The following is a 220,872-nucleotide window of genomic DNA, read 5'->3' on the forward strand; positions in this document are numbered from 1 at the left end:
ACGACTAAACATCCCTCCGAAGGAAGCCGTCAGTAAAACTTGTTTTGTCCTAAGTGACCATCTCTGGGATGAGATTCGATCCCAGGTCTCCGGCGTGAAAAGCTTGTATTCTAACCACTACACCAAAAAATCCCCTTAGCTCACAAGACTTGATACATACTATATTTATAACATCCACATAAATATAGTGTGTTCAGAATAATAGTAGAGAGAGCCGATTTTCATACAAATAACTTATTTTATCGTGCTGTAAGATCTTTTCTCTATGGGCAATCGACATGAAATTTAGACAAAGAACTACAAATATGCTCAATTTCATTATCACAAAGTTTGTCGTAGCACCGATTAAAAATTTTAGCACCAGATGAAATCGCTCAAAATAATATTATTCCGGTATCCTAATATTTGTGGATGCATTTGAAGGTGAAACTAATCCCCTACACAAATCTGTTAAAAGTTTGAGAATTTATCAACAGAGTTAAAAGATATGAGCAAAAGAGTGCAAACAAGTCGTCCACGCCTTTTAAGGTGAAGATGCATCGAAGCCAAACTTCGAATTTTTAGATCACAAATCTAGAGAACCAGACAACCGTGGATGCTGAAAATGTAATTCACTGGTCACTCGCTGGTGGTGACCAGTCGATAAAATTTTCAGTGCGAACAAGAACAAGAACAAGAACAAGAACAAGAACAAGAACAAGAACAAGAACAAGAACAAGAACAAGAACAAGAACAAGAACAAGAAACAAGAACAAGAACAAGAACAAGAACAAGAACAAGAACAAGAACAAGAACAAGAACAAGAACAAGAACAAGAACAAGAACAAGAACAAGAACAAGAACAAGAACAAGAACAAGAACAAGAACAAGAACAAGAACAAGAACAAGAACAAGAACAAGAACAAGAACAAGAACAAGAACAAGAACAAGAACAAGAACAAGAACAAGAACAAGAACAAGAACAAGAACAAGAACAAGAACAAGAACAAGAACAAGAACAAGAACAAGAACAAGAACAAGAACAAGAACAAGAACAAGAACAAGAACAAGAACAAGAACAAGAACAAGAACAAGAACAAGAACAAGAACAAGAACAAGAACAAGAACAAGAACAAGAACAAGAACAAGAACAAGAACAAGAACAAGAACAAGAACAAGAACAAGAACAAGAACAAGAACAAGAACAAGAACAAGAACAAGAACAAGAACAAGAACAAGAACAAGAACAAGAAAAAACCCGTTCGAATATACTGAAATCGTGCCAAAATCGAACGTTTTTCCAGAATTCGTCAGATCTTGTCATCAAACTTTGATAATATCTAAAATTTTATTTAGATTATGTAGTAGCTTCTCAAGTAAATTTCACGATTAACCGTGTTTGAAAAATGCATCACAAAAACACCATTTTATTGAAATTGAAGTTAGTGTCGTAGAAATTTCGTTAAAGATCTAATCCAGCGAAGTCACATTTTGAATGAAAAATTGAAAAAGTTTCAATTGTAAATAATGTATGCATAATATTTTGGATTGTAATGGTTTCCCAATATTGCATTTAATTTCCTCTTATGCATTTGTTTTTTTTTATTCATACATTGCTTGATTTATCTGCAATCGCTGTATCATCATCAAAAGGCTATCCACCCTAGCTGCATTGCAACTACGATTACCCTTAGAAACCGAGTCTGCGCACAAGATGAAATCACATATGCTGTAAATGAAACACTGTAGCCAGCTGTCTCAGTACTCGTCTCCAATTCATACACAGACAGCGAGCTTCGACTTTGAATATTACGCTAGTTGCTCGAGAACCGCGGAAGCAAGCGATTCATGCTTATCATCTTTTTACGCCTTCCATACGCACTGATTCTCGGTCGAGACAGGGTTATTTTATTACACTCCTCGCTTGTATTTATAATACCATGACGCATTTACAGGAAACGATAGATATCTTAAAATTATACGCTCGGTGTTCTAGTGAAAAGTGATCTCCTTCCAAAGTGTCGCGAAACATCGTAAGTGTGTTTTGAAACCTTGGTGTAGCGAAGCGAAAATAATAATCACAGAGGCAATCCAATCAATGATTCGCAAGGAAGTTGCATTGAAAGTCTGTGCTTGCATCGACGATGTGAGATGTGTTGCCTGCAATGACATAACCCTGCAGCGGAAAATAAGCTGAGTGTCTCCAGCAGTGTTTGTACGTCTGCTGTGTGTACTAGTTGGCTTTTGCATAGTTGGTTGATGCAGTTATTTTTTAAACCCTTTTTCCCATGTTATGTCTCGTGCAGATGTTTGTACATTAGGGTGTTCCAGAAAAAAATCAATGTTCCAAAAGTCATGGCACTCAACTCCAGAATTCAAAGCATATCTATTTATAGAACTTTCGTAAAACATATAAACTTGCTAAAAATTAAATTAGAGGTTAAATCTAGTATTCATTGGGAATTTGTTCTACGTCTCGATCTCTCCCTATCTCGATGGTCCTTCCGATATCGAGATGTGGAGAGTCGACTGTATGAACATTATGGAACATTCGTTGAATTATTATTTTTTTTTGTCTACAGAACTTCTTACAACTTGTAAAAATCGTTATGTGTAACATATTTGTTAAATATTCAATTGAGAACATGTGTACGATTTCTTATACTGGTTTGCTGAGAAATCATTTACCTAATATAATTTTCCGAAAAAGATGCACAAAATGTAATATATGGTAATTTTTATCAAATATGATAATTTTTTATAAATCTTTATGGCAGAACCGCTAACTGATTCTTAAGAAAGTTTATATGCCCTACAAATTGTTACAAATAAGCATTTATTTGATTCTAGGGTTCTTGACATTTCAGACAATGATTTCTGGGACACCCTATCGTACCCTCTCTAATACAAACATGCTGGCCTGACATAACATCGCTTGATAGTGCCCATTCTAGCGCAATGATGCCGGCCGCGACTCAGTGTTGAAGCTTCTCGACGGCAATTGGGAGCGAGGGAGTTATTTACGTTCTATCCAGCAAATGGGACAACGCAACAAATGATCGCATCACAGAGTCACATGATTTGAATGTGTTTGCGCCCTCGCATATACCTTTTGTTTCCAGCATTTGGAAGCTTAACCACCTCAATCGTTCTGTACACTAGACTTAAAAAATAATCTTTCATTCAGTCTCGATGGTGTTACTGATTTTAGGGTTAATTAACTCTCTTAAAGATAGTGTATCCGTTATTTACGATATTTGAATTAAGAACATTTATTAATACTATATTCAAAAATTCCTTCGATCTAGTAAAGATTTCAAGAATCATTCAAATTGGACAAATACAACCATCAGGGCTGGATTCACCAATGTAGAAGCCCGGGACCTTGTGGGGCCTGTGCAGTTAGGTTTTTTGATGCTATAGAATGAGCTGAAAGACAATTTTTCTAAAAACGTTCAAGGCTTTTTCTCCTTTTTTCTGGTATTACATCTCAATTGAAACAGAGCCTACTTCTCAGTTTAATGTTGTTTTGAGCATTTCAGCAGTTATTAAACCGTAAAGGCCTGAGAGAAAAAAAATTCTCACCGCTCAGCGAATTTCACTTATTATTTTTTAATTATACTCGTACACATATCTAGTTTCTAAAAGTGGTCAAAGGATCTCGGGAATGTTCCTGTGGCCGGAGTTATTGCGGTGGGTCACTGGGTCAGGTTGGGTGAAGGGTTTTGTGCCTCTGTTCCCCTGAAGGTAGGCAAATTTCAAGTCACAGACGATTTCCAGAATCGGCTATAATGTGGCCACTATATCCAAAGAGTTTTAAAATTAACGCATCAGCGTAAACCTTCTGATGAACGATTAAATAGGATAACAGGATGTCTCCTGCAAAGGACCATTTTCGGGTCCCCGGGACGCTTCAAATTGATAAAGTCAACAATTTGTATCTAAACATCTGTTAAGCTTATAGGAACGCATTTGATCTCTACTTGTAGATAATCAAAACGGTTTAGTATTAAACAAATCTCGAGCCGGTTCTTCAGGGTATTAAGTCCGAGAACCACACCCGGTACATTATAAACGCTGCAAAACTATTTATTTCTAATGTTGAGTATCAGATCTTAATGATTTATGCAAATTAAAATGATTGCCATTGGAAATAAATAAAGACAACTTGGCATGTTCCAAAAGAACGCCTTTTTTACCCGACTTGACCCAGTGACCCACCGAAATAACTCCGGCTATAGGAATATTCCCAAGGCCACCTCTACAAGCTAGATGTGTGTACCAGAATACTGTCAAAAAATATTTGAATCCGTTAAGTATTCGCTGAGCGGTTAGGGTTTTAGTATTTTTGCTTTCACCTGGCCTATACGGGTTAACTAAAGCTTTCCAGGCCAATTGACTATTTGCATGTGTGTCGTATGGCAAGCACGAATTTACATCTTTACTTTGAAAAGTTTAGAAAACTTTTAACCTGAAAAGACGAGGATCTGGCAGGACCCGATCCCACGACTCTTAGTGGGAGCAGGTCGTTAGGTCGAGGGCCATTAGACCGTAGTTTGTTCGTTGAAGAGGTGATCTCAGCGTCATGTTATTCCAAAGGACTCGGGGCTGCACATTTATGTTGACTTGCTCCAGCAGGGCAGTGCAATTTATGTGTCCTTGCAGGATATCGGTAATAAACAAAGCTCTAGCTGCATCTCTGCAGACGGACCGGGGTCCCAGGCGAATATGTTGGCAACGGCTTCCATAGCTTGACAGCCGATAGGGATTCAACCATGGTAGTCTTCGCAGTGCAAATCTCAAAAATCTCCTTTGGATTTGTCCAAACTACCGTGCAGTAGTCTAACTAAGACGGAACGAGACAGAGAGCAGTAGAGCGATTTAAGCAGTAATATAAGGCCTAGTATTTTGGAAGCTTTGTCGACGACAAGTGAGATGTGCCGCTTAAAGTAGAGTTGGATATCCAGAATAACTTCCAAGTCCTTAATTTGATTAACACTCTCTATGTCCTGACCGAATTAGGCATACTTGTGGGCAATTTTGTCTTTTTTGAGCGAGAACGATATCACTGAGCATTTTTAAGGATTAACATCCATCTGGTTTATATGGCACCAGTCGGCAAAAATGTTCTGTTGAAGTTGAAGAGATCTGCAGTCATCAGTTGAGCGAATACGAAGAAAGAGCTTCAGGTCATTTGCGTAAGAAAACCGTAGTCTTTTGATCACCAGATTGACATTGTTGAAGTAAATCAAGTATGAAAGTAGTCCCAGGTGACTTCCCTGTGGGATTCCAGATGTGACAGTAAAAGTAGGCGATCAGATGTCTCCTAAATCGACGATCAGATGATGACCGGTAAGGTACGATAGAAAACCATTATAAATGGCTGCCGTTGATTCCCAGACTATTTTTTTTTTTTTTTATTTGTTTAACGACATTTTACACCAAAAGGTGCATTCATGTCGGGCGGAAAATATTACAAAAAAGTACAATTCAATATTTTTTCAAATTGGCTATAATCTCCTTTTGTCGCTTTGAACGCTTATTGAACTTAAGAATCCATCCATCAATGTCCTCCGGAGCTGGATCAGGTCCTGAATCGTCATCGTCTGAATTTTCCATTTCAACGTCTCGGTTATCAACTTGACTCGACGCATCAGTTGAGTTTGCTGCTCCTATAGTTGGTCTTTTCTGTGGTGGTGGATAATCTAGCGAGCTAAGTGATCCGCTGTTTGTTTGTTGCTGTCGTTTTTTGTTTCGCTCTTCCTCTGGGTTGCCACACATCATCTGCTTGTGGTTGTCAGCTACACTGCATGCCTTGTCGGCTGGTTGTTGATTTTGCTGCGCTGGAGGGGCAATACATGAAGCTTCTATTGCTGATTCTACCTTCTCTTTCTCGTTTGCTGCTGCTTCTGAGCACTTTAGCTTCGGGTGTGCCTTCCTTTCGCACTGGCGGCAAGTGGGTATCTGCGTGCGGTAAGATACAGCACTGTGTTCGTTTCGAATCCGTATGAATGACGGAATGTGCTTTTCGAGTTCGATTCGCACTACTCGAACGCCGTTGGGAATGCCAGGAAAAAACTTTTTCCACAACTCGCGTGCAACGGACTTTACCTTCCCATATGCGCTCATATATTCGGCGACTACTTCATTGGGCATACTTGGCGGCAGATCATGTATGCGAACGTTTGTTGCTGTGTCTTCTACGTAGACCGGTATATTGTATTTTTTCTCCCCGGCTGTCATTGAGTGCTTGAGATTGTGTGAAGAAGCTACGCGTTCTGCTGCTTCTAAACTGCGCATTTCGATGAGGACACAATTTCTGATGGTGTGTCGTTGAAGGTTTTTGATAGATGCCATCTCAATTTCCAGACTGTTTCTGAGAAACTTCTCGATGTCTCCAGCGTTAGGTTTAACTGGTAAAACACTGAAGTCGATCACCAGTGTGTTTCTTCGTGTGGAGGTCATTGTTAGCGTGGTTAACAATGCACGGTATCACTGGCTGCTATGCAGCAAAAAGACGACCAACTCGATCGAGCGACGGCTGACAACTTCCCCAGACTATTTAGCTTTGCGGTGATTTAATTTGTGGAAAGCAGCTGTCATCCCCCAGTAAACACACCATCGTATATGATGGTATACAAGAGTACAAAGGTGGAGGCGATATACGTACATCTTGCATGCAGCCTTATGGCGCATGTATGTATATCGCCTCCACTTTTGTACTTTTATACGCTATCGTATACGAGTTTGTGTTCACTAAGCCGTGTCACTGAACTGAGTTCTGTTTGATCTTTCGACCCTGACACTTGCTTTTGCCGGGGCGAGCGACGAGGGCAGGATCAAACATGTCGCGCGTCGGTCTCGTAAGTGAAAAAGTGGCGTGATCGGTGAGTTCGGTTGGAGTAAGTGAAAAAGTGCCGCGATCGGTTAGTTCTGTTTGATCTTTCGACCTTGACGCTTGCTTTTGCCGGAGCGAGTGACGAGGGCAGGATCAAACATGTCGCGCATCGGTCTCGTAAGTGAAAAAGTGGCGTGATCGGTGAGTTCGGTTGGAGTAAGTGAAAAAGTGCCGCGATCGGTTAGTTCTGTTTGATCTTTCGACCTTGACGCTTGCTTTTGCCGGAGCGAGTGACGAGGGCAGGATCAAACATGTCGCGCATCGGTCTCGTAAGTGAAAAAGTGGCGTGATCGGTGAGTTCGGTTGGAGTAAGTGAAAAAGTGCCGCGATCGGTTAGTTCTGTTTGATCTTTCGACCTTGACGCTTGCTTTTGCCGGAGCGAGTGACGAGGGCAGGATCAAACATGTCGCGCATCGGTCTCGTAAGTGAAAAAGTGGCGTGATCGGTGAGTTCGGTTGGAGTAAGTGAAAAAGTGCCGCGATCGGTTAGTTCTGTTTGATCTTTCGACCTTGACGCTTGCTTTTGCCGGAGCGAGCGACGAGGGCAGGATCAAACATGTCGCGCGTCGGTCTCGTAAGTGAAAAAGTGGCGTGATCGGTGAGTTCGGTTGGAGTAAGTGAAAAAGTGCCGCGATCGGTTAGTTCTGTTTGATCCTTCGACCTTGACGCTTGCTGTTGCCGGAGCGAGCGACGAGGGCAGGATCAAACATGTCGCGCATCGGTCTCGTAAGTGAAAAAGTGGCGTGATCGGTGAGTTCGGTTGGAGTAAGTGAAAAAGTGCCGCGTTCGGTTAGTTCTGTTTGATCTTTCGACCTTGACACTTGCTTTTGCCGGAGCGAGCGACGAGGGCAGGATCAAACATGTCGCGCATCGGTCTCGTAAGTGAAAAAGTGGCGTGATCGGTGAGTTCGGTTGGAGTAAGTGAAAAAGTGCCGCGTTCGGTTAGTTCTGTTTGATCTTTCGACCTTGACACTTGCTTTTGCCGGAGCGAGCGACGAGGGCAGGATCAAACATGTCGCGTATCGGTCTCGTAAGTGAAAAAGTGGCGTGATCGGTGAGTTCGGTTGGAGTAAGTGAAAAAGTGCCGCGATCGGTTAGTTCTGTTTGATCCTTCGACCTTGACGCTTGCTGTTGCCGGAGCGAGCGACGAGGGCAGGATCAAACATGTCGCGCATCGGTCTCGTAAGTGAAAAAGTGGCGTGATCGGTGAGTTCGGTTGGAGTAAGTGAAAAAGTGCCGCGTTCGGTTAGTTCTGTTTGATCTTTCGACCTTGACACTTGCTTTTGCCGGAGCGAGCGACGAGGGCAGGATCAAACATGTCGCGTATCGGTCTCGTAAGTGAAAAAGTGGCGTGATCGGTGAGTTCGGTTGGAGTAAGTGAAAAAGTGCCGCGATCGGTTAGTTCTGTTTGATCTTTCGACCTTGACGCTTGCTTTTGCCGGAGCGAGTGACGAGGGCAGGATCAAACATGTCGCGCATCGGTCTCGTAAGTGAAAAAGTGGCGTGATCGGTGAGTTCGGTTGGAGTAAGTGAAAAAGTGCCGCGATCGGTTAGTTCTGTTTGATCTTTCGACCTTGACGCTTGCTTTTGCCGGAGCGAGTGACGAGGGCAGGATCAAACATGTCGCGCATCGGTCTCGTAAGTGAAAAAGTGGCGTGATCGGTGAGTTCGGTTGGAGTAAGTGAAAAAGTGCCGCGATCGGTTAGTTCTGTTTGATCTTTCGACCTTGACGCTTGCTTTTGCCGGAGCGAGTGACGAGGGCAGGATCAAACATGTCGCGCATCGGTCTCGTAAGTGAAAAAGTGGCGTGATCGGTGAGTTCGGTTGGAGTAAGTGAAAAAGTGCCGCGATCGGTTAGTTCTGTTTGATCTTTCGACCTTGACGCTTGCTTTTGCCGGAGCGAGCGACGAGGGCAGGATCAAACATGTCGCGCGTCGGTCTCGTAAGTGAAAAAGTGGCGTGATCGGTGAGTTCGGTTGGAGTAAGTGAAAAAGTGCCGCGATCGGTTAGTTCTGTTTGATCCTTCGACCTTGACGCTTGCTGTTGCCGGAGCGAGCGACGAGGGCAGGATCAAACATGTCGCGCATCGGTCTCGTAAGTGAAAAAGTGGCGTGATCGGTGAGTTCGGTTGGAGTAAGTGAAAAAGTGCCGCGTTCGGTTAGTTCTGTTTGATCTTTCGACCTTGACACTTGCTTTTGCCGGAGCGAGCGACGAGGGCAGGATCAAACATGTCGCGTATCGGTCTCGTAAGTGAAAAAGTGGCGTGATCGGTGAGTTCGGTTGGAGTAAGTGAAAAAGTGCCGCGATCGGTTAGTTCTATTTGATCTTTCGACCTTGACGCTTGCTTTTGCCGGAGTGAGCGACGAGGGCAGAATCAAACATGTCGCGCGTCGGTCTCGTAAGTGAAAAAGTGGCGTGATCGGTGAGTTCGGTTGGAGTAAGTTAAAAAGTGCCGCGATCGGTTCGTTCTTTTTGATCCTTCGACGACCTTGACGCTTGCTCCTGGGCAGTGCGTCAAGAAAGCCCGAGCTGTAGTCCGTGTTTTTTTTTCGGGGCGCGCCTATTTTATTTTTTTTTTCTTTCTGAGTGCTAGCTGAGCAAACGAGTGAAGCTGAAAGTGGATTGTGGCTGCTCAGTCAAGGATAACGGATCAATTGGTGAGCTCGTTTCATGCTACTATTTCTAATCTATAAAATATATTTGACTGCACATTTAATCGTTACAATGGTGGGATGTAAATATGATGTTTCAACAAACTATGGATGGTTCGTCACTGTGAGTGTCGGCACAAACTCTGATTCATGATTTATTTATGTTTAACATATTTTTTTTCAGAACACCCCTTATATACCTTTATTTTTGTAATTAAAAAAACTTTGAATGGTTCTACACTACAAGTGTAGACTTGCGAAAGGTTCACTTTATTCAACAAACTTTGGATGGTTCGCCACTGTAAGTGTCGGCATAAGAATAAGAGTGTTCTATGATGTCCCAACCAATCGAGTCTTTTGTTTCTTTTCAAATGAGTAAAATATAATAACACATGCTTTCGTCCTGACAGCTGTAGGAATGTTACATTTAGGTATTTGTTCAACAAACTTTGAATGGTTCGTCGCCTCAAGTGTCGGCATAATTTTCCTCTACATAGAAATTGTTCATATCAAATGAAAATATTATATTTACGTATAAGCATGTATATATCTCACAAATCATTGTTTATCATGGTCTAATCGCTTATCAAAGTGAATCCTGTGACCCAACGATCCTTCCCATTAACAAACATCCCTTCCAGTAACCTTTGTGGAGAAGCAGAGGCAAACACGGTCTCCAAATAGCAAAGGTTACTCACTAACATTCCTTCCCCCAATCCCACCTGACTGCAAGGACGTGGCCGGCGCCGTTATTGACCTTGTTCAAATAGAGGCACTGAATTATGCACATTGAAGAAGATTATGGCCAATCCCAGCCTAACTTCTAGTTGATTCTTTGTGCATTTTCACTGACTTCGGTCAATCACGGAATAGCAACCATTGATATGTGTAGTCAGTCTAAGCTAAGCTAAGCTAAGCTAAGCCGTGTCACTGAACTCGCAGGTCCGATGAAAAGGGTTTTCTCCGTAATTATGGGACATCTTTGTATGTCCGCAATCGGTAAATTATTGTTTGGTCCTTCAGTGGCCTCAGATCTGTCCAAGCATCGGTGCTACGTTTATATTTTCGCGGATAGTCCACTCGTATGTTTGCCCACTCTGCCTGCCATGTCTGGCGTATGGTCGATTTCACCCACCTTCGAATATCCGCACCCTATTGCTGTAACGATGATCTTTTAGTATTTCCTGGATCCACGAGTGACGAGGGGCTTCGGATTGGAGCGCTGTGAAGCAGTTCAGCAATTGGCTCTGACTTCTTCATAGTGGGGCTAGAAGGTCAGGCCTCGGTCGATGGTGACACCGAGGATTCTTGCCGTGTTACGGCCGGGGATGGCTTGGCTGTTGATGTTGATCGGAAGCTCACTGACCCTGATGAGCAAATGGCATCGGACACTTCAAGAAGTCGTGAAGCTGATGGAAGAAGCCCATTTGGTTACTCTGGTAACAACTGCTTGAGCTTTCCTACGTGTAGCCGCGAAAAATTTTCACGAAATGCAAAACGTGGCCTGTGAAGCCCCAGTTGGCTTATTTTTCCAGGACAAATGGCGTCAACATCCTGTTAAAAGCCTTTGAGATATACAATTAAATTCAAGAATTTCGCTTCCTGCAGAGCCTTGCTGAGGGCCGCAAAGTAGGTCTCTCTCTCTTTCTGGCGTTACGTCCCCACTGGGACAGAGCCTGCTTCTCAGCTTAGTGTTCTTATGAGCACTTCCACAGTTATTCACTGAGAGCTTACTATGCCAATGACCATTTTTACATGCGTACATCGTGTGGCAGGTACGAAGATACTCTATGCCCTGGGAAGTCGAGAAAATTTCCTACCCGAAAAAATCCTCGACCGGTGGGATTCGAACCCACGACCCTCAGCTTGGTCATGCTGAATAGCTGCGCGTTTACCGCTACGGCTATCTGGGCCCCGCAAAGTAGGTATTAGTACCGTAACCGGGCTGAAAAGCGTGCTGTCGGTGATCCAGCCGGCCGCGTTGCTGGAGATGATGCGTAAGCCGACAGTTTACCATTCTGATTTATCAGCTCAAGTAGAATTAGCTAGTCCTTCAAGATTTTTCATCATTCATAACCAGCGTCATCAGGGCCTGTAGATTTCTCACTACTTAAAGCATATTGCAATTCCTAAAAAGAGAAGGGTCGATTAATGACAAGCTGCGTACTATCCTCGGGTACAAAGAACACCGTTGACAGTCGCAACGGTTTGGCGGATGGAGACCCGGTTATAGGCCGTCGGGCAATGATTTCTGGGCCCGCAGTGCTGTTCCCATCAATATCGAGGGTAAAATTTGACAATTTAAGGTGAAAAATACAAACTACTGTTTCAACGACTCTTAGGTTGACCTTGATAAACATCTGTGCGTTTAACACAACAACTTTTTCGGCCCTTTCTTTGGATAGTGGTAGTGTCAGCGGCTACAAAATAAAGCCATACTGAAGGTTTTTTGATTCCGTTCTTAGTCGATCCAGGTTCTTTTCATAAACCTTGACTTCACAACGCATAGAGCATCATCATGCCTGCCACACGATATATGAAATTGCGAAAATAGCAACTTAGACCACGAAAGCCCTCAGTTCATAACTGTTCATGACAGAGTGAGTCTGTGATGGCTGATGGGCTGAACATCTCTCTAATAAAGACAATAATAGTAACTGTTGCAGTGCTCTTAGAACACTAAGCAGAGAAGCAGGCTCCATCAAGATCAATAATCTATTCACTCATGAATTCACTGGATGAATAAGCAACGAACCAATGCACGAGTTCATTATTTGACGATTGGGCGGAGCCGTGTTATTTATGTGACCATGGCAACGAGTGAGTACGGCACCGCTCAAACGTCAAAATTGTGAACTCGTACATCGGTCCATAGAACTTTGATCGACTGTTCATCGTGACTCTTCCAAATCGTGCTGATTTGGAATTGGAGGGGGCAAAAATTCAACCAGGCTCATTGGAGCAGAACCTCAGCTTAGTGAGCACTTTCACTGTTATATTGACCAAAGAAAAAGAAAACCAAATGAAAGATTCTTGACCGACGGAATTCGCTATTATTTTGAACCATAGATCTTCCTTCTTTTGAACACAGATTGTTCCATTGATTCATGTTGTTATAGTTATTATTTACGCCATAGTTCGAAATATTCTATAAGTAATCACACCTTCTATCGTAAGTTATAATCTATCCAATTATCATCGGAAAAGCTAGCTTCTACTAGTTTCTACTAGCTAGAACGAACTTCATTTTTGTATTAATGTTGTAGTCAAATCTTTTATAGAACTGCTCACTACTTTTCTCTCATATTCACTCTTTTCTTCATATTTTTTCCGTTTATATTGATTCATGCTGTAGCATTCACACATCTGATTTTTGTTGAAGTTTACTCTTATATAAATTTAGCTACATAATCCTCCAAACCAAAGAAAATATTTAATGCAGTGGCAATCTTACGCTGTTTCGGTGCTTGCTTCCTAATGATTGACATCTGAGAAATTTCAAGTGAGGAAAATTAGTAGCAGCTACTATGTCTCTTTTTTGGCGCATTTTGTAGCTTTCATTTATATAATATTTATCCTTCTTTTCTGTGTAGTGTTTGCAACCAAAGAGGTATTAATTTATGTTTGACTCACTAGGAGTAATGGCGTTCGGGGTAGTGGCGTTCAGGGTAGTGTCATAAGTGTCAATAAAGGGTTGGAGCTGGCCCTCGAATAGGTATATGGCTAACTGTATATCAGGCAGAAGTACAGGCAGTTATCGAATGCACCACTTTTTGTTAAGAAGTAATTCTAGACATACAAATACAGTTATTCCATGAAAAACCGATCTAGTGGGTCACCGAATTCCGTAAAAATTTGCTATTTTGTTCCTTATCCGGAATAAGGGTACACGTGTTTTTGGATTTTTTGATTAACCATTTCCGAAATAGAGTGACCAGAAAAATCGCGACTGTGCAATTTTTTTTTTTTTAAGAAATCATAACTTTTGAACCACTTTACCGATTTTCAATTCTCTTGGACAAAATGAAAGCTAAAGATTTTAAGTTTTCAAGAATTATATAAAATTTCACAAAAAATTTTTTTACATGAAAAAAATAAACAAAAATTTCCGTTTTTTATGTTTTGAAGGCCTCGGGACCAAAGGGACTATTGCTGTTCTCATTTTTGTCTTGAAAGTTCAGAAAATCAAATTTTCTTGAAAGTTCAGGAAGTCAAATTTTCAGCGATGGCTGTTTTTTAGTTTTCGAGATATATTTTTTGAAAATAAAATACAAAGTTGTGTTTGATCCTTCGACCTTGACGCTTGCCCCTGCGGGGGCCGGCGATAAGGGCAGGATCAAACATGTCGCGCATCGGTCGAGTAAAGTGAAAATGTGCCAATGAAAATGAGCAATCGAGTGAAACTGAAAGTGGATTGTTGCTGCTCAAGGATGACGGATCAATTGGTGAGCTCGTTTCATGCTACTATTTCTAATATATAAAATATGTATGACTGCACCTTTACAACGGTGAGACGTAAATATGATTTTTCAACAAACTTTGAAAGGTTCGTCACTGTGAGTGTCGACATAAACTCTGATTCATATATTATTTATGTTTAATTTTTTTTTTCAAAACTCCTTTTTCTTTCTATATTTATTTTTGTAATTTAAAAAAAACTTTGAATGGTTCGACACTACAAGTGTAGACTTGCGAAAGGTTCACTTTATTCAACATACTTTGAAAGGATGTCAATCTATCCAGCAGGATACTTTTCACCAAAATGAAAACTAATACCGTTTCGTGCGTGTACCAAGTGCGTACCATAGCGTACTCCGCGGGATTTTGAACGTACCTCACGTTTTCATCAAAAACGGTGATCCTGCTGAATAGATGGTCGATTTTTTGAAAATCTAGGCAAACCGTTCCGATTTTTTCGGAAAATGCATGTACCAACGACGTACCTTCCGGATCTAACCTCGGTTTTAAACGTACCTCAAAATTTTCCATATTTCCTTATATGAACTTTTTTGAATCGCTTTATATGTTTAATAATTGCACCGAATCGGATTCCTTGTAAAATTTTAGCCCGAAAACATGTAAAAAACTTTATACTTAAGTTGAAATTTGACAACTTTATGGCAAAAAACGTAATATTATTACGCTATATGTGAGATTTCGAATAAACCCCTTAATGTATACTACAAGATGTGTTCATATAATTGCCTGGATGTATGCAACACTCAACATTAAACATAGAAGCACATACCAAATATTAGCCGTGATGTGAACGGGCTTAATATGTAACATAAAGAAAATATATGATACATAGGGATACATATGTAGCAACTATGATATATTAGGAAAGTTTAATGTAATGCATTAAAGTTAACTAAAATCATCTGAAAATCATTCCTAGGTTTGTAAACTACATTCCCACTGTACTCACATTGAACGTACCTCGATATATTTCATATTTTATGAATAATTTGTATGCATATGAAGAAACACCCATATATAGAGGTTTCAGCCAAAATTTTTTAAGTACGTCGCATAATTGTTACTTAAATGTACTTTAGTCACCTGAAAATCATTCGTAGATCTATGAACTACATTCCTACTGTACTCACATTGAACGTACCTCGATATATTTCATATTTTATGAATAATTTGTATGCATATGAAGAAACACCCATATATAGAGGTTTCAGCCAAAATAGTTTAAGTACGTCGCATAATTGTTACTTAAATGTACTTAAGTCACCTGAAAATCATTTATAGGTTTGTAAACTACATTCCCACTGTACTCACATTGAACGTACCTCGATATATTTCATATTTTATGAATAATTTGTATGCATATGAAAAAACACCCATATATAGAGGTTTCAGCCAAAATAGTTTAAGTACGTCGCATAATTGTTACTTAAATGTACTTAAGTCACCTGAAAATCATTTATAGGTTTGTAAACCACATTCCCACTGTACTCACATTGAACGTACCTCGATATATTTCATATTTTATGAATAATTTGTATGCATATGAAAAAACACCCATATATAGAGGTTTCAGCCAAAATAGTTTAAGTACGTCGCATAATTGTTACTTAAATGTACTTAAGTCACCTGAAAATCATTTATAGGTTTGTAAACTACATTCCCACTGTACTCACATTGAACGTACCTCGATATATTTCATCTTTTATGAATAATTTGTATGCATATGAAGAAACTTCCATGTATAGAGGTTTCAGCCAAAATAGTTTAAGTACGTCGCATAATGGTTACTTAAATGTACTTAAGTCACCTGAAAATCATTCGTAGATCTATGAACTACATTCCTACTGTACTCACATATTTCATATTTTATGAATAATTTTATGCATATGAAGAAACACCCATATATAGAGGTTTTAGCCAAAATTAAATAAGTACGTTACATAATTGTTACTTAAATGTACTTAAGTAACCTGAAAATCATTTATAGGTTTGTAAACCACATTCCCACTGTACTCACATTGAACGTACCTCGATATATTTCATCTTTTATGAATAATTTGTATGCATATGAAGAAACACCCATGTATAGAGGTTTCAGCCAAAATAGTTTAAGTACGTCGCATAATGGTTACTTAAATGTACTTAAGTCACCTGAAAATCATTCGTAGATCTATGAACTACATTCCTACTGTACTCACATATTTCATATTTTATGAATAATTTTATGCATATGAAGAAACACCCATATATAGAGGTTTTAGCCAAAATTAAATAAGTACGTTACATAATTGTTACTTAAATGTACTTAAGTAACCTGAAAATCATTTATAGGTTTGTAAACCACATTCCCACTGTACTCACATTGAACGTACCTCGATATATTTCGTATTTTATGAATAATTTGTATGCATATGAAGAAACACCCATATATAGAGATTTTAGCCAAAATTGTTTACGTACGTCGCATAATTGTTACTTAAATGTACTTAAGTCACCTGAAAATCATTTATAGGTTTGTAAACTACGTTACCACTGTACTCAAATTGAACGTACCTCGATATATTGCATATTTTATGAATAATTTGTATGCATATGAAGAAAAACTCATATAAAGAGGGATCAGCCAAAACTATATAAGTACGTTACATAATTGTTACTATAATGTACTTAAGTCACCTGAAAATCATTTATAGGTTTGTAAACTACATTCCCACAGTACTCACATTGAACGTACCTACATAATATATAAAAATTTGAAACCGATCTAACAAGGGAAGGTCACGATGGTGTTACACGGGGTTTTCAACCGGACTATTTTTGTTAGATTCTACATGTCGAAATATGAAAAACCCCAAAGCCTTTCGGGTGATGGATTTTTTCAGCGATGTATGTGTTTTTAGTTTTGAGATATATATTTTTGAAAATAAAAATCAGTCAATTTTCATCGGCTGTAGGTCTCAACGCATTAGATTTTTTATTTTTTAAAAATTCATAACTTTTGAACAGCTCAACTGATTTCTAATCTTTTTTTATGGAATTAAAGCTTTTTTTATGGAATTAAAACTTTAAAAAATATATTTATTACATTAAAATAAATGGAAACTTCTAAAAATAATTTTTTTTTTCATGTAATATAATATTTTTGTACATTTTTTTCCAGATTTCAGTACATTTAAGAAACAATTATGCGACGTACTTAAGCAATTTTGGCTGAAACCTCTATATATGGGTGTTTCTTCATATGCATACAAATTATTCATAATATATGCAATATATCGAGGTACGTTCAATGTGAGTACAGTGGGAATGTAGTTCATAGATCTACGAATGATTTTCAGGTGACTTTAGTACATTTAAGTAACAATTATGCGACGTACTTAAACAATTTTGGCTAAAACCTCTATATATGGGTGTTTCTTCATATGCATAAAATTATTCATAAAATATGCAATATATCGAGGTACGTTCAATGTGAGTACAGTGGAAACGTAGTTTACAAGCCTATAAATGATTTTCAGGTGACTTAAGAACATTAAAGTAATAATTATGCGATGTACTTAAACAATTTTGGCTGAAACCTCTATATATGGGTGTTTCTTCATATGCATACAAATTATTCATAAAATATGAAATATATCGAGGTACGTTCAATGTGAGTACAGTGGAAATGTCGTTTACATACCTAGGAATGATTTTCAGGTGATTTAAGTACATTCAAGTAACAATTATGCGACGTACTTAAACAATTTTGGCTGAAACCTCTATATATTGGTGTTTCTTCATATGCATACAAATTATTAATAAAATATGAAATATATCGAGATACGTTCAATTTGAGTACAGTGGGAACGTAGTTTACAAACCTATAAATGATTTTCAGGTGACTTAAGTACATTTAAGTAACAATTATGTAACGTACTTATTTAATTTGGCTAAAACCTCTATATATGGGTGTTTCTTCATATGCATACAAATTATTAATAAAATATGAAATATATCGAGATACGTTCAATTTAAGTACAGTGGGAACGTAGTTTACAAACCTATAAATGATTTTCAGGTGACTTAAGTACATTTAAGTAACAATTATGCGACGTACTTAAACAATTTTGGCTAAAATCTCTATATATGGGTGTTTCTTCATATGCATACAAATTATTCATAAAATATGAAATATATCGAGGTACGTTCAATGTGAGTACAGTAGGAATGTAGTTCATAGACCTACGAATGATTTTCAGGTGACTTAAGTACATTTAAGTAACAATTATGCGACGTACTTAAACAATTTTGGCTGAAACCTCTATATATGGGTGTTTCTTCATATGCATACAAATTATTCATAAAATATGAAATATATCGAGGTACGTTCAATGTGAGTACAGTGGGAATGTAGTTTACAAACCTAGGAATGATTTTCAGATGATTTTAGTTAACTGCATTACATTAAACTTTCCTAATATATCATAGTTGCTACATATGTATCCCTATGTATCATATATTTTCTTTGTTACATATTAAACCCGTTCACATCACGGCTAATATTTGGTATGTGCTTCTATGTTTAATGTTGAGTGTTGCATACATCCAGGCAATTATATGAACACATCTTGTAGTATACATTAAGGGGTTTATTCGAAATCTCACATATAGCGTAATAATATTACGTTTTTTGCCATAAAGTTGTCAAATTTCAACTTAAGTATAAAGGTTTTTACATGTTTTCGGGCTAAAATTTTACAAGGAATCCGATTCGGTGCAATTATTAAACATATAAAGCGATTTAAAAAAGTTTATATAAGGAAGTATGGAAAATTTTGAGGTACGTTTAAAACCGAGGTTAGATCCGGAAGGTACGTCGTTGGTACATGCATTTTCCGAAAAAATCGGAACGGTTTGCCTAGATTTTCAAAAAATCGACCATCTATTCAGCAGGATCGCCGTTTTTGATGAAAACGTGAGGTACGTTCAAAATCCCGCGAGGTACGCTATGGTACGCACTTGGTACACGCACGAAACGGTATTAGTTTTCATTTTGGTGAAAAGTATCCTGCTGGATAGATTGACATTTTGAAAGGTTCGTCACCTCAAGTGTCGGCATAATTTTTCTCTACATAGATATTGTTCATATCAAATGAAAATATTATATTTACATATTAGCATGTTTACATCTCACAAATAATTATTTATCATGGTCTAATTGCTTATCAATCCTGTGACCCAAAGATCCTCCCCATTAACAAACATCTCTCCCAGTAACCTTTGTGGAGATGCACGGTCTCCAAATAGCAAAGGTTACACACTAACATTCCTTCCCCCAATCCCACCTGACTGCAAGGACGTGGTCGGCGCCGTTATTGACCATGTATAAATAGAGGCACTAAATTATGCACACTGAAGAAGATTTTGGCCAATCCCAGCCGAACTTCTAGTTGATTCATTGTGCATTTTCACTGACTTCGGTCAATCACGGAATAGCAACCATTGATATGTGTAGTCAGTCTAAGCTAAGCTAAGCTAAGCTATATTTTTTGAAAATAACATACAGGTCGAACTCGATTATCCGGAGACTCGATTATCCGGGGACTCGATTATCCGGGATTCGATTTTATATTTTTTCCGAAAAGTTTAAACCTTAAGCTTTCATTCAAAAAATATAGACTAGAAATTGGTTGAGCTGTTCAAAAGTAATGATTTTTGAAAATAAAAAATCGAATGCGCTGAGACCTACAGTGTGTGCTGATAAAAAATGACTGATTTTTTATTTTCAAAATAATATATCTCAAAAACTAAAAAAACATATATCGTTGAAAATTTGACAGTAAGCGTAAAATTTTTCTGAACTTTCAAGAAAAAATGAGAACAGCAGTTAAATGGGCTCCGAGGCCTTCAAAACAAGGAAGAACGAAATTTTTTGATTTTTTTTTTCATATAAAAAAACATTTTTTGTAAAATTTTATACAGTGCCTTACCGATTTTGGCAACAAGGCATGAATTTTATGTTGCCAAATTGGGGATGTTGCCAAATTCGGGAATTTTATTTTTTTAACACTGTAATCTCTAAAAGTTTCAGAGAATGCTTGGCAACTACCACGAATGGTGTGGAGAATGTCTAGGAGCCATATCTAGTTTACATCGTGAGCAGAGGCACCATACTGAGTCATCACAATCCACTTGTAATACATAGTATGAACTCTTCTAGAGTGCAAATGTGCTGCTTTAAAGCAAGACCTCATTGAAAGTTGCTGGTTTGGTCTATGGTTTTTTCTGGTGGACATTTTCCTGACATAGAGTGACATTTTTCTGAACATAGAGTACAGTATGGCCCATAAAAAATGCGAAAATTGTTTGAACGTGAATAAAGCATACACAGCTATATTTTCATTGTTTTTGATAGTGAATATAATTTCTGATTATTGTAGTATATTATGATACAACTTCGCCATCCAGGACAATTTTTGTCATATTTTTCTTACTGTCCTAAATAATGCAATAAAGCAAATAAATTCAAAGGTATTGTCCGCCCAAAGCTAGAAAAGAGTCTGTGTTTTTCATGATCACAATAAAATATTTTGCCAGGGTCATAGTTTTGAAGGCATTAGCGTCTTATAGGTTTGATATGCCTTTATATTTTGTTAAGATCGAATTTAAAATAAATACGGAGGCCTATAACAGATTTTTGAGGATGAAATTTGTTCCTTCGGTTAGAGGCAACTTATATGAATACTAGCTCATAGGTTTGAGCAAAACGGAGCCGCTTATCACACTTATATAAAGGTTTAATCAAAGCTCTCCAAAATGAGCCGTTTTTTTCGAAAATATGTTTGAGTCTCCAATTACCTAAGTATGAATTAATTCTATCATTTGATATGAGCGTATGCTGAAGACAAGGTCTGTGAAGAATTATACGTCATCGTTGATGTTTTAGAAGCTTTCATCATACAAATATTGAACTCGACGTCCGCATGATAAAATTTGAAGGTATGCTTTCAATTCCTCTCTGGTAAGGTGAAAGTAATTGATAAAAATCATGTCCAAAGCAAAAAACTGATTCTAAATAGATTAAATAATACAAGTTATGAATAATATTTATGTGTCATTCACATTTTCTATTTAAAAACTACCATAACACATGATATGACGATTTTCGCATTTTTTGATAGGCCATACTGTACAATTGTGGATACCATACTTTACCCTTATGCAGTGGCGCGGGAAGTGGGTAGGACAGGTAGGACATATACTACGCACAAAAATACCTGGGTAGGACAGTCAAAGGGTTGTCCTACCCACGATTCAACAAAAAATTACTAATATCAGCAGAAAGCTTAAAAAATCAATGAAATTATTTATCTTCTGTTGAATATACATACAAATTGGATCATCTTAAAGAATTCTCATGATTTTATTCAGAATACTTTCAGGGTCTCCTATTGGGATCTCTTCAGAAATTCTTCCAGATTTTTGACTACAAATTTTCCCAGAAATTCTTTTAGCGATTTTTCAAAGGATGCTAAGAAAAATTTCTCCAGAATTTGCTCCGAGAAATCCTTGAGAACTCCAAAGCTGCTACTTTCAGTTATTTGCTCAGTTATTACTTTGATTTTTTTTTCCAAAACTGTCCTAGAATCTCATTCATATAATTTTACATTAATCCTTCAGAATTCTCCAATTGTTAATCTAGGAGATCTTCCAATGATTTCTACATGTGTATTCCTTCAAAAATTCATCCACAATTCTTCGCGGAAATCCAAAATTTCTTGTGGGTTTTTCGAACAAATCAGTAATACTCTTGAAAATTTACGAAACATTTCTTAAAAAGTTAATCAAAAAATGCCCATCAAATCTTAAATTTCTTCAAAGTTTTCCCACCAGTTTATACTGCAGTTGTTTTTTTTTCAATAATTTCTCCGATCGTTCGTACACAAACTTCTATAGAGATTCTGTCGAATGTTTTTAGAGTTTTCTTTGAAAAGTCCTGCGGAATACTATCCCGAGATTCGATGATTTATTTCGATTATGTTAGCAAATTATCTAGCAAATCTTCTAATTTTATTAGAGGATTTTCTTTAGAAATACCTCACGGGTTTAATTTTTAACAAAAATTTCCTTGGCATTCCCGATAAAAAACTTCCAAGACTTACTCGAAAAAATTTCAAAGAATTAGTGGAGGAAGTTTTGTGGAAATCTTAGAAGAAAAGAGAAGAAATGTTCCATGGAAATTGAAAAATCAATCACTGGATAAAATCTTGCAAGCAGAACTTTCTTGAAAAAATTCTCAAGGAATTTTTGAAAGAAATGAGATGATGATCGCCTTTGGAGAAATTCCATTTCTATGGTTCTCCTTGGAAAACTCCAGGTTGAATTCTTGAGTTATCCGGAACAAAATTCTTGGAGAAATGCCTTAGAATAGTTCGTGGAAAAATTCCTTGGGAAATTGGCACATGAATTGATTTCTGATGAAATTCCTAGATAAAATTAAGAAACAACACAACAGTAATAATATTACGAGGGAAAAGGTCTTAGATGTTAGATAAAAGTCTGCTCTGATGCTGTGAAGAATCAAACTCTTATCTCCTGGCTCCTATTAGGTTTAGCTTTGTTTTCTTGGTTCCTATTTGGTCTCTTTTCTGCCTCATATTGGTTCCTTTTAGGTCTCTTTTTTTCTGGCAAGACGTCTTAAATTTCCCATTTTTAAGGCATTCAGTCGCTACTAGCTTACTAACGACGAAAAGCTTTCTTAGTCTTGTGGTAAAGATTGGCATTAAACGAGAGGTTAGAAGCAAAAAGGTGTTAGTGACAAAATAACTAGTTTTGAGCAAATCTTTTTTGAAGTCAACATTATGTTTGTTGATGACATTAGGAAATATATTACTGAGGGTGTAGCTAAAATGTTATTTTACAAAGACTCAGTTCAAACAACTGGCGAACACATGGTGTTGCCGGCAATTGTTGAGCTCAAATTAATATGTAAGTGAACTAGCTAATAGGAATCTAAATGTTTTACAGTTAAAGTTTATGTTTGTTGTGCAGGATTAATCGGAGAATTGAATTGTATCGTTCAGTTATCCTAAGAACATTGGATTTTTCAACACATTTTGTAGACTTCACGTGGCAGATAGAACAACTGGATGCATTATATGACAGCTTCATAGACTAAAAACTTCAGCAAGAATGTCCAATAGATTTCATGAGAATATTTCTTGAAAATTTCCTTGAAAAACTTACTGAGTATTTTTTGTTTTGGTAGAATATTAAAGAGGTAAAGATAGGTGTGAGAGGTGCATGATTTTTTTGACGCAATACAATATTCTACTCATCTCTAGCTTTATTTCAGGATGAATTTTCAATAAATTTTTAGAAGCAACTTCTTGTAAAGCATCCTCATGAAAGTATGTCGCATTGCCTTGTGAAATATTCAGCATTGTTTCTGAAGTTGTACTAACAAATTAGTTGATGAATTTCTAAGAAATGTCCTGTGGAACTGTTGAAGCAACATCAGAATTTTTTCGAATGAATTGTTCATGGAAATTCCGGAATAAATCTTTGAAAGATTTTCGACCGTATATCGCGTCTACGACATTTATATAAAAATACGAATTTCTGAAGAAAATGCAACAGATTTTCAAACAATTGTAGCAGAACATTGCTTCTTGGTGCAGAATTAAGAATTAAGAAATGTTAAGAATTAACTTCTATTTTTGTCTGGAAAAAACCTTATAGTGGAAATTCCTGAATTGTTCCAGCAAATTTCTTTACTACCTAAGTACTGCGACGAGAGTGCGGAAATCTAAAGGGTTTCAATAATGTCTATAGATTTTTAACAAGGATTCTTTTATTAATCACTCTTTTGATTCCTCTATTTTTCCTCCAAGGACTCTGTCGAAAAGAATCATAAAATTCTGTCGAAATTGCAGACTAGATTTATTCACGAAGTTTCTTGATGTTTTCTCTTAAAACTCTTACTGAAATGCATTACGTCCCCATTGCCACAAAGCCTGCTTCTCAGCTTACAGTTTTCAGGAGCACTTTCACAGTTATTAACTTAGCGCTTTCTCTGCTGAATAACCATTTGTGCATGTATTTATCGTGTGGCAGATACAAGGTACTTTATGCCTTGAGAAGTGGAGAAAATACCCTACACGAAAAGATCGTCGACCAGTCTGATTCGCTCCTACGACATTTAGCTGGATCTAGCTGAATAGCTGCGCGTTCATCGCTAAGACTACCTGGGCCCCTGACTTCTCCTCTATGTTAAGCAATAACTTTGATAGATATAAGTTCTATTCATGAGTATGTTCCACAGACAAGATCTCAATATTCACCATCATTTTCATTTTGATTTATTTTAGCTTTTCTTTATCTTAAAATTCGAGGTTTTAGTACCTAATAAGCAAATGAAAATATTTTTGAATGTGTTGCCAAAATCGGGAAGAAATTGTTGCCAAAAACGGGTGTTGCTAAAATCGGGGGTAGACAAAATCGGGTGTTGCCAAATTCGGGAAGGCACTGTATTATCTTTGAAAACGCAAAATCTTTAGCTTTTATTTTGTCCAAGATAATTGAAAATCAATCAAGCGGTTCAAAAGTTATGATCTTATAAAAAAAATAAAAATTTTGCAAGGTCGCGATTTTTCTGGCCACCCTGTTTTGGGAAATTATCACCCTAATTAAAAAAAAAATCCAGTCAGTAAACCTATTCAAACCTATCAAATAAAATTTTAATAAAACAAATGATACATATGGATTGTATTAAAAGCTCAATTTGCGCTTGCGGGACCAGTTGCTTTAAGTCCAAGGAGTTCTAGAAAGATTCAATTTGTATACATCGTAGCTTTATAACCTTCGATATTGTTTGTACTTCGAGATATCAACGTACTAAATATTTCGAATAATCGAGAGTCTTGAAGAGGAAACACCAATGAGATATAGTGCCTTTATTGTGGTTAGATAAAACAGTTTCGTCTTTCCAAGAGGCTGAAAAGAAATATCAAACTGTTTGCTACCTAATATGATGTAAGAACTTTACTGCCCAGTAACTTCAATCCTTTCTCCACGAAAGCTGCGCTGCCTAGTTTCTCTATTTAGTAGTATGCTGCCCAGCTACTAGAGTGGCATCATATTAAAATGTGTGTATTTGTTTTAATGCTAAACGTACTGAGTAACTCGTTGGAGCTCACGGCGCAAGCAGCTTTACAATTACGTCCATTAAAATGTTTATTGCCATACCATTTATGAATCCACTGGTACTGGCAGCGAGTGAGCGGGCTAAATAAAAACAAGCTCCGCATACTACACACGATTGCTATAACCAACTAACGCAGGGGGTTTGAGGGGATTCTCTTGACGGGTCGTTGAAACAGTGTGTGTATATTAATGGCACACTTTTTGAGTCCGATATTGGTTTGGATGGAACAATAATAAAAAGCATAACAAGAATATATTTGTTTCATGATAATTTTTATCATTTTAAATTTCATATTGATTCGCTATGGTGACATATTGATGAGAAGACATATGAGAATTATTTACAAATGTATTTGCCACAAATTTTGATTTCGATTCATCTTCACCTCAACCAACTTCAAATAAAGCACATGTAGCATTGAATTTTTGTATCTATATACATTTTAAATACCTAAGTTTACAATTTTTGCTTGAATAAGTGATTTTCATTAAAGGTACCTTCTGACATAACACTAAATATATCCAACAAGGTCACGCAACAATCAAGCGATTTGTGAAAAACTGGTTTGAGTAGAAAAGAAAATGCATTGCTATTTATAAATTTATAGTAAATTATTTTCAACTCAAAATATGCTTGCGATGTACATTTTAATAATATGTGTAAAATTAAATGTTATCCAACGAAGTCCAAAGAAGAAGTTCTCGAAAATGTATTATAATTCCATAAACTTTTATGATTAACCTTATTCTTGAACTTGTTCACTACTCTTTGAGTTCATTGTTCCGGTGTCCGGCCATTTAGCCGAATGCCGTTTGGCCGAATGTCATTTGGCCGAACGTTATTTGGCCGAATGGGTCGTTTCGCCGAAATACGAACAAAAAAAATCAAATTTTTCCAACGCTGATTTGTAGGATTCATAAGTGTGGCCCTGCTAAGTTAATTTGTTGATCTTTATGATGTGGCGGGACGTCATGTTTGTCGCTATATAAGTGCTCTAAGAGAATAATTAGAACTATCCGTTCATTCAGGACGAAGTTGTAAACTTGCCTCAAGACTCTGTAGGCATGGTCGTCTGTGGGCTACCAACTGTGCTAGGGTTTGAAATGTGTTTGATAATTTCATAAGAATTTTTTCCGTCTTTTAAACAAAGGCTATTTTTTCAACTTGTACTGGTTTCATTACTATTGGCAATAATTTAGTGTATATTTTAATTGGGAATTTTACCTTCTTTAAATCATCGGCAGTTCTTTATAGTTGTACTGATATAACATTTTTTGGCTAACACTTGCTTAAATTTTTATAAGAGATTTTTCCTTCTTTTGATCATAGGCTGTTCTTTCATATTTGAATATTTTTCATAGTTGTTGTAATTAAGCTTTATAGAGTTCCGTTTGATCTTTCGACCTTGACGCTTGCTTCTGCGGGAGCGGGTGACGAGGGCAGGATCAGACATGTCGCGCGTCGGTCGAGTGAAAGTGAAAAAAAAAACCGCGATCGCTTAGTTGTGTTTGATCCTTCGACCTTGACGCTTGCGCCTGCGGGTGCCGGTGATGAGGGCAGGATCAAACATGTCGCGCGTCGGTCGAGTGAAAGTGAAAAAGTGGCGTGATCGTTTAGTTCTGTTTGATCTTCCGACCTTGACGCTTGCTCCTGCGGGAGCGGGTGACGAGGGCAGGATCAAACATGTCGCGCGTCGGTCGAGTGAAAGTGAAAAAGTGGCGTGATCGTTTGATCTTCCGACCTTGACGCTTGCTTCTGCGGGAGCGGGTGACGAGGGCAGGATCAAACATGTCGCGCGTCGGTCGAGTAAAGTGAAAAAGTGGCGTGATCGTTTAGTTCTGTTTGATCTTTCGACCTTGACGCTTGCTCTTGCGAGAGCGGGTGACGAGGGCAGGATCAAACATGTCGCACGTCGGTCGAGTAAAGTGAAAAAGTGGCGTGATCGTTTAGTTCTGTTTGATCTTTCGACCTTGACGCTTGCTCTTGCGAGAGCGGGTGACGAGGGCAGGATCAAACATGTCGCGCGTCGGTCGAGTAAAGTGAAAAAGTGGCGTGATCGTTTAGTTCCGTTTGATCTTTCGACCTTGACGCTTGCTTCTGCGGGAGCGGGTGACGAGGGCAGGATCAAACATGTCGCGCGTCGGTCGAGTGAAAGTGAAAAAGTGGCGTGATCGTTTGATCTTCCGACCTTGACGCTTGCTTCTGCGGGAGCGGGTGACGAGGGCAGGATCAAACATGTCGCGCGTCGGTCGAGTAAAGTGAAAAAGTGCCGCGTCCGATTAGTTCCTTTTTGATCTTTCGACGTTGACGCTTGCTCCTGGGCAGTGCGTCAAGAAAGCCCGAGCAGTCGTCAGTTGTTTTCCCTCTCGGGTCGCACACCTGTTTTCTCTGAGTGCTTTTATATAGCCGAGCAAACGAGTGAAGCTGAAAGTGGATTGTTGCTGCTCAAGGATGACGGATCAATTGGTGAGCTCGTTTCATGCTACTATTTCTAATCTTTAAAATATGTATGACTGCACCTTTAATCGTTACAACGGTGAGACGTAAATATGATTTTTCAACAAACTATGAAAGGTTCGTCACTGTGAGTGTCGACATAAACTCTGATTCATAAATTATTTATGTCTTAATTTTATTTTTTTTCAAAAAACCTTCTTTCTTTTACCTTTATTTTTGTAATTAAAAAAATAACTTTGAATGGTTCGACACTTCGAGTGTAGACTTGCGAAAGGTTCACTTTATTCAACATACTTTGAAAGGTTCGTCACGTCAAGTGTCGGCATAATTTTTCTCTACATAGATATTGTTTATATCAAATGAAAATATTATATTCACATATCAGCATGTTTATATCTCACCAATAATTATTTATCATGGTCTAATCGCTTATCAAAGTGAATCCTGTGACCCAACGATCCTCCCCATTAACAAACATCCCTCCCAGTAACCTTTGTGGAGATGCAGAGGCAAACACGGTCTCCAAATAGCAAAGGTTACACACTAACATTCCTTCCCCCAATCCCACCTGACTGCAAGGACGTGGCCGGCGCCGTTATTGACCATGTAAATAGAGGCACTGAATTATGCACACTGAAGAAGATTATGGCCAATCCCAGCCGATCTTCTAGTTGATTCTTTGTGCATTTTCACTGACTTCGGTCAATCACGGAATAGCAACCATTGATATGTGTAGTCAGTCTAAGCTAAGCTAAGCTAAGCTAGTTGTTGTAATTAAGCTTTATAATACGTTCATAGATAGTCTTATTAAAAATAAAACTGAACGACTCTATGAACACTTACGTTAAAGAAGCTCACTGTTTCTCCGTTGTTAAAAAAAGCCAAACTTGTGATTGCTACAAACTAATTAATCTACTGTGGACTATCAGAATGATTGAAGCAAGACGAATAAGTCGTAAACCGTTTTAGTAACTATCAAAAGCTGACTACAAACGCAATGCGAAAACCAATGCTGCAGCTATTACCGCTAGCAGAAAATTTAATAATTGCTTACATTTAGGATGTTCTTCTTTCAGCATTGAATATTCCTTAAACTAACACTTAAGAGCTGTATATCAAAGATTATTTAGCTTTCTTTATGAATAAACTGTTCTTTGAAAATCAGCTTTGAAACTCATTACACATGCAAGCTAACTGTAGTTCATTATTGTTTTCAATTTCGGCCAAACGGCATTCGGCCAAATGGCATTCGGCCAAATGGCATTCGGCAAATGGCATTTGGCCAAATGACATTCGGCCAAATGGCGTTCGGCCCATTGTTCCACGTCCATGTATAACATTTCTTCGACCGTCATTTGGCCATTTGTGATATTAAGAAATTTTCTAAAACCAGCAAATTGGAAATGTTGTCTCCTCTCGAAAATTTACAATATGAAAATATGGATTTTAATGAATTATACCAGAAACATAACTTCGCACTATTCAAAAACGCTTGCACCAATTCGTTTTATTTTATCACAACAGACTCCTGCAGAAGTATTGTTTCGAATAGTAAGCGAAAGAGCACGAGAAGGTATTCACATGGGTCAATAGTTTTTCTCAAAGTACGTCATAATATATCTGGTATTCGATGATCACAACTAGCTCAGATCCTAAAACATTTTTTCAGTAGCTTGTCAAAAAAATGGGAAAAAGATATCACAATTTAAGTCGTTTTTTGTGATAAAATATAAGCCAACGCTAGGATTCAATACAATTTAATGCTCTTGGAAATGTTTTCGTAGTCCACTCGTTACTTATATAAACTAAATACCTTTTAAGAATTTATCCTATACAAACATTAGTATACATGCAAGCCACGATTTAATATATAGGTTATAATATTCATTTCGACAGATTCGCTATTCTGATGAAAAGCTTATTTGTCCAATGTTAACTTGAGATCATTTTCATCCATTGTGAAAAAATCTAGTTCGGCTTATTTTTGTTTTTGCAATCAACCATTCTAAAGCCGTTCGACCAAATGAGCTTTCGACCAAATGTCATTCAACGAAATGCTCTAAAACCGGTTTTTTAAGTAGGTACAAGTGCTGTAAAAAAGTCTTCAATCGGATTTCTCATGTACTAACGATGATCTATCACTCTGATTGATCAGATTAAGGTCCGTCTGGAACTATTCATCTTCATCGCATGGATAACCCTCCATTGAGCAACATTTTTATGCATCGGAATATTATTGGGACAAGTTTGAAATTGGCTCTGTCAAACAATTGACAGAGAACAATTGAATACGAAAACTTTCAACTCTTTTTGTACTAGCATAGCTTGGAATAATTTGTAAATTAATATAATTATTATTTTTCCTGAAAAGTGAGGCACTAGGTGAAAATTTTCGAATTAATAGCAGTTGTTTATTTGAAAATTTTTGATTTTGATTTGTTTATTTGAAAATTTTTGAAATTGAATAGCGCTCAATGCTACTGCTTGATAGTTGGCCGACGGGCAACTCGTGGCGCTCGCATCACTTTTATTCGAGTTTGACGTTTGCGCACTACCGCCACCTAGTTCGCAGTTGGCCAAACACAGTGGTTTTAGCATTGGGCGTTAATGTTCGCGAGACTATGTTTTGAATTGATAATTGTTCTAGCAGTTACGTCTGTTTGTCTGTGCTTGTAGATTAACGTTAAATGTGACTGAAAATGGTTGTGCTCCGTATAATATTCAGTTCAATGTGATGGAAAATTACGTCATTTTTATCTGGAATTTACGTCTTTTTACTTGCTTTTATATGTTGGGTATATATGAGGTGAATTTCAAAGATTTTGTGTAAAGTGATATTTGTGCGAGTGTGTACAGAAGTCTTGGTCAAAGTTCATCAGGGTTCTAATATACCGTCAAGCCACCATTCACCGTGCATTGTAAAGTGCACCGTGAAAAATCTGCACTTCAAAAAATTATATAATTTTTCCAAATCACTTAAAGCAAACTAGAATACCACTACGAAGGAATGTGTATATGTGCATGGTGAATGGAGGCCGCACGGTGACTTAACGGTATGAACATGTTGGCCAAGTTCTTTAAAGTACTGTATAAAATTGAATTGTTATCTTATTTTCATACAATCTCGGATAAGAATTTTCTTAGAACGCTGGAAAATACAAAGATAGTTTTAAATTCGAAGGTGCAAGTTAAATTTTGAATTTGAACCCTAATGCGCTCAAAATACATTCAAACACATACCAAATATACTATTTGTTGGAATTTGCATTGATGTTTTCCAAGTTTGATATTTTGATAAAACAGTCGACTCTCCACATCTCGATATCGAAGGGACCGTCGAGATAGGGAGAGATCGAGACATAGAACATATTTTTAATGAACACTAAATTAACAACCGCTCCGTTGTTAGGAAATCAGGGAAAATAATAAACAAGCAGACGTCATTTCGCATTCCTAATTTGTTCTGAATCATGGAAATTTGGTCTAGTAATTTTTGATATTGGTCATGTCGACATTGGGAACGCAAAATCAACAGAAACACATCGAGATAATGAGGATATCGAGATTGAAAAGGGGAACTTGTATGCAGAATGACGGGACCATGGAAACCATCGACATAGGGAGAGATATCGAGATGTGGAGAATCGACTGTATCGTAAATCACCATTTATATCCAAGAACACTGTTGAAATTTTCTGTTAATTTAAGATTTCATAGCAGCTTTATACATCCTTATTTTGCATTGAGCAATTATTGTTTCACTGAAGTTTAATACTTTGAAGTAACTGATGAAATTACACATTGGACAGAGAACATATTTTAAGTGTTTGATAATTACTTATTCTTATTACTCAAAATATGTTTTCATGCCGAAAGTTTGTCTCTAAGATGTACCGTCAAACGGAGTAACTTCCAACAAGGGTGAAACTTGCAACACATCGACATGTAATCGAATTCATGGATTACAATTGTTTTAATTTATTACATCGGTTATTTACCTTAGGTATAAAATAGAAGATTTTGGCGTTCAAGTAGTGTTTCGGTTTTGGTTGGTGCTGAAGGTGAAAATCAGTTTCATACGTTTGGTCGTAGAAAAACAAGACTGAAAATCGTTCTCAGTACCACACACACGGTAGAAAAATGTCATTCCAGGTATTTGATATCAGTTACAGTATTTAATAGTGTACAAAAAGACGAGATACAAGTTTAAAGAAATTCACGCTTAAACACTAAATAAAAATCAATAATAATTTTGACGACCCCTGTGGGGTAACTTGCAACAGCAATTTCAATCTCAAGTAGACAATATTTCTTACCGCTTGTCATCGAAAACACGCGAAAAAGCTATTTTGAACATTCATTTGTACAATTACGTAGTGCTTCAGCCAATTATTTACACGTTTGGTACAAAATAAGGGAAAATGTACATGAATCGCATTATTATAAGAATTTTTTTTTTTTTTTTTCATGAAAACTGTGATTTACTTTCAAAAATCCGTATCAAAGGTAAGTTGCAGATCTGCCATAATGACTTCCTGCATTTAATATGATGATAGCTGTATCAAAAGACCGACAAAGACCTCTTCAGACATCGCATATCAATATATGATACGTCGTTGAAATATGTATAAAACATAATTCATGTGAAGCATAACCTAAAAGTCAATGTATTTGTAGAAAAAGTTCCTCGAAAACCTCTGAATGGCTTTCCACTAGCCATCATATTTTGTTATTTGCCAAAATTTTCACGTATTGACACCGAATACAATACCATTTTATTTTATATTCGAATAGGTTAATTACTTGTAATTCAATCATTATTATTTATTTTCTAAAGAGTAGAGTACCTTTTTCCTGATTACCGTCATGCTTTTACTGTAGTACATTATTTAATGAACAAAAAACACGATCTTGATTAAGTTTTTGATAATTAACATTAGGTAGCACTGCGTGTTGCATGTTACCCCACATCAGGGGTAGCATGGAAAATGTATATTTTCAGTATTTCCTGATTCCAGGAAACCAAATTATAATAAAATAAATACCGCTTTGTATTCTGTACGTGGCGATTAGGATACCAGATTGTTTTTGGTTCATCTGAGCCCTTCAATTTTTCATCCATATAACTTTGAATTTGAAAAGTGTTGCAAGTTACCCCGTTTGACAGTACTCTTCAAGGCCACATGAATTTTGATTTTATAAATATCTATTCGGTTTCTATGATCAAAACTATGATCAAATGTGGGTTCCCAAATGTTTCCAAAGTTTCATAAAAAGATAAAATTGAGTTGCAATTGACCACCATTTCCATAGAATTTGATGATTTATTTCTGTGAAACAGTTGGACGAAGTCTTTGTAGAGCATTTCAAGCTCAAAACGCAAAACAAGAAAATGGAATTTTTGGACTAACTATTTCCAATGCAAATGAAACTTCGCACATTTGTTCAGGGCTATCCAATATGACATTTCCTTTCTACATTTTGAAAAGGGCTTATTATATAGAAACAATTTAATTATTTGAATATTAATAACTCAAAAACGGTACATCTGATTTAAATGGTATCTGCGTAGAAATTTCAGACTAGGGACTATTTTAAAAATGCGCCGATCATAGCGAATCCAAGTTAGAGTATACACAAAGCTGGTTTTCTCAATATTTCCTGGGATTGTCTAACGCTTCAAGTTGTTTTTTTTAAGTTATTGATGATTTAGTTGAAATAGCACATTGCTGATATATTTAATATCATATTCTTTCTCTCACTGTTCGCAAGTAATTATGTCAGAAAAACCGTTTTTTTCACCATTAGCGCACCGTTTGTTTTGAGTTCTGAGATCACCATTAGAAAAGTGAGAAATAAATAAGTAAGATACTTCGCAGGCTTGGCGTCATGACAAACAAATAAAGCTTTCTTTGTTATTGTCGAATCTTCGTTCGGGAGCTCTGAGCCGACCTAAAATATGAATCATATCTTCGACAGATTATGAGTCTTTTTTGAAAAAATAAAACAACAAAAAAACAAAACACGTCTGAAACCGAACAAACGATCTCTAAATCGTCAACTCCAAGCGCTTACTAACAGAGCTATTATAGTATCACGAGAAGAGCAGATACGCGAATACAAGCAATTCTGTGATGGCATTCGGCGTTTGATGTGTAGCAAGCGAATAAACGCGTGCTTATTGTGACAAAGGAAGCAAACGGAATGAAGAAAAATTGGTTCGTTGACGATTTTGGATTGAAGTTAGTCGTGCATTCTTTCTTCGATGACGAGATGACGACCTGTCAGAGTTATTATACTGGATGAAGAAGTTTTTTTTATCTGACGATTGTCAGCCCTGCTCACATGTATATTTGGCAGCAGTTTAAAGTTGGCTCAGAAAATCATTGTTTTCTATATACAGCCATTCCATGAAAAACCGATCTAGTGGATCACCGAATTCCGTGAAAATTTGCTATTTTGATCCTTATCTGAATTAGGATACACGTGTTTTTGGATTTTTTGATTTTGATTTTAAAAATCAAATTTGATTTTGATTTTTTGGATTTTGCTTTTGAAAATTTGAAATCTTAAGCTTTCATTCCATAAAAAAATATTGAAAATCGGTTTAGCTGTTCAAAAGTTATGATTTTTTTTTTTTAATAAAAAATCTAATGCGCTAAGACCTACAGTGTGTGCCGATGAAAAATTACTGATTTTTTATATCCAAAACAATATATCCCAAAAACTAAAAAACAAACATAGCTGATAATTTGACAACAAACGTAAAATTTTCTGAACTTTCAAGAAAAAATGAGAACAGCAATAGCCCCTTTGGTCCCGAGGCCTTACAAAAAATGAAAATTATTGATTTTTTTCATGAAAAAAAAAAATTTTATATTTTGAAATTTTATATTTTTCCTGAAAAGTCAAAATCTTAAGCTTCCATTTCGTCTAAAAAGATTGAAAATCGGTCGAGCGGTTCAAAAGTTATATTTTTTTTTTAAATAAAAATTTTGCAAAATCGCGGTTCGGAAATGGTTACCCTAATCAAAAAATCCAAAAACACATATATCCTTATTTCGGATAAGGAACAAAATAGCAAATTTTCACGGAATTCGGTGACCCACTAGATCGTTTTTTCATGGAATGGCTGTATATATAGAAAAGATTTTTTCTATAATTAAATGCACTTTTGGCAATGTTTACATTAATACTACAAATATCACCACAAGAAATACGAATGTCCCAACGAGCAATCTATATACGTAAAAGTTCAATCAATAACAACAATGCATACTTTCTTTCTGTTAATCATTTCAATCAATAGTTTCAGGCATTTTTCATTTATTGAATTCATTTATTTATTTATTATTCTTGAATTCAAAGATATATCGAAGAATCTTTATGTTATGAGAAAACCCATTATAAAAAAAATCCTATATATAATTTAGCTGAGTGACAGGCTTGGTTCCAGTTGGAACGTAACGCAAGGAAAAATAGGAATAAGAAGAAGAATATACGTAACTTGTTTTAAGTGTTAGCCTCGAAATTCACAATTATTTTTACTTAAACTAATGCTCCTATTCTACACTCGACTTGGAGAGAACACCAACGATTGAAAAATTGTTTCTTTGTTGTACAAAAATGATGTTTTCAATAAATGCACTCGCTATATACGTCAAAATCGTAGAACATGATTTCGAAAATCGTTTATTTCAAGGAAAATACTATTGCTCTCCTAGTTTTTAGCCTATCTTACTCACTTTTTTCTCAGCTTCCCGAATTCAAAACGAGCGGTGCGCTAGTGGTGAAAAAACGGTTTTTCTGAAAAAAAAAAAAGAATAAATCAAAATGGCCGCCATTTTTAATTGTTCAATTGTTTTAAAGCTCCAAATGCAAGCTATATCCTTCCTCCATACGATTCCTCTAAGTTTGCTATGTGTTCAAAGGGAAATATGAGAAATATCATGCGCTTTTCCGCAAACTTTTTTGCTAGTTGGCGTACGAGAGGTCCACCAATTTGAGAAAACCGAAAGGACCACTCATTACTTTTAGCATGTAATATCGATCAGTGACATAAAATTGGAAATCCAACGATGTGTGCCAATGACGGCCTAGTTTCACTGAGAATTGCATAGTGTACATTTTACTTCGAAATGCGCAAAACCTGGGGAATGGCTAGAGAAGTGGAAAAAATATTAAAACCAAATTCAAGACAATTTTCCAAGGTATTTGGTTTTGATGTCAAATATATCAATGAGTTTATGGACAAAAGGTCCAAAGAAAAAACGTCGAAAGGACAAAAGGTCGAAAGGACAGAAGGTCGAAAGGACAGAAGATCGAAAATGATTTGCTGGTTGGGAAATTTATCATTCTTTAAAAGAAGATTTTCGACATTTTGTCCCTTCTTTTTTGTTCTTTGACCTTTTGTCCTTTCGGCATTTAGTCTTTCAACCTTCTGTCCTTTCGACTTTTTGTCATAGATTCGTATCAATGTTGTACTATTTCAACCTGTTTTGCAAATCATAAAAAAATAAAATATACTTTTTAAAGCATTTGATTATTCTAGGCTATATGGCCAAACTGAGAGCTAGACTTCAGCTTTCTCAAGAAACGAGAGGTATTGTTTTGACAAAAAACAGAATTAAATATATTATAATCCAAATTCACTATGTTATTTTTTCATTACAATAGTTCTTCAAAGACACCATTTAATCAAGTGTCTCGTTTCTGAGTAATGAATTTTCTAATAATTAAATCCCTTTTATTTAATATGCCTTTTCAAAAAGTAGTCTTGAAAATATAAAGAGGATGGGAAATATCATACGGAATAGCCATTAATACATGTGCGAAATTTTATTCAATTAGGAAAAGGTAGCGTCTACGCGATTCGCGTTTTGCCCAGGAAATGCTCTATATAAAATTGGCTGTTCTGCATACGAATCTGTTCAGAATTTGAAACAAAATGTTAGTATATATTGTACACCTTATAAGCTTCAATGCAAATATCACATTTATCAATATTATTATCACCATTTCCACACAACATCCTCTGTGTGCTCCAGTCGCTTCACGGGGCATGGTTTGAAAACTCCTGTAGCACCCCGTATCGGATTGAGAGGGACGCACGTACATGTCTGAAGCGTAGTGTACTCGAACTCATACGACGATTGCGCGCTGTGTGTAGTTTATTTTTGCCAAAGCTTCTCGGTGAACGGAAAGTTCAATGCAAGCTTCTGCTTCTCCACTTCGAGTTCTGACTTACACACGGCTGGAGCACGCTCATCTCGGCTGCCGTCGGCGTAGTCGTCGTTGTCGTTGTCGGTTGCTGCTGTCCACAGGGTTGAGCTGGTTTTGAATCATCATTAGACTTCATTAGACAAGACTCATCGAATGCATCTGGGGTGCCTTTCTTTGTGCCGAACTGTGCAAATTGGTTAAACTGCTCTCAACAGTGCTGGTTGTAACATTTAGGAAGTTATTTGCAGCAGATATCGAATGTGAAAGTAAAAAGCGCGAAGAAGAAAAAGGGTGACAGTGGAAGTTACGTTCAGAGTTTCCCTTGAGCGCGAAGTGATTTCAAGGATATATCGCAGATTTCATTCTAATGTGCCTTACAGTGTGAATAAAGAGCGATTGCTTGAAGAGTGTGCAGCTGTAACAGAATAAAGAGCATTACGTCGCCTCTGGTTTTAAAGTGAATAAACAGTGCGGCGCATTTCGCTTCTACCAACTGTTGGATATACACGATTGAGGGCAGATTTTTCCAAGTGGATTAGCCGTTTTTCACCGTATTCAATATGCATCGGCGCAGAACGTTCGAGGTAGGTGGTGAAAATGAAACAATTTTCCATCGACATGTGGAGCCATGCAAGTCAGCTTGTGCTGTAAATAGGGTGTTAAAATGATTGAAAACTTCATACATTAAACGCTGTCCTAATAAAGTGTGGGATGGAAAGGCTTTGGCAAAGTTTGTTGAAATTAAGGACTGTTCATTTTATAAAGTGGACACCTCGTGCATGCTGTATCTTTCTTATTAATCAATGAAATTTCAATCGGTTTTTTGCACATCGTTCGACTAGTATTGTACAATGTTGTGATAATAAAAATTCTCCAAAATAATTAAATTTCACACGAATATGGAACAACGATTAGATCGGTCGATTTTTTGAGGTTATCAAAATCAATGATTGTAAGAAATTGGCTGGAAAATTCGATAATTTATATTTTCTATTGTCAAAAAAGGCTTGTTCTTCGAAAGCATCATCAATCAGAAGCCTGATGGAAAAAATCAAGCTATTTATGGAGCAACAATTTTACAGATGTAATAAAATCAATTTTCCCGTATATTTTTAAAGAATTTTTTTTTGAATTTGATGGGAATTGATATGAGTAGAATTTTTTGTGTAAAAGTATGTCCTGACGGAAGTCCTAATATAGTATTGATATGAAAAATAACTTACGCCTTCATAGAGTTACTTAGTAAGTCCCCACGTCACATTCAAAGCACAACAGAAACACAATTGCTTTATTCTTAGAAGACCTATCAAAGTACATTGACAATCATCAAAATTGGCAACACTGCTGTAATAAAATCGATTTTATTTTCCAACTAATTATTTTCATAATATGTTACTCTGAGATTACCAATTGAAAAATTCGGAGAAAACTGTTTACAATTTGCTGTAGATCGATAAATATGCGTACATGATTTTAAAAGTATGAGACTTTTTAGTAAAACTACCATAAACAGTAAAATTTATACTTAAGACTGTGGTTTAATCTCACGATTTAGCTTTCGTTTATACTAATATAGTTTCTTTCATAATCCAGACTAGCTTTGAACACGCTTTTTTACTTTTCTCTTTTGCTGGGAGTGAAAGGATGGTGTATCAGCAAATTTGGCCATAAATGGGTAAATCACTAAAGTTACCTAATGTCAGAGAATGGTGGAATATAATTGATTTTTTTAAAGCTTAACCTTATTAGAATAGTAAAGGATGCAAACATACAATTTGTTCATAAAAATAAGAATTTTTGTTTTGCGAAAAATAATGTTAAACTTTGACGGACAGCTTTTTTAAGAGTTTTTGGAAAAACTATTTAGCTCTTCAAGCAAAAGCATTTTCAAAGATTTTATATTTTCATATCATTTTAGAATAATAGGTCAACGATACACAGAAAACCGATTACGATTTTATCAATAAATAAAAAAGATATAGCATAAAAAAGTGTCCACCTCATAAAGTGAACAGTCCTTATATTTCCATTAGCTGATGCTAAGTCAGTTTCTAAATATAGTAACGAAACAAGATCAAATTACGAAGAATGCTATCATACCAATGAACAGAGTTAATGTGTACATGAGATAAATCTGGATTTATTTAGTTTCAGTTTCATTTTTTTAACAAAGAAAAATCGGTAGAAAAATATTCGCCTTAAGAATTATGCAACATTTTACATAAATTCACTAAAAACTCAGCTGTCATGTTTTAGCTTTGTCATAGCTTTTATTTGGCATAACGTCCACACCGGGACAGATAATGCTTCTCAGTTCAGAGGTCTCAAAGCACTCCCACATATATTTACTGAGCAGCTTTTTTGTCAAAGTTAAGGCAGATATATACTACTCAAAGAAGTTCAATGAATTTCCATTACCGAAAGATCCTGGACCGACCGGGAATTGAAACCAGACATCTTTAATATGGCTTTGCTTTGTACCCGCGGACTTAACCACCAGGCTGAGGAAGGTCTCAAGACTCAAGACTGATTTCAAGAGAAGACTAAAATTCCTTAGTTGTCTTCTTGAAATGATGACAAATTAAATTTCACAAATTGTCATTGATTTTGAATAACGTTTTGGTTTGGTTTGGATTTGTTAAATTGCTTGTTTTAAATGAAAAGATATAACACATGCAAATTTGTGTGTTATCTGGTAATTTCTGCATTTTATCATGAAGAGTTGTATTTTATAGTTTTTGAACAAGTTCAGATAATTAGATTACCGATTGTAGTCGAAAGATTGCTTTTAAATGGGCTTATAACACAGCGAAACAAGTTTTTGTCTACAGCTTCAAAATATTACACTTTACTTAAATTGAAGTCGTTCAATATATTGCCGTTTTTAAAATGGCATAGGACGTCTATTTTTAGATTTTTTTTTTTTTTTTTTTTATTAGTATCATTGCAGACACTAGATTCATTTCTTATATCTAGGTGTTCTGTGTTATAAACCTTAATCTTAATAAATATAAGCTTTTAATAACATTTTGCTAACAACATTTTACATTTCATTTGCCGTAGCAGTTCAGATTTTTAACAGGTGAGTTGATTTAACCTCTTATAAGAGAAAAAAACGCTTTCAATTCACTTAACTTAAATACAGTATGGCCCATATAAAAAATGCGAAAATTGTTTGAACGTGAATTTAGCATCCACAAGCTCTATTTTCATTGTTTTTGCTAGTGAATGTAATTTCTGATTATTGTAGTATATTCTGACATAACTTCGCTATCTAGGACAATTGTTTTCATATTTTTCTTACTGTTCTAAATAATGTAATAAAGCAAAGAAGTTCAAAGGTTTTTATTTATTTATACCGTCTTCGACTGGGTCGCACAGACTACTTTTACTAAAATTGGATAATGTACATATAATAAGCATTTTACTAATTAACAATAGCAAGCATTAAACATATTACATACTAAAAATATTACAAAAACACATATTGTAGAATTCAAAATCATTGCGGCATTGTTCGGTTTGGTCTCCATACTGAGTTACAACGATCTCTAAACTCACGACAACGTATACCAGTGGGCCAGTTCGATGCAATGAAGGCAGAATCACGATATTGTGCATCGACAACGACTTTGAATGATACGTAATCCATTGAAGAAATGGTTTTCCACGGAGATACCAAGCGTTTGACATTCAAAACTTTATCGGTTCCTAGTACCTCGCGCACCATGGAATCTACTTCGTTTTCGGTGACGTCGTTGGCTATGTTTGAAACGTAAAGTTGCAAGTTTTCCTTGGTATTGGGAGGTTGCTCGTTGAGTGAATTCATTGCATTGATTTTTGTTGAAGATAATGGTGAAGAAGAAGACGATGAAGAATTCGTAGCATGAAGATTACAATTTGATCCATCCAACGTAGTGAACGAAACAGATGAGATTGAATTCAATTGTGATACAATTTTGCTGATTTTTTCAACCTCCTCTTTCAAATATTCGACTTCATCTTTCGTTGCCAGCTTGCTCGTTTCCAATGCAGTCGCAGGTTCGTTTCCAACAGCATTAGAAGGCTTCCTGAAGCGGCCGTTTTCAATGGCATGCCGACATGAATCACACATCCAAAATATGTTGCTGTGTAAACAGGCGCAACCCTCATCATAAGTTAAACCAACACACTTGGCGTGAAAATTGTGTTGATTTTCACAGAAGCCTTCGCAGCACACAACAATATCCTCAACTTGAATTTCGTTCTTGCAGGCGTAGCAATAATCCATGATTATGCGGTATGGTGAACCCTGGCAGAGCGTTGCAAGTATCCAACTTCAGAGATGTATGGTTTGACTAAACAATGGAGAGAATGCTGACTGTCGATAGCTCCTGTTGTCCGATCCGTTGAGGGCGTCGTAGGTAAATAGAAATTGATTGCGAATTTCGATTCGTTGTCTCACTGGGCTGCTTTATGCTGCATCTGATGGAACATCACAAGACGCGATCAAATTTTCATAATGCGGTATTAAAACGTTGCCATAACAGTATAGAATTCACGAAAATCACAGCATTTCGAAAACGAAACAAGCTATACGATCACCACACACACACCAAAGCTAGAAACAGCGTCTGATTGTAGTATACTCTGGTGATAAACTTTCCTCCTTCAAAAATCACACTTTTTTGTTGAAAATTTTAGTTTGTTTGGTATCAGAGGATAGAGGAGTTCTTAGAGAACGTGTTTTCCATGATCTCAATAAAATATTTGCTAGGGTCATAGTTTTAAGGGCATTTGCGTCTTATAGGTTTGATATGCCTTTATTTTTTTGTTAAAGTTGAATTAAAAATAAATACGGAGGCATATAACAGATTTTTGAGAATGAAATTTGTTCCTGCGGTTAGAGACAACTTATATCAATACAAGCTCATAGGTTTTGAGCAAAACGGAGCCGCTTATCACACTTATATGAAGGTTCAATCAAAGCTCTCTCAAATGAGCCGTTTTTTCAAAAATATGTTTAAGTCTCCAATGACCTAGGTATAAACCAATTCTATCATTTGATATGGGCGTATGCTGGAGACAAGGCCTGTGAAGTATCTCACGCCATCGTTGATGTTTTAGAAGCTTTCGTCACACAGATATTGAACTCGATGTCTGCATGATAAAATTTAAAGGTATGTTTCCAATTTCTCTCTGGTAAGGTGAAAGTAACAGATAAAAATTATGTCCAAAGCGAAAAACTGATTCTAAATAGATTAAACAAAACATTAACAATATTATTCATTACTATTTATGTTTAATTCACATTTTCCATGTTAAAAACTATCATGAAACATTATATGACTATTTTCGCATTTTTTTTATGGGCCATACTGTATATAACGCATTAATCATGGCAATAGAAGATTGCTGCGATTTTTTGCCTGAAATTATTAATTTTTTTTTGACATTTGTTCCAATGTTTCAACATTGGATATTCTATGTAACTCATTGGTACTATACCAGGGAGGAAGCTTTAGAACCATTTTCAAAATTTTATTTTGAATCCTCTGTAGAGCTTCCTACCTAGTATTACAACAGCTAGTCCATATTGATACAGCATACAACATGGCTGGTCTGGAAATTTGTTTGAATATCAAAAGATTGTTCTTAAGACGAAGTTTTGATTTTCTATTAATAAGGAGATAAGGACACATATTTGTTACATTTGGCTTGAATGCCCTAAATGTGATTTTTGAAAGTTAAATTCTAATCTAGCCTGAGCCCTAGATACTTAACTACATCTGACCAAATTATTGGAACCCCTCTCAACGTGAAAACATGTCTACTTGAAGGTTTCAATTAAAAAGCTTTTGGTTTGTGTAGGAATATTATTAGTTGAGTTTTGAAAGAATTAGGAGAAATTTTCCATTGTTGCAAGTATGAAGAACAAATATCCGAACTTTTTTGCTATATTCTGCAGATGACACGCAGGCATCGTCCTTGGGCGGAGAGGTCTGTGTCATCCACAAACACAGATTGTTGACATCCCTGAGTTAACTCAGGTGAGTCAGATGTGAAAATATTTTATAATGTTGGTCCCAAAATGCTGCCTTGAGGATTTTTTTATGATATTTATCGTTGTAAATGCTTCATTTATCTATTTCAGTCAACTTGTATGTAAGTTTGACATCTGTCATACAAGGTTATTAGGATTGATTTTCTCATTACCGGAATCCGGAATTAGGACCAGAAGAATACGGATTACCGAAGTTTGCGATTCCTTCGTGATTAAAAGACACTTTTTATGAATTAGAAAAGTATTCAGGCCATATAAAAGAAACGAAAAATTTTGCAAGGAGGTCGCAAGGATGACCGAAAATTTGATTCAATCCAACATACAAAAATTGAAGTCCTTATTGTTAAGGTTGAACTCTAGTTCTATTATTACTTAGCTGTCAAGAATAAGTGATAAATTTCTCGAAACATCATGGCATAGCAAACGTATAAAATACTTAAATCTCGTCATTTTATGATTAGCCAATTGCAAGACATGAGTGTTATAAATTTTACGACAAAAATAACTCTGACATGAAGTAAATAAATGTAAACCAAATTTAGTACTAAACCATTTAATTTGAGTTTGTATCCTTTGACATATACGCGTATTTCAATCTCAAATGTAGTTGTTTTCAATATCGTGTACTAGACGACACATGAAGTCGGCCTTACAGTTGAGGTCGAAATACGCGTATATGTAAAAGAATACGAACTCTAAAAAAAGACAAAAAGCTATAGTGCCAATTTTGGCTCTCATTTATAGGTATTTCACTCAACTCGAAGATTTATTATTGGACATGAAATATTATACACTCCAACCTCTTTTTACGACCGTTTTTCAACCGACGGTTTGTTTTACGACCTCTTTTTTTACGACCGAAATTCAGATTAACGACCGTTTTTATAAATGATCAGTATCTTAAAAAGTATTAAAAATAGAGGATAACATTGAATTGTGGAATTCTGCCGGTGGCGCTAGTGAGCATCGAAATTTTGTTTTGCGGATATCTCAGGATCCTGACCACTTATAAAGATGGCGTCTTTAGCAAAGTTGCTCATTAGCTCAAGGACTATCATTATTCTGACCAAGAGATTCGAGATTTTTTCACCAGGCGGCGCTAGTGAGCATAGAACTTTTGTTCTGCGGATTGCATAGGATCCTGACAACTTGGAAAGATGGCGCCTTCGGCAAAGTTGCTCATTAGCTCAAGGACTATCATTTTGAAAGCTATGAGATTCAAATTTTGCCACCAGGCGGCGCTTGTGAGCATGAAACATTTTTTTTGCGGTTATCTTAGGATCCTTGCCACTTAGAAAGGTGGCGCCTCCGGCAAAGCTGTTCAGTAGCTCAAGTACTATCATTATTCTAGCCAAGAGATTCGAGATTTTGCCACCAGGCGGCGCTAGTAAGCATAGAACTTTTGTTTTGCGGATAGCTCAGGATCCTGACCACTTAGAAAGATGGCGCCTCCGGCAAAGTTGTTCAATAGCTCAAGGACTATCATTATTCTAGCTAAACCTCAAAATCCGCAAAACAAAAGTTTCATGCTCACTAGCGCCGCCTGGTGGTAAAATTTTGAATCTCATAGCTTTTATATTGATAGCGCTTGAGCTACTGAACAGCTTTTCCGAAGGCGCCATCTTTCTAAGTGGCCAGGATCCTTAGACATACGCAAAACAAAAGTCTCATGTTCACTAGCGCCGCCTGATGGAAAAACCTTAATTTTCTTGACTACAATAATAATAGCCCTTGAGTTACCGAACAACTTCGCCGAAGACCCCATCCTTTTAAATGGTCAGGATCCTGAGCTATCCACAAAACAAAAATTATATGCTCACTTGCGCCGCCTGGTGGCAAAATCTCGAATCTCTTGGCTAGAATAATGATAGTACTTGAGCTACTGAACGACTTTGCCGAAGACGCCATTTTTCTAAATGGTCAGGATGCTGAGATATCCGCAAAACGAAACTTGCATGCACACTTGTACTGCCTGGTGGCGCAATTTCACTTAAGCAGTGTTGCCAGCTACGACAAAATTTTGAACCCTTCATGAAAAACTGGAGTACAGTAGAAGAGTATTGCTATATTGCTAAGCATTCTATGTTTCTATTCCGCTCAAGTTTTATGGTTTTGATCTTTTCTTTATTCTTCTTAAATAGTGTTGCCAGCCACATGAACATTTGTGATTTGGCCAACTGTATGGCACGCAACACTTCCTTCAACTTTGGTGAACATTCGGTATCGTTATCTATAATTCCCATAAAATTGGCTCTTTTGATAACAATTGAGCAGTGTTGCCATCTATTACCAGAATATAAAAACTTGACCGGCCATTGTGGAAAGTGCTCAACCCATGCTTCAACTTTGCCGAATATCTCGAATCAGTATTTCCGTATCTAGACGTTGCATTTTTCAAAAACATAATTATAACCCTGATTTTTTTTACGGCCGATTTTTTTTACGACCCCCCAATAACAGTCGTAAAAAGAGGTTGGGGTGTACTCATTATCTATAATTTGTATTAGTTTTCCTTGACTGATTTACAGAAATTATGTTATTTTGTTTAGTTAGTTGTGGATTCCGCTAGCAAAGTTACCTCAATTATCAAATATACCTCGTTTTCTGGTACATATTAAATGAGATCTAGGTTATTTTAGGTTGTAAAATAACGCTATTTCTTTTTTTTAAATACAACATTGTTTTGAACATTCCTGATGATATGACAAGGGATAAACCGGATTAAAAGGGGATTATGGATATTTTTGACTTTGAAATTCCCAACTCCCTTTTTCATAGCGGCAGCTGTCCGACGGAATATATAACTGCTATGCGGAAAATATAAATCTACATAAATGAAATCTGAAAAAATCCTTTCAGATCGCAATGCTTAAGTCTACTTATGACAGAAAGTATCTTTATTCTAGCCAGGAGATATTTAAATGCAAAAATGATCAATTGTCAAAGAAATTGTTGTTGTTTGCGAGGTTGAAGGTCTTGTCAAAGAAAGCGTTCAGTAAAGTGCTCATAGAATTCTAAGCTGGGTTAGTCATCAGATAAGAGAAGAATCTCTAATTGTACAAGATAAAAGTCAATCACTGTCCTTCAGAAGTACACCTATAGAATTATGTAAAGCTGTCATAAAAGAGTGTCGCAGTTACACAACAAATTTTAAGTTGAAAGTTGTCGAAAGAAAAACCATCTCAACGACGACCAGTTTTTTTCTCTAATAAATCAAGCATTGTGATAAATTGATACGAGCAATGAATGTGACGTTCATCAACCAATTGACGCACATTTTGTGAAAAAAAATCTTTTGCGGGCGGAAAAGCCAGTCATTACACTATAAGACGTGAACCTTGAATCCTATATGCAATTACCTTATATGACTGTCCTAACCTACAGAAAATTCTCCGAAAAAAAAACTCTGATGTAAATATGTTCGGGTAGAAATTAATTACAAGAAAAAACATCAAATGCTGAGTAATGTCTGTATGATTTGATTTGTTATAAAAAAGTTACAGATGGATGAAATTATGGACATTGATAAACCCCTTATAGACTATTGAAAAATGTTAAAAATTGGAAAAAGTAATTGCAGCGTATCATTGATTTTTCATTGATCAAGAAAATACCGTCTCTCCTTCATTGATCAAGATTAAGCAATACTTCGATACACGTGGAAACTCTCGCATTTATTTATTTATTTATTTATTTATTTATTTATTTATTTATTTATTTATTTGGAGCAGGGAAAAGCCTGTTTGAGTTGAGCTGTTTTTACTATTGCTCTCTCTCAAACGGGCGCAAAACCTCCTCATCTTTTCGCATCAACAGAATTACATTCCCAATGATACAATCTGCTTAACAATACACATATAACAAAAAATATAAACTTATCAAATAAAATTCTTAAAATCTATCACGTGAAGAGAGACAAAATTTGCATAAAATACTTCTCAATTGTAGTCCTAGACAAATGAAAATCAAACACACTGTAACACTTATTAAAAATACGACACATACTAGTTAATGGTGCATGGTAACAATAGTTAGTTCTCGAGAACGGTAAACGTATGAAATCATTACTACGCATGGTTCGATCCGTATATTAATTTTAAGTTGACTCAGTAAACTGGGGCAGTTAATTCTGGAACTAAGTAAATCCGAGATAAAGGTTGCTTTTGATACATTTCGGCGCATTTCGAGCAAATCAAGATCAATTAGTTTACATCGATTTTCATAGCTAGGGAGATTGGAAGGATCATTCCACGGTAAAAATCTTAATGCATATCTAACAAATTTCCTTTGCACTGTCTCAACCCTCTGAATTCCATTCTGGTAAAACGGAGACCAAACAACCGATCCATATTCAAGAATTGAGCGCACTAAACAACAATACAGGGACTTCAAACAATGAACATCTCGGAACGACTTGGCCACCCGGAAAATAAAACCTAATTGAGCTGATGCCTTTGCTGTAACATATGATATGTGGTCTTTAAAAGTCATTTTTGAATCCAATAATATTCCCAAATCCTCAAAAACCGATTCCCTCTTCAGGACGATCCTCTTTAGGCTGTAGTCATGCAGAATTGGTTGACGTTTGCGTGTAAATGTTATTACACAACATTTCTCGGGGTTCAGAATCATTCGGTTAATATCGCACCAGTCGGAGAATTCGTTGAGTTGATCCTGAAGGAAGGCTGCATCTGCTGCTCTTTTTACGGTGGAATACAGTTTGAAATCATCGGCAAATGAAAGTTTAAAGCATTTAAGACGAAGGTTCACATCGTTAAGGTAAAGCAGGAATATGAACGGTCCTAGATGACTCCCTTGCGGAACACCCGAAGTTACTTTAAACGCAGATGAGTTGTGAATGCCAATTTTCACAGACATAGAACGGTCGAGGAGGTATGATTCCAGCCACTTGAGAATAGTTCCGCTAAATCCGAGACGGGCAAGTTTTGCAACTATGATCCGGTGATTTATTTTGTCGAACGCCGCTGAGAAATCGGTGTAAATAGCGTCGGTCTGGTGGCCACTTTCTATTTGGCGGATAATTGAGTTGGTGTAAAGAACCAGGCTGGTCAACGTTGATCTTTTCGGGGTAAATCCATGTTGATCCTCGGAAATTGAACCTGAACAATTATGCATCATGTACTCCAGGACAAGCTTTTCAAACAGTTTCGAAGCTGCGCTCTGAGATGCAATTCCTCGATAGTTTGAAACGACCCGTTTATTCCCTTTTTTGAAAACCGGGAAAACGAAGGATTCCTTCCAATTACATGGAAAACACCATTCTTTAGAGACATGTTGAAAATTTGCGCTAATGGCTGGGCGATTGAGGAAATGCATTTTCTGAGCACGATAGATGGTATACCATCAGGACCAGGATTCGTAGAGATTTTCAAATTATTACCGATCGTTTCGACAAGTTGACAAGAAACTTCGGGCATTTGTTCAAAAGCTAATCGCTGCGAGATATTAGAAGCAGCCATAGAAACTTCTTCATCCGATAGCTGTTCATCGACGAATACGCTACAGAAATGCACGCGAAAAAGTTCTGCAATATCTTCAATTGATGATGCCTCAACATCGTCTAACACCATGGTAGAAGGAATGCCCGAATCCTTACGCTGTTCATTTACATGCTGCCAGAAGCTCTTAGGGTTAGCTTTCAATTTACGTTGAATTTCAGTTTGGTGGATTAAGTAGAGTCTTTCATTCATACGCTTATACTTGCTGTTAATCGTAACGTATCGTCGTTTGTTCAACAAAGTGCGGTGTCTCGTATAATCTCTTAGGGCACGTCGTTTTTTTGCTTTTCAGCTTTCTCAACTTTGCATTGGACCATGCTGGATGCTTCGGACCTTTCACGATCTTCTTTGGAACGTACTGATCAATAGAGTACAGCATGATATTGGAGAATACAACCGCTGCGTCATTAACATCTCGATTGGGTAGAAGAGCATTCCAGTTGATATTGCATAACAATCGATTCATGCACTCATAGTTTGCGTTGTTGTAGTCATAAAAAAAATCCTCGACTGTGTCGTTCGAACTTCGAATCGACGCTTGAATAGTGAGCTGCAGAGGAGGATGATGTTGGCAGTATTTCACTAAAGGTGCCGGAGCTTCAGCTATGCCAACAATGGTTAGTAACTCTTTACTCGCAAATGCTAGATCCAACAGTCGGCCGTTACTGTTGACCACTCCATTAATTTGAACTAATCCGGCGGTACTGTACCCATCAAGCAGCTCGCAGGAAATATTGCTGATAGAAGATTGACAAGAATCCGGATGGAAGAAGCTAGAACCGTTTCGTTTCCATTTCACGGTAGGAATATTGAAATCGCCAAGTACCATGATGTTGTCGTTAATGTTCATTTCATTGAATACCCATGAGATGGATTCTAGATGGGCGTTAATAAGTACTGGATCGTTGATACGATCAGGTGGAAAGTACACTACACATATATATAACGTCCAATCCATGAATGTTACCGCCACCCATACCTGCTCGACGATGTTACCAGTCGGAGGACAAATAATACGAGATCTGTAACGTGAATTAATCGCCAAGACTACTCCACCCCCAGAAAGTTTAACGCTGTTGGATACAGAACGGTCGCAGCGGAATACTGAATAGGTGGGCCCGAAGATTTGCTGAGACAGAGTATTGTCGCTGAGCCAGGTTTCAACCAAGGCGATCACATCATAACTGGCGTCACTGCAGGCTAACAGGTACTTGGCCAGTGTCGTATTCATTCCTCCAACATTTTGGAAATAAAATAGCAGCACTCGATCATCACAGGAGCTAGTGGGTTCACTGGTGATTGCAGCGGAGATGTCATCGCGCTGAAAATGTAAACCTCCATTCAATTTACGTGTAGAATCTTTCACGGCTTCGGCAAGACATATACCACTCTTCAACTCACCTGGAGAAACAGGAAGTGCGGCCAAGTGGCATGTCGGAGAGTCGGGAACAGACTGAACAACATCAAACTGCAAAAGTAGGCCTTCATTCAAAAATGGTGCAGCATCTTGTTCGGCTTCGGCAAGACATATATCCATGCTTAAATTACCTGAGGAAACCGGAAGTGCAGCCAAGTGGTTTGCAAAGTGGTCATCATTGTCATCGGTCGAAGTGTGTGGTTAATTGGTGGTGTGGTACTGCAAAAACGAACCTTCATTCAATTTTGGTGCAGCATCTATTAACGCTTCGGCGGGACATATACCGTTCTTGGGCTTACCTGGTAATACAGGGAACGTAATGTGTCCCGATGCTGTGTGACTTTTTACTTGGAGACAGGGAGACGTGCAGCTGATCCGTTTTTTGTAGTGGGTTCAAATGTGCGAACAGTGATTCCTTCCGGCCAATACCATGGGTCACCTACTACGCTCGAAACAGTTTTGCAAACCGACACTTTGAACGATACAAAGGAAAGGTCCTCAGCGTTCTTTCCTCGTGGCACTAGCTTGGTCACTTTTACCATCGAAGGCTGAGCATTGGAAATCTCGATCACATATTGTTTCACTTCTTCCTCGTTTTGATCGGGTGTGAAGGGTGTTACGTAAAATGACTCCAAGTCATTAGAAACCTGCATATCGTTAGCAACTTTCAGCGATATTGAATTCGGCCGCTTCAAGCTACTTGGAAGAGCAGTTGAGTTAGCTCCGTTGTTAGCGAATACAATTCTATCGCCACTAGACTCGGTGCGATTTACGGTTCTGTGGGATAAATTACTAGCTGGTGACTTCCTTTTGGTTGCCTGATTCATTTGTCTGTCATTTTCAGTAAGAATAATAAAAACTACGATGTCAAGTTTTAATGGCAGGCACTGCCGAGTAAAGGGTAACGACGCTATCGTAGCAGCTAATCTCTTCTCGAGTGAATTGATCCATTAAATAGGCACTGATGATAATACGAGTTACAGTACAATGTTCGTTTGTTAGGAGGCGGGTGAAGATAAGACTTCGCTTGACGTTATCGGTTGTCTGCTAGTTTCTAGCGGATTCTGTAATTTCTCTTTACACTGACACTTACAGCAAGCTCTTTCACCTTTGGACTAATCACTCTGGGAATAGGATTGTTTCTAGTCGGTAATAAGCCATGTACCTGTGATAGTACTTGTACTTGTGATAGCTCGTGAGCAGTGAGCATCTGTATTAATGTTACATAGTACATCGATGGCAGTACTAAACTAATTTGCCACACAAGCCCGGTGATGCTATATGTATCAGCTGTTTGTAATTCACACAAATGAAACAGGGTCATGACGGCAACTGTACACTGGAGCACGAAGCGTCACAAAGAACATTTCTATGCATTACTCATATCAGAAGCGGCAATTAAGCGATATGGAATGAAACTCACTAATGCTGTACAAATTTCTTGGTATCATATTATGTTTTTGCTTTCCGTTTTACCTATCTCCTTTTACCTATTTGATAGGCTCGGGAGGCATTGGATTGGGTATAACGAAATCGAAATCATTTTATACTTACATTTTTGGATGATTTGACCTTCAAATAAAAATAATTTGGGTAGCTGGAGTAGAATTAAGTTATAAGTAGCGATTACTATTAACACTGGGCCTTCAAATTATATTTGTGCTGTATCAGTATTGAGATTCAATGCACATGTTAATTCACCACCGTCTATTTGAATGAGACTTTTTTTAAATATAATACGCATGTTGCTTAATAATTGGCAAACAATCTAAATTTTATGAGCTCACATGAAAAAGAAAATGTAATTCATATTCTTAATCCATGTATAAAGTGGATGAATTTTCTCCAAAATATTCTAGTTATCAAGATTCTCGTTTTAATGATGATTAACCCTGCCAAACAAATAACAATTTGATGTATATTAGTCCCTCATTTGTTAGCCGCAGAACAAAAAGTTAGAAAAACATAATTCATGTTAGCTGAACATAAAAATTAAGTAAACTATTGATTTTTCTGTATCCACTTATCTCATTGTACCTTATTAGAAGAAACACGAAAAGTTATTTTCAGTGGGACCTTTCCTAAATAACCAATTATCACTTTAAGGTTGTAGTGACGACTTTTTTCAGAAGAGGAGAAAAGCTGTAGGTCCCGAGATGAACTAGCCCAGAATTAAATATCTCGTAAATAAAGATAAAAAACCTATGACTAATAAGTTTCTATATTAACTGTCACATTATCATCAAAATGGTGTGTGTATCGTAGGGCACATAATTTCCGTAAAATAAATTTTCTGTTATCCCATGACATAACTAGGGATCTATCGTTATTTATCATAATAACGTCATAATAAATAAATACTAGGTATTCGTCTTTAATGTAAGTAACAAGTGTTAACTGTATAATGGTGTTAACACTTCAGTCGTCGCGCCACGGTGCCCCGACAGACCGTTATTATGTAAAAAAATTGTCTTCAAACAACTCCCAAATAAGTACTACTTAAGTATCAGCATCACTAGGACTTCCAAACTATATACCTGCAATCATTTAATTATTATTTTTTTTTTTTGATTCATCGTCAATCTGTTTATTGATTTCAAGGTCGTGTTCGACTCAGTAACGAAAATCTAGCTGATGCAGGTAATATCAAAGACTTAAAAATAAGATTTAAAACTGATAAAACTGACAAATACAATCATATGTAATAATTGTAGACGGAGAGCCTATTTTTTTTGTAAAATTACATGGAATGAGAAGAGATGAGGTTCCGAATTTGCTGTTCAATATTGCGTTTTGTCGCATATACTCCTTGATTTTGCAGACGATGACTTTGTCTGAATCGATCGCAGTGCAGTGAAGCAGGGTTTCACTATTTTAACCTTTACGTTACCGACCTCCGACAAGGCATTTTCGAATAGCTGCCATTTCGTCAATTTCTATTCGATTTTTTTTTGAAACCACCATCAGTTTACTTTGAAAAGGTTTCAGTTATTTGTCATAAATGGACAATGCTGAATTCGGAACCATGCCGGAGATTTTCCGGGTTGTACTGGGGACACGAGGGTGCCCAATTCGGGAAATGTGATTATTTTTTTGTTTATTTCAGTTACAACACTGAAGTTTTTATGTAAAACGTGACATAATGATCGATTGTCATCATTTCAACATAATTTTCATAAGTGGACCGTTCCGGAACATCATAGCCGGTTTCGCCAGGGCCAGGTTGGGGACATTTCCGTTTCATGTCCAGAACATACCGTGTGACGTCTCAATCTTCATGAATTCGGGAGAACATGTCAAAAAAAGATGAAAAACCTCGGTACAAACAGATGTGCCCACTCCAGATCTCCTGGCAAAGGTTTCACGAGGGCCTCTTAGGTGACATTACCGTTTTATGTCCAAATCATACCGTGCGACGTCTTAATTTTCTTGAATTTTAAATGAACATTTCAATAAAGGAAGAATAAATAAATATCAATAGATTTGGCCACTCCAGAGCACCTGACATAGGTTCCGACAGGGCCTCTTTGAGGACATTTCCGTTCTTTTTGTCGGAAACATAACAATCTTCGTGAATTCGAGAGAACTTGTCAATAAAAGAAGAAAAAACTCGGTACGAACAGATGTGCCCACCCCAGATCTCCAGGCACAGGTTCCACGAGGGCCATTCTGCGGACATTTCCGTTTTATGTCCAAACAATATTTATTTATTTATTTCGTCAAGCATAAGTAGACTACATACAATAATAACAATACTTTCTTACATGCTATGGATTACTTCTATTGTTGTTTAGTCGTGTTTTAACCTTCGGGCTGTCGCGCTGTTGTACTTTGTACAACAGTTGTGATTTATATGCTATGATTTTGTAACAAAGATATCTATCGACACCAAACCAAAATGTATTCCTCAAGAATCTTCTTAAGTGCAATACTCACCAGTTTTTGTTTACAGTATGGCTCTTTATAATGCGGTAAAATCAACAAATGTACAAAGAAGTCGCATAATAATGAGTAGACCGCAATTTTAAATCGGTATATCTCAAAATCCAGATAATTTCAAAACATGGGGTCTTCAGTAAAGTTGTTCTGGAGGTAGAGCGCTATCTGATGGTACCTCATTTATTTCGGAATTTGACCGCTAGGTGGCACTAGTATGCATGGAACTTTTACTTTTGTTCTGCAGATATTTCAGGATCCTGACCATTTAGAAAGATGGCATCTTCGGCAAAGTTGTTCAGTAAGCTAAGGACTATCATTGTTCGAGCTAGTTCATTCAAAATTTTGCCACCAGGCGGCGCTAGTGAGCATGAAACTTTTGTTTTGCGGATACTTCAGAATCCTGACCTTTTAGAAATATGTCATCTTCGACAAAGTTGATGTGTAGCTCAAAGATCATCATTGTTTTAGCTAATCTCGAACTTCAAGGATTAAACAAAGAAAGCATTTGAGGTACTGAACAACTTTGCTCGAGATGCCATCTTGCTAAGTGATCAAGCTCCTGAGATCTGCAAAACAAATGTTTCATGCTCACTAGCGTCACCTGTTGGCAAAATTAAAAATCAACTAACTCGATCAATGATAGCTATTGAGCCACTGAACAACTTTGCCGAAGACGCCATCTTTCTAAGTAGTCAGGCTCCTGAGATATTCGCAAAACCAAGCGTGTTGTACAAAGTACAACGCGCGACTACTCGCGTTACAAAAATTCGCGCGACAACCGAAAGGTTAAGCTGCTCTCTGGACATAGTTATGCCAATGAATTCGCAATGTATATTATACTGACGCATCATACGGTGTATTGGTCCGTTTTGTGCATAATGCGTTCTGCATGATTTTTCTGAAAATAATTTTCTTGTTCTTAAATGCCGAGAGGGTGTGTAGAAGTTTAGTTGAGAAAGAAGTGCAGCAGAGTCTACACGGTTCGAAATAATGTTGTTTATAAAGAGAATCATTGCGAATTTCCGGCGTTGCTTAAGTGTTTCCAAGTTGATGAGCATGCAGCGTGCTTCATACGACGGAAGTGGCAGTACAGTCCAACAGAAGGGCATATAAAAGGAATTGCTTCTGTACTGATTCTATGCGTTCTTCGTGTACGACATGATACGGATTCCATACTAGGTGACAGTATTCCAGAATTGGTCTTACATATGTAGTATACAATAGTTTAATAGTATATCGGTCTTGAAAATTGTTGCTGAACCTCTTAATGAATGCTGTTTGCTTTGTTTATTATAGAATTATAATGTTCTACAAAAGTGAGTTTAGAGTCTAGGATTACGCCCAAATCTCTTACAATTTTTCACTTCTGCACTACTTGATTTCCTAAAAATACTTCAATTGGAGGTGTTACATATTTTCGACTAAATGCTATTGAATTACATTTTTTGATATTGAGCTGGAGTAGACTTTTTTTGCACCAAGTGAAGAATAAGTTAATGTCATTCTGGAATTCTTCTGCTTCGCTAGAATTTCTAACTTCCATGAAGAGCTTCATGTCGTCTGCATATATAAGAAATTTTATTTTTCTAAGTAAAAAGGAAATGTCGTTTACATACAAAATAAAAAGAAGTGGGCCTAAATGAGAACCTTGGGGTATTCCAGTGGTTACAGAAATGGGTGCTGATAATTTATTTTGAAAGCGCACTGTTTGTTTCCGATCTGATAGATATGACTGGATCCAACTCAAGAGATCTGGCTCCATTCCTATTTTTTTGCAATTTGAAGATTAATAATGGTATGTCGATTCGGTCAAATGCCTTACTGAAGTCAGTTTAGAGGGCTTCTACGTACTTGCCATTGTCCATTGCGTTGAGAATGGAAGATACAAATTCTAGAAGATTGGAAGATGTTGAGCGGCCTTTAAAAAAGCCATGCTGCCTACAAGTAATTTGGTTTTTTACTTGCAGGAAAATTTTGTCGTTTACGAGAGATTCGAAGTGTTTGGGAATACAGGAGATAATGGCAATTCCGCGATAGTTCCGTATGTCAGATTTTATACCTGATTTGAAAACAGGCACCAAATATGAGGATTTTCAAGCTTCTGAGAATTTTCCATTATTTAGAGACATGTTGAAAAGGCGTTCTAGGGGAAGGGTAAGTTCTTCTGAGAGATTTTTGAAGAACACGGGTGCAATGCCATCCGGTCCTGCTCCCTTAGTTGCGTCCAGGTTTTTTAGTGCCGATAAGATTTTTTGTTGTGATAGTTTTTCAATAGATATACTGTTGGAAATTTCTGGGAAAAAAGAAATGAAATTGCGGTCGCGGTGTTCTTCAGAATAGGTGGTATACACTGCTTGGCAGAAATCTTCAAAGAGGGTGCAGATATCGGAAGAGTTTTCACCTACGTTTCCGTCAAAATGCATTCGCGAAGGGAAATTGCTACTTCTTAATTTAGTGTTTACATAATTAAAAAAGTTTTTAGGACATGATTTGACTTCGGATTCGACCTTACAATTATATTCTTCATGTGCGGAGTTAATGGCTGAGTTGAGTTGGTTACATATGTCATGATAATTTTGTAAGTTCGTGGCAGTATTTTCTTTTTTGTATTATTTATGCGCTTTCTGTTTCTTGTTCTTTAGGTTTTTCAGTTGTGGGCTAAACCACGCCGGTAATTTGTTATTTTGTATGCGTCTTTTTCTTCTTGTTGGCACAGTTTCATTAATTATTTGTTGAATAATTGAATGGAACTTGTCTACTTCGGTGTTGGCATTTCCTTCAATGCTTATAATTGTGGGCTTCGTGGCCGTGCGGTTAGCGGCGTCAGTCGTTTAGGCGTATTGTGCTACGGAGTGCGGGTTCGATTCCCGCCCCAGTCAGAGAAAGCTTTTCGTCAAACGAAAAAAATCGTCAAACGAAAAAGTACACAGACTTGGCCACTTCATGCTAAATAAAACATTATTGTCATTGGCTCTCTGAGCATATTTATTTGAGAACAGGAGCGAAAACTATTGAATAATTCAAATAGGCAAACTTCAGTGAGCTGGACATATAGTGCGAATACCGGAAGAAAAAGTTGCATCAATCAGGTCAGTGGTCTCGTGGAAGACACCCGCGTATGTTCATTCTGATATTGACATGAGCGTACCAGAGCAACCAAATCATTCCAGACTTGAAACAAACAGTTGATACTAGCCCCGAGCAAAGTTCAGTATCTTTATGTTACAAGTTATCCGGATAACCTAGTATGTTTTCATTTTGGTTGAATTAGCAGTGCTTTATTCAACATAACGAACGTGATAACAAAAGTTTACATTAAGGATATCATATAAATATCTCATTGTGTTATCAGAAGAAACAGGTTGACAACAAGTTTTGTTATTCATCCAATTTCCCCCATTTATAACTCATTATGATATTAATTAGTTATAAAGGTCAAATTATGATAACAAACATTTGACGTCATTCACCCGTTGATGGCATCCTTGATCTGAAAGCTCAAAATTTGTTGAAAGCAAAAATCTTCCTGTTGATAACAATATTGGTTGGATACAATTTGATACTAGTTGAGAACAGTTTGGCTAACTTTTTGAGCGTTTTTGTAGGTTTTTCAGTGTTATTGTATAATTTCAATATGGATTATATTGAATTTTTAAGCCAAAAGCTTTAAATCAAGATTTCTCAAGATTCTTCCTAGGGATTTTTTTAATTGGTCCAGAGATGCAGAATAACCTCAGAAATGGATCCCTGTGCTCAGATTTGATGGACAATTTTTTACATAATAACGGTCTCTCAGAGCACCGTGCGCGTGTTATATTTTGTACAACACATCTTAAAAACCTCGCTTTTCGTTCACAACAGCAGCGTGATGATTCTCACGGTGGCACACGGCACGACGACTGTAAGGTTAACATGGTGTTGAACAGTCGTATAATTTAGAAAATTTAATTTTAATTTTGAAATCCATTCATTTAATTACTTACTTTACTCTTCTTCAGATGATGATTTACCCTATCAAACATGACATTGCTATCGTGAGATTCTCGAGTGCTCTTCATTTTCATTCCCCGTGTCATACCACGTAGCGCTACTTAATCATTGTCATCCCATTTGTTGTCGATAATTCTCGCGTTTTGTATCACGTAGGCGTATCAGCAGTAATCGATTTTCTCTTTGGATTAGTACACACAATTTTATCGATTTTCGTAACATTTTGAATTGCAGCATGACCAAGCTCAATGAGCCGTTTCTACTGAATCAAAAATAGCAGTCGAAAACAGCCACCTGGTCAAAAAATTAGCTAAAAAGAAAGTTGGTGAAGAAAAAATCGATCACTGCATTGACGCCCTTATGATACTCAATGTGAGAGTTCGATTACGAATGGTTGAAACCAGTTTCAAATCGAAAATCCGACTATATGTTTGATGTCATCAATGAGTACCTTTATTGTACATGGGCCCAATGAAAGTCTTGCAATTTAGTGATTTTTGGAGAAAAAATACTGAGTTGTGGATTGTTATCCATAAATGTCACAGTATTCATCAACGCGGATATAACTGAACCATACTCCATTCTGATGCAGCCCATGTACCGTTAGCAAAGTGATCAGCTCGCAGCCTTTTGCGTCAACAATAGACACACAGCCACTGTTTTATTTCAGCTTTAGTCTATTTGTTAGTATACACCAGAAATCCGACCGAATTCAAGTGTGGTGCTATTGAGGCCGGAATGACAACATAAACAAACGCTTTACTTCCTCTGCTGATGGCAATGGTGGTGATAATTGCGAGACGGGTAAGGTGAATGAACAAATAAACAGATAGGCGTGATGCGTTGTAGCCAAGTAAGTCAGCCACAGACAACGAAATGCGTACAAGTCAATGCGGTTATCATGCTGCTTGTTCTTATCACTGTCTCTGAGTCTTTGTTCTTGAACTGTGCTAGGCTAGAGCGAGCTAGAAAAAGGAAAAAAAAACAGTACCGTAAAACGGGGTAACTTTGATAATGCGGGTAACTTTGATAGTGCGTAACCTACCGCATACTAAATGAAATATCATAATTTCTGTTAATCAGTTAAGCAAAGCGAATGCAAAACTAACGAATATTAGTATGACACTTCATGAAGAAGCGGTTTTCATTTAAATCAAGAACATTTTAGGCTTTTTATACGAATTTAAGAAATTTACGCAATTTTAGCATTTTCAAAACGCTTACAAACAATCTGTTCTACGATCACTATTTGATGTAGTTTTGAATAGTTGGCCACTTATCTTTGATAGCCTAGTTATCATAGAACTTGATTACGGTCTCAAATCTCTTAGCGAAAAGCATATTCACAAACTGGGACCATTTTTGTAATCTAAGTCAGAAATTTCCATATAACGTTAAACGCCTAGAGGTATGCAATGCCCTACAAATGTTCGTTATTCATTCAATTTTGTTCGCATCATACTCCATTATCAAAGTTACCCCAAAACAAAAAACCAACTTTCGATTATATGAAAAATTATATATCCATTCAAAATGAATCTTTTGCCAATTTATCGACTGTAATCGATAGCTAGGATGCCAGTACTTGTTTTAAAAATATAAATTGTAAATCTTTGAAACAGCATGCAAAAATATTCAAGTTTTCTTCGAAAAAAACTATCAAAGTTACCCCGTTTTACGGTACCTAAGGAGCAGCACATTGGTATTTGAGAAACTATTCAGCTTGCTAGCAATATGATTATCGTTTTGTCTTTATTAGCTGTTTGATAATGAATAAGGATCATTGGCGTAGCTAGGATTTTCATCTGGAGGGTACCTAGGGGGCCTAGCAAATACTTGTTTTATAGAAGTAATGTAGGTCGCAATAATCACAAATTTCGTAGTTTTAACAGATTTGTATTGATTTCATTGTTTGGTTATTTTGCCTCATTTCGAGGCATATCAGTGATATTTGTAAATTTCAATTTTCGCTACGAAAAAGATTTATTCTCTTTGTAATCCAGTTAAAAGTCTTTCAAGATTTGTAGCAAAAAACTCACAAGGAATATCCTTTGTGTTTCTTCCTTAATCTTTTCAGGTATACAACCTTGTGCTTTGAAGAGATTCCTCTGCGAATTTCTTCATGAATTATGTTCATAGTTTTTAGTGCTTTATCTAAGAACTCCTTTACCAGTTTTTACCGAGTTCATCTTGTGATTCCTACGGAAAATCTTACCCAGACTTTTCTATTTCATCAGAAAAATTATCTAAGATCTCTATACTATTGCTTAATCATCTCTCCTGGAGTCTTCTACGTACTTATTACATATAAATTCCAATTGCTAGTTTAACGTATCCTCCTGTGGTCATCAATAATTAATTAAGGATTTTCAGGAATTTCTTTAGGATTTCTCCAAAAACTAGTACAAACAATACTAGGAGTCTCACCAAAAATTACTTCAAAATCACCACAAAAGGAATCATTCCACGAATTCATCAGAGAGTTCGCCAACAGTTTTGCCAACTTTACTTTTGAAGTTTTTTTTTTAAACTGAATAAAAAACCACAGCAAAAAATATCCAGATCTCATGCAAAAAAAAATGATTCTTCCAGGTGTTACTTTAAGGATTCCTCGTAATATTCCACAAGAAATTCATGAGCAATTAAAAAGAATTCAATTGGGAAAATGTTATTCATGATTTTCTAGAGAAGCTCTCCTCAAATCTTTCTGTATTTTTTCGCAGATATTTTTTTTAGATTTATCTAAAATCAAGGTGCAACATCTCGCATTCCTTCAAAACTTTCTCGAAAATATTTTTTCATTTTTTCAAAAAGCCTAACTAAGAAATGTTCAAAGAATTCTAACATTCCTTTAAAGTTCCTAGCGGAATACTTTCAAAAACTCTTTCACGAAAATACGCAAACATATTTGAGCTGCAATTTTTCTTTTGAAAAATTGCAGCTTAAATAGAATTCGGAAAAAAATATCAAATTCCTGTCGTAAAATTCAAGGATTAAACCGCAGAATTTGTGAAACTTGTTGGCAATGGACCTTACAGAACAGCTGGGTCCTTGTAGGATTTACTACAAAATTTCTTGTTATTTTTTCCACGTCTTTTATAATAGAAAATTATTGATGTTAAAACAGATGGATTTTTTATTTAAAGTATTTGTTACTATAATCTTAGATAATATTTTGTATGAACTCCGAAGTTTCATGATACTATGGTGAACATATTTATGTAGAACTTATTTTTTCCTACCTCTAGAAATTCCAAACAAACTTTTTTGAAGGATCCATTTGTAGTACTGTAGAAGTTTAACGCGAAAATGTAAGATTTCAATGAATGTAAATCTTATTGGGCCCAGATAGCCGTATCGGTAAATGCGTAGCTTTTCAGCATGACCATGCTAAGGGTCGTAGATACGAATCCCGCTGGTCGAGGGTCTTTTCGTAAACGAAATTTTCTCGATTCCCAGGACATAGAGTATCTTCGTACCTGCCACACGAGGTACACATGCAAAAATGGTCAATCGGCAAAGAAAACTCTCAGTTAATAACTGTGGAAGTGCACATAAGAACACTTATCTGAGAAGCAGGCTTTGTCCCAGTTGGATCGTAACGCCAGAAAGAAGAAGAAGAAATCTTATTGGAAAGTATTGCAATTTTTTGGAAATTTGTTGAGGAATTCCTGATGGACTTTCAGGAATCAAGAACCATACGTATCGATTTCAAAACTTCTATAATGTTGCTTTTTGGAGTATAGAAAGATTTTTGTACGAAGTTCCTCAAAGCGAAAGAAGGAGAAACAACAAAATGTTGGTGCAGCAACAGTTGATGGGTAATGGTTATGAAAGATATTTTAAAATCTTTTTTGTAGAGGTTAATTACAGGAAAGTTAAAACTTCTCTCATGAATTAACAAGTAAAACAAATTTCTCAAGAAGATCTATCAGAATCTTCTTCAGAAATTGTCCTTGAAATCTATCCTTCCTTGACTTCTGATTTTCTGGAATTCTGCCTAGAAATTCCCCTCGTTTCGCACAAAAAATCGAACCAAGAATATGGGTTCTGACAATAATTGGTGAAATTATTAACAAAGAAGTGTTTTAGGGTAGATCAATACAAATTTCTTTATGAATACCTTAATAAATCTTTTCCTCTTCCCAGTTATGTTGATACATGTTTCTCTCAAATTGCTTTAGAGCTATGCTAATTTCTAAAGCAAAATTTTCCCGTGGGTTGTCAACAAATTTCCTCTGAAGATTCGAAGACGGGAGATAACAATTTGATTTCCAATTCTTGAATAATCCGTGGTTTTGAAGCAAAGTTTCAGAAAAGAAAAACCTAGAAGAATTTTTGAAGTATTTTGGAAATACTCCTTAAGGGCTTTTTATGAACTTCCCGGAAGAACTTGTAATATTTTTTTTGGGATAACTATTTAAAGAAATTTACATAAGAATTTCTATTAGAACTTTCAGCGAAATATTTCTGTATTAGATTTGACAGAATTAATGATTTTTTGAAAGAATTGCGAGGGAAAACTGAATTTTTTAAAGATTAAGTAACATTTTTCAGGTACATCCGGGAACATTCTCCGGAATCAATTAGCTAATAGAAGGAATGGATGTCCATCTAGAGGAATTCGCTTAGAAAGTATGAACAAGCCACACAATATTTTTACTGTATTACTAATTTCGAAAAGATTTGCAAAAGTTCCAAAGCCACCCTTAAATATTCCTTGAGGAATATGATTTACCTAAAATTCTATAAAGAATAACGAAAAGTTTTTTGATAACTTTTGCTTCAAATTTGTTGAAAATTTATCAATTAATTTATTAAACAGTAAGTTTTCTTTCAAAATTATAGTTTAAGCAATAAATTTATTCATTCGAAAATACATAGAAAAAATTAAGCATTTACTTTCGAATAATGGGTAAAGAATACGCTTCCGCCAGTTGATTAATTTTAAATAAATCAAAATGTGTGGCCTTTTCATGATTTTTATTCCGGACGCTTCCTCACATTTGCCTCATATTCCGGACGCTTTGATTCGAATTCCGGACAGCTAATGAAAATAATTAATAGAAAAGTCAAATCATCAATATAAATGGTTGAACTACTAAAAAGACATCTAAGTTAGATAAGCATTATTAATTTGCATACATTTTTATGGAAAAAGCTTATTAAAACGAGCCTCGGAAGTGAGAACTTTTAAACGGCAAAAATTAAAACATTTCGTGTGAAATGTTTCCCATACAAAATAGAGTGTCCAGATTTGAAGCTGTCCGTAATATGAATCGAAACGGTACATTGATTTAGAAGATTTTGCTTCATGTTAAACTGTTTTTTTTTTTTTTTAATTTTAATTATCATCAAAAATTCTGGGGCGGGTTGGGCCTGGATGATTCTGGAGACCCCCCTAACGCTCCCTGTTCCTACGTCAATGATAAAGATGCCGTATCCAAAGCGATATTAGGTAAATGGTGTCTTGATCAATCATATGGCTAGGAAAATGGTATGGTACGGTTATAGGAGAGTGATGAATATGTACCGTTTAGATTCATATTACGGACACTTAAGGCCTCAGGGAAGTATAACACAGCATAGAGCATACAAAATTAATCATTCTGTATGATTCCTCAGCGTTATCGAGCGCCGGAAACCCTTAACTTTCGAATGGTGGGTAAAGAATACGCTTCCGCAACTTGAATAATCATAAATAAATCGAAATGTATGGCCTTTTGATGATTTTTATTCCGGACGCTTCCTCACTTTTGCATCATATTCCGGACACTTTGATTCGAATTCCGGACATCTCATGAAAATCATTATTAGAAAAGTCAAATCATCAATTTAAATCGTTAAACCACTAAAGGGACGTCTAAGGCAGTTGGGCATTATAAATTTCCATAGATATTTATGGAAATAGCTTATTAAAACGAGCCTCAAAATAGTGAACTTTTGAACGGCAAAAATTGAAACATTTCGTATGAATTGTTTCCCATACAAAGTAGAGTGTCCGGAATTAGAAGCTGTCCGTATTATGAATCAAAACGGTAGTTAAAAAAACTTAAAAAGCAATATCGAAGAAAGTTTTGAAATTCGCTCCACGTGCTGAATTGATAACCTCAAACAAAAATATCATGCAAAATAATGCAACAACAAATACAACCAGTTTAAACTCTGATTCGAAAAATGAGCGATGAGAATATGAACACTAACTACCGTCAGTGTTGCTCAGACTCATTTCCCCGAAAATAACATTTTCCGAACTACGAAGCCACGAACTACTACAACCATGCTCTATCCTCCTAAGATAGAAAAGCAGATGGTTAAGCTTGAGTACTGCACACAAAATCGATCAATTTTGATCCCAGAGAGCCACAATTCAAGTTTTGGTGAAATGAAATGAGAGAGTGAGTGAGTGCGAATCATTTCACCGAAACTTGAATTGCGGCTCACCGAGATCGAAACTGTCGGATCCCACGTGCAACACTCAAGCCCAACCACCTCCCCCTCTATCTCAGGAATACAACGCACAGTTCTAACAGTTCATGGCTTCACAATTTGAATTTTGGGGAAATGAGTCTGGTCAACACTGACTACCGTTTTGAATCATATTACGGACAGCTTCAAATTCCGGACACTCTACTTTGTTAGGGAAACATTTCACACGAAATGTTTCAATTTTTGCTGTTCAAAAGTTCTCACTTTCAAAGCTCGTTTTAATAAGTATTTTCCATAAAAATCTATGCAAACTTGTAATGCCCAACTGCCTTAAACGTCTCTTTAGTGGCTTGAACGACTTCAACTGATGGTTTGACTTTTCTAATAATGATTTCCATGAGCTGTCCGGAATTCGAATCAAAGCGTCCGGAATATGAGGCAAAAGTGAGGGAGCGTCCGGAATAAGAATCATGAAAAGGCCACACATTTCGATTTATTTAAAATTATTCAAGTTGCGGAAGCGTATTCTTTACCAACTATTCGAAAGTTAAGGGTTTTCGACGCTCGATAACGCTGAGAAATCATACAGAATGATTTATTTTATATGCTCTAAGCTGAGTTATACTTCACTAAGTCCTTAAGTGTCCGTAATATGAATCAAAACGGTACTCTTAATCTTCAATTCAAATTCTTATACAAGATAAATTTGTTTGTATGTCTGGTATCAGGTCATTAGGCCAAAGTTTGTAATGCTGAATGGGTTTTTGGACCGAAGTTCTTTAGATCGGATGGGTAATGAGACCGGAACTTTCATAACTTAGAAGAAACCAGTAATATATTCTTCTTTAAGCATAGGCTATTATTTCTTCGTTTTTAATTCATTATAATGACCCATTCGGCTAAACGTACTTCAGCCTAACAAGCTTCAGTCTAACATACCTTATGACCCAGCAGCTGTACGTCTAACTTATTGGCCAACTCAAATGAATTCATTCATTCAATGATATTTGGTAATTTCACTTTCTTTTCTTTTATCTTTTGCTTTCAGCAACTTAGAGATTCAGATATGGTCTTGCTCACAAAACCCAGTATATCAGATCTTCATTAAAAAGTGTCCAATTACAATTGCGACTTATTTTAAAGTTACACAAAGTTAGGGGGCCCAGATAGCCGTAGCGGTAAACGCGTAGCTATTCAGCAAGACCGAGCTGAGGGTCGTGGGTTCGAATCCCACCGGTCGAGGATCTTTTCGGGTTGGAAATTTTCTCGACTTCCCAGGGCATAGAGTATCTTCGTACCTGCCACACGATATACACATGCAAAATTGGTCATTGGCATAGTAAGCTTTCAGTTAATAACTGTGGAAGTGCTCATAAGAACACTAAGCTGAGAAGCAGGCTCTGTCCCAGTGGGGACGTAACGCCAGAAAGAAGAAGAAGAAGAAGAAGAAGACAAACATCTTTCGGACACCAGAAAATGTATGTTTTTGAAATCAAAATGTATAAACACGACAATTTTCCTGAATCATAACAATTGAATCAATCCGTTGTCTAATGTTAGTTATGTTCAGTCTGTACAGCCTATGGCTGAAGACGGTGTTAATTGTCTTTTTTAAATTTATTCAATAACGCTTTTAAATAAATTCAATAAATCCTTAATAGGCGTCTAAGGAAAGATCTGACAAAATCCTCTTTGGAATGTTTAGGAAAAACCTATCAAAGATCATGAAAGGAATGAGTCCTCCAATGCTCACGTCTGATATCCATCACAGATGCTGCCATGATCTGCTGAATCTGGTTCACTACAAGATTCTAACCAGGAGTGTCTCGAGTATCTTTCCAATAATAGTCTTTTGAAAATCTTAAAAAGTATCGTCACAAAATCCAGCAACAAATCATGCAAGTCAATTACTACTGATTGGTCGAGAATTGGTACTCTTACCCTGTGCTATGATGCTATGTAAACTGTACACTCGTTATTACCTAGTCAATATGTGAACGAGTTGAGGTTTATCATCTCTTGTGTGTACTTATAAAGCACAGGTGCGGGTTTCATTTGTTTACGAACACGGTGCGCAGACAGTGGAAGTAAATCGAACGACTGAGAAATTTCACGGCCAAACTTCACAGGCTCGTCTCTAATTGTAGTTAATGATTGTCTAATATACCTCTTCCACCGAGATGATGATCACTTTACCTACACTTCCAAATTTTAAGCCTCTACGGCTCTGATTGATATGGCCTTGAGCGAACCATACCAAAGTTCACGTATTCTAGAGACAACTTTGCATTGAACGAAAAATAAAAAAATGGTAATGTGGAAGTACGAGTATTTTGACAATGACCTACATCATCACACAGGGTTTGAGATGTGATTCCAGTAGTTTGACCATCGCTCACCAGTCGCTGCCTGGTCGTTTCATTATGGCAGAGTGGCGTACTTCATTCAGCATGGAGTACACGGAAAGCTGTTGTGTTCAATTATTGTTGTTATTGCTGTGCATACTTTCGGTCCATCGCCGGAACGCACATAAATACCTACACCGCATATAAGTACCATACGTAAGAGTCGAAGCGAATGAACTCTGCTCAGGCAGGGAAACGAGGAAAAGAAAAGTTAAGGTCAGGCTGCCCGAATCGAATGCACTCCAGTCACGGCAACATAACGATGACGGTGATCATGACCTTGTTACGATGGGAAGATCAAGTTCGCAAAATTTCATGTCCGGATATGTAGAACTTCGTGAAGTGGGGTAACAGCTGCCTTTGTCATGGGGATTGTAGAGCTTCGACAAATTCGCCGAAAGAAGCTTTCTATTCTAATGTTCCCAGTGTTATATCTCAAGTGAATTTGTGAAGTAAAATTTTTATTAAATACTTTCGCTTCAGGCATCTCATGATTAAGGGTATGCGATATGAGTATTTTCCATGGCGATACGAAACGAAACGATATGCGGAATTTTCAAAACTGTTCTTGACGAAACGAAACGAAAAATTGAAATATTCCGTAAAACCCGATACGAAATTCAAATCCTCACGAAATGTTTCGAAACGAAATTTTACTGAATATTCCGCGATTTTTTTTGTTCGGTAATTTTTTTGGTATACATACATGTAGGGCGACTTCTTATATTTTATGCAGCCTAATTCAATTTGTCAGGAAAGGGGGGCTCAACATATTTTTATCATATTATGTACATCTTACAACTAAACTTCAATATTTTTGGGTGACAAATATGTGCGATGATGAAAAGAACTAATCTGTCGAAAATACAAAAGTCCCTATCTAAAATAAACGTATCGCCTTTCTCTCAATAACATTGCGTCCCTAGGGCGTAATCTCGCGCACTTTTTAAAAATCTTGTAAAAATTGTGATTGTGTTTAATTTAATATTAATGTAATAAAACTATGAAAAATTTGAACGAAGAAAATATTGCAACATTATAATTACTGCTTCAGTCAAACGCGAATTGTTTACCGCTGCGCAAAATCAGTTGCGTAATCGGTATTCAGCCAAACCATGCTGAGGGTGACGGGTTTGAATCCTGGTCCGGTTTGGGATCTTTTCGAGTTGGAAACTTTTCTGACTTTCAAGGACAAACCTATATGTCTTATATTTTGTTTGATAAGAGTTACAACTAGGGAGTGGATCGAAAAGTAGTCGCAAACATTCAAAACAATCTAAAAAATGTTGAATTAAGCCCACGAGCAATTTAATTTTTAGAAATACATTACAATGTTGATTTGATTTGTTTTTATGTCACTAACTATCAAGGGTTTTCGATTTTAAGCATATTAGCCATATGTGCCATGCTCTGTGACTTGAGAGAATGTGAATAGGAATGAATGTGAAGTAAATAAGTACCCATAAGCTGAGAAGCAGGCTTTGTCCCAGTTGGAACATAACGCCAGAACAGAGAATAAAAAGAAGCAGGCTTTGTCCCAGTTGGAACATAACGCCAGAACAGAGAATAAAAAGAAGAAGCACAAGTACAAGTGAAGCATTATATCAAATTAAATTTTAAATTAAAAAAAACTGCTAGCGTATTGAAAGATATTTCTGAAAAAAATTAACAAAGGAGAAATAAATGAAAAAATCTGGAGGAAAGAACATTTTTAGAGCAGCGCCTTGACAGGTGCTCTGCACCAGTCCAGAAAAAGTATATCAATGCCATGAAATATCTCAGCTATTCGCTTTGAAATACACTTTTAATTAGAGTAAAGTGCGGCAAAAGTTCGAGTGGGGCAAGAGTTTTTTTTTTAAAGATTTCTAGCTCAATTCAAAATAAAACTAATAAATGTCATGGTGGCTCGAATGCTATTCAAGTAAGAGACTTTCACTCCAAATATCTTAAAAATCGATTGAGATTTGGAAAAGTTATGGCTATTTGTTGTTTTTCAACGTGAATATTTTAATTTTTGGTCAAACTTTCGTAGCATGGAACCAATTGAAGATAAAATCTTTTTCAATATTTTATGTAAGGGCGTTTCTAGGCCTATCATAAGGATGCTTTGAGGTGTATTAGTTTTTACATAAATCCTTGGAAACATTTTTTAACCCATAGTGGGGCAAAAGTTCGAATCAGCGGGGCAAAAGTTCGAATCAGCGGGGCAAAAGTTCGACCCATATATAAAGTCACGGAAAAATTCGCAAATTGCCTAAAATCCACATATTATCTTCAAATTTAGCAAAATTTGTCAGATCGTGCAAAAAATGTCACCAAAATTTTACATTTCTTCTTAGTTTTGCAAAAACTGCTATTTTTGAGTATACAGTCGACTCTCCATAACTCGATATTCAAGGGACCATCGACTTATTGAATTATCGAGTTATAGAATATACCGACAAAAAAAACAATATCGAAGGAACAAATTTCTGTATTTCCAATACATAGGTATATGATCACATATGTAAGAAAACAATATTATTTTGTTGATAGTATTTTAAAAACTATTATTTGAAAACTTTTTTCGAAGTGCTCGAAAAATTACGTTAATTTCACCAAAAATATTTTGTTTGTTTTTCATGTTTTTAAGCTCTTATTACAACTTGCGAATATTTATTCATCTCCAAATAAGAATTGGTCCAAGTTTTCCCGAATACGAAGGATTTTCAAATAGTTATCGAGTTATGGAGGGAAATTTACCTCTCACGTGACATCGACTAGTGGAGATATCTAGTTATAGAAATATCGACTTATGGAGAGAACGGCGTATGAGAATTTGAAGGGACTGAAAAATTCATCGAGATATAGAGTATATCGAGTTAAAGAATATCGAGTTGTGGATAGTCGACTGTATTACAATTAACCCTGTTTTGGGCAATTTTTTGATGAAAATTTAGTGTGTATTTTTCGTCAAACTTAAGTTTACGGCTGGTGTAAAGTATGCCTGTCATAAAAGTATCGATATGTTGAGTTTAAGCCAGCGAACTTTTGCCCCACACTAGATTCGAACTCTTGCCCCACCGGTGGGGCAAAAATTCGTTCAAGACAATCAATTTTGAAACTGTTATACACCCCAACCTCTTTTTACGACCGTTATCGGGGGGTCGTAAAAAAATCGGTCGTAAAAAAAATCAGGGTTATAATTATGTTTTTGAAAAATGCAACGTCTAGATGCGGAGATACTGATTCGAGATATTCGGCAAAGTTGAAGCATGGGTTGAGAACTTTCCGAAATGGCCGTTCAAGTTTTCATATTTTGGTAATAGATGGCAACACTGCTCGATTGTTATCAAAAGAGCCAATTTTATGGGGGTGTGATATGCAAATACCAAAAAAAAATTAAAGATAACGATACCGAATGTTCACCAAAGTTGAAGGAAGTGTTGCGTGCCATACAGTCTGCCGAATCACAAATGTTAATGTGGCTGGCAACACGCCTGGTGGAAAAATCTCGAATCTCTTGGGTAGAATAATGATAGTCTTTGAGCTACTGAACAACTTTGCCGAAGACGCCATCTTTCTAAGTGGCTAGGATCCTGAGCTATCCGCAAAACAAAAATTATATGCTCACTAGCGCCGCCTGGTGGCAAAATCTCGAATCTCTTGGGTAGAATAATGATAGTCCTTGAGCTACTGAACAACTTTGCTGAAGACGCCATCTTTTTAAGTGGTCAGGATCCTGAGCTATCCGCAAAACAAAAATTCTATGCTCACTAGCGCCGCCTGGTGGCCAAATCTCGAACCTCTTGGCTAAAATAATGATAGTCCTTGAGCTACTGAACAACTTTGCCGAAGACGCCATCTTTCTAAGTGGCCAGGATCCTGAGATATCCACAAAACAAAAGTTTCATGCTCACTAGCGCCGCCTCGTGGTAAAATTTTGAACCTCATAGCGTTCATAATGATAGTCCTTAAGCTACTGAATAACTTTGCCGAAGACGCCATCTTTCTAAGTGGTCAGGATCCTGAGCTATCCGGGAAACAAAAAATCTATGCTCACTAGCGCCGCCTCGTGGCCAAATCTCGAATCTCTTGGCTAGAATAATGATAGTCCTTGAGCTACTGAATAACTTTGCCGAAGACGTCATCTTTCTAAGTGGCCAGGATCCTGAGCTTCCCGGAAAACAAAAAATCTATGCTCACTAGCGCCGCCTGGTGGCAAAATCTCGAATCTCTTGGCTAGAATGATGATAGCCCTTGAGCTACTGAACAACTTTGCCGAAGACGCCATCATTCTAAGTGGCCAGGATCCTGAGCTATCCGCAAAACAAAAAATCTATGCTCACTAGCGCCGCCTGGTGGCATAATTTCGAATCTCATATCTTTTATAATGATAGCGCTTGAGCTACTGAACAACTTTGCCGAAGGCGCCATCTTTCTAAGTGGCCAGGATCCTGAGATATCCACAAAACAAAAGTTGCATGCTCACTAGCGCCGCCTGGTGACAAAATTTTGAACCTCATATCGTTTATAATGATGGTCCTTGAGCTACTGAACAACTTTGTCAAAGACGCCATCTTTCTAAGTGGTCAGGATCTTGAGATATCCGCAAAACAAAATTTCTATGCTCAGTAACGCCACCTAGTGGCAGAATTCCGCAACTCAATGACCATCATATGTTAGCCCTTGAACTACTGAACAAGTTTGCTGAACATCATGATCCTATATTCTGAATACTTTTTAAGATAATGATCATTTATAAAAACGGTCGTTAATCTGAATTTCGGTCGTAAAAAAGTGGTCGGAAAAAGAACCGTCGGTAAAAAACGGTCGTAAAAAGAGGTTGGAGTGTAACTAAAAATGGATAAATATTTTGACACAGGTTTGTTCAGCAAAATTTTAGCCAATATGTTGAAGGTTCACTGTATGGTATTTGTTTTGTTTCAACTGCTCTTCTTTTCCTGGAAACTTTGATTATACCACTAAGGTCGAACTTTTGCCCCACCTTACTCTAAACTAAAGTAGAACTTTTCTCGAATTTTCAAGTGTTAAAATTTGAAGAACAGAACAACCGATCGCGCTGAAATGGTCTGTTCACAATAACGCATAAAGGGTCAAACACAATGCAACGGCATTACGGCAAGAACGGCAACACCGATTTGATTGACATGTCATTGTTTTGATGAATGTCGACTAAATTAGATTCAACAAGGACTGGACAAGACAAGTATAGATCAAGATGGGCTTGCCGTTTTGCCGTTGTACCGTGCTGCCGTTCACATTGTGTTTAGGGCTTAACGCCTTATATGGTGGATATGAAGAGTTGGGTGGGTGTCAAAACTGATTATTTTTGGCGTTGTGAAATTTATAAATGACCCCAAATTTGATCGATTAGCAACTCGTTTTGCGAAAAATCGATCATATTTCCATTTAAGACCCCTGTTTCGTTTTGTAGGTTGATTTGTGCTCTTAAAAATTTGAATGTGGTTTTAAATGATCTTCACCTTTTGATGTTTTAGATGTTATGGTAGATGATGAAACGCTGTTATACGAGTCTTATACACAAGGTGTCAAAATCTCGAACATTATTGAACTCTAATGAATCTTTGATATTTTCACGCCAAAGTTCAGTATTTGGGCTAACATTTTATAATTCGAAGCTCATATATATTCTGTCGTTGAAAATTTTGACATACATGAAAGGTTTAAGCTGCAAAATTCAGTTTTCTTAAATTTGTTGTCGGCTTCGTGGCCGTGCTGTTAGTGTTACCAAGCATTTTGCCGGAGTTGTGGGTTCGATACCCGCTTTAGTCGATTTTTTTTTAGGAATGTGTCACTGTGCCATTGGGCGTTGCATGTTAGTCAGTTGTCTAGTGTGGTGCTTCCTTCAAAGGGCAAATCGTTCACTGGAAGTATTTACGTGTCGGTATCTTTAATAAAATAAAACAAACCTTTAAGTTGATAACAGTCGATATTTTGATACCATGATACAGAACTAGGAATATTTCACGAGTTTCATCCAAATAACGAATATTTCTGAGAGTGCTGTGATTGCGCCCCATTCAGACACATTAATAAAAGCTTAAAAAAGAAATATTTCCCTACATAAACTCGCTCAGTTGTTCGAAGTAACAACCAAAGTCGGAACATTTCCTAACCAATTTTAAGCAACGTTAGGGTTTGACATTTTAAATAATTTCAACAAGTTTTCACTGTAGATACTACTAGTTATATGTATTCCATCGTATGAGATTTGAGATTGTATGTAAATTAAAGTTTTTATTGTGTTTCAGTCGAAACATATATGCACGGTGAGTAAACCCTTATTTATATGTTTGGTTCTTATTACCATGCATTAGTGTAAAAGGCATGAAATTATTGGGTTATGTAGGATTTACTGATATGTCATGGTTTAACTGCTTCTCTTTTAGCTTTTTGAGCAAATATGAAGTGGTTTGGTTGGTTAGCAATGCTGATTTAGCGCTTTTTTCAACTTTCTATGTTTTTTTTTTATAAATTGAGATTCAGAAACCCTTAAAAATTAGTGCACACACTATTAGCACATAATTGCTTAGGGGGGTCCGTAGACTTGAGGCTACGCTTTCGCTTCATAAGCGGAAGGTTATGGATTCAATTCCCAGCCCCTCCAAAAAATAACCCGTCCAGCCAGACCAGAAGACGCCGCACGGAGGACCGTGCTTAGGAGGGGAGCACATTCATCCTCCGTCAGTTTCAGATGGTGACTGAGACAAACTGACCCACTTCGCAGGCAGCTAGCCTCAAACGACTCAGGAACACGGCAAAACGAACCACCGCGAGAGCAATGGACTATGGCTTATGGAAATCGATTGGACCAACAGCAGAGCACTCTCCTACCTGCTCGGTGTGAGAGCAAGAGAGCAGAAGAGAGTGAAAGCAGATGTAAATATAGATTAGTTAAAAATAGAACTGTATCGGTAAGGAAGATACAGATACACTGATTCCGGCACAGTAGTGGCCACGAGCACGGAGTGCCTTAAAAAAAAAAAAAAAGAAAAAAAAAGAAAAAAGCACATAATTGCTTCACCAATAATGTTTTTTTTTTTTCAATATACGAAATTAAATCATGATGAAATCTAGACGCACGGTAAATGGTGCACTAGTGTTCACATAGAACGGCACGAGGGGACCTTAACATGACATTTGTAAAAAAAAAACAATTTTTGAGTACATTTTTATGGTGTATCACTAATTTTAGATTATTTCCTGAATTATGGTATAATTGCACGCTCCGTAGTGGTATTCTAGTTCACTTTAATTTATTTAGAAAAATTATTTGATTTTTTGAAGTGTAGTTTTTTTTTTAATGCACGGTGAATGGTAGCTTGACGGTATTTTGTTTACCTTCCCGAGCACTATAGGTACCTACTTTGGAGATCTCAACAATGTTTGCAGGTTTTGAATTTAAGCGATTTCTTGAAAACAATGTACCGTTTTGACTCATATTCCGAAAACTTAAGACCTACAGTGATTTCAAATGCATCCAATAGTCATAAATAAGGTGATATTCGCTAAAATTCTAATTTTTCACAAAGTCTAACTGTTAGCTATGGGGTGGGCCGATAAAAATATTTTTTTTATCTTGTTTAGTATTGTTTTTATTTTAAAGTATGAAACAGCATTTTGATTCAAATGCCGAACACTATGTTAATTCTGACTCATATTCCGATCACCTCGAATAAATTCTATTGATTGATTGATTTTACTGGCCTTGAACTAGAGAATCAACACTACTCCCGAGCTATAAAACAAATTTGAAGACGTAAAATTGATTTGCAATCGACTGTCGTTTTAAGGTAATTTGATGACACATTTCAGTGAAACATTTAAACCAAATCGCCATACCAAAACCGAGTGTTCGGAATTTGAGACAGAACGGTTAATGATTTTTATGATTTTCTTAAGGAAGCAACCTTAAATCTGAGTGATTCACTTTTGTATATAACAATATAACAATAATAAAATGGCAGGAGATTCCGCAAGATACGATGAAATATCTCCAAAACCTAGTGGCCAATGGACGTGTCATATATTTTTGAAATAGAAAATTATGATTATACGCATGATTGTCCACATGCTAAGATGGAACTCTCTTCGGCTATTTCCATACCAATAAATTAATAAACAGTAATTGATTTATGCCGCAATTGGCCATACAAAATTTTTACAAAAAAAAAAAAGCTTCTGTAAGTAGGGATACATTATTTAAAATGTAAATTTCCAAAACAATTTCCAGTATATATTTCATTCAAACTTAAGACTCCGTGTGTATTAGACCAGCCTGTCAACCAAATAGGCCACATAACAAGTAATGGGTCTGCGGAACAGTACATAAACTGCATCCAAATAAATTATTAATTTCGTTGATAATAAATCTTCGAGCGATTAAGTGAAATACATATGAGTAAATTGAAGCCGAATTAATACTATACGATTCAATTGCAACTGTTGCTGTAATTTATAACTGTAAGGCCGTATTCAGTGTTGTGTACTAGACTCGACTCAGAAAGATGACGCACAGAATGCTAATTATTTGACATCACACAATTTTTTGCAGCAATCAAACAGGTCGCTAAAAAAATGTATATTTCTAGTACATTTAGCACAATTGGTTGGAAATTGCATATATAATTTGTTTTAATCAATAAAATCGCATCAACTTCAAAATTTATTGAATTGTAATTATTTGCATACCAATTTGGAGTTGAATATCGTGAGTTAACTTATAATGGTTTTTGAATCTATCAGGAGTTGATGATGATTGAAAAAGTGGTCTTTAGCGTTAGATCTTGGTGGCTTCAGGGCATTTTTTCAATTTTTTTTTTATTATGGGCAAATATACTTTACATCAGATATCAATAACGAATCTATGTAGGTTAAACTTTTCTTATGAATGTTATTTATTTTCACCCATTTTTAAATTGAATTGTTTTATTTAAATTGATTGTGTTATATTTACTGCCCAGCGTTGGAAACATAATGATCTATTGAATTTATTATTCTTTGAAAATATCATCATTTTTTGGGAAAAAAATCCTCCTATTTTTTTGTCACACAGTTTTTGGGATATTGGACATTGCTGAATTTATTATTCTTTCAAAATGTCATCATTCTTTATATATAATCTTTATCTAAGAGGCTTAAAAACGACGATTTTGATTGATAGTAAATTGATAATTAATTCATGAAAAAAAAAAACAAACAAATATAAGAATATTGTGGTTATCCTGTGTATCACGTAGGATAAGACTAATCGATATAGGTGAAACAATTTGACTTGCTTCCATTTTAGATCATCTCGTCGTGATTCATCCGACTCGCAGAATAAGTGGTTTTGTGAGAGAGTCTGGGTGATCAACTGGAATCCCAAAATATCGCTCGGCGTATATTGAAGGCTTGGAGTTTGTTCAAGAAATACCAGTGCACCAATGCAGATTTCTTGAACTCTATTTTGTTGTCCAAGCGTATGAAACCTCCAGTAATAGTCCTTACCATATGGTCGGTGTTCAGACAGACTGGACCAAGTGTTTTTCAATGGTTCCAAATAAACTTATCGCTGGTATATGAAATGTCAAAATATTCGCATTATTTGCTGTGGTAATGGAGCTTGTCTATTTAATGATAGAACTGTAAGAACATAACATCGAAAAAACAGAATTGATGAAATTCTCGACGTATCTTTAGAACGTCAAAATTTCATCAAATGTATTAGTTCTCGTGAGTTTGCAAGTCGAAGTTTTTGTACTCTAAACATGATAATTTGCTATTCTGGCAAACGACTTTCTGGAAAATGTCATACAACCAGTGTTGATCAATGCAAGAATTACCCTAGGTGATGAAACAGGTGATAGATGCAATCATCCTTGACTATTAGTTATCATTTACTGAACAGTACAATAACGTAATTTATTAGGCAAAATTCATACTAGGATTCTGAACTGAATTAGCTTGTATTTCAAACTCCTTGCACAAATAAAACACTATTCATGACATATGTAAATATTGTAATATCGTTTGGGCCCCAAATCTTCATTTACAAGACTGTTTAATTGAATCGATTCAAATACAGTTCCTATTATTTGCTTTAGAAAGTTAGGCTGCTCGGTTGTACGATATTTGTCAGAAAGTCGTCTCCCACAAACTAATTGCCAGAATTTTACGAAATGGATCATATTCCATAAAATCATATGCCAGAACGGACTTCCCTAGAACATCATTCCCTAAAACAATAACTTCAAGAAAAATAAATATTATTTCACTATTAACTAAGAAATCCTTAAAATTGTTGTAGGCACGTTTTGACACACGATGTTTAATTTCTTGAAAATAATTGTTTTTCTTTTTTGTTTGATAAAATGTTTTACATTCATTATAATGTTATAGGCTTTTGAGCTTTTTACTGTTCCTTACATTTTTTTTACAAATATGTGACCATCTTTCAGACGTTGTTGATTTATTTATTTGCTGTTCAAGTGGTTTTGTTTAATATCCAAACATATCATGGTGCTTAAATAATTATTAAGTTCATTGGCTTCATTGCATATGAAAGTAGCTCAATCTGTGTATTGAGCTGTGATTGTTGTACCTTCGTGTTCGTGTTTTATGGATTTTCAATTACACCATGAGAGATTTCTCCACCCATGGCATGGTTCCTATTTTGCATTCGATTATTTTTGGCTGCATATAAAGAAAAAAAAGGTAACCCAAATATATCTCTAACTGGACTAAAATTTTAACCCCGCGACTATCGACTATCTTGCTTTCTTGCTGAGCTGGACACAAGCTATATCTTGCACCGCTAATTACGTCAAAGTACGCTTTGAGGTAATGTAAACCGCTAGCTCTTTGCATTCATTTATTTATTAAATAACAATAATAAATGGATTAGCCTTTCTGTTTGCAATTTCTAAAAGATTAGATAGTATATCTCTGATAGCAACGGTACGTCAGCTTTTCAGTGACTTGTAATTGCTGATACCACGAGCGAACGTTCATAGTACACCGAACCATAATCGACATTATTTGTTTAAAGTTTCAAAGTTCGCACTGCAAATGATGATTGGTTTTATTTGATAAACGTGTCTTGATAATGCCATTATACAGTCAATGACAAAAGTTAGTAACCAAATGCTGTTTTTCAAAACGAAATGTCCAAGCTTTGGGCTTGTATCTCAGCTTCGAATAGTCAGAATTGACTGAAATCGAAGAACCGCATAGTCACAAATGGTAGCAAATAGGCTCAAACAAAACCCTGCAAAATTAAAAAATTCATTAAATGTCGCCAACGGAAACGGACCCTCCTAATATTAAAAAAAGAAGGGTACTTTAGGAACGTACTAAAAATTCCCTCTCCAGCTGATAATTTATGGCATGTATCAATGAACATTTCATTAGAACACCACTTTTTGATAGCTCTTATAATAAACGAGTTTAAAAATTTTGATGCAAGATTTGCCACTTTTTAATCTGGCGTCACGACGGTGTATTTTGAATATTCTTGTGATTTTCCCCAGATAGAAAAATGGTGCCTTCAGCAAAGTTGTACTCTAGTTCAAGGACTACCCCGTGGTGAGCCTATTTATTCGGAATTTATCCGCTAGGCGGCGCTAGTGAGCATACAAACTATGTATAAACTCTACACATATATGCTTGTATCTCAAGATCCTGATCATTTAGAAGGATGTTTACCAAACCCCTCCGTGAAGTTAAAAGAATGGAATTAGCATGTAGTCTATAATTTGCAACTTACTGATTGACTACAGAAACTCAAAAATAAATACTGTGTAGGAAGTATGGATATTCAAAAGTCTTTTTCCAGAAATGGTCAAGAAGAGCAAACTTTTTTGTGGCTGTCCATGGAACACGTGATTTTTTTTTCGAATTTTCAGAACCTATAATAAATGACAACGTGGTTTATGAACGACCCTTATGATTGCAGTACGAATTGAAAAAAATGTCATTGCTCCTCTGTCACACCATGTCGGTACCTCTTCGTAGATATATTTTGACCCCTATGGTCAAGAAATTACTATATTTTTCTTGAGTGAAATAGCATTCTTAGCTATATAATTTGTTAAAATTCCATATTACTAATAGAGTCTAATCTAAGTGCATGCACAGCCAATATTGAAAAGCATCCTGGAAATACCGTCAAACAGGGTAACTTGCAACAACTTTTAATTTAAAAACTATATGGATGAAAAATTCGAGGATTTAGATGAAACAAAATCATCTGGTACCCTAATTGCCACGTAAAAATACCACGCGGAATTAATTTTGTCAGTGTTTAGTTTTCTGGGTTCAGGCGAGACAAAAATATACATTTTAAATGCTACCCCTGATGTGGGGTAACATGCAACACACAGTGCTACATAAAGTACACTATTAAAAACTTAATCCTTATCGTGTTATTATGATCATTTGATAATTTTCTGCAGTAAAAGCGTGACAATAATCAAAAATAGGCTACTCTACTCTTAGAAAACTAATTATTATTGATTGAATTATGAGTATCTAACCAATTCGATTGAAAACCCCATTGGCATTGCATAGGGGGTAATTCTATCGTATCATAAGTCTTGACAATTATTATAAAGCTAATAAAACGGTTTAATGCAACTTTGCTACAAATACAATGGTATTTTAGGTTATACTTGACATAACTTATTTTTTGAATCAAAGCGACGTATCACATATTAATATGTTTGTCTTAACCCGTATAGACCTGAGTGAAGGCAAAAACACTGAAACCCTCACCGCTCAGCGAATTCTTAACGGATTCAAATGATTTTTTGTCAGTTCACTAGCCCACATATCTAGTTTCTAGAAGTAGCCAGAGGAACGCGGAAATATTCATATGGCTGGAGTTATTCCGGTGGGTCACTGGGTCAGGTCGGGTAAAAAGGGCTATTTTTTTGGAACATGCCATGTTACCTTTAGTTATTTGCAATGACAATCATTTCAACATTTTTTTTTTTGCATAAATCATTAAGATCATATTCAACATTATAAATTAAGAGTTATGCACCGTTTCACCAGATGTGGCCATTCGGACGTAATGCTCAGAAGAACCGGTTATAGATTTGTTGGATACAAAACCATTTCAATTTTCGAAAAGTAGAAATCAAACATAATTGTGCACTTAAATGCATTCCCATAAGCTTGGCACAGATGTTCAGATACAAATTGGCCACTTTATCGTATGTTTGAGGCGTCCCGGGACCCGAAAATGGTCATTTGCAGGATTAGTCAAATGCAAAACTCTTAGTTATCCAATTCAATCGTTTCTCAAAAGGTTAATACTGATGCGTTTTTCTTAAAATTCCGTCATGTAGTTGCCACATTATAGCCGATTCCGGAAATTATCTTTGACTTGAAATTTGCCTACTTCCAGGGGCACAAACGCACAATACCCTTCTCACACGACCTGACCCAGTGATCCTCCTGAATAACTCCGGTCATATGAATATTTCCGCGTTCCTCTGTCCGCTTCTAGAAACAAGATATGTGTGCCAGTATATTGACAAAAAAATCATTGGAATCTATTGAGAATTCGCTGAGTGGTGAGGGTTTTAGGATTTTTGCTTTCACTCAGGCCTATACGGGTTAAAATGGTTGTTTTGATATAACTTTCATAATATTTTACGCAAAAAGTTCTCAATGGCAGATTTGTAAGTAATTTTTATACAGATTTTGAAAATTACTCATTATTTTCACGAAGAAAATAAAACTAAATCGATAAATAATATGATTCAAGTAAATTTTCAAATATTTAGTACCAAAGATTCTACTCCATTACCCCGAATCCCATTACCCCGAATGCCATTAACCCGAACGCCATTACCCCGAATTCCAAAACCCCGAACGACCCATCACCCCGAATGACATTACCCCGAATTCCAAAATCATGGGGAAATGTCATCAATATCATCATGTCAAGATAATTGTAAATTCGGGGGAATGGCATTCGGGGTGATGGAATTCGGGGTAAAGGTACATTCGGGGTAATGGAATTCGGGGTGATGGGATTCGGGGAAATGGCATTCGGGGTAATGGGGTAGAATCTTTTCATGTGTTTTCGATGACAAACGACAACAAATATCGAACTATTGTGATCAAACTTGCTGTTGCAAGTTACCCCACAAGGGGAGTCAAATACGTTTTTGAATTTTTATAGTGTTTAAGCATCAAATTATCAAAAGTTTTATATTGTCAATTTGTACACTACTAAGTACTGTAACTGATAGCTAATGCCTCGAATGACATATTTCTATCGTTAGTGTGGTACGAGGAACGTTATTCAACAATTATTTCATACAATCCAACGTTTAATATGATTTTCACCTCCAGCAAACCAACCAAAAAAGAAATAATATCTAAACCATCGCTAAAATCTTCTGATATATACCTAGGATCAATAAATGGCGGAATAAATTATAATAATTTAACTCAATGCTGAACGAAACGACAATTCGGTTACATGTCGAAGTGTTGCAAGTTTCACCCCTGTTGCAAGTTACCCCGTTTGACGGTATCGAAATTTATTCCAGTATTTTCTCGTCAGCATTAATATTTGCAGCATATCAATGATTTGATACAAATATTAAAATGGCCAGGCCCACTGTGCAGACTTGGGATTTGAATGTAATTAAAGAAAAATTCGGCGATCAGATATTCACGAATGAATATCATGATAGACGGAATATTTTTAAATATTGTGAGGGAAGATACGGAAACAATCGTACCAACCGTTTCATTCAGGGAGATCGGGTAAAACCGTTGGGAGTGGCGTTGCTAAGAAAGTTAATGCGCACTCCATTGTTGTTTATGGTTCTTTTTCTAGGATGGGACACAGGTATTTCTCCCGTTTGTCCTGGCTCTGGAGCCTGAAACGAAAAGTAACTCTAACCTCCCTCCCGTTTGACAGATATCTATAATGTATGTACAGGGTCCGTTCGATTTTGGCAACAAGCTCGTGAATTTCGTGTTGCCAAAATCGAACCGTGCCAAAATCGAACGGTTTTTTTTTTGTTCACATTTTTTTTTTAATTTATACTCCTATGTTGCAAACGATTAAATTTTTGACCAATTGGGGGATGCCCATAAACAACTTGACCAAAAAGGGGGGAGGGGAAGGGTAGAAGTTTTCAAAACATTTTTTAATACATTTTTTTATTTGTATGCACCGTCGACATCGACCAAAGACCCAAAAATAAATGGTCTGCGTAGTTAATGGACAGTCCCTAAGTAATTTAAAACAAAATAATACATACTTTTGATCTGAAAGAAAAAAACGGTGTTGCCAAAATCGAACGGTATGTTGCCAAAATCGAACCGTGCCAAAATAGAACGGTATGTTGCCAAAATCGAACCGTGCCAAAATCGAACCGTGCCAAAATCGAACGGACCCTGTATCATGAATGAATGAAACCCTTTCATGAATTGTGATAAAAAAGAAATGTAAGTACAAATCATCAAAGTGGCATTTTAGCCCACTTTCCCCTATTTGTTTTGATGTGCAAATAACTTGAAAAAAAAATCAGAACAGGCCACAGTGTAGTTGTCATGGGCATGTAAGCTTCCATCTACTGCGCTTCCATCAATGTCCGCGCCTTCTTGTCCGTCAGGTGCACATTTTTACAATTATACCAAAATTTATTTTACTACACAGAGCATTGTTTGTCAGGAACTGTTAAAATCACAAGCTGAATTGCGATAAAATACCAATGTGGAAAACGGAATCACACTTATCAAAACGAATTTGAGGATTTCATGAATGAACTTGATGGGCTTGAATCACGTTTTTGAAAGCCAAAATATTTTTCATTTGAATTGATTAAAGCCATTATACAGTTGAAAAACTATACAACATATAAATCTGAATGTTGAATTTTTTTATATTGATGAGTCTTGTGAAAAAAAAAATGCTTACAAAGTAGTTAGTGCTGGATATAACGCTTGATTTTTTTATCATTTCAAAATAATTTCACAAACTGTAGTCCCAAATTTCTTGGGAATTCCAGGTGTTTCCAGATTGATTAAAGTTCCCAAACAATCCCAGGTTTTTCTAGGTAAAATACATCTTGTCTTTGTCAAACTTTCCATCTTAGCACGTAGTCAGGATCTTGAAAATTAAATATATTAAATATTAAATATATTGAAAATAATATATTTCATTGTTTCAAATGCTTGGAATATTTGAAGCAAGCCAAATGTGTTTCAAATGTCTCAGTGTTGAATTTTCGACATTAACAAGATCTCAAAAAACTCTTCTAGTTTGAGAATTCGTGTCGATATTAATAATTGGTTATCTAGTTTTGAAGAAATTCCGATGTTTCTTTGGGGACCGGCATTCTTCTTATAAAATGTCTTTGACGGCCATTTAGTTTTTGGTAAATTTATCAAAAAAATAAAATGTGTACTATACAATACCAGGTAATAAGGAGCTACCCTAAAAAAATGATACAAATCGATTGGAGAAATCTGAAAATTACGATCTGAGGTATTTTAGAGTTTTCAAGTTCTTTATTTGTCCAGCGTGGTACCGTAAAACGGGGTAACTTTGATAGTTTTTTCGAAAAAAAACTTCAATATTTTTACATGCTGCTTCAAAGAATTGCAATTTATATTTAAAAAAAAAAGTACTGACATCCTAGCTATCGATTGCACTTGATAGATTGCCAAAAGATTTATTCTGAATGGATATATTATTTTTCATATAATCGAAAGTCGGGTTTCTGTTTTGGGGTAACTTTGATAATGAGGTATAAATCGAACAAAATTGAACGAATTACGGAACATTTGTAGGGCGTTGCATACTTCTAGGCGTTTAACGTTATATGGAAATTTCAGACTTAGTTAACAAAAATGGTCCCAGTTTGTAAAAATGGTTTTCGCTAAGAGATTTGAGACCGAATTCATGTTCTACTACAACTAGGCTGTCAAGGATAAGTGACGAACTCATTATAACTTCATCAAATAGTGATCGTAGAACAGATTGTTTGTAAGCGTTGCAAAAATGCTAAAATCTAACAATTTTTTAATATGTGCATATAAATCCTCAAATGCACTTGATTCCAACGAAAATAGCATTGACATGAAGTTTCATACTAATATGCTTTACTTCTGCATTCGTTTTGCTTAACTGATCAACAGAAACTTCGTTATTTCGTTTAATATATTGTGAGCCTCGCACTATCAAAGTTACCCCGTTTTATAGTACCGTAAAATCGGGTGTAATTGATCAGAAGGGTGAAATTGATCATCGTATCACACGATTTTATTTATGCGTAATGAAGCACAAATATCAATGTAAGCTGCAATAAATGAACGTTGTTTGTCGTAATTATTGTCGAATTGTGTGTTGTGAAGTTTTTTGCGTTAAAAATATGTTTATTACTATGTAAATAATGTAAAATTTCAAAATCATGCACTGTACAGTATTGACAAACACCTATAAACTTCTATTTCTAAGCAAGGATTTGAGCATAGTATAAACCTGAAAGTTTGTGAGGATGCTTGAGATATATCCGCAAAGCAGATTTCATCACCAAAACTGGTACCAATTAACTCAAATGGTTGAAATAATTGAATTTCTGTTAGATATCATTGATTTCCTTAGGAAATTGCATACATTTAGGCGTTTTCCGCGTAATTCTTGAAATTTAACTATTCGTCATTTATATAAATATTGCATTGTTAAGATTTTGACAAGCATATTCGGATTCAGGGAGCTCAAATTTATCAAGTAGAGTTGTTTTGAAAACTAACAATAATGGCATTGACAAGTGATCAATTTCACCCCGAAATGAGATTCCCTGATTTTTTATTTTAGTGATATTTGTTAGCACCAAAATGACATTTGTTAGAAAATTTCGGTACATGAGTCGATGAGGCTCACCATCGTACTTGTTTTCCTGCATTTAGTTGTTTGGCATTGTTAACATTATAGAAACCAGACTAGAAAAACCGTGGAAAATGATCAATTTCACCCAAAATTACGGTACCAGAAACATAAATGCTCATTACTCAAAGACGACTGCACCAAATTGCTTCTTTTTTTCACAACATAGGGTTTCAGTGCTAGTAATGCTACTAAGCTGAAATTCATTTTCGACGCTTTTCCGCAATAATATATCAGACGGATATACGTTATGTGGAGTCTAACAACAAGTTCAATGTCTTTACTTCATTGTACGCCTATGAAACATACAAAATCTTTCGATTTTTCCAGCGAAATATGCATTTTAAAAACTGTTGTCCGAATGCCTATTATGGACCCTCCCGGGGTCCATAATAGGAATGTTTACAAATTTGACGTTTCCTATTATGGACCCTCCATTTGATTCCCATGTAATCCGGCTTGCTGCCGGCGTGCCTATTATGGACCTACCTGGAAATGCGTATTATGGACCATCTTGTGTGGATTAATTTACAAAACTGTTCAAATATCTGTATTTATGCGTCTTAAACAAAATATTTTGCCTGAAACTGCTGACTGACAATGCGATCGGAATTCCCTCGGTGGATTTCCATAGGAATAAGGTTGCTTTGAGTGTTAATTTTAGGTTTTTCTGTAGGGGGTCCATAATACGCACAGGGTCCATAACCGGCATCGACTCCCTACTCGCGTTAATGTATCATTCCGTGGAGTGAATATCCGAATACGATAAAAATTCTGTACGTGAGTTATGGCTACGCGTCGGTCCCCCAAGGAATTTTGGAATATCTCCAGATCTAGACGACCAATTATCAATATCGACACATATTCTGAAACTAGAAGAGTTTTTCAAGAATTTGTGAAAGAATGGTGCAAAAATATCAAGAAACAAAAAGTTATCGCGATTTGAATATTGTTTTAGCGGTAAAAAATGAAGCTGCCGGTAGAGGGGTTAAGTAAATGTTGAGCACATACATGTGAAGTCCTATGCCATCCAATGAGAGCTGCATCCTTCCCGTCCGCTCTCCTATCAGAGTTTTGAAACTCAACTTGGACTATTAAATAGACATCCATGACCCATCTTCAAAAGTCGATAATTTCCCTGGCCACGTCCTAACGACAACTGAAGATTGTGATTAGCTGGATTTTAAACATATTTAAGACGTATTCGGGGCGTATAGAGTTACAAAGAGCCTTTTTTATCATATAACATGACATGTTCAGTTATTTATTATAAGGGATGGGTCTGTAAATAAACTTCAGATATACGTTAGAAGAAGCGGTAATCTATAGACCGAACACAAAACAAAAACGCAATGAAGTTCAAACTAGATACCTGTTCTAGTATTAAATTCGTTACCCAATTTTGACAGATTATGACCGCACTCCATGAAATGCGCCTGATTTCAAAGGTTAAACCGGCTAAAATTTTCTTTAAAATACATTCTTTGAATTTAAGAGATTTGATCCAACTTTATGTCATGTACAGTTAAAACAAAGGAAGCAATTATTGTACAACACATTTAATCGCTGGAGATACAGTATCGGACATAAAAAATGCACCAAACTATCTTCCTAAATCAATTTGGAAATATATGTGACGTAGCTTTACAATCCTTGTAAAAATTAATTATCAGTAGAAACATCTAAAAGTAACAATTTATTTAGGGTAATAAGAATTAATATTTGTTAATCCATTCTAAGTGTGTATTTGAAAACTTTCAGAGCTGTCAAAATATAAGCGGACAAAAAAAAAATGCACCAAGTTATTTGTTGTTTATATTTTGCTCGATGTCGGTTGCAAAAGTTTGGTTTCTTGTGGTGTTGTTCAAAACTACTTGTTATGAAGAAACATTTGAGTAGTGATGCGCGCTTGGCCATCATTCGGGCCAAGGAATCTGGAAGAACAAATCGTCAAATCGCTGAATTTGATTTGATGTGTCTCACACAGCAGTAGGCAGAATTTGTCGCACATATTCGGAGTCCAAATTAACGGAGAGGAAACCTTATTGACCGAAAATTGACCGAAAGAGAAGACAGAGCCATGATCCGGATTGTTAAGATTAACCCACGGAAGAATGCAACTGACGTTAAGAAATACGCTGAAGAGCATTTGCATCTTGAACTGAGTGCCCGGCCCGTTCGACGCCGTCTACGCGATGGAAAACTGTTTGCCCGTCGACCAGCGAGAAAGCCACTGGTATCACAAAAAAACCGGAAGGCCCGGCTGACTTGCCAGACGGTTCCAACATTGATCAAAGTCCGACTGGCAAAAAGTGCTATGGTCTGATGAAAGCAAATTCAATTTGTTTTCATCAGATGGCATCAGATATGTGAGAGACCACAAGGACAGCGATACAACCCGAGATACTTTGGGGTTAATATATGGAAATGTTAAATTTTGCATTGTTATTTAAAAGTTCCTTTTTAAATAGGTTGTTTCAGTCGTAACGGTATCGGTCCCATACATCGAATTCAAGGCACTATAACTGCTCCGGTGTACAAGGACCTGTTGGAGACCATCATGCTACCATTTGCAACTAGAACGATGACAAAAGGATGGATCTTCTAACAGGACAATGACCCGAAACATACCTCCAAACTGGTAAAATCCTGGTTTGCAAGGAAAAAGGTCACTGTTTTGGAGTGGCCGTCACAATCCCCGGACTTGAATCCGATAGAGCACTTATGGGAGGAACTCGAGCGACGAATTCGTGTTCGAACATACAGAAATCCGGACGATCTAAGCAAGAATGGTCTTGAGCAAGAATGGTCTAAAATACCGATAGATCGACTTATTACGTTGATTGATTCTTTGCCAGCCCGATGCGCAGCAGTAATCAAATCAAATGGCTACGCAACTAAGTAATAAGTATAAGCTTCATTTTGTATGGGAAATGAATTGAATTACCTTGAATTATTAAAGTTTGATATAAATTTTCAGCTTGGTTCATTTATTTTGTCCATCTAATTTTTCCAACAATTTGATTAAATCAGTTTTAAGTCAAACAAACGGCAAGACTTACAATATTTCTGCATATCATTATTTACCTCACAATGGCAGCTACCAAATACTATAGCAAATATTGTCGTGTTTTTTATTCATAAAGAAATAATTAATGTTGAAAGTTAGGAACAGGCTTATTGCATTTTTATTGTCCGATACTGTATCACAATTGGAAGAATTCAATTGCATCACAAGTATAATGTCATATAAGTTGATGGATCTTTTCTCTTTTAGTTAAATCACATATTTCATCATATTTCTTGTAGTTAAATCACATTGAACAGTAACCCATTTAGTATAAAAGAATTTCGAATTGTGTATTTGATTTCGCATATTTAAATCTCCATGTTTTAAATTATAATAAAACAATGTGTGTACATTTCTGCAATCAATTTCGCCTGAAGTTATTCTAATATATAAATGAAGGTATATGGGCCATAAAAAACTATTTCTGCTCAGTTCTAACTCCACTGAACAATTATACCAACTGATCAACATTACCACATTGCATCAAAAGAACAAACATTGTACATACCTTAATCAAGTACATTGACCACTTCAATGATCGCCCTTGAGTAACTTGCTTTATTAGCAGCGGTAGCTCTCATACGAACCGGTCATTGCAAGTGTGACGAAAAGCTGCAAATGAAATTTGAAACGCGCTAATGTAATTTATGTTCCAACATGATTCATGCAAAGTATGTCTCGCCTTTATGTTTCACAGCGCTGGTTAATTAAACGTTTAACTCGTCAATTCATAACGAGTTCAAACATGCAAGGATTTTTGCAATTGCTCGTAAGGCGGTAGAAACAACTATACCATAGCAGCAGGTAAGGTACGATACTTGACGGGTAGAGCCAGCCACCAGATGACGTTTTCATGGTTTCACCGACTTAAGGTCTCAGAGAACGGTGTTAGTTTTGCTACCGGCTAATGTTTAAAAACCGAAAGACTCCGTCGGTGGCTGCTCATGTCGAAAGGTAAACCCTCTCTTCTCGTGTTAGAATTTCATAATTTTGCCTCGTATGTAGGGCAATTAATGGACGATTGGTTGACACCTGTGCAGATCAACTATGCTTAATACCGTAATTTTGTGTTAAATTGATAATTTTTCACGGTTTTTCTTATCTTTTTTTCTATAATGTTTCTATAATGTTGACAATTCAGTTGAAAAATGTAATTAAAAAAAAAAAAGACACGGACACCGTCTTCAGCCATTTAGCTGCACAGACTGTAACTTAACACTAGACAACGGACAAGCATGCTCCAGTGGCACAGCCGAGAAACATTCCTGACGAAAAGTTTCGACGACTGAAGTGGGAATCGAACCCACACCCCATGACACGAAGCGATTACTGCCTGGCGACATTAACCACTTGGCCACGAAGCCCAATTGGAATTGGAACAGTTTTTTCCATACATAAAGCTAATTTACTCCCTTAAACTACAAGTTCGTTTATTCCCCTTAAGAATTGATGAATACCGCACAAACTTTTACAATAGCTTCTAGGGGCCCAAATTGACAAACTCTGCGAGGATTTTTAAAGTTTCCATATATGAAATTAATACGCCAATTTCAAAATAGTAGTTGACGCAACAATGTACAGAATGAGGAATTTTAAAGCACGAGTTGAAAATTTATTTTTATTACGATAAGTGCTACATATTAGATATCAGAGATGATTTCAGATTTTAGAGATCATTTCAGCAAATTTTCACTATTTTCAAATATTTTGTGATATTATCCTTTGTCGGTATCTAAGCATCATTAAAATTGCTCGATTTTTAGAACCTGCCACCCGCCAAGTCGCTCATTGACACCAAGTCTCCCATTGACGTAAGCGCTCAGTACAACTCATGCGATCAGCAAGTTATAATTGCACAGCCATGCAATGACTGTCAAATAACTGCTTACTATTCACCGGTCTGCGGAAATTATTAGCACGATGATTTGATGCTATCCACAGACATGCTCAAGATCGTTCGGATTTTGCTGCCTTCGATCCATAGAACAATTGCTCATCTGTTGTAGCTCGGTAATTTACATTACGGCGCGTCTTTTTAGAATGATAACATTTTTGTTCCTAGAAAATATAAAAAAAATTGACATATTCCTCGAAGATATTTTTGTGTATTGTATTTAGTAAATATAAATGGTTTGTAAAAAAATTTGCACTGGGGTCCGTTTTGTTATATTATATACGTATTGGCAGGGGGCCTTCCTCAGCCGAGTGGTTAGAGTCCGCGGCTACAATGCAAAGCCATGCTGAAGGTGTCTGGGTTCGAATCCTGGAAATGGAAATTTCTTTGACATCCCTGGGGATAGAGTATCATCGTACCTGTCAAACGATATTCGAATGCGAAAATGACAACTTTGGCAGAGAAAGCTCTCAGTTAATAACTGTGGAAATGCTCATAAGAACACTAAGCTGAGAAGCAGGCTCTGTCCCAGTGAGGACGTTAATGCCAAGAAGAAGAAGAAGGACGTGTTGGCAGACAGAACTAATAATGCACATCACCGGGCAAACAAAGCCGGGAAGGTAAAAAACCACTCATGTCCATTATATATAAAAAAGAGAAGGAAAGAAACATTTTAGCGTACCGCCAAAATGATGAGCTTAGGGTGGACTAAATATTACCATTTCAAGTATGGTCTTGAATTCCTCGGGCATACACGACATACACATATAAAAAACGGTCGATTGATGAATTCTCTGTATTAATAACATTCAAAATGCTAATGAGAACATTAAGCTGAGTGGCAGGCTCTATCCCAGCTTGGACGTAACGACAAAAACAGCAGAAGCAGAACAGCAGAGCAGCAGAACGTCTTTGAATCTTTACATCAGCTTTTTTAAGTACTGCTAGTGTTATTTTTACTTATGACATTGGCTTTTCAGTATTTGAAGATCAAAAACAATCATATATTTCTTATTCTATTCTATAAAGAAAAAATATAGTTGTTTATGATCCTTCAATACTGAAAAGCCAACATCATGAGCAAAAATAAAATTTGTCATAGAAAATTTAACAATATCTTTTTCAGAGAATTATTTTTCACATACATAACATATACAGTAATACAGTCAACTCTTTCTTATTCCATATATCTTATTTTGATATTGAGTTGTAGAACTAAGATTTTCATGTTTACCTCGATGATCCGTAAGATCGCATTTGCACTGGTTTTGTATTTTGTAACTCGATGCCTCCCTAACTTGATGATTACTTTAATATCGAGTCATGGAGAGTTGACTGTATATTTATTTTTGAACATTTTGCTAGAAAATATTAAAAAGTATGTAGTATTATCGACCCACCCTGTTGAACGTACACGAATCAAGAACATGAATCCATTCTTTCATACAAATTATGAAGCTATATGACCGCTAAAACAGAAGGAGCTTTCATCTTAACCTTCTTCTCTTTTCAATTTCAGATGAACTGAGCTGCAGTCGGTTAGAATGGGTTGAACGGAAAACAACAATCTCTCTTCCATTCTGCGTGTGTCGGTGTATACCATTTAGCTTTGCGGAATCGGAAGCCCCAAATAAAACATCACAATGCCGACTGTCGTATCAAAGTTCGCCAAGAGGTCCTTCGACAAGCTCGAGGAGCTGGGCTATTCCAAAGAGCTGGTCTCTCGAGGATTGATTGGCACAGCCCTTCTCGCCTACGGTTTGAAGCTGTCCTACCCATACATCAAACAACATCTAGAACGTAGTCAAAGTACAACAAACGAAAATAAATGTGATAGTGGTCTTAGTAGAAATGAAAACAACAACCTCACCAAGGCAATCATCGAAGATCCCGAAGAAAAGATCGAGAAAATAATCATCGAGAAGAAACGAAGACGGAAAAAATTGCCTGGCCTTAACCTAGAGTTCATTCTCCAGCTGAAAAAGTTGATCCAAATAATGGTGCCGCGTATATTATGCGAAGAAACGGCTCTGCTGGCCGTTCACACCACGTGCCTTATATCGCGAACCTTCCTGAGTATTTATGTGGCCGCGATGGAAGGCGCCATAGTCAAGTACATCGTGAGAAAAGATGTGAAAAATTTCGTGCTTATGCTGCTGAAATGGTTTGGTATAGCGATACCAGCCACGTTCATCAACTCGATGATTCGTTATCTGGAGAACAAATTAGCGCTGGCGTTTAGGTGAGTCGAACTTCCTTGTTTAGATGATTATTGCTTTCCTAGAACAACGTGAACAACGTAGATGTCAAAAGTCATGCATTGCAGCAGTAATGATTTGTGAATAAAAAGTATATAGGCAAGCTTGTGAGCACACATTTACTACTCATCGTAAATTACTAGTAACTGTTAATTTAAATCGAAATACGTTGGATGGCTCTATAACCTTCAGGAGCATTAATATATTGAGTTATTTCATTGGGCTCTAAGGGTCAATCAACAGTCAGTTTATCCCTGAGAACTACATCCGACTACATATGTGCTACATAGGGCTCATTCACATATTTCATAGCGCTGAAAGGGGTATAAAATTTGAAAAATATTCATAAGTCAAAAATGATCATTTTTGGCGTTTTGAAATTCCTGAATAAACTATCAATTTTCTACAAATATTTACAAAATCTCAACTGGTGATTAGTATATTTTTCAAATGTCCCTCTGTAAATTCGAAAATTGTCCATCAGACATAGAAATCATCATACAAGCTAATACAATTCCGTTCAAGTGGAATGAAATCGATATATAACGCATGTCAATTCATGTCAAATTTTTCGTAGACCTCTAATGAATTCATTTCCATAGAATAGAACAAATAAAGAACATGTAAAAGGGCTTCTATCTTCTTGCCATAGCGAGTAATCCTGCTATGTATCACATAGAGAAGTATGTGAGAACTATAAGGACTGTTCATTTAAGAAAGTGGACACCTAAATATTAACATTTTGGTGTAAAAATTCCATAAAAACAAATAAAATTTTGTTTCAGTGTGTACTCAAGTGTTTATTTTGACAGCAGACAAAAGTTGACATCAAAAAAATTATAAATTCCAAGCGATGGGTCGGATTGACATGGCGACACGCAATTTTTTTCTGCCCAAATGGTGTACAGAAAAACTGTCGTTCCGAGATTTCACTAAAATCGTGAAGTGTCCAAACTGATTTTTTTCAACCCTGTGGCGAAAACAGATATTTCTGACGACGTACGATACATCCCAATAGAAAAATTTGGGAAAAATGATTTTGTATGGCAAGCATTTTGCTCCTGCGGTATGAAAATACTTCATATTTCACGATGGGTTCAATCAACGGCGAAAATTTCCGAACTGAATGCATTGAAAAATGGCTTCTGCCCATCTACTGAAAGTATACCATGCCTCCATTGTTTTTGCCAGACCTAGCATCGGCTTACTATGCTTCAGCTACTTTGGAGATGCTCAAGAAGGAAAAAGTCGAATTTGTAGAAAAAGGATCGAATCCATCAAACTTCCCAGAACTACGCCCCATTGAAACATATTGGGCAATAATCAAACGGCATCTTAAGAAGGATGGAAGAGAAGCAAGCTCCATCGATTTTTTCAAGAAAATGTGGTCAGCAACACAACGAAAAGTTACGGAAATAGTTGTGCAGAATCTTATGGGAGGTATCAAGAGAAAAGTAAGAGCATTCTCCAGCAATGTTCAATAAATGTTCAAATTTATGTGAATTTGGTCGAAATTACGTTGATTTCCATGTATTTTAGGTGAACTCATGAATTGGTCCGAAAATAAACAGTTTACTGTAAAAAACACGTGTCCACTTTCTTAAATGAACAGGCTTTATTCAAGATTAGGGTGAAAGCACCGGTTTTGGCCAGCCTAAGAGAAAATGTCAATAAAAAATAAACGGGAAGCCGTATTTATACTACAAATATGTCAAATGCAAGCTTTCAATCCATATTATGTATATATTATATCAAAACTGAGCCAAAACTTTATTTTCGCTTTGAAAATCCTGTTGGTCAATATAGGCCAACGGAACCAGTTTCGGCAATAGATCTAACTTCGGTTCCTAAATTGGCCAATTGCATTGATTTCTCATGAGAGTGGCCAAATTAGGAGTGCCCTGGCCAAATTAGGTGTATGGGAGTTAAAATTATAAGGAAAATGAATTGTTTTTCTTATGTTTTAAATCAATTTGGGCGAGTAAATGAATGTAGCTCTATCATATGAATGTGATCTACTGAACACAAAAGGTTTCATGGTGATTGGCTAAGTAAAACGGTGTATAATCCACTATGGCTACAACTGGCGTATGGCCAAAACCGGTGCTTCTACCCTATGTAATTGTAGTAAAAGACTTCTTATCAGTTTCAAGGTTTATTCGGGAATGATGTCTAGTCAGTCAAATGTCAGAGAGTATCCTAAGTCATAGACTACTACGATTGGGGTAGCTTAGTATCTAATTATTATATACATATTTATAACATAACATACTACATTCGGTCATCCTGACTCGTCGATGTCCCCATCGACGTCATAATTTGAAATTAAATTAGAATCTGATAACCACATTTGCATATTATTCGGTGAACAAACTGAGCTGAATGGTAAATTTGAAACTTGAAAACCCTCTATGTCTGTGATAAAGTACCGATCATTTGGCAATATTTCCTTTATGATATATGGACCTCTAAATTTTTTAGATAATTTGTTATCAACATTAGTTTTTAGTACAATAAAATCACCTTCTCTATAATTACAAACAGCTTTTCGTTTTCTGTCCACCATTTCTTTATTATAAGCCTGAAGTTTTGTTATATTTTCTTTTGCTTTAGTTCGAACTTCCAATGTATTTTGATTTTGTGATAAAAGTTGATTGTTTTTTACTAAAGTTTCTATATTGTTGCTTTCATTATTTATATTGTTTTGATGTGTACCAAATAATAAAATACTTGGAAAGTTTTTAATGGCTCTATTAAATGTATTATTATAATCGTATTCTAAGTTTGGAAGTAAAATATCCCATTTAATATTTGTATCATCAATTAATTTGGCTAACATAGGAGTAAGTGTTCTATTAATTCGTTCAGCTTGGCCGTTTGCTTCAGGAGTATATGCTGCTGTTTTAATATGCTCAATACAACGATCCATACAAAAGTTTTTGAAAAATGTAGAGGTGAAACAACTACCTCTATCAGTAACAATTCTTAATGGTCTGCTATAATGGTTAATATATAATTGTAAATTATCAATAACTTCTCTAGAGTTTGTTGTTTTAGTAGGATAAAATTTTACAAATTTTGTGAATGCATCTACAACTACAAGAATGTATTTAAAATTTTTGGATGATCTTAGCTGAATAGGACCATAATGGTCTAAATGAACAGTATGAAATGGAACCTGACCTTAATCAATATTTTTAAGAAATCCTTCTTTCTTCGTATCTGATGGACTATAAAATATACAACTTAAACAATTATTTATATATTTTTTCACAATTTTTCTCATACTTGAAAACCAATAAAATTTTTTGATTTCAATCATTGTTTTTTCTATACCAATGTGCCCTAACTTATCATGACAAATCCGTATAATATTATCAATCATTGTTTTGGGTACAACTAATAGAAGGCTCTGATTATCTTTCCTAAATAATATTCCATTTTTCATTTCAAAGTTTGGAAAAGTATTAGATTCTAAGTGAATTTTAATATTTCTAAGCTTATTATCTTGTTCCTGTGCTAGTATTACATTTCTTTCAATATCTTCAGTATTCAATACACATATATTCTGCTCTGGACAGCAATCTAATTTCAGTTTTTCTGATTTCTTCTCAACTATATCTATTGGTAATCTACTTAAAGCATCAACATGTTGCATTTTCATTCCTTCTCTATACTCTAAACTGTAATTATAATTTTCTAAGAACAATGCCCATCGACTTATTTTAGGATTAATTTCTTTTTTAGCCAAAGTTTGAGCTAAAGCATTACAATCAGTGAAAATTTTGAATTTGATTCCAGACAAATAAACATGAAATCGTTTTAAAGCATGAATTACAGCAAGTGTTTCTAATTCGAAGCTATGTAGCTTACTTTCATATTCATCAGTTTTTTTACTAAAGAAGCCTACAGGGTGATAATTTCCGTTATTGTGTTTTTGAAGTAAAATCGCACCAAAACCGTGTGAGCTTGCATCACAATGTAGTTGCGTTTCCGCTTTTGGATCGTAGATAGCTAAAACTGGCGATGATTGTAATTTGTCCCTTTACATTTCAAAAGCTTGGATCTCTTTTTCATTAAAAACAAATTCTGCATCTTTCTTCAATAAATCGTACAATGGCCTGGCAACTGATGCAAAATTTCTAATAAACTTCCTAAAATAACTAGTTAATCCTAAGAATCTCTGAACATCTTTCACAGTTTTTGGTAATGAAAAATTGGAAATAGACTCAATATGAGATTTACTTGGTTTCCTTCCCCATTTATCTATAGTGTAACCTAAATAATCGATTTCATTAAAACAAAACTTACATTTATCAAGGTTCAGTTCAAGTAAATTCCTACTCAAAATTTCTAGAACCATCCTTAAAGTTTCAAAGTGCTCTTCCATTGTTTCAGAAGCAATTAAAATTTCATCAATATAGACAACTATTTTTCCTTCATCAATAAGTGGTTTCAAAATTTTATTAATGAATCTTTGAAATACAGCGGGTGCATTACACAGGCCAAAAGGAACTCTTAAATATTCATACTGTCCATTCGGAGTTACAAAAGAGGTGTATTTGGTACATTCAGAAGCAATTTTGATTTGATGAAAACCCGATTTAAGATCCAAAATTGTGTAAACTGATTTACTTTTTAATTTGTCGAAAATGTCTTCTATCAACGGCAAGGGATAATTATCACGGTATGTATCCTTGTTTAATTTTCTATAATCAACGCACAATCGTATGTCATCGTCTTTCTTAGGAATAACAACAATGGGACTAGCAAATGGAGAATCACTTTCTTTAATGATTCCCAATTTTAGTAGCTCTTCAATTTTCTTATTTACTTTAATTTTATCATTTTGGGAAAGTCTTCTCGGCTTAAAATGAAATGGTGCAGCAGATTTCAGTACTATTTTCATTTCGTATTCTACTTCAGGACAAATAGGTCGTTGAAAGTTAAAATAATATATTTTTAAGATATGATTCAATCTTGACAAATGATCATCACTTATATCACCTACATGCTCATCAGTCTTCAAATTACAAATTAAATATATATCGTTTACCTCCAATTCAGCTTCATTTGTGTTGTTTTTAATTTCTTTTTTGAAAACGCGAATTTGGCTCTTTTCGATAATTGTTTTCACTCTAGAATCAAGAATAACGTCTCTTCCAATTATTACGTCATGGGGATGTATTGCCGAATCAGGAACAACCAAACAATTAATTCTGAAAAACAAATTTTGAATTTTTATATTAGTAACCAATCTACCCACAATCTTAAGTCCAGTTCCTCCAATACCCTTGAATTTTTTTCTACTAATATAAGGATAAATTTTTCCACAGTTTGCTAAACCAAGACGTATTAAACAAACTGGACTTCCTGTATCAAACAATGCCTTTAAATCAATCTCAAAATCAGTCAACGTAATATCTACCAATCCGTCGTGCACTAAGTCGTCTGTCTTGTTTACAATGTCTTGATTTTGAACAACTGCAATCCGGGACGGTCTGTCATATCCAGGCTTTCGTCCATCATAAGAACTCCTTTTGGATGCAGCTCCACTATACGTTGCTCTACTATGGTGGTTTCCCGGCCTCATACATTTCGCAGCTATTTGTCCAGGTAAATAGCAATTGAAGCAAACAGGAGCACTTGAAAACATGTTATTGGGCAGACGAATCGTTTGAAAGGCTTTGAGTAAACTTGAAATTGAAGTAAATCCACTCATTTTGGCTTGATTCTTCAAGTGACGATCAGGAATCCCTTCAATCACGTAGTCAACGAGTTCAACTTCATCAATTTTCAACGGCATGGCAAGATTTCGTTTTTCAATAAAATATTCCAAAAATGTCTCCTCCGTTCTCCACATCCGTAATTCTAGTTTTCTTCGTATTTCAAATGAACTTATTGTTACAGTGAAGGTTTCTTGAATAAGATTGAGAACTTCTGAGTAACTTTTCGTGAAAATATCTGACTGAGACGACAGCCAAACCTTTGCGTTGTTCTGTAGGTGCTTGGAAACCATTAACTTCATAACTTCTTCTTCTACGTTGAATGTTTTTCTTGTTTGTTCTACGGTACTGATGAAAAAATTTGCATCTTCGTTTGGTGATCCCGAAAAGAACGGCAAGAAAGCAGAAAGTTCATCCAATTTGACAACACGATTACAGTTTTGACCAGTGACTTGACCATCTCCAGATCCACCGACAATCGTACGTTTTCTTCTCATATTCGAATTACTTGGTCCTGCATTCATCATATCGGGTTTATTGATGGCATCTTGAGAAGGAAGACCACTTCCGAGATTCTCTGGAGCTTTATCTTCCGATCTCAAATGGCTACGCAGGAACATTTTGATATCCCACTTCTGATATTTGTAGTAAAAGACTTCTTATCAGTTTCAAGGTTTATTCGGGAATGATGTCTAGTCAGTCAAATGTCAGAGAGTATCCTAAGTCATAGACTACTACGATTGGGGTAGCTTAGTATCTAATTATTATATACATATTTACAACATAACATACTACAGTAATCTAGAGCATGTTTTTTTTAAGAATCTTGTTGTGTATATTATGAGAATTGAGTCCGGACATGCACATACTACGAATTATATCTGAAATCTACATAGGATTCTGTCAGTATCTCACTCGTTTCTTTAAGTCTTGCAAGGACTCTAAAACAATCATGTCCAAGATAAGGTAAGCATCTGTATAATTTTGTACCTAAGATTTTGCGAGAATCTGGCCTAGAATTACATGAGAAACATGCGCAGGATTCTGTAAGAACTGTCACGATGCCCCGACAGACCGTCATAATGAAAAAAAGTATATCAAAAATGAGTATAGGAGCCGATCCCAAACGTAATACTGCACCTCTGGGCCATTTAAAAAATCCCTAGAAGAAAGCTTAAGAAATCTTGATTTCAAGCTTTTAACTTAAAATTTCAACACATCCCATAATAAAATTACGCAATAGCATCGAAAAAACTCTACAAAATCGCTCAAAACGCCGCTCAAAATTAAGCCGCGAGCCGTACTTTGGGCAGCCCTGAATTGAACGGAGAATATCTCATCAAATAGAGTAGCAATTACGCAGAAAATATTTTACCTACGTGAACCAAAAACCCTTCGTATTGAATAAAATTATTGAAAGCCATAGCACAGAAATTATAGATACGACGATTTAAAAAAAAAAGTGCCAAATCGTTTGCTTCCACTAACACACAATTCGTTCACCTTGCAGATGAACTGCTGTTAAGGTGAAACAGTTTGGAATCAACTTCTAAAATTGCACTAAAACTTCAAAGGCACAAATCTCGCGAAGAAAGCATCCCACAACAGTGCACTTTTTATTTTGGCTTTGGGCACTAGCAGAAAGCTTAAAATAAGAATATCAGGAACATTTGCCAACTATTTCTCCAGTTTTGTGCCTTTGAAAACGTGATTAGGGGGAGAAGTCGGCCATTGTGACGGCCATCTTTGGATTCCGAGATGTTTCACCTTAAAGTGTTCTGATCCATAATATGAGTCAATTTGGTCGATAATGAGGAACCTACTCTCCTATTGATGCACATCTGTGAGATGGATAACGTTAGAAATTTCTATAGAAATTGACACTTTTTCGTATTAAACCGCGACTTTTGAGGTGTGTTCCTGAAAACTACCATCTTGCGTACTGCCTGGGAGGTAATTTTGTTTTGTTCAGTGTCACCATAATTTTTAGTCATAGTTTATTCTGAAAAATTATCCTTATAACTGTGGGGTGACTGTATCACAAACACGCGAGTAGTGGTATGATCTTCTTCTTTCTGGCGTTACGTCCCAACTGGGACAGAGCCTGCTTCTCAGCTTAGTGTTCTTATGAGCACTTCCACAGTTATTAACTGAGAGCTTACTATGCCAATGACCATTTTTGCATGTGTATATCGTGTGGCAGGTACGAAGATACTCTATGCCCTGGGAAGTCGAGAAAATTTCCAATCCGAAAAGATCCTCGACCGGTGGGATTCGAACCCACGACCCTCAGCTTGGTCTTGCTGAATAGCTGCGCGTTTACCGCTACGGCTATCTGGGCCCCTCAAATTTGTGTGGTATGATATATATTTTTATAAATTTTTTTGAATAATTCTGGAGAGTCCTTCACCAAACTTTATTGGCGGAATTGATTCCTTTCAAGATTCTTGATTGATTTCACTCGAACGATTGCAATGATGGAATTGAAGACGTTATAAGGGCATTCATGTTTCCTGCAGTTGCCAAAGATTTTGTGAGCAAATAGAAAACTTGGAATTCCATTGTAGAACTGAAAGACCAAATGCAGTACTAAAAATGATGCCCATTATGGACCAGATGCCTAAGGTCTTATATCTTCTTTCATGAAATGCTCTGAAAGTTATCAGCAACTGCTTTATAAAGATCCCTTGTGGATTTCTTCATGAACACTGTAGTACTTATCCTGAGTACACCTAAAGTAAATTTTCTGGAATATTTTCTTACAAGGTTCTCGTAGAATCTCATGTCAAACTTTTAAAACCAATAGCTTTGAGCAAACTGCTAAAATCTTAAGTTGCATCCCTCAATTGTATATTTGGACCCGTATCAATGTTCATTAAACACACGATCGTATATGATAGCGTATAAGAGTACAAAAGTGGAGCTTGAGCTTGAGCTTGATTGGCCGCCCGTGGATGCTACTCCAGTATCGCCAGATCAGCCGCACTTACACAAGGAACCAACCGAATGACTGCTTGGGACTAACAGGCATCCTCAGTGTATAAGTGCTGGTGATCTTCTATTTTTAGCGACAATGGTGCCTGCAACATCAGAATGCAGACCAATGAGGGGAAGGGGGAGGAATTGATGATGCATTGAACTGGCTCCCACGTAGACCGTATATTCCACTGCATCCACGCCAGTTCATGCGGGAGTGTATGGATTGGGGGAAAGGCATGGCAGAGAGGTTTGCTTTTGTGGTTAGCAGACTGCCTATGTATCAGGCGTGAGAAAGGCGTGCGCGTGGAAGTAGGAAGCGTTAGGGGAAACGGTTTCTTGTCCGTCTCTGGGTTCTAGCGTTTGCTATGAACGAATAGTTTGAGTGTGATGTATTTAGAATGGAAGATAGAAGCAAGTGAGAGATATACAACTACAAAGTACGAGGAATGGGACGGGCCTGGGATTGAACCCATGACCTTCTGCATATGAAGCAGAAGCGATAGCCATCAGACCACCAACCCCGTCATCGTATAAGAGTACAAAAGTGGAGGCGATATACGTACATTTTGCATGCAGTCTTATGGCACATTGACCAAATATATTGGAATAACACTTTCGATTATAGGTGGCGAGCCTGTGCTTGAAGCACCTATGATACCAAGAGATGAAGTGACGAGGTTGGTGATCTAATAGCTACCACTTCTTCTTCATAAGCAGAAGGTCATGGGTTCAACCCCAGGCCCGTCCTTTTCCTCGAATTTTGTAGTTATATGTTTCACTTGTCACTCTTAGGGTCCTATTTTATAATTCGAGCAGATGCATGTGACTCGTCTATATTCATTGTCGATCAAAGCAAGCATTCATATTTCAGATGTTACCCGTCGACTCCCATAGTAATCCAGTCACATAGAGTGATAACTGTCGAAAAACTCGAGTGACAGAGCTGAGTCGAACGAATTTTTCGATCGACAGTGACTCCAGTCGAGTCATTTTCATCGACTCGACTTATAAAATAAACCCCTTAATCTATCGCAGTAGACCAATCCGTTCATAGCATTTGCTACAACCAGAAACCGTTTCCCTACGCTTCCATCATTATAGAATGTCTACCCTTATGCCTTGAGGGCCAAGATAGCCGTAGCGGTAAACGCGCAGCTATTCAGCAAGACCAAGCTGAGGGTCGTGGGTTCGAATCCCACCGGTCGAGGATCTTTTCGTGTTGGAAATTTTCTCGACTTCCCAGGGCATAGAGTATCTTCGTACCTGCCACACGATATACGCATGCAAAAATGATCATTGGTACAGTAAGCTCTCAGTTAAAAACTGTGGAAGTGCTCATAAGAACACTAAGCTGAGAAGCAGGCTCTGTCCCAGTGGGGACGTTATGCCAGAGAGAAGAACCCTTACGCCTGATACATAAGCAGTCTAAAAAAAAGAAAACAAGCCTTTCTGCCATAAAATTATCACCCCTACTACTTCCCACATGAACTGGCGCAGATATAGGGGTTTATCCGGTCCCAGCACACAAGGTGTCTGTTAGTCGCAAGCAGTCATCTGGTTAGTTCCTTGTGAAAGTGCAGCTGATCTGGTAATACTGGTGAAACAACCACGGGCGACCAATTTAGCTCAATCTCAAGCTTCTAAGATAGATGAGATACCGTAATCCGGGGTAACATTGATCATTTTTTTGAATATTTCTCAAATATTTCGTTTGAAAATGCAAATGTTGCAAATTTTATATTTTTAAAGCAAGTACTGCCACCTATAGTTCGTGACTATATACTTTATTTTATTTTTTGAACAATTTAAGAATGTTTAAAAATTGTTTTAGGCGATTTTTTGATTTAGCTGGTATGGGGTAACATTGATCACTTATGTAAACAACGTTCGGTAATATTGAAAATGTCGTTACTTACTTAAATCATGGCCCCTGAAGCCGAATATGAAGGCCAAACGCTTACAAGTCATTTACTTTTTGAGTTATTTTAAAATTAAAAACACCTCGAACCACGGAATACGCCTAAAGGTAGGCAATTTCCTAAGGGAAATTTACATTCTGAACAGTAATTCGGTAATGTTGCCTAATTGAACATACTTTTGAAAATTTTGACAACGGAACCGTTTTCGGCGATGCCGTTTTTAGTACATTTTCCTTGATCATATCCTTTACAGAACTTATGTGAGACATGAATGTTTGGTAGTGTCATCCTTAACCATTAAAATCATTGTTTCGAAAAGTTGCCAAATTTACGTATAGGGTAAACGCAATTTTCGCAAAAATCTTCACTTTTATTAGCTCATGAATATAAGAAAGGGAAGCACCATTCAAGGTCTGGAAATGTTCCATCTATAAATGGTAATAAGAACTTTTTACGAGATGAGTCATTCCTATCAATGTTACCCCGCTGATCAATGATACCCCGGATTACGGTACCAAGGTTAAGGACTGTTCATTTTATAAAGTGGACACCTTATGCATGCATTATTTTTTTTAATTTATCAATGAAATCGCAAACGGTTTTCTGTACATCGTTCGAGTAATATTATACAATTATGTGATAATAAAAAAGCTTCCAAAGTAAAAAAAATCCACGCCAATAAAGAGCAACATTTAGAATGGTCGATTTTTGGAGGTTATCAAAGGCAATTATAGTTAAAAATTGGCTGGAAAATTCGACAACCCATATTTTTTATTTTCCAAAAAAAGGCTTGTTCTTCGAAAGCATCATCAATCAGAAGCCTGCTGGAAAATAACAAGTTGTTTTTGGGGCAACAGTTTTCCAGATATCATAAAATCATTTTTATTTTTGAAAAGAAAAAAAAATATACTCAAGAATACTATTAAATCTCAAGATTTAGCGCTCGTTCATACAAATATAGTTTTTTTTTAGTAATCTAAGCTAGTTCTGAACGCGCAATAAACTTTTCTTTTTTTGCTGGGAGTGAAAGGATGGTGTATTAGTAAAATTGGCCATAAATGTATAAATCACTAAAATGACCTAATGTTAGAGAATCGATTTTTTTTAAAGCTCTGCCTTTAGTAAAATAGTAAAGGATACAAATATATAATTTGTTCATTAAAATGGAGATATTTGTTGTATGTACACAACCCACCATAAGTATAGAATCGCATCACCTAGTATTGCAACACCCCAGTTGAATATTGCAGCACCCCGAAAAGTTTAGCAATATTTGTGATACAGTATCTCGGAATCCTTACCTCCTGCAAAGTTGCGGTCTTGAGCAAAGTTGGTCAGCAGCCTTATGGCGTTCATTAGGTGAAATTTGGGATGAGCAATTTTGCCACTACGTGGCGTTAGTGTGCATGTAATTGGGTCATATTCCAGTAGACTCCAGCTCATGATCCTGACCACCTAGAAAGTTCGTGTCTTCATCAAAGTTTTTCAGAAGCTTTAAAGCAATGTGAGAGAGCACTGTTTAGTTGGCAATTTCACCGCTAAGTGGCGTTAGTGTGCATGTTTTTTGCACGCTGAAAAATGTACGGTAAAAACTACCAATTTACAGCAGACTACAAATGCGCTTGATTCTACCATGACTGTAGTCGAAATCTGATTGATGGAAATGATTTCTGTCAAATGTATCAGATATGTGGTTGAATGTACTATAGTGGTCATAATCCATACTCTTGCTCATGATCCCGACCTAGAGTTTGTTCAAAAACAATCTGTTTAAGCACTGTTTTGTATTTGGCAATTTTGATATTATATTTGAAAACAAACAAATACATCATTTCATATTCTATTATATCATATTCCACCATGTTTCGAATTTTTTTAAGAGTACAAGTTTGTAGAAACATACCTTTTTCTAAACATTCGTGGTTAAAAAATATGTCTTAATGTCTTAATATGTCAAATATTTTGTTATTTCTCTTAAATGATATTTTGAGAAATGATAACACCCTGTAGTGCTTACAGCAAAATTACTAAGTAAACAGTGCTGTCTCAAATTGCTTTCAAGCTTTCAAACAATTTTGCTAAAGACATGAACTTTCTAGGTAGCCAGGATCATGAGCTATAGCTTTCTAGAACATGACCAACTTACATGCACACTAGCACCACGTAGCGGCAAAATTGCTAACTAAACAAGGCTGCCTCAAATTGCTTTCAAGCTTCTGAACAACTGAAGACATGAACTTCCTAAGTTGTAGGGATCATAAGGGATGATTCACAAATTATGTCACGCTAAATTTCATCTTTTTTGAAACCCCTTCCCCTCCCACACTATGTCACGTTTTTTCGTATGAGTCCTCCAATAATTTTGTAAGGCTTGTCACGCTTGGCTTTATCTTTCTCCCCTTTCAGAGCGTGACGTTATTTGTGCATTACCTCTGAGCTAGAACTTGCTATAATATGACCAAATTATATTCACACAACCGCCACGGTATCCGGCCATTTGGCCGACTGCTGTTTGACTGAACGCTATTTGGCCGAACGGGTCGTTTGGCCGAATTCCGTTTGGTTCGTGGTTCGTATTGAAAAATCAAATTCTTTCAAGAGAAGCCGTAAACCGTTTTTGTTACTGTCGAAGGCATACTACACACGCAATGCGAAAACCTCTGCTGGCAGCTATTACCACTAGCAGAGAAGTGAATAATTGCTTACATTTAGGATGTATTTCTTTCAGCACTGACTGTTTCTTGAACTAACACTTAGAAGATAATTGTTTGGATATCAATCATGATTTATCCTTCTTTCAGAATAAGCTGAATAATTTTTTTGAAATTCAGCTTGGAATTACAAATGCATGCTAGCTGTATTTTAAATTATTTTTCAATTGCAAATTTGTTAACTAAACAGTGTTTGCTTACAAGCTTCTGAGCAACTTTGCCGAGGACATGAACTTTCTAAGCGTTCGGGATCATGGGCTATAACTTGCTCAAATATGACCAAATTCCACATTTACGCGACGTTGCGACAAAATTGCCAACTAAACAGTGCTTTCTCAAATTGCTTTCAAGCCTCTTAACAACTTTGCTGAAGACACGAACATTCTAGGTGGTCGGGATCATGAGCTAGAGTATAATGAATTTGACCAAGTTACATGCACACTAGCGTTACGTAGTGGCAAAATTATGTATTAAAAATTTCATCAAATAAACGCCTTAAGGTTACTGAACAACTTTGCCCAAGACCGCAACTTTGTAGAAAGTAAGGATTCGGAGATATTACATCATAAATATTAGTGTTTTTGGGTGATGTTAAACTTTTTGGGGGGTGCTGCAATATTCAACTGGGGTGTGGCAATACTAGGTGAAATGAAGTGATATTTATGGTGGGTGATGTATGTATGTGTATTAGTGTGGGACAAAATTTAGATTCTCGCTCCAGTCCACTTTTTGGATTGCATTTAGGTCCCATAACAACTGTGCAAAATTTCAGCTCGTTCGGAGAAACTATATTTTAGCGCCAGCCGTTCAAAGTTTGTATGGGATTTACTATGGGAAAACTTACTTTTGCAAAGAAAAATCGCCAGAGGTCGCTCATTGACCTCTATAAAAATTCTGAACACAAACCTTGATAGGTATTTTTACGATGAAGATTGAATATTGCCGAAGACCGCGAAACAATCCGACACTTGTGAAAAAAGTTATTCAATGAAAACCTATTGGCAAGGTGACGTTGATTAACACGTAAGGGAATAACAATAATAACAAAATCGGGATAAATTTCCGAATAGTCTATGCTTAATAACTTTTTTTACAAGCATCGGATTGCTTTGCGGTCTTCGACGATGTTGTTCATCGTAGAAATACCTATCAAGATCTATGTTCAGAATTTTTATAGAGGTCAATGAGCGACCTCTGGCGATTTTTCTTTGCAAAAGTAAGTTTTCCCATAGTAAATCCCATACAAACTTTGAACGGCTGGCGCTAAAATATAGTTTCTCCGATCGAGCTGAAATTTTGCACAGTTGTTATGGGACCTAAATGCAATCCAAAAAGTGGACTGGAGCGAGAATCTAAATTTTTCATATAAGCGTGTCCCAGGCTAATGTATATGAGTATACAATCCACCTCCCACTGACCGACAGTGCTTTTATGGAAGAAATTTGTTTGCAGACATTTATTGACACACGATGATGTCTTTTTAGATGCAGATAATTTTAGCCCTGGAGATGAAAGGTGATAGCTCTACTGCAATTGCAACGTCCCATTTCAGGAATGGCTGTTCATACACACACATTCTGAGGTCATTTTCATCACAGCGAGCCCTGCATGAAAACACCCAGATATCAGATGGACATCTGAAATGAGATCACACTTCCCGAAGAATGAACCGTCGCACGATATGTATCGGAGCTCAAAATTGTCCAAAATCATAGGTTCCCTTGAGGACATCCGGTGGCCCCAAAAGAGGCCCCAAAAAATATACACATTGAGTCTACAGTTACCCTATTCACGATAGAGCATTAAGAATGTAGCAGCTCCAATCTGTCCAAGACTATTTTTCAATTTATAATTGGATTATTCGTTATGAGTAATGGAGAAAAACTATTGCACGACAGATTTTGAGTGGATAAATTATTTAATGCCAATTCGGATCCACTATCGGCACCGATATCGGGGAAAGGTTTGGTTAGTTCTGGATCGATCTTAATAGTTTGTGCTCCAGAATGTGCAGTAAATTTTTGAATTTTTAAATTATGTCTTTGCTTAAAACATGTCATAGTTTTACTGCATAAGACATGCTTCATTGTGAGTGCAGCTAAAAACAAGATTAAATTACTCGTCCTATACTTCTTAAAGAATCATAATCGGTTAATGTTTGACATAATTACAGCATTCCGAAGTTGGTCCAATTTGTGCCTATCCCAATTATTTTAACAACCCCCTGTAATTCAGAAATGGTCACCAAAAATATATATTCCGGCATTTTCCACGGGGATGGAAGATTTTCGTAATATTCAGTCATCAAAGTCACGTCCTGACACTTAACACCACTGGTGTAGCCCTCGACCAAGGAGGGAGTAGGAAATATTGAAATTTAGCATGACATAATTTGTGTACCATATCTTACATACAGCATGAAATTTAGTCAGTGGTTAATGAATCCATTATGCCCTTAATCCCCCTAACTGATTTAAAATCAAAACCGTTCTGTTGTCTGAACGATTATCTTGAGCCACCTTGCTCTACGGTTAATGACTGTTTTTCTCTATCCCGCCTTCCTGGTTCCTACACCTACGGATTGTTTACAGTATATCCGTAACCGTATTAAATGCAATATGCTCGATCGATATAATTCATACTTTTGGCCTTAGAATCAAATCAATTGATCGAAATTTTTATCGTTTGCCAGAAGCAGTTTTTGATCGATGGCATTATCTAAGAATAAACGTGCCTTCAAGGTGCGGAGCCGATCATTCCGGTTAGATAATTGACCGTCTTCGCAAAGCACAACCAGTGTATACCGAGTATGAGCCTCCTTATACCTCGAGACCTTGTGCTGATCGTTTACTTAGCGAAAAGCTCAACCCATAACCATAGCAAGAGCCATTAGAAGAGCATGTGCTGTAATTGAGTACTTCAATAATTCAATCAGCAAACTGGTTTCACATTATCCAACGGAGATTCTACCGCGGCCGTTTTGAACGGGTGCACTTTGGAAGTGGTTTGTCATTGTGGAAACTTGTAGTAGACCACTGCTTGCCTACACGGAGACGGAATTCAACTCAATTTTGGGTTGTTTCAACGCAATTCCGTAGTTGAGCCCAATAACTCAATTTTGGCTAAATTTCCAAGGTCCCCACTAGGTAGTTTGGCTTTAATTCCATAAGAAAAATATACTCAATTTTGGGTTGATTTAACGCAAAATTGAGTTCTTTCGACCCAAACATAAGAAAAGTTGCATTTACCCAAATTTGGCTTATTGGGCCAAAGTACCCCCATTGGGTAGATGCAGCTCTCTCTATTTTTGACAACATTCGTGTGGGAGAAAGAGAAAACCGAGAGATTTTGGGTTGAAACTATAATCGATATACTTAATTTTGGGTAAAGTAAACTCAAAAATTAAGTAAAAATATTTCTCCGTGTAGGAATAGTGTTCAGTCGCTCAGGCAGTTCAAGTCGCTTAGAAGGTGCATTGACTTAGCTTCTTTCGTCTCTACAAACATATTGTTGGCCTTGGACGGTTCTAACCGTGAGAAGTTACTCTCGAACGGTTTGGGTGAACTTTAGAACAAACTCTACCCCATGTCGAGAGGAGTTTCGCAACACCAAGAATGCGGTTTAAGACAAGTTAAGGCAGGATTTATTTAGCATCGAAGGATCGTACCGATAGAGAAGTAGGTCAAGAATGTTTGGTTCGCGTGCAGTTACCCGAAGCAGTCAAAGCGATTGTGAGCAGTGGAGAATGGTTAATGCAAGTGATTCTTCTAGAATAAATGTTGTACCAGCAAACTGCTTTACGCTGTACATAAGCCGGCAAAACTTTGTTATTGAGTTATTATCATTTTATGGCCAATAAACTTCGTATAACCCTTTCTCACTCATGGCGTCAGTAGAACAAACATTAACTGCAATGATTTATTATTGTAAATTACTTATTGAAGTCATTTTAAACTGTAGATTGCGAATTTCCGGAGAGTCGAGAACTAATTTTAGTACAGTCGAAGCTCGTTATAGCGACATCGCAAGGGACCGTCGGTATACGGAGATGTCGCTATAAAATTGTCGTTATAAAGAGGTTGGATGTCGTTATAGAGCATGGAGGAATAAAACGATCATAATATGTACTAAAATAGCTAAACGATTGTCGTTATATTGAGTAACTATTGAATATAAGACTAATGTCGCAATAGAGAACGGTCGAAACAGAGAAATGTCGCTTTTAAAGTTGAACTTAGTATGGGAATTTGAAGGGACCATTGGAAATGTCGTTATAGAGAGATGTGTCGCAATAAAAGTTGTCGTTATAACGAGCTTCGACTGTAGGTTGTGGTGGTTAAGTCATGCTTATATAGAAACAACATCTTTAGAGATTTCTAGCCAGACTCGTGTCTTTGTGGTTCGAATGCTATTCAAGTAAATGACATCCAGCCAAAAAAAAAAATATTCAAATCGTTTGAGATTTGGAATAGTTTTTCTTGGTTTCAGACGTGAAAATCGTAATTTTCGGTCAAAAATCTACATGGCATCTTTAAATTTAGTACAATATGCCGATCATGCGGAAAAATTCTCCAGAATTTCAATTTATACTCTACGTTTGCAAAAAACTGTTATCTTTGGATACATAACAATTAGTGCTGTTTTGGGCAACTTTGTAAACATATTTTGTGTGTATTTTTCTGCAAACATAACTTCATAGCTAGTAGAAAATATTCCATGTCATAAAAGTATCGATATTTTGTGTTTTATTCAACGAACGTTTTTTCCCACACATGATTCGAACTCTTGCCCCACCGGTGGGACAAAAGTTCGTTTAAGACAATCAAAAACGGTTCACTAAAATGGGTAAATATTTTGACACAAGCTTGTTTAGCTAATTGAAACACAAAATATCGATACTTTATACCGACAACAAACTAAAATGTGCAGTAAAATAAATATCAATTTTTTGGATCAAATAGTCCGTGTTCAGACAGACTGACTGCAAACCAAGTGTCTTTTAAGGTGAAGATAAATCGAAGCCAAAGTTCAAATTTTCAAGAGCACGGATCTGGAGAACCAAACATCCGTTTGAGCTGAAAACCTAATCGATTGGTCACCACCAGCTAGTAACCAATCGATTAAGTTTTTAGCTTAAACGGATGTTTGGTTCTCCAGATCCGTGCTCTTGAAAATTTGAACTTTGGCTTCGATTTATCTTCACCTTAATGGTTTCAGGAAAACGTACACCAGGCATTCGAAATGTAGATATATTGGCATCATTCACTGTTGTAAAAAAAACGATCAGAAGCCTGCTGGAAAATATTAAGTTGTTTTTGGGGCAACAATTTTCCAGATATCATAAAACCCTTTTTTTAAGAAAAAATATACTCAAGAATGCGATTAAATCTCACGGTTTAGCGCTCGTTTATACAAATATAGTTTTTTTTAGTAATCTAAGTAAGTTCTAAACACGCATTTACCTTTTACTTTTTTGATGGGAGTGAAAGGATAGTGTATCAGCAAATTTGGCCATAAATGTATAGATCACTAAAATAACCTAATGTTGGAGAATCGAGGAATATTATTGATTTTTTTTAAGCTCTGCCTTTAGTAGAATAGTAAAGGATACTAACATATAATTAAAATGGAGATATTTGTTGTATGTACACAACCCACCATAAGTATGGAATCGCTAGTATTGTAATCTAGTATTGTAACACCGCAGTTAAATATTGCAGCACCCCGAAAAGTTTAAGATCACCTGAAAATTATAATATTTATGATACAGTATCTTGGAATTCTTACCTCCTGCAAAGTTGCGGTCTTGAGCAAAGTTGTTCAGCAGCCTTATGGCGTTCATTAGCTGAAATTTGGGATGCGCAATTTTGCCGCTACGTGGTGCTAGTGTGCATGTAATTAGGTCATATTGCAGTAAACTCTAGCTCATGATCCTGACCATTTAGAATGTTCGTGTCTTTTCCAGAAGCTTTAAAGCAATGTGAGAGAGCACTGTTTAGTTGGCAATTTTGCCGCTTAGTGGCACTAGTGTGCATGTTTTTTGCACGCAAAAAAAATTACGGTAAAAACTACCAATTTACAGCAGACTACAAATGCGCTTGATTCTACCTAACCTGAAAACCTAATCGATTGGTCACCACCAGCTAGTGACCAATCGATTAAGTTTTCAGCTTAAACGGATGTTTGGTTCTCCAGATCCGTGCTCTTGAAAATTTGAACTTTGGCTTCGATTTATCTTCACCTTAATGCTTTCAGGAAAACGTACACCAGGCATTCAAAATGTAGAAATATTGGCATAATTCATTTGATGATACATCTGTATCAAAATAGCATCGGGGAAATGAAATGGGGAAATTGATGGAGTTCTTAACGAATCTTTTGAACGCTAAAATATCATCTAGTCCGGTCTGTCTTTACAGCGACCAAATAGCCGTAGTAAATATTGATGTACCCAAAAAAAGCAGTCAAATTTTGTTTTGTGTTTGCTCTTTTCACACAAACAAGCTATATAGATGAATTAAAAGAAAATATGTAGAGTTTAGGCAATCTACCAGTTTTTAGCGACATAATATAAGGATCAAACTTTTACCCCACTATTTATCAACAATGGTTTTATAGTAGTTTACGGAACAAGTTGCAGAATGCTGATTTTTACAGCACGAGTCGTAAATTTATCCTACGAGGCTTGCCGAGTAGGATAAATACGACGAGTGCTGTAAAAATCGAGTTCTGCAACGAGTTACGTACAACATTTTTTGCAATTTCGTAGAAGACCTCTTGAGGGTATCAGAAATTATATCAGAATGCATTCACCATTATTTTACAATTTCTGAGAAATTGTTGTTTTATGATTCATTACGCAACTCAAAACAGTTGCGTAATGATAAAGCGTTGCGTAATGAACCATTACAGCACTGGTTTCAGTTAGGTAATGACTATTCCCGCACTGCATACTTCAGTGCAGGAAAGTAGGCCGTTTCATGACAGCTTGGCGTGATGAAAAACAGCCTATTACGATGAGAAATTGCAAAAAAGCATTTATGCAAAAATTAAACACCTCAAAAGGGGCCTTCCTTAGCCGAGTGGTAAGAGTCCGCGACTACAAAGCAAAGCCACACTGAATATGTCTGGGTTCGATTCCCGGGCGGTCCAGGAACTTTTCGTAATTGAAATTTCCCTGATTTTCCTGGCCATAGAGTACCATAGTACATGCCATTACGAATGCGAAAATGGCAAATTTGGCAAAGAAAGCTCTCAGTCAATAACTGTGGAAGTGCTCATTGAACACTATCAGGATCTGTCCCAGTGATGACGTAATGCCAAGAAGAAGAAGAATGCACCTCAAAGCATGCTATGAAACGCTATTACATACAAAACCAAAAAAGATCTCATTGTTTTCACACGATGAAAGCTCGATCGAAAATTTCAATTTTAACGTCTAAAACAAACATATTTACCATTAAGTCACCAGTCACCGTGCGGCCTCCATTCACCGTGCACATATACAAATTCCTACAGAATATTCATACAATTTTCAAAAATTATTCTTTTGTCAGCAAAATAAGATAAAACTGATGAAATAAAGTAGTTCTTGTCACAAAACATTTTGAAAAACCTAGTTCATGTAGTCAAAATCATATGAATTCTGTTTAAAAATGGGATTTTCTAATACTCTTAGTAGGAACGCCAAAAATTTAACTTTTTTTCATTTTAACGTTAGAGCATCATTTTTTTCTTAATTTAAACAAGATTTCGCTGTATATACTTCATCTTCTTCTTCTTCTTTCTGGCGTTACGTCCCGACTGGGGACAAAGCCTGCTTCTCAGATTAGTGTTCTTTTGAGCACTTCCACAGTTATTAACTGAGAGCTTTCTTTGCCGTTTGACCATTTTTGCATGCGTATATCGTGTGGCAGGTACGAAGATACTCTATGCCCTGGGAATCGAGAAAATTTCCTTCACGAAAAGATCCTCGACCAGCGGGATTCGAACCCACGACCCTCAGCATGGTCATGCTGAATAGCTGCGCGTTTACCGCTACGGCTATCTGGGCCCATACTTCATGTAAGAGGTATTTCATCGTATGAACCATAAGATTTTATGTAAATAAGATTTTTTTACTTTGTTTCAGTCGAAACACAAATGCACGGTGAATGGATCCACTTAAATATTTATGGTTCCTATTACCGCGCATTGGTGTAATATGCTTGAAATTATTGGGTAATATTGGAGTTATTGTTATGCCGTGATTTAACTACTTCATATTTAGTTTTTGAGCGAATATGAAATGGTTTTGACAATACAATCAAACTTTCTTCGACGAGTTTGATGAAAAAATAATTATTTAGCCATTTTTTTTTTATTTCAATGGGTTTTACTGTAAAATAAGAATTGAATACCCTAAAAAATGGGTGCGCATACTACAAGCAACATATTTGTTTCACCAACAAAGTTTCTTCAAGATACAAAATTGAATCATGCCGAAAACTATAGGCACGGTAAATGGTGCACCATCGTGCACGGTGAATGGTGATATAGAACGGTACGAGGCGACCTTAACATGATATTAGTAAACATAATTTTTTAGTATTTTTTTTTTTGTAATGCATCACTGATTTTATATTTTTCCCTGAATTATGGCATAATTGCACGCATCGTAGTTCTATTCTAGTTCGCATCAAATTATTTGGAAAAATTATATAATTTTTTGAAGTGCAGCATGAAAGTGCGGCTTTCAAGTTAAAGTTTATTACTCGAATAGCATTTGAACACCCAAAAGTTGAAACCGTCATTATAGGCGTTTTCTGCGTCTATAGTGGTTATCACGCCCAATGGTATGGGTGCCCTAGTGTAGATGTAGTTGTGAACCTTAGAGGAAAACAATATGCACTCAGTCTAGAAAAACACCCAGAAACCGGGTGTAAATTTTTCAAATTGGGTAATATTTCCATATGCATTTTGATGAGTCTGGAAAGTGTGTGCAAGTTTCTTTGAGGAAAACAAAAACAAACTGTGTATGACGAGCGTATGTTAGTCTACGTGTGTTCAAATGTCACTGAGCTCTATTGATGGCGGAAAAGTGTTCTTCTGAGCGACATGACGTTTTTGAGCGTCTATTGATAGGCAGATAATCCGGTCATTGAGTCGAGCAGTTTTTACGGTACAAATGGGGAAGTACAACTTGATATGCTTTTTGCACCACACATACCAACAAGCGGGTTTAGTGCTGTGGTATAGTATTTGGTTCTCACGCTCATGACCATGGATCGATCCTGGTTGATGTCGCATGTGTATTTTTTTTCATGTGCGTGCATCACCAACACATGTATTAAAAATTAAAAATTCCACACATATGCCTTTTAAGTGCATGTATTGGAAGTGTGGAAACACGCAAAAAACCGAAAGGGTGCAAACCAGATTCGAACCATAATCATCGGATCGACTAGCACACTATGTATCTACTGCTCCAAACTTACTCCTGAAATGGTGAGCAACCAAAGTCGATGTGGTTTTACGTTTCATATGCATGATTGCTCATGCTATTGATAAACATGTGAACATGTGTTATCCCCAGCAAAATAAAGATATACAGTCAAGTCTCCTTTAAAGCGTTAATCATCGTATGTTGAACAAGTTTAATGTATATTCATAATAATTTATCACCTACCAGAGTAGCCACATTCTCTATTGTACAACTTACTTAAGGACTGTTCATTTTATAAAGTGGACACCTTGTGCATGCTATATCTTTATAATATATCAATAAAATCGTAATCGGTTTTCTGTATACAGTATCGTTCGACTATTATATTATTGCACGATGGTGTTATAACAAAAAAGCCATCAAAATAATTATAATTCACACGAATAAGGAACAATGTTTAGAATGGTCAAAGATTGGTAGGTCTTTAGCCAAGTATAATAGATAAGTATACCAAAACACAATTCATTCATAAAAATTCGGTTTTTTGGTATGTGAAAAACATTGTTTAAGTTTGAAGAACATCTTTTCTAAGAAGTTTTTGTCGAAACTTCTTTGTTCTTCTTTTTAAGATTTCCATATAAGAGGAAAATAATAGTATTACGATGCACAGAAAACCGATTATGATTTCATTGATAAACTAGCTAACCCAGCGTGGCTAGTCACGTTCCATAAGAATTTTCAAGCAAAAACCTCTTTCAAAGATTAATAATGTTTATGTTCAATTGCAAAATGATAACATGGACAGAGAAATTTCTCTGTTGATAAATATGCCATTGGTGTATGAATAATAAGCTGAGACACGCATGATATTTATGAACGCAAAATCGCCCAAATTTATGCTCTAACCTTACTCCATTGTTATAGTGCCGTAATTCTGATCTGAAATAATTACAGCCTTAAATGCTGTTGTGAAATATTTCAAAAGTTCCAGAAGCTTCTATAAATAAGAGAGAAGAATCTGACTGAAAATTCTAGAATATTCTATTGAATCCCGATTAACCAGTGCTACAATTTCTGTATAGATCTTTGTGCTGCGATGGCGATCGTCAACGATTTAAAACGAATCGAATTGTAATTAGGGGACTATCGACTAATGAATATATCGAGTCATCGAACAGGAATGCTTTGGAAAGCTCTTTTAGGGGACCATTATAGTTACCATAAAAAAATATTTTTATTTTGCCTTCATAAGTCGATATCGAACCATGGAACATCGACTCAAGAAGGTTGTGTAAATAAAAAAAACTAGAATATTCGGCCCACAATCATGTTTATCTTTCCTTTGCATATATCTTATTTGTTTTTGAACCTTATATTGAAATGACGAAACCCGTAATGAATCACATTTTCAACTTGCATCGGAATTTAAGTGCGGTCGAACAGCATAAAGTTGGTTTGTTTACATTTTGATTACCGTCCAAGTTCATAAAACCGGAAAACTACAATGATAAAAAGATCGTGACTTTTATACGAATTAGGAAGGACAAAGCTCCGGAAAACTCTAGAACACCCTGTGCAATAGCTGTTATAGTGCTCCACAATTTGCAATAGGGTCCTAAAATGGTTAATGAAATCTTGTTTTCATTTAATAACACGAAAGATCATATTACTGCAACTACTTTAGCAATTTTTCTCGCTCAAATAACGGATATATCATATTAAAACTTTAATTTCAAAATTGGATCCATAAATGAACCTTGACACTTGAGATCATGTTTGACGTTCGCTTAGTCGACAAAAATATCACAGGGGTTTTAGTTTTAACACTGGGGTTGTTCCTATCTGACATTTCGGAAAGGACACGGAAAACAAAATACACCCAAAATTTGAGTTCAAATCAAGGAGTGTGACAAAATCTATAAAAACATAAAAAAATGTTTTTTTGTACTTAAACAAATAAAAAACATTAAAATATTGAGTAAACATGTGTTTTTGGCCTGAACGTAAGTGTTTGGCACTCAAATTGGGACAGGGCTTTAGGACCCTATTGTAATGTTGTAACATTCAAATGGACTTTTGCAGTGCTCTTAATTTGACTGTTGTTGTGCTCTTAAATTGCTGGTGTATGCTGCTCAATGAAACCTTTCAAAGCGTTACTGACAGACAGAATACTCTGGGATTTTATTTACATGATAAAAAAGATATAGCATAAACAAGGTGTCCTCTTTATAAAATGAATAGTCTTTAAAACATGAAAACTCTGTGGAATCTTTTGCTGGTGCTATTCAAAGAAAACAAGATCACGGTTCTACTTTCACATTGATAAAAAAAATATCGATCCAATGCTGATGAATGCTACCCAGAATGAGCCGATTATAAGAAACCGTGCCCCATATATGGGATTAAATTTTAACCATGGTTTTAGTATAATAGTTAAAGAGTTTTCTATAGATGAATCGATCATTTTGACCCAAGAACAACTTCTGCAAATTGGCTATGAGTTTTTGCAAGCAATTTATTTTAAGAATTATGGCACCGATATATTGATTTTAGAACAGAACGTTCAGTGGGGAGATTGTAGTCAACCGTTTGGAGAAGTCAGGAGAACATATATACTGATTTTTTTTATCATGAAAAATATGAAAACAAAATTTTATTTTTATATAACGCAATAATCTTTTTTTATCATTTTTAATTTTGACTATCTATGAATTGTGATAGGAATTAGTTGTTCAGGACAAAATTTCATGATGGAGACATTTTCGATAAGAAAGTTTTTCTAAGAACAACTTATGCTGCCCATAAAGGCCCATATTGAAAAAATAGGCACTGAGAAAATAGCGCTCAAACTTTGAAGTTTTTCTTTCATACAAATGTTTATAATTTTCTATTAGGGGCCGTCCATAAATAACGTAGCATTTTCACTGATTTTTTACACCCCCCTCCCCTCTCGTACCGTTTCGTCACAAATGCTGATACTTCCCCTTGGAAAATACGTAGCATATCAAGTACCCCCCCCCTTCTTCTTCTTCTTCTTCTTGGCATTGACGTCCTCACTGGGACAGAGCCTGCTTCTCAGCTTAGTGTTCTTATGAGCACTTCCACAGTTATTAACTGAGAGCTTTCTATGCCAAAGTTGCCATTTTCACATTCGTATATCGTGTGGCAGGTACGATGATACTCTATGCCCAGGGAAGTCCAGAAAATTTCCTTTACGAAAAGATCCTGGACCGGACACCTTCAGCATGGCTTTGCTTTGTAGCCGCGGACTCTAACCACTCGGCTAAGGAAGGCTCCCCTTTATATTTTTTATTAATTTTCCTCAGTGATTGGGTTGAAACAAAAAATTAGAATTCAGAAGTTCAATACAATATTTGATATTAATTACTGACTAAAATGTATGGATAATCTAATTTAACAGTATGATATACAGTAACGCTCGAAAGATATTTGGAAAACAGTTTCAAATAAACACAGTTTGCTGTTACATAATTTTGGTATCTAGTTTCATATAGGCTAAATTGTATTACTTTTGCTGTTGTTACCAAGACAAACAAGTTTACTATAGAAAATGTGAAAAAAAAATGATTGGATTGATGAAGCTCGTTATTGTTGAGTTAGGGTACAATATATTTCTAGTTTATTTTTAGTTAGAACAGAAATTTCGTTATTAGAGGATTGTTTTTTTTAATTATTCTTTGTTAGGAAATAGATTTCAATGAAAATGAACAATAAAATATTTTAATTCGAAATGAATTATTATCCAAATTCAAATCCATTCAAATCTATATTCAGTGGCCAGATATAGAAAAGATTACACTTGATATATTTTGAATGTTTAGAAAATTTTAGCGATTATTATACAAATTTTTTATCTCTATTAATATTTGAGCTGAACTTCATTATCTTTCTTCATAATAAAATAAACCTACACAACCTATAATGAAACAGTTAAATAATAAAAAAATATCAAATTACCAAGTTATCAATAAAATTGAATGATAGGGAAATTTCGATATCACTCGAATCTGTTGTCCTCATTAATATTCAGGCTATTCCATCAAGAGCATTGATACATCAAAACATTGAATGCATAATACACGGTATAAATATCTTGTTTCATGTAATATTTGCCGAAAAGAGCATATTTTATTGTCTTGAAAACGGCTGACTTTATGACTTGTCAACAAATGAGAAAACAATGTACTCCAAGTAGTTAAAGCATTGATTTTTAATTTATTTATTCAACTTTGATTTTGTTTATTTATAAATTTATCAATTAAGACTCGAATATAATATAATATTTACATAACCATTTAAAGCTTTGAAAAATCTGTTTGATTGCATTTATCAAGAAAATCTAAAATTGATGAATGTTTTGAAGCTGAATCATCATTTTATAAACCAAGTTTATAAGTCAAACAAAACAGAGGACAGAGCCTGCATCTCAGCTTGCATCTCAGTGTTCTTATGAGCACTTTCACAGTTATTAACTGAGAGCTTACTGTGCCAATGACCATTTTTGCTTGCGTATATCGTGTGGCAGGAACGAAGATACTCTATGCTCTGGGAAGTCGAGAAAATTTCCAACCCGAAAAGTTCCTCGACCGGTGGGATTCGAACCCACGACCCTCTTGCTGAATAGCTGCGCGTTTACCGCAACGGCTATATGGGCCCCGTTAAGAGCCCTCTCCCCCCCTAAATAGCTACGTCATTTATGGACGACCCCTCACATTTCTTCCTGACATATTCAACACAACCGCGTAGCTAATCAATTTTGCTTCTAATGATCAGCAAAAAATAATAAACTTGAACACAATTCACGTTTTGCAGCTGAAATTTAAATTAAAAGTTCATATGGAGACTGGTATGCCTTTATTTTTCAATATGGGACTGCACCAACTTCATATTTTCCAATACATTTTCAAACAATGTGTGTTTATTTTTATATGCACAATAAAATGCAGATTAAAATAAGTTTTATTGCACTCATTCGATAACTGTCAAGCAATGATACATAGTTTTGACATCATGAATGCTCTAAAGCATGACTTTAAATCGACAATATATTGAGCATTATTATTATAAGTAAATATAGAGTTGATCTGGTGGTAGGTCATTTGGCATAATAATCATTTGACATAAAGTCGTTTGGCATAATGAGTCTGAAACCAAGGACGTCTCAAGATGATATTCGTTTTTACGTTTTTATTGAATCCCTCTGACGACATCAGGCTTATTTAGAGTCAGTTGATTTAAAAAAGGCACTTAATGCAACAATGATATGCTCTTGAATAAACTAAAACATATTGGGAAAGTTATTGCCAAAACTATTTCATTACTTATCCAGAAATCCTTTCTTTCAAATATTTATTCTATTTGGGCTCATTGGCTAATTTCACACAACGCTTGAGGGGGTGGGTGGGGGTCAGTAAGTTGTTACAGGTCATACAAAAATTTTATAATATTCATACAAAAAGCGTTACGAGGGGGTACCCACCCACCCCAAAATTACTATTTTTCGTCTTATGAAATTTATGAACAAACCTTATTGAGTTTCGTTATTGGTATATATTATCAATAAATAAAATATTTAGCACAAATTTACCCTTCCTTCAAACATTTCGAAATAAAATGTAATCATAAATGTAAAAACTGAAGATTTAACATTAAAATGAATTTCGCCTTCTTTTATACATAGGCTGTTCTTTCGAGCTATATTGTTTTTAGATATTGTTTTTTTGTTTCCAACTAATATAAAAGCAACAATCGATAACATTGATCTGCTCAAGTTATCAGCGAAAAGAGAAATCGATTACTGCAGTTACTCCGATGATTCTGAACGCATTTTTTTTTTTGATGTCCTTTCGTTTTATTATGTCACAATAATTTTTGACGTCCAATAACCTAATGTTTTAATAATAAATTTTGCCTTCTTTTAAAAATAGGTTGTTCTTCATATAAGATCATAAGATAAAATTTTGTAAAGCTATCTATCTATCTATATATCTATCTATCTATCTATATATCTATCTATCTATCTAAGCGCTTGCACAACCAATATTGAAAAGCATCCTGGAAATACTGGAAATGATTCCAGTATTTTCTTGTCGACATTCATATTTGCAGCATATCGTATACAATATTACACAAACATTAAAATGGCCAGGCCCACTGTGCAGACTTGGGTTTTAAGATAATTGAAAGATTTACGACCATCAGATTATTCACGAATGAATAACATGGTGAACGAACATTTTTCAATTTTATAAGTGAAGAAATGGGGACCACCGTACCGACCGTTTCATTAAGAGGGAAAGGTAAAATCGTTGGAAGTGGCGTAGCTAAGAAAATTAATGCACACTTCATCGCTGTGTTCCTTTTCCTGGGATGGGACACAGGTATTTCCCCCGTATGTCCTGGCTCTAGAGCCTTGGCTTAAGCGCCATTACTCGCTCTCTGAAACGAAAAGAAATTTAAATCTGACCCCTCTCCTATTATGCTGTGAATTCAGATAAATGTGTATAAAAACCCACAAAATCATCACATTGAACAAAAAAAAAGGTATTTTGAAATTTTTCACCAAAACTGCAACTCTGCATCAATTCTTATGCAGTAGAAACTAAATTTGGGGGCAACATGAATGACACATGAATATTTTATTATCTTACCTGAATGTGTCTTCGATCAAACACATACAAACTCTAAGTTTTCATAAACAAAAACTTTATTACCCGTTAACGGTAGACTAAATAATGCAACGCATTAGAAAAAAATGAACATTTTCTGTCCACATCAAATATGTAAACTGATCATACCACACTCTTTCTTCTTAGAAGTTTTGTCTTCACAAGGTTTCATATACCATGTAAGTATCATAGCATGCCATTGCATTTAAACAAAATATTAAATTCTCCTAGTAAGCCGACAAGTCATCACAGTCAGTTTCCTTGGAAACACACGTGTTGAGCAAAATCAATTGCATCACATTTTTCACCTTCCGGCCGACAGCGTGACACTTTTTCGATTGTCAAGGCTGTAGTAGCACACTCTGCTGAACAAAGTGATTTATTTTCACTACACATTTGTTCAATCCAATCTTCCTTAATTAGATTTCATAATTTCACTTCAATCAATTTCCTATTTATCAATTCTTGCAAGCAACGCATTTAGAATGATCATTACTTTAGAACCTGCTAATATTTCTATATAAATAATTTTATAACAAACACATGATATCTATTCGAGGTATGTCGAAAAAACATTATTTTAATCAATTTTCCATTCTTTCGATAATGTTTTTGATGTACACTTTCAAAATTCATATTTTTTCCTTCTTTTACTGAGTAATTTTCTTCAACTATTTCGTTCCAACTGGGACAGAGCTTGATCCACGGCGGAATGTTCTATGAGCGTTCCCTTTATTATTAACTGCGAACATTCTTTGCCTATTTACTATTTTCAAATATGTATATCACAACAAGCTCAAAGACTGGGATTTCTGGGATGTAGAAAAAATATTGTTTGGAAAAGATCTTCACGAGTTTTATTTAGATATGCGGCTTGGCAAACCTCTGAACGAACACCAACACCAAAAAATCCACTTAAGGGTATAAGAAATCATTTCGTGACGCGTTCACCATTATTTTGCGATTATGTTGTGCACATAAGTTTTTTGAGAATTATTATTTATGTATATCAATTCCAAAAATATAGAAAATCTGGCTTTGGTGTAAAATGTTGAGTGCGATAATTAAACCTTATTGTAATTTCTGTAAATTCCAGTTAGGTACTATTGCATCTTCTTTACAAAAAAAAAATATAACGGTAAATGTAAATGACTGCTAATAAGAGCGGTTTAAAATTTAAAAAAAGTTTGAAATTCAAATCCCCATATCTTTCTTAGGGGTCGTCCATAAACCACGTGAACATTTTTCCTGACTTTTCAGTCACCTCCTCCCCCCTCGTGCTTTTGTGTGGTTTTGACGAATAACCCCCCGCTCGCCCAATGATCATGTGTTTCATTTGTTCATGAATGAAACAGAAATATGAAAAATGGGAGAAGAGATATTTATGAATTGGTTTGCTATTATTAAGCGAAATGTTAGATTATAGTGTGACAAACTTCTGCAAAAATCTCTAACAAAAATAGCTCAAAAAAGATTTGTTTCTACTGCAGTGTTCCTTATTATTGTTTGAGGAATTAGTTTTCACTTAGAGATAATTTTGTATTAACATTACAGTACTAACATGTGGGGAACATTTTTTTCAAATTTTGTCATAGTAATTTCCATAGAAATCTTAATCGTCTTCTAATCGTTGTTGGTAAAGAAGATATGAAATATTGAATTTTAAAACTTTTTTTAAAACTTGAACCATCCGACTGCTAATGAAACCTTTCAGGTTTAGTTGATGGTGGAATTTTCTTTGAAACACAAATGGGTGGACCGTGGACTTTGGCTAGATACCCCCTCCCCGCTAAATGATCACATGGTTTATCAACGGCCTCTATTTTGAAAAGTAATTGTTAAAAGATACATAAAACATCCATGTCGTGATAATTGTTCCACTTCTAATATTGCGAAAGAATTACGGTAATCCAGTTTGCTGTATGCACACTTAGATGTTTGATTACAATATTACATCGTCAAATGAATCGAATCCCACAAACCCTGGGTCTCCTACTTCGAGGAGTCTCATACCGTCCCCAACCATGCGACTAATAGGAGACCAAAATGTAAATAAATGAAAAGTAAATCAATCAGCAAACGTCAACGATAAAATTCTGCTTATAAAGCGCCCGACTGTTATAGTCAAGTGTGTTTATTTTTTTCTCCCTAATATATTACCCAATCCAACACGCAAGGCATGAAATTCTATTTCCACTGCAAATGTATAAGTTATTGCTGATAATATAGATATACAAACATATAGATTTTGACTCTGGTATAAGCAAGAAATTCCCGCAGCACCGCGTTGGTACTTTAAATATATTTATAGAACATATCATCTCACCCCTTCTCGCACTTGGCTGTCCAACGGGTGTTGTATTTTGCTCCTCTTGCAGGTTGTTCTCCGTGACAAGATGGTTCCATGTTGTGTGATGTAGAGACCCATACATGGGAAACTATGATAGGCATGTGGTGTAAGTTTATGATTAAGGATCCAAAGGTTGCGGTTTCGAATCCAGTCTTTGTTATATTTTTTTTGTTTTTCATATTTTGGTGTCTAAGGCAAATTTCTTGTGGCGGAGCCTTGGGGCAATCGGGTATATGGGGTAGCTAACAAGATAACTAACACGATGGTGTTACACGGGGTTTTCAACCGGACTATTTTTGTTGGATTCAACATGTCAAAATATGTAAAACCCCAAAGCCAGGGAGATGTAGTATGTTGTTAACAAAATGTTAATAAAATCTTAAATTTGTTTTACCAAATTAGGATGATAGAAGAAATGAATGTAATGTTTGGAATGATACTAATAAAGAAATAAAAAAAAAACATGTACATCGTAATGTTCTGAATGGCTTCAACGGATGACGCATGAGTTTGGATACTAAAATAATGACTTATTCAGTAGGTACAAGAATGTTGACACTTTTGACCGGTTTAAATCCGCTCGATAAAGGCAATAACATACATTATTTGGAAAAGAGATAAGGCTGATACAAATATTAATTTTCTTTTATGTCACCCCCCCCCCCCTTCGAAAATCCGAAAATTTTGAAGGGGAGAAAAAAAAGATTCATCATTTTTTTGACATCAGTTAGGTTTTTTCAATTTACAAGTAAAAAACAAGTAAAAAAATGATCCAGAGGACGATTAAAAACAGTTTAACAACTATCATTAGAAATAAAAAATTCGAAAAAATAACTTTTTTTTTATTTTTATTTGTTTGTTCCCTATTTATTTTTATCCCCCCCTCGTATCTTCCAAGTGGTCTCGGACATAGAAGAAATTTAATATTTGTATCAGCCTAACTTAACTTTACATAAAATGAGCAGTGGAAAATCGGTAAAATAGAATGGTGTTTGATTTTCGATGATGTTAATACTTTTAATAAAAGTAACATTGTTGCTAAATAAATAACTTAACTCAAGAAAATTGTTTTAAAAAGAACAAAATGTTTATTATGTATTTATGTGTGATTTTTTTTTGTATTCATACACTAACAAATGAGGCCATTTGAAATCACAGATCTGACTGTTATTTTTTTAGTTTCAGTTCAGTCATTTAAAACGACAATATTTTCACTTGTTCCACTAGTTTCCAAAATTTTCAATATTTACCTTGAACTTTGGCACAAACATTAAATTTAAATATAGCATAGATTTAGTAGGAAACAATCTGAAAAATATAGTAGATCTTATTCATTTTATTTTTTTAAGAACCATCTCTGTACGATTTCCTTTACCCATTTGTCACACGGTACCTTATTTCGATAGTCACTCAAGCAAAATGATTATCTAAATACAGGGACCGGAATCTATCATGATAATTCGCCACAAGAAATCGGGTTGAATTTCATAAATTTGCCTGAAGAACCTGGTAGTGTCATTCTCAAAACACACCCAAGCCGTTCCCATAGGGGACGTTAGCCACAAGGAAGTGACGTTTCAAGTAATACTGTTTCATATGGTATGCCCTCTTCAACATCTAATCCAATTTCTCTCGCCGTTCCCTTACCGTACCTATCCATCTAGTATTCATTGCTTTCTTCTCCATGCTCCCTCTTACTTCGACCAAAATAGACCGATATGCCGATAAACAATTTCAAAACCAAAAAATAAAAACAAAATAAATACTCGCATTAACTCGGAATCGAACCAAGGACCTCCCGATTCATAAACCAGTGCTAACTCTACGCACCTATCGACGGCTTGATGGGAGAAGTGACAAAAGCAATATATAAAGCGTTTTATATTGCAATACTCATCCCATTCCTCTGACATGTCCACCATCCATTTGCCGCGTGACCATTTGCCTAAGTGTGCGTTTCCAATGCCATCATTCGGCTTCGGATTGGTTGTGCAATTGTGTGGGTCGGGTGTAAACATTTAGATTGCTCGAATTTTCAAGTCCAATGTGCTCGATTTCAATTGACGGGTTTGCCCGTCTACGCTTAGGAGGCAAATCTTACCATCAATAGGTGGATTTAGCACCTAATACGCTAGGAGGGAAATCCGCCATCCGAATTATTTTGGGTGAACTTTATTCGAAAAAACTGTTTTTCGATATTTTTGAATTTCTATTGATTGTTTATACTACTCAAAGAACATATATGCGCAACATCTTTTTTTCGCCGATATTTAACCCTCCAGCGCCCAAAAGTGAACTGTTATAGATAAAAATTTAAATCAAATGGGAGGTGAAATGATATGCTACAGTTGTGTTCAGAATAATAGTAGTGAAAGCCGATTTTCATACAAAATGCTCAACTTTGGCATGCTGAAACATTGTTTCCATATGAGCAATCGACATGAAATTTTGACAGTGAACTACAAATATACTCAAATTTAATATCACAAGATTTGAAAATTTTCACACTACCGGCTAAAAAGTTAAGCACCAGGTGAAATCGCTCAAAATAATAGTAGTTTTTCTTTTGCAAGTTTTTGTTCAGCAACAATTTTGTAAAAAATTGGGTTGTTTATATATTCATAGCTTAGGTGGAAATGGTTGATACGATGAATAAAGAAAAATTCAAAAAATTAAAATACAGCAGATATTTAAATTATTAAAACTACTATTATTTTGAGCGATTTCACCTGGTGCTTAACTTTTTAGCCGGTAGTGTGAAAATTTTCAAATCTTGTGATATTAAATTTGAGTATATTTGTAGTTCACTGTCAAAATTTCATGTCGATTGCTCATATGGAAACAAAGTTACAGCATGCCAAAGTTGAGCATTTTGTATGAAAATCGGCTTTCACTACTATTATTCTGAACACAACTGTAAATCTTGGTTTTTGATGAACCGGTTCAATTTACCGGTTCACTTTCGAACCGGTAAAATCAATTATTTTTATTTCAGGAGATAACCGCTGAAGTTTGCTGCTATAATTTGGTAGCATTTTAATCGTAAACTCAAATGTGTAAATTTTTGAACCGGTTCATTCTACCAATTCATTTTTGAGCCGGTTCAAAAATTTATTTGCATTTCAGTAAATATTCTGTAAAGTCAACTGTTAACATTTGATAGAAGATTAATCTTACATATGTATTGTGTAACTTGTTGTACTGGATAATTTTATCGATTCATTTTTGAACCGGTAAAATATTTTATTTATATTCCAGAAGTTAACCAGAAACATTGCAATTTTATTTGGATAGAAGTTAAGTCGTTCGATTGAAATGTGTCATATTTTGAACCGGTTAATTTTAACGATTTACTTTTGAGCCAGCATATAAGGAAACTTATGCAGTTAGTGATTATTCTTCAGTTGAACGTATTTTTATAATAATGAGAATCAACGTGTAATGTTTTATCTTGTTATTTGATGAGCCGATTCATTATACATATCGATTTAATCAAAATTTGATTTCGATGTTTGATGAAATATAATATAAACCTTGTTTTTTGATAAACCGCTTCGGTTTACTGGTTCACTTTCGAACCGGTAAAATCAATTATTTTTATTTCACAAGATAACCGTTAAAGTTCGCTGCTATAATTTGTAACTTTTTGAACTTATTCATTTTACAGATGCACTTGTGAATCGGTAAAATCATCTATTTTCATTTCAGAAAATAAATTAACTTTACTGCTTTCAGTTGATAGCAGATTATTCGTACAAATGAAATGTGTTGTTTTTGAACCGGTTCATTGAGTTGCGTGAGCTACAATCCATGCGTGAAAAATCTCAAGCAAGAGGTATGAGCATTTGAGATTTTTAGACGATAATCGCTGTAGTTTGCTGCTATAATTTAGTATAAGTTTTATCGTACAACTAAAATGTGTAACTTTTAGAACCGGTATTTTTAACCCGTAAAATTTACTGTTATCATTGAATAGCAAATTAATTATACAACTGTACTGTTGTACTCTTTGCATCGGTTCATCACTTTTGCTCCTGTACATTTTTTATTTTTATTTTTTAAATACTCAGTAAAGTTTGCTGTTCTATTATGATGGAAGTTTTTAACTTATATGTTCATGTTACCGTTTACTTACCCAGTAAACACATGATTGTATATAATAGGATATAAAACTACAAATGTGGAGGCGATATACGTTCCTTTTGTATTTCGATTGGAGGAATAATTATAAAATAAAAAGGATTTATTGAGTACAAGTGTAACGTTGATATTGTTACATATTTGTTTAACAGATTGATGGGCCTAGTACACTGTTTAACCTTCAAACAATATTTTACCATAAAGAAATCATTCATTATTTACAACAAATTTTTGTAAATTATTGAACCGGTCCATTTAATCGCTTTCAAAAGCGTTATATGTGAAATATATGTCCCTGGCATCTAATTAGGGATAAGTGAGTCACAATACTGATTTCATAAATAAAAAATATCATGAAAATATATTTTAGAAAAGTTCGTAGCGCACTAGAACACTATTAATCATTTCATGGCTCTCACCGATGTTCCGGATTTTATGCGGTGGGTACCTAATAGCTATGCAGATTGAACATTTAATTCCATTATTGGTTTCATAAATTAATCTAGAAAACAAATGGGTTTGAAAAACTTCGGGCACCCTAGATCAAGTTTTGGGCTTATACGGATGTTCCGGATCCTCCGGTGAAGTATCCGATGGCCACCCAAGCTTATAAACGGGTTTTAATATTGGCGTTGTCTATAAGTCATCAAAATAAATGGATTAAAAAAAATCGCGACGCTCTAGATCAATATTGATGGAATTGCCATTTTACGGATGTTCCGGATCTCCCAGAAGGCCAAACTGTTGCCACGTAGGTCCAACTTTGGATCATGATAGTATTTTGATCATTATTTAACGAATCTTGATATACAGGGTGTTTGGTTCCATGTTTTTAATAATTGGAGGGTAGATAGGTCTCCATGAGATATGAAAAAGTGCCCATGGAACATAGGGTCGCAAATCACTGCTAAGTGAGTTATTCACGATTTTAAGATTTTCAACTTGTTCATCTTTGGAACCACATATCTAATTTACTATGCGTCATACATTTAATCTCAGCGCATGAATCGAAAGCTTATGATCTAATCTATCTTAGTTTCTTGGACGTAATTTTTGTAGAAAATGATTCAAAGGCTCAAATTACGAAAAGTTTGCAAAAAGTGACGGAAAAATCAGCATTTTTCGACGTATTTTTATGAATTTTATTAAAATTATCGTAATTAATGTTAAAAAAATTCTTCTACAAAATATGCATTAACTTGTTAGCTACCAAAGTGTCTTTGAGAGCAAAAGTGTATCTCTTGTAGATTCGTCACAATATCATTTTGAAAGTTGTGCTTCAAAGAGCAAAAAAATCAAAATAAATATCGGCTGATAACTCTATTCGTTCGTCCGTTCGTGTGTTGATGCCTCCGCGTGTGGATGAAGTGCTCGGAAACGACAGATGTCGGTCGTGCCGAAGCGAAGGGGAAATGAAATCGCTTCGCAACATGCGCCATTTTTTTCTTCTCTTCGCGGCGTTTGGTTTGCAAACAGACGCATAAATAGATTTAGTGCGGTCGCCGCACGACCACCGCAGTAGCGAAAGTGTGTTCATAAAGACTGATCCCTTTAAATTCCTCGCACTAGTAGCTGAGCTACGGTGCAGAGCAGATGGGGGGTGCGCTTGCGCGTGTAGCGAGGACTCAATTTATGCATTTCTCGCCTATGACGTGGAACTTTTGATGCATTTTAAAGGGTTTTAGGTCGTCTATTAATTACATAGAGGTGGACAAGTGAGAGTAGAATTTATGACGTGCCATTCACGCCGTTGTAAAAGTACAACACTACCAAGTAAACCTCGCCCGTGATACACAGCACGAGCGAGGTGAATTCTTAGGTTCAATAAAGTAATTTAGGTATCGTACTAATGCTCAGCGTGAACTGTTGGAGCAGCAGGATGAAATATCTCACAAGATTAGTGACCGTCTATCCTACTACAGCTTGGTTTTCTGTATAAGGTTGCTTACAAATTATGTTCAATAGATCAATAATCTCTCAGTTAACTATTTTTATAAAATCAAATAATAGACCTACATGTAATATTTCATATAATTTTCAGTGTCGTATCCAGAAAATTGCTCAGGGGAGACGAACGACGCAAAAAAGTGGATAGTTTTACAAAAATTGGGATGGCTTAAGACGGTTCAACCACATCATTTTGTTTTTCTTTTATCCAGCAAGATAATAGAATAACTGCATAAAATTAAGAATTTCTTTTGAAATTGAGACTGGCAGTTTAACAGGTTCTATGTGCAGTCACAACAATTAAAAGTCACAATTTGTAGATCAGTACTTTTCTTAAAAAAAATGCCTGAAGCCTTGCAATGTTTGTAATATGAAATCAAATATTTTGAAAAAAAAAATCAAATAATTCATCAAATTCCAAAATTTTTACTTCATTATTGAAACAATTTATGATAGATTGAACGAAAACAACACAATTTTATCAAGCAGGTTGATGCGGTTCTTGTACAAGAATAATAAAATATAAATAAACCTTTTGTTATGCTCTAAATCAAATAGTAATCAGATCAGTACCCAAATATTTGTAGTTCAAAATTTCATTTTTCTCTCTCTCTCTCTCTGTTGAGTTACTGAGTCTTATTTTTTAAAATTTGAATTAAAAACCAAGAGAAGTGTTAATTTTGAACGATAACATTTGAAATATTTGCAGTTTGCTCTAATAGATGGAAAATTAGAAATCAAATTGAATATAATTTAACAATTAAATGTATTAAAATGAACTTAAAACAGTCACAGTCACAATTAGAAATTGAAGCTCTTTCCAAACTTTAGTCAAGTTTTAATCATCAAGTTAACTGTAACTCTAGCGATGGCAAAATCATTTGAAATTTGACTCATGGAACATATTCAAGGCATATATGTGTATGATTTTACACGAATTAAATTAAAAAAAATACCTGCTGGAAATCCACCAAAACCCGGAAATATGAGAATATGTCATTTTTCAAACAAAACTAGTTTCATGTTATTTAAAGCTCCCACAGCAATTTACGGATGCTAATGGTTGTCACCATGGCAAGCCTGTAAAATTTCGTGAAGGGAAATATCCTTCATCATTTTAGTAACAGAACCTCCGAAATGTCAAGAAGGCGAAAGTGTAAACACGACACGTAGCAAAACATTTTTTGGGATGAACAATATTTCATTAATAGTATCAAGAACTTTGGTGATCACTAAAGCCTCTCACTAATTTGAATTTCAAATCCAAATGTTTAATTTTAAAAATAAAATTCAATTCACATTTTCAAAACTGAATAAGCCAAACATGGTTTTAAGAGCATTTTTCGTATTTCAAGTGGTTTCACACCAAAAACTTACTCCAAAATCCACTAAGGGGGAGAGGGAGGGAGGGTTGACCCTCAAACACACCCCCTCCCACTGATCACTTGTTTCTGTTTTGTAGACAATATGATCTTAATTTTCTTTCTGGCGTTATGTCCCAACTGAGACAGAGCCCTGCTCCTCAGCTTAGTGTACTTATGAGCACTTACATAGTTGTTAACTGAAAGGTTTTCTCAGCCAAAGTTGCTGTTTTGTTTGTGTATATGGGCAGAGGCATATACGTTTTAAATATTTTATATGGGACAAAGTCCACGAGACCCCTCCCAGCTCTGAAATTCTTTGGAAATGAGCATGTAGCTTAAGGACAGCCAAAAAAGCACTGCAATATTAAATAAATGAAAAAAAAACTCTAGTGGAATTAAATGGTATAGTACTAGATTCGGGTTTTCTTTTATTTATAGGTATTCCACTAAACAGCTCGAAGATTTAATACACAATATTCTTAATTTTTCTCATGATCTCAATTGAATGCTTTTCACACAAAACAAAAGCATGATTACTGCATTCACATGAAAATATTAATTTAGAAAATATTCAAGATCTATCCTGCAATTTCCAAGTTGTTCCAATAATTTCTCCACAAATTCCTTCAGGAATTCTTTCAGTTAATGTTCTCAGGAGTTTCCCAGGGATACCTTCAGACTGAGACCACTTGAGGAATCCTTTGTCGGCCAATACCAGGCTGGTTTTTGGGAGGGCCGATCCGACAACGAATCAGATATTACCAGATACATCTTGCAAATGAACTTAGATAAATTCTTGGAGTATAACTAGCAGACTCACCATCTGTTTGGATTGGAGACGAGGTGTCAATGTCGTGTGTGAATTTAGATGGAAATAAGGAGACGCACTTTGGAATTAATTGTTCAACATTGCACTCCAGGGTGATATTAGGAGACCAGCGAGCAAAGAAATGACACTATCATGACTCGGTCACATCTTCTTCTTCTTCTTGACATTACGTCCTCACTGGGACAGAGCCTGATTCTCAGCTTAGTGTTCTTAAGAGCACTACCACAGTAGTTAACTGAGAGTTTTCTTTGCCAAAGTTATCATTTTCGCATTCGTATATCGGGTAGCAGGTACGATGATACTTTATGCGCAGAGAAGTCAAGGAAATTTACATTACGAAAAGATGCTGGACCAACCGGGAATCGAACCGAGACACCTTCAGCATGGCTTTACTTTGCAGCCGCGGACTCTAACCACTCGGCTAAGGAAGGCCTACGGTCACATATGGTCTTGTGGACGATATCGGCCTCATTTAAATCGATCGCAGGTCAGTGGAGGAGGTTTTCGAGGCTCTGAAGAATCTGAATATCTCCAAGAATTCGTTGAGGAATATCTGCAAAACATCTGTCAGCAATATTTTTAGGGATCACCCCTGATACTCCTTCAAGAATTATTTTATGAATTTCTCCAGCAATTGTTTGGTAAATTCTGGCATTTTTTTTTTTCAGGGATTTCCTATGAGAAACATCAAAGGATTCCTCTAGGAACTCTAAAATTTCTTCGGGGATTTCGCAGATTTCACCTAGCACTCCTTCTCTTAGGAATTCCACTAGGGATTTGTTCAGAATTTCTTCCAAAGATTTTAACAGGAATTCTTCCAAAGATTCTATCAGGAATACCTCTTTGAATGCCTCCAGAAATATTTACAAGGATTTCTCGTAAAATACTTCCAGAGCTCCCTCCAGGAATTCCTTAAATTGCATTCCTTCAGCATTTTCTCCAGAAATACCACCAAGAATACCTCCAAGAGTTTCTCTGAGGATTCCTCTAAAAAATACGTCCAAGGTTTCCTCCATGATCTACACAAGAAATAACTTTAAAATTCTACTAAGAATAGCTCCAGGGATTCTTTAGGATTAACTTCATGGTTTCTTCCAGGAATACCTTCAGGTAGAGGAATATCTTTCAGGATTTGTCCATAAATTACTGCTAACTGGAATATCTCTGATGAATTGTTAGGAATACCGGCAGGGTTTTCTCTAGCAATCAATAATATATCCATTGATTTTTTTCAAGAGTACCACTAGGGTTTTCTCTAGGATTCCGTCAGTTATAACCCGATGAATCCTCTAAAGCAGTGATTCCTAAAGTGGGCGAATTCGCCCCCCTAGGGGCGATTTTCAGGTCCAAGGGGGCGAAAATTTGTAAAACAGAAATTGGGGAGCGAAAATCTAGAAAAAGCTGACATGGGAGCAGTTGAAAATTGTTACTTATAACCTTTGAAGAACACACTCAAGTACAACTATACAACAAGAAACTATTACTAATGCATCTGAAGGAGAATCATTTCTAAACTAAACCATTTTCATGATTTCCTTTATCTTAGACTGCTTAGAAATCTAAGCATGTTCCGTTTAAAATTATGATAGAAAACACTGAATGATTGTCAAAAACAAAATGTTTGTAATATGCATTCATTTTTTCCATATCATGTGAATGATCGGTATTTGAGATTTTCTCTGAATCGAAAAGATAAATCACTGATATCATTGAGAACACAGATAACATGTTTTGAAAGTTCAAAACATTTATCTGAGAATTTTAAGTAATTATCCCAATGTTCAATATTGAATATTGAATACCAGGAACTTTTTTGTATGGAACTTTGAAATTAAGGACTGTTCATTTTATAAAATGGACACTTTGTGCATGCTGTAACTTTAAAATTTATTAATGAAATTTCAATCGGGTTTCTGTACATCGTTCGACTAGTGTTTTACAATGTTGTGATAATAAAAAATCTCCAAAATAATTAAATTTCACACGAATATAGAACAACGATTAGAACGGTCGATTTTTGGAGGTTATCAAAACCAATGATTGCTCAAATTGGCTGAAAAATTCGACAATTTATATTTTTTATTTTCATAAAAGGCTTGTTCATAGAAAACATCATCAATCAGAAGCCCCTATGGTAAAAATCGAATTATTTTTGGAGCAACAATTTTACAGGTATCATAAAATCATTTTTCCCCTATATTTTTTAGAGAAAAATATTTTAAATTTGAATGGAACTGATATGATTAGATTTTTTTGGTTTAAAGTACGTCCAGACGGAAGTGCTAATATATTTAGTATTAATATGAAAAATAACTTACGCCTTCACAGAGTTACTTATTAAGTCCCAATGTCACATTTAAAGCACAATAGAAACACAATTGCTTCATTCTTAGAAGACCATTCAAAGTACATTGACAATCATCAAAATTGGCAACACTGCTGTAATGAAATGGATTCTATTTTTCACATATTGTTTTCATAATATGTTATTCTGAGATTACCTATCGAAATATTCGAAGAAAATCGTTAACAATTTGCTGTAGATCGATAAATATGCGTACAAAACAGAGTTGTTAACGTTAATCAACGATTAACGTCGTTTCGTTAATTCGTTGACGTTAACCTTAAACAGTTTACGAAGCATGCGTTGATTGCGTGGAAATACGAAGGAAAATAAGCAAAATAATAAACAAGCAGACGTCATCTTATGCACCTATATTATTTTGAATCACGAAAATTTGAACTAGTATCCTTTGATAATGGGCATAGCGACGTACGGAAAAAAAATCAGGAATGAAAAAACTACAAGACTAAACTATCCATATCTGCATATTTGTAACATTCGACAAAAGTAGGCATTTAGTAAATGATATACCTAGTTTGCATTTCATTGCAGTATTGAAGGAAACTAAAATTTCAAAAAAATCACTATGAATCCATAATTGCTTATTTGAGGCTGAAATTTTGTACAACTCATGTTGCATTTTGACTGTTGTGCGGTTACAATTGCCAATGTGACAAAACAACTATGGTTTTTTTTTTCTAGAACAATCTCATAGATTTCGGTAAGTTGATCAAAAGTATTTGTCATTTGATAACTCTCCCCGGTACAAACTCGAAATTTTCAAAAATGTCGATTTTGACAAATATGCAGTTATGAGCAGTACATCGATCGACGAAGACATCGACACATGGAGATGATAATTATATGCAGAATAAAAGGATTGAAGAATTCATCGACATAGGGTGAGATATCGAGATGTGGATAGTCGACTGTATAAAATACTGTTCAGTTAATCGTTTTTAATCATTGTCCGATAACCGACAATATTAAGGGATATGCAAATCGAAGACATTTTTTGGCATACATATGTGTTTCATAACTTCGATTCGATTCCAAAAAATATTAGCCTAAAGGGGGCGAAAGTTAATAAAGTTTGGGAAACACTGCTCTAAGAAGTTCCTCCAAGAATTCCTTTAGGATTTCATCCAACAATTTCCTTAGGAATCTCTCCGATGATTCCTTCCGGAGCTTCTTCATTGGTTTCTCCAGGAATTCTTCCAGAGTTTCTCCCTGTTTTTAAGAATGGATTGATTCCTGAAGGGGTTACTGTAGAAATCTCCATAAGAATTCTTAAAAAGATCATGAAAAATATCCTGAAATAATTCTAAGAAGGACTCTTTGAAGTTCCAAGAGAAAATCCAAATCGTTATTCTTAAAAACAGGGAGAAACTCTGGAAGAATTGCTGAAGAAACCAATGGAGAAGCTCCGGATGGAATCCTTGGAGAGATTCCTAAAGAAAACCGTTGGATGAAACCCTAAAGGAATTCTTGGATGAACTCTTTAGAAGAATGCCTGCAGGAGTCACCGAAGAAAAGTTTAAACAGAATTCCAGAAAGACTCCCTGAAGGAAATCTTCATAGTTTACTTGGAGCAATCCTTTGAGATATTCATGGAGGTAGGATATTTCTGAAGAAATCTTTGAACGTTTTCCAGTAGGGATTCATGGGTTTATAACTGACGGAATCCTTGGAGGTATTCCTAGAGAAAACCCTAGTGGTACTCTTGAAAAAAATCAATGGATATGTTATTGATTGCTAGAGAAAACCCTGACGGTTTTCCTAACAAATCATTGGATATATTCCTGGAGGAAAAAATGAAAGTATTTCTGGAGGAATTTCTGCTGGAATCTCCGGAGGAGTTACAGGATGTTACTAGACAGCTCCTATACAAATGACGGAGAAATTGATAAAAATATCCTGAAGTTTATCAGGAGGAACCCATGGTCAAATTTCAGGAGGAACCTTAGAAGCTATTGCTATTGGAATTCCTAAGAGAAGGAGTGCTAGGTGAAATCCGCGAAATCCCCGAAGAAATTTTAGAGGAGTTCCTAGAGGAATCCTTTAATGTATCTCATAGGAAATCCCTGAAAAATAATTTGCCAGAATTTACCAAACAATTTCTGGAGAAAATCCTGGAGAAATTCATAAAATAATTCTTGAAGGAGTATCAGGGGTGATCCCTAAAAATATTGCTGAAAGATGTTTTGCAGATATTCCTCAACGAATTCTTGGAGATATTCAGATTCTTCAGAGCCTCGAAAACCTCCTCCACTGACCTGCGATCGATTTAAATGAGGCCGATATCGTCCACAAGACCATATGTGACCGTAGGCCTTCCTTAGCCGAGTGGTTAGAGTCCGCGGCTGCAAAGTAAAGCCATGCTGAAGGTGTCTCGGTTCGATTCCCGGTTGGCCCAGCATCTTTTCGTAATGTAAATTTCCTTGACTTCTCTGCGCATAAAGTATCATCGTACCTGCTACCCGATATACGAATGCGAAAATGATAACTTTGGCAAAGAAAGCTCTCAGTTAACTACTGTGATAGTGCTCATAAGAACACTAAGCTGAGAATCAGGCTCTGTCCCAGTGAGGACGTAATGTCAAGAAGAAGAAGAAGATGTGACCGAGTCATGATAGTGTCATTTCTTTGCTCGCTGGTCTCCTAATATCACCCTGGAGTGCAATGTTGAACAATGAATTCCAAAGTGCGTCTCCTTACTTCCATCTAAATTCACACACGACATTGACACCTCGTCTCCAATCCAAACAGATGGTGAGTCTGCTAGTTATACTCCAAGAATTTATCTAAGTTCATTTGCAAGATGTATCTGGTAATATCTGATTCGTTGTCGGATCGGCCCTCCCAAAAACCAGCCTGGTATTGGCCGACAAAGGATTCCTCAAGTGGTCTCAGTCTGAAGGTATCCCTGGGAAACTCCTGAGAACATTAACTGAAAGAATTCCTGAAGGAATTTGTGGAGAAATTATTGGAACAACTTGGAAATTGCAGGATAGATCTTGAATATTTTCTAAATTAATATTTTCATGTGAATGCAGTAATCATGCTTTTGTTTTGTGTGAAAAGCATTCAATTGAGATCATGAGAAAAATTAAGAATATTGTGTATTAAATCTTCGAGCTGTTTAGTGGAATACCTATAAATAAAAGAAAACCCGAATCTAGTACTATACCATTTAATTCCACTAGAGTTTTTTTTTTTCATTTATTTAATATTGCAGTGCTTTTTTGGCTGTCCTTAAGCTACATGCTCATTCCCAAAGAATTTCAGAGCTGGGAGGGGTCTCGTGGACTTTGTCCCATATAAAATATTTAGAACGTATATGCCTCTGCCCATATACACATACAAAACAGCAACTTTGGCTGAGAAAACCTTTCAGTTAACAACTACGTAAGTGCTCATAAATACACTAAGCTGAGGAGCAGGGCTCTGTCTCAGTTGGGACATAACGCCAGAAAGAAAATTAAGATCATATTGTCTACAAAACAGAAACAAGTGATCAGTGGGAGGGGGTGTGTTTGAGGGTCAACCCTCCCTCCCTCTCCCCCTTAGTGGATTTTGGAGTAAGTTTTTGGTGTGAAACCACTTGAAATACGAAAAATGCTCTTAAAACCATGTTTGGCTTATTCAGTTTTGAAAATGTGAATTGAATTTTATTTTTTAAATTAAACATTTGGATTTGAAATTCAAATTAGTGAGAGGCTTTAGTGATCACCAAAGTTCTTGATACTATTAATGAAATATTGTTTATCCCAAAAAATGTTTTGCTACGTGTCGTGTTTACACTTTCGCCTTCTTGACATTTCGGAGGTTCTGTTACTAAAATGATGAAGGATATTTCCCTTCACGAAATTTTACAGGCTTGCCATGGTGACAACCATTAGCATCCGTAAATTGCTGTGGGAGCTTTAAATAACATGAAACTAGTTTTGTTTGAAAAATGACATATTCTCATATTTCCGGGTTTTGGTGGATTTCCAGCAGGTATTTTTTTTAATTTAATTCGTGTAAAATCATACACATATATGCCTTGAATATGTTCCATGAGTCAAATTTCAAATGATTTTGCCATCGCTAGAGTTACAGTTAACTTGATGATTAAAACTTGACTAAAGTTTGGAAAGAGCTTCAATTTCTAATTGTGACTGTGACTGTTTTAAGTTCATTTTAATACATTTAATTGTTAAATTATATTCAATTTGATTTCTAATTTTCCATCTATTAGAGCAAACTGCAAATATTTCAAATGTTATCGTTCAAAATTAACACTTCTCTTGGTTTTTAATTCAAATTTTAAAAAATAAGACTCAGTAACTCAACAGAGAGAGAGAGAGAGAGAAAAATGAAATTTTGAACTACAAATATTTGGGTACTGATCTGATTACTATTTGATTTAGAGCATAACAAAAGGTTTATTTATATTTTATTATTCTTGTACAAGAACCGCATCAACCTGCTTGATAAAATTGTGTCGTTTTCGTTCAATCTATCATAAATTGTTTCAATAATGAAGTAAAAATGTTGGAATTTGATGAATTATTTGATTTTTATTTTTTCAAAATATTTGATTTCATATTACAAACATTGCAAGGCTTCAGGCTTTTTTTAAGAAAAGTACTGATCTACAAATTGTGACTTTTAATTGTTGTGACTGCACATAGAACCTATCAAACTGCCAGTCTCAATTTCAAAAGAAATTCTTAATTTTATGCAGTTATTCTATTATTTTGCTGGATAAAAGAAAAACAAAATGATGTGGTTGAACCGTCTTAAGCCATCCCAATTTTTGTAAAACTATCCACTTTTTTGCGTCGTTCGTCTCCCCTGAGCAATTTTCTGGATACGACACTGAAAATTATATGAAATATTACATGTAGGTCTATTATTTGATTTTATAAAAATAGTTAACTGAGAGATTATTGATCTATTGACCATAATTTGTAAGCAACCTTATACAGAAAACCAAGCTGTAGTAGGATAGACGGTCACTAATCTTGTGAGATATTTCATCCTGCTGCTCCAACAGTTCACGCTGAGCATTAGTACGATACCTAAATTACTTTATTGAACCTAAGAATTCACCTCGCTCGTGCTGTGTATCACGGGCGAGGTTTACTTGGTAGTGTTGTACTTTTACAACGGCGTGAATGGCACGTCATAAATTCTACTCTCACTTGTCCACCTCTATGTAATTAATAGACGACCTAAAACCCTTTAAAACGCATCAAAAGTTCCACGTCATAGGCGAGAAATGCATAAATTGAGTCCTCGCTACACGCGCAAGCGCACCCCCCATCTGCTCTGCACCGTAGCTCAGCTACTAGTGCGAGGAATTTAAAGGGATCAGTCTTTATGAACACACTTTCGCTACTGCGGTGGTCGTGCGGCGACCGCACTAAATCTATTTATGCGTCTGTTTGCAAACCAAACGCCGCGAAGAGAAGAAAAAAATGGCGCATGTTGCGAAGCGATTTCATTTCCCCTTCGCTTCGGCACGACCGACATCTGTCGTTTCCGAGCACTTCATCCACACGCGGAGGCATCAACACACGAACGGACGAACGAATAGAGTTATCAGCCGATATTTATTTTGATTTTTTTGCTCTTTGAAGCACAACTTTCAAAATGATATTGTGACGAATCTACAAGAGATACACTTTTGCTCTCAAAGACACTTTGGTAGCTTACAAGTTAATGCATATTTTGTAGAAGAATGTTTTAACATTAATTACGATAATTTTAATAAAATTCATAAAAATACGTCGAAAAATGCTGATTTTTCCGTCACTTTTTGCAAACTTTTCGTAATTTAATCATTTTCTACAAAAATTACGTCCAAGAAACTAAGATAGATTAGATCATAAGCTTTCGATTCATGCGCTGAGATTAAATGTATGACGCATAGTAAATTAGATATGTGGTTCCAAAGATGAACAAGTTGAAAATCTTAAAATCGTGAATAACTCACTTAGCAGTGATTTGCGACCCTATGTTCCATGGGCACTTTTTCATATCTCATGGAGACCTATCTACCCTCCAAGTATTAAAAACATGGAACCAAACACCCTGTATACAGCTGGAATTGAACTGAGAACCGCAGTATTCATTATTTCGATTAAAACAGTTTTGGGACTCTTACATGCTTCCCAAAACAGGTTCTGGGTACAATAATAAAGACCGCGGTGGCCATTACTGATTTTTCTCGACATCCTACAACTATTATTCATCGCTTCTTACAGTTACTTTCTGAATATTATTGCAATCCATTGTCATCTTCTTCTTCTTCTTTCTGGCGTTACGTCCCAACTGGGACAAAGCCTGCCTCTCAGATTAGTGTTCTTATGAGCATTTCCACAGTTATTAACTGAGAGCTTTCTTTGCCGATTGACTATTTTTGCATGTGTTTATCGTGTGGCAGGTTCGAAGATACTCTATGCCCTGGGAATCGAGAAAATTTCCTTTACGAAAATATCCTCGACCAGCGGGATTCGAACCCACGACCCGCATCATGGTCATGCTAAATAGCTGCGCGTTTACCGCTACGGCTATCTGGGCCCCTTTATCCATTGTCATATCAAATGCATAGACGAAAATCTGTCGGAGATGAAAAAATCGGAATATAAAGAACATACTGTGTCCAAAAAATTAATACCTCAAATATATTTGAAGCACTTCTGAAAAAATATGCAAACCACGTTTGTTTTGAAATAAAATGTCGTTTTGATTTCCTGTCATAATTGAAAACAGAAAATGAACATTTTCGGCTTGGAGTCGATTCCCGGTAGCCAATCCAGAGCAAAAATCAAACTAGATACGTATAGCTTTCATTTACAATTGATTTCACGGAAATCAAAAAAGAATTGGATTTTTGACAAGCAAAACAAAACAGGTGTCACCTAGAGGTGACACTGGGCGTTGGGGGGTTAAGATATATGCTCATATTTGAGTGTAAAAGAAGTCTCATTTCCGAGAAAATTGAGTGGGGCGTATTACCCTACCTATACTTGTCACTACAAAACTTTGTTACGGTATACAAACATCTGCATTGACAAACTTTTTATTTCTCTTCATTTTCAGAACTCGGCTAGTGAACCATGCCTACGATATGTACTTCAAGAACCAAACTTACTACAAAGTTTCGAATCTGGACGGCCGGATCGAGAACGCTGATCATCGATTAACCGACGACATTTCGACCTTCTCGAGTTCGGTCGCTCACTTGTACAGCCACCTGACGAAACCATGCTTCGATCTGATGTTGATTGGAATTGCTATGGCACGTTCGTCGCGAAAAATGAAAGCCAACATTGTGATGGGACCGGCGTTGGCAACAATTGTGATTGGAACGACGGCTCACATTCTGCGTATAGTGTCACCCAAATTCGGTCAGCTCGTATCGGAGGAGGCTAATCGTAACGGATACCTGCGTCATGTGCATTCCAAGATAATCACGAACGCCGAGGAGATCGCCTTCTACGGGGGTCACAAGGTTGGTATCCGCGCAGATCCGTTCCTGGTTCGGTGCTGTGAATTTTAATGTCTAGAGTAAGGTGGGGCAAAAGTTCGACCTTAGTGGTATAATCAAAGTTTCCAAGTAAACAATAGCAGTTAAAACAAAACAAATACCATACAGTGAACCTTCAACATATTGGCTATAATTTTGCTGAACAAACTTATGTTAACATATTTACCCATTTTTAGTTAAAAAAGTTTCAAAATTGATTGTCTTAAACGAACTTTTGCCCCACCGGTGGGGCAAGAGTTCGAATCTAGTGTGGGGCAAAAGTTCGCTGGCTTAAACACAAAATATCAATCCTTTTATGACAGGGATATTTTACACCAGCCGTAAACTTAAGTTTGCCGAAAAATACACACTAAATTTTCATCAAAAAATTGCCCAAAAAAGGGTTAATTGTAATATACTCAAAAATAGCAGTTTTTCGTAAAACTAAGTGGAAATGTAAAATTTTGGTGACAGTTTTCACACGATCAGACAAAATTAACTAAATTTGAAGATAATATGTGGATTTTAGGCAATTTGCAATTTTTTCCGTGAGTTTATACATGGGTCGAACTATTGCCCCGCTGATTCGAACTTTTGCCCCACTATGGGCCAAAAATTTTTTTCAAGCATTCATGCAAAAACTAATACACCTCAAAGCAACCTTATGATAGGCCTAGAAACGCCCTTACATAAAATATTGAAAAAGATTTTAGCTTCAATTGGTTTCATGCAACGAAAGTTTGATCGAAAATTACAATATTTTTGTCGAAAAACAACAAATAGTCATAACTTTTCCAAATCTCAATCGATTTTTATGATATTTGAAGTGAAAGTCTCCTACTTGAATAGCATTCGAACCACCATGACAGTTATAAGTTTTGTTTTGAATTGAGCTAGAAATCTTAAAAAGAAACTCTTACCCCACTCGAACTTTTGCCCCACTTTACTCTATCGACGATAAAAAAAAAGCTAACTCTCGTGAGTAAAGCGCATTTATCAAGATAATGCAGCGATATCTGGAAACGCGATAAAGTTTATCGAACTACTTGATTATAAAATGACTACTTCTTCTATTATCATTATGGTTTCTTCTTTGACTCTGCAAAATTGTTATTATTTTTATTGTGATTGATGGTTATAATAGTGGAACCCAAAATGCGACTGAATCCAATTTCTTTACTATTTAACAGTATTGGATGAATTGGAAAAATTCTGATGCTTTTTATTTTATTGCAAAAGACATAACTATGCCTAGAGAAATCTCCAGAAGAAATCCAGGAAATCTTCTAGCGTTTCATATAGCAATAACTGCAGAATTTGTGTAAGCATCTTTCAATCTTCAAAGGATCTATCCGTGGAATCCACTAGGAATTTCTGAAAATTTTATCTCGAAACTCGAGAAAACTATCCAGGAATTCTTTCAGATATCCTTTAGAAAACCTCCAGGAACACTAGACTCTTCTAGGAATTAAATAATCGTATTTCATCAAAGGCATGGATTCTTACAACATGTGGAATATTTTCTCATGTTTTGCAGGAATTTTTGCTATGATTCCTTCTAAGATTTATCCAAATATTTTTTAAGGATTGCACACAGCATTCGCATGGGCATGAATAGAAAGCAAATGTAAGGCGAGTAACATGACACTTGTGGCCCAATAGAGATCACTGGTTCGGGGAACACTCTTGAAAGATTGACTTTAGTTTTTTTATTGGTTGCTTCCACAATACATGTATTCAATCTTTTCAAGCATTTTATTGTAACTTCAACATGTATACCACTCTTTATTCAGTAAATGCAAATAGATTTTATTTAAAAAATGCCATTCCTTTTAGCTTATACTTATTCCTAGTCTCAGACGGAAATGCTTTATGTCTCATTATCACCATTCAAAATATTTTTAGGTTTTCACTTTATATATTATTGACTTCTTCAGAATGGGGAAATAATTTATCACACAGAACCCTCTACGATTGCTCAGACTTGGATCAGGTTCAGAGAAAATTCAAATCTCTAAAGTTTCACGATGATTGGGACGAACCAAATCGTAAATTTTAAGGTCATTCAGGAAAATTCAATTCTAAAGTTTTCCAAGAATTTTTTCTCACATTACTCCATATTTCTATGGTAGTTTTTGAAGTAATCCATGAGTAATATTATGACAACTTTCCATTTTTTGATTTATTTCAACGTATCATTTGACCTTACCTTACCTTTCGACCCGAAGGCACCAAGCTGTGTTAAAGATTGTCCGACATTTCCCCGAATGATTTTCCCCCGAAGGATTTTTTCCCGAAAACCATTTCCCCGATTGAACTATTTCCCCGAATGTACCATTTCCTCAAAAGCTTTTTCCGAAAACATTTTTTTTTTAATTATCGTTGTATTAGATTATATTCAGCAAGTTTGATAATCGCGTCAAACGAATGATTTTCTTATGAATGATTCCAATCAAAAAACGAAAGATGAGATATTTGGATTGAATATCGATGACAGTTTTCACTGGCAGGTCCGCTTTTAAAAATATGTTAAAAAAATAAGATCAGTATTCTAAATTTTATTTTGCAAAGATTCGATACTGAAATGCATAAAATGTAGAAGGTAGGTTTTGAAAGAATATTGAAGAGATGAACAAATCTGATGCTTAATGTTTCTTGTCCAAACATAATGCATTTTAACGATATCTGGCTGAACGGGCAACGGCATAATAATAAAATAAAGTTTTAATGGTTGAAAACAGTTCGCAGGATTCAAAGACGTGACCCAAACGAGATCTTCACTGAATGAAAACTTTGAAAGATCAAATGAGGTAAAGTTGATTTGGAATGCATTTGACAGCTCAGCACAGCGTGTCCAGGCTATCAATCAATAATTGCATCCGCGTTATTAGTTTATGTTTCGTAAAACATTACCAGATGGTTATTTTTTATTAACTACAATTGACAACATAAAAAGACTTATTTTCAATTTTATAAATATCCCTTTATTAAAACATAGGTTGTTCTTCCTCTTATTACTGGTCAAATAATCATTGCCATCAAAATAGTAGATAATTTTAAAAGCTAGTCTCGCCTTCTTATCATCGTAGGCAGTTCTTTGAAGTTTTGCTGTGTTAATATTGTACTGTTTGCAGCTGCCACTGAATTCATCAGAGGTTTGTCCTTTTTTATTAGAAGGCTGTTCTTTATAGATAAAAATATCAATAAAATTAACAGAGCTACTGAAAATGTAATCAGATATTTTATTTTCTGGTAAATGGATGCTGTTACTTCAAATGTCATTGTAAGAACGAATAATATACATTCTAGTATTTTGATCCAACATTTTCAATGCTTCCGATCAGGGTTGACCCATTTCGCATAAAGACGTTTCGCATATAGCGGTTTCATACAAGAACAGGTAGCAGTTTAAAGAAGGCATATTATTCTCGTTATGCCAAACGTTCTTATGCGAAACGTTGTTATGCTAAATGTACCAACGGGGGGGGGTGTTGAGATCTACTCATAATTAAGATTTTTTTTTTTCGAATAGTAATTGTTAACTCTAGAACTTTTATCCGGTTCCGGCCATAGACCGCAAAGCGAAATTTCGGAAACCGGCCTTCGATCCAAAATGGACACTTTTGGTTTAGGCACTCGCGGTGATACTTCGGGACAAGTAATAAAAAAACACGCCCGGACAGATTAACTGTTTGCTACATACTACTTTTATTTTAGTTCTGTGCGTTTCACATTCATTCTCTCATATGTGTTAGTGTCAAAGGTTTGAATGAAAATCGAAAAGGATACAATTCAAATAGGGTGGGAAAGTTAACCCAAATTAGGGTGTTTCAAAAAAAGCAAAACAAAATAATTATCTCTTCTGCTCAGTTAACATTCCGGTCGCCAAGAATAGGTTATTCTTCATCGGCGCCAGTGTTGTTTGTTGCGGGAGATTGTTGCTGAACGTCCTCTGGATTGATCTCGATCGGTAACAAGCATAGTTGCCCGGATAAAAACGTATCATTCAGTGAATGGAATAAACCATTAATGTACAATATAACGTATTGGATACAATACAGCGTATTGTAATTGAATGTCGAAGCAATATTATTCTTGTTTGGATATACAATTCAAAAACAATATAATATATTGTAACAGAACATTGTATTGTTTTTAATTGGTTTTATACCTTACAATTTTGGTCAAATTCCTATTTTCGCGTAAAACAGCTGTTGCTTTTTTCTATGTAGCTTTGCTGAAAGAAATAAACAAAACAAGTTCAGAAAGCAAGAAATGTTGGGTGAAAAATATTCAAAAAGTTAAAATAAGTAATTTTTTAGAAGTCACTTGACATTAGCTGTAACGACGAATGCAACCATGATACAGTTCGTTGAATTGTTTTTGTATTGTACAACAATACACGAATTGCTAATCAAGACAATACATGAACATTATATCGTATTGTATTTTCAAAATGTTTGTATGAGAAAGTATCTATATTTGTATTGTTACGATACTTAACCACCCATACATTATATTGCAAAAATCTCATATACCATACAGTGAACTGTTCAAAACAATATATTGTACTGTATTTGTATTGTCATTTTACATATACTGTATTGTATTTCCAATATATTGAATGGTACTGTTACAATACGTTATATTGTTTTTGTATTGTATTTTTTATTCGGGTGGGTCACACCTCTCTTCGTGATTCCGGAACTGGTCCGAACTGAAGCTACACGCACGAGTCCATCGGTTCCTGGGTGAACGTCTACTATTCTTCCAACGGACCACTTCTGAGGCGGCAGATTTTCATCCCGAAGGAGAACGATGGCACCACGGACCAGGTTGGCTGTACAGTTCGACCAGCGGTAGCGATTGTGAAGAGTGCTCAGGTAATCGTTCTGCCAACGTCGCCAAAACTGCTGGCTTAGTTTCTGGACGCGTTGCCAACGGGACAAGCGATTCTCTGGAACATCTTGCAAGTTGGGCTCCGGGATGGCGTTCAGTGGTCTTCCCACTAGAAAATGCCCGGGAGTCAAGGGCTGAAGGTCTAGCGGGTCCTCCGACATACTAGTTAGAGGCCTTGAATTCAAAGCGGCCTCGACTTGTATGAGCGCTGTTCTAAATTCAGTCTCAGTTAGCATAGCGTTTCCCATGATTCGGCGGAGATGGAATTTCATTGATTTTACCGCCGCTTCCTAGATCCCGCCAAGCGATGGCGATCTGGGAGGAATGAAATGGAATTCAATGTTACTTACAGCGCAGTCACGAGTGACGACATCTTTATGCTGTTGGGAAACGAATAGTTTACGAAGCTCTGCTAATTCGCGTTGAGCTCCCACAAAATTGCGACCATTGTCACAGTAAATGTGGTTAGGCTTGCCACGTCGACCAGTGAATCGGTGCAAGCTAGCGATGAACGCCTCTGAAGTCAAGTCGGGGACAAGGTCAAGGTGCACGGCCTTAACTGCGAGGCACACATAGACAGCAACGTACGCCTTTACAGCAGCCGCTCTTCTATTGGCAGCGCGAAGGAAGATAGGACCGGCAAAATCGACCCCAACGTTCTCAAAGGGGAAGGCTCTGGTTACTCGTACAGGTGGGAGATTGCCCATTAGTTGCTCCAGCGGCTTCGGAGATGCGCGGCTACAGGTAACGCAACGATGTACGGTTGTGCTGGCAAGATTCCGACCGTTCAGCGGCCAGAAGCGACGACGCAGAGATGACAGTAGAAGAGTCGGACCACCGTGCAGGGTCTTCAGATGCTCAAGGGTAACGATCATTCTGGTGAGTCGATGCTGTGCAGGAAGTACCACGGGGTGCTGCTTGTCGACATTGAGGCCGGAATGGTGAAGCCGGCCGCCAACTCGTATCAAGCCGTCAACGAGTTGTGGATTCAGGAAACGTAACTTGGATTTCTTGCTTACGGATTCGTTTCGAGCGAGTTGCTTCATTTCTGGACCAAATACATCTTCTTGCACACGACTAATCAAACGTAGTAACGCACGGTCTACTTCCGACGCCGATAACGGACCGATTACGCGATCACCTTTTGCTCGTCGAGTGTTCTCGAGAAAACGGTGCCACCACGCGCACGCGCGAACGAGGGGGGTGAGTGTTGAATAGCGATCAATGATGTCGTCTGGCTCCGTGAATACAGGCAGCGCAACAACTTTTCGTAGTTCTGGGTCGTCAGGATTCTGTTTTCGTGAAGCATATTTTGTCGGCCACGGTTCATCCAATGATCTGATCCAGCCGGGTCCATTCCACCATAGACTGTTCTCGACAAGGTTCTCTAGGCTGGTGCCTCTTGACAACAGGTCAGCGGGATTATCGTCGGAAGGTACATGATTCCAAGAGGCGGAAGCAGTCCACTCCTGAATTTCTGCGACTCTATTGCTGACAAAAGTTTTCCAGGTCGACGGCGGAGCTGAGATCCAATCCAACGTTATGGTTGAATCAGTCCAAAGATACACTGGAGCTAGAAGTGAGGTACTTTTTTGAACTTGATCCAGGAGATGTGCTAGAAGCAGTGCAGCGGAGAGCTCCAGTCTAGGGATTGACTTGCTGCTGAGTGGAGCTACTCGCGATTTAGCCGTTAGCAGTTGTACATAGCATTGACCATTCGTTTCAATCGATCTTAGGTACACACATGCTCCATAGGCTTGCAAAGACGCGTCACTGAACCCATGGATTTCCAAGCTGTGGTGGGGTGAGAGCATGACCATCCGCGGAATACGAAGATCTTCTAGGTAAGAAACATCTTGCTGATACGAAGACCATTCTTCCTCGAACTTCGATGGAAGCGGTGCATCCCATTCTAATTGGAGTTTCCAGAGGGCTTGCATAATGATTTTCGCTCGTACAACTGTTGGACCTAGCAACCCAAGTGGGTCAAACAGGCTGCTCATCTGAGACAAAACGGTTCTCTTGGTTAATTGCTGGTTGTCTCTCCACTTTGGAGGTTTGAACGAAAGTTGATCAGTTGCGGGTTCCCAGCGTAAGCCAAGAGCAGTAACAGGCGATTCTCGATCCAGTTCTAGCAGCGTACGTGTTTCTCGAAGGTGTTCTGGAACGACGTCGAGTACGCCTTGACAGTTAGACGACCACTGCCGAAGTGGGAAACCTCCGGCATGCAGAAGCTCGATCATCTCCTTCACGATCAATTTTAGTTGTTCCACGTTGTTTGAACCGGTGAGAAGGTTGTCCACATAGAAGTCCTTCCGGACAATACTGGCTGCTAGCGGGAAACGACATTCTTCGTCAGAAGCCAGCTGTTGCAACACACGCGTTGCTAAGAACGGCGAGTTGTTCAAACCGTACGTGATGGTGAGCAACTGGTACACTTTCAAGTGGAGTTCAGGGTCATTACACCACAATATGCGTTGCAACGGTTGATCCAAGTAATAGACCAAAATCTGCCTAAACATCTTTTCAATATCTGCGGTCACCACGTAACGATACAATCGGAACCGCAGTACTATTTCCACTAACATTTCCTGAATCGTGGGACCAGGAATCAAAACATCGTTTAGAGATAAACCTGAACGAGACTTGCAGGATGCATCAAATACGGTCCTGAGTTTGGTAGTTGTGCTCTCAGGTTTTAGAACCCCATGATGTGGCAGAATAAACTGTGGTCTGACGTTCAGTTCCTCTTCTGATACTTCGCGCATGTGTCCCAGTGCAATGTACTGAGCGATGAAATCTTGGTACAGCTTCCTTTTCTGTATATCCGACGAAAGCGAACGTTCCAAGGAATAGAAACGTCTAGTGGCCTGGTACAAGTTGTCATCCAATTGCGGAACAAGTTCCTCACGTTTAGGCAGTCGAACAATGTACCGACCTTCAGGCGTACGGGTGAAGTTGGCCAGGAAGTGTTCCTCACAGAACTTTTCAGTTGTGGACCAACCCTTGTTGTCATGGACGGTTTCCAATTCCCAGAACTTTCGAAGGATTTCTTCTACACGAACTGCACTACTCATTAGGCAGGAACGAGGATCAGCATGATCGTGATCTCGAATGGTACAAGGACCTGATACTACCCATCCGAGAACGGAATTCTGAAGAACCGGCAACTGCTCACCAAGCTGGATACGGCCGTAGCGGAGAGTGTCGAAAAAGAATTGAGCTCCCAAGATTAGGTCAATCTCATTCGACACATGGAACGTTGGATCAGCAAGACGAACTGTTTCAGGAATCTTCCAATCCTGGATATTGATTGTTGATCCTGGCAACTTGATGGCGAGAGAACGAAGAACTAGAAGTTGCGGTTCTACAACATACGGTGAAACTCTCGACGATATTTTGGTAGTGACGGAGTGCGTGGCCTTAGTAGTTGATTTGCCCATACCGCACACTAGCACAGGAGCAGAAGCACGTGTACGTGGAAGTCGGAGTTTCTCGGAAAGAACCTGCGTGATGAAATGGCTCTGAGAACCTGAGTCTAGTAGACAACGAGCAAGAACCTTGCGACCATGGACATCCTCAATTTCTACCAGTGCGGTAGGGAGAATCACAGCAGTGTGTACATTATCCTTGTCATAAGCCATCATGGCGAAATGCAGGTTTGCAGGAGCCTTATGCACTGTAGAACATTGGGATGGATACATACCGACAACCGGGGACAACCTTGGAGGTTGGGGCTGATTCTGCAACGGCGGTGCAGGAGTATTCACTACAGGAGACGGAGTCGGTTGAAGAGGGCTCGGAGCAGAGGATTGTGCGACAAGAGACACAGATGCGTTGCCTTGAGGATCGGATGGGGGTTGTACGAACTGTGCCCCATGGAGGAGAGTGTGGTGTTTCTTATGACAGCGGTTGCAAAGTTTGCTTTGACATGACTTTGCAAAGTGATCTGTACTACGAAGACAATTGGCGCATAGCTTCTTGATCTTCACAAGTTCAAACCGCTGTTGCTCAGATAGCTTTTGAAATTCAGGGCAATGGTACAGGAAATGATTCTGGCTGCATTTCTCACACTTTCTAGAAGGTTGACCACCTGGCGAGGAAGAAGAGGAACTAAAATGTACAGCGGACTTCGTTGACTTCAGCCTCGGATCACGATCACGACTGGAGACAGGAGACGTATTAACACACTGCAAAACCCTGGCATAATTCTGCAAGTAGTTCACCATCGAAACATACGTCGGCATATCGTCTTCGTCTGATTCCTCAGCCGCCGCACCACCAAGAACATTGGCAACATTATCGCTGTCCAGTCTGGCACAATAACTTTCCCATTCTTTCAACGTATGAGGGTCCAAACGAATTGATAACTGGTAAACCAGCAGCGAATCCCAGGAATTAGTATCTTCTCCAAGCCGCTTTAAGGCAGAAATTTGCTGCTCAAATCGATCGACCAGGTTGAGTAGCTTATCTGCCGATTCTTTTCTCATAGTGGGTACCTCAAACAATGACTTGATATGGCAGCGTATGAGCTGACGCTTGTTTTCATAACGTAGCTTTAAGGCCCTCCAAGCGTCGCGATATCCATCCTCGCTAATGGATATTGATTCAATAATTTTTGCGGCTTCACCCTGTACAAGCCCTTTGAGATATTGAAATTTATCAACATCACTGATTTCGGCATGATTACCGATTGCAGAATCGAAAGCGTCACGGAACACGCACCAATCGGAAAGTTTTCCACTGAACCGTGGAAGATTTAGTTCAGGGAAACGAATATGGCTGACGTGCGTGGCCGTTTGCAAAGGGGGAGTATTATGTTGGGCATTTTGGTTAAGACGTTTCGATAAAAATGCACGCAACATATAATACTTCGTATCGAAATTCATGCGTTCATCTTTGAAGTTGTCTCCATACGTAGCTTCAAGAACGCATACCGTATGCCGATACTCCTTAGCTATCTCTTCGAGCCTATCCGACCATGTCCGGTAGAGTTCATGCTGACCAGTTTGATCCTCCCTCGCAAGACTTATTAGTAAATCAATTGACTCCAACAAATTATCCTTGATTTTCCTCAAAACATCCGCCTGATCGACACCCTCGTTCTTAATCATTGTTTTAACGTGGCTCTACACGGTGCGCGAATACGGAATGAATAGCTTTCCGTGTCGGAAAACGATCGAACCGGGCAACGAGACGACGAGCAGTGGTATCACACCGACGTCAACGATACGAACGCAAACGAATACACGAATCACGACGCGAGTCGTGTACAAGAGAGAAAGAAGCAGTGTACTCACTCAATGATGGAAGCTCGGCTACCCCTGTGGTGGCTGGCATACAATCGTCGGGTACAGCGTGGAAACTGGAACGCCAAACAAGCCACGGATACCTTTTAGCAGCGGTGATCGTAGCCGATACGCAACACAATCACATTCGCCGAACTTCGTTTCTCCCGTTCTCACAGCACACAAACACCGGACGAGTAGCGACTCGGATTTTCTCACTCTCACACTACAAAGCTTTGTCGAATCGCATGGAATTTTCTAGGCACAAAATGGCCGCACTAGCACGTTTCTCTGCTTTAGGTTACGCTTCCAGAAACTTCACTGCGCAATTCGGACATCAGGCGAATTTCGTTGATTTGCCGGAATTTTCGCGCTCTTTTTGCCGTTTAAACACTATTCACTGTGGAAGCGCAAATTTTTCCACCACTTCATCGGTGTCAGCCAAATCTTGGCGATATTCACTTTAACGCGAGTCGGAACGATTCCGGATTAAAACCGGGCAAGCAAACGAACCGTAAATCCGGGTCAGAAGGACCAATGTTAACTCTAGAACTTTTATCCGGTTCCGGCCATAGACCGCAAAGCGAAATTTCGGAAACCGGCCTTCGATCCAAAATGGACACTTTTGGTTTAGGCACTCGCGGTGATACTTCGGGACAAGTAATAAAAAAACACGCCCGGACAGATTAACTGTTTGCTACATACTACTTTTATTTTAGTTCTGTGCGTTTCACATTCATTCTCTCATATGTGTTAGTGTCAAAGGTTTGAATGAAAATCGAAAAGGATACAATTCAAATAGGGTGGGAAAGTTAACCCAAATTAGGGTGTTTCAAAAAAAGCAAAACAAAATAATTATCTCTTCTGCTCAGTTAACAGTATTTTTTTTCCTTAAGTTAGCGATTGTCAGCATTTTGAGTACTCATTACTAACATGTTCATTGTAATTGACGTTTTCGACTAGATAACCCATTTAGGAACGTTTCGGCAAAATTGTTCCTATCCAAGAGAGATAGAAACAGATTTTAATTGGGAAAACTGATATTTATTGTCAGAAAATTAGTAAAGAAGCATGTTGTCTTTTAAAAGTACCTAGAAGGAAGACTCGAGGTTTAATTATGTAGTGCAATATATAAAATATTCTAAGGATCAATGGACTCACAGTAGCTACTGTTACTAAGCATAATGAATAAAATCTTAACCTAGTGGACATATGGCATGAGAACGTTTGGCCGAATAAGGCATCTTTGCGTAATTATGCGAAACATTGTGAAAGAACAACCAATTATTAGAAGAAGGGAAAGTTTAAATTAAAATGTTAACAGCTGAGTGCCACTAAATATTCGAACAGTATAAATATAAAGAACAGCCTATTTTTCTAAGAAGGCAAAACTAAGAAGATACCGCTTCCAATTAAACTATCTATCATGTGCTCGCTTTTTTCATCAGGCCATCACAAAAAAAAAATTGAGTCAAATGCACGTGGCACATTATTTTGAACATAAGGTTACTTCAAATACATGAATTTTATACCAAATTAATCATTTTAATCTAATCTTACATCAGCTAGCACGTTAAATACTTTCTGGATCATAAATAGCTTTCAGAATGTTAATTACATTACGATTTTTTCGGGGAGATGGTACATTCGGGAAAATAGTTTTCGGGGAAATAGTTCATTCGGGAAAACGTCATTCGAGGAAATTGCATTCGGGGAAATGGTTTTCTGGGAAATGTCGGACAATCGTGTTAAATGTCGTTAATGAAACAAAACAAAACAAACAATATATCATTAGAAGAGTTCCTGATTGAATGATTTGATTCCTAGTGAAATCGCTGCTCTGGATAATAGCAGCACATGTCGATTGTCACTCCAAAAACTCAACTTTGGCATGTTCTAGTCTTGTTCCCTTTCAAGCAATCGAGCAGAATTTTTTCGACATAACAATAGATATGCTCAATTTTTTGACCAAGTTTTTTCACATCCTTCCTGAAAGTAAGATACTAGATAAACTTGTTCATAATAATAGAAGCTTTTGATTTTAAAAATTTTGTTCAACGAAAATTTGAAACATTTTTGTTTTGGGTGTACAATAAGTGATATAAAATTTAAGAAGTCAATGTCAAGCAGATATTTTTTATCTGCTATTATTTTGAAAAAGTTTACCTAGTATCTCATGGCTTGGAACAAATTAAAATTGGATGGTTATAAAATTTAACAAACTTGTATTGGAGCATTACTATCAAAATAGCTTTCTAGAAGCTTACTACTTCGAGTAATACCAGGATGAATCCAAAAAAAGGCTCCCTCCCATTACCCCGAACGCCACTACCCTGAATGGGTCACTACCCCGAACGCCATTACCCCGAACGCCATTACCCCGAATAGTATGAGATACAGTGCAGTGTCTTGTTTTGCGGGCAAAAATGCGTCTCTAATGAGAACTGGTAATTAATGGCGCGTAAAATTCGTCGGTAAAATGTTCATCATATATTTTCCCTTCTTTTACATGTCAGCTATTTTTTCGTAATTTCTTGTTGTCAACTATCTTCTTCTCATTCTTTCTGAGACAGTGCCTGTTTATCAGCTCATTGGGCACTTTTGTAGTTCAAGGGTTTATTCACAAATTTCATAACGTTAAAAATTGCCATTTTTGACACCTACCAACCCCCTCGTATCATTTTTTGTATTGAAATTCTATACATTGTGAATGGGCTGTAACATTTTGAAGAAAACCATACACAATTTTTTTCTCCCTTCAGCGTTACAAAATTTGTATATGGGCCTTTAATAAAATAAGTCTTTTATTGACTGAGAGCTTTCCTTGTTAATTCATCATTCTTTTACATGTGCTTCTATGCCCAGAAACGTCAAGGAAATAAAATCGCCACTGGAGGAATTCGAACCCATAACCCTCAATATGGTCTTGCTGAACAGCTGCGTGATCACCGGTATTTGGACTTCTTGGTGGTGTTCATAATTCAATTTTGGTTTTAAACAAATATTTTCCTTTCTTATGAATATAGGTTGTGCCATAACATCACGTTGTTACAGTGATCATTAACGTCATAGCTGCAAACATTTCACCAGAAATTTGCCCTTCTTTCTAACATAGACTGTTCTTTCAAGTTTTTGTTGAATAAGCTAGTCACTAATATTTCTATGCAGAACAGCTTTTTTAAAGGAATATATCCTGAAGGCATTTACTGAAGTGAATCCTGCTATTATTTCAATAAGAAATTTTCTCTATTTTATCTTCTTGTATTAAAACAGACAGGCCTTTTATGGATTTGCTCACCACTTTTCTTCCGTCATCATTTCTTCATTGTCTTGAGTCAGAAAAAAAATTGTTTTAGTTGTTATCTCATCGAAATTCAAATTAATGATCCCACAAACCAATGAAAGTTTTAATTGAAAGTGTACTAAAGTTTCCTTGCTATAGTGGAACGGTTGTCTATCAGGTTGGTCTTTAAGCGGGTTCCATAGAACAACACTTGCAGCGACTATCTCAGGGTGATCTTCCACTACCATCATTAACGAAACAAAATCTTTAAGAAGATCTTAATGCTAGTAGCCCGACACCTACAAAAATGAGTAAAATAAGTGGGTATCGACGTCTAATAAGAGACTTTACTACATCCTAATTTTGTACATATTAAAGCTATCCTTTTCATAATAAATTCACCCTTTCTTTCGAAATAGGCTGTTCTTCAGAGCATTGCAATGTGGCTGTGTGAATCTCACCAAAATTAGAGTACAAATCCAAACAAAAATTAGTATATAAAAATTATTTGCTGCTTTTCATCTTCAAATATTTGAAAAATACATTTTTGAGCCAAACTCGTTAAATACTCATAAGGGAGCGTACAATTATCACCCCACTCTGTAACTAGAATAAGTCTTAAAATGTTATGCATTCGGGGTAATGGCTTTCGAGGTAATGGCGTTCGTGGTAGTGGCATTCGTGGTAGTAGCGTTCGGGGTAGTGTCATAGAGTCAAAAAAAGACATCTGGTAACTATATGAGTAACACCCCTTTAGAATTCCTTCCAACATTTCCTAAAAAAAATCCCTGTACTTGTTCTTAGAGGAAATCAAAAATAAAAATTTGGACAAAAAATCATTACTGGTATTTCTTGGGGAATCCCTGCCGAGAAATATGCTTGGAGGTGCCCTTAGTATAGTTTTTCGTCCATTGCTGCAAATATTACTTTAGAAATACTTCGATTACTTTGAAAAAAAAAAAATTAATGGAATATTAGAACTTAGTAAGTGAAATTTAATTCAATGCAACTTTTAAATGGAATAGCCAAGCAATTTAAAATTTTAAGAATAATTATTTTGTGGGAAATTTTATTTTTGCGGAATAAAAAGTTTTAAATAAACCCTGGGGGGTCTCCCATGAAAAAAATTGCAAACTGTGACTTAGGGATGTTATTAAAAAATTCAAACAGCTTGCAAAAACCAGTTTGTTGACTGATTTCAGCTCTTTTGGGCTTAAATGTATGACAAGCATGTTAAGTTACAAAAAAAACTTGAGAAGGATTGTCCGATGTTTCTCCGAAAACCATTTCTTCGGATGAATTTTCACCGGATTTTTTGCCAAATACCATTTCCTAGAATAAACTTTTTCCCCGAATATACCATTTCCCCGAGAGCTTTCTGCAGTGACATTTTCCAGATTTTATTTAATTATCGGTACCGTTTTGACTCAAATTCCGAACAGACTCATATTCCGAACACTCGTTTTTTGTATGACGATTTGGTTGAAATGTTTCGCTGAAATATGTCATCGAATTACTTGGAAATGGCAGTCAATTGCAATTCAATTTAAACGTCTTTCAATCTATTTTATACCTCGGAAGTAGTGATGATTCTCTAGTTCGAGACCAGTAGAACTAGCTTAGATTAATTTATTTGCGAAATTATTCATTTGAATATGATTTATTTGTGGTGTTCGAAATTTGAATCAAGGTGTTCGGAATTTGAAACAGAATGAACACAGTGTTCGGCATTTGAATCAAAATGTTGTTCTATACTTTTACGTAGAGACAATACTAAACAAGTTTAAATAAACAATTTTATCAGTAAATCCAAAAGATAACAGTTAGAATTTATGAAGAAATTAAAATTTTCACAAATATCAGCTAATTTATGCCTAGCAGATGCATTTGAAGTCACTGTTGGCCTTAAGTGTTCGGAATATGAGTCAAAACGTATAACAGACTGAATTCAGCAAGTTTTTATGATTGCTTCAAATGAATGGTTCTCTTATGAACGACATGAATAAAAAAACGACAGCCATGGTTGAGGAAAACTGGTGTAGGTTTTATTGGAAGGTCTGTTATAAAGGCATGTTTTTAACAAATAAAAAAAGAACAGATCTAATGCTTAATGCCGTTTGTCGGGACGTGATTCATCTAAATAATATCTGGCTGAACGGGCAAATGCAAAATTATGAAATAAAGTTTGACTGCCCAACTTTTTTGAACCGCAGAAAAAGTTTTGTACGGTGGCATGAAATCTGATAAAACTCAGTAAATAATAATGAAGTTCATAAAGACTGACAAAAAGCAATTTTCTATGGAAAAAAAAAATAAAAAACATATATGTTGCTGCTCAGCTTCTTACTTTATATTTTGAAAATCTTTAAAAATAAATGTAATAATTTTGGTGTCGTCCATTTATTACGTAACGCTAAAATAATCAATTATCGACACCATCTCTCCCCCATCCGTAACACTATTTGTATGAAAAATTGAAAACTTTTGTATGAGCCGTAACACTTGAGCTTACTCCCCCTATAGCGTTACGGACGACGTCTTAGCTCAGGATATTTTGAAGAATCTATTCCAGAATTTTTAAACCTTGTAAGAGAAATGCCCAGAATTTTATGAGAATCATACACAGAATTCATCCTCAGATACAAAATCCTGCTTAGGATGTTGTGAGAATCATAACGCAGAATGTGTGAAAAGCCTGCTTTGCGAAAATTTAAGTTAAAACTAAATGGAATAAAATTTTTGTAAAAATCTTTATTTCTTTTGAACTTGTGGTTCGAATTCCTTGCATGAAAGGTTTTAAAAAATCATAAGTCATTCTAATAGAAACTGATTATGACTATTTTCAACATTTTTGGCAAAATTGATCAAAAAATTTAGAAATAATTACAGAAGCAGAATATACAAAACTCGCCAAGAGCGAAAAGGTAAACAAGTCAGTGATTTTCGATAGCGATCGATATCGATTCGTTTTGCCAACGATCGCCATCGTTTGACAATGATCTATTGAGAATTACAAAGACTGATTGGCTGGAAGCTTATGGACAAAAGGTCGAAAGAGAAAACGTCGAAAGGACAAAAGGTCGAAAATGATTTGTTCGGTGGGAAATTTTTCCTCCTTTGAAAAAAGATTTTTCGACTGTTTGTCCCTTCTTTTTTGTTCTTCGACCTTTTGTCCTTTCGACCTTTTGTCTTTCGACCTTCTGTATTTCCGACCTTTTGTCTTTCGACCTTTTGTAATATATTCTTGGCCGGGACCCTTCCACCTTTTGGCTACGTATACGATTAATGTTTTTTGCCAAGCTCTTGTTGAAATAATGCGTTCGGAGTATTTTGATACTTTTTGTTTCGTAACAGCCGATTGTGAATTAAATTTTAGGTATCATTAGACTGAAATTGTTTCCGCAGACAACACTAAAATTTACTTTTAGTACCTATAGAGGATTTAGATTTATTAAAAAGAAGAAGCTCACTATGTCAAACTTAAGTAGTGCCACTTGTGATTACCAGAATTTCATATGTCAAGCCTTTAAGAATACAAGTATCTCCTTTTCTATATTCCAGGTGGAACACGCTCAACTACAGGATGCGTACTCGAGGCTGGTGAATCAAATGAACAACATATTTACGCAGAAGCTTTGGTTCATTATGCTGGAGCAGTTCTTTATGAAATATGTCTGGTCTGGTACCGGAATGGTGATGGTTTCGCTGCCAATTTTAACCGTCAACAGTCTTCCAGGCGGAAAAACCCGTAAGAACAAGGGTGACCCAGAGTTTGGAGTTAGCGAACGGACGCAGTACTTTACAACGGCGAGGAATTTGTTGCTCAGTGGAGCTGATGCTGTTGAGCGTCTTATGTCATCGTACAAAGAAATTGTAGCCCTGGCTGGCTATACGAGTCGTGTCGCTGGAATGTTTGAAGTCTTTGACGAAGTTTCACAAGGAATATACCAGAAGACGGTGGTATCTGCGGAGCGAAACGATGGAGGAATTTTAGAATTTAAAAATGGACAACCAGTTGCCAAAGGAACGATCGTGTGTAGCGATAATGAAAACGATATGTCGATTTCGTTAGAAAATGTGCCTGTAGTAACACCAAATTGCGACATCGTTGTATCTAGTTTGACTTTGACAATTGCACCAGGAATGCATTTACTGATTACGGGACCAAATGGGTGTGGTAAGTCTAGCTTGTTCCGCATCCTTAGTGGTTTATGGCCCATCTACGGAGGAACGCTGCGTATTCCTAAGCGTTCGCAGGGTAAACCGTGTATGTTCTATATCCCACAACGACCGTACATGTCGTGCGGTAGTTTACGAGATCAAATAATCTATCCCGATACGCGGAAGGAAATGTTGAGCAAAAACATCACCGAGTGTCAGTTGAGAGAAATCATGAAATTGGTGGCACTTGAGCATATAATTGACAGGTAAAAGAAAACACATCAAAAATCAAACCACAAATAGAAAACTAAAGCTGAATATATTTGTAGGGATAGCTTTGATGAGATCAGAGATTGGAAGGATACTCTCTCTGGCGGTGAAAAACAACGAATGGCCATGGCTAGGCTGTTCTATCACAAGTAAGTAATGTTTTTTTGTTTTGAGTATTTGGTATCTAGTAAATACTTTTATGTTCGATTTCAAAACCGACAAATGTAATACACTTGTTCTATAAGTGCCTTTCAATGCAGGAAGACATTTTTGAACGGATTTTCTGTGTATTCATTATAATTAAGTCATTTTAAATATTTATTGAGCGGCGAGTTGATGCTCGCCATAAGTGTGTAGTTGTTGACCACCTGTTACATAGCATTTTGATCTTTCAATAAGATTCAATTAGAAAAAAATCTATCTTAAACATTACCTTTATTTTCAACACACTTAACTGCTGATAAACACATTTTTAACTTATTGACCGTCGCAGTTGCTACCTGATTATTGCAAGAACAACGATTCTTGCACAAGAAATCAACTGATGCTACTTGGGATTAGTTGCACCATTAGTGTGCAAATATTGAAGTTACCATGCTATCTACTATTAAACTATACAGGTGCCAGCTGCGTCCAAATGCAGGACAAATTTTTCCTTCGATAAATTGACCTACATTTGGACACAGCTGGCACCTGTATAGTTTAGTACATAACATGGGAACTTCAAAACTTGCACACTAATGGTGCAACTAATCTCAAGTAGCATCATGTTGATGTGTTACACGCTTTAGAAAAGCCGTTGAGTTGTCTGCACTTTCACGAAAAAAACACTGGGAGTTTGGAAAATGCGAAAGGGTTGAATTACAGGAGTTGTATTGGTAAACGGAACGCTTAATTGTAAGGGCTCTAAGGATCATCCAGAGTTCCAACTAAAAATTAATTTTAATTCCTGTAGGAACAGCAATAATAATAGTTGTTTCATATTCCTGGTTACACAGGCTCCACACATAATGAAGTCAATTACGAATCCTCAATTGAAAGAGTCTGAAAAGGAAATGACTTGAAGCACAGTATGTCGACACCTTTAATGACGAACTATTCAAACATTTTGCACGATGCTAATCATGCAATGCCAATCATAGTCATATATCCGTCTCTAAAAAAGTAAATCGACTAGTGTCAAACCATCAAGATCTTGTATAAATAAAAAAACGAAAATAAGGCAAGTTGTTTTTATTCATTATGCAAAAACGATCAAATATTCAGTGTTTGCTGAACAGGTACAAGTACGCTGTATTCTGTTCATTGTCTCGAAAATAAAAGTACCGTATTTAAATCATTTGAATCAGAAACATGAAACAAGCTCACCAGATATAGATTTCAACTGCGCAACAAGCAAAAGCCCGAAAAAATGCGGAAGCCAAAAAAAATTCACTTCGACGCTTGAGTTTGATTGGCCGCCTGTGGTTGCTACTGCAGTATCGCAAGATCAGCTGCACTTACACAAGAAACCAACCAGATGACTGTTTGGGATTTTCCAGACACCCTCAGTGTATAAGTGCTGGTGATCTTCTATTTTTAGGCAACAATGGTGCCTGTCACGTCAGAATGCAGACCAATTAGGGGAAGGGGAAGGAGTTGATGATGCATTCAACTGGCTCCCACGGTAGACCGTATATACCACTGCGTCTACGCCAGTTCATGCGGGAAGGGTGGAGGGGAGGGGTAATTTTTACGGCAGAGAGGCTTGCTGGTTTGGTTAGCAGGCTGCCTATGTATCAAGCGCAAGGAATGGCGTGATGAAAGAATGGAAGCGTAAGGAAACGGTTTATTTCTGTCCGTCTCGGGTTCTAGCAAATGCTGTGAACTGTGATAGATCAACTATGAAATATTAAGAGTGGTAGATACAACTACAATGTACGAGGAAAGGGACGGGCCTAGGATTGAACCCATGACCTTCTGCTAATAAAACAGAAGCGGTAGCCATTAGACCACCAACCCCGCTACCAAAAAAAAATTCACTTCGACGACTCAAAAACTAAACTGCTAGTTTGTGCTTTCCAAAGCGCCCTATTTGGACTAACTCTGTCATTAATTTTTAACCCAACTTCCGAGCGACTGCAAGACCATGTGACTGTATTCTGAATTCAATCCAGTTGAAGATAGTTTTTCGATGTACTTTAACCTAACTTAACCTAAACATATAACGCATTAATCGTGGCAATAGAAGATTGTAACGATTTTTGCCTGAAATTATTTATTATTTTATTTGACATTTGTTCCAATGTTTCAACATTGGATATTCTATGTAACTCATTGGTACTATACCAGGGAGGAAGCCTCAGAATCATTTTCAAAATTTTATTTTGAATTCTCTGCAGAGCTTTCTTCCTGGTATTACAACAGCTAGTCCATATTGGTACAGCATACAACATGGCTGGCCTGAAAATTTGTTTGAATATCAAAAACTTGTTCTTAAGACAAAGTTTTGATTTTCTATTAATAAGGGGATAAAGACATTTTACATATTTATTACATTTGGCTTGAATGCCCTCAATGTGATTTTTGAAAGTTAAATTCTTATCAAGCATGAGCCCTAGATACTTAACTTCATCTGACCAATTTATTGGAATCCCTCTCATCGTGACAACATGTCTACTTGAAAGTTTCAAATAAAGAGCTTTTGGTTTATGTGGGAATATTATTAGTTGAGTTTTGGAAGCATTAGGAGAAATCTTCCATTTTTGCAAGTATGAAGAAAAAATATCCAAACTTTTTTGCAATCGACTACAGATGACACGCAAGCTTCGACCTTTGGCGGAGAGGCCTGTGTCATCCGCAAACAAAGATTTTTGACATCCCTGAGGTAACTCAGGTAAGTCAGATGTGAAAATATTGTATAATATTGGTCCCAAAATGCTGCCTTGAGGAACACCAGCTCTTACAGGAAGTCTTTCAGATCTGGAGTTCTGATAATTTACCTGAAGTGTACGATTTGACAGATAACTTTGAATTATTCTAACAATGTATGTTGGAAAATTAAAGTTTTTTAATTTTACAATCAAACCTTCATGCCAAACACTGTCGAATGCTTTTTCTATGTCTAGAAGAGCAAGACCAGTAGAATAGCCTTCAGGTTTGTTGGAACGGATCAAATTTGTTACACGTAAAAGTTGATGAGTGGTCGAATGTCCATGGCGGAATCCAAACTGTTCATTGACAAAAATTGAATTTTCGTTGATGTGGGCCATCATTCTGTTCAAAATAACCTTTTCAAAAAGTTTACTGATGGAGGAAAGCAAACTGATTGGACGATAGCTAGAAGCTTCTGCAGGATTTTTGTCTGGTTTTAAAATTGGAACAACCTTAGCATTTTTCCATTTGTCAGGAAAATATGCTAATTGAAAACATTTCTTAAATATATCAACTAGAAATGATAAGCTACTTTCTGGAAGTTTCTTGATGAGGATGTAGAAAATTCCATCATCGCCAGGAGCTTTCATATTTTTGATTTTTTGAATAATAGTTCTCACTTCTTCCAAATCAGTCTCCCAGGCATTTTCGAAAACGTTCTCTTGATTAAGAATATTTTCGAACTCCTGAGTAACTTCATTTTCAATTGGACTAGTAAGTCCTAAATTAAAATTGTGCGCACTTTCAAACTGCATAGCAAGTTTTTGAGCTTTTTCGCAATTAGTTAGTAATAATTTGTTTTCCTCTTTCAATGCCGGTATAGGCTTCTGAGGTTTTTTCAAGATTTTAGATAATTTCCAAAAGGGCTTAGAGCCAGGGTCCAATTGAGAAATTTTATTTTCAAAATTTTTGTTTCTTAATTGAGCAAAACGATTTTTGATTTCTTTCTGCAAATCCTGCCATATAATTTTCATAGCAGGATCGCGAGTGCGTTGAAATTGCCTTCTCCTCACGTTTTTAAGACGGATCAAGAGTTTAAGATCATCGTCTATAATCACGGATTCAAATTTTACTTCACATTTGGGAATTGCAATGCTTCTGGCTTCAACAATGGAATTTGTTAAAGTTTCAAGAGCATTGTCAATATCAAGTTTAGTTTCTAAAGAAATGTTAACATCAAGATTAGAGTCAACATACGTTTTATATATATTCCAGTCGGCTCGTAAATAATTGAAAGTGGAGCTGATAGGATTTAGAATCGCTTCATGGGATATTTGAAATGTAACAGGGACATGATCAGAATCAAAATCAGCATGAGTAACTAATTGGCTACAAAGATGACTAGAGTCGGTTAAGACCAAGTCAATCGTAGATGGATTTCTAGAAGAGGAAAAACATGTAGGGCTATCAGGGTATTGAATTGAGAAATATCCTGAAGAGCACTCACCAAATAAAATTCTGCCGTTGGAATTACTTTGATAATTATTCCATGACCGATGTTTGGCATTAAAGTCATCAATGACAAAAAATTTTGACTTATTGCGAGTCAATTTTCGCAAGTCAGTTTGGAGCAAATTAACTTGCTGTCCAGAGCATTGAAAAGGCAAATAGGCAGCTATGAAAGTATATTTACCAAGCTGTGTTTCAACAGAAACACCTAAAGTTTCAAAAACTTTAGTTTCAAATGATGAAAACAGTTGATGTTTTATTCGCCTATGAATGATGATTGCAACTCCCCCACATGCCCCATCAAGTCGATCATTACGATAAACAAAAAAGTTAGGATCTCTTTTGAGTTTAGATCCAGGTTTTACATACGTTTCGGTAATAACTGCTATATGCACGTTATTAACCGTAAGAAAATTAAACAGCTCGTCCTCTTTACCATTCAGAGAACGAGGATTCAAATTGTTTTTCGATGTAAGTTTTCTCCAACACCCCGATTATAAATAACCATCGTGTCAAGCAGAGGCGCATTGACGTTCGAAACCATGGGTTGGACAAACGTTGGCAAATATTTCCATTATGCATAATGTCCATTATGCCCAACGGTCGTCTTTATGCGAAATGTCCCACCCCCCATTCACAAATTACTATGAAGAATGCAGAAATTGCTTAGGAATTTGCCTACATTTAGGAATATTTCACAATTCAAGGTGTTTTTAAATTTTTTTTTGTCTTTATTATAGAGGTTTTCAGCTTTCGCAGCTGGTTCGCCTCTAGAAATCTACTCTAGTCGTGCAGTAGTTCTTTAAAAGCTGAAAAACTTGGTTTTTAAGCTACCCCGCTTTCTTATATTTTCAATAAACCTTTTGAGCAAAAGAAGTTCTCTGCTATGTTGAGGCAGTCGTTAATGTTTCCTGTACATTAGACAGGAGATAAAAGGAATATGAGAAACTACACTCCCGTGCAAAAGTTTGGGTTCACCCCCTCAAAAACATGCAAAAGTGTTCTGCCCATATCTTTGTGATTACACGTCCAATTGAAACACTTTAAGCCGCATTCGAAAGGCAAAGAGTTATTCTTACCTCGTATGTATTTTTCCAAAAACATTTTTTGAATTTCGTACACTTAATTTTTACCTACAGTTGTTACATTTTTCAAAAAACACACTGAAAAATCATACCTAGTTTCCTCAGCATTGGGTCGACCAAAATTTTAAATCAAAGTGTCATAAGAATAGTAATCTTATATTCTTTGAAGAGACCCCATGAAATTTTGGCGGAAAAATCTGAAAAGTATTCAAAATCAATGAAACAGTCAGTCAAGTCATCGTGCAAAAGTTTGGGTTCACTCCTCAGTATGGTGTATCGTGCAAAAGTTTGGGTTCACCTGAGCCGCACGCACATCATTTTTGTCAATATCTCTGCTATTTTTCAATCGATTTTAATAGCTTAAAGCTTTTTCGAGCGCAAATAATGGCGCGTACATGATTGGTTTGAGATTTCACAGATTTAAGTAAGTTCAGGTGAACCCAAATTTGCACGATACACCATACTGAGGAGTGAACTTAAACTTTTGCACGATGACTTGACTGACTGTTTCAGTGATTTTGAATACTTTTCAGTTTTTTCCGCAAAAATTTCATGCGTGCTCTTCAAAGAATATAAGATTACGATTCTAATGACACCTTGTTTTAAAATTTTTGTCGATCCAATGCTGAGGAAATAACAAATGTTTTTTCAGTGTGTTTTTTGAAAAAATGTCATGACTTTAAGTAAAAATTTTGTATACAAAGTTCAAAGAATGTTTTTGGAAAAATACATACGAAGTAAGAATAACTCTTTGTCTTTCGAATGCGGCTTAGAGAGTTTCAATTGGATGTGTAATCACAGAGATGTAGAAAGAACACTTTTGCATGTTTTTTGCGGGGTGAATCCAAACTTAGGCACGGGAGTGTATATAGGCATTACAAGTCTATCTGCTGGATCGAATCTTTTTGAAATAATTCTGAGCAATGCTTAATGCTACTAAGATCTACATTTCACCCAATCAAAATGGATGTATGCCCGGCCACTCCGTTACTACTAATTTCATGGAATTAAGCAGGACCTGATATCCTGCCTATGTACATCTGAGCGTTTTACGTTGTGGTTGGAAAGCTACTTTTCGAAACGAGTTCTGCGTGTTAAACTTGAATTGTGCGTTCAGCAACAGTTCAAGCAACCCACAAGGTAACAATCTGGACCCTTTGCTTTTTGTTAGGGCTGTGCAAATATCGAATTTATGAGGCGAAGCCAAATTTTGTATTTTCAAGTGCACAAGTCTGGAGAATCTGATAACCGTTCGCGTTGCTTTCTTGCTGGTGGTGACCAATCGATCAAAATTTCAACGCGAAACACTATTTGGTTGTCAAGTCTTGTGATCTTGAAAATTCGAGTTGTGGCTTTGTTCTATAATCATCTTAATGCGATATTTTCCGATATCGATAAAACTATTGTTTTGCCGATAATTGAACAATATTATTGATTATAATATATAAATGAGACTGGTTCAATGTCACTTAAGATATTCGTTGGGTGTACGTTAGCATGAATATACAAAAATTCATAACGGACTGACGGTGGCAAACCGCACGACGACTGGAAGGTAAAAAGCAATTAGGTTTTAGTCCTTAAGAAATTCACGGAAACTACGTCATATGAATCAATACAATGCTTTTAAGGAAGCATACAAATATTATTGTATATGCAAACCCATGACCCAATTTTAGTCCAAAGAAATCTCATAATATTATGCTTTCGGAGTCACGGTGCTCCCCTGACCATTATTATCAGAAAAAAAATCTCCATCAAATCTGTGCTCACCAGTTGTTTTCTATAGTTAAGCTGCATTTGATTTGAAACAAGTAGAATGGGTACTCATAGTACGAACAGGGGAGGAGTTCAAATTGCCTGCTACGATATCGGCAAAGGATTTTCCGTGGGTAGATACTGTAGTGAATGGGCTGTGTATTGATTTAAATTTATTGAGCGTGTTTATAGATTTTGGTATGATTGTAAAATATTCTAGGTGACTAGAAGATTGTTAGAGTGTAAAAGATCGATGAACGGAATCGGCAATGATGATGGATAGTATTGTGGTGTGAGTGTATCTGGTTCCGCACGCGGGTGGTCTCGTGAACGAGATGAAGTGAATGAAGGAAAGGGAATGGATGGCCTGATAGGAAAGAAAGAGAAAGCAGATTGTTAAATCGGTTTCGGGCTACAGGCGATAGGTTTTCAGTCTAAATAGTAGTTTTGCGAAGAGAGGTTTGCAGTGCTTAATTCATCGTTTTACACGCGGTTGTTTTTTTGTTTCGGTTCGTTCACTACAGATATAATCGAAATTAAAAGATTCGAACGGCTACCCAACGGATTAAAATTAGTTTGTTAATGAGCATGATTATGAACTTCCTGATGGGTATGGTTCTTGTTCAACCGAGCGTTAACTGAAAAATGAGTATTGTTCGATACTCTACCAGGCAAATTCCGGAAATGACCGTTATTGTAACAGATATTATCTTTCATATGCTTGGCACGAGCCTTGAAGACTCGCCTACGCGAAGGGCAAGTCAAAAAATTGGACTTATGATTGCCCCCGCAATTCGAGCATACAAACTTGGTGGTATCTTCCTTCACTGGACAATTTTTTGTATCAACACCCCACTTTTGGCACCGACGGCAGTGGGATCTGGAAAATTCTTCCAGGTTTCTGGAAATGTTCCCATGACACACGGACATCGAACATTAGGCTAGATTTTTCTAAAGCTTTAATATTATTTAGATATTTTTTGTTAAAGTGAACTAAATAATATTCTTGAGAAAGCCCTTTCCGAACAATGCCAGATTGGGTTCTCTTTATCATAATGATTACTTGGACTGGGGAAAATCCAAGTAAATCATTAATTCCCTAATGGAGTTCAAGATCTCCTGCCTAAATCCCCTAAATTCGGAACAACTGACCACGATAGGCGGCACTCTTTGCTTCCTCACTTGAATCAAAGAGCCTGGGCTAGAGGTTGCTTCGATTTGGTGTTCGAAAAATTTGTCTTGAGCATCGAACTGATTACTCATTTCGATACAATTATCAACATTATTCATTTCACCCTTGGAAGAAAGTTCGCATTCCGAAGAAACGTCCTTTCTTCTATTCTTGCCACGTTTACCCGAGGAGGAAAGAATAACTCGAAATAACTTATGCATACCACATTTTGGTATCATACCTTAATCAGGTATTGTTCAGTTGTCAATACCTCATTTTAATATTATAATGGTATTAATTAAATACTTCATTTTGGTATTCGATAGGTAATGAGGACTGCTGGAGGTATTGAACTATTATTGAAAAAAATCACTTTCATATGAAAATCCATCATGTATTATTTAGGTATTCCAATACCTGATCTAATTATCAGCTTGGTATTTGTAGAATATGCAGAAGGTATTATTTGAGGTATTTTACCTCTTATGCAGGACTCATTCATACCTCATTCAGGTTGTAAGTATTGGAAATTATCTGGTATGGAATACCTCAATTTGGTATTCAGTAGTTATTTTCTTCTGCTCGGGTAGTGACAGTTTTAAATCCCACTTTTTTGGAAGGAAGTAGTGAATTCAGAGATTCACCCTTCCTTTTGTTTGTTGTTGCACCCATGTTTAGTGAATAAACAAAAGAAGACGTGACCTTCGAGAGGTTTTTTCCCAAGACGGTGTCCAAGAAGGATTACCACCACTAGCTTTCACCAATGGGTCCAACGAAAAATCGAAGGCACGGGTCCAAACAAGGATCGTAAAGGGATCAATAGTAGCAAAAATAGTACAGAAAAGTACCGTTTTTTAATTTTAGCACTGAAAAGCACTGCTTTTTATAGCCCAATGCGCACTGACTATGATTACTATAATATCCTGTTCTCTTCGTTTGAAGTAGTCAGGACTAGGGTTCACTGGTAGATCTTTACCCCACGCACCACGTAAAGGTGATCTACCCGCGTTATGGGTAGACTGGTGAGCATAGATTTGATGGGGATATTTTTTTTTCTGATAATAACGGTCAAGGGAGCACCGTGGGAGTTCGACATAAAGACCTGTTTGAAATAAAGGTGTTCGGGGTATTGTCATAGCATCTTATGTTCAATGAATCAAATGATTTATTAAATATTATTCTAACTATTTATGTTTTTTGCAGGCCACACTATGCCTTACTGGATGAGTGCACCAGTGCAGTGTCCATCGATGTCGAAAGCTCCATCTACGAAACTGCAATATCTATGGGAATTACTCTCCTCACTATTACACATCGACCAACTTTATGGTGAGCTTCAGCTCTAATATAACCCTAAACCATATTATTAATTTGATATTCTTTTTTTCAGGAAATTCCACACCCACATCTTGGAGTTTGATGGCCAGGGTGGATGGGTTTTCGAGGCCCTTGCCAAGGATGCACAGCAGAAGGTTCCTATTTCAAAGCAAAGCTTGTTTCACAACCATAAACCTTTCACGGACGCACCGGAGATGACACCCTCGGCTGTATCCGCTTAAACTCCTTCTCTTGTGCAATCCACAATGGTTCATCACGTCTTATCGAGATTATCGAAGTTTAAACTATCTGTGACAGTTGTAGTAAAATTTGTTGAGGGTTGGGACACGTTTTATTACAAAGCGTTAGGGAAATTTTAGGTACTTATAGTACGCAAAGTTGTGAGCATAAAAATCAACTCTAAAGGATATCGAATTTAAAAGTTTTTAATTTTCAATTTTAACGTACTTCAAACACAACTCTCTTGTCTGTTCAAGCTATTGAAAATTCATCACACTATTTCTGTGATTTAAAAGTTGATGCTTTTTTAAACTTTTAGTAATTGTTTCTGAACATAATTCTTCGGAAGTAGTTTGCAGCATGGATTTTATCCCAAAAATAAAGGTTAATTGACTTTACAGACATCGTTTTTGAATATTATTGTATATATCACATCCTTCTCAACCTCCTCAATCAAACAATTTTATGTTTTACAAGTGCCCCCGGTAAACTTCGTGTTGCCATCAAGTAGGTTGTTGAAAAATAACATGCAAACTCCTATACAAAATGACCAATTAGCTCTCTCATGTTTTTACGACTATTCCGAAGACTTTCCTTAACTCTAAGCACGAACATGTCGGAATCCTGGGTGAATGCAACAGTGAAATAATTGTGAAAATCTGTTGAACTCTTCTAAAGCCATTCCGTGACATACAAACACCATTCCATCATTCTCACTTATCGATCAGAAATCATGATTTGCAGCACATAATGAGAGTATGTTTATCATATACTGCTACAACTAGGGACGTTCCGATATTGCGAAGTATCGATATTTGATTCGATACGATTATCGAAACGAAGTATCGATACCATCAATATATTCAAACAAAATATCGATATATCGCAATATCATTTGATATATTTGAAAGGCGCAAAATTCTTCTATCGCTTAGTTTACTGACGTTGAGTTTTCTACGATTTGCAAGCAATCCTTTGAACAATCAATACTATCGGAATTTTGATCGATATGGACATGAGTATCTTCTTTTACGGTACATCATATAACAATTGGTATGTGAACTGCTTTCAAATATTTAAAAATCAATTGCTTTACGAGAAAACTCTACAATTGTTAACCAGATACTGGTTCGCGATAGCTTCTTCTTATTAGCATTAACGTCCTCACTGGGACAGAGCCTGCTTCTCAGCTTAGTGTTCTTATGAGCACTTCCACAGTTATTAACTGAGAGCTTTCTTTAACAAAGTTGCCATTTTCGCATTCGTATATCGTGTGGCAAGTACGATGATACTCTATGCACAGGGAAGTCCAGGAAATTTCCTTTACGAAAACAACCTGGACCGACCGGGAATCGAACCCAGACACCTTCAGCATGGCTTTGCTTTGTAGCCGTGGACTCTAACCACTCGGCTAAGGATGGTCCCAAAGGTCTTACGATATATCGGAAGGAAATATCGATACCACCGATATATTGAATAGTGAATATCGATACCAAAATATCGAATATCGAAGGTCAATATTCCGATACATCGGAAGTATCGGAACGTCTCTAGCTACAACTCCGATTAGATCAGGGGATATCAGTGCATGATAAAACACATCTAAACAAGCTTCAAATCTGGATGACACTACCCAAGTAACCAAATAGTACCGTAATCCGGGGGCAAATTGATCACTAGGGTGAATTTGATCAGGTCGGTACCAAAAAACATTTCCTCCCAAGGATGCTGAAAGTTTCGTTGGCACCACAGACATACCATGTTTTTTGGTTTATAGATGTCTAATGATGATTTTGAACTATTTCATTTTTGTTTGCATAGAAATATTCACACTTTTTGAAAGTGTAAGCAATACAGTTGGAAATGTCGGTGCTAAACATTCCACTGGTGCTATGCCTACATGTCAACTTTAAGTGTTTTTTTTTGTTGTTGTTGGCGCGACTATTCACCGCGCACTAAATCGTCACGATTAACGATCTTAAAAAAACCAGGCAGCCTTCTAATAATCGAACGGGGGTGGATCGACGATATATGGCTGGGGAACACTGAACTGGAGAGAAAAAGCACTGACGAGAAGCGAATCGTGGGGAATCTTCTTTCACCGACGCGAGAGATATTGCAAAGCGTGTGTACTGTACAATAGTCAAATTATAACTAATTTCATTGTTCATCAGTACTTGTCTTCTTCGTGTCAATCCATATGTGTTGGTTTTTCGTGTAGTGTATATGTATTGAACAATAGTCTTGTGATAATTATAATCTAGATGAGTCTGTGTAGTGATTTACAATTCGTGTTCGTAAAATTTATTCATCTAATGTTAGGGTTCAAATCATCTCCAACACGCCGGCCTCCGTTGAAACGGTTGTTTCAACTGTACACGTCCTAGGGCGACGGTCCGACAGATTCTCCATCTTGGTTCAACGCTTGAGTTTCAACGGCTGACTCAATAGGCAGCACATAAACCTCCGTTATTGCTCGCTTGTACGTACCCTTGGCTGTGCGGACTTCGACGACCCGAACATGACCGTCAGATCCTGGTAACACCGCCACAATGCGGCCTAAGTTCCATTCCAACGGCGGTAGACCCTCTTGTTTCAGTAGGACTAGCGATCCTACTTTAACCTCGTCACGTACACGTTGCCACTTGGAACGCTGATGAAGTTCGCTGACATATTCTTGTGCCCAGCGTTTCCAGAAGTCCTGGACACTGCGCTTCATCTCTTGGTAACGGTTTAGACGACCAGCGGACTGCCCAGTGTAGTCGGGTTCTGGTATTGAATATAATGGCTCTCCCACTAGGAAGTGTCCGGGAGTAAGGCTGGACAGATCTTGTGGATGGTTTGATAACGGAGAAAGAGGGCGAGAATTAAGCATACTTTCGATTTGAGCCACCGTAGTAGTTAACTCCTCCAACGTAAATGATCGACTGCCTAAGACTCTACGCAGATGGTATTTAAAGGATTTTACCCCCGCTTCCCACAAGCCGCCGTGGTGGGGAGACCGAGGAGGGATAAAATGGAACGCTATCCCACTCTCCAGGCAGTAGCCATTCCATTGCTCGGTAGAGAACTGTTCAACGTATTGTCGGCGAAGCTGTTTCAGTTCTCGATCAGCACCGACGAACGCTGTCGAGTTGTCACAGTACAAATTCGCTACGCGACCGCGACGTGCAATGAACCGATTCACTGCATTGATACACGCGACGGACGACACGGCGACGTACATTTTTACGTTTGCTCCTCTCCCAACTAACGGACGAACACTGAATGGCCCGCAATAATCCATGCCACTATTCGAAAACACTCGTGCGGACGTAATGCGCACCGATGGAAGAGGACCCATGAATTGTTCTGTTTGTTTCGGGGCGCAACGAAAGCAGGTCACACATTGTCGAACGACTTTCCGGGCTAGATCACGTCCGCGCAATGGCCAAAATCTTTGTCGAATAGTCGCAAGAAGTAGTGTTGGTCCCCCATGCAGGGTTCGTAGGTGAAGAGACCGAGCGATCAGCCAAGAAAGGTGATGTTTGGCCGGAAGTAGGATGGGCGCTCGAGTGTCCAGAGAAGCTGATAACTTTGTTAAGCGTCCTCCTATACGAAGGAGACCAACTTCGTCCAGAAAGGGATTGAGCGACTTAAACGACGATTGGAGCTTCTTATCCTTGTTAGTAAGTCTTCGTTGAGGATTTGCAGAGAGATAACGGATTTCTTCAGGGAATTCCGTTCGCTGGACGGATCGAATTAGCGATTTCAGCGAGTAATCTACCTCGGAGGGCTCCAAAGGACCAACCTTGCGACAACTAGACGAATTTCGAGAATTTCGACAGAATCGGAAGCAGTAACTCACTACCCGAAATAGCTTACCGAGATCGGAATATCGTTGGATAATTGAGTGATCAATTTGGGCCACCGTGAAGGTGACTACTGGACGTGCTTCCGCATCACGAACCTCTTGTTCATCTCGAGAGAGAGAAACGATGTCTTCTGGCCAATTCTCCACGGTCTGCACGAGGTAGTCAGGTCCATGCCACCATAACGCATCATTGAGTATTTCGGAAGGCAAAATTCCACGCGACAACCTATCTGCTGGATTCAACTTAGAGGGAACATGACGCCAGCAGTCATTCATCGACAATTTTTGAATTTCCGCTATTCTGTTCGACACGAATACTTTCCACACAGTTGGCGGCGTACGGATCCAATGCAGAACTATACTGGAATCTGACCAGAACGTCGCCGAGCCAGCGAAATTTGTTGTATTTCGTACTTGCTCCAACAGTTGACACCCTATTACCGCAGCGCAAAGTTCCAGTTTAGGTGTAGTAAGGCCACGCAAAGGTGCAACTCTAGATTTGGCCATGAGTAATTGGCTGTAGTATGTTCCGGTTCCAGTGGATGACACCACGTACACACACGCACCGTAGCCGTGGTTGGATGCATCACAAAAGCAGTGTAATGCGTAACTGGTGTGATCGTTTGCAAGCACTCGTCGTGGAACGTTCAACCTTGAAAGTTCCGGAATTTCATAACGGAAACGCAACCACCAATCTCGCAAGTTCTCAGGATGCTCGTCATCCCAAGGAATCCCAATCGCCCACAGCTTCTGAATAAACATTTTTGCACTCATCACTACCGATCCAACTAATCCGAGGGGGTCAAACAACTGTGCCATCTCGGATGCCACCACTCTCTTTGATATCTTGTTTAACGAAGGCAGCGATGGAATTTTGAATCCAAATTCATCGGTAACATGTGACCACAATAAACCCAACGTTTTAATGGTTCCGGAATCATCAATTTCTGTTTCCGGCGCAAACTCCTTCACTTTATCTGGCATTGTAGCCGCACGAACCTCGTAGTTCGTGGTCGGCCGGAAATATCCCTAGCTTACAATTCGCCACCATGGACTGACCCGATCGTTCTTCGCAAAGCGAGAAGCTTAAGCGCCACCCCGTTAGAGGACCTCCCGCTCGTGTTAATTTTATGCCCGGTCTGAGACCCACCTAAGTTGGTCCATTATACAACCTTTTAAAAGGTTTGAAGAACAATCTTGCCCACTCCACTTTCCTGGCGTCCGTCTTACTAGAATTCGATAATCCAGCAGCGAACAATACTCACTTTACCCTAGCGACACGTGTCAAGAGAAGCTTTCCACTATAAAAGTCTATCATCACTGGAAGATTCTACCACCGCACCACAGATGGCGACACCGATATGAAAGCACATCATTCAACAAACTCTCAATGAAATACGGAAAGCGCCAAAAGGAGACCGCTCGTGTGAACCACAGACTGAAACATATTACGTAATCGGTAGGCAGGGCTTCATCGGTTAAGGAACAATACAGTGGATAATTTAAACATTTCTGATTTTATTTCCTATTCGCTCTTCGAGTTCCTAAAGTGCCTATCCTACCTAAGCGTGCGTGCTCTCAAACTTATCTTGGTCGAACTAACGAATCAAATTTCCCCTAAATGACGTCACATGTGCACATGATTGCTTTCATTACTCACGGTTACCGCATTCTATTGCTGCTGTGGCTTGGCTGCTTCGCAGACGACGGGACTGGCGATGAGGGTCGCTATTGTTGGATGGCTTGGGCTGATCCTATTGTTCGTTGGCTTGGCGGGTTGACTGTGGAGACCGCATGGGCGAACGATTACGCAATTCGCGCGGGGTGCGGGATCAATCCACCTACCAGACTGGACGAACTTCGTTAGCGTCGGTTTTCTGGACACGTGATCGGACGGATGTTCTTCGACGGTGTCACAGAGCGATGGGCGCGATGTTGGCGGCGCGGCCCCTTCGGCCACGAGTCACACGTGGGCCGGTGGTTTGCCGGATGGTCGGTCACTGCTGCGGGTTCCTAAATCCGAGAAATAAAGCCGTCGAACGGCTGTTCGACAATGGGGGTTAAAGAGAGCACACACTTCACGCAACGCACGACTTTAATACCTTTCTGACTGCACTTTGGTATCACTACAGTCTAACTTTTCAGCACTCGGAGGAAACTATCTAACTATCCTGTAATATTTAAACCTGTTAGTTCACACTGAGCTATCTACAATGGAATCAAATTACAATTTCGCGGTACACGGGCAAACACTTCCTTATTGGTTCGACTATCCAGGCAAAGTGATGAGGAATCTTGAAACCCTCAGATAGGAAACCTTGGAATTGCCATCGTCTTTTAACGGATCGTTCGGGTTAGCTTTTTCATTCCCTTTCCGGTTTTCGACCTCTCGCTCCCACCAGTAATTGCTAAGTATGGCCTTCATGTTCTTCTCCCCAATTTCAAGGTCTTCTTTGAACTTGACCTTCGGTTTTCGGCCCGATCGCAAGCAATCAATTAAATCTCGCGAGAGGGTCAACGGATAGCGATACCACTTCCCAGCGAATGGCGATTTCAATATTGCAAGCGATTGCCTATGCGCAGGCGCTATGGAACTTAAATTGCGTGAGATTTACCAGCTGTTACCTTCTAAATCTGTTATATGATTTTGCATGCGATGTTTTGTAACGATTAACGACAAACCAGTATGTACAAGTTATTTATATATGGTTTTATTTACATAGCTGTAACGGGATACCGTTACAGCATGTGAGCCAGAATCCTTGGATCGTTGGCACTCCATTTTCTCAAATTGAAGTCCCCTAGCTTCAAGAGCTCTGTCAGCTGCTTGCTTGATTCTATAGCGGTTTCCTAGTCGTCTTCTCCCGATAGAGCATCGTCCATGTAGAATCCTTTCAAAACAACCTTTGCCCCAAGCGGATATCGGTGCCCTTCAACTTCGGCCAGTTGGTTTAGCACTCGAGTAGCTAGATAGGGCGCGCAGGACGTTCCGTATGTTACCGTGGTGAGTTGGTATCGCTGGAGTTCCTGAAATTGGCTTGTCCGCCACAGAACTTGCTGAAATCTGCGGTCAGAAGGATGGACCCAAATTTGGCGGAACATCTTCTCTACATCCGCCTTGAAAACATAACGAGGAATCCGCCAATTGAGCACGATAGCGAGAAGGGGTGGTTGTACGATGGGACCGATGAGTAACACATCATTTAACGACAACTGGGAACTTCCCATGCAGGTGGCGTCAAAAACGACGCGAGTCTTCGTGGTGGAGCTGTCAGGGCGAAATATGGCGTGATGTGGCAAGATGAACTGGGGATTTTCGACACGAGGACTCAACTCCATATGGCCTAATGCTGCATACTCCTCCATGAACTTCACATATTCACTCTTGAACTCACTGTTTCCAGCAAACTTCCTCTCAATGGCCAAAAACCTACGTTGTGCCACCGTGAAGGAGTCTCCCAACATAGCTAGCATTTCTTCACGTATCGGAAGACGGACCATGAAGCGACCATCACTTGTTCTGGTTACGGTGCTTCGGAAGTGTTTCTCACACTCTTCTTCCAAAGGAGTCATCGCTCTACGATCTTCGAAATTTTCGACTGCAATTTACTATCGAGACTAGTTGTAGCGCTTACTACACAAATCGAAGGCTGGCGTAATACATTGGATAGCCGACCAGCAACAACGTACCCGAAAACTGTCTTCTGGAGTATCGGGAATCCGGTACGCAAACTGATCCTATGTGATTGCATGAGCGAATAGAAAAGTTCTCCACCGACGAGAATATCGACCCCAGAACTGATGTTAAATCTTGGGTCTGCGAGAGGGACGTTTTTGGGGAGATTCCAATCGGATACATCGATATGCTTGCTTGGAAGCGTGACTGTGATTTGCGGTATAACGAGACATTCGAGAAGGTAATCGAATCCACCAAAGCGAGACGAGATTTTGACCACTACCTTTGAGCGAATGTGGACAATTCCTTTACCAATACCACTTACATCGACACTGATGCGATCACGCTTCAACTCTAGCTTGCGCGCCAGAGCTTCAGAAATGAAATTAGCTTGAGAACAGCTATCGAGAACGCCGCGGGCATAGTGTGTATTACCGTTGATGTCCTTCACCTTGGCAGCCACTGTTGACAGAAAGACTTCATCGTAGGGTGCATTAACAGAACCGCTTTGCGGTACAGTGTAGGAGGCCACAGGAGAAGAGTTCGATTCAAGATTTTTCTCGATCGATCGCGAAACGCACGGATCAACCGACGACGGGGAGGGAGCAACGACGACCGAATACGAATACTTGTGCACCGGGTTTGACGAACTAGCCCCGACGGTTGGGTGTAGCGTACGCGATGGTGGTGAAGAAAACGATTGCGGGTTAAATACGAACGAGTTGGACGACACTTGAGGTTGCTCTGGAGGAATCACTTCACTGGAAACTGTCGAACATGCCAGCGTCGTTTGGGATTGCGACTGTACAGCCGCGGCCAGTGGCGGCAGATGCAAAAGCGTGTGATGCTTCTTGGAGCAGTTCCTGCAGCTTCCACTGCTGCAATTCTTAGCAAGATGTGATCCCTTCAAGCAGTTGATGCATAATCCATTTTTCTTCACCAGCTCAAAGCGTTGCTTCACCTCCATTCCGAGAAACTGATTGCATTTGAAAAGGGGATGCGCTTCCTTACAAAGCGGACATTTGCAAGTAACTTCAGTTGCGATGTGGGTGGAAATCGGTTTGGGTTTCAAGGGCTTAGAGTCGGGAGGGGAATATGGCGTTTGTATAAGCTTAACCGACTGGAGCACTCGAGACGTTTTTCGGATGAATTCAACAAGTTGCTGATAAGTGGGACGCACATTTTCCTCACAACTATTTTCCCATTCCTTCAGAGTAGCGGGATCCAACCGCTTACTAAGGGTTTCGACGAGCACAGTGTCCCATAAACCAGCTGCCGTATCCAGCTTCCTCAAAATGCCCACGTGATGATCAAACTCATCGACAAGTTCGTACAACGACGACGAGGTCGCTCTTTTCACAGAACCGATTGCGAAAAGAGCTGCGAAATGATGTTTCCGAAGTAGATTGGAATTATCATATCGCTCACAAACCGATTTCTATGCCGTGGCATAGTTGTCGGAATTGACTTCCAAATTCGCAATTATGCGCGCGACCTCGCCTTTCAGAGCAGCCTTAAGGTAGTGCATTTTTTGCACTGACGAGAGATTGATGCTTGAATGGATCATGGAACGAAAAATGTCCCGAAATTCGATTCATTTCGACGGATTTTCACAAAACTCTGGAATGTTGATTTCCGGCAACCGCACAGAATGCATTGGTTGCGCCGGAGGACGATTAGCAGCTGAGCCCCCGGATGGCGGGTCGACTGGCAGCTTACTCACGAGAGAGGCCTTAAGGTCAAAGTACATATTTTGAAACTGAATTCGCTCCGCAGATATAGTCGGTTCCGTTTCTTCATCAGAATCATCGCCAGAAACGGCATTTTCAACCTCCTCAATTTCGTCCTGAATGCGTGCAAACTCAGCCCACAATCGATCGAGCGTGTCGATCCTCACCTTAATTTGGTGATGTCGGCCTTCCTGACATTCGTTGTTGAATTTCTCAATCAACTTGGCAGAGCCCATAATATTGGCTCGGTGCCGCAAAAGCGTTTTCAACGTTTTGATTTTGCGTGTAGAAGAATGAAAAAGATTCACCCACCTGGTATCGATGACTTGGGGTTACTTTACCGCTCTCTCCTACTCCGTGTCGTTCTTGCACACACCGCAAATGGTCCAAAATCCAGGCAGATCGCAGTGCCGAGATGATAAAAGCGGGATCGACGATGTATTGATCCGCTCCGAGGTCGATTTCACTGCGATGCTCAGGAACAATAGGCGACACAATGGAGTCACGTGGTTCAGCCAACGACGACAATGGCTGCCTTCGAGACCTTTCTGCAACGTGGTCCCGGGTTTCGGCACTAAAAATTGTTGGCGCGACTATTCACCGCGCACTAAATCGTCACGATTAACGATCTTAAAAAACCAGGCAGCCTTCTAATAATCGAACGGGGGTGGATCGACGATATATGGCTGGGGCACACTGAACTGGAGAGAAAAAGCACTGACGAGAAGCGAATCGTGGGGAATCTTCTTTCACCGACGCGAGAGATATTGCAAAGCGTGTGTACTGTACAATAGTCGAATTATAACTAATTTTATTGTTCATCAGTACTTGTCTTCTTCGTGTCAATCCATATGTGTTGGTTCTTCGTGTAGTGTATATGTATTGAACAATAGTCTTGTGATAATTATAATCTAGATGAGTCTGTGTAGTGATTTACAATTCGTGTTCGTAACATTTATTCATCTAATGTTAGGGTTCAAATCATCTCCAACAGTTGTGTAAGCTTAAATATGAACTACTGAACTCATTTTTGATATCAAACAGCATAGCAAGTATAGTTTTTTGCTCATAAAACCGTTTATTCTCAGATAATAAACAAATTTCGGCAATTGCCTACATTTAGGCGTATTAGGCAGATTTTCAAAGTTAAATTTTGCAATAAAATGATCATATAATCGAGTTCTAAGAATTTTGACATCATTTTCAGATTCAGGAGACCCGAATTTAGTAGATAGGGATTTTTTTATTCTTCAACTTGCTTTTTTATATGGTGATCAATTTCGCTTCAATGTGGAATTTTAATTTTTTGATATTTAAACTATTTTTATGACATACTTACTTATTTGGCCTCGCCAACAATATTTCGCACTATTCACTCGGTTCATGGCCGCTTCTCTCCATCCTCGACTGTGCCCACGCTCTCCAGGTCCTGGTGTACCTGGTCAATCCACCTAGCTCGCTGCGCCCCACGCCTTCTTGTTCCGAACGGTTTGGTAGCAAACACCATCTTTACAGGGTTGTTGCCCGGCATTCTTGTTTGGTAATTATGTCAATTTTACTAAAACATGTTTGGTTGACGGTTCAGATCAGAATGAATTTATTAACTGAAAAAGGTTATTACATCGAGTCTTACAAATTTGGTTGAGGGAGGAGCTTGGAGTTAGCTTGCTTGACTAAATTCCTAATAACCAATCAGCATAGAAAGTAAAGAAGGTTAAGTGTATGGGTGCATAATTATTTGTCGCATGTGGCGTAGGACGGGTCAATGCGATTGTACATGAAAGAGATCGAATAACGCTGAGCATTGATCGATCGCGTGGGAAAGAACTTTGAGCAATTGCAATGAAGTGTCGATGACATGGGTCGTCGACTTTTAGTGTATTACGGAGAAAGATGACTATTAAATATTTTGAAGTGGTTACATTGATGCAATGTGTTCTGTACATATGGTATCGATTATTGAATCGTAAAACAAGGGTTTTACGAATCTGGGAAAGTCTCTGATTTTATGTGTGGGAAAGTGTGAGACATGAATTTTTAAGGTTTTATGGTTTTTAGGATAATTATTACATTTTGGGTGAAGAGAGAGATTTTGATTTTTATTATCTAATTTGATATGCTACATCTTCCCCCTTTAATAGAATGATGTAACGTAGAGAAATCATTCGTCATTAACTATTCTCCAAGGACCTCTTACAGTTTAAAAAAAAATTTCTTAAGTTGATCCTAACCGAATTTAGCACTTCTTAGTTCAAGACCAAGAATTTTCACCTACCCCATTTGATTATTATTTTTTTGATTTTCATTCTCTTTTTTATGGGTGTTAGGCTCGGTAGATCTCTGTTTTAGCTAATTCTGTTGTCACAAATTTTGAATGTTGTTTATTCCGTACAAATTTTGCTTTGTTTTACTTTTTTTTTTTTATAAGTTTTTTTTTTTGTATAATATTGGTTAAGGTTATGTCCGATTAATAAAAATATTGTCTAACTGTGATTGAGTTATTGAAAAATTTGATAAAAATATTGAATGAGTCATACAAGATTATAAAAAAAGATTTGCTGATCTATTGTTGCATGATATTGGATAATTAGAAAAGATTTGTTCAAATTTTGTCGGAAAGGTTGTTGTTATTGTTTTACTAGCACTTGATGAGTCTATTCTTATGAACTTTGAATGTTTGTTTTGATACTTTGTGAATAATTTCGCAATTCGGTTCATCTATTCTTGTTATTGTGTATGGACCATTATAAAATGAGTCTAATTTATGTCGGTTTTCGATTTTCAAATAAACATTGTCTCCTGGGTTGATTTTCAGTGGGTTCGCAGTCATATCTATTGATTCCTTACGTTTGATTTTGTGTTCTATAAGTTTCATTTTTGCTAGTTCGTGTGATTTCTGTAGTTTGTATTTAAGTTCTTTGTTATATAGTTCATAATTATATATCGGGTCAATTATTCCTGTTTGTAAACATGGTAAATTAGGTGTAATAGGTTTAACTCCAAACACTAATTCGTACGGGGTATACCCATGATCAGTGTGTGGTGTTGTATTATAATTAAAAGCATAATATTGAAGCCAATCATCCCAATTCGCATGGTGTTCGTTGACAAAGGATCTCAGATACTCATTGAGGCATCTGTGATTCCTTTCGAGTGAACCCATCGTTTGTGGATGATATGCTGTAGCAAAAGTTTGTTTTATTTGTATTAGTTTGCATATTTGTTCAAGGATTTCATTCTTATACTCTGTTCCTTGGTCTGATTTTAATTCTAAGAATGTTCCGTAGATAAGTATAAAATTTTCAACTAAAACTTTTGCAATTATATTTGCTTCTTTAGTCGGTATCGGAATAAGTGTTATATATTTTGTTAATTCGCATTGTATGGTAATAGCATATCTGTTATTTCGGTTGGATTTTGGAAGTGGTCCTACCGTATCAACAGATACAATTTCAAAAGGTTTTAATGGAGTACTCGTAATGGTTAATTTTTCTCGTGTATGTTTCGTTATTTTATTTATTTTACACAATTCACAGGCCTTAATGAATTGCGCAATTGTCTTTTTCATGTTTTTCCATGTATAACATTCTCGAAGTTTTCTGTACAGTCGATGCTGTCCAATATGTCCTCCAAGTGGTGTTTCATGGTTAACTTTTAAAATTTCTTGTATTTTGCAAGGATCACTAATGAACTTTGCTGGTTTATATATAACGATTTTTAAATTTTTAAGTATTTTATTACTCAATTGCTTTAATAGGCCGGCCGGCATCAATTGAAATATTTCGTCATTATTTGAAAGCGCTATTTTATTTATATTCATCATTTTCATGTCATTATCGAGCTTAGAAAAAGCAAACTCTAGTGTTTGATTTCCATTAATTTGCATTTTAATTTCATATACGGGTCTGTTCTTGTTCAAACCATAGAATATTATAAACTTAATAATATTAGTATCTATATTTATAGTAAGTTTTGGTAGATATCTCGTTTCTGTTTGATTCTCGATGTTGTACATAGCGGGGTGATCAATCTCGATAGTAGTTTCATTTTGAATACATTTTTGATGTCGTTTACGTGTCATAGATCTCGTGTTAACTATAAGCACGCTTAATTGTCTTAATTCTTCTGATGTTGTTACTATACGTGATAAAGCATCTGCTCCTACGTTTGCTTTACCTTTTATATATTCGATATTAAAATCATATTCACCTAAATCAAGCCTCATTCTAGTTAATTTCGATGTCGGATCTTTCATTCTGAAAAGAAAAACTAGAGGTCGATGATCTGTTTTTACTAGAAATGTTCTTCCGTACAGGTAAGCCTCAAAATGGTTAATTGCCCAATGAATAGCAGTTAACTCTTTCAAAATAACAGCTTTATTTTTCTCGCCTTTGGTGAAAGTTTTACTCGCGAAAGCTATTGGAAGATCAAAGCCATTCTTATTTTGTGATAATACTGCTCCACATCCAACGTCGGATGCATCCGTGGTGAGAATAAAAGTCTTTGTAAAATCTGGAAATTGTAATATTGTTGGAGACATTAAATGTTGTCTTAACGTTTCAAAAGCCTTTTGGCACTGATCTGACCAAGTAAATATTGCATTTTTCTTTAGTAGTTGATTCAAAGGGTATGCCAATATTGCAAAATTTGGCACAAACTTGCGATAATAGTTGCAAAATGCAACAAATCGTCTTATATCATCAATATTTTTTGGTATTGGATAATTCAATATTGTATTATATTTCGAGCTGTCTGGCAAAATGCCTTGATCAGTTATTTTATGACCTAAGTATGTTACTTCGGTACTGAAAAATTTACATTTATTCGCATTTAATTTTAAATTGTACTTTCGTAATCTTTCAAACACAGTAGATAAATTCGACAAGTGGTGAGGTATCGAACATCCTACCACAATTATATCATCTATATATATAAATGCCATTTCAGGTGTTAAACCTGCCATTGCAATGGACATCATTCTTTGGAAACTATTCGGGCTAATATTTAGTCCGAATGGTAACCTTGTAAATTGATAGTGTCCTGATTGCGTAGAAAAAGAGGTGAATTTTCTTGATTCCTCATCCAGTGGTATCTGGTGGAATCCTGACATTAAGTCTAGTGTGCTGAAGAATTTGGCTCTTCCAAGTTGATTTAAAATGGTATCAATTCTTGGTAGCGGGAATTTGTCTGCTAAAATTTTCTTATTTAATTGTCGAAAGTCGACAACTAAACGCCATTTCTTGGTATCATTATCTGATTTTTTCGGAACTAATAGAATTGGACTGTTATAAGGAGATACCGATGGTTCGATAACATTTTCTTTAAGCATTTTAGATATTTGCTTTTGAATTTCATCTCCCTGTGAGTGTATTGTCTTATAGTTAGCGTTAGCGTTAGCGTTAGCGTAGTTACGGTATACTTCGTAGATTGGATACTAGCAACATTCATGTTTCTTTTTAATAATCTCATCCTGACTACTTTCAAGAACAAGGCAGGGGAGTATACCTTGTTCAAATCATAAACAAGAAAACTAAAAGCATGAATATCGCTATTCCCGGCCACGCCCATCTTTACCGTAACTTGGTATAGGGGAAGGAAATGTTGATGTAGCACTTACTTAATGAGAGGCCACCGACTCAGCGACACCCTCATAAGTGCTACGGAGTTGGAGGTTGGGGAAGGTATATTGTCAGGATTCGCCTAGAAAGCTGGCGATAGACCATAAATATTTGTTGTTTAAGCGTTTTCAAATTAATCTTTTGAATGCCGGCAATCAAAAGAGAAAACAATAGCTTATTTATAGTATAAATAGTATTTCGCGAAATGCTTGTCGATTGTGCAGTAATATTTTTGCTCAATAACCAATAAAAAGCAAAACCGATCCCTCCAGGGTCATCGGATTGTATAAAATAACGATACGCGTAAAAAAAATCTCCGGCAACAAAAACATGCGCGAAACCGTGAGCCAAATCTATCGGACGACGCAAAACCGAACTGTCCTGCTTGGGCTTCACGAAGCACTACCCAGCAAGATGCTCCAAAAAAAGGAAAAAAAAGAAAAAAAAATCTCCAGCGACGAAAACACGCGCGAAACCGTGAGCCAAATCTATCGGACGACGCAAAACCGAACTGTCCTGCTTGGGCTTCACGAAGCACTACCCAGCAAGACGCTCCAAAACAGGAAAAAAAAACAAAAACACAAATCTCCAGCGACGAAAACACGCGTGAAACCGTGAGCTAAATCTATCGGACGACGCAAAACTGAACTGTCCTGCTTGGGCTTCACGAAGCACTACCCAGCAAGATGCTCCAAAAAAGGAAAAAAAAGAAAAAAAAAATCTCCAGCGACGAAAACACGCGCGAAACCGTGAGCCAAATCTATCGGACGACGCAAAACCGAACTGTCCTGCTTGGGCTTCACGAAGCACTACCCAGCAAGACGCTCCAAAACAGGAAAAAAAAAAACAAAAACACAAATCTCCAGCGACGAAAACACGCGTGAAACCGTGAGCTAAATCTATCGGACGACGCAAAACTGAACTGTCCTGCTTGGGCTTCACGAAGCACTACCCAGCAAGATGCTCCAAAAAAGGAAAAAGAAGAAAAAAAAAATCTCCAGCGACGAAAACACGCGCGAAACCGTGAGCTAAATCTATCGGACGACGCAAAACCGAACTGTCCTGCTTGGGCTTCACGAAGCACTACCCAGCAAGACGCTCTAAAACAGGAAAAAAACAAAAAAAAATCTCCAGCGACGAAAACACGCGCGAAACCGTGAGCTAAATCTATCGGACGACGCAAAACCGAACTGTCCTGCTTGGGCTTCACGAAGCACTACCCAGCAAGACGCTCTAAAACAGGAAAAAAAAAAAAACAAAAATCTCCGGCGACGAAAACATGCAGGAAACCGTGAGCCAAATCTATCGGACGACGCAAAACCGAACTGTCCTGCTTGGGCTTCACGAAGCACTACCCAGCAAGACGCTCTAAAACAGGAAAAAAACAAAAAAAAAAATCTCCAGCGACGAAAACACGCGCGAAACCGTGAGCTAAATCTATCGGACGACGCAAAACCGAACTGTCCTGCTTGGGCTTCACGAAGCACTCCCTGTGAGTGTATTGTCTTATAGTTAGGGATATAAACAGGGACGTTATCACTTAAGTTTATGTTTTGAGAATAGAAGTTGTTTGTTGATAATGCTTCATTTGGTAAACAGAATACATCTGCATACGATTGAATAAGTTTGAAAAAATCATTCTTAAAATAATTTGGTGTATTTGACATATCTATCTCATTAATTATCTTATTAAATCGATCTTTACTGCTACAATCGATTTTATTTTTAAAAATAATGTGATAATTGCGTAGTGGTTCTAGCGTTGGTTTGAAACTGTTTATGTACACTGGTTGGTTTGTGGTATTTACAAATTTTATACAGGGGTTATTTGAGGAAATTATAGTGTTTCCACAGAATATTCCAGGTTGGATTTCTTCTGATTGGACAACCATATCCTCATTTATATTAAGTGTAGAAATATTTCTTATAATTTCACATCTACTGGGTAAGATAAATCCTTCATTTAAATTATCTTCTATGGGTATTTCTACTAACTGATTATTGAGTAAAAATTTCAATAGCCAATGATCGTAATCTATAGTGCATCTATATTTACAAAAAAAATCACGGCCGATGATGCCGTCGGTCGGAATCGGAAATAGAATATTTACGAGTTGAAATTGGTGTTTAAGTTGAAGACCATTCTCAAACTGTAAAATAGTCTCAGTTTCGGCGATGGTTTCAGTTACACCATCTGTAATGCCAGTTACCTTGAATCGTTTCGTCGGGTTTATATGCTGTAAATAAGATACTTTGTCTTTCTTGAAAACTGAAATATCCGAACCTGAGTCAATTATGAATGAACACACGGAATTAGCCATATGCACATGTAACTTGATGAAGTTTGTTGCACCTAGGTTCATTGCATAAATTGAGATAGGTTCGGGTTTTGACCTAAAAAATAAGGATTGTGTGTCATCTGTTGGGTGTTACGTGGTGGTTGTTGATTGAAATTTGTATTTAATGCACCAGTCAAATGTGCTTGACTTGGCATTTCTACCGTATGCGGAGGCATACGTACGTCGATGGGTGAGTGAATATGTGGTTCTGTAGGGAACTGTGTCGCTGCTCCCGTGTACACTCTTCTAAAATGTGAATTGTTATGATTTGCCGCTTGCGCGGGGTTTCCGCTTAGCTGTCGATAGCCGTTAAAGCGTTGACGTTGAGGACGAAAGTTGTTGTTTGGAAAATTCCTTGAATCATTGTTGAAAAGGCGTCGACCTCTCCCGTTGTGAGAATTGAAATTTCTGCGTTGATAATTATTTTGTGAATTGAATCGCGGGTTGTTTCGGAACGATTGCTTGTTATACTGTTTCGTTGTGTTGGTGAACAGTACTTGAGCATTTTGTGAACTTGTATTTTCATTCACCTTCAGAATAGCTTCTTGTATATTCGTGAAGTTGCCTGCCTTCAGAATAATTTTTGTTTCGCTGGAGGGGATCCCGTTTATGAGGGATTCAAGCCCCACTTTGGTTGCCATTGAATTTGCGACATCCTCTGGAATTTGCTTTTCCATGTAAAGACTTTTTAGCTTCAAAGTTAAATTTTCAATTTCGTCACAAAATTCGGTTGTAGTTGATTTTTTAATCTGTTTTAGTTTAGCTATCAACGATTCCGGTTTTTCTTGACTTTTGCATCGTGCATTCAAGTCATTTATGATGTCTTGAATTGTGGCTAGATTGTTAGAAAGTCCCAATCTTGCCCTTTTTGTCAATCTTGTTTTTACGTATCTAACAGCAGTTGCTGTTTGATCTGCCGGTGTTATCTCCGCTAATAAATTTAAAGCATCGACAAAGGATTCTAATTGATCGGATGACCCATCGTACATGGGTACGAGGGATGTTGCTCGCTTGATGTCAAAATCAGCCATTTTTGTCGTATTTACAAAATTTTTCTTAGGAAGACGTGAACCAGTTTCGGTTTTAGCGGCTTGGATTTTAATTATTTCGATTTTATGCTTAATTATTCTTTTAATTTCATAATTCCAATGTCGTGAATTCTTTACGATTGTATGAAAGTCGTCGTCAATTAATTCATTATATTCTGTTTGTAAAAATGTTTCAATTTTCAATATTAGATTTTGATTTAATTTTTCCTTTTTCCTTAAAAGTTCGTAAGATAAGGTGGTATTTATTGCTTTTTTGAAATATTGAAATAATCTTTCCAATTCCCAATATGCTTGCATTTGGCAATAGCTGTAACTTCTATTTCGACAGTTCACTTATTATTTTGTGAATCGTTTTTGTCGAGTTTTAGGATTGGTTGCCAGGTAGTTGGTTCATCTCCTGGTAAATCATTTAATCTTTGTACCATTTCTTCCCATGTTTTGGGATCTTTACTTGTTGTTGTATATTCTGTTGAAAACATTCCCGTTCCTTTACCTTTGCTAATGTCTTTCAAGAATTCAAAAAAATTATCCCATTTGTCATCCATTTTTTTTTTTATAGATGGTGATGCATGTACAATAGGTACTTATTTAATAAATATAATTTAAATATAGAAGTAGTAAATTTACATTATTTGTGATAAAAGGTTTTGTTACTTAGCTTTGATCACTTCGTGATGTTGATGTTGATAGGTGATGTTGATAAATGATGTTGCTAGGTGATGTTGATAGGTGATGTCGATAGGTGATGCTGATAGGTGATGTCGATAGGTGATGTTGATAGGTGTTTCCTCCTCTCGTTGTTGCGCCCCGGCCAGACCTTGATTAGCCACTAGCGTTGCACTTAGTAATCAGGTTGAATGTTCCACAAATTGCTGTTCATTGGTCTCCTTTTTTTCTTGTTTATTTCTGAGCACTTATCTACACGTTAGATTGCGATAGCGTGTGCAATCGAGCTTCATTTTGAGCTGTTCTTCTTATCAGCTGCTCATAGAATTAAAAAATCAGCTTGCCAATCACAACAAGCACAAGTAAAATTGCCATAATGCACACTGCACCTGCCACGAATTTGTCCTCGGTGGTGCTGCTGCTGCTGGTGGTGGCAGTGATAATTTCATCGCTGCTAAACCACCCCATCGTAATTGGTTAGATTATTGTAACACACATGCCTAGTCACTTTTGTTTTAGAATTCAGCACCTTAATTAACTTCTGGAATATTTCGTGCGTTTTGAATTCTGGGTCGATCCAGTTTTCCACCACAATTTTCAAAATGTTTCACTTCACATTTTTCACTGTATCACTGTGATCGCGGACTTCTTTTTCCGAGCATTGTTCGCTCGCTCAAAACGGTCGCCATTTGGTAATTATGTCAATTTTACTAAAACATGTTTGGTTGACGGTTCAGATCAGAATGAATTTATTAACTGAAAAAGGTTATTACATCGAGTCTTACAAATTTGGTTGAGGGAGGAGCTTGGAGTTAGCTTGCTTGACTAAATTCCTAATAACCAATCAGCATAGAAAGTAAAGAAGGTTAAGTGTATGGGTGCATAATTATTTGTCGCATGTGGCGTAGGACGGGTCAATGCGATTGTACATGAAAGAGATCGAATAACGCTGAGCATTGATCGATCGCGTGGGAAAGAACTTTGAGCAATTGCAATGAAGTGTCGATGACATGGGTCGTCGACTTTTAGTGTATTACGGAGAAAGATGACTATTAAATATTTTGAAGTGGTTACATTGATGCAATGTGTTCTGTACATATGGTATCGATTATTGAATCGTAAAACAAGGGTTTTACGAATCTGGGAAAGTCTCTGATTTTATGTGTGGGAAAGTGTGAGACATGAATTTTTAAGGTTTTATGGTTTTTAGGATAATTATTACATTTTGGGTGAAGAGAGAGATTTTGATTTTTATTATCTAATTTGATATGCTACACTTGCAACATGCCCTGTCCAGCGTATCCTTCCAGCCAGAGTTGCTTGCTGTCACTATCATCGCTTGAAATTTGCTGATTTGTACAGGCCGACTTTGATACAATTCGGATCATTCCATAACACATCAACATCATGCTCTCTACTCCATCACCAGTGCATTGATGGCGATAGACTATGGATACCACTGATGGCTCAAATTTAGCCTTAAATTAAGCAAATAAAATGGTAATTTATCAGTACGATATTCTTGATAGTGCTGCCGACGGATTGAAACTGTGTGTTGGTCACTGAAAAACATTAATAGCGTAGGTAATTACCACGTGATCACTCATTCTGCAGTGATTGTGATCTAGAGTGCGATGTCGCATCACAGCTGTTGGTTGTCAGATCCAAGTGATATTGATAGTTCGCATCTGATATTGATAGTTTTAGTCCATCAGCCATCAGCTGATATGACCGATATTGTGCAACTCTGCTTCCAGCTTTAGCTACCTTCACGATACTGGGTTCGCCGTAGAGTTCATCCTTCGCCGCCACACGCTGTTCTCCAAAAAACAAAAACCCTCCGCCAAAATACAAAAACCCAAATCCAAAATCCAAAATCCGTTTTAGGCATGCTCCGTTTTTGGCATGCTTCATTTTTGGCACTCCCGATTTTGGCAACAAAATGGATCCGTTTTTGGCAACATTTTTGAACACCATTAAAATTTGCATTTTTTTTTTTTTTGAAAAAATTAACACGTCTGTTCTTTTAGTTTTCTGAATAGCAGGTAATCTACACACCGACTACATTCCAGAGCTCCATTTTTGTCGATATTTCTCCAAATCTCACCAACTACTAAGGGCTTTCGTACGCGCTTGTTTACTGCGGGATGGTCAATGGTCATGCATTCGCAGCGTTTTTTGAAGCCACTAATCTCCACCAGTATCTTAACTAGCTTCCAATCTCTTTTCTTAGGCATTTAAACTGAGTGACTAGCCCACTTGAGTCTGCCAGTAGGTGATACACTTGATAAACACTTTTTGTCAGATTTGGAACAGCTTGTTTGAGCAGAGCACAAGCACCATTATGAGAGCAACAAAAAATCTATGACACACACAGAGCTACAATAATAAATTTTGTCTCACCTTTTCAACTCACTGCTCTTATTATTATGCAATTACATACGTTGCGTATGTAAGAACATACCGCAGTAATAGACACTAATACTACATTGTGTATTATTTTTTGAAGAATTCCAATGTGCTGTTTAATACCGCTACCATGACAAAATCGAATACAGCCCAAACTACGCTTTATCCTCAATAATATCATTGAAACGGGCAGTTGGTGGTCTGATGGCTACCGCTTCTGCTTCATAAGCAGAAGGTCATGGGTTCAATCCCAGGCCCGTCCTTTTCCTCGTACTTTGTAGTTGTATATCTCTCACTTGCTTCTATCTTCCATTCTAAATCTATCACACTCAAACTATTCGTTTATAGCAAACGCTAGAACCAGAGACGGACAAAAAACCGTTTCCCTTACCCTTCCATTCTTCCACGCGCATGCCTTTCCTTACGCCTGATACATAGGCAGTCTGCTAACCACAAAAGCAAACCTCTCTGCCATGCCTTTCCCCCAATCCATACACTCCCGCATGAACTGGCGTAGATGCAGTGGAATATACGGTCAACGTGGGAGCCAGTATAGGTCTTTTCATGTGACAGATCCGTCTATGCATTTGTTTACATCGGTGGAGGACCGGTGCTAACACGGGCCTGTCATTTTCATAGAAGAACTGTCAAAGTGCTTCCCGATCAGCTGATTTGAGACGTCATGTGAATAGGCCTATAATGCATCATCAATTCCTCCCCCTTCCCCACATTGGTCGGCATAAGGCTATCCATGAGGACTTTCCACGATAGGACTGACAGCTAAAAGTGTGCATGCGACCGAAACGGAAGGGTAAACAAAACTTACGAGTGTTATCAGAGCTTAACATTTTCCTTTGTAATCGAACGGTCACTCCGACCGCGAAACGTCAAAATCTCATGGTAAACAAAAAACCAGCTGATCGCAGCTGTCTCATGGATTGCCTTATTCTGACGTGGGAGGCACCTTTGTCGCTAAAAATCAGGCTATCGACATGATGGAGACACCATCTTCTATGGTGACAGAGGGCTCGATTGGCTTGTCAGACAGATCGGGCCCGGGACATCCTGTCTACTGCAAATCGCTGCAGTTGATATAGGGCATGTCCATTGCCTGCTAAAAATAGAAGATCGCCAGCACTTATACACTGAGAATGCCTGTTAGTCCCAAGCAGTCATTCGGTTGGTTCCTTGTGTAAGTGCAGCTGATCTGGCGATACTGATGGAGTAGCATCCACGGGCGGCCAATCAAGCTCAAGCTCAAGCTCAAGCTCAATAATATCATTGAAGCGGGCAATAAATACGATTGAGAGTTTTTTTTTTACTTTTTTTGTGGTATAAGTGTTTATTGATCTTTCTGCCTCAACTATTTAGAACTTCATTCCCTCTTTTTTAGAGACGTTATATTTGTTGACAAACTATCAAATTCTATACTTATTCAAGGATACGGGTGTCATAACATAAACAAAATGTTTCTTACGAGCTGGATCTATGAGCTAACTAACTGTACTCTGGAGAATCCGAAGGGGAATCTTGGTTCTTAGAGGACTTCTATGAAATTTTAAAGGATTCTTGAGGATGTCTGCAGATTCCTAGCGGACTCTGAGGATTTCTTGCGGGATCTTGAGAATGTATAACTGGTTAGGGGATTATGTCCAAAATCTGGTGATTCCTAATAAATTAAATTTCTAGGGTGTCCTGTTAATTCCTAGTGTGATAATTTGTATTTCTAGAGATATTTTGAGTGTTCCTGGTGAATCTTGGGGATTTTGAAAAGGAATTTGAGGAGTGCTAGTAATAGTATAAGAATAATAAACTTTCGAAAATTTTCCTCGGAGGCTTTAGAATTCCCTGCGTTTTTGTTTTGTAAATACGTCTTTGTAATATAACAGAAAGGGGTCACGCACAAATTACGTCACGCTTCAAGGAAGGGGGAGGCTCAGTCATAGCGTGATAGGCCATACACAATTGCACATTGCACATTGGACCGAATCGACAATTTAGCCGGAAAAAAGTGTTATCTCTGTTCTCGTCGAATTTAGACGTTCGATGTCTTCAGAGAAGTTATTCGTAATTTAGTTTTGCATCTCTCAAGGAAAAAGTTAAATAGGGTGGCCCATATTTAAGCTAAAATTTTAACTCAAACTTTTTTGTTTGACGAAATTTGTGGCTGCGCTCTTCTGCAAACTTTTAGAAAATATTATTTTGAACAACTTTGTCGAAGACACTTTTGATCTAACTCTTCATTTGAGCTAAGTAAATTGATTTTGAAAGTATTAACTTAGGGTGGACCCAAAAAATCAGTTATTTTGATCTAACTTTTTTGTTTTCAGTTTTACGTGAATGTGGTCTTCAGAAGAGTTGCAGAGGAAGTAAAGATACACGTTTTTGCTGAACATCGCAAGTTTGTAATTCTTGTGATTTTGAAGTTATAAGCAAATTTAAGTGAAAAACTATGAAATATTTAGATGCCCATAACTCATGGAGTTGGTTCGATAAAATTTTTCTTTAACTGGCATTCGAAAGGCCATACAATAGCCAACTTTTGCTGCAAAAACTGTTAGAACGTATTTTTGTAAATTGAGAAAATTCACTTCAAAAATATACTTAAAAAACTCGAAATTCGCTTGTAACTCACAAGATTTTAAAGTTAACGGCGTGCTGTCTTCAGCAAAGGAGATCTCATACAAATAGCGTGACAGGGAAAAGTTGGTCAAAAAAGTCCAAAATTATCGTGACATAATTTGTGCACCATCCCTAATACATTTTTTTTGTATTCCCATACAGTTTTAAGAAAATGTCCAGTTCTTATATAAAGGTCTCTTATGCGATTATTGTTTTAGCATCGCCCACTCGTACAAATAGTGTAAGCTTCTAAAAAATCATTGAAGATGTCGAGGCATAAAAAGTATATAGAAAGTTTGTCACAATTACCATTAAGGCGCTATAGATTCATAGCACAATACAACCCTACGGAATATTGCTTCGAAGTGAACCGTTCCGAAGTTTCGATGCTATATGGTTCCATAAGAATCATGTAATAACATTATAATAATGTCCAAAATCCAAAATCCAAAATCCAAAATCCAAAATCCAAAATCCAAAATCCAAAATCCAAAATCCAAAATCCAAAATCCAAAATCCAAAATCCAAAATCCAAAATCCAAAATCCAAAATCCAAAATCCAAAATCCAAAATCCAAAATCCAAAATCCAAAATCCAAAATCCAAAATCCAAAATCCAAAATCCAAAATCCAAAATCCAAAATCCAAAATCCAAAATCCAAAATCCAAAATCCAAAATCCAAAATCCAAAATCCAAAATCCAAAATCCAAAATCCAAAATCCAAAATCCAAAATTCAAAATCCAAAATCAAAATCCAAAATCCAAAATCCAAAATCCAAAATCCAAAATCCAAAATCCAAAATCCAAAATCCAAATCCAAATCCAAAATCCAAAATCCAAAATCCAAAATCCAAAATCCAAAATCCAAAATCCAAAATCTAAAATCCAAAATCCAAAATCCTAAATCGGCTGTTTAAGGCCGTTTTAAGCCGTTTTAAGCCGTTTTAAGCTGTTTTAAGCCGTTTTCCCCGTTTTAAGCTGTTTTAACCCGTTTTAAGCCGTTTTAAGCTGGTTTAAGCTATTTATGCCGTTTTAAGCCTCTATAAGCTGTTCTAAGTCGTTTTGAGCTGTTTTAAGCTGTTTAAGCCGTTTTAAGCCGTTTTAAGCTGTTTTAAGCTGTTTTTAGCTGTTTTAAGCCGTTTCAAGCTGTTTTAAGCCGTTTTAAGCCGGTTTAAGCCGTTTTAAGCTGTTTTAAGCTGTTTTAAGCTGTTTTAAGCCGTTTTAAGCTGTTTTAAGCCGTTTTAAGCTGGTTTAAGCTGTTTTAACCCGTTTTAAGCTGTTTTAACTCGTTTTAAGCTTTTTTAAGCTGTTTTAACCCGTTTTAACCCGTTTTAAGCTTTTTTAAGCTGTTTTAAGCCGATTTAAGCCGTTTTAAGCCGTTTTGAGCCGTTTTGAGCTGTTTTAAGCTGTTTCAAGCTGTTTTAAGCCGTTTTAATCCAAAATCCAAAATCCAGAATCCAAAATCCAAAATCCAAAATCCAAAATCCAAAATCCAAAATCCAAAATCCAAAATCCAAAATCCAAAATCCAAAATCCAAAATCCAAAATCCAAAATCCAAAATCCAAATTCCAAATTCCAAAATCCAAAATCCAAAATCCAAATCCAAAATCCAAAATCCAAAATCCAAAATCCAAAATCCAAAATCCAAAATCTAAAATCCAAATCCAAAATCCAAAATCCAAAATCCAAAATCCAAAATCCAAAATCCAAATCCAAAATCCAAAATCCAAAATCCAAAATCCAAAATCCAAAATCCAAAATCCAAAATCCAAAATCCAAAATCCAAATCCAAATCCAAAATCCAAATCCAAAATCCAAAATCCAAAATCCAAAATCCAAAATCCAAAATCCAAATCCAAAATCCAAAATCCAAAATCCAAAATCCAAAATCCAAAATCCAAAATCCAAAATCCAAAATCCAAAATCCAAAATCCAAAATCCAAAATCCAAAATCCAAAATCCAAAATCCAAAATCCAAAATCCAAAATCCAAAATCCAAAATCCAAAATCCAAAATCCAAAATCCAAAATCCAAAATCCAAAATCCAAAATCCAAATCCAAAATCCAAGATCCAAAATTTAAAATCCAAAATCCAAAATCCAAATCCAAAATCCAAAATCCAAAATCCAAAATCCAAAATCCAAAATCCAAAATCCAAAATCCAAAATCCAAAATCCAAAATCCAAAATCCAAAATCCAAAATCCAAAATCCAAAATCCAAAATCCAAAATCCAAAATCCAAAATCCAAAATCCAAAATCCAAAATCCAAAATCCAAAATCCAAAATTCAAAATTCAAAATCCAAAATCCAAAATCCAAAATCCAAAATCCAAAATCCAAAATCCAACATCCAAAATCCTAAATCGGCTGTTTAAGGCCGTTTTATGCCGTTTTAAGCCGTTATAAGCTGTTTTAAGCTGTTTTAAGCAGTTTTAGTTCAAGCTGTTTTAAGCCGTTTAAAGCTGGTTTAAGCTGTTTTAAGCCGTTTTAAGCCGCTTTAAGCTGTTTCAAGCTGTTTTAAGCCGTTTTCCCCGTTTTAAGCTGTTTTAAGCTGTTTTAACCCGTTTTAAGCCATTTTAAGCTGATTTAAGCTTTTTAAGCTGTTTTAAGCTGTTTTAAGTCGTTTTAAGCCGTTTTAGGCTGTTTTAAGCTGTTTTAAGCCGTTTTAAGCTGTTTTAAGCCGTTTTAATCTGTTCAAGCTGAGTGATTCCAAGCAACAGCACCAAAATTTGGTAAATTTTTTAATTCATTTTTTTCTATTGAGCTGAAACTTTGCACAGTTTCCAGTTCCATCTTAATCGTCATTTTCCGATATCAAATCTTCAAGTTGAGTCACGACTAACTTTTCAAAAGGGTGTATGTGAAAATGGTTCAAAAATATTCAAAAAGCTGGACAGCAAAAACGGTTCGTTCGATTGTTAGACAACTAAAGAAACAAAGTTAGACAACTAAATAAAGATTCCATAAAAAATACACACAGTAAAAAAATTTTTTTTTTGCATTAAAAAACATAATTTTTGACACAAAAACTCAAATATCTCAAAACCCTATCGGAATACCAACGTAATTTTTTGAGGGAAAACGGTCCACTATATTAGCTATCTACCAAAAAAGTTATGACATTTCAAACATGTCACAATTTTCACATTTAGTAGAAAAAAAAAATTTTTTTCGGTGTAAATTATTACGGGAACCGCAGTTTGTTGCTGATTTTATTGTTAAGGGCCTTGCGTGAATTAAACAAGTCGTTTTCATGTATTCATTAGTATTATGTATATTATATGTATAAATATTATGTATATGTATAAATATTGTAAGTATATGTATATATGTATAAATTAAAATGAATTAACAGATTACACGAAAATAATTTTTTTTTTACCAGGATATTTTTTTTAGAGTATGATCGATGAGTTTCTAAATGTTACATATAAACTTTAAAAGTTTTGGATTTGGGTATGCGTTATGAGATCATGAAAACATTTTATTAATACTTATTTATTTATTTATTGTTATTCAATTTTTTTACAATATCGAACACTTTTGCATCATTATCAGTACAGTTCGAGTATAGTTTTGCTTTAATTTTATTTTCTGACAATGGAATGAAACAGTGAAATTTTTGGGTTCCTTGGATCGTTTTTTGCGTTATTATATTGCTCGCTGAGCTCTGATGCCGTTAATTCGTACTCTTCAGTAGTAGTAAAACAAAATGATAATTTTGTTAAATCTTCTTCTTTTCTGCGATTCGCCCAATCAAATAGTTCTTTTGCAGTTTTAATTGGATACTCACGTTCTTTGGCTAAACTTGCTCTTGTGGTCATGCGCTTTATGGTTCCTCCAATAGCATCACAAGGACCTTTGCCATGTGACGTAGCAAAGAAATGCCATTCTGCATCAATTCCGTACTTTGATTTAAATTGACATAGGCTCGAAAAATTCTTACGGTTTTTGTACTGCGATGCTGCTCCATCAGACATGAAATATATCTTTCCGATTTCTTTATCCTTATCAACGCGTAAAAAGTTAATCATTTTGGCAATGAACAAATTTACAGATACTGAGTCGTGTCTTAAATCTTCGGAAATTACAATAAAACTAAAATGTTCAATTTGCGTACTTCCATTGAAATAAATAACGAATGGATGAATTGTAGCTTGTTGTACGTTCCAGTGATGCGACTGCACTTCATCTTGCAATACAAAGCTATAGTTTTCAGAAAAATCACAAATGACTAAAAATTCACCATCTTGTAATGTATTTTTCGTATTTTTTAAAAAGCGGGATTGCTCTGTTTTGATAAAGTCGTGAGGAATTAAACTTTCTAATTTCAAGCAAAAAAATGACACAAACTCATCTACAGGTTTTACAATAGTTTCTAGGTCACACCTATCCGTGGTCACCCATTGCTCAAATGATAACTGATCAATATAATTTTCTTCAAACTCAGCGAATAAAGTATTTTCCAATGATGAAGAATCTGGACAATCCGAACAAGGGCAATTTGATGTTGTATTTTCACACAAAAGACTACCAGTTAACATTTTAATATCCTTTGATAAATTGATTCTTTTCAAACTATGTAAGATTAGGTTAATATTTTCGTGTGTTGTGCACACACAAACATTATGTGTTCCTGAATTGGATAGAAGCTTGCATTGCCTTGGACGAAGGCTTGCAAATGAGGAAAAACCTACCTTAATATTTTCGTTAATTTCCTTGAAGCGTGTATACGCTTCTTTCAAAGTAGTCATCATTAATCGTTTTTGGATTGCTTGACGCTTTCCATCTTTTTTTACAGATACATAATCTTTTTGGCCAGGCATAGCTCTACTTACTTCATCGTCTTCAAAATATTGAATTATTTTTTCTTTTGTCTCATCTGTTAATGAAGTACTCGACCTAGCATTTTTGGTTGCAAGACAGTTATTTTTGAATTGTTTTGCCTCTTTTGCTGTATTTCTATTGGTTTTGAACTCATCAATCAATGGCGTCTTGAATAGACCACGAGCTTGGCAGCATCGACAAAATCAATAATTTTTCTTTCCTTGTCGTGGCTAGATTCGAGAACCTTTCCTTCATATTCATAATTACCTCATCGTAGTCAGTATTTTCCACATCCTCAGGTCATAATTTGAAGAGGTTTCTTCGTATAGCTTCGTTGATTTCACGGTATTTTTTCTCGGGATAATTGACGTAACCCATCTTCGTCCATTTAATCGGAGTCACTTTTATTCCAGCTATCCCTTCGTTGAAGCGTTCGATGTTGACCTTCTGGATGCACTCATCTTCTGATTGATTTGTTGAAACAGATGTCGCTGATGGTACCGTGGCAAGACTATCTGCACTTGGTACTTCTGGTAACTCCTCAGTTGTTGTCGGTGCATCTAGTAATTCCTCAGTTGTTGTTGTTTTCGAACTTCCTGCAACCTGATCCACCGATGATGTACAGATTGCCCGTTTGTCAACGTTTAAACGGCAGGACGTACAAATGCGTAAATTTGTATTCAATGTAGACATTGGAGCATAACCAGCCGCTTTCAGTTTATCTATGGTGCTTTCGGTGAGATTTCGTAGCTCTTTCGAACACTTTTTTTCTGCAAACGGTCTGCAACAGTTGAGAAAGCGACTACTCATGTTGCTCGTTAGATTTTAATAAACAAAATCACTTTTAAGTTTTTACTGACTAGTTTGGTGTCGTTTGCTTGACTAAAGAAAAATTTTACAATTAAATCTTTTATAACCATAGTGGTAGTATATTTTTAGCTTTTTCGTGAGTATGTTCATGGTATGTACCTATCATGTTTTTGATGTTGTTGAAGTTACTCGCTTTCTCCCAAATATGATTAACAAAGTCTATTCTCTACCAAGGCGGGTCTATACCCAGGTGTAATCAGATTTTAACTTTGTGGAGAAAACCAGCGCCGAGAAAACCGACCTGCTTTACGTATACTAGATCACCTGGGTATAGACCCGCCTTGTTCTCTACGAGGTAAACTTTTTGCAGGTAAACTAGTCGTATACCTGTATAGAAAACTTTTTTTGTAGCTTTTGTCTTCAATATTAGATTTCTTATAGGTTTCTTTTATCAAAAGGTTTCAACACTATTGAGAGAATTTTTCTTCAGTTACGTACAATAAAAAATATGACACTATCAAGACTTTAGATCACAACACTGGATCGCGTCTAACTTTCTAATAGATGCTATAATAGTTATGAATAATTAAATAAAATATCATGAAAACAACTTGTTAACCTCATGTGGTACCCTTAACAAAAAATTCAGCAACAAACTGCGGTCCTAAAAAAAATTAACAATGAAAAAAAAAAATTTTTCACTAAGTGTCAAATTTGTGAAATATTTGAAATGTCATAACTTTTTTGTTTATTGGCTTACCATCACCAAATTTTTATGGTAGATAGCTAATATAATGGACCGTTTTCCATCAAAAAATAACGTTGGTATTCCGATAGGGTTTTGAGATATTTGAGTTTTTGTGACAAAAATGATGTTTTTTAATGCAAAAAAAAAATTTTTTTTACTGTGTGTATTTTTTTGGAATCTTTATTTAGTTGTCTAACTTTGTTTCTTTAGTTGTCTAACAATCGAACGAACCGTTTTTGCTGTGCAGCTTTTTGAATATTTTTGAACCATTTTCACATACACCCTTTTGAAAAAATAGTCGTGACTCAACTTGAAGATTTGATATCGGAAGATGACGATTTAGATGGAACTGAAAAACTGTGCAAAGTTTCAGATATTTTTGAAATGGTCGATCAGAATCGACTTGCATGCCTCCGTGGAATCCCTCAGCTGTTTCAAGTCGTTTTGAGCCGTTTTAAGCTGTTTTAAGCTGTTGTAAGCTATTTGAAGCTGTTTTAAGCTTTTTTAGGCCGTTTTAAGCTGTTTTAAGCTGTTTTAACCCGTTTTAAGCTGTTTTAAGCTATTTTTAGCTGTTTTAAGCCGATTTAAGCTGTTTTAAGCCGTTTTAAGCCGTTTTAAGCTGGTTTAAGCTGTTTTAAGCTATTTTAACCCTTTTTAAGCCGTTTAAAGCTGTTTTAAGCCGTTTCAAGCTGTTTTAAGCTGTTTTGAGCTGTTTAAACCCGTTTTAAGCTGTTTTAAGCTGTTTTAAGCCGTTTTAAGCTGTTTTAAGCCGTTTCAAGCTGTTTTAAGCTTTTTTAAGCCGTTTTAAGCTGTTTTAAGCTGTTTTGAGCTGTTTTAACCCGTTTTAAGCTGTTTTAAGCTGTTTTAAGCCGTTTCAAGCTGTTTTAAGCCGTTTCAAGCTGTTTTAAGCTGTTTTAACCCGTTTTAAGCTGTTTTAAGCTGTTTTAACCCGTTTTAAGCTGTTTTAAGCTGTTTCAAGCCGTTTTAAGCTGTTTTAAGCCGTTTAAAGCCGTTTTAAGTAGTTTTAAGCCGTTTCAAGCTGGTTTAAGGTGTTTTAAGCTGTTTTTACTTGTTTTAAGCTGTTTTGACCCGTTTTAAGCTGTTTTAAGCTGTTTTAAGCTGTTTTAAGCTGTTTTAAATCGTTTTAAGCTGTTTTAAGCTGTTTTAAGCTGTTTTAAGCTGTTTTAAGCCGTTTTAAGCTGTTTTAAGCCGTTTCAAGCTGTTTTAAGCCGTTTTAAGCTGTTTTAAGCTGTTTTAAGCCGTTTTAAGCCGTTTTAGGTTGTTCAAAGCCGTTTAGAGCCGTTTTAAGCCGTTTTAAGCTGGTTTAAGCTGTTTTAAGCTGTTTTAACCCGTTTTAAGCTGTTTTAAGCTGTTTTAACCCGTTTTAAGCTGTTTTAAGCTGGTTTAAGCTTTTTTAAGCTGTTTTAAGCTGTTTTAATCCGTTTTAAGCTGTTTTAAGCTTTTTTAGGCCGTTATAAGCTGTTTTAAGCTGTTTCAACCCGTTTTAAGCTGTTTTAAGCTATTTTTAGCTGTTTTAAGCCGTTTTAAGCTGTTTTAAGCCGTTTTAAGCCGTTTTAGGATGCTTCAAGTTTTTTAAGCTGTTTTAAGCTGTTTTAAGCCGTTTTAAGCTGTTTTAAGCTTTTTTAGGCCGTTTTAAGCTGTTTTAACCCGTTTTAAGCTGTTTTAAGCTATTTTTAGCTGTTTTAAGCCGTTTTAAGCTGTTTTAAGCCGTTTTAAGCCGTTTTAAGCTGGTTTAAGCTGTTTTAAGCTGTTTTAAGCTGTTTTAACCCGTTTTAAGCCGTTTTAAGCTGTTTTAAGCCGTTTTAAGCTGTTTTGAGCTGTTTCAAGCCGTTTTAAGCCGTTTTAAGCCGTTTTAAGATGGTTTAAGTTTTTTAAGCTGTTTTAAGCTGTTTTAAGTCGTTTTAAGCTGTTTTAAGCTGTTTTAAGCCGTTTTAGGCTGTTTTAAGCCATTTTAAGCCGTTTTAAGCCGTTTTAAGCTGTTTTAAGCGGTTTTAAGCTGTTTTAAGCCGTTTTAAGCCGTTTTAAGCTGTTTTAAACTTTTTTAAGCCGTTTTAAGCTGTTTTAAGCTGTTTTAAGCTGTTTTAATCCGTTTCAAGCTGTTTTAAGCTATTTTTAGCTGTTTTAAGCCGTTTTAAGCTGTTTTAAGCCGTTTTAAGCTGGTTTAAGCTGTTTTAACTTGTTTTAAGCTGTTTTGACCCGTTTTAAGCGGTTTTAAACTTTTTTAAGCCGTTTTAAGCTGTTTTAAGCTGTTTTAACCCGTTTTAAGCTGTTTTAAGCTATTTTTAGCTGTTTTAAGCCGTTTTATGCTGTTTTAAGCTTTTTTAGGCCGTTTTAAGCTGTTTTAACCCGTTTAAAGCTGTTTTAAGCTATTTTTAGCTGTTTTAAGCCGTTTTCAGCTGTTTTAAGCCGTTTTAAGCTGGTTTAAGCTTTTTAAGCTATTTTAACCCGTTTTAAGCTGTTTTAAGCTGTTTTAAGCCGTTTTAAGCTGTTCTAAGCTGTTTTAAGCTGTTTTCAGCCGTTTTAAGCTGGTTTAAGCTTTTTTAAGCTGTTTTAAGCTGTTTTAAGCTGTTTTAAGCCGTTTTCAGCTGTTATCAGCTGTTTAAGCTTTTTTAAGCTGTTTTAAGCTGTTTAAGCCGTTTTCAGCTGTTTTCAGCTGTTTAACCCGTTATAAGCTGTTTTAAGCCGTTTTAAGCCGTTTTAAGCTGTTTTAAGCTGTTTTAAGCTGTTTTAAGCTGTTTTAAGCTGTTTTAAGCTGTTTTAAGCTGTTTTAAGCCGTTTTAAGCTGTTTTAAGCTGTTTTAAGCTTTTTTAAGCCGTTTTAGGCTGTTTTAAGCCGTTTTAAGCTGTTTTAAGCTGTTTTAAGCTGTTTTAAGCTGTTTCAAGCCGTTTTAAGCTGTTTTAAGCTGTTTTAAGCTGTTTTAAGCTGTTTTAAGCTGTCCAAAATCCAAGTCAATAACCTAAGTCAAGAGGTTAAGTGCGGTCATTTAGTTTCGTGTGTGCGTTTGTGAATAAGAAAAGGTAATTGTGGTTTTTTAATTGTTGTGTGGAGAATTTTTTAGTTAATGCGTCGAACAGCCGTTCGACGGCTTTTTATTCAGGATTTGCGTCTAGCGATCTACGGCCCAAGCTCGGCACACCGCATCTACTCGCTAAACACTGCTCTCGACCCCACGCTTCAGCGCTCAAAAGTCCCGGTTTGAGGGGAAAGCCGGAAGGGAACAAACCGTTCCGACAGAGCGGCCACCATTTCTATTACCACGTGTGAAGCTCCCGACGATCCCCACCGTCGTCAACTGCGTCATCCGTCACCGACGCACGTGATTTCCGGCGTGCGACACTTCATCAAGGAGTAAATCCAAGAAGTCGCAGTTCGTTGCCGTATTTGGAGTAGTAGCCGCAATACCACCATCGTCGATGTGCTAGTTTCGGAATCCTGCTTTGCCGTCCCATTCTTCGTCCGGCACTTCTGCTTTGCCAGCCCATTGAACGGCCGTCGCTTCTGCTTTGCTGGCGGCATTCATCGCAGCTTCTAAAAGGGTCCGTGAGTACAAGCCAAACCAAACTAACCATGCGCATGTGTTAAAACTCCACACAACTAACCGAGCTCGGAAAGAAGAAGATGATAGATAAACATCGATAGAAGTAGATTAGAAAATCCGCACACACATTAGGAAAAATAGGAAGAAGAAGTAGAAGAGGAAAGGAACACACAATTATGAATAAAACCTAGGTTATCAAATTTGAATAAATTTCTAAATGTTTTTGCTGTTCTCAACCAAATTATGTATTTTTGTAATATGTTAGTGCTTTCCCTGTAATAGTTTTTGGTCTTCGAGATTTCTCACGTTTCGCGTCGTTCTACCTGTTTCTTTTTCTGTTTTTTGTACGCCAGGATAGACTGCCTGGGAAATCAGTCTCTCCACTCACGTGTCTGAAGCGGACAGGGAATTTTGAATTAGTGAGTTCTTCCAGTGATGATACTCGTGAGTGGTGTCTTTTTGTGTCGGTAGAACGACGGTCAGCATCAACTATTTTTTGAGAATCGCTTAAGGCGACCACTATAACTGAGAAATGTCGATCCACTATACCTTTTGAGTTTTCTGTATCGTTTCCTAAATTGCTATTTGGACTCTTATAAAACAAACCCGCCCTGAGGTTGGGTTTCTTGCCGGGCAAATATAACTTGACAGACGGTCCTCTTCGGAGGTGGCGCTAAAGCCGTCTGTTTTTTGAGCCAGGGAACGGAACAGGAGACGGAAAACCTTTAGCCGTATTTTACGTGCTACAAGCTGTTTTAAGCTGTTTTCAGCCGTTTTAAGCTGGTTTAAGCTTTTTTAAGCTGTTTTAAGCTGTTTTAAGCTGTTTTATGCGGTTTAAGCCGTTTTCAGCTGTTTTCAGCTGTTTAAGCTTTTTTAAGCTGTTTTAAGCTGTTTAAGCCGTTTTCAGCTGTTTTCAGCTGTTTAACCCGTTTTAAGCTGTTTTAAGCCGTTTTAAGCCGTTTTAAGCTGTTTTAAGCCGTTTTAAGCTGTTTTAAGCTGTTTTAACCCGTTTTAAGCCGTTTTAAGCTGTTTTAAGCTGGTTTAAGCTTTTTTAAGCTGTTTTAAGCTATTTGAAGCTGTTTTAAGCTTTTTTAGGCCGTTTTAAGCTGTTTTAAGCTGTTTTAACCCGTTTTAAGCTGTTTTAAGCTATTTTTAGCTGTTTTAAGCCGATTTAAGCTGTTTTAAGCCGTTTTAAGCCGTTTTAAGCTGGTTTAAGCTGTTTTAAGCTATTTTAACCCTTTTTAAGCCGTTTAAAGCTGTTTTAAGCCGATTCAAGCTGTTTTAAGCTGTTTTGAGCTGTTTAAACCCGTTTTAAGCTGTTTTAAGCTGTTTTAAGCTGTTTTAAGCCGTTTTAAGCTGTTTTAAGCCGTTTCAAGCTGTTTTAAGCTTTTTTAAGCCGTTTTAAGCTGTTTTAAGCTGTTTTGAGCTGTTTTAACCCGTTTTAAGCTGTTTTAAGCTGTTTTAAGCCGTTTCAAGCTGTTTTCAGCCGTTTCAAGCTGTTTTAAGCTGTTTTAAGCCGTTTTAAGCTGTTTTAAGCTGTTTTAACCCGTTTTAAGCTGTTTTAAGCTGTTTCAAGCCGTTTTAAGCTGTTTTAAGCCGTTTAAAGCCGTTTTAAGTAGTTTTAAGCCGTTTTAAGCTGGTTTAAGGTGTTTTAAGCTGTTTTTACTTGTTTTAAGCTGTTTTGACCCGTTTTAAGCTGTTTTAAGCTGTTTTAAGCTGTTTTAAATCGTTTTAAGCTGTTTTAAGCTGTTTTAAGCTGTTTTAAGCTGTTTTAAGCCGTTTTAAGCTGTTTTAAGCCGTTTCAAGCTGTTTTAAGCCGTTTTAAGCTGTTTTAAGCTGTTTTAAGCCGTTTTTAAGCCGTTTTAGGTTGTTCAAAGCCGTTTAGAGCCGTTTTAAGCCGTTTTAAGCTGGTTTAAGCTGTTTTAAGCTGTTTTAAGCTGTTTTAACCCGTTTTAAGCTGTTTTAAGCTGTTTTAACCCGTTTTAAGCTGTTTTAACCCGTTTTAAGCTGTTTTAAGCTGGTTTAAGCTTTTTTAAGCTGTTTTAAGCTGTTTTAATCCGTTTTAGGCTGTTTTAAGCTTTTTTAGGCCGTTTTAAGCTGTTTTAAGCTGTTTCAACCCGTTTTAAGCTGTTTTAAGCTATTTTTAGCTGTTTTAAGCCGTTTTTTATTTATTTATTTTATTTATTTATTTATTTAGATAATTCAACTGACCATTTAGGTCTTATTGAATGACTTAAAACTAAAAACATTAAATACAATCCATTTTATATGCAATTCATTACACATCATTGACACACAAATGCATTTTAGACTACTTCAAAGAAAACAAAAACACAGCCATATACATTTCTTCACATCTTACAGCTACAAATAATCTTTACATCATTTAGGATCGAGCAATCAAACATTTAAAATATAACAATTTGAACATATATAAATCATACTGGTTTCCATGTTTCGTTTTGTCTTTTCGAATTAACAAATTCTCTAAATTTGATACTTTTTGGCCAAGTAGTTGGATTCATTGCGCGGGATTTCCACTTTCTATTCAAATTCACTTTGAAAGAAATATAATCCCATGACTGCCTGAGATTCCATTTAGACACCAGTTTTACAACTTCGATGTGCTCGGGTTCAAGAATATTCAGTGCACGAGTGACCATCACACGAATGTCTCGTTCGGTAGCACTCACATCGATATTTGTTAGAAATAACGAGAACTCATCTTTATTTGTTTCGGTTCTATTATCATTACTCTCTACGTTTAATACGCATGCATCGGTTCCATCAAAAAGTTTGCTTGAATGCATTGACATCGGAGTCGAATGTAGAGGTGGTTTTTCGTTGTTAGATGCTGCATTTACGACACTCGACAACGTGTGTTGAATTCCAGCCACAACTGTTTTCAGGAGTTTTACTTCGTCAGCTACAGTCTTGTTTACGCTGGTCGCATCATTAGCAGGAGAATAGTGAATTTCATCTCTCAATTTCCGAAACTTGCTCATACACTTGTCACACATCCAGATAATGTTAGACGAGGACAACACACACAACACATCTTCAATCAATCCAACGCAGCTAGCATGGAAGAAGCCGGCACAATATCCTTCGCAAACGGTATAGAGGTCGGCTTTGAAATTGATTCTCAGAGAGCACTTTTTGCAATTTTTTTCTCCATCCATGTTGAAGCGGGAATGGCAGCCACTGTACGCACAATTATCACGACGTAAACTTCAAATATCACCGAAATATTCGTTGGAGAGGTTTCAACGGCTTGATCGGATAGCGCAGGTGATTTAAATAACTGAGAAACGTTCAAATTTTCAACAAAAACGATGGCAATTCAAGCGGCGTTACGTTCGGCGGTTAGAAGCGACAACAACTTATGCTGTTTTAAGCCGTTTTAAGCCGTTTTAGGATGGTTCAAGTTTTTTAAGCTGTTTTAAGCTGTTTTAAGCCGTTTTAAGCTGTTTTAAGCTTTTTTAGGCCGTTTTAAGCTGTTTTAAGCTGTTTTAACCCGCTTTAAGCTGTTTTAAGCTATTTTTAGCTGTTTTAAGCCGTTTTAAGATGTTTTAAGCCGTTTTAAGCCGTTTTAAGCTGGTTTAAGCTGTTTTAAGCTGTTTTAAGCTGTTTTAACCCGTTTTAAGCCGTTTTAAGCTGTTTTAAGCCGTTTTAAGCTGTTTTAAGCTGTTTCAAGCCGTTTTAAGCCGTTTCAAGCCGTTTTAAGATGGTTTAAGTTTTTTAAGCTGTTTTAAGCCGTATTAAGCTGTTTTAAGCTGTTTTAAGCCGTTTTAGGCTGTTTTAAGCCATTTTAAGCCGTTTTAAGCCGTTTTAAGCTGTTTTAAGCTGTTTTAAGCTGTTTTAAGCTGTTTTAAGCCGTTTAAGCCGTTTTAAGCTGTTTTAAACTTTTTTAAGCCGTTTAAGCTGTTTTAATCCGTTTCAAGCTGTTTTAAGCTATTTTTAGCTGTTTTAAGCCGTTTTAAGCTGTTTTAAGCCGTTTTAAGCCGTTTTAAGCTGATTTAAGCTGTTTTAACTTGTTTTAAGCTGTTTTGACCCGTTTTAAGCTGTTTTAAACTTTTTTAAGCCGTTTTAAGCTGTTTTAAGCTGTTTTAAGCTGTTTTAACCCGTTTTAAGCTGTTTTAAGCTATTTTTAGCTGTTTTAAGCCGTTCTATGCTGTTTTAAGCTTTTTTAGGCCGTTTTAAGCTGTTTTAACCCGTTTAAAGCTGTTTTAAGCTATTTTTAGCTGTTTTAAGCCGTTTTCAGCTGTTTTAAGCCGTTTTAAGCTGGTTTAAGCTTTTTAAGCTATTTTAACCCGTTTTAAGCTGTTTTAAGCTGTTTTAAGCCGTTTTAAGCCGTTTTCAGCTGTTATCAGCTGTTTAAGCTTTTTTAAGCTGTTTTAAGCTGTTTAAGCCGTTTTCAGCTGTTTTCAGCTGTTTAACCCGTTATAAGCTGTTTTAAGCCGTTTTAAGCCGTTTTAAGCTGTTTTAAGCCGTTTTAAGCTGTTTTAAGCTGTTTTAAGCTGTTTTAAGCTGTTTTAAGCTGTTTTAAGCTGTTTTAAGCCGTTTTAAGCTGTTTTAAGCCGTTTCAAGCTGTTTTAAGCCGTTTTAAGCTGTTTTAAGCTGTTTTGAGCTGTTTTAACCCGTTTTAAGCTGTTTTAAGCTGTTTTAAGCCGTTTCAAGCCGTTTTAAGCTGTTTTAAGCTTTTTTAAGCCGTTTTAGGCTGTTTTAAGCCGTTTTAAGCTGTTTTAAGCTGTTTTAAGCTGTTTTAAGCTGTTTCAAGCCGTTTTAAGCTGTTTTAAGCTGTTTTAAGCTGTTTTAAGCTGTTTTAAGCTGTTTTAAGCTGTTTTAAGCCGTCTTAAGCTGTTTAAAGCAGTTTCAATCTGTTTTAAGCTGTTTTAACCCGTTTTAAGCTGTTTCAAGCCGTTTTAAGCTGTTTTAAGCTGTTTCAAGCCGTTTTAAGCCGTTTTAAGCTGTTTTAAGCTTTTTTAAGCCGTTTTCAGCTGTTATCAGCTGTTTAAGCTTTTTTAAGCTGTTTTAAGCTGTTTAAGCCGTTTTCAGCTGTTTTCAGCTGTTTAACCCGTTATAAGCTGTTTTAAGCCGTTTTAAGCCGTTTTAAGCTGTTTTAAGCCGTTTAAGCTGTTTTAAGCTGTTTTAAGCTGTTTTAAGCTGTTTCAAGCCGTTTTAAGCTGTTTTAAGCTGTTTTAAGCTGTTTTAAGCTGTTTTAAGCTGTTTTAAGCCGTCTTAAGCTGTTTAAAGCAGTTTCAATCTGTTTTAAGCTGTTTTAACCCGTTTTAAGCTGTTTCAAGCCGTTTTAAGCTGTTTTAAGCTGTTTCAAGCCGTTTTAAGCCGTTTTAAGCTGTTTTAAGCTTTTTTAAGCCGTTTTCAGCTGTTATCAGCTGTTTAAGCTTTTTGAAGCTGTTTTAAGCTGTTTAAGCCGTTTTCAGCTGTTTTCAGCTGTTTAACCCGTTATAAGCTGTTTTAAGCCGTTTTAAGCCGTTTTAAGCTGTTTTAAGCCGTTTTAAGCTGTTTTAAGCTGTTTTAAGCTGTTTTAAGCTGTTTTAAGCTGTTTTAAGCTGTTTTAAGCCGTTTTAAGCTGTTTTAAGCCGTTTCAAGCTGTTTTAAGCCGTTTTAAGCTGTTTTAAGCTGTTTTGAGCTGTTTTAACCCGTTTTAAGCTGTTTTAAGCTGTTTTAAGCCGTTTCAAGCCGTTTTAAGCTGTTTTAAGCTGTTTCAAGCCGTTTTAAGCTGTTTTAAGCTGTTTTAAGCTGTTTTAAGCCGTCTTAAGCTGTTTAAAGCAGTTTCAATCTGTTTTAAGCTGTTTTAACCCGTTTTAAGCTGTTTCAAGCCGTTTTAAGCTGTTTTAAGCTGTTTCAAGCCGTTTTAAGCCGTTTTAAGCTGTTTTAAGCTTTTTTAAGCCGTTTTCAGCTGTTATCAGCTGTTTAAGCTTTTTTAAGCTGTTTTAAGCTGTTTAAGCCGTTTTCAGCTGTTTTCAGCTGTTTAACCCGTTATAAGCTGTTTTAAGCCGTTTTAAGCCGTTTTAAGCTGTTTTAAGCCGTTTTAAGCCGTTTTAAGCTGTTTTAAGCCGTTTTAAGCTGTTTTAAGCTGTTTTAAGCTGTTTTAAGCTGTTTTAAGCTGTTTTAAGCTGTTTTAAGCTGTTTTCAGCCGTTTTAAGCTGGTTTAAGCTTTTTTAAGCTGTTTTAAGCTGTTTTAAGCTGTTTTAAGCCGTTTTCAGCTGTTATCAGCTGTTTAAGCTTTTTTAAGCTGTTTTAAGCTGTTTAAGCCGTTTTCAGCTGTTTTCAGCTGTTTAACCCGTTATAAGCTGTTTTAAGCCGTTTTAAGCCGTTTTAAGCTGTTTTAAGCCGTTTTAAGCTGTTTTAAGCTGTTTTAAGCTGTTTTAAGCTTTTTTTTTTTTTTTTTTTTTTTTTTTTTTTTTTTTTTTTTTTAAATCTTTATTAGAGTGTATTTTAACGCACGAGGGCTAGTTCTACACTCTGTTTTAAGCTGTTTTAAGCTGTTTTAAGCCGTTTTAAGCTGTTTTAAGCCGTTTCAAGCTGTTTTAAGCCGTTTTAAGCTGTTTTAAGCTGTTTTGAGCTGTTTTAACCCGTTTTAAGCTGTTTTAAGCTGTTTTAAGCCGTTTCAAGCCGTTTTAAGCTGTTTTAAGCTTTTTTAAGCCGTTTTAGGCTGTTTTAAGCCGTTTTAAGCTGTTTTAAGCTGTTTTAAGCTGTTTTAAGCTGTTTCAAGCCGTTTTAAGCTGTTTTAAGCTGTTTTAAGCTGTTTTAAGCTGTTTTAAGCTGTTTTAAGCCGTCTTAAGCTGTTTAAAGCAGTTTCAATCTGTTTTAAGCTGTTTTAACCCGTTTTAAGCTGTTTCAAGCCGTTTTAAGCTGTTTTAAGCTGTTTCAAGCCGTTTTAAGCCGTTTTAAGCTGTTTTAAGCTTTTTTAAGCCAATTTAGGCTGTTTTAAGCCGTTTTAAGCTGTTTTAAGCTGTTTTAAGCTGTTTTAAGCTGTTTTAAGCTGTTTTAAGCTGTTTTAAGCTGTTTTAAGCTGTTTTAAGCTGTTTTAAGCCGTTTTAAGCCGTTTTAAGCCGTTTTAAATCCAAAATCCAAAATCCAAAATCCAAAATCCAAAATCCAAAATCCAAAATCCAAAATCCAAAATCCAAAATCCAAAATCCAAAATCCAAAATCCAAAATCCAAAATCCAAAATCCAAAATCCAAAATCCAAAATCCAAAATCCAAAATCCAAAATCCAAAATCCAAAATCCAAAATCCAAAATCCAAAATCCAAAATCCAAAATCCAAAATCCAAAATCCAAAATCCAAAATCCAAAATCCAAAATCCAAAATCCAAAATCGACTGTTTTAGGCCGTTTTAACCCGTTTTTAGCTGGTTTAAGCCGTTTTAAGCTGGTTTAAGCTTTTTCAAGCTGTTTTAAGCTGTTTCAAGTCAATTTAAGCCGTTTTAGGCTGTTTTAAGCTGTTTTAAGCCACTTTAATCTGTTCAAGCTGTTTTAAACCGTTTTAAGCTGTTTTAAGCTGTTTTAAGCTATTTATGCCGTTTTAAGCCGCTTTAAGCTGTTTCAAGCTGTTTTAAGCCGTTTTTAGCCTTTTTAAGCCGTTTTAAGCTGTTGTAAGCTGTTATAAACTGCTTAAGTTTTAAGCTGTTTTAAGCCGTTAATGCCGTTTTAAGCTGTTTTAAGCCGTTTTAGCCGTTTTAAGCTGTTTTAAGCTGTTTAGGCCGTTTTAAGCTGTTTTAAGCCGTTTAAATCTGTTTTAAGTTGTTTAAGGCCGGCCGTTTTAAGCTGTTTTAGGCCGTTTTAAGCCGTTTTAAGCCGTTTTAAGCTGTTTTAGGTCGTTTTAAGTTGTCTTAAGCCGTTTTAGGCCGTTTTAAGCCATGTTGGCCGTTTTAAGCCGCTTTAAGCCGTTTTAAGCTGGTTTAAGTTGTTGTAGTCCGTTAAAATCCAAAATCCAAAATCCAAAATCCAAAATCCAAATCCAAAATCCAAAATCCAAAATCCAAAATCCAAAATCCAAAATCCAAAATCCAAAATCCAAAATCCAAAATCCAAAATCCAAAATCCAAAATCCAAAATCCAAAATCCAAAATCCAAAATCCAAAATCCAAAATCCAAAATCCAAAATCCAAAATCCAAAATCCAAAATCCAAAATCCAAATCCAAATCCAAAATCCAAAATCCAAAATCCAAAATCCAAAATCCAAAATCCAAAATCCAAAATCCAAAATCCAAAATCCAAATCCAAAATCCAAAATCCAAAATCCAAAATCCAAAATCCAAAATCCAAAATCCAAAATCCAAAATCCAAAATCCAAAATCAAATCCAAAATCCAAAATCCAAAATCCAAAATCCAAAATCCAAAATCCAAAATCCAAAATCCAAAATCCAAAATCCAAAATCCAAAATCCAAAATCCAAAATCCAAAATCCAAAATCCAAAATCCAAAATCCAAAATCCAAATCCAAAATCCAAAATCCAAAATCCAAAATCCAAAATCCAAAATCCAAAATCCAAAATCCAAAATCCAAAATCCAAAATCCAAAATCCAAAATCCAAAATCCAAAATCCAAAATCCAAAATCCAAAATCCAAAATCCAAAATCCAAAATCCAAAATCCAAATCCAAAATCCAAAATCCAAAATCCAAAATCCGAAATCCAAAATCCAAATCCAAAATCCAAAATCCAAAATCCAAAATCCAAAATCCAAAATCCAAAATCCAAAATCCAAAATCCAAAATCCAAAATCCAAAATCCAAAATCCAAAATCCAAAATCCAAAATCCAAAATCCAAAATCCAAAATCCAAAATCCAAAATCCAAAATCCAAAATCCAAAATCCAAAATCCAAAATCCAAAATCCAAAATCCAAAATCCAAAATCCAAAATCCAAAATCCAAAATCCAAAATCCAAAATCCAAAATCCAAAATCCAAAATCCAAAATCCAAATCCAAAATCCAAAATCCAAAATCCAAATCCAAAATCCAAAATCCAAAATCCAAAATCCAAAATCCAAAATCCAAAATCCAAAAAAAATCCAAAATCCAAAAAAAATCCAAAATCCAAAATCCAAAATCCAAAATCCAAAATCCAAAATCCAAAATCCAAAATCCAAAATCCAAAATCCAAAATCCAAAATCCAAAATCCAAAATCCAAAATCCAAAATCCAAAATCCAAAATCCAAAATCCAAAATCCAAAATCCAAAATCCAAAATCCAAAATCCAAAATCCAAAATCAAAAATGTTGTTTTAAGCCGTTTTAGGCTGTTTTAAGCTGTTTTAAGCCGTTTTAAGCTGTTTTAAGCCACTTTAATCTGTTCAAGTTGTTTTAAGCTGTTTTAAGCTATTTATGCCGTTTTAAGCCTCTATAAGCTGTTTTAAGTCGTTTTGGCCGTTTTAAGCCGTTTTAAGCTGTTTCAAGCTGTTTTAAGCCGTTTTAAGCTGTTTTAAGCTGTTTTAAGCCGTTTTAAGCTGTTTTAAGCTGTTATAAACTGCTTAAGTTTTAAGCTGTTTTAAGCCGTTAATGCCGTTTGAAACCTCTATAATCTGTTTTAGGCTGTTTTAGGCCGTTTTAAGCCGTTTTAGCCGTTTTGACCGCTTTGAGCCGTTTTAAGCTGTTTTTAAGCTGTTTTAAGTTGTTTTTGGCCGTTTTAAGCTGTTTTAAGCCGTTTTAAGCTGTTTTAGGCCGTTTAAAGCTGTTTTAAGCCGTTTTAGGTCGTTTTAAGTTGTCTTAAGCCGTTTTAGGCCGTTTTAAGCTGTTTTAAGCCGTTTTAAGCCATTTTGGCCGTTTTAAGCCGCTTTAAGCCGTTTTAAGCTGGTTTAAGTTGTTGTAGGCCGTTAAAATCCAAAATTTAAAACCCAAAATCCAAAATCCAAAATCCAAAATCCAAAATCCAAAATCCAAAATCCAAAATCCAAAATCCAAAATCCAAAATCCAAATCCAAAATCCAAAATCCAAAATCCAAAATCCAAAATCCAAAATCGGCTGTTTTAGGCCGTTTTAACCCGTTTTTAGCTGTTTTAAGCTGTTTTAAGCCGTTTTCAGCCGTTTTAGGCCGTTTTAAGCTGGTTTAAGCTTTTTCTGTTTTAAGCTGTTTCAGGTCGTTTTAAGCCGTTTTAAGCTGTTTTAAGCCACTTTAATCTGTTCAAGCTGTTTTAAACCGTTAAGCTGTTAAGCTGTTTCAAGCTATTTATGCCGTTTTAAGCCTCTATAAGCTGTTTTAAGTCGTTTTGGCCGTTTTAAGCCGTTTTAAGCTGTTTCAAGCTGTTTTAAGCCGTTTTAAGCCGTTGTAAGCTGTTTTAAGCTGTTATAAACTGCTTATGTTTTAAGCTGTTTTAAGCCGTTAATGCCGTTTTAAACCTCTATAAACTGTTTTAGGCTGTTTTAGGCCGTTTTAAGCCGTTTTAGCCGTTTTGACCGCTTTGAGCCGTTTTAAGCTGTTTTTTATGCTGTTTTAAGTTGTTTTAGGCCGTTTTTAGCTATTTTAAGCCGTTTTAAGCTGTTTTATGCCGTTTTAGCCGTTTTAAGCTGTTTTAAGCTGTTTAGGCCGTTTTAAGCTGTTTTAAGCCGTTTTAAGCTTGTGGGATCTCCCGGTTTGTACTTCAGCGAAAACACACGCGACGACTACTTGTGATACAGCCACTAAAGGTTATTTACAACAACGGTTACTAAATCGAAAAGCGTTTATTTTAATGGACTGTATTTTGTATTTTACACGGACGTATGATCCAAAGATCGTAACCGATTATCTCGACGGTCGAGTTATAACTAACTTCTAGCTCGTTTTTCTCTACGGAATGATGCTGCGAGAGCACACGCGATACTCGATCGAGATTCTTCTCTCGTGTATCCGTTAATTATACATCATTTCGGTAACTCAGCTACATGTGGCCACAGTGGCGCGTAAAATTATAAATCCTATATACTTTTCCTAACATACCGCCCGCCTTGAGTTCACTCAATTCAAATATCAAACTTATTATAAAAAATCAAGAATAGAACATCTTTCCCAAACCCATTAATTTCTACCCAAATTTCTTGTAACTCTCGATCTGATCTCCTCATTGAACTATGCAGACCGTTCTTGCCCGTTCGTCAAACTGATTCGCGAAACTCGTTCGATGTCTTCCGATTATGTCGTCAGGTCACCAATGCACGCTGCTGCTCTGCAGTGCTTCCTGTCGCTAGATTTTCCACCATACGCTGTCGAAGAATGAAACGGCTTGATTCCAAAAATAGTTGGCAGTTGGAAGGACATAACTTATCCTGCGCCCCCCGGCGATAGCGGATGAAATCTCCGACCTTGCCAAAGTGTGCCCCTATGGGGGCAGAGAAAACAACGGCGATGTGGCTGGTGCACTGGATTTGAAGACATCGTAGAGGGATTCTGTCGAATAGAAAAACCGATTGGGCTCCGAACAACCATTGAGGCTTGAAAAACATAACTTTTAGGGTGGCCCCTGGCGAATACGGCTAGAATGCGCCGTTTGCTGCCAATTGTGCCCCTAATGGGGCCATACTTAGCTGTATTTCCTGATATTGATCCGTAGGAGGACAATTGCTGGACGACGATGGTTAAAGTTGAGAAATTGATCCTGATGAGAGGGAAATCGATTGGCTTCCGAAATCATTCTGATTAAAACTAAACGTAACTTCATTTGTGGCCCCTGGCATGAACGACGTGGATTGTCGTAAAGCGCCAATATTGCCCCATATGGGGCCGTACTTAGCTGATTGGATCTCCATTGATCACCAGAAGCGATGAATTACGATACTGTGGTGGATCCAGATCTGCTGAAGAATAACAACGCATTGGTTCCGAAGTAGAAATTCAATTTTGTTTAACGTAACTTAGTTGTCGGCCCCCTCGGCAGATGTAGCTATTTGCTACGAAGGTCAATGGTTGCCCTCAATGGGGGCGTTGAACACTGCGTATTGCTGACAGACGAACAGGATGCTCAGGAATCGTACCGTGGAGGACTGTCAAAGGAAAGCCGATCAGTTCGTTTCCGATTACATAAAGATGAAATACATAACTTGGGGATAGCCCCCTGGCGAAAAGCAGCGAAAATTTCCCGCAAGCTGCCAAAGTGCCTCAATGGGGGCATTAATACTTATTGTTGAACTGCATTTGGCTGCTCCTCGACGTTTTGTTGGTCATCTTGTAAGGGAAGAATGCAGATCTTCGAAATGGCTCGGCGAAATGAGCCATCCTTCGTACGTACGGTGACAACCCTCGTATTCCCGTCTGGACCAGGATGAACTTCCGTAATTCTTCCAAGCTTCCACTTGAGCGGTGGAATATTATCCTCTTTCAAGAGCACCATTGTTCCGACACCTAGGTTGATTCTTTGCCGTGTCCACTTGTTTCGACTCTGTAGGGTCGACAGGTAGTCAGTAGACCATCGCTTCCAAATCAGCTGACTGTATCTTTGGACACGCTGCCATCTACTAAGTCGTCCTTCTGGTATTTCGCTGAGACTGGGTTCAGTTACCGCAGTAAGTGGGCGTTGAATGAGGAAGTGCCCTGGAGTTAGAACGTCCAAGTCACGCGGATCATTGCTCATCGGAGTAAGTGGCCTTGAGTTGAGGCATGCTTCAATCTGCGTAACAACGGTGTGGAATTCATCAAACTTCAGCATCCTATTTCCAATCACTCTCCGCATATGCCCTTTCAGTGATTTAACTGCGGCCTCCCAAAGACCGCCAAAATTGGGTGACCTGGCTGGTATAAACTTGAATTCGATCAAGTCTCGAACAACGTCGGATGATACACGTTCCTGGAACTGTTGACGTTGGAACAATCGATGCAACTCATTCAACTCTCTTCGAGCACCGACAAAATTTGTAGCATTGTCGCATAGTATTATCTCAGGCCTCCCACGCCTAGCTACGAATCGCCTGAGCGCAGCAAGAAATGCTTCGCTTGTGAGATCCATCACGATTTCTATATGTACTGCTTTGCAGACCAAGCATACAAACAGGCACACATAGCATTTTATAGGTGCTCCTTTTCGAGTGGCCGGTTGCAGCTAAAATGGGCCACAATAATCAACGCCTACACGCTGAAAGGCAGGTGCTGGAGATACTCGTTCCAACGGCAGATCTCCCATTAGTTGTTCATGAGCAAGTGGCTTGGCTCTAAAGCACTTCACGCACTCATGCATGACCTTCCTGGCCAGGTTTCTAACGCACTGACATATTCTTTGGCCAGTATCCGATGTCCTTTTTTAGCCATTCTGGTCCACTCCACCAGAGAGAATTGTTTGAAATTTGTGATGGCGTTGCTCCTCTTGATATTATATCAGCAGGATTTTCAATTCCTGGCACGTGATTCCACACTCCACCCTTCGTGGCGTGCTGTATCTCAGATACACGGTTTCCTACGAAGGCTTGCCACCTTGACGGATGCGAGGAGATCCAACATTTCACAATGGTCGAATCGGTCCAAAAGAATGCTGTGGCTGCAATTTCTAGGCTGCTAGCAACGGACTCATACAGATGGGCTAACAGTAGCGCTGCAGACAACTCCAGACGAGGCGTGGATTGCTTCTTCTTCCTTTTGCTGAGGTCTTCTAGAGGTGCAACCTTTGACTTCGCCATCACCAGATTGACCGCTATTTCTCCATCTCTACTAACACATCGAAGGTAGATGGTTGCTCCGTAAGCCTTGTCGCTAGCGTCGCTGAATCCGTGAAATTCACACGATATCACATCCCGTCCAAATGCAATCCATCTAGGCACAGAAATTGCATCCAAATCCCTGAGATTCCTTCTAAATTCTAGCCACCTTGTGTGAAGATCATCACTTAGTAGCTCATCCCACGAGTATTTCGCTTGCCAAAGCTCTTGTAGGGAAAGTTTTCCTTGGACTATCACTGGTCCAACTAGATCGTGTAGCCTTTTCATCCAATTCAAGAACTACGCGGTCATCTCGTAGATCAGAAGGAATTTCTGACAAAACTTCCGGTGTGTTGGTATTCCACTTCCTGAGATTGAAGCCTGACCCTTTCAGTAGCTCCCGAACATCTTTACATACTTGTTTTCCTTCTTCAATTGTGTGGAAACCGGCCAACATGTCATTTACATAAAAACTCTTCTTGACCACTGCTGCAGCCGCTGGATAGCGATCCACTCCATCCTCGGCACATTTGTTTAAACATCTCGTGGCAAGATATGGCGCAGATGATGTACCATATGTTACAGTGGTAAGCTGGTATGTTCGTAACTGCTCCTGAGCAGAATCCCTCCAGTATATCTTGTGTAGAAGCTGATCCGATGGATGCTGCCATATCATTCGGTACATTTTCTCTGCATCTCCTACAACGGCGTATCTGAACAGACGAAACCGCATTAAGATGCTCCGTAGGTCGTCCTGGACAACAGGTCCCACCATCAGCACATCATTTAAAGAAACACCAGAATCCGTTGGACAGGATGCATCGAAAACAACTCTAAGTTTCGTAGTGGTGCTGTCTGGTTTCAGGACAGCATGATGTGGAATGTAGTATTCCTGACCATGTTCTTCTTTTTCCATGAGCACCTCTTTCATATGGCCCATTTGAAGATACTCATGCATAAACGCCGTATACATGGCCTTTAACTCAAGGTTGGCATCAAGCCGCTTCTCCATAGACAAATAGCGTTTCTTTGCTATAGTCTTGGAACACCCTAGTCTCTCCAACACGTGCTTCTTTTTTGGTAACTGCACCCGATATTTTCCATCTGGATCTCTAGTGGTTGTCTCCTCGAAGAAGGTTTCACAGGCAGACTCCTCGATGGAAAGGCAATTCTTTGTGCGGCAAGCTTCCAACTCCCAAAACCTTGTAAGTTCGTCGAAAATTTCTTCTGTAGTCACAGACGATGAAGCTACTGCGCTGTAGCTAACGACAGATGTTTCAGGCAACTCTCCAGCGACAATCCACCCTAGCTCCGTATTATGTAGAATCGGACCTGAGCTAGAAAGTTTCAACTGTTCAGTCAGCAGTAACTCGTAGAAGACAGCTACTCCAAGAATCACATCAATGGATCCTGGTTCGTTGAAGGTTGGATCCGCAAGACATATTCCTGAAGGCAGATTCCACGACGAAGTATCGATGTGTTGTTGCGGCAGCTTTGATGTAATCTTCGGTAGTACCAGGAACTTGACTTCACCGGACACGTACGACGAATTACACGACAAAACTATTGCTAATACAGCATGTTTAGCAACAGATTGGCAACCACCAACTCCATCCACCGACAAATTTTCCCGAACTCTTCGGAAATTCAACCGTTGAGAGAGATTCTCAGTCATGAGACAGACCTGAGACCCGTTGTCTAACAAAGCGCGTGCAAGCACGGTATTCCCATGATGATCACCGAGCTTCACGATAGCAGTGGATAATAAGGCAGTGTTTGAATGGTGGTGTGTTTGGGAAGGTGTAGCAGTGTGGTGTACAGTAGAAGAATTGGTGGGAGGTGGTGAGTATGCATTTTGCGAAGATGTACTTGGAGTTGGTGTAGTCTGTGGTTGTTGAGAATTGCTCCGGTTTTGAGCTTGATTGGATTGCTGAGAATGAGAGTTCGCGGCTTGAGGTCCTTTAGTGTGCTTCTGGGAGGAGGGCTGATTCACATTCTGCCCCTGGTTCGCAGGACTATAGTAAGGATGCAGCAGATTGTGGTGCCGCTGTCCACATTTACCACATGATGACCTCGAGGAATCCGCAACGAAATGACCAGATCGTTAGCAATTTAGGCACAGTCCAAGTTTTCGCGCAAGCACCTTTCTATCGACGATCTTCATTTTTCCAAAACTGGAGCACTGTTCCACGTTATGTGGGCCGCTATTGCATACCACGCAGTTTTTGTTTGACACTGCAGCATGAACAATGGGGTTCTTCGAAGGTTTCTTGAAGTCACACATCCTTCGCGCCGACGTCGATTGTAGAATCGAGCAATGGTTCTCCGCAAGGAAGTGACGTTTCAAGTAATACTGTTTCATATGGTATGCCCTCTTCAACATCTAATCCAATTTCTCTCGCCGTTCCCTTACGGTACCTATCCATCTAGTATTCATTGCTTTCTTCTCCATGCTCCCTCTTACTTCGAGCAAAATAGACCGATATGCCGATAAACAATTTCAAAATAAAATCATCACGGTCGATACCTTTGTATGTTCTCCAGAAAGTTCACCATCGCTGTATATGATGGAATATTCTTCGAACTATGGTGTGTTTCCCATAAACGAAGTGTATCGTCATCTAGCTTCTGGGAAAGCATGAAAGCTAGCAGCGTACTCCACTGCGCAGGATCCTCACCCAATTTCTCTAATTGCTGAAGGTTGATTTTGAATGTCATTAATAAATGATTGAGACCTTGGAAGCTCTCACACTTCATGGGAGCCACAGTGAACAATGCCTTCAAATGTTCCTGGGCGATGAGCTTATGGTTTTCAAATTTTGACTCCAGTATGCCCCAGGCAAGTGCATAGTTAGCAGCAGTAACTTGAATTTGGTTGATCTCACAAAGAGCATCATCTTTCAGCGATGTGCGCAGATAATTAAACTTATCTTTCGCACTGAGTTGGTTGTTATCGTGTATCAGTGTTCTGAAGTTGTCCCGAAAGTTCATCCATTCTGCCAGCCTTCCTGAAAACGTTGGTAACTTCAATTCAGGATATCTCGTCCGTGATGACTGGTAACTTTGGGCTTCATCTTTTCGGTCCGCAACAACCTCCGTAGATTCACTGATCTTCGAAAGAAGCGCCTGCTTCAGCCGAAAATATTTATTTTCAAATTCTTTGAAAATCTCTTCATTTTCTTTCCGGCGAGCCTCAGCCATGGCAGCTTGCGCCGAAGTTTCCCCATCAGCAGCATTCTCCGGGTCGTGACCAATATCCAGATCATCGGTCAGCACTTCAATGTTCACTCGTAATTCACAGTATTTGTCATACACGTCGTCTAACTTCTTCATTCGTAAATTCACTGCACTTTTATCCCGATCTTCCTGGTACGTCGACAGAAACTCCTCGATATTCTCCAAAGATATCCACGCATGTCGCTCCTGCTTCACCAGTTGCCTGAGTTCTGGTATCGGCATCGTTGTTGATTAATTTTCACGCACTGTGAATCACCCCAACTACAAATCACTCCCGGGACCTCAAGCGACCGAACGATTGACTGTTGACAGACCAAATGTACTACCAAATGGTAAATTCTGAGTGAAATTAAGCAATCTCAAAGCGCAATAAATTTTCAAACCGGAGAATCACAAACAACTTCTCCACAGGATGCTACTGACGTGTACTATATCGCATGCATTTAATATTCAATTAGTGCCTAAATTTTCTCTACCGCTCGTAGAGCTTTGGTATAGCTGGTAAGAGGAATGAAGCCAGACTAAACCACCTCAACCACACAATCTCACGCACACT

General features: G+C 37.0%; 1 protein-coding gene across 2 annotated transcripts; it reads left to right on the plus strand.

Annotated features, from left to right (window-relative positions):
- Positions 1-1,788: 1,788 nt before the first annotated feature.
- On the plus strand, positions 1,789-169,940 carry LOC5572782 (ATP-binding cassette sub-family D member 2). Of its 2 annotated transcripts, none has more exons than XM_021852487.1 (7): positions 1,789-2,012; positions 91,022-91,744; positions 141,278-141,689; positions 158,736-159,601; positions 159,665-159,754; positions 169,185-169,310; positions 169,372-169,940. In XM_021852487.1, the coding sequence occupies exons 2-7, from the start codon at positions 91,146-91,148 to the stop codon at positions 169,538-169,540; spliced, it is 2,262 nt and encodes a 753-aa protein (XP_021708179.1). In that variant the 5' UTR covers positions 1,789-2,012; positions 91,022-91,145; the 3' UTR covers positions 169,541-169,940. The 2 variants fall into 2 exon arrangements, with proteins under 2 accessions (XP_021708179.1, XP_001654181.2); XM_001654131.2 differs by lacking the exon at positions 1,789-2,012 and adding an exon at positions 36,833-37,457.
- Positions 169,941-220,872: the final 50,932 nt, after the last annotated feature.

Source organism: Aedes aegypti, chromosome 1, assembly GCF_002204515.2.
Source record: "Aedes aegypti strain LVP_AGWG chromosome 1, AaegL5.0 Primary Assembly, whole genome shotgun sequence".
NCBI lineage: Eukaryota > Metazoa > Arthropoda > Insecta > Diptera > Culicidae > Aedes > Aedes aegypti.

What these genes read in the sequence shown, in the direction of transcription:
- LOC5572782 (XM_021852487.1), top strand. Translation starts at nt 91,146, where the DNA reads ATGCCGACTGTCGTATCAAAGTTCGCCAAGAGGTCCTTCGACAAGCTC. An exon ending in AAATTAGCGCTGGCGTTTAG is followed by an intron (nt 91,745 to 141,277) that starts GTGAGTCGAACT and finishes CTTCATTTTCAG; the next exon opens with AACTCGGCTAGTGAACCATG. An exon ending in ACACATCGACCAACTTTATG is followed by an intron (nt 169,311 to 169,371) that starts GTGAGCTTCAGC and finishes TCTTTTTTTCAG; the next exon opens with GAAATTCCACACCCACATCT.